At 44.5% G+C, this 288358-nt stretch overlaps 1 protein-coding gene across 1 annotated transcript; it reads left to right on the top strand.

Annotated features, from left to right (window-relative positions):
• Window positions 1–71133: 71133 nt before the first annotated feature.
• On the top strand, window positions 71134–222726 carry LBX2 (ladybird homeobox 2). Its single transcript, XM_073562868.1, has 2 exons — window positions 71134–71623; window positions 222281–222726. The coding sequence occupies exons 1-2, from the start codon at window positions 71134–71136 to the stop codon at window positions 222724–222726; spliced, it is 936 nt and encodes a 311-aa protein (XP_073418969.1).
• The last annotated feature ends 65632 nt before the right edge of the window (window positions 222727–288358 follow it).

The raw sequence follows: 288358 nt of genomic DNA on the forward strand, positions 1-288358 counted from the left end.
CCTATACTAAGATCGGCAGAAGTAAGATGGCGGTCGGCGTGCACGCCCTTTTATACCCCCTGTGACGCCCACCAAAGCAAGCCAATCACTTGCATGCCCTTCTGAAAGATGGTGGTGACCCGTGCCTATGTCATCACGTTGCCCACAGTGTCCGTGAATCCTGATTGGCTGAAAAAGAGCGCAAAACAAACTTTTGAAACGCGACTTTGGCGCGTAAGTCGTCGACCTCGTGGCCGACCTCATCCTAGGGTCGGGTTTCGTTTCATGAAACCCGACTTTACCAAAAGTCGGCGACTTTTGAAATTTTTCGACCCGTTTCGCTCAATTCTATAAATGATCTTTTGCCACTGCATACCCCTGTTTGCACCTTTCTTATCCACTTCATCCCTTGCCTTCCAATAAATTTACCTTTGTTGTTTGTACCTCATTTTGTGTACCGTAGTCTCCCTGCACCATGGTGGTTTCCGGCCACCGCTTCATAACAACCATTCATCAATTTACAAATATCAATGTTACGCTTCTCTCACTGCACACCTCCAGAGCTGGTGCACACCACCTGACATCTTCACTTCCGATCTCGTGGCCGCCACCGGGGTCCCACAGGTGCGCACGCTTGCTGCATGCTCTTGACACTGCGGCTGCTTACCCGGCCGCGGGTCCCATCAGGTGCGCTTGCGCACAACCCGCAGCTCTGACTGCGTCGCACTAACTCTGATGTCTCTATGGTCCTGGAGGATCTGACCCGGAAGTCCCGGTGCGCACTCCGTATTTCATGTGGCCTCTTCCTGTAGGCGGGGCCTGATTATCGTTTTGCTACCTAGCTAGGCCTGCTTGGTGCCTGTATGGTCGATCTCTATACTCAGGTCCACTACCCTGTACTCTGGCGTGCTTCTTAGTACTCACTCTGCATTGTCTAGCTCTCTGGTGTGCTTCTTAGTATGCGTTCTGCATTATCTAGTACTCTGGCGTGCTCCCTAGCACGTGCTCTGCATTGTCTTGTACCCAGGCGTGCCTCCCAGCATGCGCTCTGCTTTGCCTTCTACCCAACTTGCCCCCGTGTGCACGCCCAGCACTGTCCAGTACCCTGCGTGCCCCAGTGTACACGCATTACGCACTCCTGTACCCTGCGTGTCCCCGTCTTCACCCTGCTAGACACAGACTCTAGCGCCTCCTTCGAGCCGGCCACCTGGTTCCAGCAGTCGTGGTACTTTATCCCTCTGCGTCTGCCCCTGATGCTCCCTGTATAGGGGGGTGGTTCTCACTAGGTCAGCTCGCCCAGGGTGGGTTGGTATCACGCCCCAGAGGGTCCACTCCAGGAGTCGTCACAATCAATTTAACCTACAAGAAGAGGCAACATTTCAAACTCTTGAAAAGAAGAAAAAACACAAATTCAAAAGTCAACATATAGATATCAGTCTATGCCTCCTGACTTACTTTAAAATAGATGTCTGGATAATTAAGATTAAATGCTGTGTTGCCACAGCTTGTCTTTCATATCTTTTGTAATATCCTATGATCAAGGGTGCTAATATTGCACCATAAGCGAGTCAGGTTTCTTTTATTCCAGTTTTTAACATGTTCTAATAGAGAATTATTTTACCTGAACAGTTGTGCTGGATCAAATCCTTCTTACAACTCTATTCATCATTTTCGTGGAGTTGATCCTACTTGACCATATTATCGTGATCTTTATTCTACTGGACTTAACCCTGATAGTTCTCCTTTTAACGGTCAGCATCTGGGTGGACCTCCTTTTAATGATCAGCATTCTGGTGGTTGTCATGCTGCTGCTTGTCATCCTGCTAGACATTGGCCTGGTGAATCCACTTTTAGTGGGTTTGGACTCTGGAGCATCTTGATGGACCTTATTCTAGTTGTTACCATGCTGGTGTAATTGAACCTTCAATACCTTATTCTAGTTGTTGTCATTCTACCGGACCTGACACAGACCCCATGATGGTGGATGTTGATATAGTAGACATCATTCTAGTGATATTCCTACTTCTGGACCTGACCCTGGTGGACTTGATTCTAGTGTTCATTATTCTGTTGGACGTGATTCCATAGGAAATCATCCTAGTGATCCACATCCTGGTGTTCTTCATTTGAGTGGTCATCATTTTTCGGAACTTTACCTTTGTGGACCTCATTCTAGTGATCTTATTGCAGGAGATGACCTTATTAGAACATTATTTTGGTGGACTAGACTCAGGTTGAGATACAGCCAGGGGTCATAATCCTCTGGCGAACTTCAATCTTAGTGGTTGTCCTCTTGGTAGCCCTTACTCTGGTGGATCTCATTCTAATGGTTGTCATCCTGTTGGTCTAGACCAGGGTTCCCCAACTCCAGTCCTCAAGGCCCACCAACAGATCATGTTTTCAGGATTTCCTTATAGTATTGCTCAGGTGATAATTGCATCACCTGTGCAATACAAAGGAAATCCTGAAAACATGATCTGTTGGTGGCCTTGAGGACTGGAGTTTGGGAATCCTGGTCTAGACAGTGCAGCCTCCCACACATCCATTGTGGATTACTGCCAGGATCTGCAGAGTTAAAGAGAAGATGATGACAGCTCCATGGACACTGGTCATTCACCTGGTGTGCTCACACATGGAGCAGTTTAGGGCTAATGCATCTCCTGCCTTTTACAAGTGCTTCTATCACAGAGCTATTTGTACAGGGATTTTATAGGATGTAACTGAACCCCTCTCCCCTTAATCACTCCCAGCCTCCTCTTCTCTTTGTAGCTGTTTCACAAGAGAACATAATACATTTACCCATAAGAGAACCCGTATAGACCATAGGGGAGGCGAGACCCCAGCTGACCCTTGACTAGCTGCTCTCACTTTAATGTTACAATAGCTGCTTTCCATGGACCCTATAATGGAGAAGTCAGGAACAGGGGGATAAAGCTGAAAGTCACCAAGCTTTGGAGGGGCCCCAAGAGTATGACTATAGAACAATCCACAAGGAGATCAAACTCTGTCCATAAAATCCTACATAACACACTTTCGGACCAGTAACCAAATAGACATTAAGGACTCCAAGCCAGCAAGGCTTACTAGATTCTATTCTGATCGCCAAAGGCAGATCACACCACAAGAGTCACTACCACACCCCACACACACTGCAGGAGTCAGCACCCACCATACACACACACGAACACCAGAAGCCACCATCATCCTCCTCACCGAACTTCAAGAGTCATGTACCTGGGTCGCCCTCCCAGGGCCACGGGGTACTCGGTACCGGGCCGGTATAGATGGGACATGTCACAGCAGCGGTGGCCCGGACCGTGGCCCTGGGCGCCCAATGAATGGGGGATGTTGTGAATGGTGGAATGTAGTTAGATGAATAGTTTGTGACGCCACCTGTGGTGTTCGGCAAGGAAGGTGTTAAGCCGACGCTACAGACAGATCCTCTGGGACAGATGGTGTGGTGCAGCAAGGATGGTATAGCCCTCCACAGGCAGGGCTGTTGTCCCAGGGCAGTGTAGATGTGGAGACACTTAGATGGTGTAGCTTTTGGTGCAGGGGATGTAGCAGTGCCAGGCGGAGGAAGGAATGGAGGACACCAGGGCATGTAGTTCCAAAGCTTTACTCAGTCTGTAGTGCCCGCTTCTGTGCCATGTCCTCCGGGTCAGGGACTCCGTCAACCTCCAGGCAAGATGGAATGCTCCCTTCCAACACTCCGCCAACTTATGTGCCTTTCCTGAACGTCTCCTCTATAGCACCTTTAAGTGTGAAGATCTCCTAGTACTGAGTTACACTGGAGTTCCTCCTGACAGATGTTCCCAAGAACTCTACTTGCACTGCAGACAGCTGTAGCTTGCTTTGGGGACTCTCTACTACTAAGTCCCGGCTCTCTATCCGTGTTGCTGTTGTGCCCTCAAGTCTTAGATGGGAGTAGTGCATTTACAGCCCACTACTCCCCCGGTGTCTGCTGCAGAACCATTAGTGTCCATACAACCTCGGGGACCGGGCCCCGGCCCTCACCCGCACTGCAAAGGTCATGTACCCCCATCCCATACACAAACATACTGCTAGAGTCACTGTCAACCACCACTACACCCACCCTGCACTGCAAGAGCCAACTACCTCCCACCCATTACACAACAAAAGTCACTAACACCCCCCCATATACACTGCAAGAGTTACTAAAACCCCCTCATATACACTGCTGGAGTCACTAACACCCCCCCATATGCACTGCAGGAGTCACTAACACCCTCCATATGCACTGTAGGAGTCACTAACACCCACCCCATTATGTCATGTGCTTCCATGACAAGATGCAGACCTTGATGCAGTTGGTGCATGACAACATGGTGCAGGCTCAGGCTGACCAGAAGCACTGGTACTACCAGAACGCCCGGGATCGGACATAGCAGGTGGGTCAAAAGGTGTGGGTTCTGGTCCCCTTACCAAAGGATAAGCTTCAGGCAGTCTGGGAAGGCCCGCACGTCGTCCACCAACAGCTCAACCCGGTCACCTAAGTGGTCACGCTTGACCACGCAAGGCCTTTCACGTCAACATGATGAAGGCTCATCACGAACATGAAGCCTGCGTCCTACAGGTCTGCAACCTGCCCGAGGACGGGGAGGAAGACCCCCTCCTGGACACGCTGGCCCAAGCCAAGGCCAATGGGTCCATCGAGGACATGGAGGTAAGCGACTTGTTAACTGTACCCCAGCGGTCGCAGTTGTTGACCACACTGGAACTCTTCCGGGCAGTGTTCTCCAACCGACCTGGGAGGACGAAGTTAGCGGTCCACAAGGTGGACACCGGGAATCACGCCCCACTACGGCGAACACCTTATTGGATCTCTGAGGAGGTGCAGCAGGCTATGCGCCAAGAGATCGATGAGATGTTACAGCTGGGGGTGGTTCAATGGTCCAAGAGCGCATGGGTCTCACCTGTAGTTCTCGTGCCCAAAAGGGATCGGACCACCCAGTTCTGCGTGGGCTACAGGCAGTGGCGGATTATAATGAGGTCAATTTGGGCAGTTGCCCCGGGCCCAGTGGGGTTAAGGGGCCCACAGCCCAGGCCAGTAAATTGCCCCATTATAATCCGCCATCGCGCAGGGCCGGATTATAGGCAGGGCAGGCGGGGCTTCAGCCCCGGGGCCCCCACCACAAGAGCTTCTAAGGGGGCCCCCACCACATTCCTGCTGGCTGCTGCAATGGCACTCCATCTTCTCCCCACCTAAAAGTGAGTGACCGTGGGGGCGGCATTATGTGCTCTGCTACCAGCAGCATCTACAAGTAGCGTGAACGCTGATACTGCTGGTAGCAGAGCAAAGGCTTGTGATGAGATCACAGGAGGGAAGGTGTCAGGGCCCCGATCATGTGACCCCTGTCTCCTCCCCTCCTGTGACCTCATCACAGGTCCTGTGCGCACAGCACTGAGAGCAGCCATGTATGTGGAGTGCGGCTCTGCGGGTGGAGGTCGGTGCTGGAGGCCCCATTATTCTCTATGTGGAGTGTGGCTCTGCGGGTGGAGGTCGGTGCTGGAGGCCCCATTATTCTCTATGTGGAGTGTGGCTCTGCGGGTGGAGGTCAGTGCTGGAGGCCCCATTATTCTCTATGTGGAGTGTGGCTCTGCGGGTGGAGGTCGGTGCTGGAGGCCCCATTATTCTCTATGTGGAGTGCGGGTGGAGGTCGGTGCTGGAGGCTCCATTATTCTCTATGTGGAGTGCGGGTGGAGGTCGGTGCTGGAGGCTCCATTATTCTCTATGTGGAGTGCGGCTCTGCGGGTGGAGGTCGGTGCTGGAGGCTCCATTATTCTCTATGTGGAGTGTGGCTCTGCGGGTGGAGGTCGGTGCTGGAGGCTCCATTATTCTCTATGTGGAGTGGGGCTCTGCGGGTGGAGGTCGGTGCTGGAGGCTCCATTATTCTCTATGTGGAGTGCGGCTCTGCGGGTGGAGGTCGGTGCTGGAGGCCCCATTATTCTCTATGTGGAGTGCGGCTCTGCGGGTGGAGGTCGGTGCTGGAGGCTCCATTATTCTCTATGTGGAGTGCGGCTCTGCGGGTGGAGGTCGGTGCTGGAGGCTCCATTATTCTCTATGTGGAGTGCGGCTCTGCGGGTGGAGGTCGGTGCTGGAGGCTCCATTATTCTCTATGTGGAGTGTGGCTCTGCGGGTGGAGGTCGGTGCTGGAGGCTCCATTATTCTCTATGTGGAGTGCGGCTCTGCGGGTGGAGGTCGGTGCTGGAGGCTCCATTATTCTCTATGTGGAGTGCGGCTCTGCGGGTGGAGGTCGGTGCTGGAGGCCCCATTATTCTCTATGTGGAGTGCGGCTCTGCGGGTGGAGGTCGGTGCTGGAGGCTCCATTATTCTCTATGTGGAGTGTGGCTCTGCGGGTGGAGGTCGGTGCTGGAGGCTCCATTATTCTCTATGTGGAGTGGGGCTCTGCGGGTGGAGGTCGGTGCTGGAGGCTCCATTATTCTCTATGTGGAGTGCGGCTCTGCGGGTGGAGGTCGGTGCTGGAGGCCCCATTATTCTCTATGTGGAGTGCGGCTCTGCGGGTGGAGGTCGGTGCTGGAGGCTCCATTATTCTCTATGTGGAGTGCGGCTCTGCGGGTGGAGGTCGGTGCTGGAGGCCCCATTATTCTCTATGTGGAGTGTGGCTCTGCGGGTGGAGGTCGGTGCTGGAGGCTCCATTATTCTCTATGTGGAGTGCGGCTCTGCGGGTGGAGGTCGGTGCTGGAGGCTCCATTATTCTCTATGTGGAGTGTGGCTCTGCGGGGGGAGGTCGGTGCTGGAGGCTCCATTATTCTCTATGTAGAGTGTGGCTCTGCAGGTGGAGGTCGGTGCTGGAGGCTCCATTATTCTCTATGTGGAGTGCGGCTCTGCGGGTGGAGGTCGGTGCTGGAGGCCCCATTATTCTCTATGAGGAGTGCGGCTCTGCGGGTGGAGGTCGGTGCTGGAGCCCCCATTATTCTCTATGTGGAGTGCGGCTCTGCGGGTGGAGGTCGGTGCTGGAGGCCCCATTATTCTCTATGTGGAGTGCGGGTGGAGGTCGGTGCTGGAGGCCCCATTATTCTCTATGTGGAGTGCGGCTCTGCGGGTGGAGGTCGGTGCTGGAGGCCCCATTATTCTCTATGTGGAGTGCGGCTCTGCGGGTGGAGGTCGGTGCTGGAGGCTCCATTATTCTCTATGTGGAGTGTGGCTCTGCGGGTGGAGGTCGGTGCTGGAGGCTCCATTATTCTCTATGTGGAGTGCGGCTCTGCGGGTGGAGGTCGGTGCTGGAGGCTCCATTATTCTCTATGTGGAGTGCGGCTCTGCGGGTGGAGGTCGGTGCTGGAGGCCCCATTATTCTCTGTGTGGAGTGTGGCTCTGCGAGTGGAGGTCGGTGCTGGAGGCTCCATTATTCTCTGTGTGGAGTGTGGCTCTGCGAGTGGAGGTCGGTGCTGGAGGCTCCATTATTCTCTATGTGGAGTGCGGCTCTGCGGGTGGAGGTCGGTGCTGGAGGCTCCATTATTCTCTGTGTGGAGTGTGGCTCTGCGAGTGGAGGTCGGTGCTGGAGGCTCCATTATTCTCTATGTGGAGTGCGGCTCTGCGGGTGGAGGTCGGTGCTGGAGGCTCCATTATTCTCTATGTGGAGTGCGGCTCTGCGGGTGGAGGTCGGTGCTGGAGGCTCCATTATTCTCTATGTGGAGTGCGGCTCTGCGGGTGGAGGTCGGTGCTGGAGGCCCCATTATTCTCTATGTGGAGTGTGGCTCTGCGGGTGGAGGTCGGTGCTGGAGGCTCCATTATTCTCTATGTGGAGTGCGGCTCTGCGGGTGGAGGTCGGTGCTGGAGGCTCCATTATTCTCTATGTGGAGTGCGGCTCTGCGGGTGGAGGTCGGTGCTGGAGGCCCCATTATTCTCTATGTGGAGTGCGGCTCTGCGGGTGGAGGTCGGTGCTGGAGGCTCCATTATTCTCTATGTGGAGTGCGGCTCTGCGGGTGGAGGTCGGTGCTGGAGGCTCCATTATTCTCTGTGTGGAGTGAGGCTCTGCGGGTGGAGGTCGGTGCTGGAGGCTCCATTATTCTCTGTGTGGAGTGCGGCTCTGCGGGTGGAGGTCGGTGCTGGAGGCTCCATTATTCTCTATGTGGAGTCCGGCTCTGCGGGTGGAGGTCGGTGCTGGAGGCTCCATTATTCTCTGTGTGGAGTGAGGCTCTGCGGGTGGAGGTCGGTGCTGGAGGCTGCATTATTCTCTATGTGGAGTGTGGCTCTGCGGGTGGAGGTCGGTGCTGGAGGCTCCATTATTCTCTATGTGGAGTGCGGCTCTGCGGGTGGAGGTCGGTGCAGGAGGCTCCATTATTCTCTATGTGGAGTGTGGCTCTGCGGGTGGAGGTCGGTGCTGGAGGCCCCATTATTCTCTATGTGGAGTGCGGCTCTGCGGGTGGAGGTCGGTGCTGGAGGCCCCATTATTCTCTATGTGGAGTGTGGCTCTGCGGGTGGAGGTCGGTGCTGGAGGCTCCATTATTCTCTATGTGGAGTGCGGCTCTGCGGGTGGAGGTCGGTGCTGGAGGCCCCATTATTCTCTATGTGGAGTGTGGCTCTGCGGGTGGAGGTCGGTGCTGGAGGCTCCATTATTCTCTATGTGGAGTGCGGGTGGAGGTCAGTGCTGGAGGCTCCATTATTCTCTATGTGGAGTGCGGGTGGAGGTCGGTGCTGGAGGCTCCATTATTCTCTATGTGGAGTGCGGCTCTGCGGGTGGAGGTCGGTGCTGGAGGCTCCATTATTCTCTATGTGGAGTGTGGCTCTGCGGGTGGAGGTCGGTGCTGGAGGCTCCATTATTCACTATGTGCAGTGTGGCTCTGCGGGTGGAGGCCAGTGCTGGAGGCTCCATTATTCTCTATGTGGAGTGTGGCTCTGCGGGTGGAGGTCGGTGCTGGAGGCTCCATTATTCTCTATGTGGAGTGTGGCTCTGCGGGTGGAGGTCGGTGCTGGAGGCTCCATTATTCTCTATGTGGAGTGCGGCTCTGCGGGTGGAGGTCGGTGCTGGAGGCCCCATTATTCTCTATGTGGAGTGTGGCTCTGCGGGTGGAGGTCGGTGCTGGAGGCTCCATTATTCTCTATGTGGAGTGTGGCTCTGCGGGTGGAGGTCGGTGCTGGAGGCTCCATTATTCTCTATGTGGAGTGTGGCTCTGCGGGTGGAGGTCGGTGCTGGAGGCTCCATTATTCTCTATGTGGAGTGCGGCTCTGCGGGTGGAGGTCGGTGCTGGAGGCTCCATTATTCTCTATGTGGAGTGCGGGTGGAGGTCGGTGCTGGAGGCCCCATTATTCTCTATGTGGAGTGCGGCTCTGCGGGTGGAGGTCGGTGCTGGAGGCCCCATTATTCTCTATGTGGAGTGCGGCTCTGCGGGTGGAGGTCGGTGCTGGAGGCTCCATTATTCTCTATGTGGAGTGCGGCTCTGCGGGTGGAGGTCGGTGCTGGAGGCTCCATTATTCTCTATGTGGAGTGCGGCTCTGCGGGTGGAGGTAGGTGCTGGAGGCTCCATTATTCTCTATGTGGAGTGCGGCTCTGTGGGTGGAGGTCGGTGCTGGAGGCTCCATTATTCTCTATGTGGAGTGCGGCTCTGCGGGTGGAGGTCGGTGCTGGAGGCTCCATTATTCTCTATGTGGAGTGTGGCTCTGCGGGTGGAGGTCGGTGCTGGAGGCTCCATTATTCTCTATGTGGAGTGCGGCTCTGCGGGTGGAGGTCGGTGCTGGAGGCCCCATTATTCTCTATGTGGAGTGTGGCTCTGCGGGTGGAGGTCGGTGCTGGAGGCTCCATTATTCTCTATGTGGAGTGTGGCTCTGCGGGTGGAGGTCGGTGCTGGAGGCTCCATTATTCTCTATGTGGAGTGTGGCTCTGCGGGTGGAGGTCGGTGCTGGAGGCTCCATTATTCTCTATGTGGAGTGCGGCTCTGCGGGTGGAGGTCGGTGCTGGAGGCTCCATTATTCTCTATGTGGAGTGCGGGTGGAGGTCGGTGCTGGAGGCCCCATTATTCTCTATGTGGAGTGCGGCTCTGCGGGTGGAGGTCGGTGCTGGAGGCCCCATTATTCTCTATGTGGAGTGCGGCTCTGCGGGTGGAGGTCGGTGCTGGAGGCTCCATTATTCTCTATGTGGAGTGCGGCTCTGCGGGTGGAGGTCGGTGCTGGAGGCTCCATTATTCTCTATGTGGAGTGCGGCTCTGCGGGTGGAGGTAGGTGCTGGAGGCTCCATTATTCTCTATGTGGAGTGCGGCTCTGTGGGTGGAGGTCGGTGCTGGAGGCTCCATTATTCTCTATGTGGAGTGCGGCTCTGTGGGTGGAGGTCGGTGCTGGAGGCTGCATTATTCTCTATGTGGAGTGTGGCTCTGCGGGTGGAGGTCGGTGCTGGAGGCTCCATTATTCTCTATGTGGAGTGCGGCTCTGCGGGTGGAGGTCGGTGCTGGAGGCCCCATTATTCTCTATGTGGAGTGCGGCTCTGCGGGTGGAGGTCGGTGCTGGAGGCCCCATTATTCTCTATGTGGAGTGTGGCTCTGCGGGTGGAGGTCGGTGCTGGAGGCTCCATTATTCTCTATGTGGAGTGCGGCTCTGCGGGTGGAGGTCGGTGCTGGAGGCCCCATTATTCTCTATGTGGAGTGTGGCTCTGCGGGTGGAGGTCGGTGCTGGAGGCTCCATTATTCTCTATGTGGAGTGCGGGTGGAGGTCAGTGCTGGAGGCTCCATTATTCTCTATGTGGAGTGCGGCTCTGCGGGTGGAGGTAGGTGCTGGAGGCTCCATTATTCTCTATGTGGAGTGTGGCTCTGCGGGTGGAGGTCGGTGCTGGAGGCCCCATTATTCTCTATGTGCAGTGCGGCTCTGCGGGTGGAGGTCGGTGCTGGAGGCTCCATTATTCTCTATGGGGAGTGTGGCTCTGCGGGTGGAGGTCGGTGCTGGAGGCTCCATTATTCTCTATGTGGAGTGGGGCTCTGCGGGTGGAGGTCGGTGCTGGAGGCTCCATTATTCTCTATGTGAAGTGCGGCTCTGCGGGTGGAGGTCGGTGCTGGAGGCTCCATTATTCTCTATGTGGAGTGTGGCTCTGCGGGTGGAGGTCGGTGCTGGAGGCTCCATTATTCTCTATGTGGAGTGCGGCTCTGCGGGTGGAGGTCGGTGCTGGAGGCCCCATTATTCTCTATGTAGAGTGGGGCTCTGCGGGTGGAGGTCGGTGCTGGAGGCTCCATTATTCTCTATGTGGAGTGGGGCTCTGCGGGTGGAGGTCGGTGCTGGAGGCCCCATTATTCTCTTTGTGGAGTGCGGCTCTGCGGGTGGAGGTCGGTGCTGGAGGCTCCATTATTCTCTATGGGGAGTGTGGCTCTGCGGGTGGAGGTCGGTGCTGGAGGCTCCATTATTCTCTATGTGGAGTGGGGCTCTGCGGGTGGAGGTCGGTGCTGGAGGCTCCATTATTCTCTATGTGAAGTGCGGCTCTGCGGGTGGAGGTCGGTGCTGGAGGCCCCATTATTCTCTATGTGGAGTGTGGCTCTGCGGGTGGAGGTCGGTGCTGGAGGCCCCATTATTCTCTATGTAGAGTGGGGCTCTGCGGGTGGAGGTCAGTGCTGGAGGCTCCATTATTCTCTATGTGGAGTGCGGCTCTGCGGGTGGAGGTCGGTGCTGGAGGCCCCATTATTCTCTTTGTGGAGTGCGGCTCTGCGGGTGGAGGTCGGTGCTGGAGGCTCCATTATTCTCTATGTAGAGTGTGGCTCTGCAGGTGGAGGTCGGTGCTGGAGGCCCCATTATTCTCTATGTAGAGTGTGGCTCTACGATTCGTGACCCCCGTCACGTGACGAGGGGGGCCCACAGAGTCTGAACTGCCCCGGGCCCTGGCTACCCTTAATTCACCCCTGGCTACAGGGGGCTCAACGCCATCACAACCTCTGATGCCCACCCGATGCCGCGCATCGAGGATCTGCTTGAGCGGTTGGCGAAAGCAAAATACATATCCATCATGGACTTGAGTCGGGGATACTGGCAGATTCCCCTGAGCCCTGCGGAGCAGGAGAGATCCACCTTTATCACCCCCTTTAGACTGTACGAGTCCATGGTCAAGCCCTTTGGCATGAAAAATGCCCCTGCCACTTTCCAGCGGATGGTCAACCACCTGCTCCGGGGACTGGAGAAGTACGTCGTGCTGTACCTTGATTGACATTGCCATCTTCAGTTTCACATGGGAGGAACACCTTCAGCAACTCCAGGAGGTGCTCAAGCATATTCACCAGGCAGGCCTGACCATCAAGCTGGGAAAGTGCCAAATGGGCATGAGCAAGGTCCACGACAAGCTGAATAAGATGATACTATGTGCATTTCTATACGCGGTACCCTCTGCGAGATCACAAGCCCAGAGATATAAGGTACCTGCACTCAGGACAGCCTTCACTTTTGCCTGGGAAACTGCTGCATCCAGACCCCTCAAAGCATTGTGACATCTGGCTCCTCCCACCAGCATGGTTTTGCCTACGATGATCTAAGCAATACATGAGTTTATTTCTGCTTTTAACCCCTTTTATTTGTTTTCGCTTTGTACATAATTTAATTTTCTCATATTGTAAAATCTTTTTATACCTTCTGTAAACACTGCCTACCTGTCATGATATGTGACTGGCCCTGCGTGGCGCTACCCGACGATTGGTCGGTCACCAAACTGGACAAACAAGGGGACACCGGGGAAACAATTACAACGGTGGGCAATGCTATAGGGAACGGGGAAAGGGACACCTCCTGCACTCTGCTGCAGCTGAGTCTTGGACTAACCTCACATCCCTATACAGGTTCTCTCAACCTGTCGTTGAGCAGGATACCTTGTCCCTCACTTACCCTGCACCTATCCCTCACTAGGGAATTGGTGAGTGCGGACCCTGGTCCCACCGCTGCACTATTAAAACACCAAGGGGAGATACAACAGACAGGGTTAAACAAAACAACACTTAGCTTTCCCTGCTGCCAATGCACCGTGCAGCAGAGTGAGGCTCCTGAACTCAGCTTTCAGCAGAATCACCACTGCTCCAGAAAGCTCCTCTCTTCAGCAGAACCACCACTGCTCCCGACAAGCTGAACCGCCACTGCACCAGGTAGCTCCAGTCTTCACCACGGTGGGTATCCAAAAAGGACCTGTCCTAACCAACTGTCAGCTTATGCACAGGTGACCTTATATAGGAAGGTGGGAGTGTCATCACCTGCACACGCAGACTAACTAAACATATAGTAACACCAGCGGCCACCGGGGGGAAAAAACTGATATTAACCCCCGGTGGCCTGAAAGGAAAATAGTTTATATGTAAGCAGTCCAAACTGTCACAGATCCAAAAATGGATCTTGACACTACCTTTTGGAGTAAATATAAAACTACTAGTTCGTCTCCATGCTCTATACCGAACTTTTCCATGCCTGAAGTAATTGCGCTACTAATTTGGGTTGGGTTCATAACCCCTGTATTAATTTAAAATATTAATATAGAAATCGGTGCTGGTGGCAGCGAAGTGTGTTTTGGGTAGGTGGGTAGCGCTGGCAGTGACGGAAGGGGTTTTATAAGCTGATTGTGTGGCTGCGGCCAGAGCATTTATAATTCACTCGCTGCAGCATGCCTAATAGCCAGTGCACATCACGTGGCCCGTCTGGCAACTAATTATCCTAGGTGCAGTTCCCTGACTGACCTGTGGGTAAGGGGGCACCGGAGAGCTGCAAGTTCCAAAGCGGAACCAAAAGTGGGTTATACATAAATCCAGGCAGTTCGTGATATAGTGTGGCAGTTGTGGGGTAACTAAAATAAGTCCCCCTGCGATAAATTGTTAGGGCAAGACGAGCTTGCTGTTTTTCATCACATTGTTGGCAGAGGTGGGATAACTAAGATAAGCCCCCTGCACATGTGATGGCTGTGTGTGGCCAAAGGTCATAATCCCCCTATCCCTGACAAGGCCGCTTCAGTCTATGTGTGGCACCCCCAGGAGTATGGTCGCCACAGTGGCATCGCCTTCCTCCAGGGAGGGTGATGTCAGGCTTGGAGGCAATGAAGGGTCTCTCTAACAGTTAACCATGTCATGCAACACAGTTCCCACTCCGGGCCAGCAGAGGGAGCTCTGAACCAGAATTGGGGGAGGAGTGCTCTCTGGGGGCCAGGAGGGGAAATTGGTCAGTTAGTGTGAGGAGGGCAACGAGTGTAGACGTGTAGAGAGAAGCTGGAGGTTGAGCTGAGGATAGAGAGCTCCCTCCCAGTGAGAGCGCATGATCTGGAGCCTGGTCTCCACGGTTGTATGGATACTGAAGGTCCTGCAACAGAAACCAGAGGAATAGGAAGCTGTAAATGCTCTATTCCCAACTAAGACTCAGAGGCACAACAGCGACGAGGGAGCCAAGAGAGATAGAGGGCTACAGCTGTCTGCCATTCGAGGTAGTTCTAAGAGAAGATAAGAAGGAGGAACGTCAGTGTAACACTGTACTGCATGTACCTCAAGCCAGCGCTAGGAAGGAGACTACACAACCCATCTGACAGAGAGATCCCTGAGTTGCTTCCAGGCTAGCCTGCTCCTGTGCCATCTGTAATCAGGACCCTGGACTGCATTTGCCAAGTAAAGGTAAAGAAACTGCACCCTGTTGTGTCCTTGCCTCCTTGCTGCAACATCCTCAGCACTACTACATCTCTGTGCAAAACACTGCACCTTCTTCCTAACCCTTTATCTACACTGCCCGGGGACCACAGCCCTACCTGTGGAGGGCTACAACATCATTGCTGCACTACACCATCTGTCCCAGATGATCTGCTTGCAGCGTCGGCTTAACACCTTCCTTGCCGAACACAGGTGACGTCACGAATCATTCATTTATAAACTTTATTCAACCACTCAACCCCTTCACATGGGCGCCCAGGGCCACGGACCGGGTCACCGCTGCTGTGACATTCCCATCTGAGTGACTGGCCGGGTACCGAGTACCCCACAGCCCTGGGAGGGCGACCCATATGCACGGCCTCTGGTTTGTATAATGGGACGCATTCGGACCCTGCACAACAATGTATGTGTGGAACGAGGATCCGCTGGAGGAGGAGTCCCCATTTTTCCTCCAACTCTGCATCCCCTCCAGCGGTGATCCCACAGCTCCCAGAGCTTCCGGCTCTGCTGGCACATTTGCGGCAGCCTCACTGTGTCTAGACACTGCTCTCTCCTGCACATTTGTGGGAAATGCGGCCGCGGCAATCGGCCGTTCATCCCACTGAGCCTCCTGCAGTGGGCTTGTCTCACAATCAGAGGCCAACTGTACGGCCACCCCATATGGCCCTCGGGGCCCCTGCTCCTTCACAAAGGAAACCCGGTCCCCTTCCTGCAGAGAACTAGGGAAAGTCAGGGACCCGGCATTTACATATACTTTCACTCCAGTCTCAAGCTCCTGAATGAACCTGCACCCACTGGTCCGGTCAAGATGTCGGACCACACTGGTGGTCTTTCGGAGAGCTGCAGCTCCCCCGTCGGGGTGCTGCAATTCTTTAACAATGCGGCGCTCTCACCACTTCTCTCGAATCACCTGTTGTATCCACTGGGCCTCTTCTGCCGTAGGTGTCCGAGGCTCCTCCACATATACGTCGCCGGCGCTGGAAGGAACAGGTGCGGGCCGTTGTCTTGCTCTGCTGGGTTCCACCCATTCATGTGCGGAGTCACATTTGTCTGTTCCACCCGTGTCCTTCAGTTCTGCTGCACGGGTGGTAGCTTCTTCGCCCACACCCATTTAGAGCGGGCCTTTTTCACAGGAAGGCACAACCTGCATTTTGGAGCCAAATCTTCCCTATGACGCCCACGAAAGGCGGCAACATTTCTCATTCGCACCAACCGCCATCATCTTTTCGGTAGCGGTCCGCGCCATCTTTAAATATTTAGCAACCACCATGGTTATCTCTTTGACAGCAGAGAACAGCTTAAGATCATGGTCAGCCACCATCTTGAATTCTTTCACAGCAGACAACAGTTAACATTCTTCTCGACCGTCTCCTACTCTCTAGGCTCCAGTCACCAGGCATTAAGGACACTGCTTTCTCCTGGTTCTCTTCCTATCTTTCTGACCGCTCCTTCAGTGTTTTGTTCTCTGGCTCCATGTCATCTCCCCTTCCTGTCACTGTCGGGGTACCTCAGGGCTCAGTCCTTGGCCCCCTTCTCTTCTCTCTCTACACGGCCCCAATTGGACAGACCATCAGCAGATTTGGCTTTCAGTACCATCTTTATGCTGATGACACAACTATACACGTCTTCCCCCGACTTTACCCCCGCTGTACTACAGAACACCAGTGACTGTCCGCAGTCTCCAACATCATGTCCACTCTCTATCTGAAACTCAAACCCTCCAAAACTGAACTTCGTCTGCTCCCGCCATCTACTAACCTCCCTAAATCTGACATTTCCCTCTCCGTGGGTGGCACCACAATAATACGCTGCAAGCAGGTGTGCTGTCTGGGTGTTATGTTTGACACCAATCTCTCCTTCACCTCCCATATACAATCTCTTGCCCGCTCTTGCCGCTTACACCTAAAGAACATCTCTAGAATCTGCCTTTTTCTCACCATGGAAACAACAAAAACCCTTACTGTCACCTTAATCCACTCCCACCTGGACTACTGCAACACTCTTAATTGGCCTCCCCATTACTCGATTTTCCCCTCTACTGTCCATACTTAATGCAGCAGCCAGGGTCATCCATCTGGCTAATTGGTACTCGGACGTGTCCACTCTAAGCCAGTCCTTACATTGGCTGCCCATTCATTATAGGATCCAATTCAAAGTACTTGTTCTCACCCACAAAGCTCTCCATGGTGTGGCACCCCCCTACATCTCCTCCCTCATTTCTGTCTATCGACCTAACCGACCGCTGCGCTCTGCAAACGACTTTCGACTAACCTCTGCACTAATCCGCACCTCCCACTCCCGACTCCAAGACTTCACCCTCGCTGCGCCAATCCTCTGGAATGCTCTACCCCAAGAAATTAGGACTATCCACAATTTGCATAGTTTTAGGTGATCTCTCAAAATACATTTGTTCAGAGCGACGTATCACGTTCACTAATCAAAGTAATTTTATGTGTAAGTGTGCGTGTGTAGCCCATTCACTATCCCCATCTATCCCTCACTCCTTCATGATGGCTGGACCATCATTGTAAATACACCATTGCAAATACACACCTGTACTCTGTATCTCCCCCACCTCACTGTAGAGTGTAAGCTCTCACCAGCAGGGTTGTCTAATTTTGCTTTAATTATTGTATTGTTAACGTTGAACCGAAACCTGCAGTTCCAGCAAAGGTGATAGGTTTCTGACAACGATGAGAGACGATCACCTTTCACAACTGGTTCAGGACCCAACAAGAGGGGGGCACTGCTAGACCTAATATTACCCAACAGGCCAGACCGCATATCAAATGTAAGGGTTGGGGGTCACTGGGGGGATAGTGATCACAAATTAATAAGTTTTCATGTATCCTTTAATAAGATGTGTAGTAGAGGGGCTACAAGGACACTAAACTTCAGGAAGGCAAATTTCCAACGGATGAGAGATGATCTTGGTGCAATTAACTGGGACGATATCCTGAGACATAAAAATACACAAAGACAATGGGAGACGTTTATTATCCTCCTGAATAGGACCTGTGCACAATATATACCGTATGGGAATAAACCTGCGAGAAATAGGAGGAGACCACTATGGCTAAATAGATCTGTAAGGGGCACAATAAGAGATAAAAATAAAGCATTTAGAGAATTACAGCAAGTAGGTAGTGATGAGGCATTAAATAAATACAGAAGATTAAATAAATTCTGTAAAAAGCAAATCAAGACAGCAAAGATTGAGACAGAGAGACTCATTGCCAGAGAAAGTAAAAATAATCCCAAAATCTTCTTTAACTACATAAATAGTAAGAAGCTAAAAAATGATAGTGTTGGTCCCCTTTATAATAGTCTGGGTGAAATGGTGGATGAGGATGAGGAAAAAGCCAATATGCTAAATGACTTTTTTTCAACAGTATTTACACAAGAAAATCCCATGATGGATAACATGATCAGGGATAAAAATTCTCCATTAAATGTCACCTGCTTAACCCAGCAGGAAGTACGGCGGCGTCTACAAATCACTAAAATTGACAAATCCCCGGACCCGGATGGGATACACCCCCGAGTACTTCAGGAATTAAGCACAGTCATAGATAGACCACTATTTTTAATCTTTAAAGATTCCATAATAACAGGGTCTGTACCACAGGACTGGCTTATAGCAAATGTGGTGCCAATATTCAAAAAGGGGACAAAAACTGAACTTGGAAATTATAGGCCAGTAAGTTTAACCTCGACTGTGGGTAAAATCCTGGAGGGTTTTCTAAGAGATACTATACTGGAGTATCTGAAGAAGAAGAACCTCATGACCCAATATCAACATGGGTTTACAAGGGACCGTTCCTGTCAGACTAATCTGATAAGCTTTTATGAAGAGGTAAGTTCTGGACTGGACCAAGGGAATGCAGTGGACGTGGTGTACATGGACTTTTCAAAAGCTTTTGATACGGTGCCACACAAAAGGTTGATACATAAAATGAGAACAATGGGGATAGGGGAAAATATGTGTAGGTGGGTTAAGAGCTGACTCAGGGATAGGAAACAAAGGGTGGTTATTAATGGAGCACACTCGGACTGGGTCACGGTTAGCAGTGGGGTACCATGGGTCAGTTTTGGGCCCGCTTCTTTTTAACATATTTATTAATGACCTTGTAGGGGGCATAGAGAGTAGAATTTCAATATTTGCAGATGACACTAAACTCTGCAGGGTAATTAATACAGAGGAGGACAATTTTATATTACAGGAGGATTTATGTAAACTAGAAGCTTGGGCTGATAAATGGCAAATGAGCTTTAATGGGGATAAATGTAAGGTCATGCACTTGGGTAGAACGAACAAGTTGTATAATTATGTGCTTAATTGTAAAACACTGGGCAAAACAGTCACTGAAAAAGACCTGGGTGTATGGGTGGACAACAATCTCACATTTAGTGGCCAGAGTCAAGCAGCTGCTGCAAAGGCAAATAAAATAATGGGATGCATTAAAAGAGGCATAGATGCTCATGAGGAGAACATAATTTTACCTCTATATAAGTCACTAGTGCGACCACACTTAGAATACTGTGTACAGTTCTGGTCTCCGGTGTATAAGAAAGACATAGCTGAACTGGAGCGGGTGCAGAGAAGAGCGACCAAGGTTATTAGGGAACTAGGGGGTCTGCAATACCAAGACAGGTTATTACACTTGGGGTTATTTAGTTTGGAGAATCGAAGGCTTAGGGGTGATCTTATTACAATGTATAAATATATGCGGGGACAGTACAAAGACCTTTCTAATGATCTTTTTACTCTTAGACCTGTGACGGGGACAAGGGGGCATCCTCTACGTCTGGAGGAAAGAAGGTTTAAGCATACTCACAGACGCGGATTCTTTACTGTAAGAGCAGTGAGACTATGGAACTCTCTGCCATATGATGTTGTAATGAGTGATTCACTACTAAAATTTAAGAAGGGACTGGATGCCTTTCTTGAAAAGTATAATATTACAGGGTATATACACTAGTCTCCTTAATATTGCGTTGATCCAGGGAGCTAGTCTGATTGCCGTATGTGGAGTCGGGAAGGAATTTTTTTCCCCAATGTGAAGCTTACTGTTGCCACATGGGGTTTTTTTGCCTTCCTCTGGATCAACATGTTAGGGCAAGTTAGGATAGGATATGGGTTGAACTAGATGGACTTAAAGTCTCCCTTCAACCTTAATAACTATGTTACTATGTTGTTACTTATGACTGTTGTGTTTTGAAACTGTTAAACTGTAAAGCGCTGCAGAATATGTTGGCGCTATAAAAATAAATGTTATTATTATTAATATCACAGCCAGAGGCAATCTTCAAATCTTGCACAGCAGACAACATTTCTACAGTCTTTAGGTTGCACGGCTGCTGAGGTCGGATCCTGCCGACTATGCCAAATGTAACAAACTGGCATGGGGTGGTAGTCATGGGCGAGTCCACTAGGTCACAGTCGGTTAGCACCACTGCCCCTTGCACGTGAAAAGACAGTCCAAGGCCCAGCCCCATGTCGCAGTTGGTTACCTCTGGCACACAGTTGCTCTCCATTCTGGACCGGCGTCCTCCGGATGCAGCACACGTCACTCTTTGGGTTATCAAAAACTTTAATAACAATGAGAAGAAATAAATGGTGATTCCTAAGCTGTCCCTAGGTAAAGATGCCACTCCATCAGGAGCAGCATCATCAGCTCCCAATTAGCTCTCAGGAGCAAACAGTCTCTGGGACGGCACTCTTACAGTCCTTGTGCCCTGTTATGAACTGGGGTGTGAGGTTGCCCCCAGTTGTCAGGGATTTATTATATCCCACTTCTGACACCAATATGTCATGAACTGGGAGTGTGAGGTTGCCTCCGGTTGTTAGCGATTTATTATATCCCACTTTACAGTTCTGGTTTAGGAACTTGCAACTCTCTGGTGCCCCCCTTACCCTCAGGTCAGTCAGGCAACTACACCTAGGATAAGTAGGCACCAGAAGGCCTGCCTTGTCATGTACTGGCTATTGGGCACTCTGCAGTGAGGGCAGTATGTATGTCCCCAGTCTCAGGTGGATAATGCACACATAAAACCTCTGTTTTATCACTAGCAGAGTCTACGAAATACCCCAGAACACTATGCTGCCACCAGATTCTTGTTTGGCATTGAAATAAATATCAGGTCAGGAGCCAACCCAAAAGGTAGCGTAAATTTAGCACAGAGGACGTGGCAGTACATTATAGAGCAGGGAAAACGAAGCTAGTAAATTTTACAGATCTACTCCAGAAAATATAGGCAGTGTTTACAAAATATAAAAGATGTTACAAGTGAGACAAGATACAGTAAATACAGACAATTACAAAATAAAATGGATTAAAATAAGAACTTACATTTCTCAGTCAATGGCATGCCATATGTAGGAGGGGGGAGGGGTGCCTTCCACATGGGAAAATCATCTATCAGCACTGCTTCCTAGCTGGCACCCCGGGCAAATGACAACTTTCTAATTGGGCATCCTAGCCTTATACGTTCTTCTGGCTGACCTCACTGGGTGGGCAGAGCTAGGGAATGTACTCACTTTTGAAAGTCACTAGAAAACTTATGAGTGCTATAACTCCGGATGCGAGGCTCACAGCGTGTTAACAGAAGTATCATGTTATCTCTTACGAATTTATCCTTCTATCGATATCAAACATGGCATATCTATGTATTACTGGGAGGCAGGTACCTGTTTCTTGGACTTTGGTGAGCGTGGAGGTCCAAAAACGCTGTGGTGAATAACTTTAATGATGTAGATCTCAAAAATATAAGTTTCCTGCTTCTATGATTATTCTGTGTTATTATATTCACGTTTGAATAGACAAAGGAAGAAGTGTTGCTAACCTTTTACTTCCGGGTTGAGCCGGCCATACCATGGTCTCATGTTATACAAAGCTGGAGTAGCTAGAGGGAGGGGGGGAGAGAGTGCAGCTGCGAGGGGGGAAGCAGCATGAGGATTTCAGTGTTAACTGCATTACCTAATGGGAGAGGTGCAGCGTGTCATTCAAAAACCAAGGAGCTGCAGCAAATAGCTCTGTATGTGTATTCGAAACTGGAAAATGTTCATATTTTCCTGACATGCCCGTTCCTGCTGCCTGGCAGTCCATTGGCAGCTATGTTTTCCTCCAGGGGTGGATCCTGCTCCCGGCAGTGGAGCATGTCCTGCCATAGGCAAGCCTGCCCAGGCACAGAACTGCAGACAGGGCAGATGCACCTCAGACAATTTACCTCTTCTCCGCAGTCAGTGCACATGAGCAATCAAGATCCAGGGACACCGATAAGATCCAACAGGGATAACAGTTTATTACAGAGTAGAGATCAGGCAATAAAAGTAGAAAAACGTGGAAAAGAAGGCTGGTTACAATTATTCAGGTAAACTTCCTGCTCTTTCCCTAGTTCTTTCACTACCGTAGCAGAGGTAGCAGCAATGGCAGCCGCAGTACTAGTTACAGTCCTCGAGCCGATTCCTGTATGCCCATAGTCCTCGGCGGGGCACTACTCAGTACCAGTGCCCACTTCACTGCCCGTGGGTCCGGGGCAGCAGTCTATTCCCCAGCCTGGGATTCCTTCTGTCTCACACGGGGGCTCCTTCTGTCCCAGATGGGGATACACACCCTGCCTCAGGCACTCCTGCCTGGGCTCTGACTGGAACACCAAGTTCACATTATTCTTTTTGTACTCGCATACTGTTTGCTTATGCATTGAAGGCAAGGCCTGCCCTGCACCAAAGTAACACGCACCCCAATAAGCATTGAACACACGTACTGGATGGCCACATGCAACCAAAGTTCCCAGCATTCTGATTTTTTTAAGTCACCTAAAGTTTGCCCATGCAGTGAATAGAAGGTCTGCCCAAAATTTGCACACACTCCAATCCCCCAAAGAAGAAGTGTGGAGGATGGTCTCCGAAAAATGCTTTCCCAGTTTACATGAGAGGGTCTCCTATACTTATAATGCCCATACACTAAGTGTATGGGCTGACTAACATTTCCCCCTCGCGGGTACACCTCAACATAGAGGGTAAACATTTTTGGAACGGGCATCATAAACACCCTTGCAAAAATTTCTAGTGGCTGTTGCATCACGGACCATGGTCACCATGGTGATCTAGTGGTGGTGGATCATGAGATGAGATGAGAAGGAGAAGGATAACAGAAAATAGCCAAAATCAGGAAGTGTATACCCATGTGTGGGTGTGAAGAGGTGCATAGGAATATACCTCCCCAAAAATGGCACTAAATTTGAGGTTAGGTTTCACTGTTATCATGCGGTGGTGTACAAGTCTGGCCCAATCCAGCCCTTGTTCATTTTTATAAGAGTCAACCTGTCAGCATTTTCAGTTGACAGGCAAATGTACTTATCAGTTATAATTCCACAAGCGGCACTAAAGACGGACTCTGACAAAACGCTAGCGGCAGGCCAGGCCAGGACCTCCAAGGTGTAGAGAGCCAGTTCATGCCACGTATCCAGCTTTGAGACTCAATAATTATAAGGCACAGAGGAATCACGGAGGACGTTGGTACGGTCAGGAAAGTACTTCCTCAGCATCTTACCAAACATTGTAGTCTTTGTGACAGTCCCCCGCGCCTCAGGGCCAGTGCGATGGGAGTGTCTGAGAAAACTTTCCCAGAACTTTGCCAGTGTTCCCCTGCCTCTGCTGGATTGGAGTTGTGTCTCTCTCGCCAGTACTCCTTGGTTGAACTGTGACCTCTGCCACCATCATTTTCAGATGAGAATTTGTTTAATAATTCCGCAAAAAGGGCCTTGTGGTACTGCAACATTTTAGTACACCTCTCTGCCTCTGGAAGAAGAGATTGAAAGTTCTCTTTGTAGCATGAGTCTAGTAGTGTCACCAACCAGTTAAGACTTTCAGCCAAAATTTTGACAATATGAGGGTCATGGGAAAGGCAGCGCAACATAAAGTCAGCCATGTGTGCCAGACTGCTAACAGGCAAGACTTCCGTGTCATCACCAAGAGGACGACTGACCATGCTCTCCTCCTCCTCCTCCCTGTCCTCAGGCCATCCACGCTTAACAGACGGTATGACAGTTGTGCTTGTAGTACCGGCTACAGCACATGAAAGTAGCTCCTGTTCTTCCTCCTCCTCCTCTTCCTCATTGTCAACCAATCCATGTTGGGATGAATTGGGGTTGGGCTGTTCGTAATCACCCTGTATGCTTCCTTGCTCCATTTCATTGTGCTCAGCCTGCAATGCCACCTCTTTGATTTTGAGCAGAGAGCATTTCAGAAGACAGAGAAGCGGGATGGTGACGCTAGTTATGGCGCCATTGCCTCTCACCATCTTAGTGGACTCCTCAAAGTTTTGGAGGACGGTACATATGTCTGACATCCATGTCCACTCCTGAGGTCTTATGTGTTGAGTCTGAACTGAATACCGACGGCCTTGTTGATGCTGGTAGTCAACAACTCCCCTCTTCTGCTTGCAAATCCTTTCCAACATGTGCATTGTTGAGTTCTAAAGCTTGGGGACATTAAAGACCATTCGGTGACCCGGAATCTGCAAACGCTGCTGAAGCCGCAAGGGCGGCGGAAGCTGGAGCTGAATTTCTAAAATGGGCACACAGATGGCGTACTTTGAGAAGCAGATCCGTCAGTTCTGGCTAGGTTTGGAGAAACCGTTGAACAACAAGGTTAAGCACATGGGATAGGCATGGTACGTGTGTGAGCTCGCCTCCCCTCAGAGGCACCACCAGGTTCTGGCCATTCTCAAACATGACCATGCCTGGCTGTAGGTTCAGTGGTGTCAGCCACACATCTACCTGCTCTTTCAGAGCTGTCCACAACTGTTCAGCATTGTGCGGTTTGTCACCTAAGCATATTAGCTTCAGTACAGCCGGTTGACGCTTAGCTGAGGCAGTGCTGCAGCACTTCCAGCTTGTGACTGATGTGGTCATTTTGGCGATAGAAGCTGAAGAGGAGAAGGAGGATGAGGTGCAGGAGCTGTAGACTATGGTGGCAACCCTGATTGACGTAGGACCCGCAATCCTCGGTGTCGGGAGGACGTGTTACATCCCGAAGTCCCTCTGGGTCCCAGCTTCCACTATGTTAACCCAGTGTGCTGTCAGAGAGATGTAGCATCCCTGCCCACAAGCATTTGTCCACTTGTTTGTGGTTAGGTAGACTTTCCCAGTAACAGCATTGTTCAGGGCATGGCTTGTGTTGTGGGACACATGTTTGTGTAATGCGGGGACGGCACACTGTAATGTAAAATGTCTATAAAGTAGGATGTTTCTAGAACCTTCTAGAAATCTCCCATTTCACACTACTGAGGACATTGTCCACTGTCAGCTGGCAGCACTTCCCCCTCCCTTACAGCCCCCTCCTTTTGCCCCCCTTAGCAGCTGACTGTGTGTGTGCTTTCTGCCGGCATCTGAAACCTGATACCGGGCATTTCCTCTCGAAGCACAGCTAGGGGGAAAAGATCTCTTTGTTCTGGCCGAGGCTGGATGCCAGTATATGGGAAGTATTAAAACAAGCCATATTGCAAAAACCATACAACTCAGAGATATAATAACCATATCACTGCGTAGGCAAAGAAAGCAGCTTACCAATCTCTAATTTTCATAATCCTAATCCCTTCAGAAACTGAGATATGGATTGCTCCCAAACGGAGTGTCCTAAGTATGGCATGATTGGTGTCTTCAGATTCTATTCGGTAAATCACAAACTATGTGTGTTGGTACGGGCTTTTCTCATTTAGATATAGTTATTCTAAGTTTTGTAGCCAAATCATAACTTGGAGAGAGGGAGGTTGGACCTCTCCAGACCGCCCATTTTGTGAGGTCACAGACCCTAGGCTATAGGTATTCCCTACCAAATTCCAGTCAGTTCAGCTGGAGTCCTCCTGCCAGAGAGACGTGTCAATGAGTGGGGACGTTGGGTTAAGCGCCCCTCCCCCAGCCACATGGTCTGTCTAATACCAACTACACACATGTGAGTGTTACTTTCTGTTCCTTCATCCACTTTGTTTTATATTTGTATTTGTACATATGTAATGTCTCAATTTATTACAACTTTTGTATTTGTAATCACTGCCTGACTTTGGGGAATAAATCGTAAAATTATCAGTTTGACTCCATGCTCTTAGAAATGAACTATGCGCCCTTTTTAGATAATCGCTACTAATTTGGGGTTTGTCATGGACCCTCTTAATTAACTCTTTGAATAAGTAAAGCGTGGCTGGTGGCAGCGTGGTGTGTATGGCTGGCTAGGCTAGCTGGCAGTACGGACCGGTCTTACATGCTGAACGAGGGGCTGCGGCCACAGCATTGATAATTCCCTTACTGCAGTAGTCTAGTGGCCTGTGCACAACCAGCAGCCCATCCGGCGACTAATTATCCTAGGTGCAGTTCCCTGACTGACCTGAGGGTAAGGGGGGCGCCGGAGAGCTGCGAGTTCCAAAGTGGAACTGAGAAAGTGGGATATACATAAATCCCCGCAGTTCTTGGAAGGTTGTTAGCAGTGGTGGGGCATCCAAAATACCCCATGTGGTAAATTGTTAGAGCAAGATTAGCTTGCTGTATTTTTGTCACGTGGTGCCGGTGGTGGGATAACTCAGGCTAATTTCACACTTGCTTTTTTTCGCAGCGCGTTTTTAGCGCAAAAAAACGCATAGAAAAAACGCATACAAATGCATGCAAACGCTGCGTTTTTTTCAAGCATTTTTATGCGCATGCAGGAAAAAAACGCAGCGTTTTTATGCGTTTGCGTTTTTTTACAGATTTTTGGACAACCCCCAAAAAAGAAAAAAAAACCCATTCAACAACACACAAGACCAATGGGACGTCAATGTCGGTGTGGTATGTTAATATATAGACCCTGTCTACAGTATTCTTCAGATTTGCTTGATTCTTCTCGTGTCAACATGGATCTGCGCTGGAAGCGTTTTCACTTCAACTTGGATTTGGACATCGCGATGGCTCAGGCGTATGCAGTAGCTTGCCATGAACAAAGGAAGAGAGAGAGGCAGCGAAGACGGCAGCGGCGGTGTATGTGGATACATCCGATTGTTGAACTCCGGGAGAGCCGTGGGGCATACCACACCCTCTACAGTGAGCTACAGGCAAACCCAGAGAAATTTACAGATTATATCCGGATGTCCCAAGAAAGCTTCAGGGATTTGCTTGCTCGTGTCCAACAATCCATCCGGAGACAGGACACACAGCTCCGTCGTGCGATTCCTCCTGAGGAACGGCTACTGGCAGCGTCGGACTGGCCCACCGGAGAACCGGTGGATTCTCCGGTGGGCCCTGGCATCTGGTGGGCCCTGGCACCTGCTGGCATACAGGGCCAGCAGTTGCCTAGGGCCCCCGCTGCTCCAGGGGCCCCCAGCCAGTGGTGTGTCGCACACCATGCAGCTGCTATGGGGGCCCCTGCCAGCGGAGCAGCAGCGGGTGTCAGGAGGCAGGAGCCCCTGTCCCCGCTGCTAAAGAGAAATGAATATTCACTGCGAAGCATATCATTTCAGGTCTCCACCCCCAGAGGCCCCGCCCCCAGAGGCCCCGCCCCCAGCCCAGTAAGCCGCTCTGCATCAGGGCCGGCGCCGCCCTCAGTCCTCTCTGCTCCTGGCTCACAGCCAGTGCGCGATGACGTCACTACATCACACACCCGCTGTGTGTCTGGCAGAGGGGGCAGCTCCTGACACTGAGGCCGGGATCAGCGGGGGAGCGAGGAGGAGAGGTGAGTATTGTGTTTTTTTGTTTTTTTTTATATCTCTCTCGCTCTCTCTATCTATCTATCTATCTATCTCTATCTATCTCTCTCTCTATCTCTCTTATATCTATCTTTCTATCTCTATCTATATCTATCTATCTATCTCTATCTATATCTATTATCTATATCTATCTATTTCTAAATCTATCTCTATCTATCGCTCTATCTTTATATCTATCTTTCTATCTCTACATCTATCTCTATATCTTTCTATATATATATCTCTATATCTATCTATTATGTCTATCTATCTCTATATCTATCTATCTTACTCTATCTCTATATCTATTATCTCTATATTTATTATCTATCTAGCTACCATCTATATCTATCTTTATCTATATATATCTAATATCTATATCTATCTATCTCTATACCTATCTATCTATTTATCTATCCGTTATCTATCTCTATATCTTTTCTCTGTATCTATCTATATCTATATCTCTCGCTATCTATCGCTCTATCTCTATATCTATCTCTATATCTATTTATCGATCTCTGTATCTATCTCTCTCTATATCTATCTCTCTCTATCTACCGCTTTCTCTATCTCTATCTATCTTTATATCTATATCTATCTATCTCTATATCTATCTCTATATCTATATCTGTTTCTCTCTATATCTCTATCTCTCTCTCTATATCTATCTATCTTTATATTATCTCTATATCTATCTATCTCTATATCTATCTGTTATCTCTATATCCATATCTATCTCTATATCTATCTTTCTATCTAACACTATATCTCTATATCTCATTATCTATCTATCTCTATCTCTCTCTCTTTATCTATCTATTGATCTATCCATCTATCTCTATATCTATCTCTATATCTATTACATCTATCTATTATCTCTATTATCTATATCTATCTATCCATCTATCTATCTGTCTATCTCTATACATATCTCTATATCTAGCTATTATCTCTATCTTTCTATATCTATCTGTCTCTATATCTATCTATCTCTATCTATTATCTCTATATCTATCTATCTCTATATATATATATCTCTATATCTATTTTTATTTATAGCCATCTATCTATATATATTTATCTCTATATCTATCTATATATGTCTATATTATTATTATTATTATTATATATGTATATCTCTATCTATTATCTATCTCTATCTATTATCTATCTCTATCTATATATCTATCTCTCTATATCTTTCTATCTATAGCTATGTATCTCTATATCTATCTATCCATTATCTATTTTCTATCTATCTCTATATCTATCTACCTATCGATCTATCTATCTATATCTATCTTTATATCTATCTCTATCTATCTCTATGAATCTTTATATCTATCTCTATCCATTATCTACTTTCTATCCATTATCTACTATCTATCTCTATATCTATCTATTTCTACTTCTATCTTTCTATCTATATCTATCTAACTCTATATCTATATATCTATATAGCATTATACCCTATGAGGGGGGCAGCATTATACCCTATGAGGGGGCAGTATTATACCCTATGAGGGGGGCAGCATTATTCCCTATGAGGGGGCAGCATTATTCCCTATGAGGAGGCAGCATTATACCCTATGAGGGGGCAGTATTATACCCTATGAGGGGGGCAGTATTATACCCTATGAGGGGGGCAGTATTATACCCTATGAGGAGGCAGTATTATACCCTATGAGGGGGGCAGTATTATACCCTATGAGGGGGTGCATTATACCCTATGAGGGAGGCAGCATTATACCCTATGAGGGGGGCAGTATTATACCCTATGAGGGGGGGCAGTATTATACCCTATGAGGGGGGCAGCATTATACCCTATGAGGAGGCAGCATTATTCCCTATGAGGGGGCAGTATTATACCCTATGAGGGGGCAGTATTATACCCTATGAGGGGGGCAGCATTATTCCCTATGAGGGGGCAGCATTATTCCCTATGAGGAGGCAGTATTATACCCTATGAGGGGGCAGCATTATACCCTATGAGGGGGGCAGCATTATTCCCTATGAGGAGGCAGCATTATTCCCTATGAGGGGGGCAGCATTATACCCTATGAGGGGGCAGTATTATACCCTATGAGGGGGGCAGCATTATTCCCTATGAGGGGGCAGCATTATTCCCTATGAGGAGGCAGTATTATACCCTATGAGGGGGCAGTATTATACCCTATGAGGGGGGCAGCATTATTCCCTATGAGGGGGCAGCATTATTCCCTATGAGGAGGCAGTATTATACCCTATGAGGGGGGCAGTATTATACCCTATGAGGGGGGCAGTATTATACCCTATGAGGGGGCAGCATTATACCCTATGAGGAGGCAGCATTATACCCTATGAGGGGGCAGCATTATACCCTATGAGGAGGGCAGCATTATACCCTATGAGGAGGCAGTATTATACCCTATGAGGAGGCAGTATTATACCCTATGAGGAGGCAGCATTATTCCCTATGAGGAGGGCAGTATTATACCCTATGAGGAGGCAGTATTATACCCTATGAGGAGGCAGTATTATACCCTATGAGGAGGCAGCATTATTCCCTATGAGGAGGCAGCATTATACCCTATGAGGAGGCAGTATTATACCCTATGAGGAGGCAGTATTATACCCTATGAGGAGGCAGCATTATTCCCTATGAGGAGGGCAGTATTATACCCTATGAGGAGGCAGCATTATACCCTATGAGGAGGCAGCATTATTCCCTATGAGGGGGCAGCATTATTCCCTATGAGGGGGGCAGTATTATACCCTATGAGGAGGCAGCATTATACCCTATGAGGAGGGCAGCATTATACCCTATGAGGAGGCAGCATTATACCCTATGAGGGGGGCAGTATTATACCCTATGAGGGGGGCAGCATTATTCCCTATGAGGGGGGCAGCATTATACCCTATGAGGGGGCAGCATTATACCCTATGAGGAGGGCAGCATTATACCCTATGAGGGGGCAGCATTATACCCTATGAGGAGGCAGCATTATACCCTATGAGGGGGGCAGTATTATACCCTATGAGGAGGCAGCATTATACCCTATGAGGGGGGCAGTATTATACCCTATGAGGAGGGCAGCATTATTCCCTATGAGGGGGGCAGTATTATACCCTATGAGGAGGCAGCATTATTCCCTATGAGGGGGGCAGTATTATACCCTATGAGGGGGGCAGTATTATACCCTATGAGGGGGGCAGTATTATACCCTATGAGGGGGTGCATTATACCCTATGAGGGGGGCAGTATTATACCCTATGAGGGGGGCAGTATTATACCCTATGAGGGGGTGCATTATACCCTATGAGGAGGCAGCATTATACCCTATGAGGGGGGCAGTATTATACCCTATGAGGAGGGCAGCATTATTCCCTATGAGGGGGGCAGTATTATACCCTATGAGGAGGCAGCATTATTCCCTATGAGGGGGGCAGTATTATACCCTATGAGGGGGGCAGTATTATACCCTATGAGGGGGGCAGTATTATACCCTATGAGGGGGTGCATTATACCCTATGAGGGGGGCAGTATTATACCCTATGAGGGGGGCAGTATTATACCCTATGAGGGGGTGCATTATACCCTATGAGGGGGTGCATTATACCCTATGAGGGGGGCAGTATTATATTCTATGAGATGGCTGCATTATATTCTATTAGGGGTCTACATTATATTCTATGAGGGGGCTGCTTTATATTCTATGAGGGGGCTACCCCAACTCCTGCTACATAATTAAGACATGTACAACCTTATATTATACCCGGATATTAGCGTGTTTTACCGCACAATTGGTGGTCTGGTATTTAATTCTATGCAGCTACATAGTGGGCCCCAAGAATGATTTTCTCTGGTGGGCCCAAGGTGTTCCAGTCCGACGCTGGCTACTGGTGACATTACGGTACGTAATATTTAAAAACCAAGGGGTGCTGTCTGATGGGTTTTTTTTTAATTTAGTATTCAAAACCTTGGGTAATTAGTTTTCGTGAATGTACTAATATTTTATTTTATAGTTTTTTAAAATAATATACATAAATATTAATTTTACTTCTTTGTCTGTTCACAGATTCCTGGCGACTGGAGAAACCCTATCTTCACTACACTTCCAGTACCGTATTGGAATCTCTACCTTGTCTGGAATTGTGGCGGACAACTGCCGGGCTCTCTGGAATGTTCTTTGTCCAGAATTTATGCCCCTGCCCACCGCTGAAAAGTGGATGGAAATTGCTGACAAATTCTGGACAGTATGCAATTTCCCCAACTGTTTGGGAGCTGTTGATGGTAAACACATCAAACCCAAAAGAAAAGGATCTGAGTACTATAATTACAAAAAGTACTTTTCAATAGTACTCATGGCCATTGCGGATGCGGGCTGGACCCTTACCTGCAAGCGGCCTTGGACGCACTCTCCGCCGAAGACAGTGAAGGACGGGTGAGGCTGATCCAGCAATATCGGCAGGAGGCCCAAGCCGAAAGAGAGGCTGAGAGAGCCGAGCACCAGGCGCAGAGGGCCCATGAACTGGAGGTGCTCCAGCAGGGGGGGAATGCCCCCACAGCCCGAAGCAGTGAGCCCAGCAGCGTCCAGACTCCTAAACCCCAGCCAGAGCATTTTCCCGTGATGGAATAGGACGGGGACTTGGACACGTTTCTGCGAGCCTTTGATAAAGCCTGCTGACAATACCGGCTGGATAAGTTCCAATGGGCCAGGTACTTCACCCCAGGGCTAAAAGGCAAAGCTCTGGAGGTGTTTGCTTCTCTCCCATCAGAAGACTACGATGACTATGATGCCATAAAGCAGGCCCTGATTGTCAAATACTGGCTGACACCTGAGGTATACCGAAAGAAGTTCCGGAACCTCCAACGTGGCCCACACGATAGCTATAGTGATGTGGTGCAAGGACTCAGGACCCACTTTGACCAGTGGATCCATGGACTGCTCGTTGATTCCTTTGAGCAGCTACGGGACCTGATGATCAAAGACCAGTTCCTGCATCTTTGCCCAGCTGAGGTCCGACAGTTCATCCTGGACCACGAACCAACGAACACGGACAAAGCGGCGCAGATCGCCGACAACTATGAGGCCAACCGGAAACCAGAGATGCGGAGGCCAGTCACCGCCAGCTGGAGAGGGGGTAAGCCTGCAACCAACCCCAGTGCCCCAGCTGGCCGTCCCTCCGGAGGCCCTGTCCCTGTTGCCAACACCAGGCCTACTACTGACAGTCGCCTGTGTTTCAACTGCAATCGGGCTGGTCACTTCCGTCTCGCCTGTCCGGAAAAGCCAAAGAACCCCCCAGCCAAGGCCTCTGAGCCCAACACCTCTGTTCTTTTGGTGGGAGGTGTGGTTGGGAGGATTGACGACAACGTTCAACCTGTCCAGGTGGGGGCCCGTCTACAGGCCTCAAGGACACCGGGGCTGAACGAACCCTCATCCGTCCTGGACTGGCGGCCCCTGAAGAGTTTGTTGAGGGGAAAACCCTGACTGTCACCGGGATTGGAGGCACCCGCTGTCCCTTGCCAGTGGCCTGGGTGTTCCTTGATTGGGGTGCTGGGAACGGGTTGAAGGAAGTGGGAGTGTCTGAAAACGTGCACACTGATGTTTTATTGGGGACTGACTTGGGGAGGATGGTTGCATACTACGTCCCTAACACCCCTCCCAAGTCTGATAATAAGGGTAACGTTAACGATGATGATGATGATGACGACGACGGGAAACTGAATGTAATGATGCAACTAACAATCATTCTCTCCCAAGGAATGATGCTGATGGTGATGTAACTGTACCAAAGAAATCTGATAACCATTCTTTTCCTAGGATTGATGATGTATCTGTGCCGACTGAACCTGTTAACCATTTCTTTGAAACGGTAGATGTGTCCACAGGTACCGAAGTGCTCAGCCCCGTCACTCTGCGGAGTGAGACGGCTGAGGAACCCCTGGCAGGAGCAAGCAACGGTGCTCAAGGAAATGGGGAGGTGCATGGGGACCATGAGGAAGGTAATGCCATGCAGCTGACCAGTGCCACCGAGGAAGGTAACTGGCCCATAAGTAGCACTGCTCCTGGAGTGTTGGGGGTGGATGGAGAGGTAGGGCCCATAGCAGCACCGATTGGTGGGTCTGTAGAAATCCCCAGGGAGACAGCATACATTCAAAAAGAGAAAAAGAAGCCAGCTCACCTGAAGGCATGTGTAGTGGATAGCCGGACCACGTGCAGTCTTCACGCAGTAACTAAGAAAAAAGAAAAAGGGTCCAGCTTTGCAAATTCAAGTCTAATTTATTGTTAAAAACAAGTCCAAAACAGAGCAAAAAATATTGTGTTCACATGAGTAACAAGTAGTAGATTACGCGTTTCGAACAATAGCTTGTTCTTTCTCAAAACTACTTCCCCTGGGTGTTACTGCAATATATACTCTTTCCACCCAGTAAATTACAAACACATGGTGTGAAGGGAAAGAAGAAAAAAAAAAAAAAAATACATAGCTGTCACAAGCAGTCAGAGTGCCCAGATCGCAGGTAGCGCCCTGCCTCCAGGAGAGACTGAACCAGAGGTGAACCTAGAGCAGGTTCCAGAGGGTCCCAGTAAGGAAGGAACCCTGACGTCAATTCTGGCAGCCTCCAGCAAGGAGTTCCAGGCTGCTCTGCACTCGGATGCCAGCCTGGAGAAATTGAGACACCTCGTCGAGACGCCCACCTTCGAGTCTGATAAGGAGAGGGTGTTCTGGGAACGAGGAAGGTTGTACCAGGAGACAGTAGCCGGAGATTCTCAAAAGGAGTGGTTGAGGGAGAGACAGCTAGTCGTCCCCCTACAGTTCAGAACTGAGTTGTAGCTGATTGCCCATGAGATTCCACTCACTGGACACTTGGGGATCAGCAAAACAAAGGCACGGCTGTCTCAACACTTCTATTGGCCCAAGATGGGGACAGATGTAACACAATACTGCCGCTCCTATGACACCTGTCAAAAGGTGGGTAAGGCGGGCCTGCCCTTAAGGCTCACCTTATTCCTTTGCCGGTGATAGAGGAGCCTTTCCAGAGAATCGCGGTGGACATTGTAGGCCCGCTGGCCGTCCCCAGCAGCTCTGGAAAGCGATACATTCTCACCATGGTAGACTACGCTACCCGGTACCCAGAGGCAGTAGCTCTGTCTTCAACCAGGGCAGATAAGGTGGCTGACGCACTGGTGACCATCTTTTCAAGGGTAGGATTTCCCAGGGAGATGCTTACCGATCAAGGGACCCAATTTATGTCTCGCCTAATGGAGGCTCTTTGTAAGAGAATTCAGGTGAAACCCCTGGTATCGAGCGCGTATCACCCACAGACTAATGGTTTGTGTGAATGCTTCAACTGTACCCTCAAACAGATGCTCCGCATGCTGGTTGAGACCCAAGGGCGCGACTTTGGAGCGGTACCCCCCACACCCGCTGTTCGCTTACAGAGAAGTTCCGCAGGCCTCGACCGGGTTCTCTCCCTTCGAGCTCCTATATGGCAGGCGAGTCCGGGGACCCCTTGGGTTGATAAGAGAATCCTGGGAAGATGAGGCAAACCCCACAGAAGTGTCCATCGTGGATTATGTCATGCGCTTCCGTGACAAGATGCAGACATTGACGCAGTTGGTGCATGACAACATGACGCAGGCTCAGGCTGACCAGAAGCACTGGTACGACCAGAACGCCCAGGAGCGGACCTACCAGGTGGGTTAAAAGGTGTGGGTGCTGGTCCCCGTACCAACGGATAAGCTTCAGGCAGCCTGGGAAGGCCCATACGTCGTCCACCAACAGCTCAACCTGGTCACCTACGTGGTCACGTTTGACCATGCTCGGGGTAGCCGCAAGGCCTTTTCACGTCAGCATGCTGAAGGCGCACCACGAGCGTGAAGCTTGCGTCCTACCGGTCTGCAACCTGCCCGAGGATGGGGAGGAAGATCCCCTCCTGGACATGCTGACCCAAGCCAAGGCCAATGGGTCCATTGAGGACATGGAGATAAGTGGTTTGCTAACCGTATCCCAGCGGTCGCAGTTGGTGGAAACCCTGGAACCCTTCCAGACCGTGTTCACCAACCGACCTGGGAGGACAGAGTTAGCGGTTCATGAGGTGGACACCGGGAATCACGCCCCACTACGGCGAACACCTTATCGGATCTCTGAGGAGGTGCAACAAGTCATGCACCAAGAGATCAATGAGATGTTAAGGCTGGGGGTGATTCGATGGTCAAAAAGCACGTGTGCCTCACCTGTAGTCCTCGTGCCTAAAAAGGATCGAACCACCCAAATCTGCGTGGACTACAGGGGGCTCAACGCCATCACAACCTCTGATGCCCATCCAATGCTGCGCATCGAGGATTTGCTTGAGCGGTTGGCAAAAGCAAGGTACATATCCATCATGGATCTGAGTCAGGGATACTGGCAGATTCCCGAGCCCTGAGGCGCTGGAGAAATCTGCCTTTATCACCCCCTTTGGACTGTACGAGTCCACAGTCATGCCCTTTGGCATGAAAAATGCCCCTGCCACTTTCCAGCGGATGGTCAACCACCTGCTCCATGGACTGGAGGAGTACGCAGTGGCGTACTTGGACGACATCGCCATCTTCAGTTCCACCTGGGGGGAACACCTTCAGCATCTCCAGGAGGTGCTCAAGCGTCTTCACCAGGCAGGCCTGACTACCAAGCCGGGAAAGTGCCAGATGGGCATGAACGAGGTCCACTACCTGGGGCACCAGGTAGGCGGGGGGTTCCATGAGTCCGGAGCCAGAAAAGGTGGACACAATCACGTCCTGGCCCACCCCCAGGACCAAGAAACAGGTGAAGTCCTTCTTGGGCACTGCAGGGTACTATAGGCGGTTTGTTCAAAACTATAGCGCCCTTGCAAAGCCCTTGACTGACCTCACCAAGCAGAGGCTACCCCAAACAGTCAACTGGACAGATGACTGTGAGGTGGCCTTCCAAGCTTTGAAAGCAGCCCTGTGCTACTCTCCAGTGTGGAGAGCAGTCGACAGCAGTCGCCCATTTCTGGTACAGACAGACGCCAGCGAGTTTGGCCTCGGTGCTGTGCTCAGCCAGGTCGACTCGGGGGATCAGGAGCACCCCGTGTTGTACCTGAGCCAGAAACTTTTGCCGAGGGAAGTGGCATACTCGACCATGGAGAAGGAGTGTCTGGCCATGGTGTGGGCACTGCAACGTTTGCAGCCCTACCTGTACGGGCGCGCCTTCACGGTGGTAACCGACCACAACCCTCTGAGCTGGTTGCACACCAGCCATGCTGATCGCGGCCGTGTGTCAGCTGATTATCATAGCTGACACCCGGCACTATGTGTCAGGGGCCGCCCCCGGCACATAACCCCTGGCACACTACGATCAAACATGATCACAGTGTACCGGGGCATAGGAGAGAAGGGAGGGCTCCCTCCGTGCTTCCCTACGACCCCTGGAGTGATGCAATGTGCTGCTTCGCTCCGAGGGTCTTCCTCTCTGCAGGCCCCGGATCCGGATCTTCGGAGGCCTGCAGAGAGGCAGCTTCCACAGTCCCTGCTGAGAGCAGGTATGAGGGAGCTTGCAGCAGCTCCTGTCAGATCGCTGATCTGACAGAGTGCTGTCCAAACTGTCAGATCAGCGATCTGACACCTTATAGTGATGTCCCCACCTGGGACAATATAATAAAGTTAAAAAAAAAAAAAAAAAACAAGTGTAAAAATAATTTATAAAATCCCCAAATAAATTAAAAAAAATCCCCAATAAATTCTTTTTTTTGTAAATAAAAAAAAGATAAAAATGCACATATTAAGTATCGCCGCGTCCGTAACGACCCGCCCTATAAAACTGTCCCACTAGTTAACTCCTTTAGTTAACCCCTTCAAAAAAAACTAAGCAAAAAACAATGCTTTATCATCATACCGCCAAACAAAAAGTGCAATAACGCGCAGTCAAAAAGACAGATATAAATATCCATGGTACCGCTGAGAACGTCATCTTGTCCCGCAAAAAACGAGCTGCCACACAGCGTCATCAGAGAAAAAATAAAAATGTTATAGCTCTCAGAATAAAGCGATGCAAAAATAATTATTTTTTATGTAAAATTGTTTTCATTGCATAAAAGCGCCAAAACATAAAAAATGATATAAATGAGGCATCGCTGTAATCGTACTGACCCGAAGAATAAAACCGCTTTATCAATTTTACCGCACGCGGAACGGTGTAAACGCACCCCCCCACAAGAAATTCATGAAATGCTGGTTTTTGTTCATTCTTGGTCCCAAAAATCAGAATAAAAAGCGATCAAAAATGTCACGTGCCCGAACATGGTACCAATAAAAACGTCAATTCGTCCCGCAAAAAGTAAGACCTCCCATGACTCGGTGGGTGAAAATATGGAAAAATTATAGCTCTCAATATGTGGTGATGCAAAAACTATTTTTACAATAAAAAGTGTCTTTTAGCGTGTGACAGCCGCCAAACATAAAAACCGCCATAAATAGTAAATCAAACCCCCCGTTATCACCCCCTTAGTTAGGGAAAAATAATAAAATTACAAAAATGTATTTATTTCCATTTTCCCATTAGGGTTAGAGATAGGGTTAGGGCTAGGGTAAGGCTGTGTGCACACGATGCAGATTCTGCTGCGGACTTTTCCGTGCAGATTTGGCTAAATCCGCAGGTCAAATGACCTGCGTTTTACCTGTGGATTTAGAGCGGATTAGCCTGTGGTTTTCCCCTGCGTTTTGACACCTGGTAATGGAGCAGGTGTCAAACTGCTGTGGATTCCGCACAAAGAAGTGACATGCTGCGGATCTAAAACCGCAGCAAATCCGCGTGGAAAAATCTGCAGCATGTGCACAGAGGTTTTAATTTGCCATCTCTATTTTTAAAACTGAATGTGTGTGTGTATCACCAACCAATCACGGAGCATCTTTCATTTCACCAGAGCTGTTCAAAAGAAGCTGAGATGTGATTGGTTGCTATGAGCAACAGTTTTCCTTGCAACCCATCACTAAGCATCTCTCATTTCACCAGAGCTGGATAAAAGAAGCTGAGCTGTGATTGGTTGCTATGAGCAAGTTTTCCCACTTAACAACACCTCAGCAGACACTGACAGAGAGAAATCTAGCATCCCCGGGAACATAAGCTCCCAGCCATTGTCTGCCTCCCAAAAAGGAGCAGAGAGCACATGACAGAAATGAATCCCCCCTCCCTGCCCATATACCCATCACACATCCTCCATCCCATAGGCACATCTGCCCTCTTAAAGGGATCTCCGGTATGGAAGTCAGGGCAAATCCATCCAGTGCTATGGTTTTGACCCCAGGCCTCTCTTAAAGGGATCCCCGGTATGGAAGTTAGGACGGTTCCACTCAGCGATGTGGTTCTGACCCCAGGACCTCTTAAAGGGATCATTGGTATGGAAGTTAGGAGAAATCCACATCATTTTGGTACTGACCACAGGCATTTCTTAAAGGGATCCCTGGTATGGAAGTCAGGGCAAATCCATCCAGCACTTTGGTTCTGACCCCATGCCTCTCTTAAAGGGATCCCTGGTATGGAAATCAGGGCAACAGTGGGGGCTTATCTTAGTTATCCCACCACTGGCACCATGTCACAAAAATACAGCAAGCTAGTCTTGCCCTAACAATTTATCGCAGGAGGGTTATTTTGGATGCCCCAACACTGCTAACAACCTTCCAAGAACTGCAGGGATTTATGGATATCCCACTTTTCAGTTCCACTTTGGAATTCGCAGCTCTCCGGCGCCCCCCTTTACCCTCAGGTCAGTCAGGGAACTACACCTGGGATAATTGGTCACCGGCTGGCTGCTTCAATGAGGTCTGGCCACCCGGCACGCTGCAGTGAGGGAATTATAAACGCTCTGGCTGCAGCAGCCAACTAGCTTATAAAGTCCCTTTCTGTCACAGCCAGCAGTGCCCGGGATCCAAATCACACTTCGCTGCCACCAGCTACGATTTACTTAATCAATGAGTTAATTAAGAGGGTCCATAGCAAACCCCCAAATTAGTAGCGATTATCTTAAAGGCACATGTTCGTTTCTTAGAGCATGGAGACAGAGCTAATAAGTTTACGATTTATTCCCCAAAGTGGGGCAGTGATTACATAGATAAAATTTGTTACAAGGTTGAGATATTAAATATGTACATAGCAAGTATAAAATAACAAGGATTAAAAAAAAATAGAGATTAACACTTACATGTGCTTAGTTGGTATTAGGCAAACCATGTGGCAGGGAGGATGGGCGGCAGCCATACATCCCCAGACATCTGGTGATCCTTTCAGCATGGAATCTGCAGTTCAACTGGGTGGGTTGAACACTGGCAAGCCTTATGGCCTCTGCTGTGTGACATCACAAAAGGGCCCGGCTGGAGAGGGCCTGCCCCCCTACTCTCTAAGCTGCAATGTAACTAAAAACTTATACTAACTATATCTCGACGAGGCAAACTCGTATGAACATGCAGATGGTATCATTTTTCCACGTTTATCGAGTACAATAAAACAAGATCAAACATACAGTAGTTCTGACACACCGTTTGGGAGTAATCCATATCTCAGTTTCTGTATACTGTATATAGTGAAGTGGGGGAATCATACTGCATATAGTGAACAGCGGAGGCATCATATTGTATATAGTGAGCAGTGGGGGAATCATACTATATATAGTGAGAAGTGGGGGAATCATACTGCATATAGAATCATAGAATCGTAGAGTTGGAAGGGACCTCCTGGGCCATCTGGTCCAACCCCCTGCTCAAAGCAGGATTCGCTAAATCATCCCAGTCAGATGTCTGTCCAGCCTCTGTTTGAAGACTTCCATTGAAGGAGAACTCACCACTTCTCGTGGCAGCCTGTTCCACTCATTGATCACTCTAACTGTCAAAAAGTTTTTTCTAATATCTAATCTGTGTCTCTTCCCATTCAGTTTCATCCCATTGCTTCTAGTCTTTCCTTGTGCAAATGAGAATAAAGTTGATCCTTCTACAATGTGACATCCCTTTAGATATTTGTAGACAGCTATTAAGTCTCCTCTCAGTCTTCTCTTTTGCAAACTAAACATTCCCAAATCCTGCAACCTTTCCTCATAAGACAGGGTTTGCAGACCGGTCACCATTCTGGTCGCTCTTTTCTGAACTTGCTCCAGTTTGTTGATGTCTTTTTTAAAATGTGGTGCCCAAAACTGGACACAATATTCCAGATGAGGTCTGACCAAAGAGGAGTAGAGGGAAATAATGACTTCACGTGATCTAGACTGTATGCTTCTGTTAATACATCCTAGAATTGCATTTGCCTTTTTTGCTGCTGCATCACACTGTTGACTCATATTCAGTCTGTGATCTATTAGTATACCCAAGTCTTTTTCACATGTGCTGTCACTTAGCCCTATTCCTCCCATTCTATATATGCTTTTTCCATTTTTATTGCCCAGATGTAGTACTTTGCATTTCTCCCTGTTAAAAACCATTCTGTTAGTTGCTGCCTGTGACGAACAGCCCACCGCCATTCGTCCACTTACGGGCGACACTAACGGGAGTCCCGCTGCCACCAAAACGCGACGGACAGCGGACCCTGTGTCACCACTATGTCACAGTCCCACCACTGACACGGGTGTATCAGCGGACGGAGGGGCGTGACACAATGCCGGCACACGGCTATCACAGGCGCAGAGGGGCTTATCTTAGTTATCCCAACACTGGCACCATGTGACCAAAAATATCCAGCAAGCTAATCTCGCTCTACAATTTGCCGCAGGGGGAGTTTAATTTGGATGCCCCACCACTGCTATCAATCTTCCAAGTACTGCGGGGATTTATGTATATCCCACTTTCTCAGTTCCACTTTGGAACTCGCAGCTCTCCGGCGCCCCCCTTACCCTCAGGTCAGTCAGGGAACTGCACCTAGGATAATTAGTCGCCGGACGGGCTGCCTGTTGTGAACCGGCAATTAGGCTTCTGCAGTAAGGGAATTATCAATGCTGTGGCTGAAGCCCCTTACTCAGCAATATAAGACCCTTCTAGACTGCCAGCAAGCCGTAATAGCCGTACACAACGCGCTGCCACCAGTCACGGTTACTTAATTCACAGTGTTAAATTAAGAGGGTCCGTGGCAAACCCCTTGAATTAGTAGCGATTATCTATCAAAGGCGTATAGTTCGATTCTTAGAGCATGGAGACAGATCTAAATAATTTCATTTATTTTCCGAAAGAGGACAGTGATTACAGATAAAAGTTGCTATAAAATTGAGACATAAAATATGTACAGTACAGGTATAAAATAAAAGTGGAGAAAACAAAGAGATTACACTCACAGTTCCATATTGTTCCTTAGGCAGACCATGCGGCTAAGGTGGGTGGAGGCGGAGCTGCACTTCTCCGCTCATCTGGATCTTTCTAGCACGACGACTTGAGCTGTTCTGAGCTGGTTCTGCCAGGGAATGCCTTATAGACTTTCCTATGTGACATCACAGAGAGGTGCATTCTGGGTTGATCCCACCTCTCTTATCCAAGTTATGTTTTGGCTACAAAACTTAGATTAGCTATAACTTTATGGGAGAAGCTGGTATGGACTCATCAGTGGTATCATGTTTCCCAGCGTAATGAGCCCATCAAGAAAACATCAAACATCTATGCGATATGACCGTCCATTTGGGCGCAAATCCTATCTCATGTTCTGGACAGGGTAGAACTTCGAAACATACGCGGTCTCGAAGCTGGGACCGCTCAGGTTACAAAAATATGATTTTCATATCTCTAGGGTATTTGGTTCTTATGGTATAGTCTCTCATAGTTTTATTCGTTTCAAACAAAGAAGTTTTTCCCGCTCTGAAGAGGAGAGAAGGCAAATGGTGTGAGGAAGATGGTCTAGCTAATTAACATTCCTGCTCTTCCAGAGGAAGTGGCAGGGTTGATAAAACCTGGGGGGAAGGAATTCCTACTACTGAGAGTTTACAATGTCCTAGGATGGAGGAATTGTTAGCACATTGCAACAGAAAACATATCTTGCAGACATGGTACATCACACCTCCCCCCTTAAGAGGGCGCTAAGGAGGCATTACCTCTCGGTAATCGGCCATGCGCACCTCAGCGGGTTCGCCCCGGCGGGACAACCCATCGGCATTGCCGTTTTCACTGCCCTTCCTGTGTTTTACAGTAAAATCGTACTGTTGAAGGGCAAGGCTCCAGCGGAGCAATCTTCCATTGGTTCCCGACACGGTGTGCAACCAGCTCAGTGGGTTGTGGTCGGTTACCACCGTGAAGGCGCGCCCATACAGGTAGGGCTGCAAACGCTGCAGTGCCCACACCATGGCCAGACACTCCTTCTCGATGGTCGAGTATGCCACTTCCCTCGGCAAAAGTTTCCGGCTCAGGTACAACACGGGGTGCTCTTGGTCCCCCGAGTCGACCTGGCTAAGCACAGCACCGAGGCCAAACTCGCTGGCGTCGGTCTGTACCAGAAACGGGCGACTGCTGTCGACTGCTCTCAACACTGGAGAGTTGCACAGGGCTGCTTTCAAAGCTTGGAAAGCCGCCTCACAGTCATCTGTCCAGTTGACTGTTTGGGGTAGCCTCTGCTTGGTGAGGTCAGTCAAGGGTTTGGCAAGGGCGCTATAGTCCTGTACGAACCGCCTATATTACCCTGCAGTGCCCAAGAAGGACTTCACCTGTTTCTTGGTCCTGGGGGTGGGCCAGGACACGATTGCGTCCACTTTTTCTGGCTCCGGACTCATGGAACCCCCGCCTACCCGGTGCCCCAGGTAGTGGACCTCGCGCATGCCTATCTGGCACTTCCCCGGCTTGATGGTCAGGCCTGCCTGGTGAAGACGCTTGAGCACCTCCTGGAGGTGCTGAAGGTGTTCCTCCCAGGTGGAACTGAAGACGGCAATATCGTCTAAGTACGCCACTGCGTACTCCTCCAGTCCCCGAAGCAGGTGGTTGACCATCCGCTGGAAAGTGGCAGGGGCATTCTTCATGCCGAAGGGCATGACCGTGGACTCGTACAGTCCAAAGGGGGTGATAAAGGCGGATTTCTCCTGTGCCTCAGGGCTCAGGGGAATCTGCCAGTATCCCCGACTCAAATCCATGATGGATATGTAGTTGGCGTTTGTCAACCGCTCGAGCAGATCCTCGATGCGCGGCATTGGGTGGGCATCAGGGGTTGTGATGGCGTTGAGCCCCCTGTAGTCCACGCAGAACCGGGTGGTTCGATCCTTTTTAGGCACGAGGACTACAGGTGAAGCCCACGCACCTTTTGACCGTCAAATCACTCCCAGCCTTAACATCTCATCGACCTCTTGGCGCATGACTTGTTGCACCGTTTCAGAGATCCGATAAGGTGTTCGCCGTAATGGGGCATGATTCCCGGTGTCCACCTCATGAACCGCTAACTCCGTCCTCCCAGGACGGTTGGTGAACACGGGCCGGAAGAGTTCCAGGGTGGCCATCAACTGCAACCGCTGGGACACGGTGAGCGAACCACTTATCTCCATGTCCTCAATGGACCCATTGGCCTTGGCCTGGGCCAGCATGTCCAGGAGGGAATCTTCCTCCCCATCCTCTGGCAGATTGCAGACCGGTAGGACGCAAGCTTCACGTTCGTAGTGCGCCTTCAGCATGTTGACGTGAAAGGCCTTGCGCCTACCCCGAGCATGGTCAAGCGTGACCACGTAGGTGACCGGGTTGAGCTGTTGGTGGACGACGTACGGGCCTTCCCAGGCTGCCTGAAGCTTATCCGTTGGTACCGGGACCAACACCCACACCTTTTGACCCACCTGGTAGGTCCGCTCCCGGGCGTTCTGGTCGTACCAGCGCTTCTGGTCAGCCTGAGCCTGCGTCATGTTGTCATGCACCAACTGCGTCAAGGTCTGCATCTTGTCACGGAAGCGCATGACATAATCCACGATGGACACTTCTGTGGGGTTTGGCTCATCTTCCCAGGATTCTCTTATCAACCCAAGGGGTCCCCGGACTCGCCTGCCATACAGGAGCTCGAAGGGGGAGAACCCGGTCGAAGCCTGCGGAACTTCTCTGTAAGCGAACAGCAGGTGTGGGAGGTACCGCTCCCAATCGCGCCCTTGGGTCTCAACCAGTATGCGGAGCATCTGTTTGAGGGTACCGTTGAAACGTTCACACAAACCGTTAGTCTGTGGGTGATACGGACTCGATACCAGCTGCGTCACCTGCATTTTCTCACAGAGAGCCTCCATTAGGCGAGACATGAATTGGGGCCCTTGATCGGTAAGCATCTCCCTGGGAAATCCTACTCTCGAAAAAATGGTCACCAGTGCGTCAGCCACCTTATCTGCCCTGGTTGAAGACAGAGCTACTGCCTCTGGGTACCGGGTAGCGTAGTCTACCACGGTGAGAATGTATCGCTTTCCGGAGCTGCTGGGGACGGACAGCGGTCCTACAATGTCCACCGCGATTCTCTGGAAAGGCTCCTCTATCACCGGCAAAGGAATAAGGGGAGCCTTAAGAGCAGGCCCCGCCTTACCCACTTTTTGACAGGTGGCACAGGAGCGGCAGTAGTGTGTTACATCTGTCCCCATCTTGGGCCAATAGAAGTGTTGAGACAGCCGTGCCTTTGTTTTGCTGATCCCCAAGTGTCCAGCGAGTGGAATCTCATGGGCAATCCGCAACAACTCAGTTCTGAACTGATAGGGGACGACCAGCTGTCTTTCCCTCAACCACTCCTTTTTAGGATCTCCGGGTACTGTCTCCCGGTACAACCTTCCTCGTTCCCAGAACACCCTCTCCTTATCAGACTTGGAGGTGGGCGTCTCGGCGAGACCTCTCAATTTCTCCAGGCTGGCATCTGAGTGCAGAGCAGCCTGGAACTCCATGCTGGAGGCTGCCAGAAGTGACGTCAGGGTCCCCTCTTTACTGGGACCCTCTGGAACCGGCTCTGGGTTCACCTCTGGTTCAGTCTCTCCTGTAGCAGCAGAGGGTCCAGAAGACAGTGCGTTACCTGCGATCTGGGCACTCTGACTGCGTGTGACAGCTGCTATGTATGCTGTCTCCCTGGGGATTTCTGCAGACCCACCAGCTGGTGCTGCCCTGGGCTCTACCTCCCCATCCACCCCCAACACTTCAGGAGCAGTGCTACTTATGGGCCAGTTACCTTCCTCGGTGGCACTGGTCAGCTGCATGGCATTACCTTCCTCATGGTCCCCATGCACCTCCCCATTTCCTTGAGCACCGTTGCTTACTCCTGCCAGGGGTTCCTCAGCCGTCTCACTCCGCAGAGTGACGGGGCTGAGCACTTCGGTACCTGTGGACACATCTACCGCTTCAAAGAAAGGGTTAACGGGTTCAGTCGGCACAGATACATCAACATCATCATCATCCTTCCTAGGAGAAGAATGGTTATCAGTTTGCTTTGGTACATTCACATCAGCATCAGCATCGTACCTGGGGAAAGAATGGTTGTTAGTTGCATCATTACTCATCAAGGCATTAGCAGGTAACACATTCAGTTTCCCATCATCAACATCATCAGGGTTAACGTTACCCTTATTATCAGTTTGGGGAAGGGTGTCAGGGACATAGTATGCAACCATCCTCCCCAAGTCAGTCCCCAATAAAACATCAGTGGGCAAATTTTCAGACACTCCCACCTCCCTCAACCCGCTCCCGGCACCCCAGTCAAGAAAAACTCGTGCCACTGGCAAGGGACAACGGGTGCCTCCAATCCCGGTGACAGTCAGGGTTTTCCCCTCAACAAACTCTTCAGGGGCCGCCAGTCCAGGACGGATGAGGGTTCGTTCAGCCCCGGTGTCCTTGAGGCCTGTAGCAAGACGGGCCCCCACCTGAACAGGTTGAACGTTGTCGTCAGCCCTCCCAACCACACCTCCCACCAAAAGAACAGAGGCATTGGGCCCGGGGGCCTTGGCTGGGGGGTTCTTCGGCCTGTTCGGACAGGTGTAAAAGAAGTGACCAGGCCGCTGGCAGTGGTGACACAGGCGACTGTCAGTAGCCGGCCTGTTGTTGGCAACAGGGACAGGGCCTCCGGAGGGACGGCTAGCTGGGGCATTGGGGTTGGTTGCTGGCTTACCCCCTTTCCAGCTGGTGGCAACTGGCCTCCGCGTCTCGGGCTTCCGGTTGGCCTCGTGGTTGTCGGCGATCTGCGCCGCTTTGTCCGCGTTCGTTGGTTCGCGGTCCAGGATGAACTGTCGGACCTCAGCTGGGCAGAGATGCAGGAACTGGTCTTTGATCATCAGGTCCCGTAGCTGCTCAAAGGTTTCAACGGACAGTCCATGGATCCACTGGTCAAAGTGGGTCCTGAGTCCTTGCACCACATCACTGTAGCTATCGTGTGGGCCACGTTGGAGGTGTCGGAACTTCTTTCGGTATACCTCAGGTGTCAGCCGGTATTTGGCGATCAGCGCCTGCTTTATGGCGTCATAGTCATCATCGGCTTCTGGCGGAAGAGAAGCAAATGCCTCCAGGGCTTTGCCTTTTAGCCCTGGGGTCAAGTACCTTGCCCATTGGTCTCTAGGCAGCTGGTACTGTCTGCAGGCTTTCTCAAAGGCTCGCAGAAATGTGTCCAAGTCCCCGTCCTTTTCCATCACGGGAAAATGCTCTGGCCGGGGTTTAGGAGTCTGGACGCTGCTGGGCTCACGGCTTCGGGCTGTGAGGGCATTCCCACCCCGCTGGAGTACCTCCAGTTCATGGGCCCTCTGCGCCTGGCGCTCGGCTCTCTCAGCCTCAGCTTGGCGCTCAGCTCTCTCCGCCTGGCGCTCGGCTCGCTGCTCTGCTCTCTCTCGAGCTTGCTGGATCAGCCTCACCCACCCATCACTGTCTTCGGCGGGGAGTTCGTCCAAGGCCATTTGCAGATAGGGGTCCACCCCGTTCTGGTTGAATGTGGGGCCAGCGCTCAGGAGTGGAGCCTCTGCTGCAGCCCCATTGCAACTTGGGCCAACTTCTGCGCTCGCTGGATTCTGGTCGTTGTCCAGCTGCACTAGAGCCGCGATCATTTGAGCTCTGTTTTTGTTCATGGCGTCAAGGCCTTGGTACGTGCATAACGCAGCAAGAACTTCCTTTGTCTGCCGGGTGTACCAAGGTTCTCCTTTTGCCGCCATGGTTGCCAAATAAAAGATAGAAAAAGAAAAACGAAGAAACGGGAGGGGGATACTTGCAAGTACACACTAATGTCTCAGGACTAGTAACCACTGAGTCTGTTCTCCAAAACCTATGATGCAGGATTCCCGCAGGAACCGTGCAGGTCTTAGTGAGAGGAATGATTGCTCAAACCAAATCACTAATGCTCTAGGATTATCCCACCGCGCTGGCACCAATATGTGATGAACAGCCCACCGCCGTTCGTCCACTTACGGGCGACACTAACGGGAGTCCCGCTGCCACCAAAACGCGACGGACAGCGGACCCTGTGTCACCACTATGTCACAGTCCCACCACTGACACGGGTGTATCAGCGGACGGAGGGGCGTGACACAATGCCGGCACACGGCTATCACAGGCGCAGAGGGGCTTATCTTAGTTATCCCAACACTGGCACCATGTGACCAAAAATATCCAGCAAGCTAATCTCGCTCTACAATTTGCCGCAGGGGGAGTTTAATTTGGATGCCCCACCACTGCTATCAATCTTCCAAGTACTGCGGGGATTTATGTATATCCCACTTTCTCAGTTCCACTTTGGAACTCGCAGCTCTCCGGCGCCCCCCTTACCCTCAGGTCAGTCAGGGAACTGCACCTAGGATAATTAGTCGCCGGACGGGCTGCCTGTTGTGAACCGGCAATTAGGCTTCTGCAGTAAGGGAATTATCAATGCTGTGGCTGAAGCCCCTTACTCAGCAATATAAGACCCTTCTAGACTGCCAGCAAGCCGTAATAGCCGTACACAACGCGCTGCCACCAGTCACGGTTACTTAATTCACAGTGTTAAATTAAGAGGGTCCGTGGCAAACCCCTTGAATTAGTAGCGATTATCTATCAAAGGCGTATAGTTCGATTCTTAGAGCATGGAGACAGATCTAAATAATTTCATTTATTTTCCGAAAGAGGACAGTGATTACAGATAAAAGTTGCTATAAAATTGAGACATAAAATATGTACAGTACAGGTATAAAATAAAAGTGGAGAAAACAAAGAGATTACACTCACAGTTCCATATTGTTCCTTAGGCAGACCATGCGGCTAAGGTGGGTGGAGGCAGAGCTGCACTTCTCCGCTCATCTGGATCTTTCTAGCACGACGACTTGAGCTGTTCTGAGCTGGTTCTGCCAGGGAATGCCTTATAGACTTTCCTATGTGACATCACAGAGAGGTGCATTCTGGGTTGATCCCACCTCTCTTATCCAAGTTATGTTTTGGCTACAAAACTTAGATTAGCTATAACTTTATGGGAGAAGCTGGTATGGACTCATCAGTGGTATCATGTTTCCCAGCGTAATGAGCCCATCAAGAAAACATCAAACATCTATGCGATATGACCGTCCATTTGGGCGCAAATCCTATCTCATGTTCTGGACAGGGTAGAACTTCGAAACATACGCGGTCTCGAAGCTGGGACCGCTCAGGTTACAAAAATATGATTTTCATATCTCTAGGGTATTTGGTTCTTATGGTATAGTCTCTCATAGTTTTATTCGTTTCAAACAAAGAAGTTTTTCCCGCTCTGAAGAGGAGAGAAGGCAAATGGTGTGAGGAAGATGGTCTAGCTAATTAACATTCCTGCTCTTCCAGAGGAAGTGGCAGGGTTGATAAAACCTGGGGGGAAGGAATTCCTACTACTGAGAGTTTACAATGTCCTAGGATGGAGGATTTGTTAGCACATTGCAACAGAAAACATATCTTGCAGACATGGTACATCACACTGCCCACTTCTCCAGTTTATTTAAATCTTTTTGAATCCTCTCTCTCTCTTCTCTAGTATTAGCTATCCCTCCTAGCTTTGTGTCATCAGCAAATTTAATCAGTTTACCCTCAATTCCTTCATCTAAATCGTTGATAAAGATGTTGAACAATACAGGGCCCAGGACAGAGCCCTGTGGTACCCCACTTGAGACATTCTTCCAACTGGATGTGCAGCCATTTACGACCACTCTTTGGGTCCGATCACTAAGCCAGTTATGAATCCACCTAACAGTTGCCTTGTCCATTCCATACTTAGTCATTTTTTCAATAAGGATTGTATGAGAGACTTTGTCAAATGCTTTGCTGAAGTCAAGATATACTATATCTACAGCATTTCCTTGATCCACCCAATCAGTGATACCGTCATAGAAGGAAATTAAGTTAGTCTGACATGACTTATTAGTTACAAACCCATGCTGACTCTGTTTAATCACTTCATTCTTATCCAGGTATTGACATACATGTTGTTTAATAATTTGTTCAAAGATCTTTCCTGGTATAGAAGTCAGACTCACCGGCCTATAGTTGCCTGGGTCCACCTTCTTCCCCTTTTTGAAGATAGGAACAACACTTGCTCTTCTCCAGTCTTCTGGCACTTCTCCTGTTCTCCAAGAATTTTCAAAGATTATGGAGAGGGGTTCAAAAATTTCTTCTGCTATCTCCTTCAGTACTCTGGGGTGTAATTCATCTGGACCTGGAGACTTGAATTCATTTAGGTTAGCTAAGTGTTTCCTCACTATCTTTCTGTTTATAGATATCCTGGATTCTTCTTTTCCCTTAATAGGACAGTGAATAACAGTTGATGTTGCATTTCCTTTCTGAGAGAAAACAGATGCAAAATAGGAATTTAAAAGTTCAGCCTTCTCAACATCCTGTCTTACCATTTCATCATTTTCATCCTGTAAAAATCCTATAGCATCTTTGACTTTTCTTTTACTTTTGACATATCCCCAAAATCCTTTATTATTGCTTTTGACATCTCTTGCAAGCCTCAGTTCATTTTCAGCTTTAGCTAATCTGATTTGTGCCCTGCAGGTTCTGCAGACAGCATTATATTCTTCTTTAGATATGCCTTCCTCTTTCCATTTTATAAACATTTTTTTCTTCCTTTTCAGCATGTGCTTAAGTTCTGTGTTCATCCATCCTGGTTTCCTTAAATGCTTCCTATTCTTCCCTCTTTTCGGAATTGTTAACAACTGTGCTTTGAGAATTTCATTTTTCAAGATTTCCCATCCTTCCTGGACATTTTTGTCTTTAAGGATATCCAGCCATTGGATCCCTCCAATTCTCTTTCTGAATCCCTTAAAATCTGCCTTTCTGAAATCTAACCTTGACGTCTGAGTCTTCACAGGTCTTCCACCTCTAGTAATCCAAAATTCTAAAATAGCATGGTCGCTACCTCCTAGGGTCCCAGCCACTTTTACCTCCTCAACCATTTCCTCCCTGTTTATAAGGATTAGATCCAAGGTAGCAGTTCCCCTTGTTTTCTCCCTTACCTTTTGGAAGATAAAGTTGTCAGCAAGAGAGGATAAGAATTTCCTTGACCTGTTAGTTTTGCCTGAGAGAGATTCCCAACAAATGTCTGGATAGTTGAAATCTCCCATGACAACTATGTCATATTTTTTGGAGAACTTGGCCATCTGATGCATAAAGAGTTCATCTATATCTTCGGCTTGCACAGGCGGCCTGTAGTAAATGCCTACAATGGTGTCCTTTCCATTGTTCTGTCCTTGTATTCTTACCCAAACAGTTTCCACAGAACTCCCAGTCTCTGAAGCTTCAATCTCTGTGCAGATATACGCGTTTCGAACATACAATGGGACACCCCCTCCTCGTTTATCAAGTCTGTTTCTTGCAAATAAGTTGTATCCTTCTAGTCTTGTATTCCAATCATGTGTATCGTCCCACCAAGTTTCAGTGATTCCAATGACATCATATTTCTTTTCCTGCGTTAGTAGTTCCAATTCTCCTTGTTTGTTGCCCATGCTTTGTGCATTAGTATAGAAACATTTTAGTTTGTGATTGGTTTCTCTTTCTCCAATATTTTTATTAATTAGATTCTTTCGTCTTTGTTCTTCCTTTCCACTTCTAATAGCAGAGTTCTCAATAGCATTTGTCAGGTGTATGGCTTTTTCTGGTCTTTTGCTTCCCTTCCCATGTTGTTCTAGTTTAAAGCTCTCCTTACAAGTGTAGCAAGGCGACTTCCAAATACATGCTTACCAGTCTTCGTAAGGTGCACCCCATCTCTAGCAAGTAGTCCATCGTATAAGTAGTTCACTCCGTGATCCAGAAATCCAAATCGTTGCTGACAGCACCATCGACGTAGCCAGTTGTTCACCTGCAGAATCTTATTCCACCTCCTTGTTCCATGGCCATCCACTGGGAGGATGGAAGAGAAGACCACCTGCGCTCCAAGTTCTTTCACTTTCTTGCCTAAGTCTTCAAAGTCTCTGCAGATGGTTTCCAGGTCGTTTCTTGCGGTGTCATTTGTCCCCACATGTAGTAGCAGGAATGGGTAGTCATCTGTAGGTCTGAAGAGTCCTGATATCCTGTCAGACACATCTTTAATTTTTGCACCTGGAAGACAGCACATTTCTCTTGAAGTTATATCCGGTCTGCAGATAGCGGCCTCTGTTCCTCTCAACAGGGAATCCCCCATGACCACCACTCTCCGTTTCTTCTTCACAATATTTTTCTTTCTCCATCCAGGAGGACTCTGAAGGCGTACAAGGTTGCTGTTTGTTGGCAAAGTCTTATCCTGATGTATTTCTTCATCGTTTTCCTGCGTGAGAGCCTGGTACTGGTTCCTGAGCAGTATGGGTGCTGACTGCCTCCTGATCCTCCTGCTTCTCTGGGTCACATGTCTCCATTCCTCTGTTTCTTCAGGTGCACTTCGAATTTCTTCTCTTTCTGTAACATGAAGAGATAATTCTGCTCTGTCCAAGAACTCTTCACCTTCCTTAATGATCTTCAACGTAGCTAACCTCTCTTCGAGATTTTGCAACTTTTCCTCCAACAGGGACACAAGCTTGCATTTGTGGCATGTGAAGTTTGGCTTTAGTGAGCAGTGGAGGCATCATACTGTATATAGTGAGCAGTGGAGGCATCTTACTGTATATAGCGAGAAGTGAGGGCATCATACTGTATATAGAGAGCAGTGGGGGCATCATACTGTATATAGTGAGCAGTGGGGGCATCTTACTGTATACAGGGAGAAGTTGAGGAATCATACTGTATACAGAGAGCAGTGGAGGCATCATACATAATAATAATAATAATAAATGTTATTTCTATAGCGCCGACATATTCCGCAGCACTTTACATTTCAGAGGGGATTTGTACAGACAATAGACATTACAGCATAACAATAATCACATACAGTAGATCATAACAGATACCAAGAGGAGTGAGGGCCCTGCTCGCAAGCTTACAGTCTATGAGGAAAGAGGGAGACACGAAAGGTGGGTGGTAACAGTTGCCCTGATTGTATGGACCAGCCATAATGTTAAGTGTGTAACAGTACAGACACCGAGGGCTAATGGAGGCATAAAGCATGTGGGAACATGATGCTGGGAACCTGGTTATGGTAAAACTTTTGGCTCTGCCACACAGGGATAGGTTAGGTTAATGTGTTGGGGTGGTAGGCCAGTCTGAATAAATGCGTTTTCAGGACACGCTTAAAATTGTGGGGATTGGGGACTAATCGTATTGACCTGGGAAGTGCATTCCAAAGAATTGGCGCGGCACGTGTAAAGTCTTGGAGACGGGAGTGGGAGGTTCTGACTATTGAGGATGCTAACCTCAGGTCATCAGCAGAACGGAGGGCGCGGGTAGGGTGGTATACTGAAACAAGGGAGGAGATGTAGGGTGGTGCTGAGCCATGGAGGGCTTTGTGAGTGAGGGTAATAAGTTTATACTGAATTCTGGAGTGGATGGGTAGCCAGTGTAATGACTGGCACAAGGTAGAGGCATCGGTGTAACGATTGGTGAGGAATATGATCCTGGCTGCAGCATTCAAGACAGATTGGAGGGGGGAGAGTTTGGTAAGAGGGAGACCGATTAGAAGAGAGTTACAATAGTCGAGACGAGAATGAATAAGAGAAACAGTAAGAGTTTTTGCAGAGTCAAAGGTAAGAAAAGGTCGAATTCTAGAAATGTTTTTGAGGTGCAGATGACAAGAGCGAGCCAGTGATCGAATGTGGGGGGCAAAGGAAAGCTCGGAATCAAGTATGACCCCAAGACAGCGGGCCTGTTGCTGGGGAGTAATAGTGGAACCACACACAGAAATGGCAATGTCGGGTATAGGTACATTAGTAGAGGGAGGAAACACAAGGAGTTCAGTCTTTGACAGGTTCAGTTTCAGATATAGTGAGGACATGATATTAGACACAGCGTTTAGACAATCGCCGGTGTTTTCTAGAAAGGCTGGCGTGATGTCAGGAGAACAAGCGTATAATTGGGTGTCATCAGCATAGAGATGGTACTGGAAATCAAATCTACTGATTGTTTGACCAATAGGGGCAGTGTACAAGGAGAAGAGGAGGGGACCTAGAACCGATCCTTGGGGGACCCCAACAGTAAGGGGAAGATGAGAGGAGGAGGAACTGGCAAAAGATACAGTAAAGGAGCGGTCGGAGAGATAGGAGGAGAACCAGGAGAGAACGGTATCCTTGAGGCCAATGGAACGGAGCATAGTGAGGAGGAGCTGATGATCCACAGTGTCGAATGCTGCAGAGAGATCCAAGAGAATTAGCATGGAGTAATGACCATTTGATTTAGCTGTTAGCAGATCATTAGAGACTTTAGTGAGGGCAGTTTCAGTGGAGTGTAAAGAGCGGAAACCGGATTGGAGAGGGTCGAGAAGAGAGTTTTCTGAGAGATAGCGGATAAGACGGGAGTGGACCAGGCGTTCCAGGAGTTTAGAGATGAAGGGAAGATTAGAGACAGGTCTATAGTTAGCGGCACAGTTTTGGTCGAGGGATGGTTTTTTAAGTAGTGGATGTATGATGGCATGCTTAAATGAGAAGGGAAAAATACCAGAAGAGAGAGAGAGGTTAAATATTTTAGTTAGGTGAGTGGTGACAGCAGGGGAAAGGGACTGGAGGAGATGTGACAGAAATGGGTCACTGGTGCAAGTAGTTGGGCGAGAAGATGCAAGGAGCCTGCTTACTTCTTCTTCTGTGACTGGTTCAAAATCAGAGAGTGAGTTCGATGCAGTGGGGGAGAGAGGACAGTGCATGGTATGAGGTGATTGGGAGATAATTTCCTGTCGGATCTGGTCAATTTTTTCTTTGAAGTAATTGGCCAGATCGTCAGCTCTGAGCTCCGTGGTTGGGGCCTGTACTCTTGGATTGAGTAGAGAATGAAAAGTGTCAAAGAGACGTTTCGGGTTATTGGACAGTGAGGTGATGAGGGTGTTGAAATAGGTTTGTTTGGAGAGGTGAAGGGCAGTGTTGTATGTTCTAAGCATAAACTTAAAATGGATGAAATCTTCGGGTAGATTGGATTTTCTCCACAGACGTTCGGCGCACCTGGAGCACCGCTGCAGGAAACGTGTTTGCACCGTGTGCCAGGGTTGTCGCCGTCTGCGTTGTGGTGTTCTATTTATAGGGGGTGCAAATTCATCCAGGGCACTTTGAAGTGTTTCATTGTAATGCTTCAATGCAGAATCAGGACATGAGAGGGAGGAGATAGGGGCCAATGATGGCTGCAAGTTCTTCATAAGTTTCTGGGTGTTAATGGCCTGTATGTTTCTATAAGTATGGACAGTGGGGGTGACCTGAGCAGCCTGGCAGTTCTTTATAGAGAATGAAAGAAGGTTGTGGTCAGAGAGCGGGAGAGGGGAGTTTACAAAATCATCCACTGCACAAAGCCGAGAGAAGACCAAGTCGAGGGAGTTTCCGTCTTCATGCGTTGGAGAATTAGTAAGCTGCGAAAGGCCAAATGAGGAGGTTAGAGATAAAAGGTGAGTAGCAGATGGGGAGAGGGGAAGAGCAATGGGGATGTTGAAATCTCCCATGATGAGGGTAGGGATGTCACAGGAGAGAAAATGTGGAAGCCAAGTGGCAAAATGATCCAGGAACTGATGGGAGGGGCCGGGAAGACGATACACCACCGCCACTCGCATGGAGAAGGGGGTGTAGAGTCTGACGGCATGGACCTCAAAAGAAGGGAAGACAAGTGAGGGTACTTGAGGGATAACCTGAAAGGTACATTTTGGTGATAGGAGCAGACCAACGCCTCCACCAGCTCTATTGTCTGATCTTGGGGTATGAGAGAAGTGTAGCCCCCCGTATGAAAGAGCAGCAGCAGCGGTAGTGTCTGACTGCTGGATCCAGGTTTCAGTAAGAGCCAGGAGGTTAAGAGAGTTAGAAAGGAAGAAGTCATGGATGAAGGAGAGTTTGTTACACACTGAGCGAGAATTCCAAAGTGCACAATTAAGAGAGACAGATGGCATGCAGGGAATATTAATAAGATTAGAGGGGTTTCTGAGTGTAGCAGTCGGGAGGTTTGACTTTCTATAACATGGGGGACCAGGGTTGGGAGCAATGTCTCCTGCGACTAGGAGAAGGAGGATAGAAAGAGTGAGCAGATGGTTAAGTGATTTGTGAGAGCGTCTCTGGTGTTGAGTGGTGGGACTGACTGGATCTGTGCAGTTTAACAACGTGAAAAGAGCATGAGTGCTATACATAGGAGAGGAAAGAAGCGAGGGGCCAATATGGATGGAGTGTGGAGAGTTAATGCCAGGGCGGTGGATGTGTGTGAATGCAGCGGCCAGGATTAAAATTACACAAATGCATATGGTATATATTTGTTGTACTCCAAATGTACAGGGAGTAGATGTATATAAATGTCTTACCTGTCTCCTGCCCTGTCTAACTTCCATGTTATAACTGCCAGTACTTTGATAAACTGTACTTGGATAAAGTGTGCATAAATGCCACCTGCATAAATGCTATCCCCAAGCTATGTCTGAATATATAGGAGGATAAGACTTAGAACTTTTTTTTTTTTTTTTTTTTTTTTTTTTTTGGGCTCTCTCTCTCTTCTCGTTAATCAATCACACTAAATTGAGACACCAGGACCCAATAAAATGTTGTGGTCAAATAAACACATGTCCAGCACTACATGGATCATAAAGCACTTTGAAAAGTTTCTTGACCTCACAACATAAGGGGACAAGCAGAGTAAGTTGAAAAAAACTATATACCATATAGAAGCTTGCAGAGTTGAAAACACAGAGATAGCATTCAGGATTAACTGCTTGCTGACATTGAATGGAGACACATACTGTATAGAGTGAGCAGTGGGGGCATCTTACTGTATATAGCGAGAAGTGGGGGCATCATACTGTATATAGTGAGCAGTGGGGGCATCTTACTGTATACAGGGAGAAGTTGAGGAATCATACTGTATACAGAGAGCAGTGGGGGCAGCATACTGTATATAGTGAGCAGTGGGGGCAGCATACTGTATATAGTGAGCAGTGGGGGCATCTTACTGTATATAGCGAGAAGTGGGGGCATCATACTGTATATAGTAAGCAGTGGGGGCATCTTACTATATATAGCAAGCAGTGAAGGCACCATACTCTATATGGCGAGCAGTGGGGGCGTCTTACTGTATATAGTGAGCAGTGGGGGCATCATACTGTATATAATGAGCAGTGGGGGCATCTTACTGTGTATAGTGAGCAGTGGGGGCATCATACTGTATATAGTGAGCAGTTGGGGCATCATACTGTATATAGTGAGCAGTGGGGGCATCTTACTGTATATAGTGAGCAGTGGGGGCATCATACTGTATATAATGAGCAGTGGGGGCATCTTACTGTGTATAGTGAGCAGTGGGGGCATCATACTGTATATAGTGAGCAGTTGGGGCATCATACTGTATATAGTGAGCAGTTGGGGCATCTTACTGTATACAGGGAGAAATGGAGGCATCATACTGTATACAGAGAGCAATGGAGGCATCATACTGTATATAGTGAGCAGTGGGGGCATCATACTGTATATAGTGAGCAGTTGGGGCATCTTACTGTATACAGGGAGAAATGGAGGCATCATACTGTATACAGAGAGCAATGGAGGCATCATACTGTATATAGTGAGCAGTGGAGGCATCATACCGTATATAGTGAGCAGTGGGGGCATCTTACTGTATATAGCAAGCAGTGGAGGCATCATACTGTATATGGCGAGCAGTGGGGGCATCTTACTGTATATAGTGAGCAGTGGGGGCATCATATTGTATATAACGAGCAGTGGGGGAATCATACTGTATATAGTGAGCAGTGGGGGCATCTTACTGTATATAGTGAGCAGTGGAGACATCATACTGTATATAGTGAGAAGTAGGGGCAACATACAATATATAGTGAGAAGTAGGGGCAACATACTGTATATATTGGTATAGTGTACATAGTGCTGTGGCTGCAGCCCCTCATTCAGATTGTACGACCCGTCTGTACTGCCAGCTAGCCTCGCCAGTCGCGCACACCACACTGCCACCAGCTCCTGGTTTCTACACTTAAGTTATAGACCCAAATGGAGGGGTTCAAAGCCAACCCGAACAGTAGCATAATTATCTAAAAAAGTGCATAGTTCGTTTCTTAGAGCATGGAGACAGAGCTAATAGATTTTATCATTTATTCCCAAAAGAATGAGGGCAGTGATTACATATATAAAAGTTGCTATAAAGTTGAGACATTACATATGTACAAATACAAATATAAAACAAAGTGGATGAAAGAACAGAAAGTAACACTCACATGTGCGCAGTTGGTATTAGACAGACCATGTGGCTGGGTGAGGGGCGCTTAACCAAACGTCCCCACTCATCGGCACGTCTCTTTGTCAGGAGGACTCCAGCTGAACTGCCTGGAATTTGGTAGGGAATACCTATAGCCTAGGGTCTGTGACCTCACAAAATGGGCGGTCTGGAGAGGTCCAACCTCCCTCTCTCCAAGTTATGATTTGGCTACAAAACTTAGAATAACTATACCTAAACGAGAAAAGCCTGTACCAACACACATAGTGCATCATTGTTTGTGATTTATCTAACAGAATCCGAAAACACCAAGCATGTCATAATTAAGACCCTCCATTTGGGAGCAATCAATATCTCAGTTTCTGGAGAGATTAGGATTTTGCAAAAGCCACCGTAGGGAAGCCAGGTCCGCGTAGATCACAGAAATGTTCGTTTCGTTTTTCTGTCACGATCAGAGCCCATGCTAGCCTATTTTTATATCTCTCACAGCTTTATTTCAGACACATGTCTCAGAGGACAAAGGACTTCCTTTAGCTGTGCAGGGAGGGGGGGAGGAGAAGAATTCTACACTGAGGCTTCAGGTTTCAAAGAGGGATTTTCTAGAATGTTCCAGAAGCATATCTACAGTACATTACAGAGGTGAGGATAAGGAGTGTATGATAGGAGTAGTAGTCCTGCAGGTGGAGGTGGGATGCGGAGTGTATGATAGGAGTAGTAGTCCTGCAGGTGGAGGTGAGGATACAGAGTGTATGATAGGACTAGTAGTCCAGCAGGTGGGGATACGGAGTGTATGATAGGAGTAGTAGTCCTGCAGGTGGAGGTGAGGATGCGCAGTGTATGATAGGAGTAGTAGTCCTGCAGGTGGAGGTGAGGATATGGAGTGTGTGATAGGAGTAGTAGTCCTGCAGGTGATGGTGAGGATACGGAGTGTATGATAGGAGTAGTAGTCCTGCAGCTGGAGGTGAGGATACGGAGTGTATGATAGGAGTAGTAGTCCTGCAGGTGGAGGTGAGGATACGGAGTGTATGATAGGAGTAGTAGTCCTGCAGGTGGAGGTAAGGATATGGAGTGTATGATAGGAATAGTAGTCCTGCAGGTGGAGGTGAGGATATGGAGTGTGTGATAGGAGTAGTAGTCCTGCAGGTGGGAGTGAGGATATGGAGTGTATGATAGGAGTAGTCGTCCAGAAGGTAGAGGTGAGGATACGGAGTGTATGATAGGAGTAGTAGTCCTGCAGGTGGAGGTGAGGATACGGAGTGTATGATAGGAGTAGTAGTCCTGCAGGTGGAGGTGAGGATACGGAGTGTATGACAGTAGTAGTCCAGCAGGTGGAGGTGAGGATACGGAGTGCATGATAGGAGTAATAGTCCTGCAGGTGGAGGTGAGGATACGGAGTGTATGATAGGAGTAGTAGTCCTGCAGGTGGAGGTGAGGATGCGCAGTGTATGATAGGAGTAGTAGTCCTGCAGGTGGAGGTGAGGATATGGAGTGTGTGATAGGAGTAGTAGTCCTGCAGGTGATGGTGAGGATACGGAGTGTATGATAGGAGTAGTAGTCCTGCAGCTGGAGGTGAGGATACGGAGTGTATGATAGGAGTAGTAGTCCTGCAGGTGGAGGTGATGATACGGAGTGTATGATAGGAGTAGTAGTCCTGCAGGTGGAGGTAAGGATATGGAGTGTATGATAGGAATAGTAGTCCAGCAGGTTGAGGTGAGGATACGGAGTGTGTGATAGGAGTAGTAGTCCAGCAGGTGGAGGTGAGGATACGGAGTGTATGATAGGAGTAGTCGTCCAGAAGGTAGAGGTGAGGATACGGAGTGTATGATAGGAGTAGTAGTCCTGCAGGTGGAGGTGAGGATACGGAGTGTATGATAGGAGTAGTAGTCCTGCAGGTGGAGGTGAGGATACTGAGTGTATGACAGTAGTAGTCCAGCAGGTGGAGGTGAGGATACGGAGTGCATGATAGGAGTAATAGTCCTGCAGGTGGAGGTGAGGATACGGAGTGTATGATAGGAGTAGTAGTCCTGCAGGTGGAGGTGAGGATACAGAGTGTATGATAGGAGTAGTAGTCCAGCAGGTGGGGATACGGAGTGTATGATAGGAGTAGTAGTCCTGCAGGTGGAGGTGAGGATACGGAGTGTATGATAGGAGTAGTAGTCCTGCAGGTGGAGGTGAGGATGCGCAGTGTATGATAGGAGTAGTAGTCCTGCAGGTGGAGGTGAGGATACGGAGTGTGTGTGTGTGATAGGAGTAGTAGTCCTGCAGGTGGAGGTGAGGATACGGAGTGTATGATAGGAGTAGTAGTCCTGCAGCTGGAGGTGAGGATACGGAGTGTATGATAGAAGTAGTAGTCCTGCAGGTGGAGGTGAGGATACGGAGTATATGATAGGAGTAGTAGTCCTGCAGGTGGAGGTGATGATACGGAGTGTATGATAGGAGTAGTAGTCCTGCAGATGGAGGTGATGATACAGAGTGTATGATAGGAGTAGTAGTCCAGCAGGTTGAGGTGAGGATACGGAGTGTATGATAGGAGTAGTAGTCCAGCTGGTGGAGGTGAGGATACGGAGTGTATGATAGGAGTAGTAGTCCAGCAGGTGGGGATACGGAGTGTATGATAGGAGTAGTAGTCCTGCAGGTGGAGGTGAGGATACGGAGTGTATGATAGGAGTAGTAGTCCTGCAGGTGGAGGTGAGGATGCGCAGTGTATGATAGGAGTAGTAGTCCTGCAGGTGGAGGTGAGGATACGGAGTGTGTGATAGGAGTAGTAGCCCTGCAGGTGGAGGTGAGGATACGGAGTGTATGATAGGAGTAGTAGTCCAGCAGGTTGAGGTGAGGATACGGAGTGTATGATAGGAGTAGTAGTCCAGCAGGTGGAGGTGAGGATACGGAGTGTATGATAGGAATAGTAGTCCTGCAGGTGGAGGTGAGGATACAGAGTGTTGTGAGTTCATTTTTCCCTTCACCATTGAGGTCTGATGAACTCCCTCCTCTAGTGAAAGAAGGTAGTGAGACTGATTACCAAACACATGGGAAGCTGGATGATGACTGGGTGGCTGGAATTGAGTACTGGATATAAGGCTGCCGACGCCCTTCTTCCTGGCTGGTGATTTTCCTGCTGGATTCTTGGAGACCAGTCTGATTCCTGCATCTCAAAGCTAAGTTTTTCTGATCTGATTTGTACTCTTCAGTTTTGTTTTTGTTTTGCCTTGTTTTTTGGGAGTTCTGCCATCCCCGGCCTGGGGTGAGCTGGATTCCATTTTTGTCTCTGATCTGTTTATATTTTGCTCTGTCTTCAGAATATACCTGAGTGCTGATATAGTCTTTTGAAGCCTAGCGACTTCAGGGCCTGTTTTTCCTATCAGTCGGTTATCTCTTTTTGATAGGGTTTTTGCGGATGGCAGACAGCAGCTTTCCTATCCTGTCCTATGTAATTAGCTTGGGCCCCATCATTTGCTCAACCTATCTTTCTATCTGTGTTAGTGTTTTCATCTTGCTTCACCGTCATTATATGTTGGGGGCTGCCTATTGCTTTAGGGTCTGCTCTGGGGCAGTTTAGTTTTTCCCCTTTCTGTCTTTAGGCTATATAGTTCTCCGGCTGTGATCGAGGGGTCTAGGGAACCGTAGGAACCCCCCACGGCTTCTGCTAGTTGTTGTGGATAGGTTCAGGGGTCTGCAATCCGATAGCTGCCAACCTCTCTGGTTTTTCTGGACTTAGCTGGTATTTTGTTTTTTCCTCCTTCGGTGACTCATCATAACAACAGAGTGTATGATAGGAGTAGTAGTCCAGCAGGTGGAGGTGAGGATACGGAGTGTATGATAGGTGTAGTAGTCCAGCAGGTGGAGGTGAGGATACAGAGTGAATGATAGGAATAGTAGTCCAGCAGGTGGAGGTGAGGATTGTAGTGTATGATAGGAGTAGTAGTCCTGCAGGTGGAGGTGAGGATACGGAGTGTGTGATAGGAGTAGTAGTCCAGCAGGTGGAGGTGAGGATACGGAGTGTGTGATAGGAGTAGTAGTCCAGCAGGTGGAGGTGAAGATACGGAGTGTGTGATTGGAGTAGTATTCCTGCAGGTGGAGGTGAGGATACGGAATGTATTATAGGAGTAGTAGTCCAGCAGGTGGAGGTGAGGATACGGAGTGTATGATAGGAGTAGTAGTCCTGCAGGTGGAGGTGAGGATACGGAGTGAATAATAGGAGTAGTAGTCCAGCAGGTGGAGGTGAAGATACGGAGTGTGTGATTGGAGTAGTATTCCTGCAGGTGGAGGTGAGGATACGGAGTGTATTATAGGAGTAGTAGTCCAGCAGGTGGAGGTGAGGATACGGAGTGTATGATAGGAGTAGTAGTCCAGTAGGTGGAGGTGAGGATACATAGGAATAGTAGTCCTGCAGGTGGAGGTGAGGATATGGAGTGTATGATAGAAGTAGTAGTCCTGTAGGTGGAGGTGAGGATACGGAGTGTATGATAGGAGTAGTAGTCCTGTAGGTGGAGGTGAGGATACGGAGTGTATGATAGGAGTAGTAGTCCTGCAGGTGGAGGTGAGGATACGGAGAGTATGATAGGAAGAGCAGTCCTGCAGGTGGAGGTGAGGATACGGAGTGTGTGATAGGAGTTGTAGTTCTGCAGGTGGAGATGAGGATACGGAGTGTATGATAAGAGTAGTAGTCCTGCAGGTGGAGGTGAGGATACGGAGTGTATGATAGGAGTTGTAGTCCTGCAGGTGGAGGTGAGGATACGGAGTGTGTGATTGGAGTAGTAGTCCTGCAGGTGGAGGTGAGGATACAGAGTGTATGATAGGAGTAGTAGTCCTGCAGGTGGAGGTGAGGATACGGAGGGTGTGATAGGAGTTGTAGTCCTGCAGGTGGAGGTGAGGATACGGAGTGTATGATAGGAGTAGTAGTCCTGCAGGTGGAGGTGAGGATACGGAGTGTATGATAGGAGTAGTAGTCCTGCAGGTGGAGGTGAGGATACGGAGTGTATGATAGGAGTAGTAGTCCTGCAGGTGGAGGTGAGGATACGGAGTGTGTGATTGGAGTAGTAGTCCTGCAGGTGGAGGTGAGGATACAGAGTGTATGATAGGAGTAGTAGTCCTGCAGGTGGAGGTGAGGATACGGAGTGTGTGATTGGAGTAGTAGTCCTGCAGGTGGAGGTGAGGATAGAGAGTGTATGATAGGAGTAGTAGTCCTGCAGGTGGAGGTGAGGATACGGAGGGTGTGATAGGAGTTGTAGTCCTGCAGGTGGAGGTGAGGATACGTAGTGTATGATAGGAGTAGTAGTCCTGCAGGTGGAGGTGAGGATACGGAGTGTATGATATGAGTAGTAGTCCTGCAGGTGGAGGTGAGGATACGGAGTGTGTGATTGGAGTAGTAGTCCTGCAGGTGGAGGTGAGGATACGGAGTGTATGATAGGAGTAGTAGTCCTGCAGGTGGAGGTGAGGATACGGAGTGTATGATAGGAGTAGTAGTCCTGCAGGTGGAGGTGAGGATACGGAGTGTATGATAGGAGTAGTAGTCCTGCAGGTGGAGGTGAGGATATGGAGTGTATGATATGAGTAGTAGTCCCGCAGGTGGAGGTGAGGATACGGAGTGTGTGATTGGAGTAGTAGTCCCGCAGGTGGAGGTGAGGATACGGAGTGTATGATAGGAGTAGTAGTCCTGCAGGTGGAGGTGAGGATACGGAGTGTATGATAGGAGTAGTAGTCCTGCAGGTGGAGGTGAGGATACGGAGTGTATGATAGGAGTAGTAGTCCTGCAGGTGGAGGTGAGGATACGGAGTGTATGATAGGAGTAGTAGTCCTGCAGGTGGAGGTGAGGATACGGATTGTATGATAGGAGTAGTAGTCCTGCAGGTGGAGGTGAGGATAGGAAGTGTGTGATAGGAGTAGTAGTCCTGCAGGTGGAGGTGAGGATACGGAGTGTGTGATAGGAGTTGTAGTTCTGCAGGTGGAGATGAGGATACGGAGTGTATGATAAGAGTAGTAGTCCTGCAGGTGGAGGTGAGGATACGGAGTGTATGATAGGAGTAGTAGTCCTGCAGGTGGAGGTGAGGATACGGAGTGTATGATAGTAGTAGTCCAGCAGGTGGAGGTGAGGATACGGAGTGTATGATATGAGTAGTAGTCCTGCAGGTGGAGGTGAGGATACGGAGTGTATGATAGGAGTAGTAGTCCAGCAGGTGGAGGTGAGGATACGGAGTGTGTGATTGAAGTAGTAGTCCTGCAGGTGGAGGTGAGGATACGGAGTGTGTGATAGGAGTAGTAGTCCTGCAGGTTGAGGTGAGGATACGGAGTGTATGATAGGAGTAGTAGTCCAGCAGGTGGAGGTGAGGATACGGAGTGTATGATAGGAGTAGTAGTCCAGCAGGTGGGGATATGGAGTGTATGATAGGAGTAGTAGTCCTGCAGGTGGAGGTGAGGATACGGAGTGTATGATAGGAGTAGTAGTCCTGCAGGTGGAGGTGAGGATGCGCAGTGTATGATAGGAGTAGTAGTCCTGCAGGTGGAGGTGAGGATACGGAGTGTGTGATAGGAGTAGTAGCCCTGCAGGTGGAGGTGAGGATACGGAGTGTATGATAGGAGTAGTAGTCCTGCAGCTGGAGGTGAGGATACGGAGTGTATGATAGGAGTAGTAGTCCTGCAGGTGGAGGTGAGGATACGGAGTGTATGATAGGAGTAGTAGTCCTGCAGGTGGAGGTGATGATACGGAGTGTATGATAGGAGTAGTAGTCCTGCAGATGGAGGTGATGATACAGAGTGTATGATAGGAGTAGTAGTCCAGCAGGTTGAGGTGAGGATACGGAGTGTATGATAGGAGTAGTAGTCCAGCAGGTGGAGGTGAGGATACGGAGTGTATGATAGGAATAGTAGTCCTGCAGGTGGAGGTGAGGATACAGAGTGTTGTGAGTTCATTTTTCCCTTCACCATTGAGGTCTGATGAACTCCCTCCTCTAGTGAAAGAAGGTAGTGAGACTGATTACCAAACACATGGGAAGCTGGATGATGACTGGGTGGCTGGAATTGAGGACTGGATATAAGGCTGCCGACGCCCTTCTTCCTGGCTGGTGATTTTCCTGCTGGATTCTTGGAGACCAGTCTGATTCCTGCATCTCAAAGCTAAGTTTTTCTGCTCTGATTTGTACTCTTCAGTTTTGTTTTTGTTTTGCCTTGTTTTTTGGGAGTTCTGCCATCCCCGGCCTGGGGTGAGCTGGATTCCATTTTTGTCTCTGATCTGTTTATATTTTGCTCTGTCTTCAGAATATACCTGAGTGCTGATATAGTCTTTTGAAGCCTAGCGACTTCAGGGCCTGTTTTTCCTATCAGTCGGTTATCTCTTTTTGATAGGGTTTTTGCGGATGACAGACAGCAGCTTTCCTATCCTGTCCTATGTAATTAGCTTGGGCCCCATCATTTGCTCAACCTATCTTTCTATCTGTGTTAGTGTTTTCATCTTGCTTCACCGTCATTATATGTTGGGGGCTGCCTATTGCTTTAGGGTCTGCTCTGGGGCAGTTTAGTTTTTCCCCTTTCTGTCTTTAGGCTATATAGTTCTCCGGCTGTGATCGAGGGGTCTAGGGAACCGTAGGAACCCCCCACGGCTTCTGCTAGTTGTTGTGGATAGGTTCAGGGGTCTGCAATCCGATAGCTGCCAACCTCTCTGGTTTTTCTGGACTTAGCTGGTATTTTGTTTTTTCCTCCTTCGGTGACTCATCATAACAACAGAGTGTATGATAGGAGTAGTAGTCCAGCAGGTGGAGGTGAGGATACGGAGTGTATGATAGGTGTAGTAGTCCAGCAGGTGGAGGTGAGGATACAGAGTGAATGATAGGAATAGTAGTCCAGCAGGTGGAGGTGAGGATTGTAGTGTATGATAGGAGTAGTAGTCCTGCAGGTGGAGGTGAGGATACGGAGTGTGTGATAGGAGTAGTAGTCCAGCAGGTGGAGGTGAGGATACGGAGTGTGTGATAGGAGTAGTAGTCCAGCAGGTGGAGGTGAAGATACGAAGTGTGTGATTGGAGTAGTATTCCTGCAGGTGGAGGTGAGGATACGGAGTGTATTATAGGAGTAGTAGTCCAGCAGGTGGAGGTGAGGATACGGAGTGTATGATAGGAGTAGTAGTCCAGTAGGTGGAGGTGAGGATACATAGGAGTAGTAGTCCTGCAGGTGGAGGTGAGGATACGGAGTGTATGATAGGAGTAGTAGTCCTGCAGGTGGAGGTGAGGATATGGAGTGTATGATAGAAGTAGTAGTCCTGTAGGTGGAGGTGAGGATACGAAGTGTATGATAGGAGTAGTAGTCCTGCAGGTGGAGGTGAGGATACGGAGAGTATGATAGGAAGAGCAGTCCTGCAGGTGGAGGTGAGGATACGGAGTGTGTGATAGGAGTTGTAGTTCTGCAGGTGGAGGTGAGGATACGGAGTGTATGATAGGAGTAGTAGTCCTGCAGGTGGAGGTGAGGATACGGAGTGTGTGATTGGAGTAGTAGTCCTGCAGGTGGAGGTGAGGATACAGAGTGTATGATAGGAGTAGTAGTCCTGCAGGTGGAGGTGAGGATACGGAGTGTGTGATTGGAGTAGTAGTCCTGCAGGTGGAGGTGAGGATACAGAGTGTATGATAGGAGTAGTAGTCCTGCAGGTGGAGGTGAGGATACGGAGTGTATGATAGGAGTAGTAGTCCTGCAGGTGGAGGTGAGGATACGGAGTGTATGATAGGAGTAGTAGTCCTGCAGGTGGAGGTGAGGATACGGAGTGTGTGATTGGAGTAGTAGTCCTGCAGGTGGAGGTGAGGATACAGAGTGTATGATAGGAGTAGTAGTCCTGCAGGTGGAGGTGAGGATACGGAGTGTGTGATTGGAGTAGTAGTCCTGCAGGTGGAGGTGAGGATACAGAGTGTATGATAGGAGTAGTAGTCCTGCAGGTGGAGGTGAGGATACGGAGGGTGTGATAGGAGTTGTAGTCCTGCAGGTGGAGGTGAGGATACGGAGTGTATGATAGGAGTAGTAGTCCTGCAGGTGGAGGTGAGGATACGGAGTGTATGATATGAGTAGTAGTCCTGCAGGTGGAGGTGAGGATACGGAGTGTGTGATTGGAGTAGTAGTCCTGCAGGTGGAGGTGAGGATACGGAGTGTATGATAGGAGTAGTAGTCCTGCAGGTGGAGGTGAGGATACGGAGTGTATGATAGGAGTAGTAGTCCTGCAGGTGGAGGTGAGGATACGGAGTGTATGATAGGAGTAGTAGTCCTGCAGGTGGAGGTGAGGATACGGAGTGTATGATAGGAGTAGTAGTCCTGCAGGTGGAGGTGAGGATACGGAGTGTATGATAGGAGAAGTAGTCCTGCAGGTGGAGGTGAGGATACGGAGTGTATGATAGGAGTAGTAGTCCTGCAGGTGGAGGTGAGGATACGGAGTGTGTGATTGGAGTAGTAGTCCTGCAGGTGGAGGTGAGGATACAGAGTGTATGATAGGGGTAGTAGTCTTGCAGGTGGAGGTGAGGATACGGAGTGTATGAAAGGAGTAGTAGTCCTGCAGGTGGAGGTGAGGATACGGAGTGTATGATAGGAGTAGTAGTCCTGCAGGTGGAGGTGAGGATACGGAGTGTATGATATGAGTTGTAGTCCTGCAGGTGGAGGTGAGGATACGGAGTGTGTGATTGGAGTAGTAGTCCTGCAGGTGGAGGTGAGGATACGGAGTGTATGATAAGAGTAGTAGTCCAGCAGGTGGAGGTGAGGATACGGAGTGTATGATATGAGTAGTAGTCCTGCAGGTGGAGGTGAGGATACGGAGTGTATGATAAGAGTAGTAGTCCAGCAGGTGGAGGTGAGGATACGGAGTGTATGATAAGAGTAGTAGTCCTGCAGGTGGAGGTGAGGATACGGAGTGTATGATAGGAGTAGTAGTCCTGCAGGTGGAGGTGAGGATACGGAGTGTATGATAGGAGAAGTAGTCCTGCAGGTGGAGGTGAGGATACGGAGTGTATGATAGGAGTAGTAGTCCTGCAGGTGGAGGTGAGGATACGGAGTGTGTGATTGGAGTAGTAGTCCTGCAGGTGGAGGTGAGGATACAGAGTGTATGATAGGGGTAGTAGTCTTGCAGGTGGAGGTGAGGATACGGAGTGTATGAAAGGAGTAGTAGTCCTGCAGGTGGAGGTGAGGATACGGAGTGTATGATAGGAGTAGTAGTCCTGCAGGTGGAGGTGAGGATACGGAGTGTATGATATGAGTTGTAGTCCTGCAGGTGGAGGTGAGGATACGGAGTGTGTGATTGGAGTAGTAGTCCTGCAGGTGGAGGTGAGGATACGGAGTGTATGATAGTAGTAGTCCAGCAGGTGGAGGTGAGGATACGGAGTGTATGATATGAGTAGTAGTCTTGCAGGTGGAGGTGAGGATACGGAGTGTATGATAGGAGTAGTAGTCCAGCAGGTGGAGGTGAGGATACGGAGTGTGTGATTGAAGTAGTAGTCCTGCAGGTGGAGGTGAGGATACGGAGTGTGTGATAGGAGTAGTAGTCCTGCAGGTGGAGGTGAGGATACAGAGTGTATGATAGGAGTAGTAGTCCTGCAGGTGGAGGTGAGGATACGGAGTGTGTGATAGGAGTAGTAGTCCTGCAGGTGGAGGTGAGGATACGGAGTGTATGATATGAGTAGTAGTAGTCCTGCAGGTGGAGGTGAGGATACGGAGTGTATGATAGGAGTAGTAGTCTAGCAGGTGGAGGTGAGGATACGGATTGTATGATAGTAGTCGTCCAGCAGATGGAGGTGAGGATACGGAGTGTATGATAGGAGTAGTATTCCAGCAGGTGGAGGTGAGGATACGGAGTGTGTGATTGAAGTAGTCCTGCAGGTGGAGGTGAGGATACGGAGTGTATGATAGTAGTAGTCCTGCAGGTGGAGGTGAGGATACGGAGTGTATGATAGGAGTAGTAGTCCTGCAGGTGGAGGTGAGGATACGGAGTGTATGATATGAGTAGTAGTCCTGCAGGTGGAGGTGAGGATACGGAGTGTATGATAGGAGTAGTAGTCCAGCAGGTGGAGGTGAGGATACGGAGTGTATGATATGAGTAGTAGTCCTGCAGGTGGAGGTGAGGATACGGAGTGTATGATAGGAGTAGTAGTCCTGCAGGTGGAGGTGAGGATACGGAGTGTATGATAGGAGTATTAGTCCTGCAGGTGGAGGTGAGGATACGGAGTGTATGATATGAGTAGTAGTCCTGCAGGTGGAGGTGAGGATACGGAGTGTATGATAGGAGTATTAGTCCTGCAGGTGGAGGTGAGGATACGGAGTGTATGATAGTAGTAGTAGTCCAGCAGGTGGAGGTGAGGATACGGAGTGTATGATATGAGTAGTAGTCCAGCAGGTGGAGGTGAGGATACGGAGTGTATGATAGGAGTAGTAGTCCAGCAGGTGGAGGTGAGGATACGGAGTGCATGATATGAGTAGTAGTCCAGCAGGTGGAGGTGAGGATACGGAGTGTATGATAGGAGTAGTAGTCCTGCAGGTGGAGGTGAGGATACGGAGTGTATGATATGAGTAGTAGTCCAGCAGGTGGAGGTGAGGATACGGAGTGTATGATAGGAGTAGTAGTCCAGCAGGTGGAGGTGAGGATATGGAGTGTATGATAGTAGTAGTCCTGCAGGTGGAGGTGAGGATACGGAGTGTATGATAGGAGTAGTAGTCCAGCAGGTGGAGGTGAGGATATGGAGTGTATGATAGTAGTAGTCCTGCAGGTGGAGGTGAGGATACGGAGTGTATGATAGGAGTAGTAGTCCTGCAGGTGGAGGTGAGGATACGGAGTGTATGATAGTAGTAGTCCTGCAGGTGGAGGTGAGGATACGGAGTGTATGATAGTAGTAGTCCTGCAGATGGAGGTGAGGATACGGAGTGTATGATATGAGTAGTAGTCCTGCAGGTGGAGGTGAGGATACGGAGTGTATGATAGTAGTAGTCCTGCAGGTGGAGGTGAGGATACGGAGTGTATGATAGTAGTAGTCCTGCAGGTGGAGGTGAGGATACGGAGTGTATGATAGTAGTAGTCCTGCAGGTGGAGGTGAGGATACGGAGTGTATGATAGTAGTAGTCCTGCAGGTGGAGGTGAGGATACGGAGTGTATGATAGTAGTAGTCCTGCAGGTGGAGGTGAGGATACGGAGTGTATGATATGAGTAGTAGTCCTGCAGGTGGAGGTGAGGATACGGAGTGTATGATAGTAGTAGTCCTGCAGGTGGAGGTGAGGATACGGAGTGTATGATATGAGTAGTAGTCCTGCAGGTGGAGGTGAGGATACGGAGTGTATGATAGTAGTAGTCCTGCAGGTGGAGGTGAGGATACGGAGTGTATGATATGAGTAGTAGTCCTGCAGGTGGAGGTGAGGATACGGAGTGTATGATAGGAGTAGTAGTCCAGCAGGTGGAGGTGAAGATACGGAGTGTGTGTTTGGAGTAGTATTCCTGCAGGTGGAGGTGAGGATACGGAATGTGTTATAGGAGTAGTAGTCCTGCAGGTGGAGGTGAGGATACGGAGTGTATGATATGAGTAGTAGTCCTGCAGGTGGAGGTGAGGATACGGAGTGTATGATAGTAGTAGTCCTGCAGGTGGAGGTGAGGATACGGAGTGTATGATAGTAGTAGTCCTGCAGGTGGAGGTGAGGATACGGAGTGTATGATATGAGTAGTAGTCCTGCAGGTGGAGGTGAGGATACGGAGTGTATGATATGAGTAGTAGTCCAGCAGGTGGAGGTGAGGAGACGGAGTGTATGATAGTAGTAGTCCTGGAGGTGGAGGTGAGGATACGGAGTGTATGATAGTAGTAGTCCAGCAGGTGGAGGTGAGGATACGGAGTGTATGATAGGGGTAGTAGTCCTGCAGGCTCCTTGATGGCAGCTCCAGATGTTTCCCCCTCTCCGCAGTCTGGGGGTCGTCACCGGCACAGGATCATCTTTCTTGGAGGCTGCGGGTGAGTTCTCCCTGGACGGGTGTGGATTGAGCCCTAGAGAGGGTGAAGAGAAGTGACCAGGCTGTGGGTGATAACGGGACAGCAGTGATGGGAGGGGACGGAGACCCCCAGATTCCGGCTGGGAGGCTAGGAGGGGCGGGGGTGGGCTCATCATCAGGGCTTGGGGGGCTCGCCCTGTGCTCAGGGTGGGATACTGATCAGGCTGTCAGGAGTTGGGGCTCCAGACAGAGGGGAGCAGCCACAAGCTGTGGAGGGGACATGAAGGAGTGGGGACTCAGAGGGAGCATGGAGCCCCCCAACAAATCCTTCACCCCCTTCACCATAGAAGATATCCTCAGCCGGCCCCAAGGAAGCCCCCCGCAACTGCTCGGCACCAGAGGAAGCCCCCCGCAACTGCTTGGCACCAGAGGAAGCCCCACACAAATGCTCTGCATCAGAGGAAGCCCCCCGCAAATGCTTTGCACCAGAGGAAGCCCCCCGCAACTGCTTTGCACCAGAGGAAGCCCCCCGCAACTGCTCAACATCAGAAGAAGCCCCCCGCAAATGCTACGCAGCAGAGGAAGCCACCCGCAAATGCTTGGCACCAGAGGAAGACCCCCGCAACTGCTCCGCAGCAGAGGAAGCCCCCCGCAACTGCTCCGCAGCAGAGGAAGCCCCCCGCAGTCGGCGTCCCCGCTCTGCGCCCTGGAGGAGCTAGCGAGCAAAACCTTCCGAGGGCTGGAGATGGGGGTCTTGCAGGCGGCGGATGGTAAGGGGGTCCATGTACAGGGGAGCTGGATGTGTGTTTACTGTGAGCTGTATCTAGAGGGGCTGCAGGTGATACACAGTGTGTAGGATAAGGGGGTACAGCTCTGCACCGTGTGTATACCGGGGGCTGCAGGCGGTGGGGGGACACTATATACACAGACCTGTGTGGAGCCTCAGTGGGTGCTGTGCACACTATGCGGCAACGCTGCGCTCAGGACGCTGCCCCCCAGCTACACATACACGGTATATACAGACACCCTGCTATACACATACACGGTATATACAGTATAGACACACAGAGGACAGGGGGAGATTTATGTTATGAAATATTTATTATTCGAACTAATATAAAAGCAAAAACACTGAAATACTGCAGATGTATATATGGCTGTTATTATTATATAGTGATTATTCAGCTATTATTATGTGGTTGTTATTATTATTATTATTATTATTATATAATGATTATAAAGCTATTATTACTGAACTTGAAAGGGTTCAAAGGCGGCTACTAAAATGATAAATGGAGCTGGTTCACTACAATACCCAGAAAGGTTATCAAAATTAGGTCTATTTACTCTAGAAAAGAGAAGACTTAGGGGAGACTTAATATATATTCACAAGTATATCAGAGGGCAATACAGAGATCTCTCCAATGAACTGTTTGTACCAAGGACTGTGACAAGAACAAGGGGGCATTCTCTTCGTTTAGAGGAAAGACAATTTCTGCACCAGCATAGAAGAGGGTTCTTCACGGTAAGAGCAGTGAGGATCTGGAATTCTCTTCCTGAGGAAGTGGTGATGGCCAACTCACTGAATGAATGTAAGAAAGGAATGGAGGCTTTTCTTGTGAGTAACAGTATAGAAGGTCACGAATAACAGAATATTATAGGTAGATGGGTGACCCAGCTTAGGGGAAGGAACTTTTTTCCCTATGGAGAAAATTGGCTTCTACTCTGTGGGTTTTTTGCCTTCCCCAGGATCAACAATGCAGAACAGCTGCACTAAAAATAGGCTGAACTAGATGGACATAAGGTCTTCAGCCTTCAAAACTATGTTACTATGTTATTATTATGAGGCTATTATATAGTGATTATACAGCTATTATTATGTGGCTATTATTATATAGTGATTATAGAGCTATTATTATGTGGTTATTATATAGTGATTATTCAGCTATTATTATGTGGTTATTATATAGTGATTATACAGCTATTATTACGTGGTTATTATTATATAATGATTATACAGCTATTATTATGTGGTTATTATATAGTGATTATAGAGCTATTATTATGTGGTTATTATTATATAGTGATTATAGAGCTGCTATTATTATGTGGTTATTATTATATAGTGATTATAGAGCTATTATTATGTGGTTATTATATAGTGATTATTCAGCTATTATTATGTGGTTATTATATAGTGATTATTCAGCTATTATTACGTGGTTATTATTATATAATGATTATACAGCTATTATTATGTGGTTATTATATAGTGATTATACAGCTATTATTATGTGGTCATTATATAGTGATTATACAGCTATTATTATGTGGTTATTATATAGTGATTATTCAACTATTATTATGTGGTTATTATATAGTGATTATACAGCTATTATTATGTGGTTATTATATAGTGATTATACAGCTATTATTATGTGGTTATTATATAGTGATTATACAGCTATTATTATGTGGTTATTATATAGTGATTATACAGCTATTATTATGTGGTTATTATTATATAGTGATTATACAGCTATTATTATGTGGTTATTATTATATAGTAATTATACAGCTATTATTATGAGGTTATTATATAGTAATTATACAGCTATTATTATGTGGTTATTATATAGTGATTATACAGCTATTATTATGTGGTTATTATATAGTGATTATACAGCTATTATTATGTGGTTATTATTATATAGTGATTATACAGCTATTATTATGTGGTTATTATTATATAGTAATTATACAGCTATTATTATGTGGTTATTATATAGTGATTATTCAGCTATTATTATGTGGTTATTATTGTATAGTGATTATACAGCTATTATTATGTGGTTATTATATAGTAATTATACAGCTATTATTATGAGGTTATTATTATATAGTAATTATACAGCTATTATTATGTGGTTATTATATAGTGATTATACAGCTATTATTATGTGGTTATTATATAGTGATTATACAGCTATTATTATGTGGTTATTATTATATAGTGATTATACAGCTATTATTATGTGATTATTATATAGTGATTATACAGCTATTATTATGAGGTTATTATTATATAGTAATTATACAGCTATTATTATGTGGTTATTATATAGTGATTATTCAGCTATTATTATGTGGTTATTATATAGTGATTATACAGCTATTATTATGTGGTTATTATATAGTGATTATACAGCTATTATTATGTGGTTATTATATAGTGATTATACAGCTATTATTATGTGGTTATTATTATATAGTAATTATACAGCTATTATTATGTGGTTATTGTATAGTGATTATTCAGCTATTATTATGAGGTTATTATATAGTGATTAGGGCAGCACGGTGGCTCAGTGGTTAGCACTGCAGCGCTGGAGTCCTGGGTTCGAATCCCACCAAGGACAACATCTGCAAGGAGTTTGTATGTTCTCCCCGTGTTTGCGTGGGTTTCCTCCGGGCACTCCGGTTTCCTCCCACACTCCAAAGACATACTGATAGGGAATATAGATTGTGATCCCCACCCGGGACAGTGATGAAAATGTGTGCAAACTGTAAAGCGCTGCGGAATATGTTAGCGCTATATAAAAATAAAGATTTATTTTTTATTTATTATACAGCTATTATTATGTGGTTATTATATAGTGATTATTCACCTATTATTATGTGGTTATTATATAGTGATTATTCAGCTATTATTATGTGGTTATTATATAGTGATTATACAGCTATTATTATGTGGTTATTATATAGTGATTATACAGCTATTATTATATGATTATTATATAGTGATTATACAGCTATTATTATGTGGTTATTATATAGTGATTATACAGCTATTATTATATGATTATTATATAGTGATTATTCAGCTATTATTATGTGGTTATTATATAGTGATTATACAGCTATTATTATGTGGTTATTATATAGTGATTATTCAGCTATTATGTGGTTATTATATAGTAATTATACAGCTATTATTATGTGGTTATTATATAGTAATTATTCAGCTATTATGTGGTTATTATTATATAGTAATTATACAGCTATTATTATGTGGTTATTATATAGTAATTATTCAGCTATTATTATGTGGTTATTATTATATAGTGATTATACAGCTATTATTATGTGGTTATTATATAGTGATTATTCAGCTATTATTATGTGGTTATTATTATATGGTGATTATACAGCTATTATTATGTGGTTATTATATAGTGATTATACAGCTATTATTATGTGGTTATTATATAGTGATTATTCAGCTATTATTATGTGGTTATTATTATATGGTGATTATACAGCTATTATTATGTGGTTATTATATAGTGATTATACAGCTATTATTATGTGGTTATTATTATATAGCGATTATACAGCTATTATTATGTGGTTATTATTATATAGTGATTATACAGCTATTATTATGTGGTTATTATATAGTCATTATTCAGCTATTATTATGTGGTTATTATATGGTGATTATACAGCTATTATTATGTGGTTATTATATAGTGATTATACAGCTATTATTATGTGGTTATTATATAGTCATTATTCAGCTATTATTATGTGGTTATTATTATATGGTGATTATACAGCTATTATTATGTGGTTATTATATAGTGATTATACAGCTATTATTATGTGGTTATTATATAGTGATTATTCAGCTATTATTATGTGGTTATTATTATATGGTGATTATACAGCTATTATTATGTGGTTATTATATAGTGATTATACAGCTATTATTATGTGGTTATTATTATATAGTAATTATACAGCTATTATTTTGTGGTTATTATTATATAGTGATTATACAACTATTATGTGGTTATTATATATTGATTATACAACTATTATGTGGTTATTATATAGCGATTATACAGCTATTATTATGTGGTTATTATATATTGATTATACAACTATTATTATGTGGTTATTATATAGTAATTATTCAGCTATTATTATGTGGTTATTATATAGTAATTATACAGCTATTATTATGTGGTTATTATATAGTGATTATACAGCTATTATGAGGTTATTATATAGTGATTATACAGCTATTATTATGTGGTTATTATTATATAGTAATTATACAGCTATTATTATGTGGTTATTATACAGTGATTATACAGCTATTATTATGTGGTCATTATATAGTGATTATTCAGCTGTTATGTGGTTATTATATAGTGATTATACAGCTATTATTATGTGGTTATTATATAGTGATTATACAGCAATTATTATGTGGTTATTATATAGTGATTATACAGCTATTATTATGTGGTTATTATTATATAGTGATTATACAGCTATTATTATGTGGTTATTATATAGTGATTATACAGCTATTATTATGTGGTTATTATTATATAGTGATTATACAGCTATTATTATGTGGTTATTATATAGTGATTATACAGCTATTATTTTGTGGTTATTATTATATAGTGATTATACAGCTATTATTATAATAATAATAATAATAAATGTTATTTCTATAGCGCTGACATATTCCGCAGCACTTTACATTTCAGAGGGGATTTGTACAGACAATAGACATTACAGCATAACAATAATCACATAGATCATAACAGATACCAAGAGGAGTGAGGGCCCTGCTCACAAGCTTACAGTCTATGAGGAAAGAGGAGACACGAAAGGTGGGTGGTAACAGTTCCCTGATTGTATGGACCAGCCATAATGTTAAGTGTGTGACAGTACAGACACAGAGGGCTAATGGATGCATAAAGCATGTGGGAACATGATGTGGGAACCTGGTTATGGTAAAACTTTTGGCTCTGCCACACAGGGATAGATTATATGATTATACAGCTATTTTGTAGTTATTATATAGTGATTATACAGCTATTATTATGTGGTTATTATATAGTGATTATACCGCTATTATTATGTGGTTATTACATAGTGATTATACCGCTATTATTATGTGGTTATTATATAGTGATTATACAGCTATTATTATGTGGTTATTATATAGTGATTAAACAGCTATTATGTGGTTATTATATAGTGATTATACAGCTATTATGTGGTTATTATATAGCGATTATACAGCTATTATTATGTGGTTATTATATAGTGATTATACAGCTATTATGTGGTTATTATATAGCGATTATACAGCTATTATTATGTGGTTATTATATAGTGATTATTCAGCTATTATTATGTGGTTATTATATAGTGATTATTCAGCTATTATTATGTGGTTATTATATAGTGATTATACAGCTATTATTATGTGGTTATTATATAGTGATTATTCAGCTATTATTATGTGGTTATTATATAGTGATTATACAGCTATTATTATGTGGTTATTATATAGTGATTATACAGCTATTATTGTGTGGTTATTATATAGTGATTATTCAGCTATTATTATGTGGTTATTATATAGTGATTGTACAGCTATTATTATGTGGTTATTATATAGTGATTATTCAGCTATTATTATGTGGTTATTATATAGTGATTATTCAGCTATTATTATGTGGTTATTATATAGTGATTATACAGCTATTATTATGTGGTTATTATATAGTGATTATACAGCTATTATTATGTGGTTATTATATAGTGATTATTCAGCTATTATTATGTGGTTATTATATAGTGATTATACAGCTATTATTATGTGGTTATTATATAGTGATTATACAGCTATTATTATGTGGTTATTATATAGTGATTATTCAGCTATTATTATGTGGTTATTATATAGTGATTATACAGCTATTATTATGTAGTTATTATATAGTGATTATACAGCTGTTATGTGGTTATTATATAGTGATTATACAGCTATTATTATGTGGTTATTATATAGTGATTATTCAGCTATTATTATGTGGTTATTATATAGTGATTATACAGCTATTATTATGTGGTTATTATATAGTGATTATACAGCTATTATTATGTGGTTATTATATAGTGATTATTCAGCTATTATTATGTGGTTATTATATAGTGATTATACAGCTATTATTATGTGGTTATTATATAGTGATTATACAGCTATTATTATGTGGTTATTATATAGTGATTATACAGCTATTATTATGTGGTTATTATATAGTGATGATACAGCTATTATTATGTGGTTATTATATAGTGATTATTCAGCTATTATTATGTGGTTATTATATAGTGATTATACAGCTATTATTATGTGGTTATTATATAGTGATTATACAGCTATTATTATGTGGTTATTATATAGTGATTATTCAGCTATTATTATGTGGTTATTATATAGTGATTATACAGCTATTATTATGTGGTTATTATATAGTGATTATACAGCTATTATTATGTGGTTATTATATAGTGATTATACAGCTATTATTATGTGGTTATTATTATATAGTAATTATAGAGCTATTATTATGTGGTTATTATATAGTGATTATACAGCTATTATTATGTGGTTATTATATAGTGATTATACAGCTATTATGTGGTTATTATATAGCGATTATACAGCTATTATTATGTGGTTATTATATAGTGATTATTCAGCTATTATTATGTGGTTATTATATAGTGATTAAACAGCTATTATTATGTGGTTATTATATAGTGATTATACAGCTATTATTATGTGGTTATTATATAGTGATTATACAGCTATTATTATGTGGTTATTATTATATAGTAATTATAGAGCTATTATTATGTGGTTATTATATAGTGATAATACAGCTATTATTATGTGGTTATTATATAATGATTATAGAGCTATTATTATGTGGTTATTATATAGTGATTATAGAGCTATTATTATGTGGTTATTATTATACAGTGATTATAGAGCTATTATTATGTGGTTATTATTATACAGTGATTATACAGCTATTATTATGTGGTTATTATTATATAGTGATTATACAGCTATTATTATGTGGTTATTATTATATAGTGATTATACAGCTATTATTAAGTGGTTATTATTATACAGTGATTATAGAGCTATTATTATGTGGTTATTATTATACAGTGATTATACAGATATTATTATGTGGTTATTATTATATAGCGATTATTCAGCTATTATTATGTGGTTATTATATAGTAATTATACAGCTATTATTATGAGGTTATTATTATATAGTAATTATACAGAAATTATTATGTGGTTATTATATAGTGATTATACAGCTATTATTATGTGGTTATTATATAGTGATTATACAGCTATTATTATGTGGTTATTATTATATAGTGATTATACAGCTATTATTATGTGGTTATTATATAGTGATTATACAGCTATTATTATGTGGTTATTATTATATAGTGATTATAGAGCTAATATTATGTGGTTATTATTATATAGTGATTATACAGCTATTATGTGGTTATTATATAGTGATTATAGAGCTATTATTAAGTGGTTATTATTATACAGTGATTATAGAGCTATTATTATGTGGTTATTATACAGTGATTATACAGATATTATTATGTGGTTATGATTATATAGTGATTATTCAGCTATTATTATGTGGTTATTATATAGTAATTATACAGCTATTATTATGTGGTTATTATATAGTGATTATACAGCTATTATTATGTGGTTATTATTATATAGTGATTATAGAGCTATTATTATGTGGTTGTTATTATATAGTGATTATTCAGCTATTATTATGTGGTTATTATTATATAGTGATTATAGAGCTATTATTAAGTGGTTATTATTATATAGTGATTATAGAGCTATTATTATGTGGTTATTATTATACAGTGATTATACAGCTATTATTATGTGGTTATTATTATATAGTGATTATAGAGCTATTATTATGTGGTTATTATTATATAGTGATTATACAGCTATTATTATGTGGTTATTATTATATAGTGATTATACAGCTATTATTATGTGGTTATTATTATATAGTGATTATTCAGCTATTATTATGTGGTTATTATTATATAGTGATTATACAGCTATTATTATGTGGTTATTATTATATAGTGATTATACAGCTATTATTATGTGGTTATTATTATATAGTGATTATACAGCTATTATTATGTGGTTATTATTATACAGTTCTTATACAGCTATTATTATGTGGTTATTATTATATAGTGATTATACAGATATTATGTGGTTGTTATTATTATATAGTGATTATACAGATATTATTATGTGGTTATTATACAGTGATTATAGAGCTATTATTATGTGGTTATTATTATATAGTGATTATAGTGCTATTATTATGTGGTTATTATATAGTGATTATTCAGCTATTATTATTTGGTTAGTATATAGTGATTATTCAGCTATTATTATGTGGTTATTATATAGTGATTATACAGCTATTATTATGTGGTTATTATTATATAGTGATTATACAGTTATTATGTTGTTATTATTATTTAGTGATTATACAGCTATTATTATGTGGTTATTATATAGTGATTATTCAGCTATTATTATGTGGTTATTATATAGTGATTATACAGCTATTATTATGTGGTTATTATTGTATAGTGATTATACAGCTATTATTATGTGGTTATTATATAGTGATAATACAGCTATTATTATGAGGTTATTATATAGTGATTATACAGCTATTATTATGTGGTTATTATATAGTAATTATTCAGCTATTATTATGTGGTTATTATATAGTGATAATACAGCTATTATTATGTGGTTATTATATAGTGATTATACAGCTATTATGTGGTTGTTATTATTATATAGTAATTATACAGCTATTATTATGTGGTTATTATTTAGTGATTATACAGATATTATTATGTGGTTATTATATAGTGATTATACAGCTATTATTATGTGGTTATTATATAGTGATTATTCACCTATTATTATGTGGTTATTATATAGTGATTATTCAGCTATTATTATGTGGTTATTATATAGTGATTATTCAGCTATTATTATGTGGTTATTATTATATAGTGATTATTCAGCTATTATTATGTGGTTATTATATAGTGATTATACAGCTATTATTATGTGGTCATTATATAGTGATTATACAGCTATTATGTGGTTGTTATTATTATATAGTAATTATACAGCTATTATTATGTGGTTATTATTTAGTGATTATACAGATATTATTATGTGGTTATTATATAGTGATTATACAGCTATTATTATGTGGTTATTATATAGTAATTATACAGCTATTATTATGTGGTTATTATATAGTGATTATACAGCTATTATTATGTGGTTATTATATAGTGATTATACAGCTATTATGTGGTTATTATATAGTGATGATACAGCTATTATGTGGTTATTATATAGTGATTATACAGCTATTATTATGTGGTTATTATATAGTGATTATACAGCTATTATTATGTGGTTATTATACAGTCATGGCCAAAAGTATTGACACCCCTGCAATTCTGTCAGATAATACTCCGTTTCTTCCTGAAAATGATTGCAAACACAAATTCTTTGGTATTATTATCTTCATTTAATTTGTCTTAAATGAAAAAACGCAAAAAGAATTGTCCTAAAGCCAAATTGGATATAATTCCACACCAAACATAAAAAAGAGGGTGGAGAAAAGTATTGGCACTGTTCGAAAAATCCTGTGATGCTTCTCTAATTTGTGTAATTAACAGCACCTGTAACTTACCTGTGGCACCTAACAGGTGTTGGCAATCACTAAATCACACTTGCAGCCAGTTGACATGGATTAAAGTTGACTCAACCTCTGTCCTGTGTCCTTGTGTGCACCACATTGAGCATGGAGAAAAGAAAGAAGACCAAAGAACTGTCTGAGGACTTGAGAAACCAAATTGTGAGGAAGCATGAGCAATCTCAAGGCTACAAGTCCGTCCCAAAGACCTGAATGTTCCTGTGTCCACCGTGCGCAGTGTCATCAAGAAGTGTAAAGCCCATGGCACTGTGGCTAACCTCCCTAGATGTGGACGGAAAAGAAAAATTGACAAGAGATTTCAACACAAGATTGTGCGGATGTTGGATAAAGAACCTCGACTAACATCCAAACAAGTTCAAGCTGCCCTGCAGTCCGAGGGTACAACAGTGTCAACCCGTACTATCCGTCGGCGTCTGAATGAAAAGGGACTGTATGGTAGGAGACCCAGGAAGACCCCACTTCTTACCCCGAGACATAAAAAAGCCAGGCTGGAGTTTGCCAAAACTTACCTGAAAAAGCCTAAAACATTTTGGAAGAATGTTCTCTGGTCAGATGAGACAAAAGTAGAGCTTTTGGGGCAAAGGCATCAACATAGAGTTTACAGGAGAAAAAAGAGGCATTCAAAGAAAAGAACACGGTCCCTACAGTCAAACATGGTGGAGGTTCCCTGATGTTTTGGGGTTGCTTTGCTGCCTCTGGCACTGGACTGCTTGACCGTGTGCATGGCATTATGAAGTCAGAAGACTACCAACAAATTTTGCAGCATAATGTAGGGCCCAGTGTGAGAAAGCTGGGTCTCCCTCAGAGGTCATGGGTCTTCCAGCAGGACAATAACCCAAAACACACTTCAAAAAGCACTAGAAAATGGTTTGAGAGAAAGCACTGGAGACTTCTAAGGTGGCCAGCAATGAGTCCAGACCTGAATCCCATAGAACACCTGTGGAGAGATCTAAAAATGGCAGTTTGGAGAAGGTACCCTTCAAATATCAGGGACCTGGAGCAGTTTGCCAAAGAAGAATGGTCTAAAATTCCAGCAGAGCATTGTAAGAAACTCATTGATGGTTACCGGAAGCGGTTGGTCAAAGTTATTTTGGCTAAAGGTTGTGCAACCAAGTATTAGGCTGAGGGTGCCAATACTTTTGTCCGGCCCATTTTTGGAGTTTTGTGTGAAATGATCAATGTTTTGCTTTTTGCTTCATTCTCTTTTGTGTTTTTTCATTTAAGATAAATTAAATGAAGATAATAATACCAAAGAATTTGTGTTTGCAATAATTTTCAGGAAGAAACTGAATATTATCTGACAGAATGTCAGGGGTGTCAATACTTTTGGCCATGACTGTATAGTGATTATACAGCTATTATTATGTGGTCATTATATAGTGATTATACAGCTATTATTATGTGGTTATTATTTAGTGATTATTCAGCTATTATTATGTGGTTATTATATAGTGATTATACAGCTATTATTATGTGGTTATTATATAGTGATTATACCGCTATTATTATGTGGTTATTATATAGTGATTATACAGCTATTATTATGTGGTCATTATATAGTGATTATACAGCTATTATTATGTGGTTATTATATAGTGATTATACCGCTATTATTATGTGGTTATTATATAGTGATTATACAGCTATTATTATGTGGTTATTATTATATGCTAATTATACAGCTATTATTATGTGGTTATTATTTAGTGATTATTCAGCTATTATTATGTGGTTATTATATAGTGATTATAGTGCTATTATTATGTGGTTATTATTATATAGTGATTATTCAGCTATTATGTGGTTATTATATAGCGATTATACAGCTATTATTATGTGGTTATTATTATGTAGTGATTATACAGCTATTATTATGTGGTTATTATTATATAGTGATTATACAGCTATTATTATGTGGTTATTATATAGTGATTATTCAGCTATTATTATGTGGTTATTATATAGTGATTATACAGCTATTATTATGTGGTTATTATTATATAGTGATTATACAGCTATTATTATATGGCTATTATATAGTGATTATACAGCTATTATGTGGTTATTATATAGTGATTATACAGCTATTATTATGTGGTTATTATTATGTAGTGATTATACAGCTATTATTATGTGGTTATTATTATATAGTGATTATACAGCTATTATTATGTGGTTATTTTATAGTGATTATTCAGCTATTATTATGTGGTTATTATTATATAGTGATTATACAGCTATTATTATGTGGTTATTATATGGTAATTATACAGCTATTAGGGGGTGGGGCCTAGCTCTTGATGTGAGAAGTCGGGTGGCTGTGCTTCTCTGCCACCATTAGCCCGAACCAGCTAATTCCTTTACCAGGATCAGATGTCTGAAGGTCCCGGGAGTCAGGGGCGAGCTTCTGCCAGACTCAGAGAGACAGACATGGGCCGCAAAAGGCAGAAAGATGTCGGAGCCTGCAGCAGTGCCTCAGTCCAAGATGGTGCTGAGAGAGAGGAGGAGGCGGGAAGAAGAAACACAGCCTATGCACAGAGGCTGGAAGTCTCTGCCCGGCTGAACAGGTATGTGAGGGGCATAGAGACAGATGAAGAAGGAAATGGAGGGAGTGAGAAGCACAGAGATGAGGAGGAAGACGATGAGGAGATGCCTGTGCTGAATGCAGAGGTGGAGCAGGAGGAAGAGGGGGATGGTGACACTGTGCAGTTAGCTGAAAGTGCAGATGTAGCAGAGCCCACCCTGCGGGATGTATTCCAGGCTGTCTTATACTGCAAGAATGCCTTAACTGCTCTAACAAAGCAGGTGAATTGCTTGAAAGAAGAAATGGGAGGCATAAAAACATCTATGCAGAAAGTTACAGCCAGATTAACTGAGTTGGAGGACAGAGTTGGTGTAACAGAAGATCACTTAACCTCAGTGCAAAAGACACAACAGCAGCACACTCAGAGGATCACGGTAGTAGCCAATAAAAATGATGACCTGGAAAACCGGTCACGTAGGAACAATTTGCGCATTGTGGGCATCGCTGAGAGAGCCGAGGGTGCTGACCCCACAACCTTTATTGAAACCTGGCTGCTGGACAAGTTTGGTGCTGATAACTTGTCGAGAGTGTTTGCGGTGGAGCGTGCCCATCGCGTACCCATGAGACCCCCAGTGCCGGGAGATGGACCTCACACGATGCTAGCCAGAATCCTGAATTGCAGAGACAGGGACACTATCTTACGAAAGGCTGCAAAGTTGACAGATCTTAACCTGGAGGGCAAACGAATCGAAATATACCCGGATTACTCAGCCGAGGTGCAAAAGTTGTGACTGCGGTATGGCGAAGTGAAGAAACAGCTCCGCTCTTTGCATTTGAAATACTCTACAATTTATCCTGCTAAATTAAGAGTGGAAGCTTTTGGAAAGGTCATTTTTTTCCCGTCACCGGTTGAGGCTGCTTCGTGGTTGGAGCGCAACCGGAGCAAATTGAGAGAAGATAATGGCAATATGACCACATGACCCTGCTAGACTGATCACTGGACAGGGTTGTGGCGCTGCTTTACTCTGCGAAATAGGAGCGCAGAGGAGGGGGAGAACTCCCCACTGGGATCTACGTATTATGGTTAATTGTTTGACTAATGGTTCGGGACTATGCATACTGTTGACAATATGGCGGAGAGGATGCCAATGATGGAGGAGGACACGACGCGTGTTGAAGTGCGGAATACTGAGAAGTTGCTCAGGTTCTTTGAGCTCCCACTCTCACGTTGGGGAGAGAGTGACAAGTGCAAAAGGGGAAGGGTGGGGGGAGGGGAAGCGGAGAGGGATGGGGGGAGGTGGGTGGGGTGGATTTGTAGGGAGATGGGGGTTTTCATGCTGTTTGACCGGGTATGATTGGGACCACAATGTAATGATGTTACTTGATGATGATGGATTGTTCTTTCTAATGCACAATGAGTAACCGTACTGTTCGGATGTTAAGTTGGAATGTACGTGGTATATCTGATAAGGTTAAGAGGGCGGCTGTTCTGAATCATATCAAATCCTGTGAACCTATGATCGCGTGCTTGCAGGAGACACATCTCACTAGAGACACTATGCACTGGTTGTCAAGAGCCTGGATGCTAAAGACATATCATTCTACTTATTCCTCGTACTCCAGGGGAGTGTCAGTCCTAATACACAAAAACACACATTATGAAGAGCTGGAAGTGCATGTAGACAGTGAAGGGCAGTATGTATGGATTGCTTGCAGATTGTTCGGACACAAAATGATTTTAGTGGCTTTATATATCCCTCCACCTTACTCTAAAAATAAGCTACAAGCAGTGCTGGAACTGACGGGCAGATGGGGAGACTCCATTGTTGATTATGGGAGATGTTAATAACACTATGAATGATTTTTGGGATAAAGTAAGACCGGCAGGTACGGAAGCTGGACAGGACAGGATGACTGCCTTTGGCAAGTATGTAGGGGAACTTGGGCTGGTAGATCTGTGGAGAGTACAAAATGAGGGTAAGAGGACTTTTTCATGTCATTCGGCAACACATGGAACACTGTCGAGGATAGACCTGGCTTTGGGGGATACCGCTATGGACGGGATGGTGGGGGAGGTGGAATACCTACAGAGGACTCTCTCGTATCATGGTCCTATGGTGGTCACGCTTCTGGTGAGATCTGCTCAGGGTCAGAGGGGAGGTTGGCGTCTACACCCGACGTGGCTTAAAGTGGTGGACATGGGTGGCATAACCAAAGAGCTAGAGCACTTCTTCCAAATGAACGAAGGGAGTACTGAGGCCACAACGGTATGGGATGCCATGAAGGCATTTATGAGGGGACTTTTTATAAGTGAGATTGCGAGGTGTAAGACCAAAACTAAATTGTCAGATCAACAAATAAAGGATGACCTGACAAGAGCGGAGGCAGACATGATTTTGGCGCCAACGAGTGAAGCTCACAATAGACTAAAATTGGCTCAGGAGGCAGTTGATAAACTGCACATGATGCAAGCTGAGAGGGCATTTCAGCAAGCCCAATTCTTTGAAGAAGGAGAGAGAGTAGGTCACTTGTTGGCGGTGATATCTGCGGCACAAAGGGAGTCTTCCAGGGTGTATAAACTGAGAGATCAAACAGGGGCGACTCTGACAGACACAAAGGACATACTGGAGGTCTTCAAGGCATATTACATGGCACTGTACACTTCAAGAGCACGGGACACAGAGGGGGATGTGGAGAAATTTTTGGAAGGCATTTCACTACCTAAATTGTCTGAGGAAGATAGGTTGAGGTTGGAAGAACCTGTGAGTGTGAAGGAGGTGGAATGTGCAATACTGTCTATGCCCAATAACAAATCACTGGGAGCTGATGGTCTACCTGGGGAGGTGTACAGGGAGTTAGTGGAACTGCTGGCTCCGAAATTGAAATCTGTGCTTGATGAGGCTTTAGTGACGGGGGCACTGCCGAGGTCAATGGAGGAAGCGGTGATAGTGGTTCTGCCGAAGGAGGGAAAAGATCCCATGGATGCGGAGTCGTACAGGCCCATTTCGTTGTTGACAACGGATGTCAAAATACTCGCTAAGATCCCGGCCACCCGGCTCACCGGGGTTGCGCATACCATTATACACGAGGATCAGTCGGGCTTTATGCCTAACCGCTCCACGGCTGTTAAATTAAGAAGATTATTTCTTAATATGCAACTGCCTGCTGATAATGGTGGCAGGAGAATAGTGATGTCATTGGATGCTAGGAAAGCATTTGATAGCGTGGAATGGCAATACTTATGGAAAATCATGGAACTGATGGGATTCGGCCTCGCGTTCATGGCCTGGGTGAAGTTATTGTACTCATCCCCAAAGGCAGTAGTTAAGGTGAATGGAGAACAGTCCGGGATGTTTGACTTGCATAGGGGCACAAGGCAGGGGTGTCCGCTGTCCCCGCTATTGTTCGCGGTGGCAGTGGAGCCCCTGGCGGCCAAGATCAGAGCTGAGAGGGGAGTGGTCGGATTTAAATTTGGGAAGCTGGAAGAAAAAATATCATTGTATGCCGACGACATCCTGTTGTTTTTGGAAAGTGCAGGAGAGACACTGGGGTGCGCGATGGATGTAATTAAACAATTTGGGAGCATTTCGGGACTGGAGATAAATTGGCACAAGTCTTATGTCATGGCTGTGGATAGAGCAATAGAAGTGGAGGAGATAGATGAGAGGGGGAAACAACTCCAGCTAGTTTCACAGTTTAAATACCTAGGGATATGGGTAGCTCTTCCACTGTCCCGATTCACGGGTCTGAATTTGGTTCCTCTGCTAGAGAAATTTAAAGGGAAAATAGGTGCGTGGTGCAAATTGGCTTTAACGGTAACGGGTAGAACCAACCTGATTAAGATGGTCCTTATGCTACAACTAATGTACGTTTTGCACAATTCGCCGATATGGCTACCAAAAAAACGGTTTCGGGGCATTGATTCTATCTTCAGATCCTTGATATGGGGCAAGAAGCAGGCACGGATTAAATTTGGAACTCTGCAAAAAGGAAAGGAAGAGGGAGGACTGGCCGCACCAAGTCCATGGGTCTATTTCTTGGCAGTACAGGGCCAGCATGTCAGGGGATGGAGAGAGCTCCATTGTGGAGGAGCAGCTCACCGGGTGCTGGTACATGTGACGGGGAGACGCCCACTTGTCCAGGGTCTAGAGGATGGTACCTTTAAGAAACTGGGAGCACCATATCCTACCATAGGCATGATTCAGAAGGTATGGGACACCATTAAAAGGATCAGAGGGGTGGATGAGCTGACTAGGTACTCACCGGTGTGGGACAATGAGCATCTGCCGGAACTTAATAAGCTGCGTCAAATGGGCAATTGGAAGGCGAAAGGAGTGAGATATGTGTGCCAGCTGCAGAGTGGAACGGACCTGAAGACCTTTGAGACATTGAGAGAGGAATTTGATTTGCCTTCGGTATGGGGGTTTCAATACTATATGCTTCGACATGCTTGGAGGGCACAGTGTAGATTGGGAGCCATGACGGTTCAGGGCGACATTGTACTGGACTTTGTGTGTATGAAGGGATGGACGAGGGGAGTTACATCGAGCATATATCATGATCTACTACACTCCTATCTGGGGGACAATCACCTCACTGCAAAGAGTAAATGGGAGAGGGAGGTGGGTACCCTCACAACAGAACAATGGGAGGCTATTCTTGAATATGTCCCGAAGATCTCTCTAAGCGAGCAGGCACGGCTCTCCCAATTATATGTAATACATAGAACATACAAAACACCGCTGGTCCTATTCAAGGCGGGCTTGAGGGGAGACTCTAGCTGCCCTAGATGTGGCACAGACCAGGCCGGACTGTTACACATGCTATGGTCGTGTCCGCGGCTGGGGGCATACTGGCTGGTCGTTATCAACAAAATTGAGAGAGCTTATGCATGTACGCTCGACAGGAACCCAGTGCTGTGTGTTTTGGGGGAGGTGGATGGGATACCTGTCTCAGAACATTACAAAGTGGCAATAGCGAGGTTGCTGTATGTGGCACGCAAACTAATAGCACGGAAATGGAAGGATTCGGAACCCCCCACTAGGAGGGAATTTATTGCTCAGACACGTACGGTAATGCATTTAGAGGAAAGCATTTACAGGCGAAGGCATGGTGAAAGAACTTTCAAAAGAATATGGTCCGCCTGGATGGCGGTGATATGATTGCTAAGACTCTCAAGTATACCCGGCATCAGGAGTATTGGGGGAGGGGGGGATGGCTTTGATTGTATTACTACAAGATATGTGAATTGTTACATGTATAGTGATATCCACTGTTTATTGTTTAAAATCTTGTGAAACCTAAATAAAAATAACTGGTTTAAAAAAAAAATTATACAGCTATTATTATGTGGTTATTATATAGCGATTATTCAGCTATTATTATGTGGTTATTATATAGTGATTATACCGCTATTATTATGTGGTTATTATTATATAGTGATTATACAGCTATTATTATGTGGTTATTATATAGCGATTATTCAGCTATTATTATGTGGTTATTATTATATAGTGATTATACAGCTATTATGTGGTTATTATATAGCGATTATTCAGCTATTATTATGTGGTTATTATTATATAGTGATTATACAGCTATTATTATGTGGTTATTATATAGTGATTATACCACTATTATTATGTGGTTATTATATAGTGATTATACAGCTATTATTATGTGGTTATTATATAGTGATTATACAGCTATTATTATGTGGTTATTATATAGTGATTACTCAGCTATTATTATGTGGTTATTATATAGTGATTATTCAGCTATTATTATGTGGTTATTATTATATAGTGATTATACAGCTATTATGTGGTTATTATATAGTGATTATACAGCTATTATTATGTGGTTATTATATAGCGATTATTCAGCTATTATTATGTGGTTATTATATAGTGATTATACCGCTATTATTATGTGGTTATTATATAGTGATTATTCAGCTATTATTATGTGGTTATTATATAGTGATTATACCGCTATTATTATGTGGTTATTATATAGTGATTATACAGCTATTATTATGTGGTTATTATATAATGATTATACAGCTATTATTATGTGGTTATTATATAGTGATTATACAGCTATTATTATGTGGTTATTATATAGTGATTATACAGCTATTATTATGTGGTTATTATATAGCGATTATTCAGCTATTATGTGGTTATTATATAGTGATTATACAGCTATTATTATGTGGTTATTATATAGTGATTATACAGCTATTATTATGTGGTTATTATATAGCGATTATTCAGCTATTATTATGTGGTTATTATATAGTGATTATAAAGCTATTATTATGTGGTTATTATATAGCGATTATTCAGCTATTATTATGTGGTTATTATATAGTGATTATACCGCTATTATTATGTGGTTATTATATAGCGATTATTCAGCTATTATTATGTGGTTATTATATAGTGATTATACAGCTATTATTATGTGGTTATTATATAGTGATTATTCAGCTATTATTATGTGGTTATTATATAGTGATAATACAGCTATTATTATGTGGTTATTATATAGTGATTATACCGCTATTATTATGTGGTTATTATATAGTGATTATTCAGCTATTATTATGTGGTTATTATATAGTGATTATACAGCTATTATTATGTGGTTATTATTATATAGTGATTATACAGCTATTATTATGTGGTTATTATATAGCGATTATTCAGCTATTATTATGTGGTTATTATATAGTGATTATACAGCTATTATTATGTGGTTATTATATAGCGATTATTCAGCTATTATTATGTGGTTATTATATAGTGATTATACAGCTATTATTATGTGGTTATTATATAGTGATTATACAGCTATTATTATGTGGTTATTATTATATAGTGATTATACAGCTATTATTATGTGGTTATTATTATATAGTGATTATACAGCTATTATTATGTGGTTATTATATAGCGATTATTCAGCTATTATTATGTGGTTATTATATAGCGATTATTCAGCTATTATTATGTGGTTATTATATAGTGATTATACAGCTATTATTATGAGGTTATTATATAGTGATTACTCAGCTATTATTATGTGGTTATTATATAGTGATTATACAGCTATTATTATGTGGTTATTATTATATAGTGATTATACAGCTATTATTATGTGGTTATTATATAGCGATTATTCAGCTATTATTATGTGGTTATTATATAGTGATTATACAGCTATTATTATGTGGTTATTATATAGTGATTATACAGCTATTATTATGTGGTTATTATATAGTGATTATACAGCTATTATGTGGTTATTATATAGTGATTATACAGCTATTATGTGGTTATTATATAGCGATTATTCAGCTATTATTATGTGGTTATTATATAGTGATTATACCGCTATTATTATGTGGTTATTATATAGCGATTATTCAGCTATTATTATGTGGTTATTATATAGTGATTATACAGCTATTATTATGTGGTTATTATATAGTGATTATACAGCTATTATTATGTGGTTATTATATAGTGATTATACAGCTATTATTATGTGGTTATTATATAGCGATTATTCAGCTATTATTATGTGGTTATTATATAGTGATTATTCAGCTATTATTATGTGGTTATTATATAGTGATTATTCAGCTATTATTATGTGGTTATTATTTAGTGATTATACAGCTATTATTGTGTGGTTATTATATAGCGATTATACAGCTATTATTATGTGGTTATTATATAGTGATTATACCGCTATTATTATGTGGTTATTATTATATAGTGATTATACAGCTATTATTATGTGGTTATTATATAGTGATTATACAGCTATTATTTTGTGGTTATTATTATATAGTGATTATACAGCTATTATTATGTGGTTATTATATAGTGATTATACAGCTATTATTATGTGGTTATTATATGGTAATTATACAGCTATTATGTGGTTATTATATGGTAATTATACAGCTATTATGTGGTTATTATATAGCGATTATACAGCTATTATTATGTGGTTATTATATAGTGATTATTCAGCTATTATTATGTGGTTATTATATAGTGATTATACAGCTATTATTATGTGGTTATTATATAGTGATTATACAGCTATTATTATGTGGTTATTATATAGTGATTATACAGCTATTATTATGTGGTTATTATATAGTGATTATACAGCTATTATTATGTGGTTATTATATAGTGATTATACAGCTATTATTATGTGGTTATTATATAGTGATTATTCAGCTATTATTATGTGGTTATTATTATATAGTGATTATACAGCTATTATTATGTGGTTATTATATGGTAATTATACAGCTATTATGTGGTTATTATATAGCGATTATACAGCTATTATTATGTGGTTATTATATGGTAATTATACAGCTATTATGTGGTTATTATATAGTGATTATACAGCTATTATTATGTGGTTATTATATAGTGATTATACAGCTATTATTATGTGGTTATTATATAGTGATTATACACCTATTATTATGTGGTTATTATATGGTAATTATACATAGTAACATAGTTAGGCTGAAAAAAGACATTAGTCCATCCAGTTCAGCCTATAAAATTCTGTCAGAATAAGGCTGTGTGCACACGATGCAGATTTGCAGCGGATCCGCAGCGAATGTTACCGCGCAGAAACGTTGCAAATCCGCATTGTGATGTACAGTAGCCTTAAAATCAATGAAAAAAAAAAACGCTGTGCAGACGCTGCGGATTTTTCCTCGCGGTTTTCCTGCCGTACAAAATCAGCAGCATGTCACTTGTTTTGTGCGGTTTCCACCTCCCCTGTCACCAAATCCGCAGTGGAAAACCGCACAAAAACCGCACAAAAACCGCAAGGAAACTGCAGGAAAAATGGAAGAAATCCGCAGGGCTAAAAACTCCGTCTGCACTTAGTGTTGAGCGATTCCATCCGATATTGAGAAATATCGTATCGGAATGGATCGGCCGATATCCAAAAAGTGTCGGGTATCGCCGATTCCGATCCCAGAAGTCCCATTCAAGTCAATGGAACCGAATTATCGGAATTAAAAAAAACCCTTTCTTTCCTTGTAGGTTAATTCTACATGAAGAAAAACAACTAAGAATAATGTAGAATGTATTGTCGGAGGTGGAGGAGACATTAAAGCCATAGAGGTTTAGCCCAATCAGATGGAATAGCAGGAATAATTTTTTTATTTTAAAGACGTTCGGAGTTACAAAGATATTGACTATGTTAGCTCCTTTATATTTTGTCAGATATGTATGTTTCATTACTTCCATGCTATTCACCTTCTTTTTTTTTTTACTTCTCCCACACTTTCTCCTTCATCATCCTCAGCAGCATCTTTTTCATCAACTTCTTCACCTTATTCATCTTCTTCACCTTCTTCCTATTATTCTTTTCTTGTACATTCTTCATATTCTTCTTATTCAGCGATTATTCTTCTTCATATTCTACTTCTTCATCTTCTTCCTATTCTTCTTCATCATATTCTTATTTGTGTCAGGCATTCCTGTAGTTGTTATCTATAAAAGTTTGAAGATTACATCTTCCGTTCTGCCTGTCACAAAAGCTTTACAACAGAATTTGTCTGCGTTCAGTTTGGCCTGCAGCAGCAGGCATTTTCCAGGGGAACCACGAGGAGGAACGGACTCACCCCCATACACTGCTTAGTCTTATTATCTAATTTATAAGCAGAAGATCTTTTGCTCTGATTTTTAGTCTTATGCTTAATGTTCTTCTGCTTTTGGTTCTTCTGCTTTTTGTTCTTCTGCTTCTTGGTCTTCTGTCTCTTGTTGTTCTGCATCTTGGTGGTTGTCTCATGTTCTTTGTCCTCTTGGTCATCTTCTCCAGGGTCATCTTTTTGGTCTTCTGCAGTGTGGTCTTCAGGATCGTCTGTTGTGAGCTCATTTTCGAGTTTGCCTCTGGCTTCTGGTGAGGGTTGTGGAGCTGGTTGTGCTGACAGAGGAGTAGTGAGTTCTCTATCTGGACTCCCTCTGTTGGTGAAGGGAGGTAACGAAGCTGATCTAAATGGCAGAGACTGGCCACCTGAGGAAGAGGACTGTGATTGGATATCAGGAATTTCTGATTGGATTTAAGGCAGCGAATCCCTAGTTTCTTGCTGGTGATTTCTCCTGACTGTGGCTTCTGGTTTCCAGTTTGGTTCCTGCCTTCTTAAAGCTAAGTTTTCTCTGCTATTGTTCATATGAGTTTTCGTCTGGTTTACTTAGTTTTTGTGTTCTGCCTGCCCTGGCTGGGACTGGGCTGAATCCCCATTTTGTCTCTGATCAGTGGATCTCTTTTGCTCTGTCTTCAGAATATACCTGAGTGCTGATATAGGGATTTGAAGTCTAGTGACTTCAGGGCCTTTTTCTATCAGACGTGTTGGACATTTTTTGGCAGGGTTTTTTGCGTGATGGCAGACAGCAGCTTTTCTTTTCTGTCCTTTCTAGTTAGTGAGGGCCCCATTGTTTGCTCAGCCTATCTTTCTATCTGTGTTTGGCTGTCTATTGCTTTGGGGTCTGCTCTGGTGCAGTTTAGATTTTCCATTTCTTTCTTTAGGCTTATTTAGTTTTCTGGCCGTGACGAGGCATCTAGGACCACCGTAGGCACGCTCCACGGCTACTGCTAGTTGCATGGATAGGATCAGGGGTCTGCAATCCGCTAGTTACCAACCTCTCCAGTTTTCTGGGCTTGCTTGCTTTTTGTTTTTTCCTCCTCGGTGACTCATTCATAACAGTCGTCGTCTTCAGCGTCGCTGTCAGGGAGATCCAGAGTGAGAACCAAAAACCATTTCCACAAGCTTGAACTTGGAAAAGTAGCAGAAGGTACAAGAAGACTGAGGAACTGCTGAGAACCAGCTGACTGTACTGGAAACCGGATGGTTAGCAGAAGCTGCAAGAGCGAATGGAACTAGTGAGGACCAGCTGACGGTGCTGGAACCCGGAGGGGCAGCAGAAGGAACAAGAGCCAATGGCACAACCGTGGACCAGCTGACGGTGCTGGAACACGGTTACTAAGCAGGAGGTACCTGTGCTACAAAGCACTACCTAGGACCAGCAGACATTGCTGGAACTTGGATACCGAGAAGGAGGCACCTCGGCCAAAGGCACTGCCGAGAACCAGCTGACGGTGCTGGAACCCGGATGGGTAGCAGAAGGTACCCATGATAAACAAAGTTGCAAGGCTGCGAGCCGGCCGCAGATACCAAAACCCACAGTCCTACAGGGGGTGCTTGTCCTATTGGCACAACGGAAGCAGCCTTTATTACCAGAACCCGCAGCCCACATAGGAAGCACCTAAACTGCAGGCACCATAGGCTTGGCTAACCCGACCGCAACACGACAGGACAACGTATTGGTGGCAAAGTGACGTTGACACTACCCGGAAACAGCAGGCGTGCTGGAACCAGGCTGGACAGGAGGGAGTACCCGTGCCAAAGACACTTCTGAGCAGCAACTGGCGATGTTGGAGCCCAGGGTCAATCAGGGTGTAGGCTGAGGCCTAATTGCAGCAAGTTTAATATCTGTTGTAGACTACTACTGATTTTAAACGTGCTCCTACTAGGCCTCTGGCTCCACTCTGTTTCTAGTATTTCCCCTGGCCTCCAACCCCGCCAGTTGCTGCTCAGAAGTGACGTCTGTACAATCAACACTTGTTCTTGTGTTACTGAGGTTCAGTAACATCAGCTGAACCCCTGATGTGTGTTCGGCAATGTCTCCTGCTCTGCCCACATTCCCACTAATGTGGACAGAGCAGGAGACATTGCCGGACACACATCAGGGGAACAGCAGACGTTACTGAACCCCAGTAACACAGGAACAAGTGTTGATTGTGCAGATGCCACTTCTGAGCAGCAACTGGCGGGGTTGGAGGCCAGGGGAAATACGAGAGACAGAGTGGAGCCAGAGGCCTAGTTGGAGCAAGTTTGAAATCAGTAGTAGTGTGAATGTGGATGGAGCAGGAGACTTTGCCGTCCACACAGCAGGGGAGCAGCTGGTGTTACTGAACCCCACTAACACAGGAGCTAGTGTGTTTGTCTCTGTGCAGACGGCACTTCTGAGCAACAACTGGTTGTGTTGAAGCCCAGGGATTACAGTTCAGTGGTGGAAACATGAACACAACAGGAGACCTGGATACTGTTGCCAACCAATTATTTATTCTGGAAGAGGACTGGCAAATTCTGGTGAGATCCAGGCCTTGTTAATTTTCAGAAAAGTAAGCCGGTCAACATTATCAGAGGATAGTCGCGTGCGACGGTCTGTTAGTACACCACCTGAGGCACTAAAGACGCGTTCCGATAATACACTGGCAGCAGGGCAAGCCAGCACCTCCAATGCATACTGGCTAAGCTCTGGCCATGTATCCAGCTTAGAGACCCAAAACTTGAAGGGGGAAGAGCCGTCTGGGAGTACACTGACAGGGCAAGACATGTAGTCTGTCACCATCTGACGGAAACGTTGCCTCCTGCTGACTGGAGCCGTCAGTGATGGTGTAGACAATTGTGGCGGACACACAAAACTTTGCCACATTTGGGCCATACTGGTATTGCCTTGTGTTGAGGTGCTGCCTCTGCTCCCTCTTTGTGCAGAGCTTCCTCCACTGCCTCAATGCACAGAGCTGCTTTGTAAAGCACTAGCACCACTGCTCTCGGGTGGAATGGAGAACATGATGGACTGCACCAGTGTGTCTTGGTACTCCCGCATTTTACGCTCCTGGTTCAACAGTGTTATGAGGCTTTGTAAGTTGTCCCGGTGGCGAGGATCTAGGAGTGTGTACACCCAATAATCAGACGTGTTGAGAATGTGGGAGATGCGGCGGTCGTTTCTCAGGCACTGCAGCATGAAATCAACCATGTGCTGCAGACTCCCAACTGCCCAAGAAGCATTGTCCCCTGCTTGAGGCGTCATCTCTGCCTGCTCTGCATCACCCCACCCTCGCTGTACATACTGACTACTAGAGCATTGTGTACCTCCCTCCTCTGGAGAGATGTCTTCCTCCTCCATTGACTCCTCCTCATCCTCCTCACAAAGTGTCCCCTGCCTAGGCCTTTGTGAGGAACCACATAGCGCAGACTGTCCAGAAGCAGATGGCATTTGTGACTCCTCATCCTCTACCTCTTTCAAAGCCTCCTCCCTTAGTGCTTGCAGTGTTTTTTGAAGCAGGCAGATAAGGGGGACAGTCATGCTGACTAGTGCATCATCTGCACTCGCCATCCGCATGGAATCATCGAAGGCACGCAAAACGAGGCAGATGTCCTTCATAGAGGCCCACTCAGTGGTGCTGAAGTGTGACCGGCGCACAGTGCGACTTGTTTGCGCCTGATGCAGCTGGTACTCCATGACTGCTGCCTGTTGCTCACACAACCGCTCCAACATATGTAACATTGAATTCCACCTGGTGGGTAGGTCACATATGATGCGATGTTCCGGAAGGAGTAATCGGCGCTGCAGAGCTGCAATGCGCGATCTTGCCGTGCTGGAACGCCGCAAGTGAGCGCACCCTATGCGGACCTTGTGCAGCAGTGCATCAAGATCCGGATAGTCCCTCAGAAAGCTCTGCACGACCAAGTTGAGCACATGTGCCAGACATGGGATGTGAGTGAGGTTGCCTAGGCCCAGAGCTGCAACCAGATTACGGCCATTGTCACACACTACCAAGCCTGGCTGGAGATTCGCTGGCAGAAACCACACGTCGCTCTCCTGCTTGATGGCATTCCAGAGCTCCTGCGCTGTGTGGCTTCGATTCCCCAAAGAAATTAATTTGTGTACGGCCTGTTGACGTTTGGCCACGGCTGTGCTCATATCGGTCGTAACAGGCTCCTGCTCTGCTGTTTCTGAGGAACTTGAGTAGGAGGAGGAGTCAATATGTACAGACTGGATTCCTGCAATCCTTGGAGTTGGGAGAACATGTACAGCGCCACTCTCAAGATCTGTACCCGGCTCCACAACATTGACCCAATGGGCAGTGAGGGAAAGGTATCGTCCCTGTCCATGGTTACTGGTCCATGCATCGGTGGTCAGGTGGACCTTGCTACTGACGGCATTTAGTAGCGCATGTTGTATTTTTCCCTCCACATGCTTTTGCAGGGCAGGGACGGCTCGCCTGCTGAAATAAAAGCGGCTGGGCACGGTGTATTGTGGGACTGGCAATGCCATGAAGTTCCAGAAGGTGTCAGTCTCCACCAGCCTGAATGAGAGCATTTCAAGGGCCAGTAATTTGGCAATGCCAGCATTCAGAGCCTGTGCTCGGGGATGGTTTGCCGAGTATGGCCGCCTTTTCTCCCATGCCTGTGCTACCGATGGCTGTAGAGTGGCCTGGGAGTGTGAGGATGAACGGGAACGTGGTGCTGTGGGTGGAATGTCACTGGGTCTCTGGACAACAGTGCCAGAGGTTCTTCCATGGCGATCCAGTGAAGAAGCCGAACCAGCTGTATGTGAGCTGGAGGAAGAAGCTACAACACGAGCTGAAGAGGTGGTAGGTGGTGCTGTACGTTGGCCTACGTCTTCAGTGTGTCTTTGTAACTCCACCTCGTGCTTGGTCTGCACATGTTTCCACATATTTGTGGTATTAAGGTTGCTGACATTTTTCCCTCTGTTGACTTTCTGATGACACAGCTTGCATTTGACAAAGCAAATGTCATCTGCAACTGTGTCAAAAAAGGACCACGCACTGCAAGTCTTGGGAGCGCCCGTTTTGGCTTTTGGAAGAGGAATGCTCCTATCGGGTGCTAAAGTGGAGGCTACAGGCAACCAAGTCTGCCCCCTCCCTCTCCCTCCTGTTTTGGCCATTCGGGGAATCTCTTCCTCAGGGCTGCTCCCACCACCTTCCTGTTCCTCACGCCATGATGGGTCAAGGACCTCATCATCTACACTCCCCCTCTTCAAACACCTGCTTCTCCTGGGTTGTCTCGCCAGCACCGCACGCACCAGAAAGTGGCACCTGTGTCCCGTCATCATCTGATGCGTACTGAGGTGTGCTGACCATAGGCACTGGCCCACCTGCCTCTTCAGATTCAGAGGGACAAAGAAGTTGCGCATCACTGCATACTCCCTCTTCTTCACATTCTTGAATGCTGCTTGGTTGGCCCCCTCTTTCCAAACCAACAAATTCCGAGAACAGAAGTGATGTGATGGCTCCTGTCCAGGGCTCTCTGACTGCCTGGGCAATTTGGCAGGTGGTGAAGAGACAGATGGTTGCTCTTCAGTGCTCTGGCCCTGAGAGGATGCGGAAGTCATTTAAGTCGATGCGTTAGCTGCCATCCATCCAAAAACGGCTTCAATTTGTTCCTCCCGCAGCAGTGGGGTACGGCAAGGTCCTACAAAGCTGCGCATAAAGGACTGTTAAAAAGTAAAAAAGATGTGACCAAAGATTTGAAAGCGATAGTATCACAAACTTTTTGGAGCTATTACAATGCAGGAAGGTAACCTACAATGCAAAAGATGAGATTCCAAAAAATAGGGCAATATTAAGGCCGGTTTCACATTTGTGTTTCCGGGAGCAGCGACGGCCTCCGCCTTTTGACGGTGCGCCGACCAGCGCCAAACGCAACCTGTTGCAATTTGGTTGCGCTCGGCGCACCGTCAAAAGGACGCAGGCGCCACCAAACGCATACTGCGCACGGCCTGCATCCTCAGTGATAAAGATAGGGGACGCATGACGCATGCAGTGTCATGCGCCCAGAGGCGGAGCTACCGGTGTAGGCGCGGCAGGGGCGTGGCTTAGCGACATCTGTGCGCAGGTCGTCACTGCGCCTGGAAACGCAAATGTGAAACCGGCCTGATCTGGCTGCAGCTGAAGGGCACAAGCCAGAAAAAAAGGCTCCTCTATCTACTCCTATATAGTGTTTGCAACCAACCAATGTAGATGGATACGGATGGATGCACACTAATAGGAGAAGAAAAAATGAGCTGCAATTAAAGAAATATATGAATGAGGCAGTGACGCACGCTGAGCGACCTACAACCAGACGTGGCTGCAGGACACACTACACAGCGTGAGCTGCACTCACACAGACCTTGCAGACAGCTGTAAACACTGCTGCAAGGCAAAAGAAAGCTACAGTGGTGGATTATGTAGCCTGGGTAAAGCGCAATATGATTTTGAAAATCGCTATCTCTAACTGTCCCTCACAGTCTTGAACAGCAGCCTGTCCCTAACTGAATTCACAGCAGAGTGAACCCGAAATGGCGGCTGCGGCAGCAGTGGCTTTTATAGTGCATCATGACATCATTTCAGCAGCCAATCACAGCCATGCCATTAGTTAACATGCCTACATGCCTAACAGGATGTGCCCACACTTCTGAGGATTCCCATTGGCTGAATCAAATGAAACTGGCTCATAGCATTATGGGAACTTCCGATTCCGGTATTCGATATGCTAAAAGTATCGGAAATCAGTATCAGAATGCTCAACACTAGTCAGAATAAATCCTCAGATCTACGTCCTTCTAAAGAACCTAATCACTGTAGGATACAATATCGTTATGCTCCAGGAAGACATCCAGGCCTCTCTTGAACCCCTCGACTGAGTTCGCCATCACCACCTCCTCAGGCAGGGAATTCCAGATTCTCATTGCCCGAACAGTAAAGAATCCTCTTCTATGTTGGTGGAGAAACCTTTTCTCCTCCAGACGCAGAGAATGCCCCCTTGTGACCGTCACCTTCCTTGGTATAAACGGATCCTCGGAGAGATATTTGTATTGTCCCCTTATATACTTATACATGGTTAATGGATCGCCCCTCAGTAGTCTTTTTTCTAGACTAAACAATCCTAATTTTGCTAATCTCTCTGGGTATTGTAGTTCCCCCATCCCCTTTATTAATTTTGTTGCCCTCCTTCCTTTGTACTTGCTCTAGTTCCATTATATCCTTCCTGAGCACCGGTGCCCAAAACTGTACACAGTCCTCCATGTGCGGTCTAACCTGAGATTTGTACAGAGGCAGTATAATGCTCTCATCATGTGTATCCAGACCTCTTTTAATGCACCCCATGATCCTGTTTGCCTTGCAGCCGCTGCCTGGCACTGGCTGCTCCAGGTAAATTTATCATTAACTAGGATCCACAAGTCTTTCTCCATGTCAGATTTACCCAGTGGTTTCCCGTTCAGTGTTTAATGGTGATATTGATTCCTTCTTCCCATGTGTATAACCTTACATTTATCATTGTTATACCCCATCTGCCACCTTTCAGCCCAAATTTCCAACTTATCCAGATCCATCTGTAGAAGAATACTATCTTCTCTTGTACTGACTACTTTACATAGTTTTGCATCATCTGCAAATATCAATATTTTACTGTGCAAACCTTCTACCAGATCGTTAATAAATATGTTGAAGAGAAGAGGTCCCAACACCGACCCCTGCGGTCCCAACACCGACCCCTGCGGTCCCCACTGGTCACAGCGACCCAGTTAGAGAATATACCATTTATAACCCCCCTCTGCTTTCTATCACTCAGCCAGTTACTTACCCATTACACACATTTTCTCCCAGACCCGGCATTCTCATTCTGTGTACCAACCTCTTGTGTGGCACGGTATCAAACGCTTTGGAAAAATCAAGATCTACCACATCCAATGACTCACCTTGGTCCAGTCTATAGCTTACCTCTTCATAAAAACTGATTAGATTGATGTGACAGGAGCGATTCCTCATAAACCCATGCTGATATGGAGTTACCCAGTTATTCTCAGTGAGATCATCCAGAATAACGTCCCTCAGAAACCCTTCACATATGTCACCAACAATAGAGGTTAGACTCACTGGTCTATAATACAGCTATTATTATGTGGTTATTATTATATAGTGATTATACAGCTATTATTATGTGGTTATTATATAGTGATTATACAGCTATTATTATGTGGTTATTATATAGTGATTATACAGCTATTATTATGTGGTTATTATATAGTGATTATACAGCTATTATTATGTGGTTATTATATAGTGATTATACAGCTATTATTATGTGGTTATTATATAGTGATTATACAGCTATTATTATGTGGTTATTATATAGTGATTATTCAGCTATTATTATGTGGTTATTATATAGTGATTATACAGCTATTATTATGTGGTTATTATATAGTGATTATACAGCTATTATTATGTGGTTATTATATAGTGATTATACAGCTATTATTATGTGGTTATTATATAGTGATTATTCAGCTATTATTATGTGGTTATTATATAGTGATTATACAGCTATTATTATGTGGTTATTATATAGTGATTATACAGCTATTATTATGTGGTTATTATTATATAGTGATTATACAGCTATTATTATGTGGTTATTATACAGTGATTATACAGCTATTATTATGTGGTTATTATATAGTGATTATACAGCTATTATGTGGTTATTATTATATAGTGATTATTCAGCTATTATTATGTGGTTATTATTATATAGTGATTATTCAGCTATTATTATGTGGTTATTATATAGTGATTATACATCTATTATGTGGTTATTATTATATAGTGATTATTCAGCTATTATTATGTGGTTATTATTATATAGTGATTATACAGCTATTATTATGTGGTTATTATATAGTGATTATTCAGCTATTATTATGTGGTTATTATTATATAGTGATTATACAGCTATTATTATGTGGTTATTATTATGTAGTGATTATACAGCGATTATTATGTGGTTATTATTATGTAGTGATTATACAGCTATTATTATGTGGTTATTATTATATAGTGATTATACAGCTATTATTATGTGGTTATTATATAGTGATTATTCAGCTATTATTATGTGGTTGTTATTATTATGTAGTGATTATACAGCTATTATTATGTGGTTATTATTATGTAGTGATTATACAGCTATTATTATGTGGTTATTATTATGTAGTGATTATACAGCTATTATTATGTGGTTATTATTATATAGTTATTATACAGCTATTATTATGTGGTTATTATTATATAGTGATTATACAGCTATTATTATGTGGTTATTATACAGTGATTATACAGCTATTATTATGTGGTTATTATATAGTGATTATACAGCTATTATAATGTGGTTATTATTTTATAGTGATTATACAGCTATTATGTGGTTATTATATAGTGATTATTCAGCTATTATTATGTGGTTATTATATAGTGATTATACAGCTATTATTATGTGGTTATTATATAGTGATTATTCAGCTATTATTATGTGGTTATTATTATATAGTGATTATACAGCTATTATTATGTGGTTATTATTATATAGTGATTATACAGCTATTATTATGTGGTTATTATTATGTAGTGATTATACAGCTATTATTATGTGGTTATTATTATATAGTGATTATACAGCTATTATTATGTGGTTATTATTATATAGTGATTATACAGCTATTATTATGTGGTTATTATTATATAGTGATTATACAGCTATTATTATGTGGTTATTATTATGTAGTGATTATACAGCTATTATTATGTGGTTATTATTATATAGTGATTATACAGCTATTATTATGTGGTTATTATTATATAGTGATTATACAGCTATTATTATGTGGTTATTATTATATAGTGATTATACAGCTATTATTATGTGGTTATTATTATGTAGTGATTATACAGCTATTATTATGTGGTTATTATATAGTGATTATACAGCTATTATAATGTGGTTATTATTTTATAGTGATTATACAGCTATTATGTGGTTATTATATAGTGATTATTCAGCTATTATTATGTGGTTATTATATAGTGATTATACAGCTATTATTATGTGGTTATTATATAGTGATTATTCAGCTATTATTATGTGGTTATTATTATATAGTGATTATACAGCTATTATTATGTGGTTATTATTATATAGTGATTATACAGCTATTATTATGTGGTTATTATTATATAGTGATTATTCAGCTATTATTATGTGGCTATTATTATATAGTGATTATACAGCTATTATTATGTGGTTATTATATAGTGATTATTCAGCTATTATTATGTGGTTATTATATAGTGATTATACAGCTATTATTATGTGGCTATTATTATATAGTGATTATACAGCTATTATTATGTGGTTATTATATAGTGATTATACAGCTATTATTATGTGGCTATTATTATATAGTGATTATACAGCTATTATTATGTGGTTATTATATAGTGATTATTCAGCTATTATTATGAGGTTATTATATAATGATTATTCAGCTATTATTATGTGGTTATTATATAGTGATTATTCAGCTATTATTATGTGGTTATTATATAGTGATTATACAGCTATTATTATGTGGTTATTATATAGTGATTATTCAGCTATTATTATGTGGTTATTATATAGTGATTATTCAGCTATTGTTATGTGGTTATTATTATATAGTAATTAGTGTTGAGCATTCCGATACCGAGTACCGATATTTTTTCAATATCGAATACCGGAAATGGAAGTTCCCATAATGCAATGAGCCACTGTTGTGACTGTGATTGGCTGCTGAAATGATGTCATCATGATGCGCGGTCTGTGCGGGCCTGCCGGGGATCTGGGCCGGCTGCCGGTGGTCTGTACGGGCCTGCCGGGGGTCTGTGTTTTTGTGTGCAGGCATCGTCCGATGGGACTACAAGTCTGTGATTGACACATTAGCCAATGATGGGACAGTAGTAGTTCTATCATCCGGCTAATGTGTTGAATGTAAAAAAAAAAAACATAAATACTACATACATACTTCATATATATTACATATATACAACATTCATACATACTACATACATACTACATACATACATATAACATACATAAAACATGCTACAGATATACTACATACATACTACATATATACAACATTCATACATACATACTACATACATACTACATTCATACAGCATACATACATACTATATATATATACTACATATATACTACATTGATACAGCATACATACATACAACATACATACTACATACATACTACATACATACTACATACATACTACATACATACATATAACATACATAAAGCTTGCTACAGATATACTACATACATACTACATATATACAACATTCATACAACATACATACTACATACATGCATACAACATACATAAAACATGATACAGATATACTACATAAGTACTACATACATACTACATTCATACAGCATACATACATACTACATATATACTACATATATACTACATTTATACAGCATACATACATACTACATACATGCATACAACATACATAAAACATGCTACAGATATACTACATACATACTACATATATACTACATTCATACAGCATACATACATACTACATATATACAACATTCATACATACATACTACATACATACTACATACATACTTCATATATACTACATTCATACAACATACATACATACTACATTGTTATGAATGAGTCACCGGAGGAGGAAAAAACAAAAATGCAAGCTAAGTCCAGAAAACCGGAGAGGTTGGTAGCTAGCGGATTGCAGACCCCTGATCCTATTCACAAGAACTAACAGTAGCCGTGGGGTGTTCCTACGGTGCCCTAGACGCCTCTTCACAGCCGGAGAACTAAATAAGCCTAAAGAAAGAAAGGGGAAATCTAAACTGCCCCAGAGCAGACCCCAAAGCAATAGACAGCCCCCAACATGTATTGACGGTGAAAACAGATGAAAACACAAACACAGACAGAAAGACAGGCAGAGCAAACGATGGGGCCCAACTAACTAGATAGGACAGGAAAGAAAAGATGCTGGCTGCAATCCGCAAAAACCCTGCCAAAAATGTCCCAACACGTCTGATAGGAAAAACGGCCCTGAAGTCACTAGACTTCAAAATCCCTATATCAACACTCCGATATATTCTGAAGACAGAGCAAAAGAGAATTAACCGATCAGGGACAGAAATGGAAATTCAGCAAAGCCCCAGCCGGGGCTGGCAGAACACAAAACTAAGCAAATCAGACAAAATCTCATGGAACAATAACAGAGCAAAAACTTAGCTTTAGAAGACAGGAACTGAACTGGAGGGCAGAGCTCAGAGCAGAGAAATCACCAGCAACCCTACAGGGCGTCGGCGGCCTTATATCTGCTCAGAGATTCCGGATGTCCAATCGCAATCCACCTGTTCAGATGACAGGTTTCTCCCATCCAAATCAGTTTCACCACCTCCTTTCACCAGCAGAGGGAGTTCATCGGACATCAAAGGTGAACGAGAAAATGAGCTCACAACATTACATACTACATACATACTACATACATACTACATATATACAACATTCATACAACATACATACTACATACATACTTCATATATACTACATTCATACAGCATACATACATACTACATACATACTACATATATACTACATTCATGCAGCATACATACATACTACATACATACTACATATATACAACATTCATACAACATACATACATACTACAAAAATACTACATACATACTACATATATACAACATTCATACAGCATACATACTACATACATACTTCATATATGTTCCATTCATACAGCAAACATACATACTACATACATACTACATATATACTACATTCATACAGCATACATACATACATACTACATATATACTACATTCATACAACATACATACATACTACATATATACAACATTCATACAGCATACATACATACTACATACATACTACATATATACTACATTCATGCAGCATACATACATACTACATACATACTACATATATACAACATTCATACAACATACATACATACTACAAAAATACTACATACATACTACATATATACAACATTCATACAGCATACATACTACATACATACTTCATATATGTTCCATTCATACAGCAAACATACATACTACATACATACTACATATATACTACATTCATACAGCATACATACATACATGCTACATATATACTACATTCATACAACATACATACATACTACATATATACTACATTCATACAGCATACATACATACTACATACATACTACATATATACTACATTCATGCAGCATACATACATACTACATACATACTACATATATACAACATTCATACAACATACATACATACTACAAAAATACTACATACATACTACATATATACAACATTCATACAGCATACATACTACATACATACTTCATATATGTTCCATTCATACAGCAAACATACATACTACATACATACTACATATATACTACATTCATACAGCATACATACATACATGCTACATATATACTACATTCATACAACATACATACATACTACATATATACTACATTCATACAGCATACATACATACTACATACATAAAACATGCTACAGATATACTACATACATACTACATACAATACATTCATACAATACATACATATAGACATACAGCACATATAGCATAGATACATAATCACCATCACTTGTCACTTTGTTCCCCGAAGCCAATGTCATCTCACTGTAAAAAACATTAAAATAACAAACAACCAATATACTCCCTGATCCGCAGAAATCCACAAGTGTCCTACGCGATCTCCCGTGGAGAACAGCAGCTTCAGCTGATGCGACCGTTCCCTAGGGGCTCCAGGAATCCAATGACGGGAGGTAGGTATCCTTCCGCACTGTATTCCTCCGCCACTGTAAAAAAAAATAGTCCCTAGTCTCACTTTATGGCAAATGCTGCGTGAGAAAGTTCCCAAGCAGCTTTTGCCATAAAGTGTGACTAGGGACTATTTTTTTTACAGTGGCGGAGGAATACAGCACGGAATAGATACCTACCTCCCGTCATTGGATTCCTGGAGCCCCTAGAGAACAGTCGCATCAGCTGATGCTGCTGTTCCCATGGGAGATCGGTGTGGGACACTCGTGGATTTCTGCAGAGCAGGGAGTATTTGGTGGTTTGTTTTTTTCATATTTTTTTAACAGATGACACTGGCTTCGGTGAACAATGTGACAAGTAATGGTGAGTATGTACTCTATGTTATATGTGCTGTATGTCTATATGTATGTATTGTATGTATGTAGAATGTATGTAGTATGTATGTATGTTGTATGAATGTAGTATGTATGTAGTATGTATGTATGTTGTATGAATGTAGTATATATGTAGTATGCATGTATGTATGAATGTTGTATATATGTGGTAAGTATGTAGTATGTATGTATGTTGTATGAATGTAGTATGTATGTAGTATGTATGTATGCTGTATGAATGTAGTATATATGTAGTATGTATGTTGTATGAATGCAGCATGTATGTAGTATGTATGTATGTTGTATGAATGTAGTATATATGTAGTATGTATGTAGTATGTATGTTGTATGAATGTAGTATATATGTAGTATGTATGTATGTCATATGAATGTAGTATATATGTAGTATGTATGTAGTATGTATGTTGTATGAATGTAGTATATATGTAGTATGTATGTAGTATGTATGCTGTATGAATGTAGTATATAAGTAGTATGTATGTATGTCATATGAATGTAGTATATAAGTAGTATGTATGTAGTATGTATGTTGTATGAATGTAGTATATATGTAGTATGTATGTAGTATGTATGTATGTCATATGAATGTAGTATATATGTAGTACCGTATGTATGTATGTTATATGAATGTAGTATATATGTAGTACCGTATGTATGTATGTTATATGAATGTAGTATATATGTAGTACCGTATGTATGTATGTTATATGAATGTAGTATATATGTAGTATGTATGGTTTTTTTTTACATTCAACACATTAGCAGGATGATGGGACTACTACTGTCCCATCATTGGCTAATGTGTCAATCACTGTCATTGTAGCAGGCATCGCCCGATGGGACTTGTAGTCCCATCAGACGATGACTGCACACACACAAGACCCCCGGCAGGCCCGTACAGACCGCCGGCACAGACCCCCGGCAGGCCCGTACAGACCCCCGGCAGCCGGCACAGACCCCCCGGCAGCCGGCACAGACCCCCGGCAGGCCCGTACAGACCACCGGCAGCCGGCACAGACCCCCGAGAGGCCCGCACACAGCCCGCCCGCACACACAGACAAGCACAGTGTCCGCCCATGCACCGCCCACACTCTTCCCCCCTCCCGAGCTTGATGTACAAGGAAAGAAAGGGATTTTTTTAAATCCGATATTTCTGTCCCATTGACTTGAATGGGACTTCCGGTATCGGAATCGGCAATACCCGATACTTTTTGTGTTTCGGGCCGATCCAATCCGATCCGATATTTCTGGATATCGGATGGTATCGCTCAACACTAATAGTGACTATACAGCTATTATTATGTGGTTATTATTATATAGTGATTATACAGCTATTATTATGTGGTTATTATTATATAGTAATTATACAGCTATTATTATGTGGTTATTATTATATAGTGATTATACAGCTATTATTATGTGGTTATTATTATATAGTGATTATACAGCTATTATGTGGTTATTATATAGTGATTATACAGCTATTATTATGTGGTTATTATATAGTGATTATACAGCAATTATTATGTGGTTATTATTATATAGTGATTATTCAGCTATTATTATGTGGTTATTATTATATAGTGATTATACAGCTATTATTATGTGGTTATTATTATATAGTGATTATACAGCTATTATTATGTGGTTATTATTATATAGTGATTATACAGCTATTATGTGGTTATTATTATATAGTGATTATACAGCTATTATTATGTGGTTATTATATAGTGATTATACAGCAATTATTATGTGGTTATTATATAGTGATTATACAGCTATTATTATGTGGTTATTATATAGTGATTATACAGCAATTATTATGTGGTTATTATTATATAGTGATTATTCAGCTATTATTATGTGGTTATTATTATATAGTGATTATACAGCTATTATTATGTGGTTATTATTATATAGTGATTATACAGCTATTATTATGTGGTTATTATTATATAGTGATTATACAGCTATTATGTGGTTATTATTATATAGTGATTATACAGCTATTATTATGTGGTTATTATTATATAGTGATTATACAGCTATTATTATGTGGTTATTATATAGTGATTATACAGCTATTATTATGTGGTTATTATATAGTGATTATACAGCTATTATTATGTGGTTATTATATAGTGATTATACATCTATTATTATGTGGTTATTATATAGTGATTATACAGCTATTATTATGTGGTTATTATTATATAGTGATTATACAGCTATTATTATGTGGTTATTATATAGTGATTATACAGCTATTATTATGTGGTTATTATTATATAGTGATTATACAGCTATTATTATGTGGTTGTTATTATTATATAGTGATTATACAGCTATTATTATGTGGTTATTATATAGTGATTATACAGCTATTATTATGTGGTTATTATTATATAGTGATTATACAGCTATTATTATGTGGTTATTATATAGTGATTATACAGCTATTATTATGTGGTTATTATTATATAGTGATTATACAGCTATTATTATGTGGTTATTATATAGTGATTATTCAGCTATTATTATGTGGTTATTATTATATAGTGATTATACAGCTATTATTATGTGGTTATTATATAGTGATTATACAGCTATTATTATGTGGTTATTATTATATAGTGATTATACAGCTATTATTATGTGGTTATTATTATATAGTGATTATACAGCTATTATTATGTGGTTATTATATAGTGATTATACAGCTATTATTATGTGGTTATTATTATATAGTGATTATACAGCTATTATTATGTGGTTATTATATAGTGATTATACAGCTATTATTATGTGGTTATTATATAGTGATTATACAGCTATTATTATGTGGTTATTATATAGTGATTATACAGCTATTATTATGTGGTTATTATATAGTGATTATACAGCTATTATTATGTGGTTATTATTATATAGTGATTATTCAGCTATTATTATGTGGTTATTATATAGTGATTATACAGCTATTATTATGTGGTTATTATATAGTGATTATACATCTATTATTATGTGGTTATTATATAGTGATTATACAGCTATTATTATGTGGTTATTATTATATAGTGATTATACAGCTATTATTATGTGGTTATTATATAGTGATTATACAGCTATTATGTGGTTATTATTATATAGTGATTATACAGCTATTATTATGTGGTTATTATTATATAGTGATTATAGGGCTATTATTATGTGGTTATTATTATATAGTGATTATACAGCTATTATTATGTGGTTATTATATAGTGATTATACAGCTATTATTATGTGGTTATTATATAGTGATTATACATCTATTATTATGTGGTTATTATATAGTGATTATACAGCTATTATTATGTGGTTATTATTATATAGTGATTATACAGCTATTATTATGTGGTTATTATATAGTGATTATACAGCTATTATGTGGTTATTATTATATAGTGATTATACAGCTATTATTATGTGGTTATTATTATATAGTGATTATAGGGCTATTATTATGTGGTTATTATTATATAGTGATTATACAGCTATTATTATGTGGTTATTATATAGTGATTATACAGCTATTATTATGTGGTTATTATTATATAGTGATTATACAGCTATTATTATGTGGTTATTAAATAGTGATTATTCAGCTATTATTATGTGGTTATTATTATATAGTGATTATACAGCTATTATTATGTGGTTATTATATAGTGATTATACAGCTATTATTATGTGGTTATTATTATATAGTGATTATACAGCTATTATTATGTGGTTATTATTATATAGTGATTATACAGCTATTATGTGGTTATTATATAGTGATTATACAGCTATTATTATGTGGTTATTATATAGTGATTATACAGATATTATTATGTGGTTATTATATAGTGATTATACAGCTATTATTATGTGGTTATTATTATATAGTGATTATACAGCTATTATTATGTGGTTATTATATAGTGATTATACAGCTATTATTATGTGGTTATTATTATATAGTGATTATACAGCTATAATTATGTGGTTATTATTATATAGTGATTATACAGCTATTATGTGGTTATTATATAGTGATTATACAGCTATTATTATGTGGTTATTATATAGTGATTATACAGATATTATTATGTGGTTATTATATAGTGATTATACAGCTATTATTATGTGGTTATTATATAGTGATTATACAGCTATTATTATGTGGTTATTATATAGTGATTATACAGCTATTATTATGTGGTTATTATATAGTGATTATACAGCTATTATTATGTGGTTATTATTATATAGTGATTATACAGCTATTATTATGTGGTTATTATATAGTGATTATACAGCTATTATTATGTGGTTATTATATAGTGATTATTCAGCTATTATTATGTGGTTATTATATAGTGATTATACAGCTATTATTATGTGGTTATTATATAGTGATTATACAGCTATTATTATGTGGTTATTATTATATAGTGATTATACAGCTATTATGTGGTTATTATATAGTGATTATACAGCTATTATTATGTGGTTATTATATGGTAATTATACAGCTATTATTATGTGGTTATTATATAGTGATTATACAGCTATTATTATGTGGTTATTATTATATAGTGATTATACAGCTATTATTATGTGGTTATTATATGGTAATTATACAGCTATTATTATGTGGTTATTATTTTATCTTGTAGATTGTGAGCCCTCGCGGGCAGGGTCCTCTCTCCTCCTGTACCAGTTATGACTTGTATTGTTTAACATTATTGTATTTGTTTTTATTATGTATACCCCTCCTTACATGTAAAGCGCCATGGAATAAATGGCGCGCTATAACAATAATAGCTGTATAATCACTATATTATTATTATTTATGTGGTTATTATATAGTGATTATACAGCTATTATTATGTGGTTATTATTATATAGTGATTATACAGCTATTATTATGTGGTTATTATTATATAGTGATTATACAGCTATTATTATGTGGTTATTATATAGTGATTATTCAGCTATTATTATGTGGTTATTATATAGTGATTATACAGCTATTATTATGTGGTTATTATTATATAATGATTATACAGCTATTATGTGGTAATTATTTAGCTATTATTATATGGTTATTATATAGTGATTATACATAGTAACATAGTTAGTAAGGCCGAAAAAAGCCCTGTGTCCATCCAGTTCAGCCTATAAAACTCTGTCAGAATAAATCCCCAGATCTACTTCCTTCTAAAGAACCTAATCACTGTAAGATACAATATTGTTGCGCTCCAGGAAGACATCCAGGCCTCTCCTGAACCCCTTGACTGAGTTCACCATCACCACCTCCTCAGGCAGGGAATTCCAGATTCTCACTGCCCGAACAGTAAAGAATCCTCTTCTATGTTGGTGGAAAAACCTTATCCTCTTTATTAATTTTGTTGCCCTCCTTTGTACTCGCTCTAGTTCCATTATATCCTTCCTGAGCACCGATGCCCAAAACTGTACACAGTCCTCCATGTGCGGTGTAACCAGGGATTTGTACAGAGGCAGTATAATGCTCTCATCATGTGTATCCAGACCTCTTTTAATGCACCCCATGATCCTGTTTGCCTTGGCAGCCGCTGTCTGGCACTAGCTGCTCCAGGTAATTTTATCATTAACTAGGATCCCCAAGTCCTTCTCCATGTCAGATTAAGGCTACTTTCACACATCAGTTTTTCTCCGTCAGGTGCGATCCGGCAGAGCGCCGGATCCGGCAAATGTTATGTAAAACCGGATGTGACTGATCCGGTTTTCTGCCAGATCCGTCTTGGTCGCCAGACCATAAACCGGATCCGTTTCATCCGTTTTTCCATCTGTTTTCCTCTGGATAACGCCGGATCCGGTTTTTAAAATTGACCCTTGTGGCCTTCCGAACGGGATTGGCTACTGGAAAACTATATATAGCGTGTTCCTACAGCCCTTCTTTGACAGGTTGTCGAGGAGAAAGTGCAGGTTGGAGAGAAGAGCAAGTTACTGGCGAAGATGGATGTTGTCATTGGAAATATTTTGAAGAATTTGGTGGATTTTACAGCGGAGGCGAATCGTTTGAGGGTGATTGTTCTGGAGAAGGAGAGAGCGAGACAGCAGCGCATCAGGCATCGTAGACGACGTTTGTGGATCCACCCCATCACAGCCAAGAGAGTGACGCGTGGGGTCTATTCTACACTCTGCATGGACCTTCGACGAAACCCGGATAAATTTTTTGGATATGTTCGGATGAAAATGGAGAATTTTGATTACTTGGTGGAGCGCATTGCACACCTCATAAGAAAAGCGGACACCTATTGCCGCTTCTCTGTTTCACCCGCAGAGCGTCTGATGGTGACTTTAAGGTAAGCCACATTTATTGGATGTGATCGCATCAGAGCACACTTTCACTGCAATCTTGTTGGTGGTAATTTGTATCTCCAAGTGTTATAGCTCAGTTTTGGTATGTAATGCTGTGATTTAAAACTAATTGTTTTTTAATTCCCCACAGATTTCTTGCAACTGGAGAATCCCTTTCGTCACTGCATTTCCAGTACAGACTCGGGATTTCCACCATATCTGGAATAGTGAAGTACACATGCCGTGCACTGTGGGACTCCTTAGCTGAAGAGTTTTTACCAGAGCCCACAACAGAGAGGTGGATTGAAATTGCTGACAAGTTTCAACAGATATGTCAGTTTCCCAACTGCTTGGGCGCTGTGGACGGGAAACATATCCGCATTGTAAAGCCAGCTGGATCGGGATCGGAATATTTCAATTACAAGAAATATTTTTCCATTGTCCTCATGGCCATCGCTGACGCGGAATACAAATTTATTGCGGTTGATATTGGGGCCTATGGCCGCTCCAATGACTCTCAAGTTTTCAAACTGTCTGCCATGGGGCGTAAACTGTATGGAAACACCTTCCAGTTCCCACCACCTAGACCGCTGCCGCAAACATCTGGTCCACCTATGCCATTTGTCTGTGTAGGGGATGAAGCCTTCCAGCTGTCAGAACACCTTTTGAAACCGTACTCTAGCAGAGGATTGACAAGACCAAAACGCATTTTTAATTACCGCCTCACAAGAGCAAGAAGAATGGTTGAATGTACCTTTGGTATTCTGACAGCCAAATGGCGGGTCCTATTGACTGCGATCAACCTCAAGACAGAAACTGTGGACGAGGTGATCAAAGCGTGCGTGGTACTCCACAATTTTGTTATCTGCAAGGAACCCATTTCCATTGAGGACACCTCTGAAGAAACCACCTTGCAAGATTACCATGACATTACCACTAGAAGTTCTGTGACGGTTTCAGTAATGAGGGACAATTTTACACAATACTTTATGTCACCTCAAGGCAGAGTACACTGGCAGGATGACAGAGTGTGAAAGATTTGTGCCCTTAAAGGGAAGGTGCCGTGTTTTTTCATAATTTAATGTAAAAGAGAAAAAGTATAAAAAGATATTGTCCCCTAAGCTTGACTCAGTGGTGTGTGTGGTTCGTTTTTTTTTACTATATTAATGCAGCCACTGGGGGCTGCCATCTTACCTTTCTGGCTGCTGAACGACACTTTCCATGCTCATTTACGTCAGTCCCTGGACATAAGAGACAATAGTCGGCTGCCGACCCCTATCTGTATCATTGCAGTAGCATCAAGAGTGAACTGGGCACGCCTCTGTGGGCAGCTCAATGCACAGCTGTAGGTGTGGCCAGGCGTCATCTTATTAGAGCCCAGTGCTTTCCTTTTAGCTCCATTTACACTCTATTGCAAGCCCTGGACGCTGTACTGTTCCACCATAGCTATTATTATTATTATTATTTATTGTTCTAGCGCCATTTATTCCATGGCGCTTTACATGTGAGGAGCGGTATACATAAAAACAAGTACAATAATGTTAAACAATACAAGTCATAACTGGTACAGCAGGAGAGAGGACCCTGCCCGCGAGGGCTCACAATCTACAAGGGATGGGTGGTAATACAGTAGGCGAGGGTAGAGCTGGTCGTGCAGCGGTTTGGTCGATCGGTGGTTACTGCAGGTTGTAGGCTTGTCGGAAGAGGTGGGTCTTCAGGCTCTTTTTGAAGGTTTCGATGGTAGGTGAGAGTCTGATATGTTGTGGTAGAGAGTTCCAGAGTAGGGGTGATGCGCGAGAGAAATCTTGTATGCGATTGTGGGAAGAGGAGATAAGAGGGGAGTAGAGAAGGAGATCTTGTGAGGATCGGAGGTTGCGTGCAGGAAAGTATCGGGAGACAAGGTCACAGATGTATGGAGGAGACAGGTTGTGGATGGCTTTGTATGTCATGGTTAGGGTTTTGTACTGGAGTCTCTGGGCAATGGGGAGCCAGTGAAGGGATTGACAGAGGGGAGAAGCTGGGAATAGCGGGGGGACAGGTGTATTAGTCGGGCAGCGGAGTTTAGAATAGATTGGAGGGGTGCGAGAGTGTTCGAGGGGAGGCCACTGAGCAGGAAGTTGCAGTAGTCAAGGCGAGAGATGATGAGGGCATGGACTAGGGTTTTTGCAGATTCTTGGTTGAGGAATGAACGGATTTGTGAAATATTTTTGAGTTGAAGTCGGCAGGAAGTGGAAAGGGTTTGGATATGTGGTTTGAAGGAGAGATCAGCATCAAGGATTACCCCGAGGCAGCGAGCTTGTGGGACTGGGGAGAGTGGGCAGCCTTTACTGTAATGGATAGGTTCATAAGGGGGGGTCACGTGAGATGGGGGAAAGATGATGAATTCTGTTTTGTCCATGTTAAGTTTCAGAAATCTGGTAGAGAAGAAGGATGAAATAGTGGACAGACATTGAGGGATTCTGGTTAGCAGGGAGGTGATATCTGGCCCAGAGATGTAGATCTGTGTGTCATCAGCATAGAGATAATACTGAAAGCCATGAGATTCTATGAGCTGTCCCAGGCCAAAGGTGTAAATGGAGAAGAGCAGGGGTCCTAGGACTGAACCTTGTGGGACTCAGACAGATAGGGGGCGAGGTGAGGAGGTGGTGTGTGAGTGGGAGACGCTGAATGTCCGGTCTGTTAGGTATGATGAGATCCAGGACAAGGCCAAGTCTGTGATGCCAAGGCATTAGAGGGTCTGTAATAGTAGGGAATGGTCCACTGTGTCAAAGGCAGCCGACAGGTCCAGGAGGAGGAGGACAGAGTAGTGTCGCTTGCTCTTGGCGGTTAAGAGGTCATTGGTGACCTTAGTAAGGGCAGTTTCGGTGGAGTGGTGTGACCGGAAGCCAGATTGTAAGTGGTCGAAGAGGGAGCAAGAAGAGAGATGGGAGGACAGTTCAAGGTAGACGTGTTGTTCCAGTAGCTTGGAGGCATAGGGGAGAAGTGATATAGGGCGATAGCTAGATACAGAGGATGGGTCAAGAGAGGGCTTTTTGAGGATAGGTGTGATTGAGGCATGTTTAAAGCTTGAGGGGAAAACACCAGTTGTTAGTGATAGGTTGAAGAGATGGGTTAGGGTTGGGATGAAGACTGTGGTGAGGTTTGGGATGAAGTGGGAAGGGATCGGGTCAAGTGCACAAGTGGTGAGATGTGATCTTGAGAGTAGAGTGGAGAGTCGATCTTCTGTAATGGTGGAGAAGTTGGTTTTGGAGGTGGAGGGCTGAGAAGTCGGGAGAAGGGGCTCTGGGGGTTGTTGACCAAAACTGTCTCTGATGTTATCAATCTTCTGCTTGAAAAATGAGGCAAAGTCTTCAGCTGAGATGAGTGGGGAGGGAGGAGGTGCTGGGGGGCGGAGGAGAGAATTGAAGGTGTTGAATAACTGTTTAGGGTTGTGAGACAGGGAGGATATGAGCGATGAGAAGTAAGTTTGTTTAGCTGTGGCAAGTGTGGTCTTGAAAGTAGTGAGAGACTGTTTGAATGCGATGAAGTGCTCGTTGGAGTGGGATCTTTTCCATCTGCGCTCAGCAGCCCTGGAAGCTCGCCTCAGTTCTTTGGTCAGGCTGGTGTGCCAGGGCTGTCTGTTGATTTTGCGAGCTTTGGTATGTGTAAGTGGGGCAGCAGATTCCAAAGCTACAGCTATTGTGGTGTTATATAGAGCAGCAGCGTCATCCGCATTGTGTAAGGAACTTATATCTGTGAGAGGGAGGAGGGATTCAGAGAATGAGTGTAGGTCAAGGTGTTTAAGATTTCTGCGAGGGTGTGAAAGTTTGTGGGGTGGGGATTGTAGACATGGAGTGGAGAGGGAAGAGAATGTGAGAAGGTTGTGGTCAGAGAGAGGAAGAGGTGAGTTAGAGAGGTTAGATAGGGAGCAGAGGCGGGTGAAGATGAGGTCCAGTGTGTGGCCATCTTTGTGGGTGGCTGTGGAAGACCATTGAGTGAGGCCGAAGGAGGAAGTGAGAGATAGAAGTTTAGTGGAAGCTGAGAGGGAAGTGTCAATGGGGATGTTGAAGTCGCCCATGATGATAGTAGGGATGTCCGCGGAAAGGAAATGAAGTAGCCAGGTGGTGAAGTGGTCAAAGAAGGTGGTGGCAGGCCCTGGGGGCCGGTAGATGACAGCCAGTTGGAGGTTGGAGGGGGAGTAGATGCGCACAGAGTGCACCTCAAAGGGAGGGAGGGTAACAGAGGGTGGCAGTGGGATTGGGGTGAAGGAGCAGGTATCTGACAGGAGAAGACCAACTCCTCCGCCATGTTTGCTGGTGGGGCGGGGGGTGTGAGAAAGGTGGAAGCCACCATATGAAAGTGCAGCAGGAGAGGCTGTGTCAGAAGGGGTGAGCCAGGTTTCGGTGATGGCGAGGAAGGAAAGTTTGGTAGTAACAAAAAGATCATGGATGTAGGAAAGCTTGTTGCAGACAGAGCGAGCGTTCCACAGAGCTCCTGTTAGTGGGACTGGGGAAGCGGGGGCTGGGTGAATGGGTATAAGGTTGGAGTGGTTACGGAAGGTTGTGATAGAGCGTGGATGGGAGGTAGAAATGACTGTGATAATGTGGTGAGGAGGACCAGGATTTGGAGAGATATCACCAGCAATGAGAAGGAGCAGAGAAAGTGTTAACAGGTGGGAGCAGGAGAGGGCATGAGGGGGCTGTCTGTGTTTGGAGACAGAGGATTGTATGTTAAGGAACAGTTTTGAGGAGGAGGCGAGGTGGATGGGGAGGATGGAAGAAGAGATTAACAGTTCCTTACTAGGAGTAGGGATTAGGGGAATTAGCAGAAAGTGAAGGATTATTGGGGTGAAAGTGAAAACAAACAGAAACATTGTTTACAGTGACTGTGTACAGTTACCTTCAGTTCCCTTCTGGTTCCATTCTGGTTTTAATTCTAAAATTTATCTTCACACTTCTAGGACACACTTATAGGAATCACTGCAGACTGACGTCTATGCAGACTTGAGCTATGCAATATATGTACAACTAAGTGCAGTCAGGTGTGAAGCAGAGAGGAGTGGTCTCTGCTCATCTTGGTCGCACCATTAAGAGTGGACCAGATGCATATGATCAAGCCAGAGTAAACAAGGTCATAAATACCACTGGGGTAAGCTGGGGTTAGCTGGAAGGCATACCATGTGAATGCTAGGTGCAGAGGCAAGTCTATGTGCAAAGCTGGGTGATGGACTATGTGCTCTTCATAGACAGACAGCAGGAGAGCTGGAGAGCTGGGTGGATGAACATACCATATGAATGCTAGGTGCAGAGGCAAGTCTATGTGCAATCTGGGTGATAGACTATGTGCTCTTCATAGACAGACAGCAGGAGAGCTGGAGAGCTGGGTGGATGAACATACCTGTCGGAAGAATAGAGATGCTTGTTAGAGTGCGATGGTGGCAGGTAGCAGGGCACAGTCTGCTTAGCTGCTGCTATAGCATAGCATAGCTATGCATAGCTGCTTCAATGTTCACTCTGCACATACCAGCTGCAGGAGAGGAACCAGGACGAGCTGCTCTTTCCAAAATACCCGACCAGCTGCAGCCCCTGCAAAACATAGGAGGAGCTGCTCCCTGCTGTTTCAAAACACTTGGCAATTTGCTGGACATCTAATCCTCTCCTGTGTGATACTGACTGCTGAGCTGTGTATCTAATCCTCTGTGTGATACTGACTGCTGAGCCATGTATCTAATCCTATCCTGTGTGATACTGACTGCTGAGCTGTGTATCTAATCCTATCCTGTGTGATACTGACAGCTGAGCTGTGTATCTAATCCTCTCCTGTGTGATACTGACTGCAGAGCCGTGTATCTAATCCTCTCCTGTGTGATACTGACTGCTGAGCCGAGTATCTAATCCTCTCCTGTGTGATACTGTCTGCTCAGCCATGTATCTAATCCTATCTTGTGTGATAGTCTGCTGATCCGTGTATCTAATCCTCTCCTGTGTGATACTGACTGCTGATCTGTGTATCTAATCCTATCCTGTGTGATACTGACTGCTGAGCCATGTATCTAATCCTCTCCAGTGTGATACAGACTGCTGAGCCGTGTATCTAATCCTATCCTGTGTGATACTGACTGCTGAGCCGTGTATCTAATCCTATCCTGTGTGATACTGACTGCTGAGCCGTGTATCTAATCCTCTCCAGTGTGATACAGACTGCTGATCTGTGTATCTAATCCTATCCTGTGTGATACTGACTGCTGAGCTGTGTATCTAATCCTATCCTGTGTGATACTGACTGCTGAGCTGTGCATCTAATCCTATCCTGTGTGATACTGACTGCAGAGCCGTGTATCTAATCCTATCCCGTGTGATACTGCTCTCCTGAAATACTCTGTGCTGCTGTCACCCTGCTGGTTTTGTGTGTGATCTACATTGTGGTATTGTGTGAACAGGCCATCAATCAGCAGAAATGTTTCCTGGATTTCTCTGGTGCTGTCGCCCTGCTCCTCCCCCATATATCTCCCTCTGTGCCCCCCATAGACCAGCACAATGCTCTCCTGAAATACTCTGTGACACCATTCCTCTCCTCAGATCCTGTCCTGGCGATGTGTGAAAGCGAGGTGACAGGGGCCTGATATATGGTGGAGGAGCAGGGTGACAGCAGCACAGAGTATTTCAGGAGAGCAGTGTGCTGGTCTATGGGGGGCACAGAGGGAGATATATGGTGGAGGAGCAGGGAGACAGCAGCACAGAGTATTTCAGGAGAGCAGTGTGCTGGTCTATGGGGGGCGCCCTGTTCGGTGCCAGGGATTGTACATAGAGCGCTGTGTTTTATACACATGGACGGACCGTCTTCTTGTCTGCTCCACAGAAATCCAGGAAACATTTCTTCTGATTGATGGCCTGTCCTGATCCAGACTTTACATGCAAAGACAGTCAGTAATTTTGCAGGCCCAATCAAAATGGCTGCTCACTGTGTTCCTAGATGTCATCCTCTCTTTTCCCTTAGCAAACACCCAGAAGGGGAGGAGAGGAGTGACATCACACCCATGTCAGCAGATTCTGCCCATAATTACTGCAGGGCAGTAATGTGAGCTAGTTGTACACTAGGTTTTTGTGCCAAATTTCAGTAGCTGCTCCCCCTAGTGTTAACAAGTGGAAATGCCAAACTTTTTAAAATTATTTTTCACGTTTTGCAAAATTAAAAACCAATTATAATATATTTTAAGAACATGTAAACATTAATTCTTTACATTTTTTCAATTGCTGAAAAACATTTTTTGGATGGCACCTTCCCTTTAACCAAAGTTGTGTACCTTCTGTACCAACAGTATATACCTTTTCCAAACAAAGTTGGCTATCTAGTTGTCTATCTTGTCGTGGTTTAACTATTTTTACCTTGACCACAGTTGGGTTCCTGGTTGTGTTTTAGGCAAAGTCTTTCACCTTTTACCAAAAGCTGTGTACATTGTTAGGTAATCCCCAACAAGATACACAACTATTGGTAAAAGGTGAAAGACTTTGTCTAAAACACAACCAGGAACCCAACTGTGGCCTAAAGGTAAAATGTATTAACCTTTTACCCACAGTAATGTACCTGGTTTTGTATACTTTTTTACCTTTTGTATACCCTGTACTTAACCTTTTTTTTATACCATAGTTCGCCGCAGAAATAAAAGACAGACAACCAGTGTAAACCAATACTTTACTAAAAATAAAAAAAATTTTCAATAAAAGTTAAACTGTTTAATTGTTAAAAATGTTTCTCTTTTTTATTTAAATACACACTTTTATAAATGAGTGTAGTGTGGGGTGGAAATACTGCTGGAGGGGCTGCGGGACACTTCGACACTGGGAGTGTGGAGAGAGGACTGGGATCATGGTGGAGAAGGAACAGTTAGAGGTGAAGGTGCGGAAAAAGCTACAGAATGGGTGGACATGTGGGAAGCAGAAGAGGTGGTGGAGTGGAGGGTTGGGCAGGGACTGTAGGAGCAGATGATGTGGTTGCGAAGTGGTAGGGGGAATGAGTTTGGTACTGGGAAGTAGTTTGGTACGGGGCAGGTTGCTGGAAGTGAGGAGATGGCTGGTACTGGGGAGGTGGCTGGTACTGGGGAGGTGGCTGGTACTGGGGAGGTGGCTGGTACTGGGGAGGTGGCTGGTACTGGTGAGGTGGCTGGTACTGGTGAGGTGGCTGGTACTGGGGAGGTGGCTGGTACTGGGGAGGTGGCTGGTACTGTGGAGGTTGCTGGTACTGGGGAGGTGGCTGGTACTGGGGAGGTGGCTGGTACTGGGGAGGTGGCTGGTATGGGGAGGTGGCTGGTACTGGGGAGGTGGCTGGTACTGGAGAGGTGGCTGGTACTGGAGAGGTGGCTGGTACTGGAGAGGTGGCTGGTACTGGTGAGGTTGCTGGTACTGGGGAGGTGGCTGGTATGTAATAGGAGGGGGAGGATGGAAAGTGGCTGGAGGGGGTGCAGGTGGAGGAACTACAGTGGTGGGAGGTGGAGGTTGGGAGGTAACCTGCTGTAGAGCACCGTGGCATGAATGCATTACATGCATCTGCTGGGCAGGAGAGAGCGTTGCCATGCGCTCCACAACAGACCTGAAAAAGGTGTGGTTTGGCGAAGATCTTGCTTCTGAATGCATGGTTTGCAGAAGTGTCTTCACCTCCAGAATGCTGGAGTTGATCTGCTGAAAGCCTGCGGAGATTTGCTCTGACAAGACTTTTAGACAGTTCTGGAAAGATGCATTCAGATGCAAGAACTCTGGCGCATAAGTCTTTTCCTGACCCCTCTGCCGCTGCCGCCCAGTACCCGCAGGTGTACTAGAGGTGGCAGGGGCAGAAGGGTGGGGTAAAGGGAGAGCGATCTCCTCACCAGCAGCTTCATGTAATGTAGGCGGCCACGATGCTCCTGTGCTGGTGGATGGGACAGATGGGTCGAATGTGTGGGAAGGCTGGGAAGGTGCAGATGTACCGGGGCGGTCGAAGTGTCCCTCGGTGCCGGTCTCCTCAGGGATCGCCTCAGAACGGTCCAATCGTGCAGGCTCCCGAGTGCTGCTCACCGTGCTGTGGAACAAAGAGAAAAAAAACACAATTAATATACTGACATGCCATTGGCCCTGGCTGAAAAAAAATATTAGACATGTAAACATTACTTTTTCACATGGGGTGTGTAATATTTACCTTCTGGTGACCATTGTTTCCCGGAGGAACGACAGGGCTTCTGCGTACTTGTACTTGCTCCTGCGTCCTCCAGATCCACTCGGGGCCCGCATCTCTTTATTGAACTCCTTCTTGAAACGATCCCTCACAGACCGCCACCGATTCACAATTCTGTTCCCTGAAACGAGAAAGGACAAAGTGGTTAGTATACAACATCAGTGTTTCCCGAACTCCAGTCCTCATGGTCCCCAGGGGTCATGTTTTCAGGATTTCCATAGTAAATAGAAATCCTGAACACATGATCCGTGGGGACCACGAGGACTGGAGTTCGGGAAACACTGGTTTACATCAAGCAACCGGTACTGTATATACTTACGCTCTTTAATCTGGGCCCGAACATCGAGGTCCTCCCAGCGGCCCACAAGGAGCGAACAGATTTCCTCCCAGAGTCGTCGGGTAACGATCAGGTCAGCGTGGCGGCGGTCAGCCATATTCCAGAGCGGCTCCCTTTCTCTGACGAGATCGATGAGGCGGTCCACATCAATCCCTCCATCCTCACCGTCAGAGTCGGGAGCACGCTGTGAAGGCTGTTAAAGAAAAAGACAAAAATAACATAATTAGCCTCCACAAAAGAAATGAAATAAAAAGTGCAAAAAAACAAAGCAAAAATATTTATACTTACACGCTGGTGACCGCCGCGTTGCTGTCGCCGACGACCCTGGGAGGCACTGCGAGGACCTCTTGGCCGAGCACCAGATTGGGAAGACTAGAGAAGAAAACAAAAAATGTTATGTCTTTGGATGTAGGCATTTGTTTGCTGTGTGTGGTCTGCAGAACATTGTTTTCTATGTGTTGTGTGTAGTGTGATGTTGTGTTTCTGCGTTTGATGCAAAAAACTTACCAATTGTGAGCCCACTCCAGGTGTCTGTCCACCCCTTCCTTCTTCTTCTGGGAGCTCCTCTTCATCTTGTGATTCCTGTTTTGAAATAAAAGGCAATGAATAGACATATATTACAGGGAAGATGGATTTTGGAAATAAAAACTTACCGTCAAACGCTGACGATGCGAAGGAGGGCTCCCAGAAGATGATGTGCTGTCTTCCTGCTGGCCACACTCCACTCCTGATGCTGCTGCTGCTGCCGGTGCTGCTGCATCTATAGGGCATGTTCTGCTGGTGAATAAAGAGAAAGAAAGGGCCACTGAATATATTGATATTCCATGGCCCTATTTTTGAGGAAAGGGGGATTTGATAATTACCATCTGTCATCTGCTGGTGGACTCCCCTCCGCAAGGTCACCATGGTCCCTTCGCTCCATTTGGGGTGTGGTGCTGGTGGTGCAGTGGTCTCCTGCCTTCTCCTGCGGCTGTCGACTCTCTTGGGTGGCATGTTGGCTGTGGCTGAGGGTCCCACTGTCATGGTTTTATATATGTTTGCTGTGGGCAGGACTACTGAGCATGCTCAGACCCAAAAAACCGGATCTGGCCACCGGATCCGGCACATTGCGGCGCTCATAGACTTTCATTGTTTGAAAAAGCTGGACGCACCGGATCCGGTGGGTCCGGCTTTTTCGCCGTAGACAAAAAATGTTACAGTTGCCGTTTTTTCCAGACGACGGATTGCGACACATTGCCGGATCCGGCCAAAACCAGATGAAACGCATGGCCATCCGGCGCGATCCGGCGCTAATGTAAGTCAATGGGGAAAAACCGGATCCGACATTGCATTTCGCCGGATCCGGTTTTCGTAAAAATAGCCGGATCGCGCCTGATGGCGAAAAAACTGATGTGTGAAAGAGGCCTTACCCAGTGGTTTCCCGTTCAGTGTGTAATGGTGATATTGATTCCTTCTTCCCATGTGTATAACCTTACATTTATCATTGTTATACCCCATCTGCCACCTTTCGGCCCAAGTTCCCAACTTATCCAGATCCATCTGTAGCAGAACACTATCTTCTCTTGTACTGACTGCTTTGCATCGTTTTTCATCATCTGCAAATATCGATATTTTACTGTGTAAACCTTCTACCAGATCGTTAATAAATATGTTGAAGAGAAGAGGTCCCAACACCGACCCCTGCGGTCCCAACACCGACCCCTGCGGTCCCAACACCGACCCCTGCGGTCCCAACACCGACCCCTGCGGTCCCAACACCGACCCCTGCGGTCCCCACTGGTCACAGCGACCCAGTTAGAGAATATACCATTTATAACCCCCCTCTGCTTTCTATCACTCAGCCAGTTACTTACCCATTACACACATTTTCTCCCAGACCCGGCATTCTCATTTTGTGTACCAACCTCTTGTGTGGCACGGTATCAAACGCTTTGGAAAAATCAAGATCTACCACGTCCAATGACTCACCTTGGTCCAGTCTATAGCTTACCTCTTCATAAAAACTGATTAGATTGGTGTGACCGGAGCGATTCCTCATAAACCCATGCTGATATGGAGTTACCCAGTTATTCTCAGTGAGATCATCCAGAATAACGTCCCTCAGAAACCCTTCACATATGTCACCAACAATAGAGGTTAGACTCACTGGTCTATAATACAGCTATTATTATGTGGTTATTATTATATAGTGATTATACAGCTATTATTATGTGGTTATTATTATATAGTGATTATACAGCTATTATTATGTGGTTATTATATAGTGATTATACAGCTATTATTATGTGGTTATTATATAGTGATTATACAGCTATTATTATGTGGTTATTATATAGTGATTATACAGCTATTATTATGTGGTTATTATATAGTGATTATACAGCTATTATTATGTGGTTATTATTATATAGTGATTATACAGCTATTATTATGTGGTTATTATATAGTGATTATACAGCTATTATTATGTGGTTATTATTTAGTGATTATACAGCTATTATTATGTGGTTATTATATAGTGATTATACAGCTATTATTATGTGGTTATTATATAGTGATTATACAGCTATTATTATGTGGTTATTATATAGTGATTATACAGCTATTATTATGTGGTTATTATATAGTGATTATACAGCTATTATTATGTGGTTATTATTATATGGTGATTATACAGCTATTATTATGTGGTTATTATATAGTGATTATACAGCTATTATTATGTGGTTATTATATAGTGATTATACAGCTATTATTATGTGGTTATTATATAGTGATTATTCAGCTATTATTATGTGGTTATTATTTAGTGATTATACAGCTATTATTATGTGGTTATTATTATATAGTGATTATACAGCTATTATTATGTGGTTATTATATAGTGATTATACAGCTATTATTATGTGGTTATTATATAGTGATTATACAGCTATTATTATGTGGTTATTATTATATAGTGATTATACAGCTATTATTATGTGGTTATTATTTAGTGATTATACAGCTATTATTATGTGGTTATTATTATATAGTGATTATACAGCTATTATTATGTGGTTATTATTTAGTGATTATACAGCTATTATTATGTGGTTATTATATAGTGATTATACAGCTATTATTATGTGGTTATTATTATATAGTGATTATACAGCTATTATTATGTGGTTATTATATAGTGATTATTCAGCTATTATTATGTGGTTATTATATAGTGATTATACAGCTATTATTATGTGGTTATTATTATATAGTGATTATACAGCTATTATTATGTGGTTATTATATAGTGATTATACAGCTATTATTATGTGGTTATTATTTAGTGATTATACAGCTATTATTATGTGGTTATTATATAGTGATTATACAGCTATTATTATGTGGTTATTATATAGTGATTATACAGCTATTATTATGTGGTTATTATATAGTGATTATACAGCTATTATTATGTGGTTATTATATAGTGATTATACAGCTATTATTATGTGGTTATTTTATAGTGATTATACAGCTATTATTATGTGGTTATTATATAGTGATTATACAGCTATTATTATGTGGTTATTATTATATAGTGATTATACAGCTATTATTATGTGGTTATTATTATATAGTGATTATACAGCTATTATTATGTGGTTATTATTATATAGTGATTATACAGCTATTATTATGTGGTTATTATTATATAGTGATTATACAGCTATTATTATGTGGTTATTATATAGTGATTATACAGCTATTATTATGTGGTTATTATTATATAGTGATTATACAGCTATTATTATGTGGTTATTATTATATAGTGATTATACAGCTATTATTATGTGGTTATTATTATATAGTGATTATACAGCTATTATTATGTGGTTATTATATAGTGATTATACAGCTATTATTATGTGGTTATTATTATATAGTGATTATACAGCTATTATTATGTGGTTATTATTTAGTGATTATACAGCTATTATTATGTGGTTATTATATAGTGATTATACAGCTATTATTATGTGGTTATTATTATATAGTGATTATACAGCTATTATTATGTGGTTATTATATAGTGATTATTCAGCTATTATTATGTGGTTATTATATAGTGATTATACAGCTATTATTATGTGGTTATTATTATGTAGTGATTATACAGCTATTATTATGTGGTTATTATATAGTGATTATACAGCTATTATTATGTGGTTATTATTTAGTGATTATACAGCTATTATTATGTGGTTATTATATAGTGATTATACAGCTATTATTATGTGGTTATTATATAGTGATTATACAGCTATTATTATGTGGTTATTATATAGTGATTATACAGCTATTATTATGTGGTTATTATATAGTGATTATACAGCTATTATTATGTGGTTATTATATAGTGATTATACAGCTATTATTATGTGGTTATTATATAGTGATTATACAGCTATTATTATGTGGTTATTATTATATAGTGATTATACAGCTATTATTATGTGGTTATTATTATATAGTGATTATACAGCTATTATTATGTGGTTATTATATAGTGATTATTCAGCTATTATTATGTGGCTATTATATAGTGATTATACAGCTATTATTATGTGGTTATTATTATATAGTGATTATACAGCTATTATTATGTGGTTATTATTATATAGTGATTATACAGCTATTATTATGTGGTTATTATATAGTGATTATTCAGCTATTATTATGTGGTTATTATATAGTGATTATACAGCTATTATTATGTGGTTATTATTATATAGTGATTATACAGCTATTATTATGTGGTTATTATTATATAGTGATTATACAGCTATTATTATGTGGTTATTATATAGTGATTATTCAGCTATTATTATATGGTTATTATTATATAGTGATTATTCAGCTATTATTATGTGGTTATTATATAGTGATTATACAGCTATTATTATGTGGTTATTATTATATAGTGATTATACAGCTATTATTATGTGGTTATTATTATATAGTGATTATACAGCTATTATTATGTGGTTATTATATAGTGATTATACAGCTATTATTATGTGGTTATTATTATATAGTGATTATACAGCTATTATTATGTGGTTATTATATAGTGATTATACAGCTATTATTATATGGTTATTATTATATAGTGATTATACAGCTATTATTATGTGGTTATTATATAGTGATTATACAGCTATTATTATGTGGTTATTATTTAGTGATTATACAGCTATTATTATGTGGTTATTATATAGTGATTATACAGCTATTATTATGTGGTTATTATATAGTGATTATACAGCTATTATTATGTGGTTATTATTATATAGTGATTATACAGCTATTATTATGTGGTTATTATTATATAGTGATTATACAGCTATTATTATGTGGTTATTATTATATAGTGATTATACAGCTATTATTATGTGGTTATTATATAGTGATTATACAGCTATTATTATGTGGTTATTATTTAGTGATTATACAGCTATTATTATGTGGTTATTATATAGTGATTATACAGCTATTATTATGTGGTTATTATTTAGTGATTATTCAGCTATTATTATGTGGTTATTATATAGTGATTATACAGCTATTATTATGTGGTTATTATATAGTGATTATACAGCTATTATTATGTGGTTATTATTATATAGTGATTATACAGCTATTATTATGTGGTTATTATATAGTGATTATACAGCTATTATTATGTGGTTATTATATAGTGATTATTCAGCTATTATTATGTGGTTATTATATAGTGATTATACAGCTATTATTATGTGGTTATTATTATATAGTGATTATACAGCTATTATTATGTGGTTATTATTATATAGTGATTATACAGCTATTATTATGTGGTTATTATTATATAGTGATTATACAGCTATTATTATGTGGTTATTATCATATAGTGATTATACAGCTATTATTATGTGGTTATTATATAGTGATTATACAGCTATTATTATGTGGCTATTATATAGTGATTATACAGCTATTATTATGTGGTTATTATTATATAGTGATTATACAGCTATTATTATGTGGTTATTATTATATAGTGATTATACAGCTATTATTATGTGGTTATTATATAGTGATTATTCAGCTATTATTATGTGGTTATTATATAGTGATTATACAGCTATTATTATGTGGTTATTATTATATAGTGATTATACAGCTATTATTATGTGGTTATTATTATATAGTGATTATACAGCTATTATTATGTGGTTATTATATAGTGATTATACAGCTATTATTATATGGTTATTATTATATAGTGATTATACAGCTATTATTATGTGGTTATTATTATATAGTGATTATACAGCTATTATTATGTGGTTATTATATAGTGATTATTCAGCTATTATTATATGGTTGTTATTATTATATAGTGATTATACAGCTATTATTATGTGGTTATTATTATATAGTGATTATACAGCTATTATTATGTGGTTATTATTATATAGTGATTATACAGCTATTATTATGTGGTTATTATATAGTGATTATACAGCTATTATTATATGGTTATTATTATATAGTGATTATACAGCTATTATTATGTGGTTATTATTATATAGTGATTATACAGCTATTATTATGTGGTTATTATATAGTGATTATTCAGCTATTATTATATGGTTGTTATTATTATATAGTGATTATACAGCTATTATTATGTGGTTATTATATAGTGATTATACAGCTATTATTATGTGGTTATTATTATATAGTGATTATACAGCTATTATTATGTGGTTATTATATAGTGATTATTCAGCTATTATTATGTGGTTGTTCTGTCTCCGACAGAAGCAATGACTCGTAACTGCCTGTTCTGATAACATATAATCATTGCTGTATGTTTAGAATGCTCAGTTTTCCATACAGTTTAATGTTTACTGTTCTCTTAGCTCCATCTAGTGGCCAAAAGATATAACTGCAGTGTTATCTTAGTTTCATTTTCGTTCCTGTATTTTCCCTCCAATCCACAATGTATTCTGGGTAACTTTGCAAGGGATCATGGCCAGCCCCCTTCTCTTCAGTCGGCCATTTCTTTCAAGTCTGCATATTGGAAGCATCTCATCGCTTGTTTCCCCCTGTGTTAGCATCGGTGGTATGTAATCATTCCCTCTGTATGTTCTGCCTTGTATTAGCTAGCTTAGTTACATTCCCTGCTCAGCTAGTAGTTCAGATTGTATGTTATGTATAATGTATATTTCCATGAATCCTATACTGATCCTATGTATCTGTTTCTGTTTCTAGTTTTACCATACACATCTATATCTACATTCAATAAACCACAGATTCAACTACAGTCTCCTTATTGGACCCCGGTATAGCGGTTTAGCTGCTTGTTAAGCTACATGAATCCCGTTCATTTAGTGAGGACATGACAGTGGTTATTGTATAGCGATTATACAGCTATTATTATGAGGTTATTATATAGTGATTATTAAGTTATGTGGTTATTATTATTTAGTGATTATTATACAGCTATTATTATGTGGTTATTATATACAGGGCCGCCATCAGGGCATTACTGCCCTGACTGTGGTATGGGGTCCGATCAGCAGAGGCGGCCCTCATCGGGCCCCATCACCTCTACCCATCAGGCTCCACTGCCCCATCCCCAGCGGCAGGATTCTGCCAATCAAGTGACTGAACCTGCGTCTCATTGAGATAATCCAGAATAACATCCCTCAGAAACCCTTCAAATATTTTACCAACAATAGAGGTTAGACTTACTGGCCTATAATACAGCTATTATTATGTGGTTATTATATAGTGATTATACATCTATTATTATGTGGTTATTATATATTGATTATTCAGCTATTATTATGTGGTTATTATATAGTGATTATACAGCTATTATTATGTGGTTATTATATATTGATTATACAGCTATTATTATGTGGTTGTTATATAGTGATTATACAGCTATTATTATGTGGTTATTATTATATAGTGATTATACAGCTATTATTATGTGGTTATTATTATATAGTGATTATACAGCTATTATTATGTGGTTATTATATAGTGACTATGCAGCTGTTATTATGTGGTTATTATATAGTGACTATGCAGCTGTTATTATGTGGTTATTATATAGTGACTATGCAGCTGTTATTATGTGGTTATTATATAGTGATTATTCAGCTATTATTATGTGGTTATTATATAGTGATTATTCAGCTATTATTATGTGGTTATTGTCATGATTCAGTGTGGATCTGACAGTTTAAATGGACAAAGTGAACTTTTTTCCTTTGGCTAGGTGCCAAAGTGATGTGATTGCCCCCGGTGGCCATTAGAATCATAGAATCATAGAATCGTAGAGTTGGAAGGGACCTCCTGGGCCATCTGGTCCAACCCCCTGCTCAAAGCAGGATTCGCTAAATCATCCCAGTCAGATGTCTGTCCAGCCTCTGTTTGAAGACTTCCATTGAAGGAGAACTCACCACTTCTCGTGGCAGCCTGTTCCACTCATTGATCACTCTAACTGTCAAAAAGTTTTTTCTAATATCTAATCTGTGTCTCTTCCCATTCAGTTTCATCCCATTGCTTCTAGTCTTTCCTTGTGCAAATGAGAATAAAGTTGATCCTTCTACAATGTGACAGCCCTTTAGATATTTGTAGACAGCTATTAAGTCTCCTCTCAGTCTTCTCTTTTGCAAACTAAACATTCCCAAATCCTGCAACCTTTCCTCATAAGACAGGGTTTGCAGACCGGTCACCATTCTGGTCGCTCTTTTCTGAACTTGCTCCAGTTTGTTGATGTCTTTTTTAAAATGTGGTGCCCAAAACTGGACACAATATTCCATTATTATTAGAATTGTCACACGTGGTGTCGTTCATTCTGAGTTGCCCCGGTGGTGGTGAGCGGTAGTGCACTTTAGTTTCTTTGGTTTAATGTGCATGTAATTATAAAACAGGTGTTAGGCTCTATAAAAGAGAGCCAGGTGTGTTCAATCACTGTTGGTGATATTGTGTGTTCATTTGGCAAGTAAGCCTGGGGTGAGGAAGGAGCTGAACATGAGTCCTGCGCATCCCAGCCAGAGGGGACGAGTGGCAGCTATGTGGTCTGCAAGAAGGGCTGGCATGGTGTGGTGGAATCACAGTTTGTGGTGTCGGCAGGAAGTGCTTGCATGGCATGGTGGAGTGACGACTATGGAGAGAGTTGCACTCAACATACGGGACTTGGTTGCTGAGAGCTGGACTCAAGCAAGCTTGACTTTTTGGGCAGGAACCTGAGCGGCAGGTGTGGTGCAGGGGAGTAGGGACAAATCTCAACCCTAGCCATTAACCAACCCTGGGAGGCGCAGACCTCATGGTGAAAGGGTTGGAGGGTGGTGTCCCTTGGTGAATAGCGGGGGTGTGAGTGTTGTGGCACAGGGGGACGCCTCTGTTGTCGAGTCCAGAATGAATTCACCAAAATATGACAAACGAATGTGTGGCAATAAACGTTCACGTCCGGACCTGTGTGTGAACGAGCATGTATGGGTGGCCACCAAAATACATCTTGTCGAAGTGTGTTGTGGAGTCTGATCAGCTCATAGCAAACATACACTTACATAAACTCGTTCCCCAGGTCGGCGCTGTGGAGATGAGTGATGCCTCCAGAACATACATTGCCAATACCAGCTGTACATTTGTCATTAACCTGAAGTGTCAGGTAGTGGTGGGGTGAACTCAGGATCTGGGCGTCCCCACTGTAGGTGTTTCCCTAATAAGGAGTGGTCTTGAGGGTCCAGAGGCCCCTCATTAAGGAGGAGGTACTGTCATGATCCAGTGTGGATCTGACAGTTTAAATGGACAAAGTGAACTTTTTTCGTTTGGCTAGGTGCCAAAGTGATGTGATTGCCCCCGGTGGCCATTAGAATTATCACATGTGGTGTCGTTCATTCTGAGTTGCCCCGGTGGTGGTGAGTGGTAGTGCACTTTAGTTTCTTTGGTTTAATGTGCATGTAATTATAAAACAGGTGTTAGGCTCTATAAAAGAGAGCCAGGTGTGTTCAATCACTGTTGGTGATATTGTGTGTTCATTTGGCAAGGAAGCCTGGGTGAGGAAGGAGCTGAACATGAGTCCTGCGCAGCCCAGCCAGAAGGGATGAGTGGCAGCTATGTGGTCTGCAAGAAGGGCTGGCATGGCGTGGTGAAGTCACAGTTTATGGTGTCGGCAGGAAGTGCTTGCATGGCTTGGTGGAGTGGCGATGATGGTGAAAGTTGCACTTAGCATGCGGGACTTGGTTGCTGAGAGCTGGACTCAAGCATGCTGGATTTTTTGGGCAGGAGCTGGACTCATCTTTGGGACTCTGTTACTGGACTGCTGCAATTGGTGGTGGACTCTGCTCCAAGGCTGCGCTATGGTGAAGGATCCAGTTATGGTGATGGATCCGGGTGGAGGAGAAGATGCACACACGTGGTGGGCTCTGTTGCTAGGAGCGTACGCAACAGAGCAAAGCTAAGTGGTGTCCCCCTGTTTTGTCATCTTTCCCTCATGTGTGTTTTAGTGCAGTGGTGGGATTAGTTTCTGCACCGACCATTTCCCTAGTGAGGGTTTAGGTCAGGGCGAGCTAGGGTTTTTAGGTTCCTGTGCATCGCCAAGTGCGGAACCGGCATAGGGAACGTTAGGAGTGCAGGGACACTGGCTCAGGGGAGCTCAGGAGGTCTCCACTTCCCTATTCCCTATCGCAGGGCCCACCATTGTTAATGTTTATGTTTCCCAGGTTTCCCTTATTATTTAAATTCGCCAGTTGGAGGCGGTGTATCCAGCTGCACGTGTTTATTATATAAATTCGCCCCACTGGAGGCGGTGCATCCAGGGTCACGTGCGTCACATGGGTTCGCCTTGCGGTACTCTCTGCGTCCAGACGCACGTGACCGTGACAGTTAATAATAGCTGTATAATCACTATATAATAACCACATAATAATAGCTGTATAATCACTATATAATAATAACCACATAATAATAGCTGAATAATCACTATATAATAATAACCACATAATAATAGCTGTATAATCACTATATAATAACCACATAATAATAGCTGTATAATCACTATATAATAACCACATAATAATAGCTGAATAATCACTATATAATAACCACTTAACAATAGCTGTATAATCACTATATAATAATAACCACATATTATAAAGTGGTTATTATATAGTGATTATTCAGCTACAGCGTCTGTAATTTACATCATAGGTAGACCTCAACTATGGGAGACAAACTGAGAAAAAAAAATCCAGAAAATCACATTGTCTGTTTTTTTTTCATTTTATTTGCATATTATGGTGGAAAATAAGTATTTGGTCAGAAACAAGCAATCAAGATTTCTGGCTCTCACAGACCTGTAACTTCTTCTTTAAGAGTCTCCTCTTTCCTCCACTCATTACCTGTAGTAATGGCACCTGTTTAAACTTGTTATCAGTATAAAAAGACACCTGTGCACACCCTCAAACAGTCTGACTCCAAACTCCACTATGGTGAAGACCAAAGAGCTGTCAAAGGACACCAGAAACAAAATTGTAGCCCTGCACCAGGATGGGAAGACTGAATCTGCAATAGCCAACCAGCTTGGAGTGAAGAAATCAACTGTGGGAGCAATAATTAGAAAATGGAAGACATACAAGACCACTGATAATCTCCCTCGATCTGGTGCTCCACGCAAAATCCCACCGCGTGGGGTCAGAATGATCACAAGAACGGTGAGCAAAAATCCCAGAACCACGCAGGGGGAACTAGTGAATGAACTGCAGAGAGCTGGGACCAATGTAACAAGGCCTACCATAAGTAACACACTACGCCACCATGGACTCAGATCCTGCAGTGCCAGACGTGTCCCACTGCTTAAGCCTGTACATGTCCGGGCCCGTCTGAAGTTTGCTAGAGAGCATTTGGATGATCCAGAGGAGTTTTGGGAGAATGTCCTATGGTCTGATGAAACCAAACTGGAACTGTTTGGTAGAAACACAACTTGTTGTGTTTGGAGGAAAAAGAATACTGAGTTGCATCCATCAAACACCATACCTACTGTAAAGCATGGTGGTGGAAACATCATGCTTTGGGGCTGTTTCTCTGCAAAGGGGCCAGGACGACTGATCCGGGTACATGAAAGAATGAATGGGGCCATGTATCGTGAGATTTTGAGTGCAAACCTCCTTCCATCAGCAAGGGCATTGAAGATGAAACGTGGCTGGGTCTTTCAACATGACAATGATCCAAAGCACACCGCCAGGGCAACGAAGGAGTGGCTTCGTAAGAAGCATTTCAAGGTCCTGGAGTGGCCTAGCCAGTCTCCAGATCTCAACCCTATAGAAAACCTTTGGAGGGAGTTGAAAGTCCGTGTTGCCAAGCGAAAAGCCAAAAACATCACTGCTCTAGAGGAGATCTGCATGGAGGAATGGGCCAACATACCAACAACAGTGTGTGGCAACCTTGTGAAGACTTACAGAAAACGTTTGACCTCTGTCATTGCCAACAAAGGATATATCACAAAGTATTGAGATGAAATTTTGTTTCTGACCAAATACTTATTTTCCACCATAATATGCAAATAAAATGAAAAAAAAACAGACAATGTGATTTTCTGGATTTTTTTTTCTCAGTTTGTCTCCCATAGTTGAGGTCTACCTATGATGTAAATTACAGACGCCTCTCATCTTTTTAAGTGGTGGAACTTGCACTATTGCTGACTGACTAAATACTTTTTTTCCCCACTGTATTATTATGTGGTTATTATTATATAGTGATTATACAGCTATTATTATGTGGTTATTATATAGTGATTATACAGCTATTATTATGTGGTTATTATATAGTGATTATACAGCTATTATTAAGTGGTTATTATTATATAGTGATTATACAGCTATTATTATGTGGTTATTATTATATAGTGATTATACAGCTATTATTATGTGGTTATTATATAGTGATTATACAGCTATTATTAAGTGGTTATTATTATATAGTGATTATACAGCTATTATTATGTGGTTATTATATAGTGATTATACAGCTATTATTAAGTGGTTATTATTATATAGTGATTATACAGCTATTATTATGTGGTTATTATTATATAGTGATTATACAGCTATTATTATGTGGTTATTATTATATAGTGATTATACAGCTATTATTATGTGGTTATTATATAATGATTATACAGCTATTATTATGTGGTTGTTATATAGTGATTATTCAGCTATTATTATGTGGTTATTATTATATAGTGATTATACAGCTATTATTATGTGGTTATTATTATATAGTGATTATACAGCTATTATTATGTGGTTATTATATAATGATTATACAGCTATTATTATGTGGTTATTATATAGTGATTATACAGCTATTATTATGTGGTTATTATTATATAGTAATTATACAGCTATTATTATGTGGTTGTTATATAGTGATTATTCAGCTATTATTATGTGGTTATTATTATATAGTGATTATTCAGCTATTATTATGTGGTTATTATATAGTGATTATACAGCTATTATTATGTGGTTGTTATATAGTGATTATACAGCTATTATTATGTGGTTGTTATATAGTGATTATTCAGCTATTATTATGTGGTTATTATTATATAGTGATTATACAGCTATTATTATGTGGTTATTATATAGTGATTATACAGCTATTATTATGTGGTTGTTATATAGTGATTATTCAGCTATTATTATGTGGTTATTATTATATAGTGATTATACAGCTATTATTATGTGGTTATTATATAGTGATTATACAGCTATTATTATGTGGTTGTTATATAGTGATTATTCAGCTATTATTATGTGGTTATTATTATATAGTGATTATAGAGCTATTATTATGTGGTTATTATTATATAGTGATTATACAGCTATTATTATGTGGTTATTATAATATGGTGATTATACACCTATTGTTAAGTGGTTATTATATAGTGATTATACAGCTATTATTATGTGGTTATTATATGGTAATTATACAGCTATTATTATGTGGTTGTTATTATTATATGGTGATTATTCAGCTATTATTAAATGGTTATTATTAGAGTTGAGCGATACCAGCCGATACTTGAAAATATCGGATCGGAATGGATCGGCCGATCTTAAAAAAAAGTATCGGTATCGCCGATTCCGATACCGGGAACCAATGCAAGTCAATGGGGCCAAAATATCGGAATTAAAAAAAAACCTTTCTTTCCTTGTAGGTTAATTCTACATGAAGAAAAACCACTAATAATAATGTAGAATGTATTGTGGGAGGTGGAGGAGACATTAAAGCCATAGAGGTTTAGCCCAATCAAATGGAATAGCAGGAATTAAACTTTTTTTTTAAAGACGTTCGGAGTTACAAAGATATTGACTATGTTAGCCTCATTTATATTTTGCCAGACATGTATGTCTTCTTCTTCTTTCTTCTTTCTTCTTCTTTCTTATTCTTCTTCCTTTTTTACCTTCTTCTTATTATTATTATTCCTTTTTTTACATTCTTCTTCTTATTCCTTTTTTTAATTCTTCTACTTCCTTTTCTTACATTCTTCATATGCTTCTTATTCAACAATTATTATTCTACATATTCAACTTCTTCATCTTCTTCCTATTCTTCTTCATCATATTCTTGTTTGTGTCAGGCATTCCTGTAGTTGTTATCTAGAAAAGTTAGAAGTTTACACCTTCCGTTCTGCCTGTCACAAAAGATTTACAACAGGATTTGTCCGCGTTCAGTTTGGCCTGCATCAGCAGGCCTTTTCCAGGGGCACCACGAGGAGGAACGGACTCACCCCCATACACTGCTTAGTCTTCTTCTGCTTATAAATAAGATAATATCATTTGCTCAGAGTATTAGTCTTATGCTTAATGTTCTTCTGCTTTGTTTTTTTATGCTTCTTTGTCTTCTCTCTCTTGTTGTTCTGCATCTTGGTGGTTGTCTTCTTGTTCTTTGTCCTTTTGAACAAGCTGACGGTACTGGCACCCGGAGGGGCAGCAGAAGGAACAAGAGCCAATGGCACTACCGAGGACCAGCTGACGGTGCTGGAACCCGGTTACTAAGCAGGAGGTACCTGTGCTACAAAGCACTACCAAGGACCAGCAGACGTTGCCGGAACTCGGATACCGAGATGGAGGCACCTAGGCCAAAGGCTCTGACGAGAACCAGCTGACGGTGCTGGAACCCGGAGGGGTAGCATAAGCTGCAAGAGCAAATGGAAATAGCGAGGACCAGCTGACAGTGCTGGCACCCGGAGGGGCAGCAGAAGGAATAAGAGCCAATGGCACAACCGAGGACCAGCTGACGGTGCTGGAACCCGGTTACTAAGCAGGAGGTACCTATGCTACAAAGCACTACCAAGGACCAGCAGACGTTGCCGGAACTCGGATACCGAGATGGAGGCACCTAGGCCAAAGGCTCTGACGAGAACCAGCTGACGGTGCTGGAACCCGGAGGGGTAGCATAAGCTGCAAGAGCAAATGGAAATAGCGAGGACCAGCTGACAGTGCTGGCACCCGGAGGGGCAGCAGAAGGAATAAGAGCCAATGGCACAACTGAGGACCAGCTGATGGTGCTGGAACCCGGTTACTAAGCAGGAGGTACCTGTGCTACAAAGCACTACCAAGGACCAGCAGACGTTGCCGGAACTCGGATACCGAGATGGAGGCACCTAGGCCAAAGGCTCTGACGAGAACCAGCTGACGGTGCTGGAACCCGGAGGGGCAGCTGAAGTTACCCTTGAAAAGCAAAGTTGGCATGCCGCAAGCTGGCCGCAGTTACCGAATCACACAGTCCTACAGGGGGTGCTTGTCCTACTGGCACTACGGAACAAGCCTTTCTTACCAGAACCCGCAGTCCACATAGGAAGCACCTAAACTGCTGGCACCCTAGCCTCGGCTAACCCAACCGCAACACGACATGGCAACTTAGTGTGGCAAACTGACATTGACACTTTCCGGAAACAGCAGGCAGGGCTGGAACCAAGCTGGGCAGGAGGGAGTACCCGTGCCAAAGTCAGTTATGAGCAGCAACTGGCGATGTTGGAGCCCAGGGACAAGCACTTAGCAGGCTGAGGCCTGATGTGCTGTCAATTGGGAGGCAGCAGGACAGATTGCCATCAAAACAGCAGGGGAACAGCTGACGTTACTGAACCCCACAAACACAGGAGCTAGTGTTTTACTCTGTGAAGACGGCACTTCCGAGCAACAACTGGCTGTGTTGAAGCCCAGGGACAAGCACGGAGCAGGCTGAGGCTGCATTGAAGAAATTTTAAGATCGGTTGTAGACTTCTACTAATTTTAACCAAGCTCCACTTAGGCCTCTGGCTTCACTGATTTTCGTATTTCCCCTGTCCTCCAACCCCGCCAGTTACAGCTCCGAAGTGGCGTCTGCACAATCCACACTTGTTCCTGTGTTACAGGTGTTCAGTCCGGTCAGTTAATCCCCTGATGTGTGTCCGGCAATGTCGCCTGCTCTGTCCACATTCCCATAACTAGTTATGGGAATGTGGACAGAGCAGGCGACATTGCCGGACACACATCAGGGGATTAACTGACCGGACTGAACACCTGTAACACAGGAACAAGTGTGGATTGAGCAGACGCCACTTCGGAGCTGTAACTGGCAGGGTTGGAGGACAGGGGAAATACGAGAGACAGTGGAGCCACAGGCCTAATTGGAGCACGGTTAAAAATCAGTAGTGGTACGACTGTGTAGGCAGCAGGAGACTTTGCCATCCACACAGCAGGGGATCAGCTGACGTTACTGAACACCACTGAGACACGGGAGCAAGTGTCTCTTTCCGTGTGGACGGCACTTCCGAGCTACAACTGGCTGTGTTGAAGCCCAGGATATAGGAGGGTGTAGGCAGAGGCCTACTGTATTTGGAATGTGGAGACAGCAGGAGAGACTGCCATCCACACAGCAGGGGATCAGCTGACGTTACTGAACCCCACTGAGACACGGGAGCAAGTGTCTCTTTCCGTGTGGACGGCACTTCCGAGCTACAACTGGCTGTGTTGAAGCCCAGGAAATCGGAGGGTGTAGGCAGAGGCCTACTGTATTTGGAATGTGGAGACAGCAGGAGAGACTGCCATCCACACAGCAGGGGATCAGCTGACGTTACTGAACCCCACTGAGACACGGGAGCAAGTGTCTCTTTCCGTGTGGACGGCACTTCTGAGCTACAACTGGCTGTGTTGAAGCCCAGGAAATAGGAGGGTGTAGGCAGAGGCCTACTGTCTTTGGAATGCGGAGACAGCAGGAGAGACTGCCATCTCCACAGCAGGGGAACAGCTGTCAGTGCTGAACCCCACTAACACTTGAACGAATGTGTTTGGCTCTGTGGAGATGACACTTCTGAACACCTACTGACGCTGTTGGAGCCCCGGATTAGGCAAGGAGCAGGCTGGGGCCTGTTGCTTTTGGCAGGTGAAGGCAGCAGGAGACTTGCCATCTCCACAGCAGGGGAACAGCTGGCAGTGCTGAACCCCACTAACACTTGAACGAATGTGTTTGGCTCTGTGGAGAAGACACTTCTGAACACCAACTGACGCTGTTGGAGCCCAGGATTAGGCGAGGAGCAGGCTGGGGTCTACTGGATTTTGGCAGGTGTAGGCAGCAGGAGACTTGCCATCTCCACAGCAGGGGAACAGCTGGCAGTGCTGAACCCCACTAACACTTGAACGAATGTGTTTGGCTCTGTGGAGACAACACTTCTGAACACCAACTGATGCTGTTGGAGCCCAGGATTAGGCGAGGAGCAGGCTGGGGCCTGTTGCTTTTGGCAGGTGAAGGCAGCAGGAGACTTGCCATCTCCACAGCAGGGGAACAGCTGGCAGTGCTGAACCCCACTAACACTTGAACGAATGTGTTTGGCTCTGTGGAGACGACACTTCTGAACACCAACTGACGCTGTTGGAGCCCAGGATTAGGCGAGGAGCAGGCTGGGGCCTGTTGCTTTTGGCAGGTGAAGGCAGCAGGAGACTTGCCATCTCCACAGCAGGGGAACAGCTGGCAGTGCTGAACCCCACTAACACTTGAACGAATGTGTTTGGCTCTGTGGAGACGACACTTCTGAACACCAACTGACGCTGTTGGAGCCCAGGATCAGGCGTGGAGCAGGCTGGGGCCTACTGGATTTTGGCAGGTGTAGGCAGCAGGAGACTTGCCATCTCCACAGCAGGGGAACAGCTGGCAGTGCTGAACCCCACTAACACTTGAACGAATGTGTTTGGCTCTGTGGAGACGACACTTCTGAACACCAACTGACGCTGTTGGAGCCCAGGATTAGGCGAGGAGCAGGCTGGGGCCTGTTGCTTTTGGCAGGTGAAGGCAGCAGGAGACTTGCCATCTCCACAGCAGGGGAACAGCTGGCAGTGCTGAACCCCACTAACACTTGAACGAATGTGTTTGGCTCTGTGGAGACGACACTTCTGAACACCAACTGACGCTGTTGGAGCCCAGGATTAGGCGAGGAGCAGGCTGGGGCCTGTTGCTTTTGGCAGGTGAAGGCAGCAGGAGACTTGCCATCTCCACAGCAGGGGAACAGCTGGCAGTGCTGAACCCCACTAACACTTGAACGAATGTGTTTGGCTCTGTGGAGACGACACTTCTGAACACCAACTGATGCTGTTGGAGCCCAGGATTACGCATGCCGCATGGAGAGGCCAATGGGCAGCGGTTTTTATGGAGGTTGTTGACTACTACTGATTCTAACCATGCTCCACTTAGGCCTCTGGCTCCACTGTCTCTACTATTTACCCTGGCCTCCAACCCCGCCAGCTACATCTCTGAAGTGGCGTCAGCACAATCTACACTTGTTCCTGTGTTACTGGTGCTCAGTCCCGTCTGTTGATCCCCTGATGTTTGTCCGGCAAGTTCGCCAGCTCTGTCCTCATTCCCACTACTGGTTATGGGAATGTGGACAGAGCAGGAGACCTTGCCGGACACACATCAGGGGATAAACTGATGGGACTGAGCCACAGGAACACAGGAACAAGTGTAGATTGTGCTGACGCCACTTCAGAGATGTAGATGGCGGGGTTGGAGGTCAGGGGAAATAGTAGAGACAGTGGAGCCAGAGACCTAAGTTGGGCACGGTTAAAAATCAGTAGTGGTTTGAATGTTGATGGAGCTGGTGACTTTGCCGTCCACACAGCAGGGGATCAGCTGGCGTTACTGAACCCCACTAACACAGGAGCTAGTGTGTTTCTCTGTGCAGACGACACATCTGAGCGACAACTGGCTGTGTTGAAGCACAGGGATTATAGTTCAGGTGGTAGAAAAATGAACACACCAGCAGACCTGGATACAGTTGCCAACCACTAATTTAGTCTGTAAGAGGAATGGCAAAGTCTTTGGAGATCCAGGCCTTGTTTATTTTCAGAAAAGTCAGCCGGTCAACATTATCGGAAGATAGTCGCGTGCGACGGTCTGTTAGTACACCACCTGCGGCACTAAAGACACGTTCCGATAATACACTGGCAGCAGGGCAAGCCAGCACCTCCAATGCATACTGGCTAAGCTCTGGCCATGTATCCAGCTTAGAGACCCAAAACTTGAAGGGGGAAGAGCCATCTGGGAGTACAGTGACAGGGCAAGACATGTAGTCTGACACCATCTGACGGAAGCGTTGCCTCCTGCTGACTCGAGGCGTCGCTGATGGTGTAGACAATTGTGGTGGACACACAAAACTTTGCCACATTTGGGCCATAGTGGTCTTGCCTTGTGCTGCGGCGCTGCCTCTGCTCCCTCTTTGTGCAGAGTTTCCTCCACTGCCTCGACGCACAGAGCTGCTTTGTAAAGCACTAGCAACAATGCTGTCGGGTGGAATGGAAAACATTATGGACTGCACCAGTGACTCTTCGTACTCCCGCAGTTTACGCTCCCGGTTCAACGTTGGTATGAGCCTTTGTACGCTGTCCCGGTAGCGAGGATCTAGGAGGGTGTACACCCAATAATCAGCCGAGACGAGAATGTGGGCGATGCGGCGGTCGTTTCTCAGGCACTGCAGCATGAAATCAACCATGTGCTGCAGACTCCCAACTGTCAAAGAACCGCTGTCCCCTGTTTGAGGCGTGACCTCGGCCTGCTCTGCATCACCCCACCCTCGCTGTACATACTGAGTAGAGGTTTGTGTACCTCCCTCCTCTGGAGAGATGTCTTCCTCCTCCATCGACTCCTCCTCATCCTCCTCACAAAGTGTCCCCTGCCTAGGCCTTTGTGAGGAAACACGTAGCGCAGACTGTCCAGAAGCAGATGGCATTTGGGACTCCTCATCCTCCACCTCTTCCGAAACCTCATCCCTTAGTGCTTGCAGTGTTTGTTGAAGCAGGCAGATAAGGGGGACAGTCATGCTGACTAGTGCATCATCTGCACTCGCCATCCGCGTGGATTCATCGAAGGCAGGCAAAACGAGGCAGATGTCCTTCATAGAGGCCCACTCAATGGTGCTGAAGTGTGAACGGCGCACAGTGCGACTTGTTTGCGCCTGATGCAGCTGGTACTCCATGACTGCTGCCTGCTGCTCACACAACCGCTCCAACATATGTAACGTTGAATTCCACCGGGTGGGTAGGTCACATATGATGCAATGTTCCGGAAGGCCAAATCATCGCTGCAGAGCAGCGAGGCGCGATCTTGCCGTGCTGGAACGCCGCAAGTGAGCGCACTCTATGCGGACCTTGTGCAACAGTGCATCAAGATCCGGATATTCCCTCAGAAAGCTCTGCACGACCAAGTTAAGCACATGTGCCAGACATGGGATGTGTGTGAGGTTGCCTAGGCCAAGAGCTGCCACCAGATTTCGGCCATTGTCACACACTACCAAGCCCGGCTGGAGATTCGCTGGCCCAAACCACACATCGCTCTCCTGCTTGATAGCATTCCAGAGCTCCTGCGCTGTGTGGCTTCGATTCCCCAAAGAAATTAATTTGAGTACAGCCTGTTGACATTTGGCCACGGCTGTGCTCATATCGGTCGTAATAGGCTCCTGCTCTGCTGTTTCTGAGGAACTTGAGTAGGAGGAGGAGTCTATGTGTACAGACTGGATTCCTGCAATCCGTGGCGTTGGAAGAACACGTACAGCGCCACTCTCCAGATCTGTACCCGGCTCCACAACATTGACCCAGTGGGTAGTGAGGGAAAGGTATCGTCCCTGTCCATGGTTACTGGTCCACGCATCGGTGGTCAGGTGGACCTTGCTACTAACGGCGTTTAGTAGCGCATGTTTTATTTTGCCCTCAACATGTTTCTGCAGGGCAGGGACGGCTCGCCTGCTGAAATAAAAGCGGCTGGGCACATTGTATTGGGGGACTGCCAATGCCATTAAGTCCCGGAAATTAATTTGAGTACAGCCTGTTGACGTTTGGCCACGGCTGTGCTCATATCGGTAGTAATAGGCTCCTGCTCTGCTGTTTCTGAGGAACTTGAGTAGGAGGAGGAGTCTATGTGTACAGACTGGAGTCCTGCAATCCGTGGCGTTGGAAGAACACGTACAGCGCCACTCTCCAGATCTGTACCCGGCTCCACAACATTGACCCAGTGGGCAGTGAGGGAAAGGTATTGTCCCTGTCCATGGTTACTGGTCCACGCATCGGTGGTCAGGTGGACCTTGCTACTAACGGCGTTTAGTAGCGCATGTTTTATTTTGCCCTCAACATGTTTCTGCAGGGCAGGGACGGCTCGCCTGCTGAAATAAAAGCGGCTGGGCACGTTGTATTGGGGGACTGCCAATGCCATTAAGTCCCGGAAGGTGTCAGTGTCCACCAGCCTGAATGACAGCATTTCAACTGCCAGAAGTTTGGCAATGCCAGCATTCAGAGACTGTGCTCGGGGATGGTTTGCCGAGTAAGGGCGCCTTTTATCCCATGCCTGTGCTACCGATGGCTGTGATGGATGGGAACGTGCTGCTATGGGTGGAATCTGACAGGGTCTCCGGACAACAGTGCCAGAGGTTCTTCCTTGGCGATCCTGTGGGGAAGCCGAACCAGCAGTGTGTGAGCTGGAGGAAGAGGCCCCAACACGAACTGAAGAGGTGGTAGGTGGTGCTGTACATTGGCCTACGTCTTCAGGGTGTCTCTGCAACTCCAACTCGTGCTTGGTGCACACATGTTTCCACATATTTGTGGTATTGAGGTTGCTGACATTTCTCCCTCTTTTGACTTTCTGATGACACAGCTTGCATTTGACAAAGCAAATGTCATCTGCAACTGTGTCAAAAAAGGACCACGCACTGCAAGTCTTGGGAGCTCCCGTTTTGCCTTTGGAATGAGGAATGCTCCTAACGGGTGCCGAAGTGGAGGGTACAGGCAACCAAGTCTTCCCCCTCCCTCTGCCTCCTGTTTTGGCTGGTAGGGGAATCTCTTCCTCCGAGCTGCTCCCACCACCTTCCTGTTCCTCACGCCATGATGGGTCAAGGACCTCATCATCTTCCCTCCCCTCTTCAAACAGCTGCTTCTCCGTGGTTGTCTCGCCAGCACCGTACGCACCAGAAAGTGGCAACTGAGTCTCGTCATCATCTGATGCGTACTGAGGTGTGCTGACCATAGGCACTGGCCCACTCGCCTCTTCAGATTCAGAGGGACAAAGAAGTTGCGCATCACTGCATACTCCCTCTTCTTCACATTCAGGAATGCTGCTTGGCTGGCCCCCTCTTTCCAAGCCAACAGATTCCGAGAACAGAAGTAGAGACTGTGATGGCTCCTGTCCATGTCTCTCTGACTGCCTGGGCACTTTGGCAGGTGGTGAAGAGACAGATGGTTGCTCTTCGGTGCTCTGGTCCTGAGAGGCTGTGGAAGTAATTGAAGTCGATGCGTTAGCTGCCATCCATCCGACAACGGCTTCAATTTGTTCCTCCCGCAGCAGTGGGGTACGTTGAGGTCCTACAAAGCTGCGCATAAAGGACTGTTGCCTGCTAAAACTGGGGGATGCTGATCCACTGGTGCCCGCAGCAGGCCCAGAATCCCCACGTCCTCTACCTGCAGAATCCCCACGTCCTCTCCCTGCTGAAACTCCACGCCCACGCGCCTTACTCCCTGCCTTCTTCATCTTGCCAGACTGCTTAAGATAGGCAGAAAAGTACAAAGGGGGGCCTTAGTGTGCTTATTCCTGAACAGCTGGTTACAGGTACAAGAAACACTAATTTTATGAAGTGTGTGTGTGTGGACTACACTTTAATAGGAGCTGATGTGGCCTACACAAGTTCCAAATGTAGTGTTTGGTGAACTTTTTTTGTGGTTTTTTTGTTGGAAACAAACTCAAAGTATGTGAACAAAGAATTGAAACTGATAGTATCACCAACTTTTTGGAGCTATTACAATGCAGGCAGGTAACCTACAATGCAAAAGATGAGGCTCCAAAAAAATTGGGTAATACTAATCTGGCTGCAGCTGAAGGGCACAAGCCTGAAAAAAAGGCTCCTCTATCTACTCCTATATAGTGTTTGCAACCAACCAATGTTGATGGATACGGATGGATGCACACTAATAGGAGAAGAAAAAATGAGCTGCACTCAAAGACAAATATGTGTGAGGCAGTGACGCACGTTGAGCGTCCTACAACCAGACGTAGCTGCAGGACACTCTACTCTGCGTGAGCTGCACTCACACACAGTCAGAGACCTCTCAGACAGCCGTGAACAGTGCAGCTAAGGCCTCTTTCACACATCAGTTTTTTGCCTTCAGGCGCGATCCGGCTTTTTTTGGAAAAAACGGATCCGGCAAAATGCAATGCCGGATCCGGTTTTTCCCCATTGACTTGCATTAGCGCCGGATCGTGCCGGATGGCATTGCGTTTCATCCGTTTTTTGCCGGATCCGGCAACTTGTCTCATTCCGGCGTCTTGAAAAAACGTCTACTGTAACGTTTTTTGTCTCCGGCGAAAAAGCCGGAAGCGCCGGATGCGGCGCTTCCAGCTTTTTGCTACAATGAAAGTCTATGGGCGCCGGAATGCGCCGGATCCAGAAAAAGACGGATCCAGCAACCGGATCCGTTTTTTTTAAGTCTGCGCATGCTCAGATCCAATTGGCCAGCCGCCAGGAACAGAGACGGATCCAGCAAAAAAGCGGATCTGTTTCTACAGTTCTCCAAAATTTATGCCGGATCCGTTTTTTCTAAAAAAAGCCAGATCATGCCTGACGGCAAAAACCTGATGTGTGAAAGTAGTCTAAGTGGGCACTGGCACTGACAGGCTGCAGAAAGGCTCCGCTGTGTACTCCTATATAGTGTTTGCAACCAACGTAGATGGAGACGGATGGATGCACACTAATAGAAGAAAAAATGAGCTGCACTCAAATAAAAATATGTGTGAGGCACTGACGCACGCTGAGCGTCCTACAACCAGACGTAGCTGCAGGACACACTACTCAGCGTGAGCTGCACTCACACACAGAGACCTCTCAGACAGCCGTGAACAGTGCAGAGAAGTGGACACTAGCACTGAAAGGCTGCAGAAAGGCTCCGCTGTCTACTACTAGTGTTTGCAACCAACGTATATGGATACGGATGGAAGCACACTAGACTGAAATTATGTAAAAAATGCAGCTCAAAAAATAAAAGATGTATGAGGCAGCAGTGATCACACTGGGTGGCCTACAGCCTGACGTGGCTGCAGGACCCACTCCACAGCGTGAGCTGCACTCACACAGCCCTTGCAGACAGCTGTGAACACTGCTGCTAGGGCAAAGAAGGCTACAGTGGTGGTTTATGTAGCCTGGGTAAAGCACTAGATGATTGGTGGAATCGCTATTTCTCACTGTCCCTCACAGTCTTCTACAGCAGCCTGTCCCTAACTGAATTCACAGCACAGTGAACCAGAAATGGCGGCTGCGGTGGCTTTTATAGTGCATCATGACATCATTTCGGCAGCCAATCACAGCCATGCCAATAGTTAACATGCCTACATGCCTAACAGGATGTGCCCACACTTCTGAGGATTCCCATTGGCTGAATCAAAGCAAGCAGGCTCATAGCATGATGGGAACTTCCGATTCCGATATCCGATATGACAAAAGTATCGGAAGTCAGTATCGGAATTCCGATACCGCTAATATCGGCCGATACCCGATACTTGCGGTATCGGAATGCTCAACACTAGTTATTATATAGTGATTATACAGCTATTATTATGTGGTTATTATATAGTGATTATACAGCTATTATTATGTGGTTATTATATGGTGATTATACAGCTATTATTATGTGGTTATTATATAGTGATTATACAGCTATTATTATGTGGTTATTATATAGTGATTAATTTAATTTTTTTTTTAATTTAATTTTTATGGTAGAGTTGGAAGGGACCTCCTGGGCCATCTGGTCCAACCCCCTGCTCAAAGCAGGATTCGCTAAATCATCCCAGTTAGATGTCTGTCCAGCCTCTGTTTGAAGACTTCCATTGAAGGAGAACTCACCACTTCTCGTGGCAGCCTGTTCCACTCATTGATCACTCTAACTGTCAAAAAGTTTTTTCTAATATCTAATCTGTGTCTCCTCCCATTCAGCTTCATCCCATTGCTTCTAGTCTTTCCTTGTGCAAATGAGAATAAAGTTGATCCTTCTACAATGTGACAGCCCTTTAGATATTTGTAGACAGCTATTAAGTCTCCTCTCAGTCTTCTCTTTTGCAAACTAAACATTCCCAAATCCTGCAACCTTTCCTCATAAGACAGGGTTTGCAGACCGGTCACCATTCTGGTCGCTCTTTTCTGAACTTGCTCCAGTTTGTTGATGTCTTTTTTAAAATGTGGTGCCCAAAATTGGACACAATATTCCAGATGAGGTCTGACCAAAGAGGAGTAGAGGGAAATAATGACTTCACGTGATCTAGACTGTATGCTTCTGTTAATACATCCTAGAATTGCATTTGCCTTTTTTGCTGCTGCATCACACTGTTGACTCATATTCAGTCTGTGATCTATTAGTATACCCAAGTCTTTTTCACATGTGCTGTCACTTAGCCCTATTCCTCCCATTCTATATATGCTTTTTTCATTTTTATTGCCCAGATGTAGTACTTTGCATTTCTCCCTCTTAAAAACCATTCTGTTAGTTGCTGCCCACTTCTCCAGTTTATTTAAATCTTTATGAATCCTCTCTCTCTCTTCTCTAGTATTAGCTGTCCCTCCTAGCTTTGTGTCATCAGCAAATTTAATCAGTTTACCCTCAATTCCTTCATCTAAATCGTTGATAAAGATGTTGAACAATACAGGGCCCAGGACAGAGCCTTGTGGTACCCCACTTGAGACATTCTTCCAACTGGATGTGCAGCCATTTACGACCACTCTTTGGGTCCGATCACTAAGCCAGTTATGAATCCACCTAACAGTTGCCTTGTCCATTCCATACTTAGTCATTTTTTCAATAAGGATTGTATGACTATGTATGTATGACTATGTATGTATGATTATACAGCTATTATTATGTGGTTATTATATAGTGATTATTCAGCTATTATTATGTGGTTATTATTATATAGTGATTATACAGCTATTATTATGTGGTTATTATATAGTGATTATACAGCTATTATTATGTGGTTATTATTATATGGTGATTATGCAGCTATTATTATGTGGTTATTATTATATAGTGATTATACAGCTATTATTATGTGATTATTATATAGTGATTATACAGCTATTATTATGAGGTTATTATATAGTGATTATTCAGCTATTATTATGTGGTTACTATATAGTGATTATACAGCTATTATTATGTGATTATTATATAGTGATTATTCAGCTATTATGTGGTTATTATATAGTGATTATACAGCTATTATGAGGTTATTATATAGTGATTATTCAGCTATTATTATGTGGTTATTATTATATAGTGATTATACAGCTATTATTATGTGGTCATTATTATATGGTGATTATGCAGCTATTATTATGTGGTCATTATTATATGGTGATTATGCAGCTATTATTATGTGGTTATTATATAGTGATTATACCGCTATTATTATGTGGTTACTATATAGTGATTATACAGCTATTATTATGTGGTTATTATATAGTGATTATACAGCTATTATGTGGTTATTATACACTCACTGGCCACTTTATTAGGTACACCTGTCCAACTGTGTGTTAAGACTTAATTTCTAATCAGCCAATCACATGGCGGCAACTCAGTGCATTTAGGCATGTAGACATGGTCAAGACAATCTCCTGCAGTTCAAACCGAGCATCAGTATGGGGAAGAAAGGTGATTTGAGTGCCTTTGAACGTGGCATGATTGTTGGTGCCAGAAGGGCTGGTCTGAGTATTTCAGAAACTGCTGATCTACTGGGATTTTCACGCACAACCATCTCTAGGGTTTACAGAGAATGGTCCGAAAAAGAAAAAAAATCCAGTGAGCGGCAGTTCTGTGGCCGGAAATGCCTTGTTGATGCCAGAGGTCAGAGGAGAATGGGCATACTGGTTCGAGCTGATAGAAAGGCAACAGTGACTCAAATTGCCACCCGTTACAACCAAGGTAGGCAGAAGAGCATCTCTGAACGCACAGTGCGTCGAACTTTGAGGCAGATGGGCTACAGCAGCAGAAGACCACACTGGGTACCACTCCTCTCAGCTAAGAACAGGAAACTGAGGCTACAATTTGCACAAGCTCATCGAAATTGGACAGTAGAAGATTGGAAAAACGTTGCCTGGTCTGATGAGTCTCGATTTCTGCTGCGACATTCGGATGGTAGGGTCAGAATTTGGCGTAAACAACATGAAAGCATGGATCCATCCTGCCTTGTATCAACGGTTCAGGCTGGTGGTGGTGGTGTCATGGTGTGGGGAATTTTTTCTTGGCACTCTTTGGGCCCCTTGGTACCAATTGAGCATCGTTGCAACGCCACAGCCTACCTGAGTATTGTTGCTGACCATGTCCATCCTTTTATGACCACAATGTACCCAACATCTGATGGCTACTTTCAGCAGGATAATGCGCCATGTCATAAAGCTCGAATCATCTCAGATTGGTTTCTTGAACATGACAATGAGTTCACTGTACTCAAATGGCCTCCTCAGTCACCAGATCTCAATCCAATAGAGCATCTTTGGGATGTGGTGGAACGGGAGATTCGCATCAGGGATGTGCAGCCGACAAATCTGCGCCAACTGTGTGATGCCATCATGTCAATATGGTCCAAAATCTCTGAGGAATGCTTCCAGCACCTTGTTGAATCTCTGCCACGAAGAATTGAGGCAGTTCTGAAGGCAAAAGGGGGTCCAACCCGTTACTAGCATGGTGTACCTAATAAAGTGGCCAGTGAGTGTATAGTGATTATACAGCTATTATGAGGTTATTATATAGTGATTATTCAGCTATTATTATGTGGTTATTATTATATAGTGATTATACAGCTATTATTATGTGGTTATTATTATATGGTGATTATGCAGCTATTATTATGTGGTTATTATATAGTGATTATACCGCTATTATTATGTGGTTACTATATAGTGATTATACAGCTATTATTATGTGGTTATTATATAGTGATTATACAGCTATTATGAGGTTATTATATAGTGATTATTCAGCTATTATTATGTGGTTATTATTATATGATGATTATTCAGCTATTATTATGTGGTTATTACTATATAGTGATTATACAGCTATTATTATGTGGTTATTATATAGTGATTATTCAGCTATTATTATGTGGTTATTATTATATAGTGATTATACAGCTATTATTATGTGGTTATTATATAGTGATTATTCAGCTATTATTATGTGGTTATTATATAGTGATTATACAGCTATTATTATGTGGTTATTATATAGTGATTATTCAGCTATTATGTGGTTATTATATAGTGATTATACAGCTATTATTATGTGGTTATTATATAGTGATTATACAGCTATTATGAGGTTATTATATAGTGATTATTCAGCTACTATTATGTGGTTATTATATAGTGATTATTCAGCTATTATGTGGTTATTATATAGTGATTATACAGCTATTATTATGTGGTTATTATATAGTGATTATTCAGCTATTATGTGGTTATTATATAATGATTATACAGCTATTATTATGTGGTTATTATATAGTGATTATACAGCTATTATTATGTGGTTATTATATAGTGATTATACAGCTATTATTATGTGGTTATTATATGGTGATTATACAGCTATTATTATGTGGTTATTATATGGTGATTATACAGCTATTATTATGTGGTTATTATATAGTGATTATACAGCTATTATTATGTGGTTATTATATAGTGATTATTCAGCTATTATTATGTGGTTATTATTATATAGTGATTATACAGCTATTATTATGTGGTTATTATTATATGGTGATTATGCAGCTATTATTATGTGGTTATTATTATATAGTGATTATACAGCTATTATTATGTGATTATTATATAGTGATTATACAGCTATTATTATGTGGTTATTATATAGTGATTATACAGCTATTATTATGTGGTTATTATTATATGGTGATTATGCAGCTATTATTATGTGGTTATTATTATATAGTGATTATACAGCTATTATTATGTGATTATTATATAGTGATTATACAGCTATTATTATGAGGTTATTATATAGTGATTATTCAGCTATTATTATGTGGTTACTATATAGTGATTATACAGCTATTATTATGTGATTATTATATAGTGATTATTCAGCTATTATGTGGTTATTATATAGTGATTATACAGCTATTATGAGGTTATTATATAGTGATTATTCAGCTATTATTATGTGGTTATTATTATATAGTGATTATACAGCTATTATTATGTGGTTATTATTATATGGTGATTATGCAGCTATTATTATGTGGTTATTATATAGTGATTATACCGCTATTATTATGTGGTTACTATATAGTGATTATACAGCTATTATTATGTGGTTATTATATAGTGATTATACAGCTATTATGTGGTTATTATATAGTGATTATACAGCTATTATGAGGTTATTATATAGTGATTATTCAGCTATTATTATGTGGTTATTATTATATAGTGATTATACAGCTATTATTATGTGGTTATTATTATATGGTGATTATGCAGCTATTATTATGTGGTTATTATATAGTGATTATACCGCTATTATTATGTGGTTACTATATAGTGATTATACAGCTATTATTATGTGGTTATTATATAGTGATTATACAGCTATTATGAGGTTATTATATAGTGATTATTCAGCTATTATTATGTGATTATTATATAGTGATTATTCAGTCATTATGGTGTGGTTATTATTATATGATGATTATTCAGCTATTATTATGTGGTTATTACTATATAGTGATTATACAGCTATTATTATGTGGTTATTATATAGTGATTATTCAGCTATTATTATGTGGTTATTATTATATAGTGATTATACAGCTATTATTATGTGGTTATTATATAGTGATTATTCAGCTATTATTATGTGGTTATTATATAGTGATTATACAGCTATTATTATGTGGTTATTATATAGTGATTATTCAGCTATTATGTGGTTATTATATAGTGATTATACAGCTATTATTATGTGGTTATTATATAGTGATTATACAGCTATTATGAGGTTATTATATAGTGATTATTCAGCTACTATTATGTGGTTATTATATAGTGATTATTCAGCTATTATGTGGTTATTATATAGTGATTATACAGCTATTATTATGTGGTTATTATATAGTGATTATTCAGCTATTATGTGGTTATTATATAATGATTATACAGCTATTATTATGTGGTTATTATTATATGGTGATTATACAGCTATTATTATGTGGTTATTATATAGTGATTATTCAGCTATTATGTGGTTATTATATAGTGATTATACAGCTATTATGTGGTTATTATATAGTGATTATTCAGCTATTATTATGTGGTTATTATATAGTGATTATACAGCTATTATGAGGTTATTATATAGTGATTATACAGCTATTATGAGGTTATTTTATAGTGATTATTCAGCTATTATTATGTGGTTATTATATAGTGATTATTCAGCTATTATTATGTGGTTATTATATAGTGATTATTCAGCTATTATTATGTGGTTATTATATAGTGATTATACAGCTATTATGTGGTTATTATATAGTGATTATACAGCTATTATGAGGTTATTATATAGTGATTATTCAGCTATTATTATGTGGTTATTATTATATAGTGATTATTCAGCTATTATTATGTGGTTATTATATAGTGATTATTCAGCTATTATTATGTGGTTATTATATAGTGATTATACAGCTATTATTATGTGGTTATTATATAGTGATTATACAGCTATTATTATGTGGTTATTATATAGTGATTATTCAGCTATTATGTGGTTATTATATAATGATTATACAGCTATTATTATGTGGTTATTATTATATGGTGATTATACAGCTATTATTATGTGGTTATTATATAGTGATTATTCAGCTATTATGTGGTTATTATATAGTGATTATACAGCTATTATTATGTGGTTATTATATAGTGATTATACAGCTATTATGAGGTTATTATATAGTGATTATTCAGCTATTATTATGTGGTTATTATATAATGATTATACAGCTATTATTATGTGGTTATTATTATATGGTGATTATACAGCTATTATTATGTGGTTATTATATAGTGATTATTCTGCTATTATGTGGTTATTATATAGTGATTATACAGCTATTATTATGTGGTTATTATATAGTGATTATACAGCTATTATGAGGTTATTATATAGTGATTATTCAGCTATTATTATGTGGTTATTATATAGTGATTATTCAGCTATTATGTGGTTATTATATAATGATTATACAGCTATTATTATGTGGTTATTATTATATGGTGATTATACAGCTACTATTATGTGGTTATTACTATATAGTGATTATTCAGCTATTATGTGGTTATTATATAGTGATTATACAGCTATTATTATGTGGTTATTACTATATAGTGATTATTCAGCTATTATGTGGTTATTATATAGTGATTATACAGCTATTATTATGTGGTTATTATATAGTGATTATTCAGCTATTATGTGGTTATTATATAATGATTATACAGCTATTATTATGTGGTTATTATTATATGGTGATTATACAGCTATTATTATGTGGTTATTATATAGTGATTATACAGCTATTATTATGTGGTTATTATATAGTGATTATACAGCTATTATTATGTGGTTATTATTATATGGTGATTATACAGCTATTATTATGTGGTTATTATTATATAGTGATTATTCAGCTATTATTATGTGGTTATTATATAGTGATTATACAGCTATTATTATGTGGTTATTATTATATAGTGATTATACAGCTATTATTATGTGGTTATTATATAGTGATTATTCAGCTATTATGTGGTTATTATATAGTGATTATACAGCTATTATTATGTGGTTATTATTATATGGTGATTATACAGCTATTATGTGGTTATTATATAGTGATTATACAGCTATTATTATGTGGTTATTATTATATAGTGATTATACAGCTATTATTATGTGGTTATTATTATATGGTGATTATACAGCTATTATTATGTGGTTATTATATAGTGATTATACAGCTATTATTATGTGGTTATTATTATATTTTGATTATACAGCTATTATTATGTGGTTATTATATAGTGATTATTCAGCTATTATGTGGTTACTATATAGTGATTATACAGCTATTATTATGTGGTTATTATTATATGGTGATTATACAGCTATTATTATGTGGTTATTATATAGTGATTATTCAGCTATTATGTGGTTATTATATAGTGATTATACAGCTATTATTATGTGGTTATTATATAGTGATTATTCAGCTATTATGTGGTTATTATATAGTGATTATACAGCTATTATTATGTGGTTATTATATAGTGATTATACAGCTATTATGTGGTTATTATATAGTGATTATACAGCTATTATTATGTGGTTATTATATAGTGATTATTCAGCTATTATGTGGTTATTATATAGTGATTATACAGCTATTATTATGTGGTTACTATATAGTGATTATACAGCTATTATTATGTGGTTATTATTATATGGTGATTATACAGCTATTATTATGTGGTTATTATATAGTGATTATTCAGCTATTGTGTGGTTATTATATAGTGATTATACAGCTATTATGTGGTTATTATATAGTGATTATACAGCTATTATTATGTGGTTATTATATAGTGATTATACAGCTATTATTATGTGGTTATTATATAGTGATTATACAGCTATTATTATGTGGTTATTATATAGTGATTATACAGCTATTATTATGTGGTTATTATATAGTGATTATACAGCTATTATTATGTAGTTATTATATAGTGATTATCCAGCTATTATCATGTGGTTATTATATAGTGACTAGATTAAGGCTCGATGCTATCGCATCGAGAGGATAGTGACACGCCTCTTGCCATGTTAACCCTCAATACACACACTCCTCTCACCTTTCACCATCTCCTCTCACGTCCACTCACTCTTTCACTCCACATATGACCCTTTCTCTCACTCCGTCTCTCATACTCACACTGTCATCGTCGCTGCTCCATGATCCCCGACATCTTCTTCCGCCGGCGCCATCCTGGATCCCGACGTTGTCCACGCCGGCGACATGTTCTTGCGGCCATGCCATCTTGAGTATTCTGAAATCCTGCGAGTGGACATTAGTGGCTCACCATTGTCATTTTGAAACACGACTGCTACTTCACTGACAGTGGGATTATTGTAGCGTCGAGGGTCTTGAGTACGATCTTGTTTAATAGCCATAGTGATGTTTGGCATGACAGTTCCGTTTTGTACATTTTTGATTTTCTTTACATCGTAAGCGTTGTTCGTTTGCGGTAGTGGTATCGAGAATGTAAAGTTGGGCAAATGCGCGTTGCTGGTCATCTGAGGGATGTAGTGTTCCAGTTCTATGATAGATCTGGCCATGTATGCGGAAACAGTATGGGCCATATCCAGGAGGTGGTGAAATATTTGCACCCATGGAGGCAAAAGCAAAGGAACTGTTAATACTTCGAATATTATCCATGAAATTTTTGCTAAATTCACTTTGCCCTTTCAGCAAACGTGTAAAGACATCAGGATATTGTAGTATGGGTACATGGACTTTACCCTTCTGACAGCAGAGCGTAAAGTTGTTATCAGAAGGTATCTCTGCTACAAAATGCAAAGCTTCGCAATGCTCACATACATGGGTCATGTCACCACAGCTGTGTTCGGTAATACTATTTTCATCATTAGTGAAAATGTGAGGTTGTAGTAGAAGTGCATGTCCAACCGATGGGGTGCGCCTAGTTTTGAGACCAATGTATATTTGTCTTGGTTGCACTTTCTGCGGGCTAACTGCAGCTTGTATGTGAAGAAACTGTGCGTTGGTATTGACTAATGGTGGTATTGATAGGGCAGGAACAGATTGCTGATTAGTTATGTCAGTGAACGGCATATAGGATGAAGTGTGGTAGTAACTTGTTCCACATGCTGATGTGGAAGCATCCTGTTGTGAGTCTACTAACAATGATGAGGAAGAAGTCGTCTGTTGTTGGCGGTGATGGCGTGTAGAGGCTTCTTCAGCCAATGTAATGGATTTAGAGTTAGGGGATTCGTGTGTGAGACGACGGCGTTTATAAGCCTTAATCTTGTCAAGTCGATGCTGTTTTTCCTCAGGAGTCTCATTAGCACGGCGTTGTTTTTGTCGTAGTGCTAAAGCTGCTTTCCTTTCACTGGCATTGGAATACTGTGCGTCGGTATTGAATGGTGGTATTGATAGGGCAGAAACAGATTGCTGATTAGTTATGTCAGTGAACGGCATATGGGATGAAGTGTAGCAGTAAATTGTTCCACATGCTGATGTGGAAGCATCCTGTTGTGAGTCTAATAATAATGATGAGGAAGAGGCCGTCTGTTGTCGGCGGTGACGGCGTGCAGAGGCTTCTTCAGCCAGTCTTATGGATTTAGAGTTAGGGGATTTGTGTGTGAGGCGACGGCGTTTATAAGCCTTAATCTTCTCAAGGCGATGGTGTTTTTCCTCAGGAGTCTCATTAGCACGGCGTTGTTTTTGTCGTAGTGCTAAAGCTGCTTTCCTTTCACTGGCATTGGCATACTTTTTGTTATGACTCATGTTGGCACAGGTAAAGGAGTCTATTTGGCAGTTATCTGGCAGTGAAGAAGGCGTCCTGGAGTATTGTACAGTAAACAGATACTAATTGACCCTGTAATTGCCCAGCAGTAGTTATGAAGTGGTAGTGGCAAATTGGCCCTGTAGTTAGACACCGGCAGAGGAGCAAGGCAGCAGTAGTTATGGCGGTAGAGGCAAATTGGCCCTGTAATTAGACACTGGCAGAGGAGCAATGCAGCAGTAGTTATGGCGGTAGAGGCAAATTGGCCCTGTAATTAGACACAGGCAGTGAACAGTCAGAGGAGCAAGGCAGCAGTACTTATGGCGGTAGAGGCAAATTGGCCCTGTAATTAGACACCGGCAGAGGAGCAAGGCAGCAGTAGTTATGGCGGTAGAGGCAAATTGATCCTGTAATTAGACACCGGCAGAGGAGCAAGGCAGCAGTAGTTATGGCGGTAGAGGCAAATTGGCCCTGTAAATTAGACACCGGCAGAGGAGCAATGCAGCAGTAGTTATGGCGGTAGAGGCAAATTGATCCTGTAATTAGACACTGGCAGAGGAGCAAGGCAGCAGTAGTTATGGCGGTAGAGGCAAATTGGCCCTGTAATTAGACACCGGCAGAGGAGCAAGGCAGCAGTAGTTATGGCGGTAGAGGCAAATTAGCCCTGTAATTAGACACCGGCAGAGGAGCAAGGCAGCAGTAGTTATGGCGGTAGAGGCAAATTAGCCCTGTAATTAGACACCGGCAGAGGAGCAAGGCAGCAGTAGTTATGGCGGTAGAGGCAAATTAGCCCTGTAATTAGACACCGGCAGAGGAGCAAGGCAGCAGTAGTTATGGCGGTAGAGGCAAATTGGCCCTGTAATTAGACACCGGCAGAGGAGCAAGGCAGCAGTAGTTATGGCGGTATAGGCAAATTGGCCCTGTAATTAGACACCGGCAGAGGAGCAAGGCAGCAGTAGTTATGGCGGTAGAGGCAAATTAGCCCTGTAATTAGACACCGGCAGAGGAGCAAGGCAGCAGTAGTTATGGCGGTATAGGCAAATTGGCCCTGTAATTAGACACCGGCAGAGGAGCAATGCAGTAGTTATGGCGGTAGAGGCAAATTAGCCCTGTAATTAGACACCGGCAGAGGAGCAAGGCAGCAGTAGTTATGGCGGTATAGGCAAATTGGCCCTGTAATTAGACACCGGCAGAGGAGCAATGCAGTAGTTATGGCGGTAGAGGCAAATTAGCCCTGTAATTAAACACCGGCAGAGGAGCAAGGCAGCAGTAGTTATGGCGGTAGAGGCAAATTAGCCCTGTAATTAGACACCGGCAGAGGAGCAATGCAGCAGTAGTTATGGCGGTAGAGGCAAATTGGCCCTGTAATTAGACACAGGCAGAGGAGCAAGGCAGCAGTAGTTATGGCGGTAGAGGCAAATTGGTCCTGTAATTAGACACCGGCAGAGGAGCAATGCAGTAGTTATGGCGGTATAGGCAAATTAGCCCTGTAATTAGACACAGGCAGAGGAGCAATGCAGCAGTAGTTATGGCGGTAGAGGCAAATTAGCCCTGTAATTAGACACCGGCAGAGGAGCAAGGCAGCAGTAGTTATGGCGGTAGAGGCAAATTAGCCCTGTAATTAAACACCGGCAGAGGAGCAAGGCAGCAGTAGTTATGGCGGTAGAGGCAAATTAGCCCTGTAATTAAACACCGGCAGAGGAGCAAGGCAGCAGTAGTTATGGCGGTAGAGGCAAATTAGCCCTGTAATTAAACACCGGCAGAGGAGCAAGGCAGCAGTAGTTATGGCGGTAGAGGCAAATTAGCCCTGTAATTAGACACCGGCAGAGGAGCAAGGCAGCAGTAGTTATGGCGGTAGAGGCAAATTAGCCCTGTAATTAAACACAGGCAGAGGAGCAAGGCAGCAGTAGTTATGGCGGTAGAGGCAAATTAGCCCTGTAATTAAACACCGGCAGAGGAGCAAGGCAGCAGTAGTTATGGCGGTAGAGGCAAATTAGCCCTGAAATTAGACACCGGCAGAGGAGCAATGCAGTAGTTATGGCGGTATAGGCAAATTAGCCCTGTAATTAGACACCGGCAGAGGAGCAAGGCAGCAGTAGTTATGGCGGTAGAGGCAAATTAGCCCTGTAATTAGACACAGGCAGAGGAGCAATGCAGCAGTAGTTATGGCGGTAGAGGCAAATTAGCCCTGTAATTAGACACCGGCAGAGGAGCAATGCAGCAGTAGTTATGGCGGTAGAGGCAAATTAGCCCTGTAATTAGACACCGGCAGAGGAGCAAGGCAGCAGTAGTTATGGCGGTAGAGGCAAATTAGCCCTGTAATTAGACACCGGCAGAGGAGCAAGGCAGCAGTAGTTATGGCGGTAGAGGCAAATTGGCCCTGTAATTAGACACCGGCAGAGGAGCAAGGCAACAGTAGTTATGGCAGTATAGGCAAATTGGCCATGTAATTAGACACCGGCAGAGGAGCAAGGCAGCAGTAGTTATGGCGGTAGAGGCAAATTAGCCCTGTAATTAAACACCGGCAGAGGAGCAAGGCAGCAGTAGTTATGGCGGTAGAGGCAAATTGGCCCTGTAATTAGACACCGGCAGAGGAGCAAGGCAGCAGTAGTTATGGCGGTAGAGGCAAATTAGCCCTGTAATTAGACACCGGCAGAGGAGCAATGCAGCAGTAGTTATGGCGGTAGAGGCAAATTAGCCCTGTAATTAGACACCGGCAGAGGAGCAAGGCAGCAGTAGTTATGGCGGTAGAGGCAAATTAGCCATGTAATTAGACACCGGCAGAGGAGCAAGGCAGCAGTACTTATGGCGGTAGAGGCAAATTGGCCCTGTAATTAGACACCGGCAGAGGAGCAAGGCAGCAGTAGTTATGGCGGTATAGGCAAATTGGCCCTGTAATTAGACACCGGCAGAGGAGCAAGGCAGCAGTAGTTATGGCGGTAGAGGCAAATTAGCCCTGTAATTAGACACCGGCAGAGGAGCAAGGCAGCAGTAGTTATGGCGGTATAGGCAAATTGGCCCTGTAATTAGACACCGGCAGAGGAGCAATGCAGTAGTTATGGCGGTAGAGGCAAATTAGCCCTGTAATTAGACACCGGCAGAGGAGCAAGGCAGCAGTAGTTATGGCGGTATAGGCAAATTGGCCCTGTAATTAGACACCGGCAGAGGAGCAATGCAGTAGTTATGGCGGTAGAGGCAAATTAGCCCTGTAATTAAACACCGGCAGAGGAGCAAGGCAGCAGTAGTTATGGCGGTAGAGGCAAATTAGCCCTGTAATTAGACACCGGCAGAGGAGCAATGCAGCAGTAGTTATGGCGGTAGAGGCAAATTGGCCCTGTAATTAGACACCGGCAGAGGAGCAATGCAGTAGTTATGGCGGTATAGGCAAATTAGCCCTGTAATTAGACACCGGCAGAGGAGCAAGGCAGCAGTAGTTATGGCGGTAGAGGCAAATTAGCCCTGTAATTAGACACAGGCAGAGGAGCAATGCAGCAGTAGTTATGGCGGTAGAGGCAAATTAGCCCTGTAATTAGACACCGGCAGAGGAGCAAGGCAGCAGTAGTTATGGCGGTAGAGGCAAATTAGCCCTGTAATTAAACACCGGCAGAGGAGCAAGGCAGCAGTAGTTATGGCGGTAGAGGCAAATTAGCCCTGTAATTAAACACCGGCAGAGGAGCAAGGCAGCAGTAGTTATGGCGGTAGAGGCAAATTAGCCCTGTAATTAAACACCGGCAGAGGAGCAAGGCAGCAGTAGTTATGGCGGTAGAGGCAAATTAGCCCTGTAATTAGACACCGGCAGAGGAGCAAGGCAGCAGTAGTTATGGCGGTAGAGGCAAATTAGCCCTGTAATTAAACACAGGCAGAGGAGCAAGGCAGCAGTAGTTATGGCGGTAGAGGCAAATTAGCCCTGTAATTAAACACCGGCAGAGGAGCAAGGCAGCAGTAGTTATGGCGGTAGAGGCAAATTAGCCCTGTAATTAGACACCGGCAGAGGAGCAATGCAGTAGTTATGGCGGTATAGGCAAATTAGCCCTGTAATTAGACACCGGCAGAGGAGCAAGGCAGCAGTAGTTATGGCGGTAGAGGCAAATTAGCCCTGTAATTAGACACAGGCAGAGGAGCAATGCAGCAGTAGTTATGGCGGTAGAGGCAAATTAGCCCTGTAATTAGACACCGGCAGAGGAGCAAGGCAGCAGTAGTTATGGCGGTAGAGGCAAATTAGCCCTGTAATTAAACACCGGCAGAGGAGCAAGGCAGCAGTAGTTATGGCGGTAGAGGCAAATTAGCCCTGTAATTAAACACCGGCAGAGGAGCAAGGCAGCAGTAGTTATGGCGGTAGAGGCAAATTAGCCCTGTAATTAAACACCGGCAGAGGAGCAAGGCAGCAGTAGTTATGGCGGTAGAGGCAAATTGGCCCTGTAATTAGACACCGGCAGAGGAGCAAGGCAGCAGTAGTTATGGCGGTAGAGGCAAATTAGCCCTGTAATTAGACACAGGCAGAGGAGCAATGCAGCAGTAGTTATGGCGGTAGAGGCAAATTAGCCCTGTAATTAGACACCGGCAGAGGAGCAAGGCAGCAGTAGTTATGGCGGTAGAGGCAAATTAGCCCTGTAATTAGACACCGGCAGAGGAGCAATGCAGCAGTAGTTATGGCGGTAGAGGCAAATTAGCCCTGTAATTAAACACCGGCAGAGGAGCAAGGCAGCAGTAGTTATGGCGGTAGAGGCAAATTAGCCCTGTAATTAGACACCGGCAGAGGAGCAAGGCAGCAGTAGTTATGGTGGTAGAGGCAAATTAGCCCTGTAATTAAACACCGGCAGAGGAGCAAGGCAGCAGTAGTTATGGCGGTAGAGGCAAATTAGCCCTGTAATTAAACACCGGCAGAGGAGCAAGGCAGCAGTAGTTATGGCGGTAGAGGCAAATTAGCCCTGTAATTAAACACCGGCAGAGGAGCAAGGCAGCAGTAGTTATGGCGGTAGAGGCAAATTAGCCCTGTAATTAGACACCGGCAGAGGAGCAAGGCAGCAGTAGTTATGGCGGTAGAGGCAAATTAGCCCTGTAATTAAACACCGGCAGAGGAGCAAGGCAGCAGTAGTTATGGCGGTAGAGGCAAATTAGCCCTGTAATTAAACACCGGCAGAGGAGCAAGGCAGCAGTAGTTATGGCGGTAGAGGCAAATTAGCCCTGTAATTAAACACCGGCAGAGGAGCAAGGCAGCAGTAGTTATGGCGGTAGAGGCAAATTAGCCCTGTAATTAGACACCGGCAGAGGAGCAAGGCAGCAGTAGTTATGGCGGTAGAGGCAAATTAGCCCTGTAATTAAACACAGGCAGAGGAGCAAGGCAGCAGTAGTTATGGCGGTAGAGGCAAATTAGCCCTGTAATTAAACACCGGCAGAGGAGCAAGGCAGCAGTAGTTATGGCGGTAGAGGCAAATTAGCCCTGTAATTAGACACAGGCAGAGGAGCAAGGCAGCAGTAGTTATGGCGGTAGAGGCAAATTAGCCCTGTAATTAGACACCGGCAGAGGAGCAATGCAGTAGTTATGGCGGTATAGGCAAATTAGCCCTGTAATTAGACACCGGCAGAGGAGCAAGGCAGCAGTAGTTATGGCGGTAGAGGCAAATTAGCCCTGTAATTAGACACAGGCAGAGGAGCAATGCAGCAGTAGTTATGGCGGTAGAGGCAAATTAGCCCTGTAATTAGACACCGGCAGAGGAGCAAGGCAGCAGTAGTTATGGCGGTATAGGCAAATTAGCCCTGTAATTAGACACCGGCAGAGGAGCAAGGCAGCAGTAGTTATGGCGGTAGAGGCAAATTAGCCCTGTAATTAAACACCGGCAGAGGAGCAAGGCAGCAGTAGTTATGGCGGTAGAGGCAAATTAGCCCTGTAATTAAACACCGGCAGAGGAGCAAGGCAGCAGTAGTTATGGCGGTAGAGGCAAATTAGCCCTGTAATTAAACACCGGCAGAGGAGCAATGCAGCAGTAGTTATGGCGGTAGAGGCAAATTGGCCCTGTAATTAGACACCGGCAGAGGAGCAAGGCAGCAGTAGTTATGGCGGTAGAGGCAAATTAGCCCTGTAATTAGACACCGGCAGAGGAGCAATGCAGCAGTAGTTATGGCGGTAGAGGCAAATTAGCCCTGTAATTAGACACCGGCAGAGGAGCAAGGCAGCAGTAGTTATGGCGGTAGAGGCAAATTAGCCCTGTAATTAGACACCGGCAGAGGAGCAAGGCAGCAGTAGTTATGGCGGTATAGGCAAATTAGCCCTGTAATTAGACACCGGCAGAGGAGCAAGGCAGCAGTAGTTATGGCGGTAGAGGCAAATTGGCCCTGTAATTAGACACCGGCAGAGGAGCAATGCAGCAGTAGTTATGGCGGTAGAGGCAAATTGTCCCTGTAATTAGACACCGGCAGAGGAGCAAGGCAGCAGTAGTTATGGCGGTATAGGCAAATTGGCCCTGTAATTAGACACCGGCAGAGGAGCAAGGCAGCAGTAGTTATGGCGGTAGAGGCAAATTAGCCCTGTAATTAAACACCGGCAGAGGAGCAAGGCAGCAGTAGTTATGGCGGTAGAGGCAAATTGGCCCTGTAATTAGACACCGGCAGAGGAGCAAGGCAGCAGTAGTTATGGCGGTAGAGGCAAATTAGCCCTGTAATTAGACACCGGCAGAGGAGCAATGCAGCAGTAGTTATGGTGGTAGAGGCAAATTAGCCCTGTAATTAGACACCGGCAGAGGAGCAAGGCAGCAGTAGTTATGGCGGTAGAGGCAAATTGGCCCTGTAATTAGACACCGGCAGAGGAGCAAGGCAGCAGTAGTTATGGCGGTAGAGGCAAATTAGCCCTGTAATTAGACACCGGCAGAGGAGCAAGGCAGCAGTAGTTATGGCGGTATAGGCAAATTGGCCCTGTAATTAGACACCGGCAGAGGAGCAATGCAGTAGTTATGGCGGTAGAGGCAAATTAGCCCTGTAATTAGACACCGGCAGAGGAGCAAGGCAGCAGTAGTTATGGCGGTATAGGCAAATTGGCCCTGTAATTAGACACCGGCAGAGGAGCAATGCAGTAGTTATGGCGGTAGAGGCAAATTAGCCCTGTAATTAAACACCGGCAGAGGAGCAAGGCAGCAGTAGTTATGGCGGTAGAGGCAAATTAGCCCTGTAATTAGACACCGGCAGAGGAGCAATGCAGCAGTAGTTATGGCGGTAGAGGCAAATTGGCCCTGTAATTAGACACTGGCAGAGGAGCAATGCAGTAGTTATGGCGGTATAGGCAAATTAGCCCTGTAATTAGACACCGGCAGAGGAGCAAGGCAGCAGTAGTTATGGCGGTAGAGGCAAATTAGCCCTGTAATTAGACACAGGCAGAGGAGCAATGCAGCAGTAGTTATGGCGGTAGAGGCAAATTAGCCCTGTAATTAGACACCGGCAGAGGAGCAAGGCAGTAGTAGTTATGGCGGTAGAGGCAAATTAGCCCTGTAATTAAACACCGGCAGAGGAGCAAGGCAGTAGTAGTTATGGCGGTAGAGGCAAATTAGCCCTGTAATTAAACACCGGCAGAGGAGCAAGGCAGCAGTAGTTATGGCGGTAGAGGCAAATTAGCCCTGTAATTAAACACCGGCAGAGGAGCAAGGCAGCAGTAGTTATGGCGGTAGAGGCAAATTAGCCCTGTAATTAGACACCGGCAGAGGAGCAAGGCAGCAGTAGTTATGGCGGTAGAGGCAAATTAGCCCTGTAATTAAACACAGGCAGAGGAGCAAGGCAGCAGTAGTTATGGCGGTAGAGGCAAATTAGCCCTGTAATTAAACACCGGCCGAGGAGCAAGGCAGCAGTAGTTATGGCGGTAGAGGCAAATTAGCCCTGTAATTAGACACCGGCAGAGGAGCAATGCAGTAGTTATGGCGGTATAGGCAAATTAGCCCTGTAATTAGACACCGGCAGAGGAGCAAGGCAGCAGTAGTTATGGCGGTAGAGGCAAATTAGCCCTGTAATTAGACACAGGCAGAGGAGCAATGCAGCAGTAGTTATGGCGGTAGAGGCAAATTAGCCCTGTAATTAGACACCGGCAGAGGAGCAAGGCAGCAGTAGTTATGGCGGTAGAGGCAAATTAGCCCTGTAATTAAACACCGGCAGATGAGCAAGGCAGCAGTAGTTATGGCGGTAGAGGCAAATTAGCCCTGTAATTAAACACCGGCAGAGGAGCAATGCAGCAGTAGTTATGGTGGTAGAGGCAAATTGGCCCTGTAATTAGACACCGGCAGAGGAGCAAGGCAGCAGTAGTTATGGCGGTAGAGGCAAATTAGCCCTGTAATTAAACACCGGCAGAGGAGCAAGGCAGCAGTAGTTATGGTGGTAGAGGCAAATTGGCCCTGTAATTAGACACCGGCAGAGGAGCAAGGCAGCAGTAGTTATGGCGGTAGAGGCAAATTAGCCCTGTAATTAGACACCGGCAGAGGAGCAAGGCAGCAGTAGTTATGGCGGTAGAGGCAAATTGGCCCTGTAATTAGACACCGGCAGAGGAGCAAGGCAGCAGTAGTTATGGCGGTAGAGGCAAATTAGCCCTGTAATTAGACACCGGCAGAGGAGCAAGGCAGCAGTAGTTATGGCGGTAGAGGCAAATTAGCCCTGTAATTAGACACCGGCAGAGGAGCAAGGCAGCAGTAGTTATGGCGGTAGAGGCAAATTAGCCCTGTAATTAGACACCGGCAGAGGAGCAATGCAGCAGTAGTTATGGCGGTATAGGCAAATTAGCCCTGTAATTAGACACCGGCAGAGGAGCAAGGCAGCAGTAGTTATGGCGGTAGAGGCAAATTAGCCCTGTAATTAGACACCGGCAGAGGAGCAATGCAGCAGTAGTTATGGCAGTAGAGGCAAATTAGCCCTGTAATTAGACACCGGCAGAGGAGCAAGGCAGCAGTAGTTATGGCGGTAGAGGCAAATTAGCCCTGTAATTAGACACCGGCAGAGGACCAAGGCAGCAGTAGTTATGGCGGTACAGGCAAATTGGCCCTGTAATTAGACACCGGCAGTAAACAGGCATAGGACCAAGGCAGCAGTAGTTATGGTGGTACAGGCAATGCCAAGCGTCCACACAGCAAGTCGGCGTGAGGTAAATGACGCAATTTCACGAATGCAAGATGGCGATTCGCCGACGTCGTTAACACCTCTTGCCATGTTAACCCTCAACACACCACACCGCCTCAACACACACTCCTCTCACCTTTCACCTCCACTCATGTCCACTCACTCTTTCACTCCACATACGTTCCTTTCTCTCACTCCGTTTCTCATACTCACACCGTCATCGTCGCTGCCCCGACATCTTCCTCCGCCGCCGCAATCCAGGATCCAGACGTTCTCCAGGCCGCCGACATGTTCTTGCGGGACGCCATCTTGGATTTCGTGAAATCCCGCGATATTCAAGAAGGCGTCGCCGCAACCACATGTCGCTGGCGTGGACGACATCGGGATCCAAAAAGATGGCGTTGGCGAAATCTCGCGAGATTAGGCCGACGCCATTTTGGATCCCGATGTCGCCCACGCCAGCGACATGTTCTTGCGGGACGCCATCTTGGATTTCATGAAGTCCCGCGATATTCAAGATGGCGTCGCCGCAACAACATGTCGCTGGCATGGGCGACATCGGGATCCAAAATGGCGTCGGCGTAATCTCGCGAGATTTCGCCGACGCCATCTTTTTGGATCCCAATGTCGTCCACGCCAGCGACATGTGGTTGCGGCGACGCCTTCTTGAATATCGCGGGATTTCACGAAATCCAAGATGGCGTCCCGCAAGAACATGTCGGCGGCCTGGAGAACGTCTGGATCCTGGATAGCGGCGGCGGAGGAAGATGTCGGGGCAGCGACGATGACGGTGTGAGTATGAGAAACGGAGTGAGAGAAAGGAACGTATGTGGAGTGAAAGAGTGAGTGGACATGAGTGGAGGTGAAAGGTGAGAGGAGTGTGTGTTGAGGCGGTGTGGTGTGTTGAGGGTTAACATGTGCGTGTGTGTGTGTGTGGTGACGTCACCGGTTACAACTGGACGGAAGTTGTTACAACCGGAAGCTGGTTAGGGCATTTATTATTATAGATTATACAGCTATTATTATGTGGTTATTATATAGTGATTATACAGCTATTATTATGTGGTTATTATATAGTGATTATACAGCTATTATTATGTGGTTATTATTATATAGTGATTATACAGCTATTATTATGTGGTTATTATATAGTGATTATACAGCTATTATTATGTGGTTATTATATAGTGATTATACAGCTATTATTATGTGGTTATTATTATATAGTGATTATACAGCTATTATTATGTGGTTATTATTATATAGTGATTATACAGCTATTATTATGTGATTATTATATAGTGATTATACAGCTATTATTATGTGGTTATTATATAGTGATTATACAGCTATTATTATGTGGTTATTATTATATAGTGATTATACAGCTATTATTATGTGGTTATTATTATATAGTGATTATACAGCTATTATTATGTGGTTATTATATAGTGATTATACAGCTATTATTATGTGGTTATTATTATATAGTGATTATACAGCTATTATTATGTGGTTATTATTATATAGTGATTATACAGCTATTATTATGTGGTTATTATATAGTGATTATACAGCTATTATTATGTGGTTATTATTATATAGTGATTATACAGCTATTATGTGGTTATTATATAGTGATTATTCAGCTATTATTATGTGGTTATTATATAGTGATTATACAGCTATTATTATGTGGTTATTATATAGTGATTATACAGCTATTATTATGTGGTTATTATTATATAGTGATTATACAGCTATTATTATGTGGTTATTATATAGTGATTATACAGCTATTATTATGTGGTTATTATATAGTGATTATACAGATATTATTATGTGGTTATTATTATATAGTGATTATACAGCTATTATTATGTGGTTATTATATAGTGATTATTCAGCTATTATTATGTGGTTATTATATAGTGATTATACAGCTATTATTATGTGGTTATTATATAGTGATTATTCAGCTATTATTATGTGGTTATTATATAGTGATTATACAGCTATTATTATGTGGTTATTATTATATAGTGATTATACAGCTATTATTATGTGGTTATTATTATATAGTGATTATACAGCTATTATTATGTGGTTATTATTATATAGTGATTATACAGCTATTATTATGTGGTTATTATATAGTGATTATACAGCTATTATTATGTGGTTATTATTATATAGTGATTATACAGCTATTATGTGGTTATTATATAGTGATTATTCAGCTATTATTATGTGGTTATTATATAGTGATTATACAGCTATTATTATGTGGTTATTATATAGTGATTATACAGCTATTATTATGTGGCTATTATTATATAGTGATTATACAGCTATTATTATGTGGTTATTATATAGTGATTATTCAGCTATTATTATGTGGTTATTATATAGTGATTATACAGCTATTATTATGTGGTTATTATATAGTGATTATACAGCTATTATTATGTGGTTATTATATAGTGATTATACAGCTATTATTATGTGGTTATTATATAGTGATTATTCAGCTATTATTATGTGGTTATTATATAGTGATTATACAGCTATTATTATGTGGTTATTATTATATAGTGATTATTCAGCTATTATTATGTGGCTATTATATAGTGATTATACAGCTATTATTATGTGGTTATTATATAGTGATTATACAGCTATTATTATGTGGTTATTATTATATGGTGATTATACAGCTATTATTATGTGGTTATTATATAGTGATTATACAGCTATTATTATGTGGTTATTATTATATGGTGATTATACAGCTATTATTATGTGGTTATTATTATATAGTGATTATTCAGCTATTATTATGTGGCTATTATATAGTGATTATACAGCTATTATTATGTGGTTATTATATAGTGATTATACAGCTATTATTATGTGGTTATTATTATATGGTGATTATACAGATATTATTATGTGGTTATTATATAGTGATTATACAGCTATTATTATGTGGTTATTATTATATGGTGATTATACAGCTATTATTATGTGGTTATTATTATATGGTGATTATACAGCTATTATTATGTGGTTATTATATAGTGATTATACAGCTATTATTATGTGGTTATTATATAGTGATTATTCAGCTATTATGAGGTTATTATATAGTGATTATACAGCTATTATGAGGTTATTATATAGTGATTATACAGCTATTATGAGGTTATTATATAGTGATTATACAGCTATTATGAGGTTATTATATAGTGATTATTCAGCTATTATGTGGTTATTATATAGTGATTATACAGCTATTATTATGTGGTTATTATATAGTGATTATTCAGCTATTATTATGTGGTTACTATATAGTGATTATACAGCTATTATGTGATTATTATATAGTGATTATTCAGTCATTATGGTGTGGTTATTATAATATGGTGATTATACAGCTATTATTATGTGGTTATTACTATATAGTGATTATTCAGCTATTATTATGTGGTTGTTATTATTATATAGTGATTATACAGCTATTATTATGTGGCTATTATATAGTGATTGCCCTCACTAAAGTCTCTAATTGCCCTCACTAAAGTCTCTAATGATCTGCTAACAGCTAAATCAAATGGTCATTACTCCATGCTAATTCTCTTGGATCTCTCTGCAGCATTCGACACTGTGGATCATCAGCTCCTCCTCACTATGCTCCGTTCCATTGGCCTCAAGGACACCGTTCTCTCCTGGTTCTCCTCCTATCTCTCCGACCGCTCCTTTACTGTTTCTTTTGCCGGTTCCTCCTCCTCTCACCTTCCTCTTACTGTTGGGGTTCCTCAAGGATCGGTTCTAGGCCCCCTCCTCTTCTCCTTGTACACTGCCCCTATTGGTCAAACAATCAGTAGATTTGGTTTCCAGTACCATCTCTATGCTGATGACACCCAATTATACGCTTCTTCTCCTGACATCACGCCAGCCTTTCTAGAAAACACCAGCGATTGTCTAAACGCTGTGTCTAATATCATGTCCTCACTATATCTGAAACTGAACCTGTCAAAGACTGAACTCCTTGTGTTTCCTCCCGCTACTAATGTACCTACACCCGACATTGCCATTTCCGTCTGTGGTTCCACTATTACTCCCCAGCAACATGCCCGCTGTCTTGGGGTCATACTTGATTCCGAGCTTTCCTTTGCCCCCCACATTCGATCACTGGCTCGCTCTTGTCATCTGCACCTCAAAAACATTTCTAGAATTCGACCTTTTCTTACTTTTGACTCTGCAAAAACTCTTACTGTTTCTCTTATTCATTCTCGTCTCAACTATTGTAACTCTCTTCTAATCGGTCTCCCTCTTACCAAACTCTCCCCTCTCCAATCTGTCTTGAATGCTGCAGCCAGGATCATATTCCTCACCAATCGTTACACCGATGCCTCTACCTTGTGCCAGTCATTACACTGGCTACCCATCCACTCCAGAATTCAGTATAAACTTATTACCCTCACCCACAAAGCCCTCCATGGCTCAGCACCACCCTACATCTCCTCCCTTGTTTCAGTATACCACCCTACCCGCGCCCTCCGTTCTGCTGATGACCTGAGGTTAGTATCCTCAATAGTCAGAACCTCCCACTCCCGTCTCCAAGACTTTACACGTGCCGCGCCAATTCTTTGGAATGCACTTCCCAGGTCAATACGATTAGTCCCCAGTCCCCACAATTTTAAGCGTGTCCTGAAAACGCATTTATTCAGACTGGCCTATCGCCTCAACACATTAACCTAACCTATCCCTGTGTGGCAGAGCCAAAAATTTTACCATAACCAGGTTCCCAGCATCATGTTCCCACATGCTTTATGCATCCATTAGCCCTCTGTGTCTGTACTGTTACACACTTAACATTATGGCTGGTCCATACAATCAGGGCAACTGTTACCACCCACCTTTCGTGTCTCCCTCTTTCCTCATAGACTGTAAGCTTGCGAGCAGGGCCCTCACTCCTCTTGGTATTTGTTATAATCTACTGTATGTGATTATTGTTATGCTGTAATGTCTATTGTCTGTACAAATCCCCTCTGAAATGTAAAGTGCTGCGGAATATGTCGGCGCTATAAAAATAAAATTTATTATTATTATTATTATTAGTGATTATTCAGCTATTATTATGTGGTTATTATATAGTGATTATTCAGCTATTATTATGTGGTTATTATTATATAGTGATTATACAGCTATTATTATGTGGTTATTATTATATAGTGATTATACAGCTATTATGCGGTTATGATATAGTGATTATACAGCTATTATTATAATAATAATCTTTAATAATCTTTATTTTTATATATATTATTTTATATATATTATTATGTGGTTGTTATTATTATATAGTGATTATACAGCTACTATTATGTGGTTATTATTATATAGTGATTATTCCGCCATTATTATGTGGTTATTATTATATAGTGATTATACAGTTATTATTAAGTGGTTATTATATAGTGATTATTCAGCTATTATTATGTGGTTATTATTATATAGTGATTATTCCGCCATTATTATGTGGTTATTATATAGTGATTATACAGCTATTATTATGTGATTATTACATAGTGATTATTCAGCTATTATTATATGGTTATTATATAGTGATTATACAGCTATTATTATGTGGTTATTATATAGTGATTATACAGCTATTATTATGTGGCTATTATTATATAGTGATTATACAGCTGTTATTATGTGGTTATTATATAGTGATTATACAGCTATTATTATGTGGTTATTATACAGTGATTATTCAACCATTAATATGTGGTTATTATTATATAGTGATTAAACTGCTATTATGTAGCCATTATTATATATTGATAGTACAGCTATTATTACACTGAAATAGAATCATAGAATGGTAGAGTTGGAAGGGACCTCCTGGGCCATCTGGTCCAACCCCCTGCTCAAAGCAGGATTCGCTAAATCATCCCAGTCAGATGTCTGTCCAGCCTCTGTTTGAAGACTTCCATTGAAGGAGAACTCACCACTTCTCGTGGCAGCTTGTTCCACTCATTGATCACTCTAACTGTCAAAAAGTTTTTTCTAATATCTAATCTGCGTCTCCTCCCATTCAGTTTCATCCCATTGCTTCTAGTCTTTCCTTGTGCAAATGAGAATAAAGTTGACCCTTCTACAATGTGACAGCCCTTTAGATATTTGTAGACAGATATTAAGTCTCCTCTCAGTCTTCTCTTTTGCAAACTAAACATTCCCAAATCCTGCAACCTTTCCTCATAAGACAGGGTTTGCAGACTGGTCACCATTCCGGTTGCTCTTTTCTGATCTTGCTCCAGTTTGTTGATGTCTTTTTTAAAATGTGGCGCCCAAAACTGGACACAATATTCCAGATGAGGTCTGATCAAAGAGGAGTAGAGGGAAATAATGACTTCACGTGATCTAGACTGTATGCTTCTGTTAATACATCCTAGAATTGCATTTGCCTTTTTTGCTGCTGCATCACACTGTTGACTCATATTCAGTCTGTGATCTATTAGTATACCCAAGTCTTTTTCACATGTGCTGTTGCTTAGCCCTATTCCTCCCATTCTATATATGCTTTTTTCATTTTTATTGCCCAGATGTAGTACTTTGCATTTCTCCCTGTTAAAAACCATTCTGTTAGTTGCTGCCCACCTCTCCAGTTTATTTATATCTTTTTGAATCCTCTCTCTCTCTTCTCTAGTATTAGCTATCCCTCCTAGCTTTGTGTCATCAGCAAATTTAATCAGTTTTCCCTCAATTCCTTCATCTAAATCATTGATAAAGATGTTGAACAATACAGGGCCCAGGACAGAGCCCTGTGGTACCCCACTTGAGACATTCTTCCAACTGGATGTGCAGCCATTTACGACCACTCTTTGGGTCCGATCACTAAGCCAGTTATGAATCCACCTAACAGTTGCCTTGTCCATTCCATACTTAGTCATTTTTTCAATAAGGATTGTATGAGAGACTTTGTCAAATGCTTTGCTGAAGTCAAGATATACTATAACTACAGCATTTCCTTGATCCACCCAATCAGTGATTCCGTCATAGAAGGAAATTAAGTTAGTCTGACATGACTTATTAGTTACAAACCCATGCTGACTCTGGTTAATCACTTCATTCTTATCCAGGTACTGACATACATGTTGTTTAATAATTTGCTGCAGATATATATATGGCTGTTATGTTATATGGTGATTATAATAATAACCACATCATATTAGCTGTATAATCACTATATAATAATAACCACATCATATTAGCTGTATATAGTGATTATACAGTTGTTATTATTATGTGGTGTAGGGATTCTACTCGCTTAGGTGCGACGGGAGACAGTCAGGAGGCAGGTTCCCTTAATCATGTCACCAAAATAAACAGCCTTCAGTTCAGGAGACAAAGTAACATCAAATGTCCTTTCCTTCAGGCTCAGTCCGCGAGCCTCAGCACACACAGGAGGTGTATACCCTCCCCACCTACAGCTGCCTGGTTCAAGAGCAGGCCACATTATAAGGGTGTATCCACACCCATGAACCCAGCAGCTGACTGGTCACATGACTGTGACCTCACCACAGGTCCTTCAAAACAATAATAAACAATAATAATACAGCAATATTTGTCATGCCTTACATTATGGAGACAAGCCATTTATGAGACACATCTCTCCCATCGATTACACGACCCTTAGACCTGCCACAGTGGTTATTATTATATGGTGATTATACAGCTATTATTATGTGGTTATTATATCGTGATTATTCAGCCATTATTGTGTGGTTATTATATAGTGATTATACAGCTATTATTATGTGGTTATTTTAGAGTGATTATTAAGCTATTATTATTTTGGTTATTATTATATAGTGTTTATTCAGCTATTATTATGTGGTTATTATTATTTAGTGATTATTATACAGCTATTATTATGTGGTTACTATATACAGGGCCGCCATCAGGGCATTAATACCCTGACTGGCGTATGGGGCCCGATCAGCAGAGGCGGCCCGCATCGGGCCCCATCACCTCTACCCATCAGGCTCCACTGCCCCATCCCCAGTGGCAGGATTCTGCCAATCAACTAACACAGCAATAGTTAAAGTTGCCAGCCAATCAGAGTCTGGCAGCTGACGTCAGCGCACACATCGCCGGCTTCTGAAATCTTTGTCAGTCGCCAGTGAGTGCGCGTTTTCTTGGGGTACAGATCGCTCACCACTGGAGCGCAGAAAGGTAAGAGGAAAGTTTTTGTTTTTTTAATTAGTAAAGCGGCCTGGCAGGATTGAGCCGGGGCAGGATTGAGTGCAGGATGGAGATGGGGCAGGATTGGAGACACTGGGGGCAGGATGGAGATGGGCAGGATTGGAGACTCTGGCAGCAGGATGGAGATGGGGTAGGATTGGAGACACTGGGGGCAGGATGGAGACAGGCAGAATTGGAGATGGGGCCGGATTGGAAACACTGGGGGCAGGATGGAGACACTGGGGGCAGGATTGGAGACTCTGGGGCAGAATGGAGACGGGGCAGGATGGAGACAGGCAGAATTGGAGATGGGGCCGGATTGGAAACACTGGGGGCAGGATGGAGACACTGGGGGCAGGATTGGAGACTCTGGGAGCAGAATGGAGACGGGGTAGGATTGGAGACACTGGGGGCAGGATGGAGACAGGCAGAATTGGAGATGGGGCCGGATTGAAAACACTGGGGGCAGGATGGAGACACTGGGGGCAGGATTGGAGTCACTGGGGGCAGGATGGAGACAGGCAGAATTGGAGATAGGGCCAGATTGGAAACACTGGGGGCAGGATGGAGACACTGGGGGGTAGGATGGAGACACTGGGGGCAGGATTGGAGACTCTGGGGGCAGAATGGAGACGGGGTAGGATTGGAGTCACTGGGGGCAGGATGGAGACAGGCAGAATTTGAGACGGGGCAGGATTGGAGACACTGGGGTGCAGGATGGAGACACTGGGGTGCAGGATGGAGACACTGGGGGCAGGATTGGAGATGGGTGGGATTGGAGACACTGGCAGCAGAATGGAGATGGGGCAGGTATGAGACACGGGGCAGGATGGAGACGGGCAGGATTGCAGACACTGGGGGCAGGATGGAGACGGGGCATGTTTGGAGACACGGGCAGGATTGAGACACGGCATTATTGGAGACACAGGGGGCATGAGTGGAGACACTGGGGGCATGATTGGAGACACTGGGGGCAGGATTGAAGACAAAGGGGGCAGGATGGAGACGGGGCATGATTGGAGACATGAGGGCAGAATGGAAACAAAAGGTAAGGGGGCATGATTGGAGGCACAGGGGGCATGATTGGAGACACAGGGGGCAGGATGAAAGACACGGGGGGCATGATTGGAGACACTGGGGGTGTAGGGAAGGTGACCTGACAGACGGACTTGCCACACTCATCAGGAGGGCTTTAAACTAGAAGAAGAGGGGACGGGAGGAAAAACAGCAGACAAGAACATGCAGCAGAAGGACAAACTAATCAAGGATACTAGATGTGGTACAGAGGACCCAAGACAGGGAACTCAGAAGGAAGCTAAGAAAAAGGAACCAAAACTTGTTTCCTGCATGCTGACCAATGCAAGAAGCCTGACCAATAAGATTGAAGATCTGGAGTTGGTAATGTATGAGAAAAAATGCGACATAGTAGGAAAAACTGAGACATGGTTAGACGACAGCTATGACTGGGCGGCTAACTTGCAAGGATATGATTTGTTTAGGAGGGATCGTAAAAAAAGGAAAGGGGGCGGAGTCTGTCTATATATAAAGTCCACTTTAAAGCCCACACTAAGAGAAGATATACAAGAGGGAAATGAAGAGGTGGAGTCTCTATGGGTGGAGATACAAGGAGGGAAAAGTAATAAAATCCTCATAGGGGTTTGTTATAAGCCACCAAATATAACAGAAACCACTGAGAATGTATTATTGAAACAAATAGACAAAGCAGCAAATCCCAATGAGGTGATTATTATGGGGACTTCAACTACCCCGACATAGACTGGGGAACTGAAACCTGCGGATCTCAGAAAGGAAACCAATTCCTGTCAGTGACCAAGGATAATTATCTGTCACCACTTGTGCAGGACCCAACTAGAGGGACGGCCCTTCTGGACTTAATGTTAAGCCACAGGCCAGATAGAATAACAGAAGTCCGAGGCGATGGCACCGAGGGAACAGTGACCACAATATAACACAACTCCACTTGTCCTTCAGTGAGGTGCCCTGGAAGGGGGTTACGAAAATGCTGAATTTCAGGAAAGCAAAGTGTGATCAGCTTAGAGAGGACCTTCCCCGAACTGATTGGGACAATGTCCTCAAAAATAGGAGCACAGAAAATAAATGGGAAATATTTAAATCAGTTTTACACCCCCACTGCGTGCTAGCCATACCGTACAGAAATAAAAGGGCTAGGAGCAGGAGAACACCAATGTGGCTAAAGAAGGATGTAAAAAGGGCAACAAATAACAAGAACAAGGCATTTAGGAAGCTAAAACAAGAAGGCAATGAAGAAGCATTAAAAAGTTATAGAGAAAAAAATAAAACGTGTAAAAAACAAATACATTTAGCAAAAGTGGAAACTGAGAGACTCATTGCTAAGGAAAGTAAAACAAACCCAAACTATTCTTTAATTATATAAACAGTAAAAATATTAAAATTGATGGTGTCGGCCCTTTAAAGAACAATGAGGGTGAAATAGAGAGCGATGTGGGAAAAGCAAATGTTTGAAATACTTTTTTCTCAACAGTGTTCACACAGGAAAAGGATTTGCCAGGGGAAATGCAGAGTGATAATGTAAACTCCCCATTATTACCTGCCTAACCCAGGAAGAAGTGCAGAACCGCCTTAGTAAGATGAAAATGGACAAATCACCAGGCCCTGATGGCATTCACCCTCGGGTATTAAGGGAGATAAGTAATGTGATAGACAGGCCTTATATTTAAAGACTCTATAGAAACAGGGTCTGTTCCTTTTGATTGGCGGCAAGCAAATGTGGTACCTATATTCAAAAAGGGGTGTAAAAGGGAACCTGGAAACTATAGGCCGGTAAGCTGAACATCTGTTGTGGGTAAAATTTTTGAAGGGTTTCTAAGGGATACCATTATGGAATATCTCAATGTTAATAAATGTTTAACTCCATATCAATATGGATTTATGAAGGATCGCTCCTGTCAGACTAACCTGACCAGCTTCTATGAGGATGTGAGATCTCAAATGGACCAAGGAGAATCATTGGATGTCATTTATCTCGACTTCTCTAAAGCATAAAAGATTGGTAAGTAACAGGAGAAAGCTTGGAATAGGGGAAAATGTGTGTAGATGGGTAGGTAGCTGGCTTAGTGATAGAAAACAAAGAGTGGTTATTAATGGGGCATCCTCAGATTGGGCCAGGGTTACTAGTGGGGGACCACAGGGGTCTGTATTGGGCCCCCTACTATGTAATATATTTATTAATGATCTAGTGGATGGCTTACACAGTAAAATATCAGTATTTGCAGATGATACAAAACTATGTAAGGTCGTTACCACAAAGGAGGACAGTTTGCAACTACAGACAGATTTGAGTAAATTGGAGAATTGGGCTGAAAAATGGCAAATGAGGTTTAACACAGATAAGTGTAAGGTTCTGCACATGGGAAGGAGAAACCGATGCTAAAATTACTTACTAAATGGGAAACTGCTGGGGAAATCAGACATGGAAAAAGACTTAGGCATCTTAGTCAATAAGAAGCTAAATTGGAGTGCCCAGTGTCAGGCAGCTGCCACCAAAGCAAATAGGGTCATGGGATGCATTAGAAGAGGTCTGGGGACACGAGATGAGAACATCATTCTCCCTCTGTACAAATCACTCGTCAGACCACACTTGGAGGATTGTGTGCAATTTTGGACGCTGGTGCTCAAGAAAGACATTACTGAACTTGAAAGGGTTCAAAGGCGGGCTACTAAAATGATAAATGGAGTTGGTTCACTACAATACCCAGAAACGCTATCAAAATTAGGTCTATTTACTCTAGAAAAGAGAAGACTTAGGGGAGACCTAATATATATGTACAAGTATATCAGAGGGCAATACAGAGATCTCTCCAATGAACTGTTTGTACCAAGGACTGTGACAAGAACAAGGGGGCATTCTCTTCGTTTGGAGGAAAGACAATTTCTGCACCAGCATAGAAGAGGGTTCTTCACGGTAAGAGCAGTGAGGCTCTGGAATTCTCTTCCTGAGGAAGTGGTGATGGCCAACTCACTGAATGAATGTAAGAAAGGAATGGAGGCTTTTCTTGTGAGTAACAGTATAGAAGGTTCCGAATAACAGAATATTATAGGTAGATGGGTGACCCAGCTTAGGGGAAAGAATTTTTTTTCCCTATGGAGAAAATTGGCTTCTACTCTGTGGGTTTTTTGCCTTCCCCAGGATCAACAATGCAGAACAGCTGCACTAAAAATAGGCTGAACTAGATGGACATAAGGTGTTCCTTCAGCCTTCAAAACTTTGTAACTATGTAGGGAGAGAAGGGATGGTTGGTGCACTGAAGATGGATGCTTGTAATAGTAGAAGGGAAACAGCTGGGGAGTTTGACCACAATATGACAGGGGCGAGCGTGAGAACAGGACCTTACAGCAGCTTAGGGCTACGAAAACACTTAGTCATGGGGGGCGGGGAGATAGGAACCCAGGAGAGAAATTCCCGAGTTGGGAGATAAATAGGACAGGAGAGGGTTCCAGTCCTGGGAGGAGCTCAGGAGGAGAAGCATCAGTAAGGAGAACGGACAACGGTGGAGAGCTCGACCAGGGGACTGATAGGAAGAGACAGTCAGGGGGGTGGCCCCGACTCGAAGAACCGCAGAATAGAAGAGGCCCCGGGATACCAAATTGACGACGACCTCGGACTGGTGTAGCACTGGTGGTAGATAGGCCTAGGGCAGCCCCAGTGAAAGAGCCGCAAGGAACGTCAATACGATATAAGGAAGGTGCAGGTACCCGGGCCTGAATACGGAGAGCTGTAAAGGTGCTGCGGTGTATTGCTATGGTCGTCAGGAGGATGGCCAATAAACTCGCACCTGTTGTACCCGAAAATCTGCCTCCGTCTCGTCTCTGTGTCGTCTGTGCGCGGTAAGCAGTGGACCACCCCCCAATCTGGCCCTTACCACATTTGGCGTAGTCGGCAGGATCGCCGCCGCCAATACTTCAACTTCAGCGGCAAGCCTGTGTCAGAAGAACCCAAAAGGACCCAATTTGCTTTTTCCTTGTGGATTGCAAAGTCTGGACTGTTTATTGCTGGCTTTTCTCAAGCAGATCCGGAAAAGGAAAATTTTGCAAGATGGTGCCCGAGTGGAAAACAAATTGGAACTGTGTTTGGAGCCAGCAAAAGAAAACCTGAAAGAGACTCTGTGCCCCCCGCAATGCTGGTGACCTGCGAGCAGGAGGGGGATGGCGCTGAAGTGGATTACCCAGGGCGGCCGCTGGAGGAACTGTTGTCGGCCGTCCTTGTGGAACTATCCGGCCTGGAGGCTGGTCCTGCCGAAAGGCGGGATGAAGAGCAGCGGCGGACGCCAGACAATGGGAGCGGGAGCTGCGGAGGAGCAGTGGAGGCCGGCGACACCCCGGACCGACCTCTGGGAGAGTGAAGGAACAGCTTGCAGAAAGCTGCGGTGCTGGGAAAGGTGAGAGTACCTCCGGTGGTGCCGCAGGCAGGTTTCGCCCCTACGTCCCAAGTACGACACCGGTCCCAGGGCCCCGACACCGGCCCTCGGCCTCCCGCTCTCCAGTGTCCCCGGCTCTGGATGACTCCGCGGCCCTCGCCGGGTCGACCGACTCCTCGGCCAACGATCCCAAGACTCCCCGCTCGGCTGCACCATGTCCCGCGTCACTGGCGTGGAACCCACCTATGGCCGCTCCTGCCACGCTCCATCCTCCAGTGGCGGTCTATCCATCGAGACCTGCCACAACTTCGACCCCGTCCCGTAACGCCGCGGAAGCCGGGCCGCCAGGCTCCGCGGCCTACCCAGCAGCACCCGCAGCCACCACTGCCTCGCTCACGGTTCCAGCGGTGGCCTACTCACCGGTACTTGTGGCCGCCTTCATCCCGTCCTTGACTTCGGTTGCAGCCTGCTCTCCGGTACCCGTGGCCGCCTCTGCCGCACTCCATACCGCGGCTGCAGTCTGCCCATCGAGGTCCGCGGCCGCGCCGGCCCCACTTCAGATCGCGGCTTCGGCCGGGTCGCCGGGCTCCGCCGCCTCTACGGAGCCGTCTGCCATCTCCACTAGCAGGCCCCAGCTTCTCCACTCCGCTTCTCGCCTGTCAACAACCCCGGTCCCCTGCCTGCGGTTGGAACTGCAGGAGCTTGGGGCCGGATGGAGCAAAGCCATCGCATCACCGGAGATGAGAGCGCCTACGCCACCACCGGTGGTGGACTGCTGGGCCCCTGCACTGTCCCCCAGTGGGGGCATGGGACCTAAGGCTCCTGTCACTGAACATCCATGCTGGGCACCCCCAGGGGTCACTGGGCCCTGTGGAGAAGGTGCCAATCCCTGCGCAGGGGCGACTGAGGCCAGCTCTGCCCCTGAGACTTTTCTGCCATTTAACGATGCTGTGGCGGCGGAGTTCCCTTCGGTCTGTGCCAGGGCCTGGTTCCCAAGCAGAGAAATGGCGTGGAACGCGCGCTGTGGAACCTCCTTCGGCCCCTTCTACCCCTTTTGACGCATCTCTCAGGAGGGAGATGATTCCTGAGCCCTGGGCAAAAAGAACAGTCAGGACCCAGGAACAGTCGAGGCATCCCGGGAGCTCCACGGCTGTGGAGATCCTTGCTATTGGCAGAACATCGGCCGTCAGGAGATGGCCCGGACTATCGGGATTTCAGTGCACCGTTGTGCAGCCTGCAGGACAGTTTCACGCCAAAGTTAAGAAAAAAAAATGTTTTTTTTGTTTTTTGCTTTCTCCTGACACAGCGGGGATGCATACGGGAAAGTACTCATGTTAAAGGAAGGAGGAGTATTCACGTTTTGGGAGTATTTACGTTTTGTTTTTGAAATGTTTAAAGAAAAAGTTAACCCCCCTTTTTTACTTATGCTATTATTAAAATATGGTTAACCGTGTATACAGTATACAGTCATGGCCAAAAGTTTTGAGAATGACACAAATATTATATTTTCACATGATCTGCTGGCCTCTGGTTTTTATGTGTGTTTGTCAGATGTTTTTATCACATACAGAAATATAATTGCAATCATGAGTAACAAAAGGTTATATTGACAGAATGAGTTAATGCAGCAAGTCAATATTTGCAGTGTTGACCCTTCTTCTTCAGGACCTCAGCAATTCTCCCTGGCATGCTCTCAATCAACTTCTGGATCAAATCCTGACTGATAGCAGTCCATTCTTGCAAAATCAATGCTTTTATTTTGTCTGAATTTGAAGGTTTTTGTTTGTCCACCCGTCTCTTGATGATTGACCACAAGTTCTCAATGGGATTAAGATCTGTGGAGTTTCCAGGCCATGGTCCCAAAATCTCTATGTTTTGTTCCCTGAGCCCTTTAGTTATCACCTTTGCTTTATGGCAAGGTGCTCCATCATGTTGAAAAAGGCATTGTTGATCGCCAAACTGCTCTTGGACGGTTGGGAGAAGTTGCTCTTGGAGGACATTCTGGTACCATTCTTTATTCATGGTTGTGTTTTTAGGCAAGACTGAGAGAGAGCCCATTCCCTTGGCTGAGAAGCCACCCCACACATGAATGGTTTCAGGATGCTTGACAGTTGGCATGAGACAAGACTGGTGGTAGCGCTCACCTGGTCTTCTCCGAATAAGCCGTTTTCCAGATGTCCCAAACAATTGAAAAGGGGATTCATCAGAGAAAATGACTTTACCCCAGTCCTCAGCAGTCCACTCCCTGTACCTCTTGCAGAATATCAGTCTGTCCATGATGTTTTTTCTGGAGATAAGTGGCTTCTTTGCTGCCCTCCTTGAGACCAGGCCTTGCTCCAAGAGTCTCCGCCTCACAGTGCGTGCAGATGCACTCACACCTGCCTGCTGCCATTCCTGAGCAAGCTCTGCACTGCTGGTAGCCCGATCCCACAGCTGAAACACTTTTAAGAGACGGTCCTGGCGCTTGCTGGTCTTTCTTGGGCGCCCTGGAGCCTTTTTGGCAACAAGGGAACCTCTCTCCTTGAAGTTCTTGATGATGCGATAGATTGTTGACTGAGGTGCAATCTTTCTAGCTGCGATACTCTTCCTTGTTAGGCCATTTTTGTGCAGTGCAATGATGACTGCACGTGTTTCTTTAGAGATAACCATGGTTAACAGAAGAGAAACAATGATGCCAAGCAACAGCCTCCTTTTAAAGTGTCCAGTGGTGTCATTATTACTTAATCATGACAGATTGATCTCCAGCCCTGTCCTCATCAACACCCACACCTGTGTTAATGGAGCAATCACTGAAACGATGTTAGCTGGTCCTTTCAAGGCAGGGCTGCAATGATGTTGAAATGTGTTTTGGGGGATAAATTTAATTTTCTAGGCAAATATTGACTTTGCAAGTAATTGCTGTTAAGCTGATCACTCTTTATAACATTCTGGAGTATATGCAAATTGCCATTAGAAAAAATGAAGCAGTAGACTTTGTAAAAATTAATATTTGTGTCATTCTCAAAACTTTTGGCCATGACTGTACATAGGTTGGTTTAATGTATAATATGCATAAGAAATATGCAACAGGTCCCAGGTACGAGGTATGTGTGACAAAGACGCCGACCATGACTCTTTTTAAAGTGAAGGACAAAGAGAAGGAAGATATTGAACCAGACAGTGGTCCCTAGGTCAGATCCCCGACACCACATACACCCAAAAGGATAGGCAGACGCTGACAATGACCTGGTAGGCGTAAGGCCTTGGTCATGGTGTTCCGGACAGTTGAGGGTGACAGAAGGGGAGAGTAGTGGGAGGTACATGCCGTAGAGTAGTCCGGATGGACCCAGCCCAACTTGAAAGAAGTTGTCAAGTGGCGTGCGCACCGGCGAGTAGCAGTAGGCTCCTCGGAGCATGGTGCTCCCAGTTTGGTTCGGCCCCCCATGAATGGCGGGTTCGGCCCAACAGCCGGTCCGACAACAGACAGTGGAAAAGCTTCAGGACGACGAAGGTAGGGAATACGATTGTCAAGGACAACAGTAGATAAAGGAAGGGGGAGTGTAGGGAAGGTGACCTAACGGACGGACTTGTCTGTAGGGAGAGAAGGGATGGTTGGTGCACTTAAGATGGATGCTTGTAATAGTAGAAGGGAAACAGCTGGGGAAAATGGAATAGGAGTGCAGTACCTAAGTTTGACCACAAGATGGCAGGGGGAGCGTGAGCACAGGACTTTACAGCAGCTTAGGGCTACGAAAACGCTTAGTCATGGGGGTGGGGAGATAGGCACCCAGGAGGGAAATTCCCAAGGAGGGAGATAAATAGGACAGGAGAGGGTTCCAGAGGGTTCCAGTCCCGGGAGGAGCTCAGGAGGAGAAGCATCAGTAAGGAGAATGGACAACGGTGGAGAGCTCGATCAAGGGACTGATAGGAAGAGACAGTCAGCGGGGTGGCCCCGACTCGAAGAACCGCAGAACAGACGAGGCCCCGGGGTACCAAATTGATGACGACCTCGGACTGGTGAAGCGCTGGCGGTAGATAGGCCTAGGGTAGCCCCAGTGAAAGCCACAAGGAATGTCACTACGACAGTCCTGTTACTGTGCAGAGTGACACTATGTTGCCTTTTTTTCTTCATGTGGTGTAATGTAGAAGTTGGGAAAAAAATACGTAATGTGTTCTGCGAGCGGAGCTCTAGATAACTGTGTTATTTCCTGCAGAGATGAGCCCTGGCTGGAAGAAGCGATGGCGATCTGTGTTGGATGAAAGATGAAAAGCAAAGATGAAGAACTTCACCTAGAGATGTCACTGGTGAGTCAGTGTGTTACCTATACACTGACACTATACACTGTATACTATATACAGAGGTCCTGTGTATAACGTCACCAGTGATCACTGTATTACCTATACATTATATGCAGAGCTCCTGTGTATAATGTCATTGATCACTGTATTACCTGTGCACAGACACTGCATACTAAGTACAGATCTCCTGTGTATAATGCCACTTATGGTGATAGTATTGTGTTTTTTTATTGCTGATCAGTATTGTAGTATTCAGTCACTATGTGGTGGTAATATGTGGTCTGGACTAGTGATGAGCGAGTATACTCGTTGTTCGGGTTTTCCCGAGCATGACTGGGTGGTCTCCGAGTATTTTAGCGTGCTCGGAGATTTAGATTTTGTATGTCTCAGCTTAGTCATGACTAAGGGTGCAAAGTCACCAGAAACGCCTTGAGAACGCAAGCCTTGTTTTTCTGTGCTGGCCTTTTAACCTCACTACTGAATGGACTAAGTGAATAAAAGGATTTATATGTTTTCACTACATCGTGGAGCTGGACATTCCTTTCTTCACTGCGGTATTTGTCCCTTGTATGTGCTATTATTTGGTCACTTTGTGGTGGTAATATGTGGTCTGGTCATGATGTGGTATTTCTCCCTTGTATGTGCTATTATTCGGTCACTGTGGTGGTAATATGGTGTCTGGACATGATGTGGCGGTATTTGTTCCTTGTATGTGATATTATTCGGTCACTGTGATGGTAATATGTGGTCTGGACATGATGTGGCGGTATTTGTTCCTTGTATGAGGTATTATGCGGTCTCTATTGGTGGTAATATGTGGTCTGGTCATGGTGTGGCGGTATTTGTTCCTTGTATGTGATATTATTCGGTCACTGTGGTGGTAATATGGTGCCTGGACATGATGTGGCGGTATTTGTTCCTTGTATGTGATATTATTCGGTCACTGTGATAGTAATATGTGGTCTGGACATGATGTGGCGGTATTTGTTCCTTGTATGAGGTATTATGCGGTCTCTATTGGTGGTAATATGTGGTCTGGTCATGGTGTGGCGGTATTTGTTCCTTGTATGTGATATTATTCGGTCACTGTGGTGGTAATATGGTGCCTGGACATGGTGTGGCGGTATTTGTTCCTTGCATGTGATATTATTGGTCATTTTAAAAATTGAAAATTAAATAAAAATATACCTAAATTTTATTGCATATTTTAACAAATATTTAATAGGTTAGAGTAGAGTAAAGCTCGGCCAAAAGTGTCTACTGTGTTATGGTGGCAGATTAAAAAATATCTTTTGGCCAAAACAAGAGCTGCAGCTTATATGTGTGATCTGGTGATGGGAATTGTTAATGTGATTGGTGAGAAGTGGAGTTTTTCCAAGAGAGAGCCGTGGGATTGTGGACAGTTCGAGAGGAGGAGGCAGGGCTGGGGTGGATCCTGGGCGGAGTCTCAAGGGGGCCCGAAGAAAATTTTGCCAGTATAGGGCCCCAAAATTCTTAGTGGCAGCCCTGATTATATAGTGATTACAACACCGCTATAATTATGTGGTTATTATATAGTGATTATACAGCTATTATTACATGGCTATTATTATATAGTGATTATACAGCTATTATTATGTAGTTATTATATAGTGATTATACAGATATCATTATGTGGTTATTATATAGTGATTATACAGCTATTATTATGTGGTTATTATTATATAGTGATTATACAGCTATTATTATGTGGTTATTACTATATAGTGATTATTCAGCTATTATTATATGGCTATTATATAATGATTATACAGCTTTTATTATGTGGTTATTTTTATATAGTGATTATAGGGCTATTATTATGTGGTTATTATATAGTGATTATACAGCTATTATTATGTGGTTATTATATAGTGATTATACAGCTATTATTATGTGGTTACTATTATATAGTGATTATTATTATTATGCATTTATATAGCGCCATTTATTCCATGGTGCTTTACATGTGAAAAGGGGAAATATAGACAAGTACTGTATAATAAACATGTGTAAGACAAGGGACGCACAAGTACATAAGGAGAGGGGACCCTGCCCGCGAGGGCTCACAGTCTACAGGGATGGGTGAGGATACAGTAGGAGAGGGTAGTGCAGGTCGTGCAGTGGTTCAGTAGACCGAGGATCATTGCAGGCTGTAGACTTGTCGGAACAGGTGAGTCCTCAGGTTCTTCTTGAATGTTTCCGTTGATGGTGAGAGTCTGATGTGTTGCAGTAGAGAGTTCCAGAGTATGGGGGAAGCACGGGAGAAGTCTTGTATGCGGTTGTGGGAAGAAGAGATAAGGGGGGAGTAGAGAAGGAGATCTTGAGATCGAAGGTTGCGTGCGGGTAGGTACCTAGAGACCATGTCACAGATGTATGAAGGAGACAGGTTGTGGATGGCTTTGTATGTCATGGTTAGGGTTTTGAATTGGAGCCTCTGGACAATAGGAAGCCAGTGAAGGGCCTGGCATAGGGGGGAGGCTGGGGAATAGTGGGGAGACAGGTGGATTAGTCGGGCAGCAGAGTGTAGGATGGACTGGAGCAGAGCCAGAGTGCTAGAGAGGAGGCCAGAGACTAGGAGGTTGCAGTAGTCGAGGCGGGAGATGATAAGAGCATTCACTAGTGTTTTTGGGGTTTCGTGGTTGAGGAATGAGCGGATCCGGGAAATATTTTTGAGATTGAGGCGGCAGGAGGAGGCGAAGGCTTGGATATGTGGTTTGAAAGAGAGCGCAGAGTTGAGGATCACCCCAAGGCACCGAGCGTGCGGGACTGGGGAAAGAAAGCAGCCATTGACATTGATGGATAGGTCTGGTGGAGGGGTAGAGTGAGATGGGGGAAAGATGATGAATTCTATTTTATCCATGTTCAGTTTGAGAAAGCGAGCAGAGAAGGCTGAGATAGCGGACATACATTGTGGGATTTCGGTCAGTAAGGAGGCGAAGTTGGGTCCAGATAGGTAGGTCTGCGTGTCATCGGCATAGAGGTGATACTACAAACCATAGGATTCTATGAGCTGTCCCAAGCCAAAGGTGTAGATGGAGAATAGTAAGGGTCCTAGGACAGAGCCTTGAGGAACACCAACAGACAGGGGGCGAGGTGAGGAGGTGGTGTGTGAGAGGGAGACACTAAATGTTCGGTCTGTTAGGTATGATGAGATCCAGGATAGGGCCAAGTCTGTGATGCCAAGAGATGAGAGAGTCTGTAGCAGGAGGGAATGGTCTACGGTGTCGAAGGCAGAGGACAGGTCCAGGAGAAGGAGGACAGAGTAGTGTCGCTTGCTCTTGGTGGATAGTAAGTCGTTAGTGACTTTAGTTAGGGCAGTTTCAGTTGAGTGATGCAGTCGGAAGCCAGATTGTAACCGGTCAAGAGGGAACAGGAGGAGAGGTGGGAGGACAGTTCAAGATATACATGCTGTTCCAGTAGTTTTGAGGCATAAGGGAGAAGAGATATCGGGCGATAGACACAGAGGTTGGGTCGAGGGAGGGCTTTTTGAGGATGGGTGTGATTGAGGCATGTTTGAAGGATGAGGGAAACACACCATTTTTAAGTGAAAGGTTGAAGAGGTGTGTTAGAGATGGGATGAAGACTGTGGCCAAGTTAGGGATGAGGTGAGACGGGAGTGGGTCGAGGGCACAAGAGGTGAGGTGTGATCTTGACAAAAGGGTGGAGAGCTGATCTTCTGTCATGGTGGAGAAGCTGGCTTTTGCAGAACAGGGCTGAGCGGCTAAGAGTGGCATTGGGGCTGCGGGCCAAAGTTTTTTGTGATCTTGTCGATCTGCTTAAAGAAGGAGGCAAAGTCTTCAGCAGAAATGAGAGGAGGGGGAGGTGCTGTGGGACAGAGTAGAGAATTGAAAGTGTTGAAGAGCTGTTTAGGGTTGTGAGATAGGGAGGATTTGAGAGATTCGAAGTAAGTTTGTTTAGCGGCAGAGAGCGTGGACTTAAGGCTGGCAAGGTACTGCTTGTTTGTGCTGAAGTGCTCAGTAGAATGGGTTCTCTTCAATCCCTGCTCAGCGGCCCTGGAAACCCATCTCAGTTCTTTGGTCAGGCTGGTCAGCCAGGGCTGTCTGTTCATTGTAAGAGTTTTGCTCTGCGTGAGGGGGCAGCCGAATCAAGTGTTGCTGTTATTGTGGTGTTATAAAAAGTGGCAGCAGCATCTGTGCCATGAAGGGAAGTTATGTCTGTAAGAGGGAGAAGGGACTCGAGAGTGATTGTAAATTGAGGTGTTTGTGTCATGATCTGAATTTGATCGGACAGTTTTAAATTGCACAGGGTGAACCTTTTTTACTTTGGCAAGTGCAAAGTGACTTGACTGTCCCCGATGGTGGTTAGTGGTATTGCACTTTACGTTTACGTTTAATGCACGTAATTATGAATCAGGTGTGGGACTCTATAAGTGAGTCTCAGGGTGTGTAATCACTGCTGGTGATATTCATTGATTCATTCTGAGTTTGTGAAGCCTGGGTGAACATGGAGCTGAAGAGGAGTCCTGCGCAGTCAGCCAGAGGAGACGAGTGGCAGCTAATGGTGTCTGCAGGAATTGCTGGCATGGCGTGGAGGAGTCGCAGTTTGTGGTGTCGGCGGGAAGTGCGTGCATGGCTTTGTGGAGTGGCGACTATGGAGAGAGTTGCACTCGGCATGCTCGACTTGGTGGCCGAGAGCTGGACTCAAGCATGCTTAGATTCTTGGCAGAAGCTGACTCATCCTTGGGACTCTGTGACTGGACTTCTGCAACTGGTGATGGACTCTGCTCCAAGGCTGCACTATGGTGAAGGATCCTGTTATGGTGATGGATCCGGGTGGAGGAGAAGACGCATGCAGGTGGTGGGGCTCTGTTGCTAGGAGCGTACACAACAGAGCAAAGCTAAGTGGTGTTTCCCCTGTATTGTCTTCTTTCCTTATGTGTTGTTAGTGCAACGGTGGGATTAGTCTCCGCACCGACCTACTCCCTAGCGAGGGTTTAGGGTCAGGGCGAGCTAGGGTTTAAGGTTCGCGTGCGGCGACAGGTGCGGAGCCTGTATAGGGAATGTGAGGAGTGCAGGGACACTGGCTCAGGGGAGTGCAGGAGGTCTCCATGTCCCCATTCCCTATTGCAGGGCCACTGTTGTTAATGTTGCCCAGGTTCCCCTTATTATTTAAATTCGCCACTGAAGGCGCTGTATCCAGGGTCACGTGTGTTATGGGTTCGACTTGCGGTATCATCTGCGTCCAGACACACGTGACCATGACATTATCACCAGCCCTACAGTTTTGTTTTTTTTTCTGGTGAGCATGGCTTGGTGGAGTCCTGTGAGCAATTATCAGGGTCTGGGGCCGGGGCCATGTGGAGACCTGTGAGTAATTATCAGGGTCTGGGGCCTCTGGCCATGTGGAGACCTGTGAGCAGTTGCTGCTGGGCTTCACTGAGGTGAGTGAGGAGCTGCATGGTGTTTAAACCACTGCAGCAGCAGTTATCAGGGTCTGGGGCCTCTGCTCAGAGAACCAAAAAAAAAAAAAAAAACGGCTGTGATCTGGCTAAAAGCCCCTAGAGTTGCTGCTGGGAGCGGGACTTGCTCATGCACGCGGGCGTACCCAGGCAGGTGGGAGGAATGGTGCCCCACGGAGCTGCTTGGTGTTCCCCGAGGTGAAGGGGTACTTCCCGGTGATGAGCAGACTGGTGTAGAGTCCGCGGGGTTTATGCCAAAACTTCAAATACCACCGTAGAAGCCGCCCCTCCTGGTCGTGTGGAGGTGACCAGTGAGTGTATATTTCCTCCATATCCGTTCCCTCTCCTCCTGGTGTGAGCAGCAGATGGGCTGCGGGGGAGTAGGGACAAATCTCAACCCTCGCAATTAACCAACCCTGGGAGGCGCACACCTCATGGTGAAGAGGGTTGGAGGGTGGTGACCCCTTGGTGAATAGCGGGGGTGTGAGTGTGGTGATGCAGGGGGACTCCCTTGTTGTCAAGTCCAGAGTGAGTTCACTAATTATGACAAACGAATCTGTGCAATGGACGTTCAGGTCCGGACCTGTGTGTGAACGAGCATGTATGGGTGGCCACCAAAAAACATCTTGTGGAGATGTGTTGTGGAGTCTGGTTGGCTCATAGCAAACATACCCATGCATAAACTCTTTCCCCAGGTTGGCGCTGTGGAGACGAGTGGTGCCTCCAAAATGAACATATATTGCCAATGCCAGCGGTGCGTTTGTCATAAACCTGAAGTGTCAGGTAGCGGTGGGGTGAACTCAGGATCTGGGTGTCCCCGCTGTAGGTGTTTCCCTAATGAGGAGTGGTCTTGAGGGTCCAGAGGCCCCTCATTAAGGAGGGGGTACTGTCATGATCTGAAGTGGATCTGACAGTTTTAAAAGCACAGAGTGAACTTTTTTTCCTTTTGGCAAGTTGCCAAAGTGACTTGACTGTCCCCGGTGGTGGTTAGTGGTATCGCACTTTAGGTTTAATGTGCATGTAATTATGAATCAGGTGTGGGGCTCTATAAATGAGTCTCAGGGTGTGCAATCACTGCTGGTGATATTCATTCATTGATTGATTCTGAGTTTGTGAGAGCCTGGTGGAAGGATGGAGCTGAAGAGGAGTCCTGCGCAGTCAGCCAGAGGAGACGAGTGGCAGCTAATGGTGTCTGCAGGAATTGCTGGCATGGCGTGGAGGAGTCGCAGTTTATGGTTTCGGCGGGAAGTGCGTGCATGGCTTGGTGGAGTGGTGACTATGGAGAGAGTTGCACTCGGCATGCTCGACTTGGTTGCCGAGAGCTGGACTCAAGCATGCTTAGATTCTTGGCAGAAGCTGACTCATCCTTGGGACTCTGTGACTGGACTGCTGCAACTGGTGATGGACTCTGCTCCAAGGCTGCACTATGATGAAGGATCCTGTTATGGTGATGGATCCGGGTGGAGGAGAAGACGCACGCAGGTGGTGGGGCTCTGTTGCTAGGAGCGTACACAACAGAGCAAAGCTAAGTGGTGTTTCCCCTGTATTGTCTTCTTTCCTTATGTGTTGTTAGTGCAGCGGTGGGATTAGTCTCTGCACCGACCTACTCCCTAGTGAGGGTTTAGGGTCAGGGCGAGCAAGGGTTTAAGGTTCGCGTGCGGCGACAGGTGCAGAGCCTGTATAGGGAATGTGAGGAGTGCAGGGACACTGGCTCAGGGGAGTGCAGGAGGTCTCCACGTCCCCATTCCCTATTGCAGGGCCCCCGTTGTTAATTTTACCCAGGTTCACCTTATTATTTAAATTCGCCACTGAAGGCGCTGTATCCAGGGTCACGTGTGTTATGGGTTCGCCTTGCGGTATCATCTGCGTCCAGACACACGTTGACCATGACAGTTTGAGATTCCTTCGAGGGTGAGCGAGTTTATGGCAGGGCTGTGGAGTCGGTAAGCTAAACCTGCGACTCCGACTCCGACTCCTCAATTTCCCTTACACCGACTCCGACTACGACTCCCACATATATTGCTTATATTTAAGTGAAAAATTTATTGTAGTACAATGTGAGCATCAGACATTTAATCATTTCTATGATCCAATAATCAAGATATTTAGATAGAACATAATATATATTTATTGGAATACAACTTTAGAACACAAAAAACTGTAATAAATTGTAAATATGTAATACACTGTATACATGTATACAGTACAGACCAAAGTTTGGACACACCTTCCCATTCAAAGAGTTTTCTTTATTTTCATGACTATGAAAATTGTAGATTCACTCTGAAGGCATCAAAACTATGAATTACCACATGTGGAATTATATAATTAAAGTGTGAAACAACTGAAAATGTTTTAGATTCTAAGTTCTTCACAGTAGCCACCTTTTGCTTTGATTACCTCTTGAAGATCATCAAGAGAATGCCAAGAGTATGAAAAGCAGTAGTCACCAGAAATGGTCTTCCAATAGTCTTGAAGGAGCTCTCAGAGATGCTTAGCACTTGTTGGCCCTTTTGCCCTCACTCTGCGGTCCAGCTCACCCCAAACCATCTCGATTGGGTTCAGGTCTGGTGACTGTGGCGGTCAGGTCATCTGGCGTAGCACCCCATCACTCTCCTTCTTGGTCAAATAGCCCTTACACAGCCTGGAGGTGTGCTTGGGGTCATTGTCCTGTTGAAAAATTAATGATGGTCCGACTAAGCACAAACCGGATGGAATAGCATGCTGCTGCAAGATGCTGTGGTAGCCATGCTGGTTCAGTATGCCTTCAATTTTGATTAAATCCCCAACAGCGTCACCAGCAAAGCACCCCCACACCATCACACCTCCTCCTCTATGCTTCACGGCGGGAACCAGGCATGTAGAGTCCATCCGTTCACCTTTTCTGCGTCGCACAAAGACATGGTGGTTGGAACCAAAGATCTCAAACTTGGACTCATCAGACCAAAGCACAGATTTCCACTGGTCTAATGTCCATTCCTTGTGTTCTTTAACCCAAACAATCTCTTCTGCTTGTGGCCTGTCCTTAGCAGTGGTTTCCTAGCAGCTATTTTACCATGAAGGCCTGCTGCACAAAGTCTCCTCTTAACAGTTGTTGTAGAGATGTGTCTGCTGCTAGAACTCTGTGTGGTATTGACCTGGTCTCTAATCTGAGCTGCTGTTAACCTGCAATTTCTGAGGCTGGTGACTCGGATGAACTTATCCTCCGCAGCAGAGGTGACTCTTGGTCTTCCTTTCCTGGGGCGGTCCTCATGTGAGCCAGTTTCTGTGTAGCACTTAATGGTTTTTGCCAATGCACTTGGGGACACTTTCAAAGTTTTCCCAATTTTTCGGACTGACTGACCTTCATTTCTTAAAGTAATGATGGCCACTCGTTTTTCTGGCCGTTGCAGCTGAAAAGAGGAAATCGGAAAACCAGGGAAAGAGTCTTGAGGAGATCATTTGCATATTCCCAGTGCCTTCTGGGATAAGTGAAGAGTCTCCGCGAGCTCAACGATCACTGGGTTTTGGCCGTTGCAGCTGAAAAGAGGAAATCGGAAAAACCAGGGGAAGAGTCTTGAGGAGATCATTTGCATATTACCAGTGCCTTCTGGGATAAGTGAAGAGTCTCCGCGAGCTCAACGATCACTGGGTTTTGGCCGTTGCAGCTGAAAAGAGGAAATTGGAAAAACCACGCGCCAACAGCCGAATTTTGGCTCGTCTTTCATCGTTTTTAAGAAATCTCAAGATGGAAGAGGCCAGGAGCCATTTGGTGAGCTGCACTTCTTGCTACATGTTCACAGATTTACCAGTGGAAAAGCCAAACTTCACATGCCACAAATGCAAGCTTGTGTCCCTGTTGGAGGAAAAGTTGCAAAATCTCGAAGAGAGGTTAGCTACGTTGAAGATCATTAAGGAAGGTGAAGAGTTCTTGGACAGAGCAGAATTATCTCTTCATGTTACAGAAAGAGAAGAAATTTGAAGTGCACCTGAAGAAACAGAGGAATGGAGACATGTGACCCAGAGAAGCAGGAGGATCGGGAGGCAGTCAGCACCCATACTTCCCAGGAACCAGTACCAGGCTCTCACGCAGGAAAACGATGAAGAAATACATCAGGATAAGACTTTGCCAACAAACAGCAACCTTGTACGCCTTCAGAGTCCTCCTGGATGGAGAAAGAAAAATGTTGTGAAGAAGAAACGGAGAGTGGTGGTCATGGGGGATTCCCTGTTGAGAGGAACAGAGGCCGCTATCTGCAGACCGGATATAACTTCAAGAGAAATGTGCTGTCTTCCAGGTGCAAAAATTAAAGATGTGTCTGACAGGATATCAGGACTCTTCAGACCTACAGATGACTACCCATTCCTACTACTACATGTGGGGACAAATGACACCGCAAGAAACGACCTGGAAACCATCTGCAGAGACTTTGAAGACTTAGGCAAGAAAGTGAAAGAACTGGGAGCGCAGGTGGTCTTCTCTTCCATCCTCCCAGTGGATGGCCATGGAACAAGGAGGTGGAATAAGATTCTGCAGGTGAACAACTGGCTACGTCGATGGTGCCGTCAGCAACGATTTGGATTTCTGGATCACGGAGTGAATTACTTATACGATGGACTACTTGCTAGAGATGGGGTGCACCTTACGAAGACTGGAAAGCATGTATTTGGAAGTCGTCTTGCTACACTTGTAAGGAGAGCTTTAAACTAGAACAACATGGGAAGGGAAGCAAAAGACCAGAAAAAGCCATAGACCTGACAAATGCTATTGAGAACTCTGCTATTAGAAGTGGAAAGGAAGAACAAAGACGAAAGAATCTAATTAAGAAAAATATTGGAGAAAGAGAAACCAATCACAAACTAAAATGTTTCTACACTAATGCACAAAGCATGGGCAACAAACAAGGAGAATTGGAACTACTAACACAGGAAAAGAAATATGATGTCATTGGAATCACTGAAACTTGGTGGGACAATACACATGATTGGAATACAAGACTAGAAGGATACAACTTATTTGCAAGAAACAGACTTGATAAACGAAGAGGGGGTGTCGCATTGTATGTTAGAAACGCGTATATCTGCACAGAGATTGAAGCTTCAGAGACTGGGAGTTCTGTGGAAAGAACAATGGAAAGGACACCATTGTAGGCATTTACTACAGGCCGCCTGTGCAAGCTGAAGATATGGATGAAGTCTTTATGCATCAAATGGCCAAGTTCTCCAAAAAATATGACATAGTTGTCATGGGAGATTTCAACTATCCAGACATTTGTTGGGAATCTCTCTCAGGCAAAACTAACAGGTCAAGGAAATTCTTATCCTCTCTTGCTGACAACTATATCTTCCAAAAGGTAGGGGAGAAAACAAGGGGAACTGCTACCTTGGATCTGATCCTTATAAACAGGGAGGAAATGGTTGAGGAGGTAACAGTGGCTGGGACCCTAGGAGGTAGCGACCATGCTATTTTGGAATTTTGGATAACTAGAGGCGGAAGACCTGTGAAGACTAAGACGTCAAGGTTAGATTTCAGAAAGGCAGATTTTAAGGGATTCAGAAAGAGAATTGGAGGGATCCAATGGCTGGATATCCTTAAAGACAAAAATGTCCAGGAAGGATGGGAAGTCTTGAAAAATGAAATTCTCAAAGCACAGTTGTTAACAATTCCGAAAAGAGGGAAGAATAGGAAGTATTTAAGGAAACCAGGATGGATGAACACAGAACTTAAGCACATGCTAAAAAGGAAGAAAAAAATGTTTATAAAATGGAAAGAGGGAGGCATATCTAAAGAAGAATATAATGCTGTCTGCAGAACATGCAGGGCACAAATCAGATTAGCTAAAGCTGAAAATGAATTGAGGCTTGCAAGAGATGTCAAAAGCAATAATAAAGGATTTTGGGGATATGTCAAAAGTAAAAGAAAAGTCAAAGATGCTATAGGATTTTTACAGGATGAAAATGATGAAATGGTAAGACAGGATGTTGAGAAGGCTGAACTTTTAAATTCCTATTTTGCATCTGTTTTCTCTCAGAAAGGAAATGTAACATCAACTGTTATTCACTGTCCTATTAAGGAAATAGAAGAATCCAGGATATCTATAAACAGAAAGATAGAGAGGAAACACTTAGCTAACCTAAATTAATTCAAGTCTCCAGGTCCAGATGAATTACACCCCAGAGTACTGAAGGAGATAGCAGAAGAAATTTTTGAACCCCTCTCCATAATCTTTGAAAATTCTTGGAGAACAGGAGAAGTGCCAGAAGACTGGAGAAGAGCAAATGTTGTTCCTATCTTCAAAAAGGGGAAGAAGGTGGACCCAGGCAACTATAGGCCGGTGAGTCTGACTTCTATACCAGGAAAGATCTTTGAACAAATTATTAAACAACATGTATGTCAGTACCTGGATAAGAATGAAGTGATTAAACAGAGTCAGCATGGGTTTGTAACTAATAAGTCATGTCAGACTAACTTAATTTCCTTCTATGACGGAATCACTGATTGGGTGGATCAAGGAAATGCTGTAGATATAGTATATCTTGACTTCAGCAAAGCATTTGACAAAGTCTCTCATACAATCCTTATTGAAAAAATGACTAAGTATGGAATGGACAAGGCAACTGTTAGGTGGATTCATAACTGGCTTAGTGATCGGACCCAAAGAGTGGTCGTAAATGGCTGCACATCCAGTTTGAAGAATGTCTCAAGTGGGGTACCACAGGGCTCTGTCCTGGGCCCTGTATTGTTCAACATCTTTATCAACGATTTAGATGAAGGAATTGAGGGTAAACTGATTAAATTTGCTGATGACACAAAGCTAGGAGGGATAGCTAATGCTAGAGGAGAGAGAGAGGATTCAAAAAGATTTAAATAAACTGGAGAAGTGGGCAGCAACTAACAGAATGGTTTTTAACAGGGAGAAATGCAAAGTACTACATCTGGGCAATAAAAATGAAAAAAGCATATATAGAATGGGAGGAATAGGGCTAAGTGACAGCACATGTGAAAAAGACTTGGGTATACTAATAAATCACAGACTGAATATGAGTCAACAGTGTGATGCAGCAGCAAAAAAGGCAAATGCAATTCTAGGATGTATTAACAGAAGCATACAGTCTAGATCACGTGAAGTCATTATTTCCCTCTACTCCTCTTTGGTCAGATCTCATCTGGAATACTGTGTCCAGTTTTGGGCACCACATTTTAAAAAAGACATCAACAAACTGGAGCAAGTTCAGAAAAGAGCGACCAGAATGGTGATCGGTCTGCAAACCCTGTCTTATGAGGAAAGGTTGCAGGATTTGGGAATGTTTAGTTTGCAAAAGAGAAGACTGAGAGGAGACTTAATAGCTGTCTACAAATATCTAAAGGGCTGTCACATTGTAGAAGGATCAACTTTATTCTCATTTGCACATGGAAAGACTAGAAGCAATGGGATGAAACTGAATTGGAGGAGACACAGATTAGATATTAGAAAAAACTTTTTGACAGTTAGAGTGATCAATGAGCGGAACAGGCTGCCACGAGAAGTGGTGAGTTCTCCTTCAATGGAAGTCTTCAAACATAGGCTGGACAGACATCTGACTGGGATGATTTAGCGAATCCTGCTTTGAGCAGGGGGTTGGACCAGATGGCCCAGGAGGTCCCTTCCAACTCTACGATTCTATGATTCTTAGCTGCTTTTTTCTTGCCATAATACAAATTCTAACAGTCTATTCAGTAGGACTATCAGCTGTGTATCCACCAGACTTCTGCACAACACAACTGATGGTCCCAACCCCATTTATAAGGCAAGAAATCCCACTTATTAAACCTGACAGGGCACACCTGTGAAGTGAAAACCATTTCCGGTGACTACCTCTTGAAGCTCATCAAGAGAATGCTAAGAGTGTGAAAAGCAGAAATCAAAGCAAAAGGTGGCTACTCTGAAGAACCTAGAATATAAGACATACAGTATTTTCAGTTGTTTCACACTTTTTTGTTAATTATATAATTCCACATGTGTTAATTCATAGTTTTGATGCCTTCAGAATGAATCTACAATTTTTATAGTCATGAAAATAAAGAAAACGCTTTGATTGAGAAGGTGTGTCCAAACTTTTGGTCTGTACTGTGTGTGTGTGTGTGTGTGTATATATATATATACACACATACACACACACACACACACTCTATGACTTATCTCGGCTAAGATAAAGCCTAGATCCTCAGGCTACATTCACACTATGGGCGTAGCCAGGATCAAACCTAGGGGGGGAGTGCAGAACCTCATACTGTCCTGCAGAATTTCATACTGCACACCTCAGCTGCTGCAGAACCTCATACTGCATACCCCTACACTTGAAAATAAATCCTGCACCTTAAGAAGATGCGGTGAATGCAGTCTATTTATTCCAACTATCAGTTGATGTTGGTGTTACTGAAGACGAGCAATGCCTGTCCTGGGCGTCCTTTTGGGCAGCTATGAGGTGTCCCTGACTGGTGCTAAGAAAAAGGAGTGTTAGTCTGTGTGCTATCCGGCTTTCATTCTTTTTGGTACAGATATGGATAGACAGATATGGATAAATGGATATATAGATAGAGCAGATTTCTAATCTGCTTTTGCTATTGAGTAACATTATCTATGAGCTCAAAAACTTTTCAGGTGATGCGGTTTTTTAAAAAGCTGATCGGCTTTTGCAACTAAAAAACGTATCCTCAAAAAACGCAGGAAAAACGTGAATGTAGCCTTAGATCAGGAATAGAACAGCCATTTATAGGACATTTCATAACTTTCCCAAATTCCTATGAAAAAATATTCAGCACATTCTGCATTGAACTACTGTACCCAATTTATTATATTTTTTAGGAGTCTGAGTCGGTCCATTTTATACCGACTCCACCAAAATGAGCACAGACTCCACGACTCCGACTCCACAGCCCTGGTTTATGGAGCGGGGGTTGCGCAGTAGGAGAGGAGAGGGAAGAGAATGTCAGTAGGTTGTGGCCAGACGGGGGAGGGGTGAGTTATTGAGATTAGTGAGGGAACAGAGACGGGTGAAGATAAGGTCCAGCGTGTGACCATCTTTTTTAGTGGCCGCAGAGGACCATTGAGTGAGGCCAAGGGAAGCTGTGAGTGATAGAAGTTTAGAGGCAGCTGGGGTGGAAGTGTCAATGGGGATGTTGAAGTCGCCCATGATGATGGTGGGGATGTCAGCAGAAAGGAAATGGAGTAGCCAGGTGGTGAAGTGGTCGAGAAAGGTGGAGATGGCTAGTTCTGGGGGGCGGTAGATGACAGCCAGTTGGAGGTTGGAGGGGGAATAGACGCGGACAGAGTGCACCTCGAACGAGGGAAGAGTAGCGGAGGGTGGTAGAGGAATTGGGGTAAAGAAGCAGGTATCAGACAGGAGCAAGCCAACTCCTCCACCACGTTTGTTGCTGGGGTGAGGGGTGTGAGAGAGATGGAATCCGCCATAGGAAAGCGCAGCTGGAGAGGCTGTGTCAGAGAGAGGGAGCCAGGTTTCAGTGATGGCGAGGAAGGAGAGTTTGTTGGTGATAAAGAGGTCATGGATAAATGATAGCTTGTTGCAGCCAGAGCGTGCGTTCCATAGGGCTCCAGGTATTGGGACCGGGGGAGTGGGGGCTGGATGAATAGGTATGAGGTTGTCATGGTTGTGAAGACGTGTAGAGGATCGTGGCAGGGTGGTAGAAGTGAGTGTAGGGAGGTGTTGAGGAGGGCCAGGATTTGGGGATACGTCGCCAGCAATGAGGAGTAGTAGACAGAACATTAGAAGGTGGGAGCAGGATGGGACATGATGTGGCCGTGTGTGTCTGGAGAAAAAGGATTGGATGTGGAGGAACAGTTGTGATGAAGAGGTGAGATGGCTGGGAAGGATGGAGGGAGAGATGTCAAGTTCCTTACTGGGTGGAAAAATATTCAGGATTGAGAGTCCTCAGTAGCTGATACCTTTTAATGGCTAACTGAAAAGATGGTGACACATTGCTGGGTGGAGGGATTGCAGGAGTTAGGGAGAAATAGAGAAGTATGGGGGTTATAGTGAAAAGAAGGCGAAACATTGTTGTGGTGTTATAGTCCGTTACCTTACAGTCAATTCCAAACCAATTCAAGTCTAATTCAAAGTACTTAGAAATATGGATGTTGAAGTAGATGGAGCCGACTACGTCTGGAGCAGACACATGGTGCTGAATATATGTGCAGCTAAAGACAGGTGTGAGTGAGAGTGGGGTGTGACTGCCCAGGCCAGATGCACAGAGTTAAGCAGAGGTCATAAAAGGGGGAAGGGGTTATACAGACCACTTAGATGTGTGGCAGAGATAACAAGATGGAGTACAACTATGGATACAAGAAGATGTGTAAGCTATGCATACCATATAAAATACAATGCAGTTCACATGGGGCATTCAGGAGCATGGGAGAGAGGGGTGGAATTCAGCAGTGCATACCTGTGGGAACAGAAGAACATTGGTCAGATTATACAGCTATTATTATGTGGTTATTATTATATAGTAATTATACAGCTATTATTATGTGGTTATTATTATATAGTAAATATACAGCTATTATTATGTGGTTATTATTATATAGTAATTATACAGCTATTATTATGTGGTTATTATATAGTGATTATTCAGCTATTATTATGTGGTTATTATATAGTGATTATTCAGCTATTATTATGTGGTTATTATATAGTGATTATTCAGCTATTATTATGTGGTTATTATTATATAGTGATTATTCAGCTATTATTATGTGGTTATTATTATATAGTGATTATTCAGCTATTATTATGTGGTTATTATATAGTGATTATTCAGCTATTATTATGTGGTTATTATATAGTGATTATTCAGCTATTATTATGTGGTTATTATTATATAGTGATTATTCAGCTATTATTATGTGGTTATTATATAGTGATTATTCAGCTATTATTATGTGGTTATTATATAGTGATTATACAGCTATTATTATGTGGTTATTATATCGTGATTATTCAGCTATTATTATGTGCTTATTATTATATAGTGATTATACAGCTATTATTATGTGGTTATTATATAGTGATTATTCAGCTATTATTATGTGGTTATATAGTGATTATACAGCTATTATTATGTGGTTATCATATAGTGATTATTCAGCTATTATTATGTGGTTATTATATAGTGATTATACAGCTATTATTATGTGGTTATTATATAGTGATTATACAGCTATTATTATGTGGTTATTATATAGTGATTATTCAGCTATTATTATGTGGTTATTATTATATAGTGATTATACAGCTATTATTATGTGGTTATTATTATATAGTGATTATTCAGCTATTATTATGTGGTTATTATATAGTGATTATTCAGCTATTATTAAGTGGTTATTATTATATAGTGATTATACAGCTATTATTATGTGGCTATTATTATATAGTGATTATACAGCTATTATTATGTGGTTATTATATAGTGATTATTCAGCTATTATTATGTGGTTATTATATAGTGATTATACAGCTATTATTATGTGGTTATTATATAGTGATTATACAGCTATTATTATGTGGTTATTATATAGTGATTATTCAGCTATTATTATGTGGTTATTATATAGTGATTATACAGCTATTATTATGTGGTTATTATATAGTGATTATACAGCTATTATTATGTGGTTATTATATAGTGATTATACAGCTATTATGTGGTTATATAATGATTATACAGCTATTATTATGTGGTTATTATATAGTGATTATTCAGCTATTATTATGTGGTTATTATATAGTGATTATACAGCTATTATTATGTGGTTATTATTATATAGTGATTATACAGCTATTATTATGTGGTTATTATTATATAGTGATTATACAGCTATTATGTGGTTATTACTTTATAGTGATTATACAGCTATTATGTGGTTATTATTATATAGTGATTATTCAGCTATTATTATGTGGTTATTATATAGTGATTATACAGCTATTATGTGGTTATTATATAGTGATTATACAGCTATTATTATGTGGTCATTATATAGTGATTATTCAGCTATTATTATGTGGTCATTATATAGTGATTATTCAGCTATTATGTGGTTATTATATAATGATTATACAGTTATTATTATGTGGTTATTATATAGTGATTATACAGCTATTATTATGTGGTTATTATATAATGATTATACAGCTATTATTATGTGGTTATTATATATTGATTATTCAGCTATTATTATGTGGTTATTATATAGTGATTATACCGCTATTATTATGTGGTTATTATATAGTGATTATACAGCTATTATTATGTGGCTATTATTATATAGTGATTATTCAGCTATTATTATGTGGTTATTATATAGTGATTATTCAGCTATTATTATGTGGTTATTATATAGTGATTATTCAGCTATTATGTGGTTATTATATAATGATTATACAGTTGTTATTATTATGTGGTTATTATATAGTGATTATACAGCTATTATTATGTGGTTATTATATAGTGATTATACAGCTATTATTATGTGGTTATTATTATATAATGATTATACAGCTATTATGTGGTTATTATATAGTGATTATTCAGCTATTATTATGTGGTTATTATATAGTGATTATACCGCTATTATTATGTGGTTATTATAGAGTGATTATACAGCTATTATTATGTGGTTATTATATAGTGATTATTCAGCTATTATTATGTGGTTATTATATAGTGATTATACAGCTATTATTATGTGATTATTATATAGTGATTATACAGCTGTTATTATGTGGTTATTATTATATAGTGATTATACAGCTATTATTATGTGGTTATTATATAGTGATTATACCGCTATTATTATGTGGTTATTATATAGTGATTATACAGCTATTATTATGTGGTTATTATATAGTGATTATACAGCTATTATTATGTGGTTATTATATAGTGATTATACAACTATTATTATGTGGTTATTATATAGTGATTATTCAGCTATTATTATATGGTTATTATATAGTGATTATACCGCTATTATTATGTGGTTATTATATAGTGATTATACAGCTATTATTATGTGGTTATTATATAGTGATTATACAACTATTATTATGTGGTTATTATATAGTGATTATTCAGCTATTATTATGTGGTTATTATATAGTGATTATACCGCTATTATTATGTGGTTATTATATAGTGATTATTCAGCTATTATTATGTGGTTATTATATAGTGATTATACAGCTATTATTATGTGGTTATTATTATATAGTGATTATACAGCTATTATTATGTGGTTATTATATAGTGATTATTCAGCTATTATTATGTGGTTATTATATAGTGATTATACAGCTATTATTATGTGGTTATTATATAATGATTATACAGCTATTATTATGTGGTTATTATATAGTGATTATTCAGCTATTATTATGTGGTTATTATATAATGATTATACAGTTGTTATTATTATGTGGTTATTATATAGTGATTATTCAGCTATTATGTGGTTATTATATAATTATTATACAGCTATTATTATGTGGTTATTATATAGTGATTATTCAGCTATTATTATGTGGTCATTATATAGTGATTATTCAGCTATTATTATGTGGTTATTATATAGTGATTATACAGCTATTATTATGTGGTTATTATTATATAGTGATTATACAGCTATTATTATGTGGTTATTATATAGTGATTATACAGCTATTATGTGGTTATTATATAGTGATTATACAGCTATTATTAAGTGGTTATTATATAGTGATTATTCAGCTATTATTATGTGATTATTATATAGTGATTATACAGCTATTATTATGTGGTTATTATATAGTGATTATTCAGCTATTGTTATGTGGTTATTATATAGTGATTATACAGCTATTATTATGTGGTTATTATATAGTGATTATTCAGCTATTATTATGTGGTTATTATTATATAGTGATTATACAGCTATTATTATGTGGTTATTACTATATAGTGATTATTCAGCTATTATTATGTGGTTATTATTATATAGTGATTATTCAGCTATTATGTGGTTATTATTATATAGTGATTATACAGCTATTATTATGTGGTTATTATATAGTGATTATTCAGCTATTATGTGGTTATTATATAATGATTATACAGCTATTATTAAGTGGTTATTATATAGTGATTATTCAGCTATTATTATGTGGTTATTATTATATAGTGATTATACAGCTGCTATTATTATGTGGCTATTATATAGTGATTATTCAGCTATTATTATGTGGTTATTATTATATAGTGATTATTCAGCTATTATTATGTGGTTATTATATAGTGATTATACAGCTATTATTATGTGGTTATTATTATATAGTGATTATTCAGCTATTATTATGTGGTTATTATATAATGATTATACAGTTATTATTATGTGGTTATTATATAGTGATTATTCAGCTATTATTATGTGGTTATTATATAGTGATTATTCAGCTATTATTATGTGGTTATTATATAGTGATTATACAGCTATTATTATGTGGTTATTATTATATAGTGATTATTCAGCTATTATTATGTGGTTATTAAATAGTGATTATTCAGCTATTATGTGGTTATTATATAGTGATTATTCAGCTATTATGTGGTTATTATATAGTGATTATACAGCTATTATGTGGTTATTATTATATAATGATTATACAGCTATTATTATGTGGTTATTATATAGTGATTATACAGCTATTATTATGTGGTTATTATTATATAATGATTATACAGCTATTATTATGTGGTTATTAATATATAGTGATTATACAGCTATTATTATGTGGTTATTATTATATAATGATTATACAGCTATTATTATGTGGTTATTATATAGCGATTATACAGCTATTATTATGTGGTTATTATATAGTGATTATTCAGCTATTATTATGTGGTTATTATTATATAATGATTATACAGCTATTATTATGTGGTTATTATTATATAGTAATTATACAGGTATTATTATGTGGTTATTATATAGTAATTATACAGCTATTATTATGTGGTTATTATATAGTGATTATACAGCTATTATTATGTGGTTATTATATAGTGATTATACAGCTATTATTATGTGGTTATTATATAGTGATTATACAGCTATTATTATGTGGTTATTATATAGTGATTATACAGCTATTATTATGTGGTTATTATATAGTGATTATACAGCTATTATTATGTGGTTATTATATAGTGATTATACAGCTATTATTATGTGGTTATTATTATATAGTAATTATACAGCTATTATTATGTGGTTATTATATAGTGATTATACAGCTATTATTATGTGGTTATTATATAGTGATTATACAGCTATTATTATGTGGTTATTATTATATAGTAATTATACAGCTATTATTATGTGGTTATTATATAGTGATTATACAGCTATTATTATGTGGTTATTATTATATAGTGATTATTCAGCTATTATTATGTGGTTATTATATAGTGATTATACAGCTATTATTATGTGGTTATTATATAGTGATTATACAGCTATTATTATGTGGTTATTATATAGTGATTATACAGCTATTATTATGTGGTTATTATATAGTGATTATTCAGCTATTATTATGTGGTTATTATATAGTGACTATTCAGCTATTATTATGTGGTTATTATATAGTGATTATACAGCTATTATTATGTGGTTATTATTATATGGTGATTATACAGCTATTATTATGTGGTTATTATATAGTGACTATTCAGCTATTATTATGTGGTTATTATATAGTGATTATACAGCTATTATTATGTGGTTATTATTATATAGTAATTATACAGCTATTATTATGTGGTTATTATATAGTGATTATACAGCTATTATTATGTGGTTATTATTATATAGTGATTATTCAGCTATTATTATGTGGTTATTATATAGTGATTATACAGCTATTATTATGTGGTTATTATATAGTGATTATTCAGCTATTATTATGTGGTTATTATTATATAGTGATTATTCAGCTATTATTATGTGGTTATATAATGATTATTCACAAACAAGAAGTATTCAGCTCACCCCTCTTCACACCTCCGACGCACGGAAACACCCTGACCCGGGTGTATAGTGCATACACAACATAAAGAAGGATTTTTCCAGCGTCTCCAGGAGATAAAATAATAATTGCTTTATTGAGAATATAAAATCTTGATACCATCAGGTAAAAACGACATAAAGAGGCGGATGGAGGGGAGCAATTTCCTACGCGTTTCACCCTGAAAGGGCTTAATCATGGAATGTGTAAGAAAGGTCTCCAAGCAAATATTTAAACACATCAAGAAAACAGGTGAACCAATTAGATAAAAAACACACCCATTCGTTTAGCATGAAAAAAAAACAAAAAAACAAAAACAAATTTAAATGAACTGTGCAAAGGATGGAGACAACACACAAAAAAATTGTAATAACAAAAAAGATGAGAGGAAAAAAGAAAGAGAAAAAAAAGAAAAAATACTAGTGTATAATGTAAACAGTTAAAAAACACACATTAATGTTATAAAGAAGCCATAGTATATTTTGATGGTGTTATAACAAGAGTCTTGTGATTCACAAACAATTTCTGTACAATTTATTGACAAAAAGGGAAAAAAAAAAAAAAACCTAGAAAAAAAAAAAAAAAAAAATTACCATTTTCCTTTTTTATCTCTTTCCCCTTCTTTTCTTTTTTCCCTTTTTTTTTTCCTTTTTTTCTCTTTTCCCTGTTATTTCTTCCTGCTTTTGTTTCCCTCTTCCTACTTATATTCCCTTTTCTTTTGTTATGGGGAAAATGGGGTAACGTGGAAGAGAAAGGGATGCCTAAGAATCCTGCAGGATTAGATCTCTCCTCTTGTTCATACCATGCGGTATTCTAGTGCCCAATTTGTAGATCCAGAAAGACTCTGGATTGAGCATCGTTCTGCGGTGGTCCCCTCCCCTGACTGGTTTGTAAACCTTTTCAATGCCGGTGAATGTGAGAGAATCCAGGCACCTATTATGAATAGTAACAAAGTGCCTCGAGACTGCAGAAACATTCACTGCGGAAGGATTTAGTGTATCAGACATGTGTCTGCGTATCCGCTGTTTGAGGACAAGTCGTACAACCTACATATTGAATTGAACAAGAAGTACATTCAATAAGATAAACAACATTAGGGGTGTTACAATTAATGAAATCCCTGATGTTGTAAGTTAAACCAGTAAACATAGAAGTGAATGATTGGCATTTTGTTAACATGTTTACATGAAATGCAAAAATTATGCCCACAGCCAAAAAAGCCAGGACATGATAACCAATTTTTGGAATTACTTTTTTTATTATTATTACTGACTACTAAACTAGGTGACAAAACATGGGCTAGATTGGGCGCCCTTTTTGCTACGAAATTAATTTTATTTTTTTCTAGAATATGGCAAAGTAAATTATCCTGTGATAAAATCGGTAAATGTTTTTGTATTATTTTTACAATATCCTTGAATTGCGGAGAAAAATTGGTAGAAAAAGTTAATTGATGATTGAGATTGTGTTTATTTTTGTGATGATCTGAAAAAAGATCCGATCTATCAATTTGATTCACTATCTTTTGGGCTCTGTTCAGACACCAGTTGGAATCCCCCCTATGTTTAAGTTTGGTAATAGCTTTATTAGTTTCATGTGGGAGAAGATCAGACCTGGAACAATTACGTTTAAGTCTGATCACTTCTCCAATGGGGATATTTGTCACCGTATGTGGAGGGTGACATGAGCTGGCTAAGAAAATGGAATTGGAGTCAGTTTCCTTATGGAAGGGAAGAATGTCAATTATGTTGTGGTTACCAAAAAGAGTCACATCCAAATAATTGATGGTATACGGATGGACTGAAAAAGTAAATTTAAGGTTAAAAGAAATTTGATTGAGATGATTTATGAAGGAATGTGCTGTAGCAACATCTCCCTTCCAGATAAATAATAGATCGTCAATGTAACGTGTATAAAAAATTATATGTTCTGAAAAATTATTATCATCATCAAAAATATAAAATTCTTCAAAAATGGCGACCACAATGTTAGCAAGGGAGGGGGAAAATTTCCCTCCCATGCTAACGCCACACTTCTGAAGAAAAAATTCCCCATCAAAAGAAAAATAATTGAGTCAACAAAAAATTAATAGCTGTGATAATGACATTTTGAGTCTGTGGAGGATAAGAGCGATGTTTCCTGAGAAACACCTGAAGACAATCTATGGCTGCATAGTGTGGTATAGACGGACATAGGCTGACAATGTCACAGGTCAGCCACATATAGCCTGCTTGCCATGAGATAGGATTTACATTGTTTATTAAAGATTTGGTGTCTCTCAGAAAGCCTGGCACGTCCCTAACTAAAGGTTACAAAAAATGATCTATCCAAGGGAACCGATGCCTGATATAATAGGCCTGGATGGTGGTGGAAAGATACCTCTATGGAGTTTGGGGAGAGCATGATAAATGCGGATAATAGGAAAATCCACTTTTAAATATTCATATATTTTCTGAGAAAAGATGCCCCCCTCCAAACCATCCTGAAGTAATTTATCCATTTTACTTTTATAAAAATGAGTAGGGTCTCCCTGGAGATGTAGGTAGGTGTTTTCATCAGATAGAATATCATGATTTATTTTAAAATAAAGTGAAGAGTCCAGAACCACGACCCCTCCCCCTTATCTGCTTCCCTAATAATTAACCCTGTGTTGGATTGCAGATCTTGTAGTGACAGAATTTCTTGAGGATTAAGATTGTTTTTATCAATACTAGTATTTCTGTCCAGAACAACAAGATCTGCCTCCACCTTTTCCTGAAAGGTATCTAGGATAGATGGCCTAGACTGAACAGGGTAAAAAAAGGGGTTAGAGGTTACAAAACTATCAGAAGAGGAGTCGTAAGTTCTACATTCTGACTCCAATTGTCACAAATCAGAGAGTTTTTTCAATTCATGAAACATTGGTATTAGATTAGAATCGTGTTCAACAGAATTTGCAGATGAAAACACATTTTCTTGTGGGTCATTATCATTGTAAAAGTGACATTTTAATGTTAGATTTCTGGCTAGTTTATTTACATCCAATAAAGTCCTGAAAACATTAAATTTATTTGTGGGGCAGAAACTCAATCCCTTAGACAAAACAGATAAATGATGCTGGGAGAGGATCTGAGCAGACAAATTCCAAACCGGACAAGTTAAAATCTCCGTTTTCTGCCATCCGGATACCTTGTGTTTCCGATGTTTCCTACCTCCACTAGAGTGCCGCATGGTATGAATAAGAGGAGAGATCTAATCCTGCAGGATTCTTAGGCATCCCTTTCTCTTCCACGTTACCCCATTTTCCCCATAACAAAAGAAAAGGGAATATAAGTAGGAAGAGGGAAACAAAAGCAGGAAGAAGTAACAGGGAAAAGGGAAAAAAAGGAAAAAAAAAGGGAAAAAAGAAAAGAAGGGGAAAGAGATAAAAAAGGAAAATGGTAATTTTTTTTTTTTTTCTGGGTTTTTTTTTTTTTTCCCCTTTTTAACAATAAATTGTACATAAATTGTTTGTGAATCACAAGACTCTTGTTATAACACCATCAAAATATACTATGGCTTCTTTATAACATTAATGTGTGTTTTTTAACTGTTTACATTATACACTAGTATTTTTTCTTTTTTTTCTCTTTCTTTTTTCCTCTCATCTTTTTTGTTATTACAATTTTTTTGTGTGTTGTCTCCATCCTTTGCACAGTTCATTTAAATTTGTTTTTTTGTTTTTTTTCATGCTAAACGAATGGGTGTGTTTTTCAGCTAATTGGTTCACCTGTTTTCTTGATGTGTTTAAATATTTGCTTGGAGACCTTTCTTACACATTCCATGATTAAGCCCTTTCAGGGTGAAACGCGTAGGAAATTGCTCCCCTCCATCCGCCTCTTTATGTCGTTTTTACCTGATGGTATCAAGATTTTATATTCTCAATAAAGCAATTATTATTTTATCTCCTGGAGACGCTGGAAAAATCCTTCTTTATGTTGTGTATATAATGATTATTCAGCTATTATGTGGTTATTACATAGTGATTATACAGCTGTTATTATGTGGCTATTATTATACTAGATGGAGGGCGGTAATGTCACAATGGTAGCAGACTTTTCAGCACTGAGAATCTCCCCCCCATGTGCTCACCCTCCTATCCACTCTCTTTCCACCATGTGCTGACTTCTCCTGTCTGTGCTCTCTCCTCTGACCTGTCTCTCTCCTCGCTGTGCGCTGTCTCTCTCCCCCTGTGCACTCTCTCTCCCCCTGTGCACTGTCTCTCTCCCCCTGTGCACTGTCTCTCTCCCCCTGTGTGCTGTCTCTTCCCTTGTGCACTGTCTCTCTCCCCCCTGTGCACTGTCTTTCTCCTCGCTGCATGCTGTCTCTCTCCCCCTGTGCACTGTCTCTCTCCCCCTGTGCACTGTCTCACTCCCCCTGTGCACTGTCTCTCTCCCCCCTGTGCGCTGTCTCTCTCCTCCCTGTGTGCTGTCTCTCTTCCCCCTGTGCACTGTCTCTCTCCTCGCTGCGTGCTGTCTCTCTCCCCCCTGTGTGCTGTCTCTCTCCCCCTGTGCACTGTGTCTCTCCCCCCTGTGCGCTGTCTCTCTCCCCCCTGTGCACTGTGTCTCTCCCCCCTGTGCGCTGTCTCTCTCCCCCTGTGTGCTGTCTCTCATGGTCTCTCTTTCTTTGACCTGTCTTCCTCTGTTGGATGTAGTGTTCCTGTTCGATGATAGATCTGTCCGTGTATGTGGATACAGTACGGACCATGTTCAGGTGGTGGTGACTTACTTGCTCCCATGGAGGCAAAAGAGCTGTTGATACTACGAATATTGTCCATGAAATTTTTGCTGAATTCACTTTCTCCTGTCATCAACTTTTTGAATTCTTCTGGATACTGGAGTGTGGGTACATGGACTTTCCCCTTCTGACAGCACTGTGTAAATTTTCCATCGGAAGGCGTCTCAGCTCCAAATTCAAAGATCGGCAACATTGACATAAATGGCTCACGGGACGCAGCTGTGTTCGTGACTTGTGTTCTCATCGTGACATTTTTGCTTGTAGTTGAAGTTCATGTCTTTCTTTTTCGATGTGGCTTGTGTGCCGGTGGATGTTGATTTGTCGTTGGTGTTGTAGTCGCACTTCTCTATGGCTTTGTGTTTCAGCTTGCCGCTGTAGACAATGTCCTTCTGCATTTTGTGACAGTGTCCTTGCTGTGGCCAATGGACATTGTTCCTGACGTAGTGTTGGGACAATGCATTGTTAGTTAACCCCACACATCTTGTAGTTGTAGACTCAGCGGTGAGGAGTGATGGCTGTAACGGGTCATCTTGTGAGCACGGTATTGCTGTGGAGACTGCAGGTTGTTTGCGGCGCTGTCGATGCCCAGTGGCATCTTGTGATAATTATTATTTATTTATATGGCGCCATTAGTTCCATGGTGCTGTACATGAGAAGGGGGGTGACATACAAAGTTATAGATATCGCTAACAGTAAACAGATTTACAATGACGGACTGGTGCAGAGGAGAGAGGACCCTGTCCTTGCGGACTTACATTCTACGGGATAGTGGGGAAGAGACAGAAGGTCGGGAGTGCAGCAGCTCAGGCGGTGGTCAGGCGGAAGAATGGATAATCTAATGACTTTAGCATCAGGGGACTCATCTGCTCTACGCCTGCGCTTATATGCATTGTATTTGTCACAGCGATGCTGTTGTTCTTCAGGAGTCTCATTTGCACATTGTTGTCTTTTGCGTTGGGCGTTTGCTGCTTTCCTTTCATTGTCATTGGCGTACTTTTAAGGAGGAGCCATCTTGACATTGATATCTGCAGTTTAAGGAAACCTAAATTAGCCCTGGTGGTTTAGACGTGCGTTTGTGTTGGTTGGTGAGTCCGTGACATGCAATTACGTGTATTTTTAGGTACAGTGACACGCTATTGTGTATTTTTAGGTCCAGCGACACGCGGTAACGTGTATTTTTTAGATCCTGCGACACGCTACAACATGTATTTTTTGGGTCCAGTGACACGCTCTAACATGTATTTTTTAGATCCAGTGACACGCTGTCACGGGGTCCTTCTCTGGTATCACACAATCAACAGCGCGAGGGAAGTGTGAACAAACCCAAAACCTTTATTATAGGCAAAATTAGAAAGTCCATAAACAATCCACCACACTGAGGATACAATAGTCCAGAACACGAATGCAGATCAGTAACAGGATAAAATGTCCAAGGAGATGAGAGTCCAATAATCCGGCAGCCAGAGGATAAAAAGTCCATACGCTTCCCTTTCTCTCTGACATGCTGTGTTCACACGATGCTCTCCACACAGGAATTAACTTCCCCCCTCCTGTCCTTTCCAGCCCCCTCTCTATGTCCAAGAGTAGTCAGACTGGTTGGGATGGTTTTCTGGCCTCCCAGACCTGATAAAGGTGCCTGGAGGATAAGACACTACAGGGGGTCATCAAGAGACACAGATACAGTCAGGCTGCAGACATACAAGGCAACAAGAAAAACACTATGAAAATCAGTGAAATAAAAATATACACAAAATGATTCCCACATAGCATATCACACCATCATAACCTCTCCCCCTCATAAGGGAGCACACCATGAGGTCTACACAGACCTCTGGCCTGCTCACTTTAGTCCACATTGCTCAATCGTTTATAGTTCCTTGCACAGTGGCAGGGGTAGGTCGGCCTGGGGAGTCTATGGCTCTTCTTGTCGAGACAGTCCTTCGGCGTTCTGGTGTTGGCTTCCCCGCTTGTATTGGATGGAGAAGCTGTAGGGTAGTAAGGACAAGCTCCACCGCAGCAATCTTCCATTGTCCCCTGATACGTGGTTCAGCCATGTGAGGGGGTTGTTGTTATGAATGTGTCACCGTAGGAGGAAAAAACAAAAACACAAGCTAAGTCCAGAAAACCGGAGAGGTTGGTAGCTAGCAGATTGCAGACCCCTGATCCTATTCACAACAACTAACAGTAGCCGTGGGGGGTTCCTACGGTGGTCCTAGACACCTCGTTCACAGCCGGAGAACTAAATAAACCTAAAGAAAGGGGAAATCTAAACTGTCCCAGAGCAGACACCAAAGCAATAGACAGCCCCCAACATGTATTGACAGTGAAAACAGATGAAAACACAGACAGAAAGACAGGCCGAGAAAACGATGGGGCGCTCACTAACTAGATAGGACAGGAATGAAAAGCAACTGTCTGCAATCACGCAAAAACCCTTCCAAAAATAATGTCCAACACGTCTGATAGAAAAGACCCTGAAGTCACTAGACTTCAAAATCACTATATCAGCACTCAGGTATATTTTGAAAACAGAGCAAAGAGATCAACTGATCAGAGACAAAAATGGAGTTCAGCCAGTCCCAACCAGGGCTGGCTGAACACAAACACTAAGTAAACCAGACAAAATCTCATGGAACAATAGCAGAGCAAAAACTTAGCTTTTGTGGACAGGACTAAACTGGAGGCCAGAGCTCAAAGCAGAGAGGAACACCAGCAACCCAGCAGGGCGTCGGCGGCCTTATATCCACTCAGAGATTCCGGATGTCCAATCACACTCCACCTGTTCAGATGACAGGTTTTTCCCAAACAAATCAATTTCACTACCTCCTTTCACCAGCAGAGGGAGTTCATCGGACATCAAAGGTGAAGGAGAAAATGAGCTCATAACAGGTTGTGTTCTGCAACAATTGTAAAGTCTCTGCTATACAAGTATGGCTGCAGTTTTTTTAGCACCCATACGATGGCAAGGCACTCCTTTTCAATAGTGGCATAGGCAACTTCCTGATCCAGTAGCTTCCGACTGGCAAAAGCAACAGGATGCTCTTCGGCGGCGTTCACTTGGCTAAGTACTGCCCCAATCCCAAAGTTGGATGCATCTGTCTTCACAAGGGACCTGCGCTTATAATCAGTGGCAGCCAAGACAGGAGCAGTGATGAGGGCGGTCTTTAACGCTGAAAAGGCATCCTCGCATGCAGTCGTCCAAGTCACATTCCTAGGCATGTTCTTGCGGGTCAGGTCGCTTAGGGGCTTGGCCAAGGTGCAACTCTGAGGTGGTTTGTGGTGGTTGCTCCCCGGTGAGGTCCGGATGACGTAGTGCTTGAAGGGCCTGTAGTTGGGTGACTGCTCCCACAAATTGGCACTGTAACTCCCCAATGTCGTTCCCAAGGAGGATATCTGCAGTAAGTCCTCCCATAACTCCAATCCAACCCAGTTTTTCTCTACAACTATAATCCAAACACACAGACGCTCGCTGTATATATTTGCGAGCACCCCCCGCCAAGACAATGGGAATTCCCAGACCCTGGTAAATTGCTTCAGGTCGAACCACACGGGGGTCAGAGATAGTCAAGAATGCCCCTGTGTCTCTAAATCCTGACACTTTGTATCCATCAATAAAGACATCCTGCGGGTGGCGTTGCCGTTGCTCTGGGTAGCTAAAGGACCAAGGCCGGTGTCTGTACACTCCAGGAGGGGTATCTATGGTGCCGTGGTCAGTGGTCCACTCTGGTGGGGGTGGTGGTAGCTCTTCCTCAGGTGTGGTGGAATGTACAAGATGCACTGGACGAGGTGGGGCTGCGTGGGGCTCCCTCCGAATCCTTGAGGGACAGCCAAACTGCAAATGTCCAGGTTGCCCACACCCATAACACCTCCTCTCTGTGATACCCCCAGGTCGTGGTCGGAACTGTTGGGGCCCAGGATTGTGAGGCGTGATTGTCATCGGCTTGCGACTAGGTGGAAGGACAGATATAATCGGAGGGAGACGGGGCGCGGGAGCAGACCATGGTTCATTGTCCAGAAGCCTCCTCCATTGCGGTTGGATAGTAAGGGCTTCATCAGCCAGGGCTGCAGGTCTATCCATTGTACACGGCGTGCACTCCCAGACCCATTCCCGTACATCTGCGGGGCACTTGGCAAGAAATTGTTCTATAAGGAACGCCTGTATAACATCTTCCACAGTAAAGGCGTTTTCTGCTTCCAGCCATCTCTGACATGCCTGGGACATCTTATGTGCATACATCCTAAACAATCCCCCTATGGTGCATGGGAGGTCTCGGAACTTAGCCCTATATGAGTCTGGGGTGATAGCATGGTAATCCAGGGTAGTCTGCTTTGCAATGTTATAATCCCGCTCTGTGTGACGGCGTTGGCCGACCTCAGTGCGCATGCTCCGACAACGCTTTGCTGATTGGCCGATTCCGGTCATGTGACCGCGGTCATAGTGTATTTTAAGGTCCTGTGGAGATGTGGACACCATCTCCTTGATAAAGCGGCTCCCTAGCGCTGCGAAATGCGCGTCGGAGGTCACTGCCTGACGCTCCCCCTTGCCCTGCCCTCTGTGTCCCATGGTAAGTGTTCTGACCTTTTCCATCCTGTTTTTCATGGCAATCGCTTGTGGGTATATTTACTTCTTTTGCATTTCATGACTGTATTACCTTACCATAGCTTATCCATGAAATTGTCACGTGGGTCATTCACTTCCTGATAATAGAAGCAGTTCAGCCGTGCAGCAGCTTATTATATTTAACCCCCTTAACTGTGGATTTACTAGTAGTAGCTTGCACAGGAGGACACTGATTTCGTCTGTTTCTGGGTGTGTACCCGTCTGTTTTATATTGACACTTCATTATGACTTTGTGCACTTTTTGTAATATATTTCATAAACTATGATTTTTTTGCAATCATCTTTTCGTTCCTCTTTTTCTCTGTTGGTTTACTGATTATTGGAGCAGATGTGGCCTTTGCCCAGGGTGAACCAATGGTTTTGGCATCATCCCTGGGCACTCTTGCCAGTTATATGGGATTTATGCTATTCATAAACAGTACAGCTGCTTCTTAGCGGCACATTGGTTAGCAGTCTCTTTTGATAGCACAGCTCAGCACAGATCAAGACTCTTTACAAAAGCACAGCAGTACACAGCATTCCTTCTAGCACAGTGTAATGGAGGGGCAGGGTTTGCTGAGGGACATTATCCCTGTGATACGATTACTTTGAGTACTTATCTTCCTGCTCCTGATAGACTTTCTCAACTAGCAGTACAGGGGATAGCCCAGCTGTAATGGAATCCTGTGTCCCTATGGTTCACTTGTCTGAACGTTTGTGAGACAGATCAACACACTACTCATCTCTTTGGCTGCTGCTAGAACAGTAAACAAGTTTCCCACAATCCCCCTGGGGCTCTGCTAACCACTCCGTCTTCTGGGACTGTGTTAACCTCTCTAGTTGCTGGATGCTTTTGAAGCAACAGCGATTAACACTACTTCTGCAGGTCACATCGGGCCTCTGCTCATCGTTCGACAGCCTCCTGGTGTTCCTGAATTAGCCTCCGCCGTCCTTGATAATCCTGTGTGGGGCACAGTTGTAGAGCCATTTGCAGATAGGGGTCCACGCTGCCCTGGTCACTGATGCGGCTGGCATCTACAGGTGGGACCCCGGGAGCAGTACTGTCCATACTTTGGCTGACTCCAGCTTCTGCCGAGCTCTGGAGATGAGCTTGCTCTGCTTCCAGTCTCACCAGTTTAGAAATCATTTGTTCTTCGTTTTTGCCAAAGGGGTCAATGCCTTTGGTCATACATATTACAGCAAGAGTCTATTTTTTCTGCTGGGCATACCAGAAATCCCCGACTGCAGCCATGATCGCCAAATAAAAGATAGAATAGAAAAAAACAAGAGGGGTAGGGGTAGGCTGCACATACAGTATTGTCTCAGATTTCATAAACACTGAGTTCGATCTTCAAAATTTTTTGGTAGGATCCTCACAAGAACCGTGCAAGATTTTAGTGAGAGGAATGATTTCTCAAACTGGATCACTAATGTTCTATGATCCCACCGATGCCACCAATTTGTCACAAACTTAGTCAGGAACTTGCAGCTCTCTGGCGCCCCCTTACCCTGCTGATCAATAAGGGTATTGATAGAGGATAAGAGAATGAGCACAGCTGCTCTAATTTATGTAGAATATTGTGGCACGTGATGTGACGGGTTGTACAGTTGTACAGTTGTGGCCAAAAGTATTGACACCCCTGCAATTCTGTCAGATAATACTCAGTTTCTTCCTGAAAATGATTACAATCACAAATTCTTTGGTATTATTATCTTCATTTAATTTGTCTTAAATGAAAAATCACAAAAGAGAATGAACCAAAAAGCAAAACATTGATCATTTCACACACAACTCCAAAAATGGGCCAGACAAAAGTATTGGCACCCTCAGCCTAATACTTGGTTGCACAACCTTTAGCCAAAATAACTGCGACCAACCGCTTCCAGTATCCATCAATAAGTTTCTTACAATGCTCTGCTGGAATTTTAGACCATTCTTCTTTGCAAACTGCTCCAGGTCCCTGATATTTGAAGGGTGCCTTCTCCAAACTGCCATTTTTAGATCTCTCCACAGGTGTTCTATGGGATTCAGGTCTGGACTCTTTGCTGGCCACCTCAGAAGTCTCCAGTGCTTTCTCTCAAACCATTTTCTAGTGCTTTTTGAAGTGTGTTTTAGGTCATTGTCCTGCTGGAAGACCCATGACCTCTGAGGGAGACCCAGCTTTCTCACACTGGGCCCTACATTAGGCTGCAAAATTTGTTGGTAGTCTTCAGACTTCATAATGCCATGCACACGGTCAAGCAGTCCAGTGCCAGAGGCAGCAAAGCAACTCCAAAACATCAGGGAACCTCCGCCATGTTTGACTGTAGGGACCGTGTTCTTTTTTTTGAATGCCTCTTTTTTTCTCCTGTAAACTCTATGTTGATGCCTTTGCCCAAAAAGCTCTACTTTTGTCTCATCTGACCAGAGAACATTCTTCCAAAACGTTTTAGGCTTTTTCAGGTAAGTTTTGGCAAACTCCAGCCTGGCTTTTTTATGTCTCGGGGTAAGAAGTGGGGTCTTCCTGGGTCTCCTACCATACAGTCCCTTTTCATTCAGACGCCAACGGATAGTACGGGTTGACAATGTTGTACCCTCAGACTGCAGGGCAGCCTGAACTTGTTTGGATATTAGTCGAGGTTCTTTATCCAACATCCGCACAATCTTGCGTTGAAATCTCTTGTCAATTTTCCCTTTCCGTCCACATCTAGGGAGGTTAGCCACAGTGCCATGGGCTTTACACTTCTTGATGACACTGCGCACGGTAGACACAGGAACATTCAGGTCTTTGGAGATGGACTTGTAGCCTTGAGATTGCTCATGCTTCCTCACAATTTGGTTTCTCAAGTCCTCAGACAGTTCTTTGGTCTTCTTTCTTTTCTCCATGCTCAATGTGGTACACACAAGGACACAGGACAGAGGTTGAGTCAACTTTAATCCATGTCAACTGGCTGCAAGTGGGATTTAGTTATTGCCAACACCTGTTAGGTGCCACAGGTAAGTTACAAGTGCTGTTAATTGCACAAATTAGAGAAGCATCACAGGATTTTTCCAACAGTGCCAATACTTTTGTCCACCCTCTTTGTTATGTTTGGTGTGGAATTATATCCAATTTGGCTTTAGGACAATTCTTTTTGTGTTTTTTTTCATTTAAGACAAATTAAATGAAGATAATAATACCAAAGAATTTGTGTTTGCAATCATTTTCAGGAAGAAACTGAGTATTATCTGACAGAATTTCAGGGGTGTCAATAGTTTTGGCCACAACTGTATACATACCACCGGTTCCTGAAAAGAACATATACTGCATATACCTTGATCCAGTCACCATCAAGTCCACAACACCACATAAATATGAAAACTATGCTGCCACCACCGACCTCCTATAAGTGGATCGGACAACCATTTGGTAGCATGAATTTGAGCAGAGTACGTAGTGGATCACTCAAAGAGCAAGAAGAACGAAGCTAGTAAATTTATAATATTACTCCGGAAGAATCGGCAGTGTTTACAAAAGATACAAATGATATCACAAATATGTATAAGCAGTTAGGAAATAAAACGGGATAAAAATGTGAAAAGTTACTAAATCTCAGTCCCAGCTATGACGTGTCAAAAAAGCAGAGGAGATCTCCCAAAGAAAAGATCCAGTATTACAGCATTGTGTTCAGCTGCCTCTCCTGGCTCTGAATGAATGCCAAAGATGGACGTTCCTGTTATATGCTTCGGCCATAAAACTAAGAACTCCCACTTTGCTAACCTCACGTATGGGCTGTTTTCTGCGAGGTACACATATCTTTGAAAGTTATCGATAACTCCGTTTCTTCATATCTTTGGCCGGGAAGCTCACAGGCCAAAGAACCTGGCATTATTTTTCCCTCGTGATTTTACCGTTTTTTTCAGAGTCCACACACGATATGTCTGTGATTTGCTGGAGGGCAGAAATTCATTTCCCAGGTTTCTGATATCCCTAAGTGCCCCAAAACGCAGCTATGCATAACCTCAAGTGCCCAGATCCTGGAAATCTAATTTTCTGGGATTAATGTTTATTATTGAATTTGACTTTCATAGAATCGTAGAGTTGGAAGGGACCTCCTGGGCCATCTGGTCCAACCCCCTGCTCAAAGCAGGATTCGCTAAATCATCCCAGTCAGATGACTTTGAGTGTTTTTCTTAGAAGACAGTGTTTTTTGGAGGGAAAAACACATTCAGCCCTGCTAGTCCTGGCAGGCAATAAAACTCAGCATTCCAAGCTGACCATTTGCTTGAAGAGAGAGTGTAAATTCACAGAGAGAGTGTGAGGGTGCTGTATGTAGGATTTGCTCCTACAGAAACTAATGGTGGGAGGTGTAGTAGGCCAGTTCTGATTGTGTCCCCAAAACAATGGAAAATAATTCATATCTTCCTGACATGTACTCTGAGCCTTGGCTTCATGGTTGTTCTTCAGCAGATAGCCTACTAAAATTACCTGTTCACAGCAGAAGAGTTATAGTAGCATAAGAAGTGCAAGCTCTTGTTTCCTTCAATTCATAATTAAGCCCCTCTTCAACCCTCAATCAATCACGACTCCATCTTTGCGCTTCCTTCCTGCATCCTACTCCAGCATAAAACTTTGCACCAGAACCAGACCACAGTCAGAATTCGCTCCACCACCATACACCACTTCAGCACACTCCACTCTGCCAACATGCTGCACGCCACAACAGTATTTACCCTAGCTCCAAATTTCCCTGCAACACCAAAGTCCATTTCAGCAATTCTCTCCAGCATAGCCCTGTAGTTCCACCTGGTCCAGTCCTCTAATCCATAGTGACACACAAACCCACTACAAAGCATCCTACTCCAGCACTACACAAGACCTTGTCCACCTCAGCATGCATCTGTCTGGGTCTCACCATGTATTAGGATTATGATTTATGGTATGAATAGGAGTCTTCCCCCCCGGTCCAATGTGGAGGGTGAATGTATGGAAATATAGACGGTGGTTAGAGAACTGGGGAGATTATTGCATGCATGTGGATATATCTATTGTTCATCAGCAGATATATTTGGGATGGCTTTAGACTTTTGTGTCTACTTCTCATAATTTTTACTCATTGTCTTCTCTTCTTCTCACACTGAAAGGTCACGAGCCCCTGGGGTCATTCGGACATCGACCTAGTTCTAAAAAGAGACGCAAATCTCGAACTGCTTTCACCAATCACCAAATCTACGAGCTGGAGAAACGTTTCATCTACCAGAAGTACTTGTCCCCTGCTGACCGTGACCACATCGCCCAGCAGCTGGGACTCAGCAATGCCCAAGTCATCACCTGGTTCCAGAACCGAAGAGCCAAGATGAAGAGGGATCTGGAGGAGATGAAGGCCGATGTGGAGTCCATGAAGAAACTGCCATCACATGCACTGGAGAAGCTGGTGTCCATGCCTGATGACAGGCCAGAGAAGGAGGATGAGGAGATAGGGCCGTGCTCCCCAACATCACAAGGATTGTTCTTCCAGTCCTCACAATCTTCCTCCATGGAGCACACCATCAATGAATTCTCAGATGAGGAGATTGAGGTAGACAACTAAAAAACTCGAGATGGAGGACGAGGAGTTAGTATACTAAAGACTGCACATGAAGAAGAAAGGAAAGGGAGGGTGGATGACTAACAGGATGGGAAAAATAGGAAGGGGAGCAAGGATGAATGGGAGAAGAGCCATGAAGGAGATAAGAATGGAACAAAGGACATATATACAGAGAAGTCACCTTCAGTAATGGCCCAGAAACTTCAGTCACCACTCATCCGTAGATATATCACACTGTATATACCAACAGCATATTACAGACTGGTAAAAATGGTACTGTGCAGTGTATATATACAGGAGGAGTGGTGCTGTGCAGTGTATATATACAGGAGGAGTGGTACTGTGCAGTGTATATATACAGGAGGAGTGGTGCTGTGCAGTGTATATATACAGGAGGAGCGGTACTGTGCAGTGTATATATGCAGGAGGAGTGGTACTGTACAGTGTATATATACAGGAGGAGTGGTACTGTGCAGTGTATATATACAGGAGGAGTGGTGCTGTGCAGTGTATATATACAGGATGAGTGGTACTGTGCAGTGTATATATACAGGAGGAGTGGTACTGTGCAGTGTATATATACAGGAGGAGTGGTACTGTGCAGTGTATATATACAGGAGGAGCGGTACTGTGCAGTGTATATATGCAGGAGTAGTGGTACTGTGCAGTGTATATATACAGGAGGAGCGGTACTGTGCAGTGTATATATACAGGAGGAGCGGTACTGTGCAGTGTATATATGCAGGAGTAGTGGTACTGTGCAGTGCATATATACAGGAGGAGTGGTACTGTGCAGTGTATATATACAGGAGGAGCGGTACTGTGCAGTGTATATATACAGGAGGAGTGGTGCTGTGCAGTGTATATATACAGGAGGAGCGGTGCTGTGCAGTGTATATATACAGGAGGAGGGGTACTGTGCAGTGTATGTATAGAGGAGGAGTGGTACTGTGCAGTGTATATATACAGGAGGAGTGGTACTGTGCAGTGTATATATACAGGAGGAGTGGTACTGTACAATGTATATATACAGGAGAAGTGGTGCTGTGCAGTGTATATATACAGGAGGAGTGGTACTGTGCAGTGTATATATATATACAGGAGGAGTGGTACTGTGCAGTGTATATATACAGGAGGAGTGGTACTGTGCAGTGCATATATACAGGAGGAGTGGTACTGTGCAGTGTATATATACAGGAGGAGCGGTACTGTGCAGTGTATATATACAGGAGGAGTGGTGCTGTGCAGTGTATATATACAGGAGGAGCGGTGCTGTGCAGTGTATATATACAGGAGGAGCGGTACTGTGCAGTGTATATATACAGGAGGAGTGGTACTGTGCAGTGTATATATACAGGAGGAGTGGTGCTGTGCAGTGTATATATACAGGAGGAGTGGTACTGTGCAGTGTATATATACAGGAGGAGTGGTACTGTACAGTGTATATATACAGGAGGAGTGGTACTGTGCAATGTATATATACAGGATGAGTGGTACTGTGCAGTGTATATATACAGGAGGAGTGGTACTGTGCAGTGTATATATACAGGAGGAGTGGTACTGTGCAGTGTATATATACAGGAGGAGTGGTACTGTGCAGTGTAACCAGCCTAACCAACCGCATGCACCACGCTGCCACCAGCCACGATTCACTTAATCTAGATGAGAAAAGCTCGAATAAACTCACAAAGGGCATCATTGTTGATGGTTTATCGAACCTAATAAAACAACATCAAACATGCACTAGATAGGACACTCCATTTGGGAGCAATCCATATCTCAGCTTCTGGAGGTCCGAGAACTTCGCAAGAGCTAACGTAGCAAAGCCGGGTCCACTCAAATCACAGAAATGTGATCATTATATCTCTGGCACGAGCGAAGTGCACGCTAGGCTTCTTTTAATGTTACTCATAGCAAGATTGGCCTCATGGCTTCCAAACAGAGACATTTTTACACTCCGCTTAATTAGCATTCCTAGCTCCACAGGAAATGATCGATGTCCTGTTTCAGATACAGGCTGAGCAGATATACACACAGCTGCTAAGTAGGGGCAAGGGGAATGCTGCGGGAGCTGACAGTCTACAATGTCATCAGAAGAGTAGCAATGGGAGATTCTAGAATGTTCCAGACACATCATACTTTACAGACATATCTTACATTGCAGGGTATATACACAGGAGGGATGCTACTGTACAGTGTATATATACAGGAGGAGTGGTACTGTGCAGTGTATATATACAGGAGGAGTGGTGCTGTGCAGTGTATATGGATCGCCTCGTGCCAGGGCCGTGGGGTACTCGGAGCCGGGCCGTTGGTTTCAATGGGAGATGTCACGGCAGCTGTGACCCGGTCCGTGGCCCTGGGCGTCCATTGTAAAAGGGGAAGATGTTGAACATGTGGATGATGATCAAAGTTTATTAGTGAATGATTCGTGACGCCACCTGTGGTGTTCGGCAATGAAGATGTCAAGCCGACGCTGCAGACAGATCCTTTGGGACAGATGGTGTGGTGCAGCAATGATGTTGTGGCCCTCCACAGGTAGAGCAGTAGTCCCAGGGCAGTGTAGGTGAGGAGTTAGGGAGGAGATGTAGATGGTGCAGTGTCACGCACAGCGATGTAGCAGTGCTAAGTGTGTTGGCGCAGGAATAAGTGGAGGATACCAGGGCATGTAGTTCCAAAGCTTTACTCACAGTCTGTTGTGCAAACCAGTGCCTGCCTCCGTGCTGTGTCCTCCAGGTCAGGGGCTCAGCCAACCTCCAGGCAAGATGAAGCACTCCGTTCCAACACTCCGCCAACATATGTGCCTTTTCTGAACGTCTCCCTCTTAGCGCTCGTAGTGAAGTACTCAAAGTACTGAGTTACACTGAAGTTCCTCCTGTCAGATGTTCCTAAGAATCCTACTTATACGGCAGACAGCTGTAGCCTGCTTCGGGGACTCCTTCTACTTAGTCCCGGCTTACTATCGTTGCTGTTGTGCCCCCAAGTCTTGTGTGGGAATAAAGTGGTGACAACTTCTATTCCTCCGGTGTCTGCTGCAGGACCATTAGTATCCATACAACCTCAGGGACCGGACCCCGGCCTTGCGCTCAGAACTTGAGGAAGGGTTCTCCTCTAACCCTAAGGCTGAGTTCACACGTGGTGTTTTTTTCGTGTTTCCGCGGCGGTTTTAACCACGCGATTTTGCCATGAAAACGAGAAAAATAAGCATCCCATGCATTCCTATGGGATTCCGCAATGCTGTGCTAATGCTGCGGTTTTTACCGCGGCGGAATCGGTAAAAAACGCAGCATGCTCATTAATTTTGCTGAATCGCGGCGATCCGGAATGCATTGTTCTGCTTACATTCCGCATGTTGCTGTGCACACCATGCGAAAAGTAAGCAGAACAATTGCGGATGATACCCATGGTCTGGAGGAGAGGAGTCTGTCCTCCAGGCTGTGGGTACCATATCCCTGTAAAAAATAGAATTTAAAATAAAAAATATTGTTACTCTCACCTTCCGGCGTCCCGCGCAGCCTTCCCTCCTCTCTCCACGCTCTCGTTCCCAGTAAGCCTTTGCGGAAATGCCCGTGATGGCGTCCATTCTCGCGGGATCGCAAAGTCTCACGGTCACTCGCGCAACGTCATTGCGAATTACCGCGAGACGTCGCGATCCTGCAAGAACGTACGCCATCGCGGGCATTTTCGCAAAGGATTACTGGGAACGGGAGCGTGGAGAGAGGCGGGAAGGCTGCGCGGAATGTCGGAAGGTAAGAATAGCACCATTTTTTATTTTTTTTAATTATTTTTTACATTTTATCTTTTACTATTGATGCCACATAGGCCGCCTCAGTAGTAAAAAGTTGATCACACTCGTCAAACACTGTTTGACGAGTGTGACCAACCTGTCAATCAGTTCTCCAAGCGATGCTACAGATCGCTTAGAAAACGCTAGCATTCTGCAAGCTAATTATGCTTGCAAAATGCAAGTTTTTCCGTGGGAAAATCGCGGGAATTTAAAATGCGATTTTCCCGCGGAATGGAATTCCGGAACTCTCGCGGTAATTTCCGCGAGAGTTCCGCTACGTGTGAACCCAGCTGTGATGTACAATGTCTGTGAGTGATCTGAGCCAGCTGGCACAGGAAAGGAAAGAAGGAGAAGGACATTGAACCGAAGCCTGAGCTTCCATAGAAGGGAAAAGTCGAGTACGGAACGTAGGAGTAAAAGGGAATACATAGGACGTGGGTTAGAGGAAGAACCCTGCCTAGAAGTTCTAAGCGCAAGGCTGGGGCCCGGTCCCCGAGGTTGTATGGACACTAATGGTTCTGCAGCAGACACCGGTGGAGTAGTGGGCTGTAAATGCACTACTCCCATCTAAGACTTGAGGGCACAACAGCAACATTGATAGTGAGCCGGGACTTAGGAGTAGAGAGTCCCCGAAGCAGGCTACAGCTGTCTGCCGTACAAGTAGAGTTCTTGGGAACATCTGTCAGGAGGAACTGCAGTGTAACTCAGTACTAGGAGATTTTCACACTTAAAGGCGCTATAGAGGAGACATTCAGGAAAGGCATATAAATTGGCAGAGTGTGGAAGGGTGCATTCCATCTTGCCTGGAGGTTGACTGAGTCCCTGACCCGGAGGACACTGCACAGAAGCGGGCACTACAGACTGTGAGTAAAGCTTTGGAACTACATGCCCTGGTGTCCTCTGTTCCTTCCTGCGTCCGTCCGCCTGGCACTGCTACATCCTCTGCACAAAAAAACACTACACCATCTAAGTGTCTCCACATCTACACTGCCCTGGGACCACAGCCCTGCCTGTGCAGGGCTATAACATCCTTGCACCACACCATCTGTCCCAGAGGATCTGTCTGCATCGGCTTAACACCTCCCTTGCCAAACTCCACAGGTGGCGTCACGAACTATATCTAACTACATTCCACCATTCAACAACTTACCCTATTACTTGGGCACCCAGGGCCACGGTCCAGGTCACCGCCGCTGTGACACATCCCACTGATACCAGCCTGGCACCGAGTACCCCACGGCCCTGGGAGGGCGAGCCAACTTGGTGTCACGAACAGGATGACGAGACCCGGTGCCATCGGGTTCTGTGCGCCTGAGATTTGTTGGGCTTAAACCTTTTGAGAATGTGCAGAAGACCCAATTTAATAGACTGTGAAATGAACATCAAAAATGGCCATTGGCATTGAGAAGAAGGGCGTGACGAGATGGGAGGTGCTAGGAAAAGACCGCGAACAGTCTTGGGCCTCCCCTGCCTGAATTACTATGTGACAGCAACATGGCCCACCCTCTGAGGGGTTCATATACTGGCTTGGTATGGAGGCGCTGGAAGAACACGCCGCCCCAAGAAGGAGGGGCAGAAGCCAGTGGCGGGAAAGGGGCAGAGAGAGGAGGGAGAACGCCATGATGGAAAGAGAAAAGAAGACAGAAGAACGGGGGGAGGAGAAGCCACTCGCCCCTAGGCCACCCCTGCAGAGGCTGCGACCGCTGATACATCCTCTGCAGCGTCCGCCACCACCTTACAACCGATATTACCATTGGATGAGTCCTGTCCGGAGGAGATATATGAGGGCTTTGGAGCAGAACGGAGGGCCGGGACCGCGTCCCCGTCTGGACCGGGCGCGGTTGCACCGGCCTCCACCAACGACCCCGGCTGAAACCAGCCTTCTTGCCCCTGCCCAAATCCAGCTGCGGTCCACCCCATCCACAACTCCAGGAGTTGCGGCTGCCGCTTTCCACTACCAGGAGCCGGGACTGGAACCTCACCTGGAGGCACAAGGTACGACCACCGCCTCCGACTTGACCCTAGTCTTGGGAACAGAACCCTACAATAGAAATGGCCCAATTGACCGCCGGCAGCCCCAGGCTGCAGTGCTGCCACCCGAGGTCCCGATGGACACTGAAGAATCGGATTCCAAGGAACCAGTGACAGCGCCGGCTGACTCACCAACAGCCGCAGAAGTGCCATCGGAGGTAGCGGATATGCCGTCCCCGCAGTCAGTAGACCTTTCTATGGCCCTTTCAATTACCCCGACCAGTCCCTATCTCCCTGTGGGAAGCAGAGTACATGCGATTAGCAAGCAACCAGCAACAGGATGAAGACACCCAAAGTATCACATCTGGTAGCAGTTCCCAATCAGCAGCTTCCAGAACCCCAGGAGGGGACCAGCACTAGTAACCTACAACTAATTCTCGTACCCAGGACGGTTTATTTGCACCTTTGTGCCTTTTGTTCTATTTTTGACCATCATGGTTTAGTTTTGTTTTTCCAGTGTTGCCCTGTTTTGTTGGCAGCCTTTACATTTGAACTGATCCAAAAACTTTTGTTTGAAAATAGTTGCACCTCTTTAGGTGCCCTCTCTTGGTTTTACATAGGACACTTTGCGAAGATAATGTCTACCTCATTTGGAGCATGATTCCAATCAAAGGACACTGCAAGAGATCCCGGCTGGGAGCGGTGTCCAGCACTTACAAGAATTATTGAAAAGTTTTAATGTGAAGTGTTTGAAGATGATGTGTCTTATGAGAGTAAATGGCTTTTATATAGCATTAGGAATGTTTTGATACAGAGATGAGAGATTTGAATAAAGAATTGAAAATGTATATGATGAATCAGGCATCACGGTTATCACTCAGAGTTGAAAGAACGTAGAAAATGTGCACTAAAGAGAGAAAAGAAATGTGTTGATGAAGAATACTGAAGTGATAGTGAGTAACAGACAATTACACTTGGAATTAAGTAAAATTGCACTTTTGACTTAGGATCTTAGATAGTTAATTAATAACTGTTTGCAACGTTCAAGAATGAGTGCCTCTCACATTGGGAAGTATAGTATAAGAAATGTGTATTTGGCATTGCAAAAATTTGTATGTTCCTGTACTATCAACTTTGTTTACCTTGCAGCCCGCGGACGTGCTGTGTTTAACGGTGGGTATGTGGCGCCCCTGAGGCTCAGTCGCCACAGAGGTACTGCACCTTCTCCTAAGGTGTGGTGCCCCACCATCCAGGTAAGTTGGAGGCTCCTAACCACGCTCCAACACTCGCACCCCACACAATAGAGTAGTTCAGCAAAACCACATTGCGACTCCTTGCTTAGGCCTGTTTCACACATCAGTTTTTTCGGTCAGTCCAAATCCGCCAAAATAGCAGAAAACGGATCCGCAGGCGGACTGACAGAAACGGGGGACAGCGGTGTGATGTCGGCAAGATATGTTTTCTGTTGCAATGTGCTAACAAATCCTCCATCCTAGGACATTGTAAACTGTCAGTAATAGGAATTCCTTCCCCCCAGGTTTTATCAACCCTGCCACTTCCTCTGGAAGAGCAGGAATGTTAATTAGCTAGACCATCTTCCTCACACCATTTGCCTTCTCTCCTCTTCAGAGCGGGAAAAACTTCTTTGTTTGAAACGAATAAAACTATGAGAGACTATACCATAAGAACCAAATACCCTAGAGATATGAAAATCATATTTTTGTAACCTGAGCGGTCCCAGCTTCGAGACCGCGTATGTTTCGAAGTTCTACCCTGTCCAGAACATGAGATAGGATTTGCGCCCAAATGGACGGTCATATCGCATAGATGTTTGATGTTTTCTTGATGGGCTCATTACGCTGGGAAACATGATACCACTGATGAGTCCATACCAGCTTCTCCCATAAAGTTATAGCTAATCTAAGTTTTGTAGCCAAAACATAACTTGGATAAGAGAGGTGGGATCAACCCAGAATGCACCTCTCTGTGATGTCACATAGGAAAGTCTATAAGGCATTTCCTGGGCAAACCAGCTCAGAACAGCTCAAGTCGTCGTGCTAGAAGGACCCCAATGAGCGGAGAAGTGCAGCTCCGCCTCCACCCACCTTAGCCGCATGGTCTGCCTAAGGAACAATATGGAACTGTGAGTGTAATCTCTTTGTTTTCTCCACTTTTATTTTATACCTGTACTGTACATATTTTATGTCTCAATTTTATAGCAACTTTTATCTGTAATCACTGTCCTCTTTCGGAAAATAAATGAAATTATTTAGATCTGTCTCCATGCTCTAAGAATCGAACTATACGCCTTTGATAGATAATCGCTACTAATTCAAGGGGTTTGCCACGGACCCTCTTAATTTAACACTGTGAATTAAGTAACCGTGACTGGTGGCAGCGCGTTGTGTACGGCTATTACGGCTTGCTGGCAGTCTAGAAGGGTCTTATATTGCTGAGTAAGGGGCTTCAGCCACAGCATTGATAATTCCCTTACTGCAGAAGCCTAATTGCCGGTTCACAACAGGCAGCCCGTCCGGCGACTAATTATCCTAGGTGCAGTTCCCTGACTGACCTGAGGGTAAGGGGGGCGCCGGAGAGCTGCGAGTTCCAAAGTGGAACGGAGAAAGTGGGATATACATAAATCCCCGCAGTACTTGGAAGATTGATAGCAGTGGTGGGGCATCCAAATTAAACTCCCCCTGCGGCAAATTGTAGAGCGAGATTAGCTTGCTGGATATTTTTGGTCACATGGTGCCAGTGTTGGGATAACTAAGATAAGCCCCACTGCGCCTGTGATAGCCGTGTGCCGGCATTGTGTCACGCCCCTCCGTCCGCTGATACACCCGTGTCAGTGGTGGGACTGTGACATAGTGGTGACACAGGGTCCGCTGTCCGTCGCGTTTTGGTGGCAGCGGGACTCCCGTTAGTGTCGCCCGTAAGTGGACGAACGGCGGTGGGCTGTTCGTCACATATTGGTGGCAGCGGTGGGATAATCCTAGAGCATTAGTGATTTGGTTTGAGCAATCATTCCTCTCACTAAAAACCTGCACGGTTCCTGCGGGAATCCTGCATCATAGGTTTTGGAGAACAGACTCAGTGGTTACTAGTCCTGAGACATTAGTGTGTACTTGCAAGTATCCCCCTCCCGTTTCTTCGTTTTTCTTTTTCTATCTTTTATTTGGCAACCATGGCGGCAAAAGGAGAACCTTGGTACACCCGGCAGACAAAGGAAGTTCTTGCTGCGTTATGCACGTACCAAGGCCTTGACGCCACGAACAAAAACAGAGCTCAAATGATCGCGGCTCTAGTGCAGCTGGACAACGACCAGAATCCAGCGAGCGCAGAAGTTGGCCCAAGTTGCAATGGGGCTGCAGCAGAGGCTCCACTCCTGAGCGCTGGCCCCACATTCAACCAGAACGGGGTGGACCCCTATCTGCAAATGGCCTTGGACGAACTCCCCGCCGAAGACAGTGATGGGCGGGTGAGGCTGATCCAGCAAGCTCGAGAGAGAGCAGAGCAGCGAGCCGAGCGCCAGGCGGAGAGAGCTGAGCGCCAAGCTGAGGCTGAGAGAGCCGAGCGCCAGGCGCAGAGGGCCCATGAACTGGAGGTACTCCAGCGGGGTGGGAATGCCCTCACAGCCCGAAGCCGTGAGCCCAGCAGCGTCCAGACTCCTAAACCCCGGCCAGAGCATTTTCCCGTGATGGAAAAGGACGGGGACTTGGACACATTTCTGCGAGCCTTTGAGAAAGCCTGCAGACAGTACCAGCTGCCTAGAGACCAATGGGCAAGGTACTTGACCCCAGGGCTAAAAGGCAAAGCCCTGGAGGCATTTGCTTCTCTTCCGCCAGAAGCCGATGATGACTATGACGCCATAAAGCAGGCGCTGATCGCCAAATACCGGCTGACACCTGAGGTATACCGAAAGAAGTTCCGACACCTCCAACGTGGCCCACACGATAGCTACAGTGATGTGGTGCAAGGACTCAGGACCCACTTTGACCAGTGGATCCATGGACTGTCCGTTGAAACCTTTGAGCAGCTACGGGACCTGATGATCAAAGACCAGTTCCTGCATCTCTGCCCAGCTGAGGTCCGACAGTTCATCCTGGACCGCGAACCAACGAACGCGGACAAAGCGGCGCAGATCGCCGACAACCACGAGGCCAACCGGAAGCCCGAGACGCGGAGGCCAGTCGCCACCAGCTGGAAAGGGGGTAAGCCAGCAACCAACCCCAATGCCCCAGCTAGCCGTCCCTCCGGAGGCCCTGTCCCTGTTGCCAACAACAGGCCGGCTACTGACAGTCGCCTGTGTCACCACTGCCAGCGGCCTGGTCACTTCTTTTACACCTGTCCGAACAGGCCGAAGAACCCCCCAGCCAAGGCCCCCGGGCCCAATGCCTCTGTTCTTTTGGTGGGAGGTGTGGTTGGGAGGGCTGACGACAACGTTCAACCTGTTCAGGTGGGGGCCCGTCTTGCTACAGGCCTCAAGGACACCGGGGCTGAACGAACCCTCATCCGTCCTGGACTGGCGGCCCCTGAAGAGTTTGTTGAGGGGAAAACCCTGACTGTCACCGGGATTGGAGGCACCCGTTGTCCCTTGCCAGTGGCACGAGTTTTTCTTGACTGGGGTGCCGGGAGCGGGTTGAGGGAGGTGGGAGTGTCTGAAAATTTGCCCACTGATGTTTTATTGGGGACTGACTTGGGGAGGATGGTTGCATACTATGTCCCTGACACCCTTCCCCAAACTGATAATAAGGGTAACGTTAACCCTGATGATGTTGATGATGGGAAACTGAATGTGTTACCTGCTAATGCCTTGATGAGTAATGATGCAACTAACAACCATTCTTTCCCCAGGTACGATGCTGATGCTGATGTGAATGTACCAAAGCAAACTGATAACCATTCTTCTCCTAGGAAGGATGATGATGATGTTGATGTATCTGTGCCGACTGAACCCGTTAACCCTTTCTTTGAAGCGGTAGATGTGTCCACAGGTACCGAAGTGCTCAGCCCCGTCACTCTGCGGAGTGAGACGGCTGAGGAACCCCTGGCAGGAGTAAGCAACGGTGCTCAAGGAAATGGGGAGGTGCATGGGGACCATGAGGAAGGTAATGCCATGCAGCTGACCAGTGCCACCGAGGAAGGTAACTGGCCCATAAGTAGCACTGCTCCTGAAGTGTTGGGGGTGGATGGGGAGGTAGAGCCCAGGGCAGCACCAGCTGGTGGGTCTGCAGAAATCCCCAGGGAGACAGCATACATAGCAGCTGTCACACGCAGTCAGAGTGCCCAGATCGCAGGTAACGCACTGTCTTCTGGACCCTCTGCTGCTACAGGAGAGACTGAACCAAAGGTGAACCCAGAGCCGGTTCCAGAGGGTCCCAGTAAAGAGGGGACCCTGACGTCACTTCTGGCAGCCTCCAGCATGGAGTTCCAGGCTGCTCTGCACTCAGATGCCAGCCTGGAGAAATTGAGAGGTCTCGCCGAGACGCCCACCTCCAAGTCTGATAAGGAGAGGGTGTTCTGGGAACGAGGAAGGTTGTACCGGGAGACAGTACCCGGAGATCCTAAAAAGGAGTGGTTGAGGGAAAGACAGCTGGTCGTCCCCTATCAGTTCAGAACTGAGTTGTTGCGGATTGCCCATGAGATTCCACTCGCTGGACACTTGGGGATCAGCAAAACAAAGGCACGGCTGTCTCAACACTTCTATTGGCCCAAGATGGGGACAGATGTAACACACTACTGCCGCTCCTGTGCCACCTGTCAAAAAGTGGGTAAGGCGGGGCCTGCTCTTAAGGCTCCCCTTATTCCTTTGCCGGTGATAGAGGAGCCTCTCCAGAGAATCGCGGTGGACATTGTAGGACCGCTGTCCGTCCCCAGCAGCTCCGGAAAGCGATACATTCTCACCGTGGTAGACTACGCTACCCGGTACCCAGAGGCAGTAGCTCTGTCTTCAATCAGGGCAGATAAGGTGGCTGACGCACTGGTGACCATCTTTTCGAGAGTAGGATTTCCCAGGGAGATGCTTACCGATCAAGGGCCCCAATTCATGTCTCGCCTAATGGAGGCTCTCTGTGAGAAAATGCAGGTGACGCAGCTGGTATCGAGTCCGTATCACCCACAGACTAACGGTTTGTGTGAACGTTTCAACGGTACCCTCAAACAGATGCTCCGCATACTGGTTGAGACCCAAGGGCGCGACTGGGAGCGGTACCTCCCACACCTGCTGTTTGCTTACAGAGAAGTTCCGCAGGCTTCGACCGGGTTCTCCCCCTTCGAGCTCCTGTATGGCAGGCGAGTCCGGGGACCCCTTGGGTTGATAAGAGAATCCTGGGAAGATGAGCCAAACCCCACAGAAGTGTCCATCGTGGATTATGTCATGCGCTTCCGTGACAAGATGCAGACCTTGACGCAGTTGGTGCATGACAACATGACGCAGGCTCAGGCTGACCAGAAGCGCTGGTACGACCAGAACACCCGGGAGCGGACCTACCAGGTGGGTCAAAAGGTGTGGGTGTTGGTCCCGGTACCAACGGATAAGCTTCAGGCAGCCTGGGAAGGCCCGTACGTCGTCCACCAACAGCTCAACCCGGTCACCTACGTGGTCACGCTTGACCATGCTCGGGGTAGGCGCAAGGCCTTTCACGTCAACATGCTGAAGGCGCACTACGAACGTGAAGCTTGCATCCTACCGGTCTGCAATCTGCCAGAGGATGGGGAGGAAGATTCCCTCCTGGACATGCTGGCCCAGGCCAAGGCCAATGGGTCCATTGAGGACATGGAGATAAGTGGTTCGCTCACCGTGTCCCAGCGGTTGCAGTTGATGGCCACCCTGGAACTCTTCCGGCCCGTGTTCACCAACCGTCCTGGGAGGACGGAGTTAGCGGTTCATGAGGTGGACACCGGGAATCATGCCCCATTACGGCGAACACCTTATCGGATCTCTGAAACGGTGCAACAAGTCATGCGCCAAGAGGTCGATGAGATGTTAAGGCTGGGAGTGATTCGACGGTCAAAGGGTGCGTGGGCTTCACCTGTAGTCCTCGAGCCTAAAAAGGATCGAACCACCCGGTTCTGCGTGGACTACAGGGGGCTCAACGCCATCACAACCTCTGATGCCCACCCGATGCCGCGCATCGAGGATCTGCTCGAGCGGTTGACAAACGCCAACTACATATCCATCATGGATTTGAGTCGGGGATACTGGCAGATTCCCCTGAGCCCTGAGACGCAGGAGAAATCCGCCTTTATCACCCCCTTTGGACTGTACGAGTCCACGGTCATGCCCTTCGGCATGAAGAATGCCCCTGCCACTTTCCAGCGGATGGTCAACCACCTGCTTCGGGGACTGGAGGAGTACGCAGTGGCGTACTTAGACGATATTGCCGTCTTCAGTTCCACCTGGGAGGAACACCTTCAGCACCTCCAGGAGGTGCTCAAGCGTCTTCACCAGGCAGGCCTGACCATCAAGCCGGGGAAGTGCCAGATAGGCATGCGCGAGGTCCACTACCTGGGGCACCGGGTAGGCGGGGGTTCCATGAGTCCGGAGCCAGAAAAAGTGGACGCAATCGTGTCCTGGCCCACCCCCAGGACCAAGAAACAGGTGAAGTCCTTCTTGGGCACTGCAGGGTACTATAGGCGGTTCGTACAGGACTATAGCGCCCTTGCCAAACCCTTGACTGACCTCACCAAGCAGAGGCTACCCCAAACAGTCAACTGGACAGATGACTGTGAGGCGGCTTTCCAAGCTTTGAAAGCAGCCCTGTGCAACTCTCCAGTGTTGAGAGCAGTCGACAGCAGTCGCCCGTTTCTGGTACAGACCGACGCCAGCGAGTTTGGCCTCGGTGCTGTGCTTAGCCAGGTCGACTCGGGGGACCAAGAGCACCCCGTGTTGTACCTGAGCCGGAAACTTTTGCCGAGGGAAGTGGCATACTCGACCATCGAGAAGGAGTGTCTGGCCATGGTGTGGGCACTGCAGCGTTTGCAGCCCTACCTGTATGGGCGCGCCTTCACGGTGGTAACCGACCACAACCCACTGAGCTGGTTGCACACCGTGTCGGGAACCAATGGAAGATTGCTCCGCTGGAGCCTTGCCCTTCAACAGTACGATTTTACTGTAAAACACAGGAAGGGCAGTGAAAACGGCAATGCCGATGGGTTGTCCCGCCGGGGCGAACCCGCTGAGGTGCGCATGGCAGATTACCGAGAGGTAATGCCTCCTTAGCGCCCTCTTAAGGGGGGAGGTGTGATGTACAATGTCGGCAAGATATGTTTTCTGTTGCAATGTGCTAACAAATCCTCCATCCTAGGACATTGTAAACTGTCAGTAATAGGAATTCCTTCCCCCCAGGTTTTATCAACCCTGCCACTTCCTCTGGAAGAGCAGGAATGTTAATTAGCTAGACCATCTTCCTCACACCATTTGCCTTCTCTCCTCTTCAGAGCGGGAAAAACTTCTTTGTTTGAAACGAATAAAACTATGAGAGACTATACCATAAGAATCAAATACCCTAGAGATATGAAAATCATATTTTTGTAACCTGAGCGGTCCCAGCTTCGAGACCGCGTATGTTTCGAAGTTCTACCCTGTCCAGAACATGAGATAGGATTTGCGCCCAAATGGACGGTCATATCGCATAGATGTTTGATGTTTTCTTGATGGGCTCATTACGCTGGGAAACATGATACCACTGATGAGTCCATACCAGCTTCTCCCATAAAGTTATAGCTAATCTAAGTTTTGTAGCCAAAACATAACTTGGATAAGAGAGGTGGGATCAACCCAGAATGCACCTCTCTGTGATGTCACATAGGAAAGTCTATAAGGCATTTCCTGGGCAAACCAGCTCAGAACAGCTCAAGTCGTCGTGCTAGAAGGACCCCAATGAGCGGAGAAGTGCAGCTCCGCCTCCACCCACCTTAGCCGCATGGTCTGCCTAAGGAACAATATGGAACTGTGAGTGTAATCTCTTTGTTTTCTCCACTTTTATTTTATACCTGTACTGTACATATTTTATGTCTCAATTTTATAGCAACTTTTATCTGTAATCACTGTCCTCTTTCGGAAAATAAATGAAATTATTTAGATCTGTCTCCATGCTCTAAGAATCGAACTATACGCCTTTGATAGATAATCGCTACTAATTCAAGGGGTTTGCCACGGACCCTCTTAATTTAACACTGTGAATTAAGTAACCGTGACTGGTGGCAGCGCGTTGTGTACGGCTATTACGGCTTGCTGGCAGTCTAGAAGGGTCTTATATTGCTGAGTAAGGGGCTTCAGCCACAGCATTGATAATTCCCTTACTGCAGAAGCCTAATTGCCGGTTCACAACAGGCAGCCCGTCCGGCGACTAATTATCCTAGGTGCAGTTCCCTGACTGACCTGAGGGTAAGGGGGGCGCCGGAGAGCTGCGAGTTCCAAAGTGGAACGGAGAAAGTGGGATATACATAAATCCCCGCAGTACTTGGAAGATTGATAGCAGTGGTGGGGCATCCAAATTAAACTCCCCCTGCGGCAAATTGTAGAGCGAGATTAGCTTGCTGGATATTTTTGGTCACATGGTGCCAGTGTTGGGATAACTAAGATAAGCCCCACTGCGCCTGTGATAGCCGTGTGCCGGCATTGTGTCACGCCCCTCCGTCCGCTGATACACCCGTGTCAGTGGTGGGACTGTGACATAGTGGTGACACAGGGTCCGCTGTCCGTCGCGTTTTGGTGGCAGCGGGACTCCCGTTAGTGTCGCCCGTAAGTGGACGAACGGCGGTGGGCTGTTCGTCACAAGCGGATCAGCGGATGTACAGATCTACCGATGGTAAAAATTTAAAGGAACCGCGGCAGGAAAAAATAAAATAAAAATAAAAAAATTAATACCGGTCATCTCGCGGGATGAGGCTGGAGATCGCGCGGTCATCTCACGGGATGGGGCTGGTCGCGCGGTTATGTCGCGGGATGGGGCTCGCGTGACCATGTCGCGCGGTGTGGCTGGAGATCGGTCATCGTGCGATCAGAGATGGGGTTGGAGATCCCATCGCGTGAGAGGAAAGGAGGTTGCGGGTAAGGAGAGAGAGAGAGAAATTTTCAACCAGGAGCGAGACTTTTTTCAGGGTTAAAAGGCAAAAATGCGGATCCGGACTGCAAAAAAAGTTGCATGGTCCATTCGGTGATCTCTGCGGATGCCAAAATTTGGGCGGATCCGCAGAAATACAGATGCAACGGACAGTCATCGGTCAAAATCCGCCGATAATGAAAGTCTATGGGGAAAAAAACGGATCCGCAAGGAAAATTGGCGGATCCGTTTTTTTCATAAAACGGCGGATCTTGACTGATTGTGAAAAACTGAAGTGTGAAACAGGCCTTAGAGAGAGGCAGAGCACCTGTGGTGGTTCCCTGCTTGGAACACTAGACGTGCTGGGAGGTGGGTGGAGTTTAGAATACATATAAAAGAGCGGGACGGTTCCAGGATTGAGGTTCAGTTGAGTTCAGAGGTTGAGTAGGAGAGAGGAAGCCACTCGGGAGGAGTGGGGATCCCTGGAAGAGGGATAGAGGAAGGAGTGCTGCAGCTGCCTCAGTGATCTGAGCCAGCTGGCACGGGAAAGGAAAGAAGGAGAAGGACATTGAACTGAAGCCTGAGCTTCCATAGAAGGGAAAAGACAAGTAAAAGGGAACACAGAGGACGTGGGTTAGAGGAAGAACCCTGCCTAGAAGTTCTAAGCGCAAGGCCGGGGCCCGGTCCCCGAGGTTGTATGGACACTAATGGTTCTGCAGCAGACACCGGTGGAGTAGTGGGCTGTAAATGCACTACTCTCGGATAGAGAGCTGGGACTTAGGAGTTGAGAGTCCCAGAAGCAGGCTACAGCTGTCTGCCGTGCAAGTAGAGTTCTTGGGAACATCTGTCAGGAGGAACTCCAGTGTAACTCAGTACTAGGAGATTTTCACACTTAAAGGGGCTATAGAAGAGACGTTCAGGAAAGGCACATAAGTTGGCGGAGTGTGGAGGGGAGCATTCCATTCCAGTCCTCATCCCATCTCTAACACACTTCTTCAACCTTTCACTTACAAATGGTGTCTTTCCCTCATCCTTCAAACATGCCTCAATCACATCCATCCTCAAAAAACCCTCACTTGACCAATCCTCTGTGTCTAACTATCGCCCAATATCTCTTCTCCCTTATGCCTCAAAACTACTGGAACAGCATGTATATCTTGAACTGTCCTCCCACCTCTCCTCCTGTTCCCTCTTTGACCGGTTACAATCTGGCTTCCGACCGCATCACTCAACTGAAACTGCCCTAACTAAAGTCACTAACGACTTACTAACTGCCAAGAGCAAGCGACACTACTCTGTCCTCCTTCTCCTGGACCTGTCCTCTGCCTTCGACACCGTAGACCATTCCCTCCTGCTACAGACTCTCTCATCTCTTGGCATCACAGACCTGGCCCTATCCTGGATCTCATCATACCTAACAGACCGAACATTTAGTGTCTCCCTCTCACACCCGACCTCACCTCCCCCCCTGTCTGTCGGTGTTCCCCAAGGCTCTGTCCTAGGACCCCTACTATTCTCCATCTATACCTTCGGCTTGGGACAGCTCATAGAATCCCACCGTTTGCAGTATCACCTCTATGCTGATGACACGCAGATCTACCTATCTGGACCCGACCTCGCCTCCTTACTGAATGAAATCCCACAATGTCTGTCTGCTATCTCAGCCTTCTTCTCTGCTCACTTTCTCAAACTGAACATGGACAAAACAGAATTCATCATCTTTCCTCCATCTCACTCAACCCCTCCACCAGACCTATCCATCAATGTCAACGGCTGCTCTCTTTCCCCAGTCCCGTACGCTTGGTGCCTTGGGGTGATCCTCGACTGTGCGCTCTCTTTCAAACCACATATCTAGCCCTCGCCTCCTCCTGCCGCCTCAAACTCAAAAATATTTCCCGGATCCGCTCATTCCTCAACCACGAAACCACAAAAACACTAGTGCACGCTCTTATCATCTCCCGCCTCGACTACTGCAACCTCCTACTCTCTGGGCTCCACTCTAGCACTCTGGCTCCGCTCCAGTCCATCCTACACTCTGCTGCCCGACTAATCCACCTGTCTCCCCGCTATTCCCCAGCCTCCCCCTATGCCAGGCCCTTCACTGGCTTCCTATCGCCCAGAGGCTCCAATTCAAAACCCTAACCATGACATACAAAGCCATCCACAACCTGTCTCCTCCATACATCTGTGACATGGTCTCTAGGTACCTACCCGCATGCAACCTTCGATCATCTCAAGATCTCCTTCTCTACTCCCCCCTTATCTCTTCTTCCCACAACCGCATACAAGACTTCTCCCGTGCTTTCCCCATACTCTGGAACTCTCTACCGCAACACATCAGACTCTCACCATCAACAGAAACCTTCAAGAAGAACATGAAGACTCACCTGTTCCGACAAGCCTACAGCCTGCAATGATCCTTGGTCTACTGAAACACTGCATGACCTGCTCTACCCCCTCCTACTGTATCCTCACCCATCCCTGTAGACTGTGAGCGCTCGCGGGCAGGGTCCCCTCTCCTTATGTACTTGTGTGTCCCTTGTCTTACACATGTTTACTATACTTGTCTATATTTCCCCTTTTCACATGTAAAGCGCCATGGAATAAATGGCGCTATATAAATGCATAATGATAATAATAATACTCCCATCTAAGACTTGAGGGCACAACAGCAACACAGATAGAGAGCCGGGACTTAGGAGTAGAGAGTCCCCGATGCAGGCTACAGCTGTCGGCCGTGCAAGTAGAGTTCTTGGGAACATCTGTCAGGAAGAACTCCAGTGTAACTCAGTACTAGGAGATCTTCACACGCTATAGAGGAGAAGTTCAGGAAAGGCACATAAGTTGGCAGAGTGTTGGAAGGGAGCTTTCCATCTTGCCTGGAGGTGGACTGAGTCCCTGACCCGGAGGACACGGCACAGAAGCGGGCACTACAGACTGTGAGTAAAGCTTTGGAACTACATGCCCTGGTGTCCTCCATTCCTTCCTGTGTCCGTCCACCTGGCACTGCTACATCCCCTGCGCCAGACACTACATCACCTAAGTGTCTCTACATCTACACTGCCCTGGGACAACAGCCCTGCCTGTGGAGGGCTATAACATCATTGCTGCACCACACCATCTGTCCCGGAGGATCTGTCTGCAGCGTCGGCTCAACACCTCCCTTGCCGAAAACCACAGGTGGCGTCACAAACTATTTATTTAACTACATTCCACCATTCACATCTTCCTATTACTTGGGCGCCCAGGGCCACGGTCCGGGTCACCGCTGCTGTGACACCTCCCACTGATACCGGCCCGGCACCGAGTACCCCACAGCCCTGGGAGGGTGACCCATATATATACAGGAGGAATGGTACTGTGCAGTGTATATATACAGGAGGAGCGGTACTGTGCAGTGTATATATACAGGAGGAGTGGTACTGTGCAGTGTATATATACAGGAGGAGTGGTACTGTGCAGTATATATACAGGAGGAGTGGTGCTGTGCAGTGTATATATACAGGAGGAGGGGTACTGTGCAGTGTATATATACAGGAGGAGTGGTACTGTGCAGTGTATATATACAGGAGGAGTGATACTGTGCAGTGTATATATACAGGAGGAGTGGTACTGTGCAGTGTATATATACAGGAGGAGTGGTGCTGTGCAGTGTATATATACAGGAGGAGTGGTACTGTGCAGTGTATATATACCGGAGGAGTGGTACTGTGCAGTGTATATGTACAGGAGGAGTGGTACTGTGCAGTGTATATGTACAGGAGGAGCGGTACTGTGCAGTGTTTATATACAGGAGGAGCGGTACTGTGCAGTGTATATATACAGGAGGAGCTGTACTGTGTACTGTATATACAGGAGGAGTGGTACTGTGAAGTGTATATATACAGGAGGAGTGGTACTGTGCAGTGTATATATACAAGAGGAGTGATACTTGTGATATACAATGTCTGCAAAATAGGTTTTTCTGTTGGAACTTTCTAGAAAATCCAGCCCTCTATGATAATGCAGGCTGTCAGCTCATGCAGCACCTTCCCCCCTCCTCTTTTCGCCCATGGCTCACTCACACACTGACCAGTGCCCCCCTGCCTGGGCTAGCTCTGAAACCTTAAACCAACTTCCTTTCGAAGAGCAGGGGGAAGGGATCCCTTTGTTCGGAAAAACACAGGCTGTATGCCGGTATATGGGAAACCTAAAAATAAGTCATTACGAAAACCATACCCAGCAGAGATATAACAATCATATTTTTGTGATCTGCGCGATCCCGGCGTCCTTACGGCGCCTGTGGCATAGTTCTCAGACTTACAGAACCTGAAATATGGGTTCCTTCTAAACGGTGTATCAGAACTACTGCATATTTGGTCTTGAATCATTGTACTCAACAACTCACAACCAATGATGCCCTATATGTGTCTGTGCGGGCTGCCCCACGGAGTTATGATTAGTATAAGTTTTCTAGTGTAATTCTACATCCAAAAGGGAGAGGTGGGATTAACCCAGCATGCATCTCTCCGTGATGTCACATAGCAAGTCTATAAAGCATTTCCTGGACAAAACCAGAGCAGAACAGCTCAAGTCGTCGTGCTAGAAAGACCCCAGATGAGTGGAGACGTGCAGCTCCGCCTCCACCCCCCTTAGCCGCATGGTCTGCCTAAGGAACAATATGGAACTGTGAGTGTAATCTCTTTGTTTTCTCCACTTTTATTTTATACCTGTACTGTACATATTTTATGTCTCAATTTTATAGCAACTTTTATCTGTAATCACTGTCCTCTTTCGGAAAATAAATGATAAAATTATTTAGTTCTGTCTCTATGCTCTAAGAATTGAACTATACGCCTTTGTTAGATAATCGCTACTAATTCAAGGGGTTTGCCACGGACCCTCTTAATTTAACACTGAATTAAGTAACCGTGACTGGTGGCAGCGCGTTGTGCACGGCTATTGCGGCTTGCTGGCAGTCTAGAAGGGTCTGCGGCCACAGCATTGATAATTCCCTTACTGCAGAAGCCTAATTGCCGGTTCACAACAGGCAGCCCGTCCGGCGACCAATTATCCTAGGTGCAGCTCCCTGACTGACCTGAGGGTAAGGGGGGTGCCGGAGAGCTGCGAGTTCCAAAGTGGAACTGAGAAAGTGGGATATACATAAATCCCCGCAGTACTTGGAAGATTGATAGCAGTGGTGGGGCACCCAAATTAAACTCCCCCTGCGGCAAATTGTAGAGCGAGAGTAGCTTGCTGGATATTTTTGTCACATGGTGCCAGTGGTGGGATAACTAAGATAAGCCCCAACGGTGCCTGTGATAGCCGTGTGCCGGCATTGTGTCTCGTCCCTCCGTCCGCTGACATACCCCTGTCAGTGGTGGGACTGTGACATAGTGGTGACACAGGGTCCGCTGTCCGTCACGTTTTGGTGGCAGCGGGACCCCCGTTAGTCGCCTCCATATTTGGACGAACGGCGGTTGGCTGTTCGTCACAATACTGTGCAGTGTATATATACAGGAGGAGTGGTACTGTGCAGTGTATATATACAGGAGGAGTGGTACTGTGCAGTGTATATGTACAGGAGGAGGGGTACGGTGCAGTGTATATATACAGGAGGAGTGGTACTGTGCAGTGTATATATACAGGAGGAGTGGTACTGTGCAGTGTATATATACAGGAGGAGTGGTACTGTGCAGTGTATATATACAGGAGGAGCGGTACTGTGCAGTGTATATATACAGGAGGAGTGTTACTGTGCAGTGTATATATACAGGAGGAGTGGTACTGTGCAGTGTGTATATACAGGAGGAGTGGTACTGTGCAGTGTGTATATACAGGAGTAGTGGTGCTGTGCAGTGTATATATAGAGGAGGAGTGGTACTGTGCAGTGCATATATACAGGAGGAGCGGTACTTTGCAGTGTATATATACAGGAGGAGTGGTACTGTGCAGTGTATATATACAGGAGGAGCGGTACTGTGCAGTGTATATATACAGGAGGAGTGGTACTGTGCAGTGTATATATACAGGAGGAGTGGTACTGTGCAGTGTATATATACAGGAGGAGTGGTACTGTGCAGTGTATATATACAGGAGGTGCAGTGTATATATACAGGAGGAGTGGTACTGTGCAGTGTATATATACGGGAGGAGTGTTAATGTGCAGTGTATATATACAGGAGGAGTGGTGCTGTGCAGTGTATATATACAGGAGGAGTGGTACTGTGCAGTGTATATATACAGGAGGAGTGGTACTGTGCAGTGTATATATACACAGGAGGAGCGGTAATGTGCAGTGTATATATACAGGAGGAGTGGTACTGTGCAGTGTATATATACAGGAGGAGTGGTACTGTGCAGTATATATATACAGGAGGAGTGGTGCTGTGCAGTGTATATATACAGGAGGAGCGGTACTGTGCAGTGTCTATATACAGGAGGAGCGGTACTGTGCAGTGTATATATACAGGAGGAGTGGTACTGTGCAGTGTATATATACAGGAGGAGTGGTACTGTACAGTGTATATATACAGGAGGAGTGGTGCTGTGCAGTGTATATATACAGGAGGAGTGGTACTGTGCAGTGTATATACAGGAGGAGTGGTGCTGTGCAGTGTATATATACAGAAGGAGTGGTGCTGTGCAGTGTATATATACAGGAGGAGTGGTACCGTGCAGTGTATATATACAGGAGGAGTGGTGCTGTGCAGTGTATATATACAGGAGGAGCGGTACTGTGCAGTGTCTATATACAGGAGGAGCGGTACTGTGCAGTGTATATATACAGGAGGAGTGGTACTGTGCAGTGTATATATACAGGAGGAGTGGTACCGTGCAGTGTATATATACAGGAGGAGTGGTACTGTGCAGTGTATATATAAAGGAGGAGTGGTACTGTGCAGTGTATATATAAAGGAGGAGTGGTACTGTGCAGTGTATATATACACAGGAGGAGTGGTACTGTGCAGTGTATATATATACAGGAGGAGTGGTACTGTGCAGTGTATATATACACAGGAGGAGTGGTACTGTGCAGTGTATATATCATCTCTATGCTGATGACACCCAATTATACACTTCTTCCCCTGACATCACCCCTACCCTAATTCAAAATACCAAGGATTGTCTGTCTGCTGTCTCTAGCATCATGTCCTCCCTCTATCTGAAACTAAATCTCTCTAAAACTGAACTTCTTGTGTTTCTCCCCTCTACTAACCTCACTCTACCTAACATCGAAATAACCCTGGAGGGTTCAACCATAACTCCCAAGCAGCATGCCCACTGTCTTGGGGTCATATTCGACACTGAACTTTCCTTTACTCCGTACATCCGATCACTCAGTCGCTCTTGTCACCTGCATCTTAAAAACATCTCCAGAATCCGACCTTTTCTCACCTTTGAAACTGCTAAGACTCTTACTGTCGCTCTTATTCATTCTCGTCTGGACTACTGCAACTCTCTTCTGATCGGTCTCCCTCTTACCAAACTTTCTCCTCTCCAATCCATCTTGAATGCGGCAGCCAGGGTCATATTTCTGTCCAGCCGCTTCACCGATGCCTCCATCTTATGCCAGTCATTACACTGGCTACCTATTCGCTACAGGGTCCAGTATAAACTCATCTCTCTCACCCACAAAGCTCTCCACTGTTCTGCACCGCCTTATATCTCCTCTCTCATCTCTGTCTATCGCCCTACACGTGCCCTCCGTTCTACAAATGACCTAAGACTAACATCCCCCGTAATCCGAACCTCGCACCTCCGTCTCCAAGACTTCTCTCGTGCTGCTCCAGCTCTCTGGAATGCACTTCCCCAGACGATCAGACTGATACCTAGCCCTGACCTATTCAAGCGCGCTTTGAAAACCCATCTCTTCAAAGAAGCCTATCACATCAACTACTCAGCAAGCTAACTTTGCCCTGTTCCCTCCTTCCAAATATTATTCTGAATCTGCACCCTACTATTCATCTGTCTCCAGACCCTTCATGCACAGGATAACTGCACTTGATACTTGTCTATTGCACTTAAACACACGGGCTGATGACCGGATCATGCAGCTTTATATGAAAATCCCTATTATAATTGCCAGACCTGAATTAACAAGCATTTCTCACCTACTGTGTCCCCCCATTTCCTTGTAGATTGTAAGCTTGCGAGCAGGGACCTCACTCCTAATGTCACTGTTTGAATTGTCTTAACTTGTATTGAATTTATTGTCTGTACATATCCCCGCTTAATTGTAAAGTGCTGCGGAATATGTTGGCGCTATATAAATAAAAATTATTATTTATTATTATTATATATACAGGAGGAGTGGTACTGTGCAGTGTATATATACAGGAGGAGTGGTACTGTGCAGTGTATATATACAGGAGGTGCAGTGTATATATACAGGAGGAGTGGTACTGTGCAGTGTATATATACGGGAGGAGTGTTAATGTGCAGTGTATATATACAGGAGGAGTGGTGCTGTGCAGTGTATATATACAGGAGGAGTGGTACTGTGCAGTGTATATATACAGGAGGAGTGGTACTGTGCAGTGTCTATATACAGGAGGAGCGGTACTGTGCAGTGTCTATATACAGGAGGAGCGGTACTGTGCAGTGTATATATACAGGAGGAGCGGTACTGTGCAGTGTATATATACAGGAGGAGTGGTACTGTGCAGTGTATATATACAGGAGGAGTGGTACTGTGCAGTGTATATATACAGGAGGAGTGGTACTGTGCAGTGTCTATATACAGGAGGAGCGGTACTGTGCAGTGTCTATATACAGGAGGAGCGGTACTGTGCAGTGTATATATACAGGAGGAGCGGTACTGTGCAGTGTATATATACAGGAGGAGTGGTACTGTACAGTGTATATATACAGGAGGAGTGGTACTGTGCAGTGTATATATACAGGAGGAGTGGTACTGTGCAGTGTATATATACAGGAGGAGTGGTACTGTACAGTGTATATATACAGGAGGAGTGGTACTGTGCAGTGTATATATACAGGAGGAGCGGTACTGTGCAGTGTATATATACAGGAGGAGCGGTACTGTGCAGTGTCTATATACAGGAGGAGCGGTACTGTGCAGTGTATATATACAGGAGGAGTGGTACTGTGCAGTGTATATATACAGGAGGAGTGGTACTGTACAGTGTATATATACAGGAGGAGTGGTACTGTGCAGTGTATATATACAGGAGGAGCGGTACTGTGCAGTGTATATATACAGGAGGAGCGGTACTGTGCAGTGTATATAGACAGGAGGAGCGGTGCTGTGCAGTGTATATATACAGGAGGAGTGGTACTGTGCAGTGTATATATACAGGAGGAGTGGTACTGTACAGTGTATATATACAGGAGGAGTGGTACTGTGCAGTGTATATATACAGGAGGAGCGGTACTGTGCAGTGTATATAGACAGGAGGAGCGGTACTGTGCAGTGTATATATACAGGAGGAGCGGTACTGTGCAGTGTATATATACAGGAGGAGCGGTACTGTGCAGTGTATATATACAGGAGGAGCGGTACTGTGCAGTGTATATATACAGGAGGAGCGGTACTGTGCAGTGTATATATACAGGAGGAGCGGTACTGTGCAGTGTCTTTATACAGGAGGAGTGGTACTGTGCAGTGTCTATATACAGGAGGAGCGGTACTGTGCAGTGTATATAGACAGGAGGAGTGGTACTGTGCAGTGTATATAGACAGGAGGTGCGGTACTGTGCGGTGTATATATACAGGTGGAGCGGTACTGTGCAGTGTCTTTATACAGGAGGAGGGGTACTGTGCAGTATATATACAGGAGGAGCGGTACTGTGCAGTGTATATAGACAGGAGGAGCGGTACTGTGCGGTGTATATATACAGGTGGAGCGGTACTGTGCAGTGTCTTTATACAGGAGGAGTGGTACTGTGCAGTGTCTATATACAGGAGGAGCGGTACTGTGCAGTGTATATAGACAGGAGGAGTGGTACTGTGCAGTGTATATAGACAGGAGGTGCGGTACTGTGCGGTGTATATATACAGGTGGAGCGGTACTGTGCAGTGTCTTTATACAGGAGGAGGGGTACTGTGCAGTATATATACAGGAGGAGCGGTACTGTGCAGTGTATATAGACAGGAGGAGCGGTACTGTGCGGTGTATATATACAGGTGGAGCGGTACTGTGCAGTGTCTTTATACAGGAGGAGTGGTACTGTGCAGTGTATATATACAGGGGGAGTGGTACTGTGCAGTGTCTATATACAGGAGGAGCGGTACTGTGCAGTGTTTATATACAGGAGGAGCGGTACTGTGCAGTGTATATATACAGGAGGAGCGGTACTGTGCAGTGTCTATATACAGGAGGAGCGGTACTGTGCAGTGTATATATACAGGAGGAGTGGTACTGTGCGGTGCATATATACAGGAGGAGTGGTACTGTGCAGTGTATATATACAGGAGGAGTGGTACTGTGCAGTGTATATATACAGGAGGAGTGGTACTGTGCAGTGTATATATACAGGAGGAGTGGTACTGTACATTGTATATATACAGGAGGAGCGGTACTGTACAGTGTATATATACAGGAGGAGCGGTACTGTGCAGTGTATATATACAGGAGGAGCGGTACTGTGCAGTGTATATATACAGGAGGAGCGGTACTGTGCGGTGTATATATACAGGTGGAGCGGTACTGTGCAGTGTCTATATACAGGAGGAGCGGTACTGTGCAGTGTATATATACAGGAGGAGTGGTACTGTGCAGTGTATATATACAGGAGGAATGGTACTGTGCAGTGTATATATACAGGAGGAATGGTACTGTGCAGTGTATATATACAGGAGGAGCGGTACTGTGCAGTGTATATACAGTGGGGAAAAAAAGTATTTAGTCAGTCAGCAATAGTACAAGTTCCACCACTTAAAAAGATGAGAGGCGTCTGTAATTTACATCATAGGTAGACCTCAACTATGGGAGACAAACTGAGAAAAAAAAATCCAGAAAATCACATTGTCTGTTTTTTTTTAATTTTATTTGCATATTATGGTGGAAAATAAGTATTTGGTCAGAAACAAGCAATCAAGATTTCTGGCTCTCACAGACCTGTAACTTCTTCTTTAAGAGTCTCCTCTTTCCTCCACTCATTACCTGTAGTAATGGCACCTGTTTAAACTTGTTATCAGTATAAAAAGACACCTGTGCACACCCTCAAACAGTCTGACTCCAAACTCCACTATGGTGAAGACCAAAGAGCTGTCAAAGGACACCAGAAACAAAATTGTAGCCCTGCACCAGGCTGGGAAGACTGAATCTGCAATAGCCAACCAGCTTGGAGTGAAGAAATCAACTGTGGGAGCAATAATTAGAAAATGGAAGACATACAAGACCACTGATAATCTCCCTCGATCTGGTGCTCCACGCAAAATACCACCCCGTGGGGTCAGAATGATCACAAGAACGGTGAGCAAAAATCCCAGAACCACGCGGGGGGACCTAGTGAATGAACTGCAGAGAGCTGGGACCAATGTAACAAGGCCTACCATAAGTAACACACTACGCCACCATGGACTCAGATCCTGCAGTGCCAGACGTGTCCCACTGCTTAAGCCTGTACATGTCCGGGCCCGTCTGAAGTTTGCTAGAGAGCATTTGGATGATCCAGAGGAGTTTTGGGAGAATGTCCTATGGTCTGATGAAACCAAACTGGAACTGTTTGGTAGAAACACAACTTGTCGTGTTTGGAGGAAAAAGAATACTGAGTTGCATCCATCAAACACCATACCTACTGTAAAGCATGGTGGTGGAAACATCATGCTTTGGGGCTGTTTCTCTGCAAAGGGGCCAGGACGACTGATCCGGGTACATGAAAGAATGAATGGGGCCATGTATCGTGAGATTTTGAGTGCAAACCTCCTTCCATCAGCAAGGGCATTGATGATGAAACGTGGCTGGGTCTTTCAACATGACAATGATCCAAAGCACACCGCCAGGGTAACGAAGGAGTGGCTTCGTAAGAAGCATTTCAAGGTCCTGGAGTGGCCTAGCCAGTCTCCAGATCTCAACCCTATAGAAAACCTTTGGAGGGAGTTGAAAATCCGTGTTGCCAAGCGAAAAGCCAAAAACATCACTGCTCTAGAGGAGATCTGCATGGAGGAATGGGCCAACATACCAACAACAGTGTGTGGCAACCTTGTGAAGACTTACAGAAAACGTTTGACCTCTGTCATTGCCAACAAAGGATATATCACAAAGTATTGAGATGAAATTTTGTTTCTGACCAAATACTTATTTTCCACCATAATATGCAAATAAAATGAAAAAAAAACAGACAATGTGATTTTCTGGATTTTTTTTTCTCTGTTTGTCTCCCATAGTTGAGGTCTACCTATGATGTAAATTACAGACGCCTCTCATCTTTTTAAGTGGTGGAACTTGCACTATTGCTGACTGACTAAATACTTTTTTTCCCCACTGTATACAGGAGGAGTGGTACTGTGCAGTGTATATATACAGGAGGAGCGGTACTGTGCGGTGTATATATACAGGTGGAGCGGTACTGTGCAGTGTCTATATACAGGAGGAGCGGTACTGTGCAGTGTATATACAGGAGGAGTGGTACTGTGCAGTGTCTATATACAGGAGGAGCGGTACTGTGCAGTGTATATACAGGAGGAGTGGTACTGTGCAGTGTCTATATACAGGAGGAGCGGTACTGTGCAGTGTATATATACAGGAGGAGCGGTACTGTGCGGTGTATATATACAGGTGGAGCGGTACTGTGCAGTGTCTATATACAGGAGGAGCGGTACTGTGCAGTGTATATATACAGGAGGAGTGGTACTGTGCGGTGCATATATACAGGAGGAGTGGTACTGTGCAGTGTATATATACAGGAGGAGTGGTACTGTGCAGTGTATATATACAGGAGGAGTGGTACTGTGCAGTGTATATATACAGGAGGAGCGGTACTGTGCAGTGTATATATACAGGTGGAGCGGTACTGTGCAGTGTCTATATACAGGAGGAGCGGTACTGTGCAGTGTATATATACAGGAGGAGTGGTACTGTGCAGTGTCTATATACAGGAGGAGCGGTACTGTGCAGTGTCTATATACAGGAGGAGTGGTACTGTGCAGTGTATATATACAGGTGGAGCGGTACTGTGCAGTGTCTATATACAGGAGGAGCGGTACTGTGCAGTGTATATACAGGAGGAGTGGTACTGTGCAGTGTATATATACAGGAGGAGTGGTACTGTGCAGTGTATATATACAGGAGGAGCGGTACTGTGCAGTGTATATATACAGGAGGAGCGGTACTGTGCGGTGTATATATACAGGTGGAGCGGTACTGTGCAGTGTCTATATACAGGAGTAGCGGTACTGTGCAGTGTATATATACAGGAGGAGGGGTACTGTGCAGTGTATATATACAGGAGGAGTGGTACTGTGCAGGGCATATATACAGGAGGAGTGGTACTGTGCAGTGTATATATACAGGAGGAGTGGTACTGTGCAGTGTATATATACAGGAGGAGCGGTACTGTGCAGTGTATATATACAGGAGGAGTGGTACTGTACAGTGTATATATACAGGAGGAGTGGTGCTGTGCAGTGTATATATACAGGAGGAGTGGTACTGTGCAGTGTATATACACAGGAGGAGTGGTGCTGTGCAGTGTATATATACAGGAGGAGTGGTGCTGTGCAGTGTATATACACAGGAGGAGTGGTGCTGTGCAGTGTATATATACAGGATGAGTGGTACTGTGCAGTGTATATATACAGGAGGAGTGGTACTGTGCAGTGTATATATACAGGAGGAGTGGTACTGTGCAGTGTATATACACAGGAGGAGTGGTGCTGTGCAGTGTATATATACAGGATGAGTGGTACTGTGCAGTGTATATATACAGGAGGAGTGGTACTGTGCAGTGTATATATATACAGGAGGAGTGGTACTGTGCAGTGTATATATACAGGAGGAGTGGTACTGTGCAGTGTATATATACAGGAGGAGTGGTACTGTGCAGTGTATATATACAGGAGGAGTGGTACTGTGCAGTGTATATATATATACAGGAGGAGTGGTGCTGTGCAGTGTATATATACAGGAGGAGCGGTACTGTGCAGTGTATATATATACAGGAGGAGTGGTACTGTGCAGTGTATATATACAGGAGGAGCGGTACTGTGCAGTGTATATATATACAGGAGGAGTGGTACTGTGCAGTGTATATATACAGGTGGAGCGGTACTGTGCAGTGTCTATATACAGGAGGAGCGGTACTGTGCAGTGTATATATACAGGAGGAGTGGTACTGTGCAGTGTCTATATACAGGAGGAGCGGTACTGTGCAGTGTCTATATACAGGAGGAGTGGTACTGTGCAGTGTATATATACAGGTGGAGCGGTACTGTGCAGTGTCTATATACAGGAGGAGCGGTACTGTGCAGTGTATATACAGGAGGAGTGGTACTGTGCAGTGTATATATACAGGAGGAGTGGTACTGTGCAGTGTATATATACAGGAGGAGCGATACTGTGCAGTGTATATATACAGGAGGAGCGGTACTGTGCGGTGTATATATACAGGTGGAGCGGTACTGTGCAGTGTCTATATACAGGAGTAGCGGTACTGTGCAGTGTATATATACAGGAGGAGGGGTACTGTGCAGTGTATATATACAGGAGGAGTGGTACTGTGCAGTGTATATATACAGGAGGAGCGGTACTGTGCAGTGTGTATATACAGGAGGAGTGGTACTGTGCAGTGTATATATACAGGAGGAGTGGTACTGTGCAGTGTATATATACAGGAGGAGTGGTACTGTGCAGTGTATATATACAGGAGGAGTGGTACTGTGCAGTGTATATATACAGGAGGAGCGGTACTGTGCAGTGTATATATACAGGAGGAGTGGTACTGTACAGTGTATATATACAGGAGGAGTGGTGCTGTGCAGTGTATATATACAGGAGGAGTGGTACTGTGCAGTGTATATACACAGGAGGAGTGGTGCTGTGCAGTGTATATATACAGGAGGAGTGGTGCTGTGCAGTGTATATACACAGGAGGAGCGGTACTGTGCAGTGTATATATACAGGAGGAGCGGTACTGTGCAGTGTGTATATACAGGAGGAGTGGTGCTGTGCAGTGTATATATACAGGAGGAGTGGTACTGTGCAGTGTATATATACAGGAGGAGTGGTACTGTGCAGTGTATATACACAGGAGGAGTGGTGCTGTGCAGTGTATATATACAGGATGAGTGGTACTGTGCAGTGTATATATACAGGAGGAGCGGTACTGTACAGTGTATATATACAGGAGGAGTGGTGCTGTGCAGTGTATATATACAGGAGGAGTGGTACTGTGCAGTGTATATACACAGGAGGAGTGGTGCTGTGCAGTGTATATATACAGGAGGAGTGGTGCTGTGCAGTGTATATACACAGGAGGAGCGGTACTGTGCAGTGTATATATACAGGAGGAGCGGTACTGTGCAGTGTGTATATACAGGAGGAGTGGTGCTGTGCAGTGTATATATACAGGAGGAGTGGTACTGTGCAGTGTATATATACAGGAGGAGTGGTACTGTGCAGTGTATATACACAGGAGGAGTGGTGCTGTGCAGTGTATATATACAGGATGAGTGGTACTGTGCAGTGTATATATACAGGAGGAGTGGTACTGTGCAGTGTATATATATACAGGAGGAGTGGTACTGTGCAGTGTATATATACAGGAGGAGTGGTACTGTGCAGTGTATATATACAGGAGGAGTGGTACTGTGCAGTGTATATATACAGGAGGAGTGGTACTGTGCAGTGTATATATACAGGAGGAGTGGTACTGTGCAGTGTATATATATATATACAGGAGGAGTGGTGCTGTGCAGTGTATATATACAGGAGGAGCGGTACTGTGCAGTGTATATATATACAGGAGGAGTGGTACTGTGCAGTGTATATATACAGGAGGAGCGGTACTGTGCAGTGTATATATATACAGGAGGAGTGGTACTGTGCAGTGTATATATATACAGGAGGAGTGGTACTGTACAGTGTATATATACAGGAGGAGTGGTACTGTGCAGTGTATATATACAGGAGGAGTGGTACTGTGCAGTGTATATATACAGGAGGAGCGGTACTGTGCAGTGTATATATACAGGAGGAGTGGTACTGTGCAGTGTATATATACAGGAGGAGCGGTACTGTGCAGTGTATATATATACAGGAGGAGTGGTACTGTGCAGTGTATATATACAGGAGGAGTGGTACTGTACAGTGTATATATACAGGAGGAGTGGTACTGTGCAGTGTATATATACAGGAGGAGTTGTACTGTGCAGTGTATATATACAGGAGGAGTGGTACTGTGCAGTGTATATATACAGGAGGAGTGGTACTGTGCAGTGTATATACAGGAGGAGTGGTGCTGTGCAGTGTATATATACAGGAGGAGTGGTACTGTGCCGTGTATATATACAGGAAGAGTGGTACTGTGCTGTGTATATATACAGGAGGAGCGGTACTGTGCAGTGTATATATACAGGAGGAGTGGTACTGTGAAGTGTATATATACAGGAGGAGTGGTACTGTGCAGTATATATACAGGAGGAGCAGTACTGTGCAGTGTATATATACAGGAGGAGGGGTACTGTGCAGTGTATATATACAGGAGGAGTGGTACTGTGCAGTATATATACAGGAGGAGCAGTACTGTGCAGTGTATATATACAGGAGGAGCGGTACTGTGCGGTGTATATATACAGGAGGAGTGGTACTGTGAAGTGTATATATACAGGAGGAGCGGTACTGTGCGGTGTATATATACAGGTGGAGCGGTACTGTGCAGTGTATATATACAGGAGGAGTGGTACTGTGCAGTGTATATATACAGGAGGAGCGGTACTGTGCGGTGTATATATACAGGTGGAGCGGTACTGTGCAGTGTATATATACAGGAGGAGTGGTACTGTGCAGTGTATATATACAGGAGGAGCGGTACTGTGCGGTGTATATATACAGGTGGAGCGGTACTGTGCAGTGTATATATACAGGAGGAGCGGTACTGTGCAGTGTATATATACAGGAGGAGCGGTACTGTGCAGTGTATATATATACAGGAGGAGCGGTACTGTGCAGTGTGTATATACAGGAGGAGCGGTACTGTGCAGTGTATATATACAGGAGGAGCGGTACTGTGCGGTGTATATATACAGGTGGAGCGGTACTGTGCAGTGTATATATACAGGAGGAGTGGTACTGTGCAGTGTATATATACAGGAGGAGCGGTACTGTGCAGTGTATATATACAGGAGGAGTGGTACTGTGCAGTGTATATATACAGGAGGAGTGGTACTGTGCAGTGTATATATACAGGAGGAGCGGTACTGTGCAGTGTATATATACAGGAGGAGCGGTACTGTGCAGTGTGTATATACAGGAGGAGTGGTACTGTGCAGTGTATGTACAGGAGGAGGGGTACTGTGCAGTGTATATATACAGGAGGAGTGGTACTGTGCAGAGTATATATACAGGAGGAGTGGTGCTGTGCAGTGTATATATACAGGAGGAGCGGTACTGTGCAGTGTATATATACAGGAGGAGCGGTACTGTGCAGTGTATATATACAGGAGGAGCGGTACTGTGCAGTGTGTATATACAGGAGGAGTGGTACTGTGCAGTGTATATATACAGGAGGAGCGGTACTGTGCAGTGTGTATATACAGGAGGAGTGGTGCTGTGCAGTGTATATATACAGGAGGAGTGGTACTGTGCAGTGTATATATACAGGAGGAGCGGTACTGTGCAGTGTATATATACAGGAGGAGTGGTACTGTGAAGTGTATATATACAGGAGGAGTGGTACTGTGCAGTGTATATATACAGGAGGAGTGGTACTGTGCAGTGTATATATACAGGTGGAGCGGTACTGTGCAGTGTCTATATACAGGAGGAGCGGTACTGTGCAGTGTATATATACAGGAGGAGCGGTACTGTGCAGTGTATATATACAGGAGGAGCGGTACTGTGCAGTGTATATATACAGGAGGAGCGGTACTGTGCGGTGTATATATACAGGTGGAGCGGTACTGTGCGGTGTATATATACAGGAGGAGTGGTACTGTGCGGTGTATATATACAGGAGGAGTGGTACTGTGCGGTGTATATATACAGGAGGAGCGGTACTGTGCAGTGTATATATACAGGAGGAGTGGTACTGTGCGGTGTATATATACAGGTGGAGCGGTACTGTGCGGTGTATATATACAGGAGGAGTGGTACTGTGCGGTGTATATATACAGGAGGAGTGGTACTGTGCGGTGTATATATACAGGAGGAGCGGTACTGTGCAGTGTATATATACAGGAGGAGCGGTACTGTGCGGTGTATATATACAGGTGGAGCGGTACTGTGCGGTGTATATATACAGGTGGAGCGGTACTGTGCAGTGTATATATACAGGATACACAATGTCTGCATTGTGATTGCTATAAGTGTGTGCTAGAAGTGTGAAGATTAATTTAAGAATTAAAACCAGAAGGATGAATACAGACTGTGCCCTGCTACCTGCCACCATCGCACTCTAACAAGCATCTCTATTCTTCCGACAGGTATGTCCATCCACCCAGCTCTCCTGCTCTCCTGCTGTCTGTCTATGAAGGACACACAGTGCGTCACCCAGCTTTGCACATAGACTTGCCTCTGCACCTAGCATTCACATGGTATGTCCATCCACCCAGCTCTCCTGCTCTCCTGCTGTCTGTCTATGAAGGACACACAGTGCGTCACCCAGCTTTGCACATAGACTTGCCTCTGCACCTAGCATTCACATGGTATGTCCATCCACCCAGCTCTCCTGCTCTCCTGCTGTCTGTCTATGAAGGACACACAGTGCGTCACCCAGCTTTGCACATAGACTTGCCTCTGCACCTAGCATTCACATGGTATGCCTTTCAGCTAACCCCAGCTTACCCCAGTGTTATTTATGACCTTGTTTACTCTGGCTTGATCATATACATCTGGTCCACTCTTAATTGTCTGGCCAAGATGAGCAGAGACCACTCCTCTCTGCTTCACACCTGACTGCACTTAGTTGTACATATATTGCATAGCTCAAGTCTGCATAGACATCAGTCTGCAGTGATTCCTATAAGTGTGTCCTAGAAGTGTGAAGATAAATTTTAGAATTAAAACCAGAATGGAACCAGAAGGGAACTGAAGGTAACTGTACACAGTCACTGTAAACAATGTTTCTGTTTGTTTTCACTTTCACCCCAATAATCCTTCACTTTCTGCTAATTCCCCTAATCCCTACTCCTAGTAAGGAACTGTTCATCTCTTCTTCAATCCTCCCCATCCACCTCACCTCCGCCTCAAAACTGTTCCTTAACATACAATCCTCTGTCTCCAAACACAGACAGCCCCCTCATGCCCTCTCCTGCTCCCACCTGCTAACACTTTCTCTGCTCCTTCTCACTGCTGGCGATATCTCCCCAAATCCTGGTCCTCCTCACCACATTCCCACAGTCATTTCTACCTCCCATCCACGCTCTATCACAACCTTCCGTAACCTCTCCAACCTTATACCCATTCACCCAGCCCCCGCTTCCCCAGTCCCACTAACAGGAGCTCTGTGGAACGCTCGCTCTGTCTGCAACAAGCTTTCCTACATCCATGATCTTTTTGTTACTACCAAACTCTCCTTCCTCGCCATCACCGAAACCTGGCTCACCCCTTCTGACACAGCCTCTCCTGCTGCACTTTCGTATGGCGGCTTCCACCTTTCTCACACCCCCCGCCCCAGCAGCAAACATGGTGGAGGAGTTGGTTTTCTCCTGTCAGATACCTGCTCCTTCACCCCAATCCCACTGCCACCCTCTGTTACCCTCCCTTCCTTTGAGGTGCACTCTGTGCGCATCTACTCCCCCTCCAACTGGCTGTCATCTACCGCCCCCCAGGGCCAGCCACCACCTTCTTTGACCACTTCACCACCTGGTTACTTCATTTCCTTTCCGCAGACATCCCTACTATCATCATGGGCGACTTCAACATCCCCATTGACACTTCCCTCTCAGCTGCCACTAAACTTCTATCTCTCACTTCCTCCTTCGGCCTCACTCAATGGTCTTCTACAGCCACCCACAAAGATGGCCACACACTGGACCTCATCTTCACCCGCCTCTGCTCCCTATCTAACCTCTCTAACTCACCTCTTCCTCTCTCTGACCACAACCTGCTCACATTCTCTTCCCTCTTCACTCCATGTCTACAATCCCCACCCCACAAACTTTCACACCCTCGCAGGAATCTTAAACACCTTGACCTACACTCATTCTCCGAATCCCTCCTCCCTCTTACAGATATAAGTTCCTTACACAATGCGGATGACGCTGCCGCTCTATATAACACCACAATAGCTGTAGCTTTGGAATCCGCTGCCCCACTTACACATACCAAAACTCGCAAAATCAACAGACAGCCCTGGCACACCAGCCTGACCAAAGAGCTGAGGCGAGCTTCCAGGGCTGCTGAGCGCAGATGGAAAAGATCCCACTCCAACGAGCATTTCATCGCATTCAAACAGTCCCTCACTACTTTCAAGACCACACTCGCCACAGCTAAACAAACCTACTTCTCATCTCTCATATCCTCCCTGTCTCACAACCCTAAACAGTTATTCAACACCTTCAATTCTCTCCTCCGCCCCCCAGCACCTCCTCCCTCCCCACTCATCTCAGCTGAAGACTTTGCCTCATTTTTCAAGCAGAAAATTGATAACATCAGGGACAGTTTTGGTCAACAACCCCCAGAGCCCTTCCTCCCGACTTCCCAGCCCTCCACCTTCAAAACCAACTTCTCCACCATTACAGAAGATCGACTCTCCACTCTACTCTCAAGATCACATCTCACCACCTGTGCACTCGACCCGATCCCATCCCACTTCATCCCAAACCTCACCACAGTCTTCATCCCAACCCTAACCCATCTCTTCAACCTATCACTAACAACTGGTGTTTTCCCCTCAAGCTTTAAACATGCCTCCATCACACCTATCCTCAAAAAGCCCTCTCTTGACCCATCCTCTGCATCTAGCTATCGCCCTATATCACTTCTCCCATACGCCTCCAAGCTACTGGAACAACACGTCTACCTTGAACTGTCCTCCCATCTCTCTTCTTGCTCCCTCTTCGACCGCTTACAATCTGGCTTCCGGTCACACCACTCCACTGAAACTGCCCTTACTAAGGTCACCAATGACCTCTTAACTGCCAAGAGCAAGCGACACTACTCTGTCCTCCTCCTCCTGGACCTGTCGGCTGCCTTTGACACAGTGGACCATTCCCTATTATTACAGACCCTCTCATCCCTCGGCATCACAGACTTGGCCCTCTCCTGGATCTCATCATACCTAACAGACCGGACATTCAGCGTCTCCCACTCACACACCACCTCCTCACCTCGCCCCCTATCTGTCGGAGTCCCACAAGGTTCAGTCCTAGGGCCCCTGCTGTTCTCTATTTACACCTTTGGCCTGGGACAGCTCATAGAATCTCATGGCTTTCAGTATCATCTTTATGCTGATGACACACAGATCTACATCTCTGGACCAGATATCACCTCCCTACTAACCAGAATCCCTCAATGTCTGTCCACTATTTCATCCTTCTTCTCCACTAGATATCTGAAACTCAACATGGACAAAACAGAATTCATCATCTTTCCCCCATCTCACGTGACCCCCCCTACGAACCTATCAATTACAGTAAATGACTGCCCACTCTCCCCAGTCCCACAAGCTCGCTGCCTCGGAGTAATCCTTGATGCTGATCTCTCCTTCAAACCACATATCCAAACCCTTTCCACTTCCTGCCGACTTCAACTCAAAAATATTTCACGCATCCGTTCATTCCTCACCCAAGAATCTGCAAAAACCCTAGTCCATGCCCTCATCATCTCTCGCCTTGACTACTGCAACCTCATGCTCTGCGGCCTCCCCTCAAACACTCTCGCACCCCTCCAATCTATTCTAAACTCTGCTGCCCGGCTAATCCACCTGTCCCCCCGCTATTCCCCAGCTTCTCCCCTCTGTCAATCCCTTCACTGGCTCCCCATTGCCCAGAGACTCCATTACAAAACCCTAACCATGACATACAAAGCCATCCACAACTTGTCTCCTCCATACATCTGTGACCTCGTCTCCCGGTACTTTCCTGCACGCAACCTCCGATCCTCACAAGATCTCCTTCTCTACTCCCCTCTTATCTCCTCTTCCCACAATCGCATACAAGATTTCTCTCGCGCATCACCCCTACTCTGGAACTCTCTACCACAACATATCAGACTCTCACCTACCATCGAAACCTTCAAAAAGAGCCTGAAGACCCACCTCTTCCGACAAGCCTATAACCTGCAGTAACCACCGATCGACCAAACCGCTGCACGACCAGCTCTACCCTCGCCTACTGTATTATCACCCATCCCTTGAAGATTGTGAGCCCTCGCGGGCAGGGTCCTCTCTCCTCCTGTACCAGTTATGACTTGTATTGTTTAAGATTATTGTACTTGTTTTTATGTATACCCCCCTCACATGTAAAGCGCCATGGAATAAATGGCGCTATAACAATAATAATAATAATAATAATAATAATAATAATAATAATAATACAGGAGGAGTGGTACTGTGCAGTGTATATATACAGGAGGAGCGGTACTGTGCGGTGTATATATACAGGTGGAGCGGTACTGTGCAGTGTCTATATACAGGAGGAGTGGTACTGTGCAGTGTATATATACAGGAGGAGCGGTACTGTGCGGTGTATATATACAGGTGGAGCGGTACTGTGCGGTGTATATATACAGGTGGAGCGGTACTGTACAGTGTATATATACAGGAGGAGTGGTACTGTGCAGTGTATATATACAGGAGGAGCGGTACTGTGCGGTGTATATATACAGGAGGAGTGGTACTGTGCAGTGTATATATACAGGAGGAGTGGTACTGTACAGTGTATATATACAGGAGGAGTGGTACTGTGCAGTGTATATATACAGGTGGAGCGGTACTGTGCAGTGTCTATATACAGGAGGAGCGGTACTGTGCAGTGTATATATACAGGAGGAGTGGTACTGTGCAGTGTATATATACAGGTGGAGCGGTACTGTGCAGTGTATATATACAGGAGGAGTGGTACTGTGCAGTGTATATATACAGGAGGAGTGGTACTGTGCAGTGTATATATACCGGAGGAGTGGTACTGTGCAGTGTATATATACAGGAGGAGTGGTACTGTGCAGTGTATATATATACAGGAGGAGTGGTACTGTGCAGTATATATATACAGGAGGAGTGGTACTGTGCAGTGTATATATACAGGAGGAGTGGTACTGTGCAGTGTATATATACAGGAGGAGTGGTACTGTGCAGTGTATATATACAGGAGGAGTGGTACTGTACAGTGTATATATACAGGAGGAGTGGTACTGTGCAGTGTATATATATACAGGAGGAGTGGTACTGTGCAGTGTATATATATACAGGAGGAGTGGTACTGTGCAGTGTATATATACAGGAGGAGTGGTACTGTGCAGTGTATATATACAGGAGGAGCGGTACTGTGCAGTGTATATATACAGGAGGAGTGGTACTGTGCAGTGTATTACAGGAGGAGGGGTACTGTGCAGTATATATATACAGGAGGAGCGGTACTGTGCAGTGTATATATACAGGAGGAGTGGTACTGTGCAGTGTATATATATACAGGAGGAGTGGTACTGTGCGGTGTATATATACAGGAGGAGTGGTACTGTGCAGTGTATATATACAGGAGGAGTGGTACTGTGCAGTGTATATATACAGGAGGAGTGGTACTGTGCAGTGTATTACAGGAGGAGTGGTACTGTGCAGTGTATTACAGGAGGAGTGGTACTGTGCAGTGTATTACAGGAGGAGGGGTACTGTGCAGTATATATATACAGGAGGAGCGGTACTGTGCAGTGTATATATACAGGAGAAGTGGTACTGTGCAGTGAATATATACAGGAGGAGCGGTACTGTGCAGTGTATATATACAGGAGGAGTGGTACTGTGCAGTGTATATATACAGGAGGAGTGGTACTGTGCAGTGTATATATACAGGAGGAGCGGTACTGTGCAGTGTATATATACAGGAGGAGTGGTACTGTGCAGTGTATATATACAGGAGGAGTTGTACTGTGCAGTGTGTATATACAGGAGGAGTTGTACTGTGCAGTGTGTATATACAGGAGGAGTGGTACTGTGCAGTGTATACAGTGGGGCAAAAAAGTATTTAGTCAGTCAGCAATAGTGCAAGTTCCACCACTTAAAAAGATGAGAGGCGTCTGTAATTTACATCATAGGTAGACCTCAACTATGGGAGACAAACTGAGAAAAAAAATCCAGAAAATCACATTGTCTGTTTTTTTTTCATTTTATTTGCATATTATGGTGGAAAATAAGTATTTGGTCAGAAACAAAATTTCATCTCAATACTTTGTGATATATCCTTTGTTGGCAATGACAGAGGTCAAACATTTTCTGTAAGTCTTCACAAGGTTGCCACACACTGTTGTTGGTATGTTGGCCCATTCCTCCATGCAGATCTCCTCTAGAGCAGTGATGTTTTTGGCTTTTCGCTTGGCAACACGGACTTTCAACTCCCTCCAAAGGTTTTCTATAGGGTTGAGATCTGGAGACTGGCTAGGCCACTCCAGGACCTTGAAATGCTTCTTACGAAGCCACTCCTTCGTTGCCCTGGCGGTGTGCTTTGGATCATTGTCATGTTGAAAGACCCAGCCACGTTTCATCTTCAATGCCCTTGCTGATGGAAGGAGGTTTGCACTCAAAATCTCACGATACATGGCCCCATTCATTCTTTCATGTACCCGGATCAGTCGTCCTGGCCCCTTTGCGGAGAAACAGCCCCAAAGCATGATGTTTCCACCACCATGCTTTACAGTAGGTATGGTGTTTGATGGATGCAACTCAGTATTCTTTTTCCTCCAAACACGACAAGTTGTGTTTCTACCAAACAGTTCCAGTTTGGTTTCATCAGACCATAGGACATTCTCCCAAAACTCCTCTGGATCATCCAAATGCTCTCTAGCAAACTTCAGACGGGCCCGGACATGTACAGGCTTAAGCAGTGGGACACGTCTGGCACTGCAGGATCTGAGTCCATGGTGGCGTAGTGTGTTACTTATGGTAGGCCTTGTTACATTGGTCCCAGCTCTCTGCAGTTCATTCACTAGGTCCCCCCGCGTGGTTCTGGGATTTTTGCTCACCGTTCTTGTGATCATTCTGACCCCACGGGGTGGGATTTTGCGTGGAGCACCAGATCGAGGGAGATTATCAGTGGTCTTGTATGTCTTCCATTTTCTAATTATTGCTCCCACAGTTGATTTCTTCACTCCAAGCTGGTTGGCTATTGCAGATTCAGTCTTCCCAGCCTGGTGCAGGGCTACAATTTTGTTTCTGGTGTCCTTTGACAGCTCTTTGGTCTTCATCATAGTGGAGTTTGGAGTCAGACTGTTTGAGGGTGTGCACAGGTGTCTTTTTATACTGATAACAAGTTTAAACAGGTGCCATTACCACAGGTAATGAGTGGAGGAAAGAGGAGACTCTTAAAGAAGAAGTTACAGGTCTGTGAGAGCCAGAAATCTTGATTGCTTGTTTCTGACCAAATACTTATTTTCCACCATAATATGCAAATAAAATGAAAAAAAAACAGACAATGTGATTTTCTGGATTTTTTTTTCTCAGCTTGTCTCCCATAGTTGAGGTCTACCTATGATGTAAATTACAGACGCCTCTCATCTTTTTAAGTGGTGGAACTTGCACTATTGCTGACTGACTAAATACTTTTTTGCCCCACTGTATATACAGGAGGAGTGGTACTGTGCAGTGTATATATACAGGAGGAGTGGTACTGTGTAGTGTATATATACAGGAGGAGGGGTACTGTGCAGTGTATATATACAGGATGAGTGGTACTGTGCAGTGTATATATACAGGAGGAGTGGTACTGTGCAGTGTACATATACAGGAGGAGCGGTACTGTGCAGTGTATATATACAGGAGGAGGGGTACTGTGCAGTGTATATATACAGGAGGAGCGGTACTGTGCAGTGTATATATACAGGAGGAGTGATGCTGTGCAGTGTATTACAGGAGGAGTGGTACTGTGCAGTGTATATATACAGGAGGAGCGGTACTGTACAGTGTATATATACAGGAGGAGGGGTACTGTGCAGTGTATATATACAGGAGGAGCGGTACTGTGCAGTGTATATATACAGGAGGAGTGGTGCTGTGCAGTGTATTACAGGAGGAGTGGTACTGTGCAGTGTATATATACAGGAGGAGCGGTACTGTGCAGTGTGTATATACAGGAGGAGTGGTACTGTACAGTGTATATATACAGGAGGAGGGGTACTGTGCAGTGTATATATACGGGAGGAGTGTTAATGTGCAGTGTATATATAGAGGAGGAGTGGTACTGTGCAGTGTATATATACAGACCTAGCTAGGGGGAGCATTTATGCAGGGGTGGCATTTATGCACATGTAATCTAAGTACATGTATCAAAGTACTTCTGGCAGTTATAACATGGCAGTTAGACAGGGCAGGAGACAGGTAAGACATTTATATACATCTACTCTCTGTACATTTTGAGTACAACAAATATATACCATATGCATTTTGTGACGAACAGCCCACCGCCGTTCGTCCACTTACGGGCGACACTAACGGGAGTCCCGCTGCCACCAAAACGCGACGGACAGCGGACCCTGTGTCACCACTATGTCACAGTCCCACCACTGACACGGGTGTATCAGCGGACGGAGGGGCGTGACACAATGCCGGCACACGGCTATCACAGGCGCAGTGGGGCTTATCTTAGTTATCCCAACACTGGCACCATGTGACCAAAAATATCCAGCAAGCTAATCTCGCTCTACAATTTGCCGCAGGGGGAGTTTAATTTGGATGCCCCACCACTGCTATCAATCTTCCAAGTACTGCGGGGATTTATGTATATCCCACTTTCTCAGTTCCACTTTGGAACTCGCAGCTCTCCGGCGCCCCCCTTACCCTCAGGTCAGTCAGGGAACTGCACCTAGGATAATTAGTCGCCGGACGGGCTGCCTGTTGTGAACCGGCAATTAGGCTTCTGCAGTAAGGGAATTATCAATGCTGTGGCTGAAGCCCCTTGAATTAGCAATATAAGACCCTTCTAGACTGCCAGCAAGCCGTAATAGCCGTACACAACGCGCTGCCACCAGTCACGGTTACTTAATTCACAGTGTTAAATTAAGAGGGTCCGTGGCAAACCCCTTGAATTAGTAGCGATTATCTATCAAAGGCGTATAGTTCGATTCTTAGAGCATGGAGACAGATCTAAATAATTTCATTTATTTTCCGAAAGAGGACAGTGATTACAGATAAAAGTTGCTATAAAATTGAGACATAAAATATGTACAGTACAGGTATAAAATAAAAGTGGAGAAAACAAAGAGATTACACTCACAGTTCCATATTGTTCCTTAGGCAGACCATGCGGCTAAGGTGGGTGGAGGCGGAGCTGCACTTCTCCGCTCATTGGGGTCCTTCTAGCACGACGACTTGAGCTGTTCTGAGCTGGTTTGCCCAGGAAATGCCTTATAGACTTTCCTATGTGACATCACAGAGAGGTGCATTCTGGGTTGATCCCACCTCTCTTATCCAAGTTATGTTTTGGCTACAAAACTTAGATTAGCTATAACTTTATGGGAGAAGCTGGTATGGACTCATCAGTGGTATCATGTTTCCCAGCGTAATGAGCCCATCAAGAAAACATCAAACATCTATGCGATATGACCGTCCATTTGGGCGCAAATCCTATCTCATGTTCTGGACAGGGTAGAACTTCGAAACATACGCGGTCTCGAAGCTGGGACCGCTCAGGTTACAAAAATATGATTTTCATATCTCTAGGGTATTTGGTTCTTATGGTATAGTCTCTCATAGTTTTATTCGTTTCAAACAAAGAAGTTTTTCCCGCTCTGAAGAGGAGAGAAGGCAAATGGTGTGAGGAAGATGGTCTAGCTAATTAACATTCCTGCTCTTCCAGAGGAAGTGGCAGGGTTGATAAAACCTGGGGGGAAGGAATTCCTACTACTGAGAGTTTACAATGTCCTAGGATGGAGGATTTGTTAGCACATTGCAACAGAAAACATATCTTGCAGACATGGTACATCACACCTCCCCCCTTAAGAGGGCGCTAAGGAGGCATTACCTCTCGGTAATCGGCCATGCGCACCTCAGCGGGTTCGCCCCGGCGGGACAACCCATCGGCATTGCCGTTTTCACTGCCCTTCCTGTGTTTTACAGTAAAATCGTACTGTTGAAGGGCAAGGCTCCAGCGGAGCAATCTTCCATTGGTTCCCGACACGGTGTGCAACCAGCTCAGTGGGTTGTGGTCGGTTACCACCGTGAAGGCGCGCCCATACAGGTAGGGCTGCAAACGCTGCAGTGCCCACACCATGGCCAGACACTCCTTCTCGATGGTCGAGTATGCCACTTCCCTCGGCAAAAGTTTCCGGCTCAGGTACAACACGGGGTGCTCTTGGTCCCCCGAGTCGACCTGGCTAAGCACAGCACCGAGGCCAAACTCGCTGGCGTCGGTCTGTACCAGAAACGGGCGACTGCTGTCGACTGCTCTCAACACTGGAGAGTTGCACAGGGCTGCTTTCAAAGCTTGGAAAGCCGCCTCACAGTCATCTGTCCAGTTGACTGTTTGGGGTAGCCTCTGCTTGGTGAGGTCAGTCAAGGGTTTGGCAAGGGCGCTATAGTCCTGTACGAACCGCCTATAGTACCCTGCAGTGCCCAAGAAGGACTTCACCTGTTTCTTGGTCCTGGGGGTGGGCCAGGACACGATTGCGTCCACTTTTTCTGGCTCCGGACTCATGGAACCCCCGCCTACCCGGTGCCCCAGGTAGTGGACCTCGCGCATGCCTATCTGGCACTTCCCCGGCTTGATGGTCAGGCCTGCCTGGTGAAGACGCTTGAGCACCTCCTGGAGGTGCTGAAGGTGTTCCTCCCAGGTGGAACTGAAGACGGCAATATCGTCTAAGTACGCCACTGCGTACTCCTCCAGTCCCCGAAGCAGGTGGTTGACCATCCGCTGGAAAGTGGCAGGGGCAATCTTCATGCCGAAGGGCATGACCGTGGACTCGTACAGTCCAAAGGGGGTGATAAAGGCGGATTTCTCCTGCGCCTCAGGGCTCAGGGGAATCTGCCAGTATCCCCGACTCAAATCCATGATGGATATGTAGTTGGCGTTTGTCAACCGCTCGAGCAGATCCTCGATGCGCGGCATCGGGTGGGCATCAGAGGTTGTGATGGCGTTGAGCCCCCTGTAGTCCACGCAGAACCGGGTGGTTCGATCCTTTTTAGGCACGAGGACTACAGGTGAAGCCCACGCACCTTTTGACCGTCGAATCACTCCCAGCCTTAACATCTCATCGACCTCTTGGCGCATGACTTGTTGCACCGTTTCAGAGATCCGATAAGGTGTTCGCCGTAATGGGGCATGATTCCCGGTGTCCACCTCATGAACCGCTAACTCCGTCCTCCCAGGACGGTTGGTGAACACGGGCCGGAAGAGTTCCAGGGTGGCCATCAACTGCAACCGCTGGGACACGGTGAGCGAACCACTTATCTCCATGTCCTCAATGGACCCATTGGCCTTGGCCTGGGCCAGCATGTCCAGGAGGGAATCTTCCTCCCCATCCTCTGGCAGATTGCAGACCGGTAGGATGCAAGCTTCACGTTCGTAGTGCGCCTTCAGCATGTTGACGTGAAAGGCCTTGCGCCTACTCCGAGCATGGTCAAGCGTGACCACGTAGGTGACCGGGTTGAGCTGTTGGTGGACGACGTACGGGCCTTCCCAGGCTGCCTGAAGCTTATCCGTTGGTACTGGGACCAACACCCACACCTTTTGACCCACCTGGTAGGTCCGCTCCCGGGCGTTCTGGTCGTACCAGCGCTTCTGGTCAGCCTGAGCCTGCGTCATGTTGTCATGCACCAACTGCGTCAAGGTCTGCATCTTGTCACGGAAGCGCATGACATAATCCACGATGGACACTTCTGTGGGGTTTGGCTCATCTTCCCAGGATTCTCTTATCAACCCAAGGGGTCCCCGGACTCGCCTGCCATACAGGAGCTCGAAGGGGGAGAACCCGGTCGAAGCCTGCGGAACTTCTCTGTAAGCGAACAGCAGGTGTGGGAGGTACCGCTCCCAGTCGCGCCCTTGGGTCTCAACCAGTATGCGGAGCATCTGTTTGAGGGTACCGTTGAAACGTTCACACAAACCGTTAGTCTGTGGGTGATACGGACTCGATACCAGCTGCGTCACCTGCATTTTCTCACAGAGAGCCTCCATTAGGCGAGACATGAATTGGGGCCCTTGATCGGTAAGCATCTCCCTGGGAAATCCTACTCTCGAAAAGATGGTCACCAGTGCGTCAGCCACCTTATCTGCCCTGGTTGAAGACAGAGCTACTGCCTCTGGGTACCGGGTAGCGTAGTCTACCACGGTGAGAATGTATCGCTTTCCGGAGCTGCTGGGGACGGACAGCGGTCCTACAATGTCCACCGCGATTCTCTGGAAAGGCTCCTCTATCACCGGCAAAGGAATAAGGGGAGCCTTAAGAGCAGGCCCCGCCTTACCCACTTTTTGACAGGTGGCACAGGAGCGGCAGTAGTGTGTTACATCTGTCCCCATCTTGGGCCAATAGAAGTGTTGAGACAGCCGTGCCTTTGTTTTGCTGATCCCCAAGTGTCCAGCGAGTGGAATCTCATGGGCAATCCGCAACAACTCAGTTCTGAACTGATAGGGGACGACCAGCTGTCTTTCCCTCAACCACTCCTTTTTAGGATCTCCGGGTACTGTCTCCCGGTACAACCTTCCTCGTTCCCAGAACACCCTCTCCTTATCAGACTTGGAGGTGGGCGTCTCGGCGAGACCTCTCAATTTCTCCAGGCTGGCATCTGAGTGCAGAGCAGCCTGGAACTCCATGCTGGAGGCTGCCAGAAGTGACGTCAGGGTCCCCTCTTTACTGGGACCCTCTGGAACCGGCTCTGGGTTCACCTCTGGTTCAGTCTCTCCTGTAGCAGCAGAGGGTCCAGAAGACAGTGCGTTACCTGCGATCTGGGCACTCTGACTGCGTGTGACAGCTGCTATGTATGCTGTCTCCCTGGGGATTTCTGCCGACCCACAAGCTGGTGCTGCCCTGGGCTCTACCTCCCCATCCACCCCCAACACTTTAGGAGCAGTGCTACTTATGGGCCAGTTACCTTCCTCGGTGGCACTGGTCAGCTGCATGGCATTACCTTCCTCATGGTCCCCATGCACCTCCCCATTCTCTTGAGCACCGTTGCTTGCTCCTGCCAGGGGTTCCTCAGCCGTCTCACTCCGCAGAGTGACGGGGCTGAGCACCTCGGTACCTGTGGACACATCTACCGTTTCAAAGAAAGGGTTAACGGGTTCAGTCGGCACAGATACATCATCATTCCTAGGAAAAGAATGGTTATCAGTTTGCTTTGGTACATTCACATCAGCATCAGCATCATACCTTGGGAAAGAATGGTTGTTAGTTGCATCATTACTCATCAAGGCATTAGCAGGTAACACATTCAGTTTCCCATCATCAACATCATCAGGGTTAACGTTACCCTCATTATCAGTTTGGGGAAGGGTGTCAGGGACATAGTATGCAACCATCCTCCCCAAGTCAGTCCCCAATAAAACATCAGTGGGCAAATTTTCAGACACTCCCACCTCCCTCAACCCGCTCCCGGCACCCCAGTCAAGAAAAACTCGTGCCACTGGCAAGGGACAACGGGTGCCTCCAATCCCGGTGACAGTCAGGGTTTTCCCCTCAACAAACTCTTCAGGGGCCGCCAGTCCAGGACGGATGAGGGTTCGTTCAGCCCCGGTGTCCTTGAGGCCTGTAGCAAGACGGGCCCCCACCTGAACAGGTTGAACGTTGTCGTCAGCCCTCCCAACCACACCTCCCACCAAAAGAACAGAGGCATTGGGCCCGGGGGCCTTGGCTGGGGGGTTCTTCGGCCTGTTCGGACAGGTGTAAAAGAAGTGACCAGGCCGCTGGCAGTGGTGACACAGGCGACTGTCAGTAGCCGGCCTGTTGTTGGCAACAGGGACAGGGCCTCCGGAGGGACGGCTAGCTGGGGCATTGGGGTTGGTTGCTGGCTTACCCCCTTTCCAGCTGGTGGCGACTGGCCTCCGCGTCTCGGGCTTCCGGTTGGCCTCGTGGTTGTCGGCGATCTGCGCCGCTTTGTCCGCGTTCGTTGGTTCGCGGTCCAGGATGAACTGTCGGACCTCAGCTGGGCAGAGATGCAGGAACTGGTCTTTGATCATCAGGTCCCGTAGCTGCTCAAAGGTTTCAACGGACAGTCCATGGATCCACTGGTCAAAGTGGGTCCTGAGTCCTTGCACCACATCACTGTAGCTATCGTGTGGGCCACGTTGGAGGTGTCGGAACTTCTTTCGGTATACCTCAGGTGTCAGCCGGTATTTGGCGATCAGCGCCTGCTTTATGGCGTCATAGTCATCATCGGCTTCTGGCGGAAGAGAAGCAAATGCCTCCAGGGCTTTGCCTTTTAGCCCTGGGGTCAAGTACCTTGCCCATTGGTCTCTAGGCAGCTGGTACTGTCTGCAGGCTTTCTCAAAGGCTCGCAGAAATGTGTCCAAGTCCCCGTCCTTTTCCATCACGGGAAAATGCTCTGGCCGGGGTTTAGGAGTCTGGACGCTGCTGGGCTCACGGCTTCGGGCTGTGAGGGCATTCCCACCCCGCTGGAGTACCTCCAGTTCATGGGCCCTCTGCGCCTGGCGCTCGGCTCTCTCAGCCTCAGCTTGGCGCTCAGCTCTCTCCGCCTGGCGCTCGGCTCGCTGCTCTGCTCTCTCTCGAGCTTGCTGGATCAGCCTCACCCGCCCATCACTGTCTTCGGCGGGGAGTTCGTCCAAGGCCATTTGCAGATAGGGGTCCACCCCGTTCTGGTTGAATGTGGGGCCAGCGCTCAGGAGTGGAGCCTCTGCTGCAGCCCCATTGCAACTTGGGCCAACTTCTGCGCTCGCTGGATTCTGGTCGTTGTCCAGCTGCACTAGAGCCGCGATCATTTGAGCTCTGTTTTTGTTCGTGGCGTCAAGGCCTTGGTACGTGCATAACGCAGCAAGAACTTCCTTTGTCTGCCGGGTGTACCAAGGTTCTCCTTTTGCCGCCATGGTTGCCAAATAAAAGATAGAAAAAGAAAAACGAAGAAACGGGAGGGGGATACTTGCAAGTACACACTAATGTCTCAGGACTAGTAACCACTGAGTCTGTTCTCCAAAACCTATGATGCAGGATTCCCGCAGGAACCGTGCAGGTTTTTAGTGAGAGGAATGATTGCTCAAACCAAATCACTAATGCTCTAGGATTATCCCACCGCGCTGCCACCAATATGTGACGAACAGCCCACCGCCGTTCGTCCACTTACGGGCGACACTAACGGGAGTCCCGCTGCCACCAAAACGCGACGGACAGCGGACCCTGTGTCACCACTATGTCACAGTCCCACCACTGACACGGGTGTATCAGCGGACGGAGGGGCGTGACACAATGCCGGCACACGGCTATCACAGGCGCAGTGGGGCTTATCTTAGTTATCCCAACACTGGCACCATGTGACCAAAAATATCCAGCAAGCTAATCTCGCTCTACAATTTGCCGCAGGGGGAGTTTAATTTGGATGCCCCACCACTGCTATCAATCTTCCAAGTACTGCGGGGATTTATGCATATCCCACTTTCTCAGTTCCACTTTGGAACTCGCAGCTCTCCGGCGCCCCCCTTACCCTCAGGTCAGTCAGGGAACTGCACCTAGGATTATTAGTCGCCGGACGGGCTGCCTGTTGTGAACCGGCAATTAGGCTTCTGCAGTAAGGGAATTATCAATGCTGTGGCTGAAGCCCCTTGAATTAGCAATATAAGACCCTTCTAGACTGCCAGCAAGCCGTAATAGCCGTACACAACGCGCTGCCACCAGTCACGGTTACTTAATTCACAGTGTTAAATTAAGAGGGTCCGTGGCAAACCCCTTGAATTAGTAGCGATTATCTATCAAAGGCGTATAGTTCGATTCTTAGAGCATGGAGACAGATCTAAATAATTTCATTTATTTTCCGAAAGAGGACAGTGATTACAGATAAAAGTTGCTATAAAATTGAGACATAAAATATGTACAGTACAGGTATAAAATAAAAGTGGAGAAAACAAAGAGATTACACTCACAGTTCCATATTGTTCCTTAGGCAGACCATGCGGCTAAGGTGGGTGGAGGCGGAGCTGCACTTCTCCGCTCATTGGGGTCCTTCTAGCACGACGACTTGAGCTGTTCTGAGCTGGTTTGCCCAGGAAATGCCTTATAGACTTTCCTATGTGACATCACAGAGAGGTGCATTCTGGGTTGATCCCACCTCTCTTATCCAAGTTATGTTTTGGCTACAAAACTTAGATTAGCTATAACTTTATGGGAGAAGCTGGTATGGACTCATCAGTGGTATCATGTTTCCCAGCGTAATGAGCCCATCAAGAAAACATCAAACATCTATGCGATATGACCGTCCATTTGGGCGCAAATCCTATCTCATGTTCTGGACAGGGTAGAACTTCGAAACATACGCGGTCTCGAAGCTGGGACCGCTCAGGTTACAAAAATATGATTTTCATATCTCTAGGGTATTTGGTTCTTATGGTATAGTCTCTCATAGTTTTATTCGTTTCAAACAAAGAAGTTTTTCCCGCTCTGAAGAGGAGAGAAGGCAAATGGTGTGAGGAAGATGGTCTAGCTAATTAACATTCCTGCTCTTCCAGAGGAAGTGGCAGGGTTGATAAAACCTGGGGGGAAGGAATTCCTACTACTGAGAGTTTACAATGTCCTAGGATGGAGGATTTGTTAGCACATTGCAACAGAAAACATATCTTGCAGACATGGTACATCACACATTTGTGTAATTTTTATCCTGGCCGCTGCATTCACAGACATCCACCGCCCTGGCATTAACTCTCCACACTCCATCCATATTGGCCCCTCGCTCCTTTCCTCTCCTATGTATAGCACTCATGCTCTTTTCACATTGTTAAATTGCACAGATCCAGTCAGTCCCACCATTCAACACCAGAGACGCTCTCACAAATCACTTAACCATCTGCTCACTCTTTCTATCCTCCTTCTCCTAGTTGCAGGAGACATTGCTCCCAACCCTGGTCCCCCATGTTATAGAAAGTCAAACCCCCCCACTGCTACACTCAGAAACCCCTCTAATCTTATTAATATTCCCTGCATGCCATCTGTCTCTCTTAATTGTGCACTTTGGAATTCTCGCTCAGTGTGTAACAAACTCTCCTTCATTCATGACTTCTTCCTTTCTAATTCTCTTAACCTTCTGGCTCTTACTGAAACCTGGATCCAGCAGTCAGATACTACCGCTGCTGCTGCTCTTTCATACGGGGGGCTACACTTCTCTCATACCCCAAGATCAGACAATAGAGCTGGTGGAGGCGTTGGTCTGCTCCTATCACCAAAATGTACCTTTCAGGTTATCCCTCAAGTACCCTCACTTGTCTTCCCTTCTTTTGAGGTCCATGCCGTCAGACTCTACACCCCCTTCTCCATGCGAGTGGCGGTGGTGTATCGTCCTCCCGGCCCCTCCCATCAGTTCCTGGATCATTTTGCCACTTGGCTTCCACATTTTCTCTCCTGTGACATCCCTACCCTCATCATGGGAGATTTCAACATCCCCATTGCTCTTCCCCTCTCCCCATCTGCTACTCACCTTTTATCTCTAACCTCCTCATTTGGCCTTTCGCAGCTTACTAATTCTCCAACGCATGAAGACAGAAACTCCTTCGACTTGGTCTTCTCTCGGCTTTGTGCAGTGGATGATTTTGCAAACTCCCCTCTCCCGCTCTCTGACCACAATCTTCTTTCATTCTCTATCAAGAACTGCCATGCTGCTCAGGTCACCCCCACTGTCCAGACTTATAGAAACACACAGGCCATTAACACCCAGAAACTTCTGAAGAACTTGCAGTCTTCATTGGCCCCTATCTCCTCCCTCTCATGTCCTGATTCTGCATTGAAGCATTACAATGAAACACTTCAAACTGCCCTGGATGAATTTGCACCCCCTATAAATAGAACACCACAACGCAGACGGCGACAACCCTGGCACACGGTGCAAACACGTTTCCTGCAGCGGTGCTCCAGGTGCGCCGAACGTCTGTGGAGAAAATCCAATCTACCCGAAGATTTCATCCATTTTAAGTTTATGCTTAGAACATACAACACTGCCCTTCACCTCTCCAAACAAACCTATTTCAACACCCTCATCATCTCACTGTCCAATAACCCGAAACGTCTCTTTGACACTTTTCATTCTCTACTCAATCCAAGAGTACAGGCCCCAACCACTGAGCTCCGAGCTGACGATCTGGCCAATTACTTCAAAGAAAAAATTGACCAGATCCGACAGGAAATTATCTCCAAATCCCCTCATACCATGCACTGTCCTCCCTCCCCCACTGCATCTAACTCACTCTCTGATTTTGAACCAGTCACAGAAGAAGAAGTAAGCAGGCTCCTTGCATCTTCTCGCCCAACTACTTGCACCAGTGACCCATTTCCGTCACATCTCCTCCAGTCCCTTTCCCCTGCTGTCACCCCTCACCTAACTAAAATATTTAACCTCTCTCTCTCTTCTGGTATTTTTCCCTCCTCATTTAAGCATGCCATCATACATCCACTACTTAAAAAACCATCCCTCGACCAAAACTGTGCCGCTAACTATAGACCTGTCTCTAATCTTCCCTTCATCTCTAAACTCCTGGAACGCCTGGTCCACTCCCGTCTTATCCGCTATCTCTCAGAAAACTCTCTTCTCGACCCTCTCCAATCCGGTTTCCGCTCTTTACACTCCACTGAAACTGCCCTCACTAAAGTCTCTAATGATCTGCTAACAGCTAAATCAAATGGTCACTACTCCATGCTAATTCTCTTGGATCTCTCTGCAGCATTCGACACTGTGGATCATCAGCTCCTCCTCACTATGCTCCGTTCCATTGGCCTCAAGGATACCGTTCTCTCCTGGTTCTCCTCCTATCTCTCCGACCGCTCCTTTACTGTATCTTTTGCCAGTTCCTCCTCCTCTCATCTTCCCCTTACTGTTGGGGTCCCCCAAGGATCGGTTCTAGGTCCCCTCCTCTTCTCCTTGTACACTGCCCCTATTGGTCAAACAATCAGTAGATTTGATTTCCAGTACCATCTCTATGCTGATGACACCCAATTATACGCTTCTTCTCCTGACATCACGCCAGCCTTTCTAGAAAACACTGGCGATTGTCTAAACGCTGTGTCTAATATCATGTCCTCACTATATCTGAAACTGAACCTGTCAAAGACTGATCTCCTTGTGTTTCCTCCCGCTACTAATGTACCTACACCCGACATTGCCATTTCCGTCTGTGGTTCCACTATTACTCCCCAGCAACATGCCCGCTGTCTTGGGGTCATACTTGATTCCGAGCTTTCCTTTGCCCCCCACATTCGATCACTGGCTCGCTCTTGTCATCTGCACCTCAAAAACATTTCTAGAATTCGACCTTTTCTTACTTTTGACTCTGCAAAAACTCTTACTGTTTCTCTTATTCATTCTCGTCTCAACTATTGTAACTCTCTTCTAATCGGTCTCCCTCTTACCAAACTCTCCCCTCTCCAATCTGTCTTGAATGCTGCAGCCAGGATCATATTCCTCACCAGTCGTTACACCGATGCCTCTACCTTGTGCCAGTCATTACACTGGCTACCCATCCACTCCAGAATTCAGTATAAACTTATTACCCTCACCCACAAAGCCCTCCATGGCTCAGCACCACCCTACATCTCCTCCCTTGTTTCAGTATACCACCCTACCCGCGCCCTCCGTTCTGCTGATGACCTGAGGTTAGTATCCTCAATAGTCAGAACCTCCCACTCCCGTCTCCAAGACTTTACACGTGCCACGCCAATTCTTTGGAATGCACTTCCCAGGTCAATACGATTAGTCCCCAATCCCCACAATTTTAAGCGTGTCCTGAAAACGCATTTATTCAGACTGGCCTATCGCCTCAACACATTAACCTAACCTATCCCTGTGTGGCAGAGCCAAAAATTTTACCATAACCAGGTTCCCAGCATCATGTTCCCACATGCTTTATGCATCCATTAGCCCTCTGTGTCTGTACTGTTACACACTTAACATTATGGCTGGTCCATACAATCAGGGCAATTGTTACCACACACCTTTCGTGTCTACCTCTTTCCTCATAGACTGTAAGCTTGCGAGCAGGGCCCTCATTCCTCTTGGTATTTGTTATAATCTACTGTATGTGATTATTGTTATGCTGTAATGTCTATTGTCTGTACAAATCCCCTCCGAAATGTAAAGTGCTGCGGAATATGTCGGCGCTATAAAAATAAAATTTATTATTATTATTATTATTACAGGAGGAGTGGTACTGTGCAGTGTATATATACAGGAGGAGTGGTACTGTGCAGTGTATATATACAGGAGGAGCGGCACTGTGCAGTGTATATATACAGGAGGAGTGGTACTGTGCAGTGTATATACACAGGAAGAGTGGTACTGTGCAGTGTATATATACAGGAGGAGTGGTACTGTGCAGTGTATATATACAGGAGGATTGGTACTTGTGATGTACAATATCTGCAAGATATGTTTTCTGTTGCAATGTGCTAACAAATCCTCCATCCTAGGACATTGTAAACTGTCAGTAGTAGGAATTCCTTCCCCCCAGGTTTTACCAACCCTGCCACTTCCTCTGGAAGAGCAGGAATGTTAATTAGCTAGACCATCTTCCTCACACCATTTGGCTTCTCTCAGCTGAAAGAAAAATGCGGGAAAAGGTCTTTGTTTGAAATAAAACTTTAAGAGCCTGCCCTGCGAAAACCGTACCAAGTAGAGATATGAAAATCATATTTTTGTAACCTGAGCGGTCCCAGCTTCGAGACCGCGTATGTTTCGAAGTTCTACCCTGTCCAGAACATGAGATAGGATTTGCGCCCAAATGGATGGTCATATCGCATAGATGTTTGATGTTTTCTTGATAGGCTCATTACGCTGGGAAACATGATACCACTGATGAGTCCATACCAGCTTCTCCCATAAAGTTATAGCTAATCTAAGTTTTGTAGCCAAAACATAACTCGGATGAGAGAGGAGGGATCAACCCAGAATGCATCTCTCCGTGATGTCACAAAGCAAAGCCTATAAGGCATTCCCTGGGCAAACCAGCTCAGAACAGCTGCAGAGTCCGTGCTGACAAGAACTCAGATGAGCGGAGAAGTGCAGCTCCGCCTCCACCCACCTTAGCCGCATGGTCTGCCTAAGGAACAATATGGAACTGTGAGTGTAATCTCTTTGTTTTCTCCACTTTTATTCTATACCTGTACTGTACATATTTTATGTCTCAATTTTATAGCAACTTTTATCTGTAATCACTGTCCTCTTTCGGAAAATAAATGAAATAATTATTTAGATCTGTCTCTATGCTCTAAGACTCGAACTATACGCCTTTGATAGATAATCGCTACTAATTCAAGGGGTTTGCCACGGACCCTCTTAATTTAACCCTGTGAATTAAGTAACCGTGACTGGTGGCAGCGCATTGTGTACGGCTATTACGGCTTGCTGGCAGTCTAGAAGGGTCTTATATTGCTGAGTAATGGGCTTCAGCCACAGCATTGATAATTCCCTTACTGCAGAAGCCTAATTGCCGGTTCACAACAGGCAGCCCGTCCGGCGACCAATTATCCTAGGTGCAGTTCCCTGACTGACCTGAGGGTAAGGGGGGCGCCGGAGAGCTGCGAGTTCCAAGGTGGAACTGAGAAAGTGGGATATACACAAATCCCCGCAGTACTTGGAAGATTGATAGCAGTGGTGGGGCATCCAAATTAAACTCCCCCTGCGGCAAATTGTAGAGCGAGATTAGCTTGCTGGATATTTTTGGTCACATGGTGCCAGTGTTGGGATAACTAAGATAAGCCCCACTGCGCCTGTGATAGCCGTGTGCCGGCATTGTGTCACGCCCCTCCGTCCGCTGATACACCCGTGTCAGTGGTGGGACTGTGACATAGTGGTGACACAGGGTCCGCTGTCCGTCGCGTTTTGGTGGCAGCGGGACTCCCGTTAGTGCCGCCCGTAAGTAGACGAACGGCGGTGGGCTGTTCGTCACATATTGGTGGCAGAGCGGTGGGATAATCCTAGAGCATTAGTGATTTGGTTTGAGCAATCATTCCTCTCACTAAAAACCTGCACGGTTCCTGCGGGAATCCTGCATCATAGGTTTTGGAGAACAGACTCAGTGGTTACTAGTCCTGAGACATTAGTGTGTACTTGCAAGTATCCCCCTCCCGTTTCTTCGTTTTTCTTTTTCTATCTTTTATTTGGCAACCATGGCGGCAAAAGGAGAACCTTGGTACAACCGGCAGACAAAGGAAGTTCTTGCTGGGTTATGCACGTACCAAGGCCTTGACGCCACAAACAAAAACAGAGCTCAAATGATCGCGGCTCTAGTGCAGCTGGACAACGACCAGAATCCAGCGAGCGCAGAAGTTGGCCCAAGTTGCAATGGGGCTGCAGCAGAGGCTCCACTCCTGAGCGCTGGCCCCACATTCAGCCAGAACGGGGTGGACCCCTATCTGCAAATGGCCTTGGACGAACTCCCCGCCGAAGACAGGGATGGGCGGGTGAGGCTGATCCAGCAATATCGGCAGGAGGCCCAAGCCGAACGTGAGCGCCAAGCTGAGGCTGAGAGAGCAAAGCAGCGAGCCGAGAGGGAGGCGCAGAGGGCCCATGAACTGGAGGTACTCCAGCGGGGTGGGAATGCCGCCACAGCCCGAAGCAGTGAGCCCAGCAGCGTCCAGACTCCTAAACCCCGGCCAGAGCATTTTCCCGTGATGGAAAAGGATGGGGACTTGGACACATTTCTGCGAGCCTTTGAGAAAGCCTGCAGACAGTACCAGCTGCCTCGAGACCAATGGGCAAGGTACTTGACCCCAGGGCTAAAAGGCAAAGCCCTGGAGGCATTTGCTTCTCTTCCGCCAGAAGCCGATGACGACTATGACGCCATAAAGCAGGCGCTGATCGCCAAATACCGGCTGACACCTGAGGTATACCGAAAGAAGTTCCGACACCTCCAACGTGGCCCACACGATAGCTACAGTGATGTGGTGCAAGGACTCAGGACCCACTTTGACCAGTGGATCCATGGACTGTCCGTTGAAACCTTTGAGCAGCTACGGGACCTGATGATCAAAGACCAGTTCCTGCATCTCTGCCCAGCTGAGGTCCGACAGTTCATCCTGGACCGCGAACCAACGAACGCGGACAAAGCGGCGCAGATCGCCGACAACCACGAGGCCAACCGGAAGCCTGAGATGCGGAGGCCAGTCGCCACCAGCTGGAAAGGGGGTAAGTCAGCAACCAACCCCAATGCCCCAGCTGGCCGTCCCTCCGGAGGCCCTGTCCCTGTTGCCAACAACAGGCCGGCTACTGACAGTCGCCTGTGTCACCACTGCCAGCGGCCTGGTCACTTCTTTTACGCCTGTCCGAACAGGCCGAAGAACCCCCCAGCCAAGGCCCCCGGGCCCAACGCCTCTGTTCTTTTGGTGGGAGGTGTGGTTGGGAGGGCTGACAACAACGTTCAACCTGTTCAGGTGGGGGCCCGTCTTGCTACAGGCCTCAAGGACACCGGGGCTGAACGAACCCTCATCCGTCCTGGACTGGCGGCCCCTGAAGAGTTTGTTGAGGGGAAAACCCTGACTGTCACCGGGATTGGAGGCACCCGTTGTCCCTTGCCAGTGGCACGAGTTTTTCTTGACTGGGGAGCCGGGAGCGGGTTGAGGGAGGTGGGAGTGTCTGAAAATTTGCCCACTGATGTTTTATTGGGGACTGACTTGGGGAGGATGGTTGCATACTATGTCCCTGACACCCTTCCCCAAACTGATAATAAGGGTAACGTTAACCCTGATGATGTTGATGATGGGAAACTGAATGTGTTACCTGCTAATGCCTTGATGAGTAATGATGCAACTAACAACCATTCTTTCCCCAGGTACGATGCTGATGCTGATGTGAATGTACCAAAGCAAACTGATAACCATTCTTCTCCTAGGAAGGATGATGATGATGTTGATGCATCTGTGCCGACTGAACCCGTTAACCCTTTCTTTGAAGCGGTAGATGTGTCCACAGGTACCGAAGTGCTCAGCCCCATCACTCTGCGGAGTGAGACGGCTGAGGAACCCCTGGCAGGAGTAAGCAACGGTGCTCAAGGAAATGGGGAGGTGCATGGGGACCATGAGGAAGGTAATGCCATGCAGCTGACCAGTGCCACCGAGGAAGGTAACTGGCCCATAAGTAGCACTGCTCCTGAAGTGTTGGGGGTGGATGGGGAGGTAGAGCCCAGGGCAGCACCAGCTGGTGGGTCTGAAGAAATCCCCAGGGAGACAGCATACATAGCAGCTGTCACACGCAGTCAGAGTGCCCAGATCGCAGGTAACGCACTGTCTTCTGGACCCTCTGCTGCTACAGGAGAGACTGAACCAGAGGTGAACCCAGAGCCGGTTCCAGAGGGTCCCAGTAAAGAGGGGACCCTGACGTCACTTCTGGCAGCCTCCAGCATGGAGTTCCAGGCTGCTCTGCACTCAGATGCCAGCCTGGAGAAATTGAGAGGTCTCGCCGAGACGCCCACCTCCAAGTCTGATAAGGAGAGGGTGTTCTGGGAACGAGGAAGGTTGTACCGGGAGACAGTACCCGGAGATCCTAAAAAGGAGTGGTTGAGGGAAAGACAGCTGGTCGTCCCCTATCAGTTCAGAACTGAGTTGTTGCGGATTGCCCATGAGATTCCACTCGCTGGACACTTGGGGATCAGCAAAACAAAGGCACGGCTGTCTCAACACTTTTATTGGCCCAAGATGGGGACAGATGTAACACACTACTGCCGCTCCTGTGCCACCTGTCAAAAAGTGGGTGAGGCGGGGCCTGCTCTTAAGGCTCCCCTTATTCCTTTGCCGGTGATAGAGGAGCCATTCCAGAGAATCGCGGTGGACATTGTAGGGCCGCTGTCAGTCCCCAGCAGCTCCGGAAAGCGATACATTCTCACCGTGGTAGACTACGCTACCCGGTACCCGGAGGCAGTAGCTCTGTCTTCAACCAGGGCAGATAAGGTGGCTGACGCACTGGTGACCATCTTTTCAAGAGTAGGATTTCCCAGGGAGATGCTTACCGATCAAGGGCCCCAATTCATGTCTCGCCTAATGGAGGCTCTCTGTGAGAAAATGCAGGTGACGCAGCTGGTATCGAGTCCGTATCACCCACAGACTAATGGTTTGTGTGAACGTTTCAACGGTACCCTCAAACAGATGCTCCGCATACTGGATGAGACCCAAGGGCGCGACTGGGAGCGGTACCTCCCACACCTGCTGTTCGCTTACAGAGAAGTTCCGCAGGCCTCGACCGGGTTCTCCCCCTTCGAGCTCCTGTATGGCAGGCGAGTCCGGGGACCCCTTGGGTTGATAAGAGAATCCTGGGAAGATGAGCCAAACCCCACAGAAGTGTCCATCGTGGATTATGTCATGCGCTTCCGTGACAAGATGCAGACCTTGACGCAGTTGGTGCATGACAACATGACGCAGGCTCAGGCTGACCAGAAGCGCTGGTACGACCAGAACGCCCGGGAGCGGACCTACCAGGTGGGTCAAAAGGTGTGGGTGTTGGTCCCGGTACCAACGGATAAGCTTCAGGCAGCCTGGGAAGGCCCGTACGTCGTCCACCAACAGCTCAACCCGGTCACCTACGTGGTCACGCTTGACCATGCTCGGGGTAGGCGCAAGGCCTTTCACGTCAACATGCTGAAGGCGCACTACGAACGTGAAGCTTGCATCCTACCGGTCTGCAATCTGCCAGAGGATGGGGAGGAAGATTCCCTCCTGGACATGCTGGCCCAGGCCAAGGCCAATGGGTCCATTGAGGACATGGAGATAAGTGGTTCGCTCACTGTGTCCCAGCGGTTGCAGTTGATGGCCACCCTGGAACTCTTCCGGCCCGTGTTCACCAACCGTCCTGGGAGGACGGAGTTAGCGGTTCATGAGGTGGACACCGGGAATCACGCCCCATTACGGCGAACACCTTATCGGATCTCTGAAACGGTGCAATAAGTCATGCGCCAAGAGGTCGATGAGATGTTAAGGCTGGGAGTGATTCGACGGTCAAAAGGTGCGTGGGCTTCACCTGTAGTCCTCGTGCCTAAAAAGGATCGAACCACCCGGTTCTGCGTGGACTACAGGGGGCTCAACGCCATCACAACCCCTGATGCCCACCCAATGCCGCGCATCGAGGATCTGCTCGAGCGGTTGACAAACGCCAACTACATATCCATCATGGATTTGAGTCGGGGATACTGGCAGATTCCCCTGAGCCCTGAGGCGCAGGAGAAATCCGCCTTTATCACCCCCTTTGGACTGTACGAGTCCACGGTCATGCCCTTCGGCATGAAGAATGCCCCTGCCACTTTCCAGCGGATGGTCAACCACCTGCTTCGGGGACTGGAGGAGTACGCGGTGGCGTACTTAGACGATATTGCCGTCTTCAGTTCCACCTGGGAGGAACACCTTCAGCACCTCCAGGAGGTGCTCAAGCGTCTTCCCAAGGCAGGCCTGACCATCAAGCCGGGGAAGTGCCAGATAGGCATGCACAAGGTCCACTACCTGGGGCACCGGGTAGGCGGGGGTTCCATGAGTCCGGAGCCAGAAAAAGTGGACGCAATCGTGTCCTGGCCCACCCCCAGGACCAAGAAACAGGTGAAGTCCTTCTTGGGCACTGCAGGGTACTATAGGCGGTTCGTACAGGACTATAGCGCCCTTGCCAAACCCTTGACTGACCTCACCAAGCAGAGGCTACCCCAAACAGTCAACTGGACAGATGACTGTGAGGCGGCTTTCCAAGCTTTGAAAGCAGCCCTGTGCAACTCTCCAGTGTTGAGAGCAGTCGACAGCAGTCGCCCGTTTCTGGTACAGACCGACGCCAGCGAGTTTGGCCTCGGTGCTGTGCTTAGCCAGGTCGACTCGGGGGACCAAGAGCACCCCGTGTTGTACCTGAGCCGGAAACTTTTGCCGAGGGAAGTGGCATACTCAACCATCGAGAAGGAGTGTCTGGCCATGGTGTGGGCACTGCAGCGTTTGCAGCCCTACCTGTATGGGCGCGCCTTCACGGTGGTAACCGACCACAACCCTCTGAGCTGGTTGCACACAGTGTCCGGAACCAATGGAAGATTGCTCCGCTGGAGCCTTGCCCTTCAACAGTACGATTTTACTGTAAAACACAGGAAGGGCAGTGAAAACGGCAATGCCGATGGGTTGTCCCGCCGGGGCGAACCCGCTGAGGTGCGCATGGCCGATTACCGAGAGGTAATGCCTCCTTAGCGCCCTCTTAAGGGGGGAGGTGTGATGTACAATATCTGCAAGATATGTTTTCTGTTGCAATGTGCTAACAAATCCTCCATCCTAGGACATTGTAAACTGTCAGTAGTAGGAATTCCTTCCCCCCAGGTTTTACCAACCCTGCCACTTCCTCTGGAAGAGCAGGAATGTTAATTAGCTAGACCATCTTCCTCACACCATTTGGCTTCTCTCAGCTGAAAGAAAAATGCGGGAAAAGGTCTTTGTTTGAAATAAAACTTTAAGAGCCTGCCCTGCGAAAACCGTACCAAGTAGAGATATGAAAATCATATTTTTGTAACCTGAGCGGTCCCAGCTTCGAGACCGTGTATGTTTCGAAGTTCTACCCTGTCCAGAACATGAGATAGGATTTGCGTCCAAATGGATGGTCATATCGCATAGATGTTTGATGTTTTCTTGATAGGCTCATTACGCTGGGAAACATGATACCACTGATGAGTCCTGTGATGTACAATGCCCGAAGATATGTTTTCTGTTGCAATGTGCTAACAAATCCTCCATCCTAGGACATTGTAAACTGTCAGTAGTAGGAATTCTTTCCCCCCAGGTTTTATCAACCCTGCCACTTCCTCTGGAAGAGCAGGAATGTTAATTAGCTAGACCATCTTCCTCACACCATTTGGCTTCTCTCAGCTGAAAGAGAAAAAAAGTGCGGGAACTAAACTCTTTGTTTGAAACCAGGAGTTTGAATAAAACAATAAGGGATTGTCCCGCGAAAACCATACCCAGCAGAAATATAAAAATCATATTTCTGCGATCCGAGCAGACCCAGCTTCGCTGTGGTGCCTGTTGCAAAACTCTCGGATGTCCAGAACCTGAGATATGATTTGCGCCCAAATGGACGGTCATATCGCATAGATGTTTGATGTTTTCTTGATGGGCTCATTACGCTGGGAAACATGATACCACTGATGAGTCCATACCAGCTTCTCCCATAAAGTTATAGCTAATCTAAGTTTTGTAGCCAAAACATAACTTGGATAAGAGAGGTGGGATCAACCCAGAATGCACCTCTCTGTGATGTCACATAGGAAAGTCTATAAGGCATTCCCTGGCAGAACCAGCTCAGAACAGCTCAAGTCGTCGTGCTAGAAAGATCCAGATGAGTGGAGAAGTGCAGCTCCGCCTCCACCCACCTTAGCCGCATGGTCTGCCTAAGGAACAATATGGAACTGTGAGTGTAATCTCTTTGTTTTCTCCACTTTTATTTTATACCTGTACTGTACATATTTTATGTCTCAATTTTATAGCAACTTTTATCTGTAATCACTGTCCTCTTTCGGAAAATAAATGAAATAATTATTTAGATCTGTCTCCATGCTCTAAGACTCGAACTATACGCCTTTGATAGATAATCGCTACTAATTCAAGGGGTTTGCCACGGACCCTCTTAATTTAACACTGTGAATTAAGTAACCGTGACTGGTGGCAGCGCGTTGTGTACGGCTATTACGGCTTGCTGGCAGTACAGAAGGGTCTTATATTGCTGAATAAGGGTCTGCGGCCACAGCATTGATAATTCCCTTACTGCAGAAGCCTAATTGCCGGTTCACAACAGGCAGCCCGTCCGGCGACCAATTATCCTAGGTGCAGTTCCCTGACTGACCTGAGGGTAAGGGGGGGGCGCCGGAGAGCTGCGAGTTCCAAGGTGGAACTGAGAAAGTGGGATATACACAAATCCCCGCAGTACTTGGAAGATTGATAGCAGTGGTGGGGCATCCAAATTAAACTCCCCCTGCGGCAAATTGTAGAGCGAGATTAGCTTGCTGGATATTTTTGGTCACATGGTGCCAGTGTTGGGATAACTAAGATAAGCCCCACTGCGCCTGTGATAGCCGTGTGCCGGCATTGTGTCACGCCCCTCCGTCCGCTGATACACCCGTGTCAGTGGTGGGACTGTGACATAGTGGTGACACAGGGTCCGCTGTCCGTCGCGTTTTGGTGGCAGCGGGACTCCCGTTAGTGTCGCCCGTAAGTGGACGAACGGCGGTGGGCTGTTCGTCACAAGTCCATACCAGCTTCTCCCATAAAGTTATAGCTAATCTAAGTTTTGTAGCCAAAACATAACTCGGATGAGAGAGGAGGGATCAACCCAGAATGCATCTCTCCATGATGTCACAAAGCAAAGCCTATAAGGCATTCCCTGGGCAAACCAGCTCAGAACAGCTGCAGAGTCCGTGCTGACAAGAACTCAGATGAGCGGAGAAGTGCAGCTCCGCCTCCACCCACCTTAGCCGCATGGTCTGCCTAAGGAACAATATGGAACTGTGAGTGTAATCTCTTTGTTTTCTCCACTTTTATTTTATACCTGTACTGTACATATTTTATGTCTCAATTTTATAGCAACTTTTATCTGTAATCACTGTCCTCTTTCGGAAAATAAATGAAATAATTATTTAGATCTGTCTCTATGCTCTAAGACTCGAACTATACGCCTTTGATAGATAATCGCTACTAATTCAAGGGGTTTGCCACGGACCCTCTTAATTTAACCCTGTGAATTAAGTAACCGTGACTGGTGGCAGCGCGTTGTGTACGGCTATTACGGCTTGCTGGCAGTCTAGAAGGGTCTTATATTGCTGAGTAATGGGCTTCAGCCACAGCATTGATAATTCCCTTACTGCAGAAGCCTAATTGCCGGTTCACAACAGGCAGCCCGTCCGGCGACCAATTATCCTAGGTGCAGTTCCCTGACTGACCTGAGGGTAAGGGGGGGCGCCGGAGAGCTGCGAGTTCCAAGGTGGAAGTGAGAAAGTGGGATATACACAAATCCCCGCAGTACTTGGAAGATTGATAGCAGTGGTGGGGCATCCAAATTAAACTCCCCCTGCGGCAAATTGTAGAGCGAGATTAGCTTGCTGGATATTTTTGGTCACATGGTGCCAGTGTTGGGATAACTAAGATAAGCCCCACTGCGCCTGTGATAGCCGTGTGCCGGCATTGTGTCACGCCCCTCCGTCCGCTGATACACCCGTGTCAGTGGTGGGACTGTGACATAGTGGTGACACAGGGTCCGCTGTCCGTCGCGTTTTGGTGGCAGCGGGACTCCCGTTAGTGCCGCCAGTAAGTAGACGAACGGCGGTGGGCTGTTCGTCACAGTACTGTGCAGTGTATATATACGGGAGGAGTGTTAATGTGCAGTGTATATATACAGGAGGAGCGGCACTGTGCAGTGTATATACACAGGAGGAGTGGTACTGTGCAGTGTATATATACAGGAGGAGTGTTAATGTGCAGTGTATATATACAGGAGGAGTGTTAATGTGCAGTGTATATATACAGGAGGAGTGGTGCTGTGCAGTGTATATATACAGGAGGAGTGGTACTGTGCCGTGTATATATATACAGGAGGAGTGGTACTGTGCAGTGTATATATACAGGAGGAGTGGTGCTGTGCAGTGTATATATACAGGAGTGGTACTGTGCAGTGTATATATACAGGAGGAGTGGTACTGTGCAGTGTATATATACAGGAGGAGTGGTACTGTGCAGTGTATATATACGGGAGGAGTGTTAATGTGCAGTGTATATATACAGGAGGAGTGTTAATGTGCAGTGTATATATACAGGAGGAGTGGTGCTGTGCAGTGTATATATACAGGAGGAGTGGTACTGTGCAGTGTATATATATGGGAGGAGTGGTACTGTGCAGTATATATATACGGGAGGAGTGTTAATGTGCAGTGTATATATACAGGAGGAGTGGTACTGTGCAGTGTATATATACAGGAGGAGTGGTACTGTGCAGTGTATATATACAGGAGGAGTGGTACTGTGCAGTGTATATATATGGGAGGAGTGGTACTGTGCAGTGTATATATGCAGGAGGAGTGGTACTGTGCAGTATATATATACGGGAGGAGTGTTAATGTGCAGTGTATATATACAGGAGGAGTGGTACTGTGCAGTGTATATATACAGGAGGAGGGGTACTGTGCAGTGTATATATATGGGAGGAGTGGTACTGTGCAGTGTATATATACAGGAGGAGCGGTACTGTGCAGTATATATATACGGGAGGAGTGTTAATGTGCAGTGTATATATACAGGAGGAGTGGTGCTGTGCAGTGTATATATACAGGAGGAGCGGTACTGTGCAGTGTATATATACAGGAGGAGTGGTACTGTGCCGTGTATATACACAGGAGGAGTGGTACTGTGCAGTGTATATATACAGGAGGAGTGGTACTGTGCAGTGTATATATACAGGAGGAGTG

The sequence above is a fragment of the Dendrobates tinctorius genome, unplaced genomic scaffold (assembly GCF_039654945.1).
Source record: "Dendrobates tinctorius isolate UK_male_01 unplaced genomic scaffold, ASM3965494v1 ptg000367l, whole genome shotgun sequence".
Lineage (NCBI taxonomy): Eukaryota > Metazoa > Chordata > Amphibia > Anura > Dendrobatidae > Dendrobates > Dendrobates tinctorius.

Bases quoted from the DNA above. Each gene is read 5' to 3' on its own strand.
- LBX2 (XM_073562868.1), top strand. From the start codon at position 71,134: ATGAAGGAGTGGGGACTCAGAGGGAGCATGGAGCCCCCCAACAAATCC. The intron at 71,624-222,280 runs GTAAGGGGGTCC...TCACACTGAAAG, and splicing joins GGTCTTGCAGGCGGCGGATG to GTCACGAGCCCCTGGGGTCA.